The 265489-nt window shown below is 39.1% G+C and overlaps 3 protein-coding genes and 1 pseudogene across 9 annotated transcripts; 3 read left to right on the top strand and 1 right to left on the bottom strand.

Annotated features, from left to right (window-relative positions):
• Positions 1–30668: 30668 nt before the first annotated feature.
• Positions 30669–207826, bottom strand: CPEB3 (cytoplasmic polyadenylation element binding protein 3). Of its 7 annotated transcripts, none has more exons than XM_067710007.1 (11): positions 207723–207826; positions 177697–178712; positions 138139–138298; positions 129883–129939; positions 113103–113126; positions 98802–98969; positions 96747–96836; positions 76878–76996; positions 64091–64205; positions 53629–53810; positions 30669–35872 (listed from the first exon to the last, which is right to left on the bottom strand). In XM_067710007.1, exons 2-11 carry the CDS (start codon positions 178699–178701, stop codon positions 35645–35647), a joined length of 2148 nt encoding a protein of 715 aa, XP_067566108.1. In that variant the 5' UTR covers positions 178702–178712; positions 207723–207826; the 3' UTR covers positions 30669–35644. The 7 variants fall into 7 exon arrangements, with proteins under 7 accessions (XP_067566108.1, XP_067566106.1, XP_067566105.1 ...); XM_067710005.1 differs by lacking the exon at positions 207723–207826 and adding an exon at positions 207481–207635; XM_067710004.1 differs by lacking the exon at positions 207723–207826 and adding an exon at positions 181580–181739.
• On the top strand, positions 118422–119243 carry LOC137208993 (large ribosomal subunit protein uL30-like). The gene has a single exon (XM_067710002.1). It carries the CDS (start codon positions 118557–118559, stop codon positions 119181–119183), a length of 627 nt encoding a protein of 208 aa, XP_067566103.1. The 5' UTR covers positions 118422–118556; the 3' UTR covers positions 119184–119243.
• Positions 207720–262315, top strand: MARCHF5 (membrane associated ring-CH-type finger 5). The gene is made up of 6 exons (XM_067710011.1): positions 207720–208081; positions 225808–226010; positions 251019–251149; positions 258147–258330; positions 258455–258621; positions 259402–262315. Exons 1-6 carry the CDS (start codon positions 208047–208049, stop codon positions 259516–259518), a joined length of 837 nt encoding a protein of 278 aa, XP_067566112.1. The 5' UTR covers positions 207720–208046; the 3' UTR covers positions 259519–262315.
• LOC137209474 (small ribosomal subunit protein eS6-like) lies at positions 210872–215443 on the top strand (annotated as a pseudogene).
• Positions 262316–265489: the final 3174 nt, after the last annotated feature.

Genomic DNA, 265489 nt, shown 5'->3' with positions numbered 1-265489 from the left:
TGGATAAATCTCAAAAACGATGTTGAATGAAAGAAAATAATAAAATATGTATAGTTTCAGTCTATATAAAGACTGAAAACAGGTAAAAATGAAACACTGTTTAGGGATATACAAACAAATCACATATATGGTTATTTCACATTTGAAACATAAAAAACTGAGTGACAGTCACATGCACAACACTTGTTGATCACTTCCTACTCTGTACCAAACACAATGGGAGAAGCTTAAAGACCAGTGAGAAGGATACCTTAGCCAACAACTGATATGGTTACATTAATTTCAGAAGTAGTAGACCTCAAGGCAAAAAAATATTACTTACAGTAAAGAGGGGTACCTCATAATGATAAAGTGATTTCAGTTAACCAGGAAGTTATAACAACTCCAAACTGATATACACCTCAAAATCCATAAAGGAAAAATAGACAACTACATAAAATGAAATGGACAGGTCCAAGGTCATAGTTAGAGATTTTAACACACCTCTTTCAGTAGAACAAGCAGGCAAAAAAAAAAAAAAAGCAACAGGATATAGACAATTTGAATAATATGGTTGACAAATGTGAGTTAATTGACATACCTAGACATACCCAGATACCCAACAACTCCAGAATACATTCTTTAGAAGCTTATGTGGCACATTCACCACAACTGACCATATGCTGAGCCATAATGCAAGTCCTGGCAAATTTTAAGAAATTAAAATCACAAATACAGTGTCCACTTTCTCCACTCCTATTCAGGAAAGTGTAGTATTGGCATAAAGATGGATCAAAGATATACTTAAGGTCCTTCCTTGTGCAATATGACAATAAAAGGAAAACACACACATCAGAAAATAAGAGACAAAACTTCTGACTTACAATGTCTATGTAGAAAATTCCGAAGAATCTACAAAAAAGCTACTAGAATTGAGTTTAGGAAGTTCTCGGGATACAAAGTCAATATACAAAAAGTCAAATGTATTTTCATACTTGGCAATAAAAAATTGGAAACTGAAATTTTTAAACATACTTTATATAACAGCACCAAAATCCATAAAATAAATCTTAGAAAACATGTAAAAGGTTTGTGTGCTGAAAACTACAAAAATGCTGATGAAGGAAATCAAAAAGATAATAAAAAATAGAGATACATATTATGTATCAAAACTCAAAATGGTTAAGATTTCAGTTCTCTCCATACAGATCTATAGACACAAAGCAATTCCAATCAAAGTTTCCAGGAGGACATTTTGTACATATCAAACTGATGCTAAAATTTATATGGGAAGGCAAAGGAACCATAGTAATCAAAGAAAACTATGAAAAAGGAAACAGTTGTAAGACTTACACTGCCAGATTTTAAAGCTTACTATAAATGTATAGTAGTCAAGAGAGTGTAGTACTGGCATAAAGACAGATTAATGGAACAGAACAGACTGCCTACAAATATACTGACACTTAAATAGTCAATTGATTTTCTACAAAGGTGCTAAGGCAACTCAATGGACAAGATAATCTTTTCAAAAAGTGTGTGTCCATACGCTAAAAAAAAATAATAATAACCCACAACTCCAAACATACCTTATATCTTATGCAAAATTTAATTCAAAGTTAAACATGGACATACATGATAAACCTAAAGCCATTTAACTTCTATAGAAACAGAAAACATCAGAGAAAATTTTTGTGATGTTAGGTTGGGCAAAGATTTCTTAGAAATTATAAACATGATCCATAGGAGAAAAAATGTAAGTTGTACTTTGGAAAAAAGTAAGAACTTCCACTATTTGAAAGACACTAGAAAGAATGAAGAGCCACAACATGAGAGAAAATATTTCCAAATCACATATCTGATAAAAGGCTTATATCTTGAACATATCAAGAATGCATAAAGAACTAAAACTCAGTAAGCAACCCAATTTAAAAACAAGCAAAAGATTCGAACAGATACATCACCAAATAGGATATACGAAAGACAAATAAGCACATGAAAAGAGGTTCAAAATGTTCAACATCTTTTCCAATCGTGTGTAGTGGTATATCCACTACAATTACACACCTATGAAAATAATTCAAAATTTTAAAAACTGACAATATGAACTGCTGAAGAAGATGCAGAGCAAAGTGGTATGGCCACTTTGGAAAACAGTTTGGCTGCTTCTTAAAAAGTTAAGCATACACTTACCAGATGACCCACCAATCCCATTCCGAGTTATTTACCTGAGTGTAATGAAATATGTTCACACAAAAACTTGTACACAAATGTTTATAGCAGCTTTATTCATAACAGACAAAGGATGCAAACCACCCAAATGTCCATTAACTGACAAATGGATACATTTGACAAATGGCTATTTGGCCATAAAAATGAATAAAGTACTGATGTATGCTACAGTATGGATGAACCTTGAAAACATTTTGCTAAGTGTAAGCACTTTGTCACAGAAGACCACGTAGTGTATGATTACAATCATATGAAACATCCAGAATGGAGAACCATATAGAGACAGAAAGAAAACTAGTGATTACTTAAGGCTGGGAGTGTGGTATAGGTGGGTGATAGGGAAAGGGTTCAGATTTCTTTGTGAAGTGATGAAAATGTTCTAAAATTAATTGTGGTGATGGTTCCATGTATCTGTGAATATATCAAAAACCACTGAATTGTACATTGAAAATGGGTAAACTGTATATGAATTATATCTCAAGAATTTTTTTAAAAAAAGAGTTTCTAGGGATAAGCCAAAGGAAAGAGGGGAGACAAAAACAAGGACACTAGGGGAAACTGAAGCCCCCAACACCTACAATTATGGCAAACGTTAAACAGAGCCTAACTCACAGCAAAATAGACATAAAATCTCACACTAAAGGCCTATTTACCTATTTCCCAATATGTCATGCCCAGCTTTCAACAAAAAATTACAAACAAGCTAGGGCAAGAAAAGACACAATCTGAAGAGACAAAGCATGATTACCAGACTTTGGAATTATCATATTAGAAATTTAATGGCCATATTACCCAAAGCAATCTACATATTTAATGAGATTCCTATCAAATTATCCGTGACATTTTCCACAGAACTAAAATAATCCTAAAATTTATATGGAACATAAAAGACCCAGGATTGCCAAAGTAATCCTGAGGAAAACCAACAAAGCAGGAGGCATAACCCTCCCAGACTTCAGACGATACTACAAAGCCACAGTAATCAAAACAGTGTGGTATTGACACAAAAACAGACATATGGATCAATGGAACAGAATAGAGAGCCCAGAAATAAAGCCACACACCTATGATCAATTAATCTTCAACAAAGGAGGCAAGAATATACAATGAAGACAAGACAGTCTCTTCAGCAAGTTGTATTGGGAAAGTTGGACAGCCACATGAAAATCAATGAAATTAGATCACACCATCACACCATACACAAAAATAAACTCAAAATGGCTTAAATGGGAGGGAGACGCAAGAGGGAAGCGATATGGGAACATATGTATAACTGATTCACTTTGTTATAAAGCAGAAGCTAACACACCATTGTAAAGCAATTATACCCCAATAAAGATGTTAAAAAAAATGGCTTAAAGACTTAAACATAAGACATGACACCATAAAACTCTTACAAGAGAACATACGCAAAACATTATCTGACATAAATTATACCAATGTTTTCTTAGGTCAGTCTCCCAAAGCAATAGAAATAAAAGCAAAAATAAGCACATGGAACCTAATAAAACTTACAAGTCTTTATACAGCAAAGACAACCATAAGCAAAATGAAAAGACAAACTATGGACTGGGAGAAAATATTTGTAAATGATGCGACCAACAAGGGCTTATTTCCAAAATATACAAACAGTACATACAACTCAACAACAAAAACAACCCAATCGAAAAATGGGCAGAAGACCTAAATAGACATTTCTCTAAAGAAGACATACAGGGGCTTCCCTAGTGGCGCAGTGGTTGAGAGTCCGCCTGCCGATGCAGGGGACACGGGTTCGTGTCCCGGTCCGGGAAGATCCCACATGCCGTGGAGTGGCTGGGCCCGTGAGCCATGGCTGCTGAGCCTGCGCATCCGGAGCCTGTGTTCCGCAACAGGAGAAGCCACTACAGTGAGAGGCCCGCGTACCGCAAAAAAAAAAAAAAAAAGACATACAGATGGCCAAAAGGCACATGAAAAGATGATCAACATTGCTAACTATTAAAGAAATGTAAATCAAAACTACAATAAGATACCACCTCACACCTGTCAGAAGGGCCATCATTAAAAAGTCTACAAATAATAAATGCTGGAGAGCATGTGGAGAAAAGGAAACCCCCTTACACGTTGGTGGGAATGTAAATTGGTGCAGTCACTACGGAAAACAGTGTGGAGGTTCCTCAAAAAACAAAAAATAGAGTTGCCATATGATCCAGCAATCCCATTCCTGGGCATATACCCAGAGAAAACTATAATTCAAAAAGATACATGCATCCCTATGTTCACAGCAGCACTATTTACAATAGCCAAGACATGGAAACAACCTAAATGTTCACTGACACATGAATGGATAAAGAAAATGTGGTACATATAGACAGTGGAATACTACTCATCCATAAAAAGGAAAGAAATAATGCCATTTGCAGCAACATGGATGGACCTAGACATTATCATACTAAATGAAGTCAGAAGAAAAAGCCAAATACCATATGATATCAATTATATGTGTAATCTAAACTATGACACGAACTTATTTACAAAACAGAAACAGACACACAGACATAGAGAACAGAACTGTGGTTGCAAAGGGTGGGGTAGGGGAGGGATGGAGTGGGAGTTTGGGATTACTAGATGCAAACTATTACATATAGAATGGATAAACAACAAGGTCCTACTGTACAGCACAGGGAACTATATTCAATATCCTGTGATAAACCATAATGGGAAAGAATATGAGAGACTTCCCTGGTGGTCCAGTGGTTAAGAATCCACCTTCCAATGCAGGGATGCAGGTTTGATCCCTGGTCAGGGAACTAAGATCCCACAATCCATGAGGCAACTAAGCTCACGCACCACAACTACTGAGCCCGTGCACCACAACTAGAAAGCCCATGTGCTCTGGAGCCTGCCTGCCACAACTAGAGAGCCCACGTGCTGCAACTACTGAGCCCGTGTGCTCTGGAGCCTGCACACTGCAACTACTGAACACATGCACTCTGCAGCTCATGCACCACGACTAGAGAGAAGCCCATGTGCCTCAACGGAGAGTCTGTGTGCTGCAACGAAAGATCCCATGTGCTGCAACTAAGAACTGACGCAGCCAAAAATAAATATTTTTTAAAAAGAGAATATGAAAAAGAATGTGTATATATATATATATATATACGTATGTATAACTTAGTCACTTTGCTGTACAGCAGAAATTAACACAACATTGTAAATCAACAATACTTCAATACAATTTTTTGAAAAAAGGAAATGCTAAAAGTCAAAAACACTGTAACAGAAATGAAAAATACTTTTGATGGGCTCACAGTAGACTTGACACTGAGTCAGTGGATTTGAAGATATGTCAATAAAAACTTCCCAAACTGAAATGAAAATAAAAACAATGAAAAAGACAACACTATTCAAGAATTGAGAGAAAATTACAGTGTAACATATGCATAATGGAATAGCAGAAGTAGAGAGAGAGAGGGAGCAAAAGAAATATTTTAAGTAATAATGACTGAGAATTTTCCAAAATTAATGTCACAGAGCAAACCACAGATCCAGGAAGCTCCAAAACACCAAGCAGAATAAATACCCATCCCACCAAATTTGCACCTAGGCATACCATATTTAAACTGTAGAAAATCAAAGACAAAAATTTTTGAAAGAAGCCAGAGGAAAACAACACCTTACCTATGGAGGAACAATGATAAAACTTAAATCAGACTTGTCTTCACAAATCATGCAAGCAAAAAAGGACTGGATTAAAATATTTAAAGTAGTGAAAGAAAAAAATCCACCTACCTACAATTCTGTATCAAGCAAAACTATCCTTCAAAAAAGGAGCAATAAAGACTTTCTAAGACAAATAAAAACTGAGGGAATTTGTCACCAGTCAACCTGCCTTGCACAGAGTATTAAAAGAAATTCTTCAGAGAGAGGGAAAATGATATAGGTCAGAAATTCAGATCAACATAAAGAAAGGAAGAACATGAAAAGGAAAGAAAATAAAATAAAACCTTTTACTTTCAAAATTCTTAATCTAATAGTAACTATTCAAAATAACAGCAAGAATATATTTGCTGATTATAGCTTATATGTAAGTGAAATGAATGACAGCCATGCTATAAGGGACAAGAAGGAGGAACTGGAAATACTCTATTATAAGGTATCTGCACTACCCATGAAGCATGGAATAGTGTTATTGGAAAGTGGACAGGGCTTCCCTGGTGGCGCAGTGGTTGAGAGTCCGCCTGCCGATGCAGGGGATACGGGTTCGCGCCCCGGTCCGGGACGATCCCACATGCCGTGGAGCGGCTGGGCCCGTGAGCCATGGCCACTGAGCCTGCGTGTCTGGAGCCTGTGCTCCGCAACGGGAGAGGTCACAACAGTGAGAGGCCTGCGGACCACAAAAAAAAAAGAAAGAAAGAAACTGGACATAGATTAGTGTAAATGCAAACTGCAAACCCTAGGGCCTCTAGTAAAAAATAATTTGTTAAAGAAGTATAATTGAAGTTCTAAGAAATGAGAGAAAAGGAACTTCCCTGGTGGCACAGTGGTTAAGAGGCCACACTCCCAATGCAGCAGGCCCAGGTTCGATCCCCGGTCAGGGAACTAGATCTCACATATGTGCTGCAATAAGAGTTCACATGCCACAACTAAGAAGCCTGCATGCCGCAACTAAGGAGCCGGCAAGCAGCAACTAAGGAGCCCTCCTGCCGCAACTAAAGGAGTCCACATACTGCAACTAAGGAGCCGGCGCGCTGCAAATAAGGAGCCCGCCTGCTGCAACTAAGACCTGGCGCGACCAAATCAATTAATTAATTTTTAAAAAAGGAATGAGAGAAAATAGAATCTTAACAATTTGCTCAGATAAATCCAGAGAAGGCAGAAAAAGAGGGAAAATTTAAAAAGACAACAAAATGAGAGCAATGTATAATAAACAGCTATAAACAGCAATGTATAATAAATACTCACTAAATATAAATTACCTAAACACACCAATTAAAAGGCAGAGACTGAGAGAGGATATTTAAAAAATGAGACCCAATTATATGTTATCTACAGGAGACCCACTTTAAATACAAAGATATAGATTAGAAGTAAAGGAATGGAATTACCTCATACCATTAGGGTAGCTATTACTAAAACAAAACAAAAAATAGAAAATAACAAGTGTTAGCAATAATGTGAAAAAATTGGAAACTTTGTGCACCCTTGTGGTGGGAGTGTAAGATGGTACAGTCACTATGGAAAAGAGCATGGTGATCCGTCAAAAAATTAAAAATATAATTACCACTTGATCCAGCAATTTATACTTCTGAGTGTCCAACAGAACTGAAAACAGGATCGTAAAGAGATATTTGCACACCCATTTTCTTTTTTTTAATTTGTGGATTTAATTTTTTTACACAGTACATTCTTATTAGTCATCAATTTTATACACATCAGTGTATACATGTCAATCCCAATTGCCCAATTCAGCACACCACCATCCCCACCCCCCAGCAGCTTTCCCCACCTTGGTGTCCATATTTGTTCTCCACATCTGTGTCTCAACTTCTGCCCTGCAAACTGGTTCATCAGTATCAATTTTCTAGGTTCCACATACATGCATTAATATACGATATTTGTTTTTCTCTTTCTGACTTACTTCACTCTGTATGACAGTCTCTAGATCCATCCATGTCTCAACAAATGACTCGATTTCGTTCCTTTTTATGGCTGAGTAATATTCCATTGTATATATGTACCACAACTTCTTTATCCATTCGTCTCTCAATGGGCATTTAGGTTGCTTCCACGACCTGGCTATTGTAAATAGTGCTGCAATGAACATTGGGGTGCATGTGTATTGCTGAATTATGGTTTTCTCTGGGTATATGCCCAGTAGTGGGATTTCTGGGTCATATGGTAGTTCTATTTTTAGTTTTTTAAGGAACCTCCATACTGTTCTCCATAGTGGCTGTATCAATTTACATTCCCACCAACAGTGCAAGAGGGTTCCCTTTTCTCCACACCCTCTCCAGCATTTGTTGTTTGTAGATTTTCTGATGATGCCCATTCTAACTGGTGTGAGGTGATACCTCATTGTAGTTTTGATTTGCATTTCTCTAATAATTAGTGATGTTGAGCAGCTTTTCATGTGCTTCTTGGCCATCTGTATGTCTTCTTTGGAGAAATGTCTATTTAGGTCTTCTGGCCATTTTTGGATTGGGTTGTTTCTTTAATATTGAGCTGCATGAGCTGTTTATATATTTTGGAGATTAATCCTTTGTCGATTCGTTTGCAAATATTTTCTCCCATTCTGAGGGTTGTCTTTTCGTCTTGTTTATGGTTTCCTTTGCTGTGCAAAAACTTTGAAGTTTCATTAGGTCCCATTTGTTTATTTTTGTTTTTATTTCCATTACTCTAGGAGGTGGATCAAAAAAGATCTTGCTGTGTTTTATATCAAAGAGTGCTCTTCCTATGTTTTCCTCTAAGAGTTTTATACTGTCCAGTCTTACATTTAGGTCTCAAATCCATTGTGAGTTTATTTTTGTGTATGGTGTTAGGGAGTGTTCTAATTTCATTCTTTTACATGTAGCTGTCCAGTTTGCCCAGCACCACTTATTGAAGAGACTGTCTTTTCTCCATCGTATATCCTTGCCTCCTTTGTCATACATTAGTTGACCATAGGTGCGTGGGTTTATCTCTGGGCTTTCTATCTTGTTCCACTGATCTATGTTTCTGTTTTTGTGCCAGTACCATATTGCCTTGATTACTGTAGCTTTGTAGTACAGTCTGAAGTCTGGGAGTCAGATTCCTCCAGCTCCGTTTTTTTCCCTCAAGACTGCTTTGGCTATTTGGGGTCTTTTGTGTCTCCATACAAATTTTAAGATTTTTTGTTCTAGTTCCGTAAAAAATGCCATTGGTAATTTGATAGGGATTGCATTGAATCTGTAGGTTGCTTTGGGTAGTAGAGTCATTTTCACAATATTGATTCTTCCAATCCAAGAACATGATATATCTCTCCATCTGTTGGTATCATCTTTAATTTCTTTCATCAGTGTCTTACAGTTTTCTGCATACAGGTCTTTTGTCTCCCTAGGTAGGTTTATTCCTAGGTATTTTATTCTTTTTGTTGCAGTGGTAAATGGGAGTGTTTCCTTCATTTCTGTTTCAGAGTTTTCATCATTAGTGTATAGGAATGCCAGAGATTTCTGTGCATTAATTTTGTATCCTGCAACTTTACCAAATTCATTGATTAGCTCTAGTAGTCGTCTGGTGGCATCTTTAGGAATCTCTATGTATAGTATCATGTCATCTGCAAACAGTGACAGTTTTACTTCTTCTTTTCCAATTTGTATTCCTTTTATTTCTTTTTCTTCTCTGATTGCCGTGGCTAGGACTTCCAAAACTATGTTGAATAATAGTGGTGAGAGTGGACATCCTTGTCTTGTTCCTGATCTTAGAGGAGATGCTTTCAGTTTTTCACCATTGAGAATGATGTTTGCTGTGGGTTTGTCGTATATGGCCTTTATTATGTTGAGGTAGATTCCCTCTATGCCCACTTTCTGGAGAGTTTTTATCATACATGGGTGTTGACTTTTGTCAAAAGCTCTTTCTGTATCTATTGAGATGATCATATGGTTTTTATTCTTCAATTTGTTAATATGGTATGTCACATTGACTGATTTGTGTATATTGAAGAATCCTTGCATCCCTGGCACAAATCCCACTTGATCATGGTGTATGATCCTTTTAATGTGTTGTTGGATTGTGTTTGCTAGTATTTTGTTGAGGATTTTTGCATCTATATTCATCAGCAATATTGGTCTGTAATTTTTTTTTTGTAGTATCTTTGTCTGGTTTTGGTATCAGGGTGATGGTGACCTCATAGAATGAGTTTGGGAGCTCATGCCAAGGAGTACTTCCCAGAACTTCTGCTGCCAGTGTCCTTGTCCCCATGGTGAGCCACACTGGCCTCTGCAGGAGACCCTCCAACACTAGCAGGTAGGTCTGGTTCAGTCTCCCCAGGGGTCACTGCTCCTTCCCCTGGGTCCCGATGTGCACACTACTTTGTGTGTGCCCTCCAAGAGTGGAGTCTCTGTTTCCCCCAGTCCTGTTGAAGTCCTGCAATCAGTTCCCACTAGCCTTCAAAGTCTGATTCTCTAGGAATTCCTCCTCCTGTTGCCGGACCCCCAGGTTGGGAAGCCTGATGTGGGGCTCAGAACCTTCACTCCAGTGGGTGGACTTCTGTGGTATAAGTGTTCTCCAATCTGTAAGTCACCCACCCAGCAGTTATGGGATTTGATTTTACTGTGATTGTGCCCCTCCTACCATCTCATTGTGGCTTCTCCTTTGTCTTTGGGGTATCTTTTTTAGTGAGTTCCAGTGTCTTCCTGTCGATGACTATCCAGTAGCTAGCCGTGATTCTGGTGTTCTTGCAAGAGGGAGTGAGAGCACGTCCTTCTACTCTGCCACCTTGGTTCCTCTGCACACGCATTTTCCTAACAACCTTATTCCCAATAGCCAAGAGGTAGAAGCAACCCAAGTATTCATCAATGGATGGATGAATGGATAAACAAACTGTGGTATCGACGAACACTGGAATATTACTCAACTTTAAAAAAAGAAGGAAGCCCTGCAAAGCCCCCTCCAGGCCACATGGGTCCTGGGGGCATAGGAGGGAGGCTGGGGAAATGAGGCAGGCAGGAGGGGCCCTCCGGGTGGGGTCCCCCACCCTCTGAGGCCAGAGGCGGGAGGCAGCCTGGGCCCCTTCTGTTCTGTTGAGCCTAAGCCCTACACCCCACACCTCTCACACCTTTCCAGCCCTGTGGGTCCTAAGCATAGGCCCTGCCCACCGCCCAAACCTCACCCCTGCTTATGCCCCTCCCCCCACAGCCCAGGATTTTCCACCTTTTTTTTTTCCTCCTCCTCTTTTTGACTATTGTGGTCCTTCTGGTTGCTGTTTCATCTATATTTTTATTTTTATATTTTTTCTAACATATCTGTTAGTTTTCTAGTCTAATCTTATTTTTTACTTTGTTATTGTTCTTTTTTTTTTCCACCCCACATGGCTTGCAGGATCTTCATTAACGAGCCAGGGGTCCAGCCAAAGCTCCTGTGGTGGGAGTTCCAAGTCCGAACCACTGGACTAATAGAGAACCTCAGACCCCAGGGAATATTCATCGGAGTGAGGTCTCCCGGTGGTCCTCATCTCAGCACCAAGACCCACCTCTACTCAACAGCTTACAAACTCCAGTGTTGGAAGCCTCAGGCCAAACAACCAGTAAGACAGGACTACAATCCCACTCATTAAAAAAAGGAAAAAAAGAAAAAATGAGATGGCAAAAAAATACGTCACAGGTGAAGGAGCAAGGTAAAAACCTACAAGACCAAATAAATGAAGAGGTAATAGGCAATCTACCTGAAAAAGAATTCAGAGTAATGATAGTAAAGATGATCCAGGATCTCAGAAACAGACTGGAGACATGGACTGAGAAAATACAAGAAATGTTTAAGAAAGACCTAAAGAACAAACAGAGATGAATAAAACAATAACTGAAATGAAAAATACACTAGAAGGAATCAATAACAGAGTAACTGAGGCAGAAGAATGAATAAGTGAGCTGGAAGACAAAATGGTGGAAATAACTGCTGAGGAGCAGAATAAAGAATGAAAAGAATTGAAGACAATCTCAGAGACCTCTGGGGCAACACTAAACCCACCAACATGCAAATTATAGCGGTCCCAGGAGAAAAAGAAAGGGTCTGAGAAAATATTTGAAGAGATTATAGTGGAAAACTTCCCTAATGTGGGAAAGGAAATAGACAACCCAAGTCCAGGAAGCACAGAGAGTCCCATTCAGGATAAACCCTAGGAGAAACACAGCAAGACACATATTAATCAAACTAACAAAAATTAAATTCAAAGAAAAAATATTAAAAGCAGCAAGGGAAAAACAAAAAATAACATACAAAGGAATCCCCATAAGGTTATCAGCTGATTTTTCAACAGAAACTCTGCAGGCCAGAAGGAAGCGGCAGGATATACTTAAAGTGATGAAAGAGAAAAACCTACAACCAAGATTACTCTACCCAGCAAGAATCTCATTCAGATTCAATGGAGAAATTAAAAGCTTTTCAGACAAGGAAAAGCTAAGAGAATTCAGCACCACCAAACCAGCTTTACAACAAATGCGAAAGAAACTTCTCTAGGCGGGAAACACAAAAGAAGAAAACACAAAAACAAACCTAAAACAACTAGGAATATGGTAACAGAAACATACATATCGATAATAACCTTGAATGTAAATGGATTAAATGCCCCAACCAAAAGACACAGACTGGCTGAATGGATATAAAAACAAGACCAATACATATGCTGTCTACAAGAGACCCACCTCAGACTTAGGGACTCGTACAGACTGAAAGTGAAGGGATGGAGAAAGATATTCCATGCAAATGGAAATCAAAAGAAAGCTGGAGTAGCAATACCCATATCAGATAAAATAGACTTTAAAATAAAGACTTACAAGAGATAAGGAAGGACACTATATAATGATCAAGGGATCAATCCAAGAACAAGATATAACAATTATAAATGTTTATGCCCCCAACATGGGAGCACCTTAATGCATAAGGCAAATGCTAACAATCAGGAAAGGGGAAATCGACAGTAACACAATAATAGTAGGGGACCTTAACACCCCACTTACACCAATGGACAGATCATCCAGACAGAAAATAAATAAGGAAACCCAAACTTTAAATGACACAACAGACCAGATAGATTTAATTGACATTTATAGAACATTCCACCCAGAAGTGGCAGAATACACTTTCTTTTCAAGTGCACATGGAACATTCTCTGGGATAGATCACACCTTGGGCCACAAATCAAACCTCGGAAAATTTAAGAAAAAAATTGAAATCGTATCAAGTATCTTTTCTGACCACAACGCTATGAGATTGGAAATCAATTACAGGAAAAAAATTGTAAAAACCACAAATACATGGAGACTAAACAGTGCACTACTAAATAACCAAGATATTACTGAAGAAATCAAAGAAGAAATTAAAAAATACATAGAAGCAAATGACAACAAAAACACAACGACCCAAAACCTATGGGACATGGCAAAAGCAGTTCTAAAAGGGAAGTTTATAGCAATTCAGTCTCACCTCAAGAAACAAGAAAAATCTCAAATAAACGATCTAACCCTACCAAAAGCAACTAGAGAAACAAGAACAAAGAAAACCCAAAGTCAGTAGAAGGAAAGAAATAATAAAGATCAAAGCAGAAATAAATGAAATAGAAACAAAAAAAATAGCAAAGACTAATAAAACTAAAAGCTGGTTCTTTGAGAAGATAAACAAAATTGATAAACCCTTAGCTAGACTCATCAAGAAAAAAAGGGAGAGGGCACAAATCAATAAAATTAGAAATGAAAAGGAGAAGTTACAATGGACACCGCAGAAATATAAAGGATTATAAGAGACTACTACAAACCACTATATGCCAATAAAATGGACAACCACAAAGAAATGGACAAATTCTTGGAAAGGTACAATTTTCCAAGACTGAACCAGGAAGAACTAGAAAATATAAAATGACCTATCACAAGTAATGAAATTGAAACTGTAATTAAAAATCTTCCAACAGGGGCTTCCCTGGTGGCGCAGTGGTTGAGAGTCCGCCTGCCAATGCAGGGGACACGGGTTCGTGCCCCGCTCCGGGAGGATCCCACATGCCGCGGAGTGGCTGGGCCCGTGAACCATGGCTGCTGGGCCTGCAAGTCCGGAGCCTGTGCTCTGCAATGGGAGAGGCCACAACAGTGAGAGGCCTGTGTACCACAAAAAAAAACAAACAAACAAACAAAAAAACTTCCAACAAACAAAAGTCCAGGGCCAGATGGCTTCACAGGCAAATTCTATCAAACATTTAGAGAAGAGCTAACACCCATCCTTCTCAACCTCTTCCAAAAAATTGCAGAGGAAGGAACACTCCCAAATTCATTCTACGAAGCCACCATCATGCTGATACCGAAACCAGAAAAAGATATCACAAAAAAAGAAAATTACAGACCAATAACACTGATGAACATAGATGCAAAAATCCTCAACAAAATACTAGCAAACGGAATCCAACAGCATATTAAAATGATCATACACCATGATCAAGTGGGATTTATCCCAGGGATAAAAGGATTTTTCAATATATGCAAATCAATCAATGTGATACACTACATTAACAAATTAAGGAATAAACACCATATGATCATCTCAATATATGCAAAAAAAGCTTCTGACAAAATTCAACAACCATTTATGATAAAAAAAAGAACTCTCCAGAAAGTGGGCATAGAGGGAACCTACCTCAACATAATAAAGGCCATATATGACAAACCCACAGCCAACATCATTCTCAATGGTGAATAACTGAAAGCATTTCCTCTAAGATCAGGAACAAGACAAGGATATCCACTCTCACCACTCTTATTCAACATAATTTTGGAAGGCCTAGCCATTGCAATTAGAGAAGAAAAAGAAATAAAAGGAATACAAATTGGAAAAGAAGAAATAAAACTGTCACTGTTTGCAGAGGACACGATACTATACATAGAAAATCCTAAAGATGCCGCCAGAAAACTACTAGAACTAATCAATGAATTTAGTAAGGTTGCAGGATACAAAATTCATGCACAGAAATCTCTGGCATTCCTATACATTAACAATGAAAAATCAGAAAGAGGAATTAAGGAAACAATCCCATTTACCATCGCAATAAAAAGAATAAAATACCTAGGAATAAACCTACCTAAGGAGGTGAAAGACCTGTACTCAGAAAACTATAAAACACTGATGAAAGAAATCAAAGATGACATAAAGAGATGGAGAAATAAGCCATGTTCTTGGATTGGAAGAATCAACATTGTGAAAATGACTATATTACCCAAAACAATCTACAGATTCAATGCAATCCCTATCAAACTACCAATGGCATTCTTCACAGAATGAGAACAAAAAATTTTACAATCATATGGAAACACAAAAGACCCCGAATAGCCAAAGCAATCTTGAGAAAGAAAAACAGAGCTGGAGGAATCAGGCTTCCTGACTTCAGACTGTACTACAAAGCTACAGTAATCAAGACAGTATGGTACTGGCACCAAAACAGAAATATAGATCAGTTAGTACAGGATAGAAAGCCCAGAGATACACTCATGCACATATGGTCACCTAATTTATGATAAAGGAGGCAAGAACATACAATGGAGAAAAGACAGACTCTTCAACAAGTGGTGCTGGGCAAACTGGACAGCTACATGTAAAAGAATGAAATTAGAACACTACCTAACACCATACACAAAAATAAACTCCAAGTGGATTAAAAACCTAAATGTAAGGCCAGACACTATAAAACTCTTAGAGGAAAACATAGGAAAAACACTCTTTGACATAAACCACAGCAAGATCTTTTTTGACCCACCTCCTATTGTAACAGAAATAAAAAAAATAAACAAATGGGACCTAATTAAACTTAAAAGCTTTTGCACAGCAAAGGAAACCATAAACAAGATGAAAAGACAACCCTCAGAATGGGAGAAAATATTTGCAACTGAAACAATGGACAAAGAATTAATCTCCAAAATATACGAACAACTCATGGAGCTCAATATCAAAAAACCACACAATTCAATTAAAAAATGGGTGGAAGACCTAAATAGACATTTCACCAAAGAAGACAAACAGATGGCCAACAGGCACATGAAAAGATGCTCAACATCACAGAGAAACGCAAATCAAAACTACAATGATGTATCACCTCACACCAGTCAGAATGGCCATTATCAAACAATCTAGAAACAATAAATGCTGGGAAGGGTGTGGTGAAAAAGGAACCGCCCTGCACTGTTGGTGGGAATGTAAATTGATACAACCACTATAGAGAACAGTAGGGAGGTTCCTTAAAAAATCTAAAAAGAAAACTACCATATGACCCAGCAATCCCACTACCGGGCATATACCCTGAGAAAACCATAATTCAAAAAGAGACATGTACCACAATGTTCACTGCAGCACTATTTACAATAGCCAGGACATGGAAGCAACCTAAGTGTCCACTGACAGATGAATGGATAAAGAAGATGTGGCACATATATACAATGGAATATTACTCAGCCATAAAAAGAAACAAAACTGAGTTATTTGTAGTGAGGTGGATGGACATAGGGTCTATCATACAGAGTGAAGTAAGTCAGAAAGAGGAAAATAAATACCATATGCTAACACATATATATGGAATCTAAAAAAAAAAAAAAAAGGTACTGATGAACCTAGTGCCAGGACAGGAATAAAGATGTAGACATAGAAAATGGACTTGAGGACACGGGGGTGGAAGGGGTAGCTGGGGCAAAGTGAGAGTAGCATCAACATATATACACTACCAAATGTAAAACAGTTAGCAAGTGGGAAGCAGCGGCACAGCACAGGGAGATCAGCTCGGTGCTTTGCGATGACCTAGAGGGGTGGGACAGGGAGGGTGGGAGGGATGCTCAAGAGGGAGGGGATATGGGGATATATGTATGCATATGGCTGACTCACTTTGTTGTACAACAGAAACTAACACAGTATTGTGAAACAATTATACTGTAATAAAGATCTATTAAAAATATAAAGAAAGAAAGAAGGAAATTTTGACATATGCTACCATATGGATAAACCTTGAGGATATCATGGCAAGTGAAGCAAGCCAGTCATAAAAAGACAAATACTGTATGAGTCCACTTAAATGAAGCATCTAGAGTAGTTAACTTCATAGAAACAAAGTAGAATGGTGGTTGCCAGGGGCTGGGGAGGAAGAAGGTGGGGAGCTGTTGCTTAATAGGTATAGAGTTTCAGTTCTGCAGGAAGAAAAACTTCTGGATATCCACTGTACAACAATGAATATACTTAATACTACTGAACTGTACACTTAGAAATGGTTTAGATGGTAACTGTTGTGTTATGTGGGGTTTTTTTAACCACAACTAAAAATAAAAATTTTTTTAAAGTAGAGATGAAGAAAGATATATCATGCTAACACAAATCAAAAGAAAGCGGTAGTAGTTATATTAATTTTAAACAAGGCAGACTTCAAAACGAGGATGATTATCTAGGATAGAAAGGGGCATTATATAATGATAAAAGGATCAATTCTCCAAGAAAAACATAACAATCCTTAAGATATATGCACCTAACAAGAGAACATGCAAATACCTGAGGCAAAAACTGATAGAACTGGGGGCTTCCCTGGTGGCTCAGTGGTTGAAAGTCTGCCCGCCGATGCAGGGGACGCAGGTTCGTGCCCCAGTCCGGGAGGATCCCACATGCCGTGGAGCGGCTGGGCCCATGAGCCATGGCCGCTGAGCCTGCGCGTCCGGAGCCTGTGCTCCGCAATGGGAGAGGCCACAGCAGTGAGAGGCCCGCGTGCCGCAAAAAAACAAAACAAAACAAAAAAAAAAAACTGATAGAACTGAAAGGAGAAATAGATAAATCCACTATTATACTTGGAAGTGTCAACACATCTCTATCAGTAATTGACAGATCCAGCAGGCAAAAAATCAGTAAGGATATAGTAGAACTGAACAATACCCAACAGCAGAATATATATATTTCTCAAGCTGACATGGAACACTGACCAAGATAGACTACATTCTGGGCCATAACATACACCTCAACAAACTTAAAAGAACAGAAATCATACAAAGCATGCTCTAAGACCACAATGGAATTAAACTGGAAGTCAACAGAAGAAAGATAGCTGAAAAATTCTAAAAATATTTGGAGATTAAATGACACATTTATAAATAACACATGGACCAAAGAAAAAATCTCAAGAGAAATTAAAATAATATTTTGAACTAAATGAAAATACAACTTATCGTTTTATAATAATATTGTAATATTTTATATTATAAATGACAAAAGATACAAAATCCAAACCTAAGCTTCCACTTTAGTAGAGAAAGAAAAGTAAATAAACCAAATACAAGCAGAAGAAAAAAATAAAAATGAGAAGCCGCCATCATCTTGATACCAAAACCAGACAAAGACCACCAAAAAATAAAATTACAGGCCAATATCTTTGATGAATTTAGATGCAAAAATTCTCAACAAAATATAAGCAGACCAAATCCAACAACACATAAAAATGGTCATATACCATGACCAAGTTGGATTCATCCCAGGGTCACAAGGATGGTTCAACATATGCAAATCAATCAATGTGATACACCCCATCAACAAAAGAAAGGACAAAACCACATTATCATCTCAGTAGATGCAGAAAAAGCATATGATAAAATTCAACACCAATTCATGACAAAAACCCTTACAAAAATGGGTACAGAGGGAACATATCTCAACATAATAAAAGCTATTTATGACAAACCCACAGCCAATATAATACTCAATGGTGAAAAGCTGAAAGCCTTCCTGTTAAAATCTGGAACAAGACAAGGATGTCCACTCTTACCACTTCTCTTCAACATAGTATTGGAAGTCATAGCCACAGCAATCAGAGAAAAGAAATAAAAGGTATTCAGATTGGTAGGGAAGAGGTAAAATTTTCATTATAGGCAGATGACATGATACTATATATAGAAAAACCCTAAAGACTCCACACAAAAAGTACTAGAACTGATAAATGAATTCAGCAAGGTAGCAGGATACAAGATTAACATACAGAAATTGGTTGCATTTTTTTACGCTAACACTAAAATATCAGAAGGGGAATGTAAACAAACAATCCCTTTTAAAATTGCATCCAAAAAAATAAAATACTTAGGAATAAACCTCACCAAGGAGGTGAAAGACTTTCATACTGAAAACTATAAAACATTAATTAAGGAAACGAAACATGATTCAAAGAAATGGAGAGACATCCCATGCTCTTGGATTGGAAGAATATTGTTAAAATACTACCCAAAGCAATCTACAGACTTAATGCAATCCCTATCAAATTACCCATGATGTTTTTCACAGAACTAGAACAAATAATCCTAAAATTTATATGGAACCATAAAAGACCCAGGATTGCCAAAGCAATCCTGAGGAAAAAACAACAAAGGAGGAGGCATAACCCTCCCAGACTTCAGACAATACTACAAAGCTACAGTAATCAAAACAGTGTGGTACTGGCACAAAAACAGACATATGGATCAATGGAACAGAATAAAGAGCCCAGAAATAAACACACACACCTATGATCAATTTATCTTCGACAAAGGAGGCAAGAATATACAATGGAGAAAAGACAGTCTCTTTAGCAAGTGGTATTGGGAAAGTTGGACAGCCGCATGAAAATCAATGAAGTTAGAACATACCCTCTCACCATACGCAACAATAAACTCAAAATGGCTTAAAGACTTAAACATAAGACATGACACCATAAAACTCCTAGAAGAGAACATAGGCAAAACATTTTCTGACAAAAATTGTACCAATGTTTTCTTAGGTCAGTCTCCCAAAGCAACAGAAATAAAAGCAAAAATTTAAAAATGGGACCTAATCAAACTTACAAGCTTTTGCACAGCAAAGGAAACCAGAAACAACGCAAAAAGAAAACCTACTGTATGGGAGAAAATATTTGCAAACAATGTGACCAACAAGGGCTTAATTTCCAGAATATACAAACAGCTCATACAACTCAACAACAACAAAGACAACCCAATCGAAAAATGGGCAGAAGACCTAAATAGACATTTCTCTAAAGAAGACATACAGATGGCCAACAAACACATGAAAAGATGCTCAACATCACTAATTATTAGAGAAATGGACATCAAAACTACAATGAGATAGCACCTCACACCAGTCAGAAGGGCCATCATTAAAAGGTCTACAAATAATAAGTGCGGGAGAGGGTGTGGAGAAAAGGAAACCCCCTTACACTGCCAGTGGAAATGTAAATTGGTGCAGCCACAATGGAAAACGGCATGGAGGTTCCTCCAAAAACTAAAAATAGAGTTGCCATATTGATCCAGCAATCCCATTCCTGGGCATACCCATACCCAGACAAAACTATAATTCGAAAAGATACATGCACCCCTATGTTCACAGCAGCACTATTTACAATAGCCAAGACATGGAAACAACCTAAACGTCCACTGACAGATGAATGGATAAAGACGACGTGGTATATATACACAATGGAATATTAGTCATAAAAAAGAATGAAATAATGCTATTTGCAGCAACATGGATGGACCTAGAGATTATCATACTAAGTGAAGTAAGTCAGAAAGAGAAAGACAAATACCATATGACATCACTTATATGTGAAATCTAACATATGACACCAATGAACTTATCTACAAAACAGAAACAGACTCACAGACGTAGAGAACAGACGTGTGGTTGTCAAGGTGCACGCGGGTGGTTAGGGGAGGGAAGGACTGGGAGTTTGGGATTAGCAGAGGCAAACTATTATATATAGGATGGAGAAACAACAAGGTCCTACTGTATAGCACAGGGAACTATATTCAATATCCTGTAACAAACCATAATGGAAAAGAATATGAAAAATATATATATATATGTATAACTGGGTCATTTTGCTGTACAGAAGAAATTAACAGAACATTGTAAGTCAACTACACTTCAATAAAACTTTTAAAAAAGAAATAAAAATTACAGCAAAAAAATCAATGACATTGAAAACAGGAAAATGATAGAGAAAATGAAACCAAAAATGTTGGTTCTTTGAAAAGATCAATAAAATTGATAACCTCTAGTTAGGCTAACCAAAAGAAAAGAAGAGAAGGCACTGGTTATTAATATCACAAGTGAAGAAGAGACCACCACTACTGAGTCTACGGACATTGAAAGGTTAATAAAAGATTGTGAACAAATCTATCTCTATGCCCACAGTTTGATAATTTACATGAAACAGACCAATTCCTTGAAAGGTACAATCTACCAAAACTCACACAAGGAAAAACAGATACTCTGAATAGACCCACATCTATTAAAGAAACTGAATCAATCACTAATAACTTTCCAAAACAAAAAGCACCAGACCCAGATGGTTTCACTAATGAATTCTACCAAACACTGAATGAACAAATGATATCAATTCTCTACAAAATCTTTCAGGAAATAGAAGCAGAAGGAACACATCCCAGTTCACTCTATGAGGAGAGCATTACTCGAATACCAAACCAAATAAAGGCATTACAAGAAAGCAAAACTATAGACCAATATCTCTCATGAACACAGATGCAAAAAGTTTCAACAAAATATTAGCAAATCAAATCCATGGAGCGGCTAGGCCCGTGAGCCATGGCCGCTGAGCCTGCGCGTCCGGAGCCTCTGTTCCGCAACGGGAGAGGCCACAACAGTGAGGTCTGCGTACCGCAAAAAAAAAAAAAAAAAAACAACTAATACTAAACTTTCTTTGGGTTATTTGTATGGAAATATGTTAATATAAATGTTTCAGACATTACATGAAATTTCTGAAAATCTTATATGTTCTGGTATAATGTTATAAGTCATAATTCTAGTTATTACTTTAAAATGTATATCTCAGAAATAACTAAATTTCCTTGTCAATTGCATTATTATGTACTTTCATCAAATCTTTAACCGTGGTCATTTTTAAGTCTTTTGTCATTTACAGACAGTTCTGGGTATACTCTGATGCTTTTGCAAGTATGTTCCTATAAAAGGGTTTCATCTTCAAGGAATTCATGGAAAAGACTGACAAGTACAGGTTTCTGGTAACTGACTATACTGCTGAACTGAATGAACAAGCATTTTCAGAACTCTAATGGAAAACTGATTAATTCATAAAAGTGCTAACAAAAGATCAAGATGAAAAAAAAATTACATGGGACTGAGTGAACTGATGAGGATGATTATAACTTTTGTGACTTTCTGTTTGAATAAAAAAAAAATCCCACAAGGACTCAGAGGCAAAAAATATACAAATCAATTTTCACTGCACAGTAAAGGAGCTGTTACAGTGGAGGATTCCTGGACTGAATGTCAATATTATGACATAGTATGAGTATGTTTCGTGTTTGGTAATTGCAATCATTGTTGCTTTTGTTGTGGTCATCCATTTACAATACTTGGTGTCAGTTTATCTATCTCTTGCAAAAATGAAATACAGTGTGTGTGTGTGTGTGAAAAAAAATCAATTAGTATAATCTATTACATCAACAGGCTAAAGAAGAAAAATCATGTCATTATCTCAATAGATGCAGGAAATGCACTTGACAAAACTCAACACCTATTCATTATAAAAACCAGCAACAGAGGGGAACTTCCTCACCTCCATAATGAACAACTATGAAAAACCTACAGCTAACATCACACTTAAGGCTAATAATCTAGATGCTTTCCACGTAAGATTGGAAACAAGGCAAAGATGTCTCTTCTCACCACTCCTGTTCACTATTATACTGGAAGTCGTAGCTAACACAGTAAGAAAAGGAAATAAAAGGTATACAGATTGGGAAGGAAGACATCAAACTGTCTTTGTTTGCAGATGACATAGGGTTTTATGTGTAGAAAATCTCAAAGAATTGACAAAACAAACAAAAAACCCTGGAATTTATAACAGATTATGTAGCAAGGTTGCAAGATATAAGGCTAAAAAATAAAAAGTTCATTGCTTTCCTATATATCAACATTAGCACCCCAAAATGAAATGCTTAGGTATAAACCTAAAATATATGTGCAAGATTTATATGAGGAAAACTACAAATTCTAATAAAAGAAAAAATAATAAATGGAGAGATATTTCATATTCATGGATAAGAAGACTTAATACTGTTAAGATGTCAGTTCTTCCCTAGCTGATCTGCAGATTTAATGCAATCCCAATCCCAATCCCAGCAAGTTACTTTGTGGACACTGACAAACTGATTCTAAAGTTTGTATATAAAAGGAAAAAACCTGCAATAGGCAACACAATACTGAAAAAGAACAAAGTTGTGAGACTGATACTACCTGACTTTAAGACAATATAAACCTACAGTAATCAAGATAGTGTTGTACTGGCAAAAGAATAGACAAATAGATCAGTGGAACAGAATATAGAGCCCCAAAACAGACCCTCACAAATGTAGTCAAACCAATCTTCGACAAAGGAGCAAAGGTAATACAATGGAGAAAAGATGATCTTTTCAAAAAATGGTGCTGGAACAACTGGACATCCACATGCAAAAAAAGTGAATCTAGACACAGACCTTACACCTTTCACAAAAATTAACTCAAAGTAGATCACAGACCTAAATGTTAAATGCAAAAGTATAAAACTTCTAGAAAATAACACAGATGACCCTGGGTTTGGCAATGAATTTTAGGTACAACATGAAAAGCACGGTTCATGAAAGACAAAATTAATAAGTTGAACTTTATCTCTAAAACATATAAAGGACTTGTACCCAATGTATACAAAAAATTCTTAAAACTCAACAATAAGAAAGCAGTCAATCCAATGTAAAAAATAGGCTAAAGAACTCAACTGACTTCTCACCAACAATAATACAGACGGCAAATAAGCACACGAAAAGCAAAATTGTACAGTTGCTTTGGAAGACAGCTTGGCAGTCTCTTACAAAGCTAAACATATGTTTACCATATGATCCAGCAATCGTGCTCACAGATGTTTACCCAAATGAGTTGAATACTTATGTCCACACAAAAACCTGCACATGGACGTTTATAGCAGCCTTATTCATAATTGCCAGAAACAGGAAGCAACCAAGACGTTCTTTAGTAGGTGAATGAATAAGTAAACTATGGTACTTCCAGACAATGGAATATTATTCAGCACTAAAGAGAAATGAGCTGTGAAGCCATGAGAAGACTTCAAGGAACTTAAATGCATATTACTAAGTGAAAGAAGCCAGTCTGAAAAGTCTACATAATGTATGATTCCAACTATGACATTTTGCAAAAGGCTCAAACTATAAAGAGAGTAAAAAGAAGAGTGATTTCAAGGGGGAAGGGGGAGCACATGGGATTTTTAGGGCAGTGAAACTACTCTGTATGATACTATAATGGTGGATACATGACATTATGCATTTGTCAAAACCCATGGAAATGTACAACATAAAGAGTAAACTCTATATATATGGAATGGATAAACAACAAGGTCCTACTGCATAGCACAGAGAACTATATTCAATATCCTGTGATAAACCATAATGGAAAAGAATATGAAAAAGAATGTGTGTGTGTGTGTGTGTATATATATATATATATATGTATAACTGAGTCTCTTTGCTGTACAGCAGTAATTAACACAACACTGTAGTTCAACTATACTTCAGTAAAAAATAAATTAAAAAAAGAGTAAACCCTAATTTAAACTGTGGACTTTAGTTAATAATTTATCAATATTGGCTATCAAGTGTAACAAATGTACCACCCTAATGCAAGGCATTAATAGGGGGAACTTGAGGGGAGAGGGCTGACGGGGGTGCATGGGAACTCTGTACTATTTGATCAAATAAAGTGAATAAAAAAGAGCCACACGATAAAAAAAAAACCCAAAACCCAAACCAATTAGAAAATGGGCAACAATAGAGACATTTCACTGAAGAGGGTATAGAGATGACAAACATGAACATGATAAAATGTTCGACATTATTAGCCATTAGAGAAATGCAAATTAAAACCACAATGGGATATGACTGCACACATATCAGAGTGGGTAAGCTGAAAAGCAGTGACAAAACCAAATGCCCGAGAGGACACAGAGAAACTGGATCATGCATACATTTTGGTTAATATGTAAAAAGGTATACCAGACTCTAGAAAACATTTCGGCAGTTTCTTCAAAAACTAAACGTGAAACTATCATACGACTCTGCAATTGCACTCCTGAGCATTTATCCCAGAGAAAACGAAGACATGTTCACACAAAAACCTGTACACAAATGTTTATAGCAGCTTTATTTCTAATAGTGCCAAGCTAGAAACAATCCAGATGTCCTACAAACAAGTGGCTAAACAAACCATGGTGCATCCATGCCATGGAATAATACTTGGTAATCAAAAGGAACAAACTATTGGGCTTCCCTGGTGGCGCAGTGGTTGAGAGTCTGCCTGCCTATGCAGGGGACATGGGTTCGTGCCCCGGTCCGGGAAGATCCCATGTGCCACGGAGCGGCTGGGCCCGTGAGCCATGGCCGCTGAGCCTGCGTGTCCGGAGCCTGTGCTCCGCAACGGGAGAGGCCACAACAGTGAGAGGCCCGCGTACCGAAAAAAAAAGAAAAAAAAAAAAAACACAAACTATTGATAAACAACCAAGATGAATCTCTAGAGAATTATAATGATTGAAAAAAGCCAATCCTAGACTTCCCTGGTGGGACAGTGGTTAAGAATCCGCCTGCCAATGCAGGGGACATGGGTACGATCCCTGGTCTGGGAAGATCCCACATGCTGCAGAGCAACTAAGCCCGTGCGCCACAACTACAGAGCCTGCGCTCTAGAGCCCGCTCGCCACAACTACTGAAGCCCGTGCAACTAGAGCCCGTGCTCTGCAACAAGAGAAGCCACCACAATGAGAAGCCCACGCACTGCAACGACGAGTAGCCCCCGCTCACCACAACTAGAGAAAGCCCACGCACAGCAATGGAGACCCAACACAGCCAAAAATAAACAAATAAACAAGTTTATAAAATAAAAAGAAAAAAGCCAATCCCAAAAGGTTACACACTATATGTTTCCATTCTTCTTTTTTTCGGTTGCGGAGCATGCGGGATATGTGATCTTAGTTCCCTGACCAGGGACTGAACCCATTCCCCCTGCAGTGGAAGCGTGGAATCTTAACCACTGGACCGCCAGGGCAGTCCCTATATTCCATTCTTGAAATGAGAAAGTTATAGAACTGGAGAACAAATTAGTCATCGTTGCCATGGCTCTAGGGAGGTGGCAAAGGGAGGGTAGCGGGTGTTCTTATGGTGACGGAAATACTTTTCATTTTGTCTGTATCAATGTCAGTATTCTGGGTGTAATATTTAACACAATTTTGCAAGATATTAGGGGGAAACTGGGTAAACAATACATGGAATCTGTCTTATTTCTTACAACAGTATCTGCATCTACACGTTATCTAAAAATAAAAAAGGTATAATGTTAAAAAGTCAATCAGGCTATAAATGTGGAAGCGGGGGCCAACAGATCTTGTTAAATGTTAAACAAGACATCACATAAGCCAGTCAGCACATGCACATGTGAGATTAACTGGCTTTCAATGTTTGATGCTTTACCATCAACTGCAGAGACTAGTGGATGAAGGGTTTTCAAACTGTTTCTCAATTCCACCCCTCCTCCTAAATTGACTAAAACAAAACAAATCCTCCTGGATGTTGGTAAGCTTAAGGAAGAGTGGAACGGAGCCTAGACACGGGAGCAGGGAAGACGGGGAGCAGGGAGACTGAGGTTTGGGTGATTGGGAAAGCAGGCCAGTTTGGATGGGCGCCTGCTAGCAGTGACAGCCAGAAAAAGAGGTCTGGTTCAGGAATGAGAGTGAATTGCATGGCGGCTGCCTGGAAAGAACTGCATTTGTGGCAAGCATCAGCTTTTTACCTTTCACAGAGCCCCCTTTTTTTGTTGTTTTAATGCTCCATTAAAACATAGAAAAGTGCACAGACCTCAGTGTATGGCTCAGTGAATTTACACAAACCGCACACACCTTGTATGCAACACCCAGATCAAGAGTTACCCGCAGCCCAGCAGCCGCCTCCATGCCCCCTTTCAGTTACTCCTTCCCTGTTTATACAAATGGAATCATACATTATGTACTCTGGCGATTTTGATCAACACTAAGTTTGTGATGGCCTTCCGTAATGTGGCATATACTTGTAGATCTTCATTCTTATTGCTATACAGTGTCCCATTTGTGGATACACTACAATGTATCCATTCTAATGGTGGAGGGCATTTGGATAGCTTCCAGATTGGGGCTATATGCTGCTGTGATCCTTCTTGTAGTATCTTTTGGGAACATGCTACGCATCTGTTGGGCTTCTGCCTGTGAGTGGAAAGGCGGAATCGTAGGATATACACATTCAGCCCTTGTAAACAGTTTTCTAGTATGGTTGCACCACCTGACATCTCTATCAGCACTTATCTAGATTCTTCCTGATACTCAGTATTTCCCACCTTCTAAATTTTAGTCCTTCTTATGGGTATGTATTAGAACTGCGTTTTTTTGTTTGTTTTTAATAATGAGTAATGAAATCGAGCAGAAGGACCCTTTTGAAAGGAGAGACCAGGCACGCAAGACAACTCCCCACCTTAGGGGCTAGAACTTGCCCGGGGAGTCTTTCTTCCATTTACAAAAAAAAGAGTCTCACTTGGCTCAGGCCTGCACTGAAGGTGACAAGTTGGAATGTTTCCCTTATACTTAACAGTTCAGCTCAAACCATCTTAACCAAAGATTTGACCAGTAACAGCAAAGAAGAAAACTCCATAACTTGGGCTGACCCTTACAGGGCCAGAATTAAATATTGAGGTGAATGTACATGGAGTTACAGACAAGTCCTTTAACTAAACACAAACAATGACCAAAGAATTTGTTCCCTCCATAATACTCCGTAACGGGACAGAATACAGATAACTTTCAGTTTTCTGTTCCAGTGATAGAGTCATTCCAGCCATTTATCTGTGGGGACCCCTCGGACCTCCAAAGTTGACATTAAGATGATTTTAAACTGAAGACATTGGAAATTCAATAGATGCAAAAGAAGCTTTTTCAAAGCTTCCCTTATCTGACTAAAGGCAGAAGCTTCTGAGAGCGAGGCTGTAATCAATCAATGAACGCCCTCTCCTGGGGAGTTTCACTGGCCAAAAAAACACAGAAAATGCTCACACCTGCATAAACAAACATTATCAGAAACTTTCTTATCTCCCATTTGTTCCCCTAAAAACCCACCGTCTTTCCTAAATCTATAAAAATACTGAATCACTATGTTGTACACCTGAAATGAATAATGTAAATCAACTATACTTTAATTTTTAAAAATTTGCTAATTAAAAAAATTGCATTGGAAAATTGGTCTAAAAAAAAAAGAAACCATTTGATCTTCCCATAGAAGCTCCTTTCTCCCCCCTTCCTTTCCCCTATTAAATTAGGTTATAGACACCTACCTCTAATTATGGAGGGGCCACTTCTTTTGCTGGATTCATGTGCATATGAATAAGCTCCTGTTAATCTGTCTTTTGCCAGTTAACTCACAGGCTTCTAAATCACTGAGCCTAAATTAGAGCAAAGTTTTTCTTCCCAACAGGCCTTTGAATAGCAATAGGACTCCTCAATTTTGGACTCCTCTCATCTCATTAGCAATCATTAACCTATCTAGTACAACCGTTCTAGTTAAAATACATGACTTTAAGTCTTCCAATTTAAGTAAGTGTCCAAGTGACCCATGTGCCATGGGTCTTGTGAAAAACCACCCAACTACAATTTTTAAGCTGTGTTCATCAGTGTTTGTGGGTAATGAGTTTTCTTTCTGTAAAGCGGGTACCTTAGACCTAACCCCAGCCTTCTCAGCCGTCAGGGTCTGTCCTGCACATCCCCTCACAGCGAGGGCTTAGCGTCCAGCAAGGGGGCTGCTTCAGAACCGCCGCTTCCAACCTCACGCCCCAGGAACGCCAGGCCTCCCGGCTTTTACTCCCTAGAAATAACAAGCTGCTCGTCACCGCGGCACCACTCATTTACCTACGCCCCCTCCGAGTTAGGATCCCAGAACGCTTTTGCCAGGAGACAAACGTGGGGCCCAAGTCAGACCAGCATTCTGAAAACAGGGTTCCATTTGGTGCTTGGTGCATGATGCAGTTTTAGAAAATCAAACGTAAAAGGGACCTGAAACATAGTATTCCTCTCCCCATTTTGCACGAGGCATAGACACAGAGCTCCAAATGGTCGATGCCGTCCGGTGACACGGCTGCGCTGAACCCCGGGCCTCCCGCGCGAGCTTCAGGCCTCCGGACCCCGATGGCATCTCGGGAGGCTGGTGCTGCAGCGGCCGCGCCCGAAGCCCGGGAGGCGGCGGGGTGGGCGCGCGCGCACCGGTCGCGGGATAGCTTACCTGTGGGCCGCGGCCACGCGCCGGGGCCACCTGGGGCAGGGCAGACTGGGGCCGGATTTGGGGACCAGCGGCGGGAAGGGGCGCCAGGCAGGAGGGGGGCCGCGAAAGCCCGGCAGGGAGCCCAGCCGCCCCGCGCAGCCCCGCCAGCTCCCCTGCAAAGCCGAGCGGCCGGAGGGCGGAGTCGGGACCCCGAGGGGCGGAGCGCTACTCGGCGCCGGCCCCGCCCCCTCGGGCGCCAGCGGACTCTCGGGCGACGCTGGAGCCCCCGAGTGGAAAACACCTGCGCCAGACCCCGCTCCCACACCACGGAATTACCGCTCGGGGTTGGGACGCTGACACCTGCATGTTATGAAAGCTGCCAGGGGATTCTTGGGTGCGGCCGCTTGTGGTCCGTTTTCTACAAGGATTGAAGTTAGTGCCTACAAGAGAGCTTCTAGCACTCCAAAATCGCTACGGGATTGTAAAAGGACCCATTTTCCGAGAGGATCCCAGAGAGCCTAGCGTAAAAAATAAAACGAAAGGGGCGTACTTAACGTTTTCGTTGACTTTCTCGGTTTTAATTTTGAAAATTGGTTTCATGTGGCAAGTGCTGGCATGCCCACGTGCACCTTAAAATCTTGCATACACACATTGTGTCAACAAACACCTTCCTGTTTTAAATACCCTCGTGTTCTTTTTTTTAAACGAGTGTCATTCGTGTCAGAAAAAAGGTGAATGTTGCTGTATTTAACCTGCTTAAAGGAGTTTGTCCCCCCTCCGCCCAAAAGCTGATCAAGCAAGTTGGAGTGTACAAATATTCCCAGACGCAATCCATGTACTCCAAGATACTCCTTGGCAAGTGCAAAGGATGACAAGTGTCAGTACTTCATACAACTAGATTTAATAAGTTGTTATTACAGAAAAAAAAAAGAAGTCCAAACTACAAAGTTTAAGCAGTTGTAAGCAATAGCTGCATTGAGCTCCATGGTTAGTCACAGTACTGCAGTTCCACACAAGCAATATCAGTCCAAGCCCCAAAGGCGGAAGCTGAGTAAGGGTTACTAGCAAAAACAATCTAAGAGAACAGGTAATAAAAGATACAATACATTTAAAATTAGTTGTTAGTTGAAAAACAAATACAGAGATCTTAGCTGTGAACACTCTAAAAGTTATGTCCATTATTTTGACAGCAAAAATACAAATACCTAATACTTTATACCCCAACGGAACTATATCCAGAAAAGAAAAAGAGCAGAAGTTGTCCTGTATTAGCACCCAGGTTTTCTACTTGTTGTGATTAACTTCATTGTCATACAAATTTAAACATCCCCAAATCACATATCCATTTCTTGACCCATTTTGGGGTATAAAGTCAACAGCATTAATTATAAAATACTCTGGTAAAATGGAACACTATTGCAGCTGAGATAGAGAAGTTTGGTTATTATAAAAAAAAAAACCAACAGAAAATGTTAGCTGACATACCACACAAACTGGTGAAAAAGCAACAATCCATACAAATAAGCCAGTTTTAACAAAAAGATAACTTTTTTTCACTAATCTGTGACTAATCTTTCACTCAAACCTTGCAAGTAGAGATGTCACAATACTCAAATATTTAGGTAGGAGCTTTACCCAGTTAAATGCCATTTTGTTGCTAATATAATAGATAAAATGAAAACTAGCAGTTATTTGCTAATTGCATAAATGCAGTACATTCTGCATTAGCCCATGCCTCACTAACAAGCTATAAAACACAAGATATAGGCAGAAATCTAAGCATAATCTTTATACCACTAAGCAAAAATTTTCCAATTTCTTTTCTTCTGTTCCTAATCACTTATTTGTAGTTAATGTAAAATTCCAACCAGTAATATCCAATTTGAGTTAAAATTTTACATCACAACTTGATCTAATCTATATATTATTTACAAAACTGAATACATAGAGCATACCCAAGAGCCAACTCTGGACACGTGTTTCTCTGAGTCATTGATAACCTTGCCTCCGTGGCAGGAGGCCTGGAAAAGGCCATCAAGGAGTGGGAGAAACACACCATCTGTCTAGAGCGAGTCATTGGATGTTCTGTTTACGCAACACCAGTTTTGCAGTTGTATGATTTTTGTTTAATTTTAGGTGCCATGACAATGACACGCTGCCTTAACAGCACAGCTTCAAGGTGAGTTTGGGTGTTGGAAAAGAAGCAGGAGGGCAGACAGATCATGCTCGGAGTGGCCAGATGTGTTGCCACAATAAGGGACAAACAAGGGGCACCATACCAGGGAGCAGGCTGGGGGTGGAGTAAGACGAAGTCTGAGACTGTCCATTTACAGTGGTGACCTCGGAGCGTGCCGCCTTGCCAGGCCACCCATGTGCTCGGGGAGGTCACTCGGGCGAGACACTGAGGTCCAAGTCTAACCTCCCAGAGGGCTGGTCCTCTCAGAGACCTCCTTTCACTCTCAGACGTCACCACTGTAAATGCAGGGCAAAGATTCGGCCTGGCGAAAGGTACCCACTCACATGTGGACAGCAGTCGGTGGCAGATTCACACACACACACACACACACACACACACACACACACACACACACACACACACACACACGACAGAATGAAGAGTTAGAGGGGAAAAGCAATAAAACACTCTGTCAACCCGGCCACGTTCTCAACTTGGTGGTATCTCAGTAAGGGGTGACTTCATCATCAGGGCCACAGAGTTGGCTGCACCTGGTGTTGTATAAATCCACTGTGACATCCCTAGAGAACTGTACTGTGACATCCCTAGTCTTACACTAAACCACTGTAATAAAGGAAAAGGCTTGTCAAAATCTCACATGTTCTGCTCATTCTGTCATTTTATTACCCAATTATCCATTACATTTTCCAATCACTTTACATAACCAACCATTTTCATCGTTGTCACACTATTGTAAACCACATCAGCAAGTTAATACATAAAGCTTTGCATTTCAAAAAACTAGACACTTTAGTAACAATATTACAAAGGTTTTAGCTTCAAAAATAACTGAAAATGAAAAAAATAAACTTTTAAAGAATTAGCATCATAAAATTAATTTATTCCAAGTAAAAATACAAAATAATATTATGACATTGACCAGATATGAAAGTCCCTCCCAGAAACAACTCTATTAATGATTGAGAAAGCACTCCTTAAAGAAAATACGAAATAAAATGAAAAATATGTAAATATGTTTAATTTTTTTCTTAGCAAAAAATCTTTCTAAAAATAACAATGAAAATTTGTCTCAGTACAAAGGCTACATTACTATTGAAAAAATACCAGCATGAAGAAAAGGTACATATTTGACAGTAGAAAAATGATTTCAGTGAATCACAATGTCTAAAGTTTGCAATGAAAATAAATCTGCAATAAAGATTTATGCCTTTTTTCTTTTCTTTTTTTTTTCTATTTTTTATACAAACAGTACAAACAGTATTGCACATAACAACAAATAGTCGAGGTTAGGTTATAGCCTTCAAAAAATCGACTAGTTCAAGTGTCACATCAAGGAAAGGCCACAACAGGACCTGTGATACCCGGGGGCTTCCCATCAAGTTGCAGGTCAGAACACCTCTGTGTTTTAAAAAATAATTTTTTTTGAAGGACCCTCTCTTTTAATATAACATTAACAACTTGGGGGCACATTTATTTACAAAACAAAAGGGAACATGTTATAATTTAATAAACTAAAAAAGTTCTCTTTAAAAAAATACAAACAGAAGAACTCTTTCACAATCCTGGTCAGTCGTGCACAATCAACGCTTGATTATAAATATACAAATTAAGGGAAAGTAGTTTCCACCACCTATTCACAACTTTCAGCACCAAATGGAGTTTATTTTTTGAAACCTATTCTTTATGACAATGCTTTTTCACCTTCACTTCAGCTTTATGCTGTACAATATTCCACCTTTTTTTTTTAAATCTCAGTATTATTTTAGTACATGAAAGAGGGGTGCTTCTTCAAAAAGTTTTGCTTCTTTCACATAATTAGGTAGATTTCTGTAGGTTAGATATGATCTTTAATATTATAGTTATAAAGCTCTAACTTCTTCATTTTCAAAAAACACAAATAAGCATGAAAAAAATAAAGTTACCCATCTGTTAAATCATTTTTCTTGCAGAATTAAATTAATATATATTTTTCTGAATAAACTTACTTAGAAAATATCATTTTCTTTCCTATATTTCAAAATTGAGGTATTGCAAAAGATCATGTCAGTCAGAAAGCATGCCTTTTTCCTTAAAAACAAACAAACAAAAAAATCTTCAGCCAACTTTTGAAAACTGTCTAGAATACAAAAAGTAGTAGTGCATAACAAAATCTCTTGTACAGATGAAAAAAACCACAAACATAGAAAAAAACAAACAGAAAACCACAGCTGGGCTGGAAAAAAGCAGTTATTACCAAAAAGCCCAGAGGTAACCTCAAAGGGGGAGAATTCTAATAAGCATTTTTAACCCAGTAAAAAACTATTTTGTTTTTTCCTTTTTGAAAACAAACTATAGTTTGAGAGCTGTTAATTGCAACTAAACACTGGAGAAACAAAACAAAACAAAACCAAGCGATATTAACTTAAGACAGTACAAGGACATCACAGCACATAAAACACAGCGACTTAAATCTATTCTGCAGTGTCATATCCAGTCAGATTGTCCCCATAATTCCAAAACATAGGAAGAAGATTTAAAAAAAGATTTACATAGTCTCATAATCATTGTGTGTGTTTATATATTACTATCTGCAGCCCAAGAGTGAATGCTAAAAAAATGTCCATGGTAGTACTAGCAGGTCTGAATTCTATTCAAGCTTTACAGGATAAATCCAGGGAATTAAGTAGTTAATTTCTCACCCAGACAACCAACCCTGCCCAGGCCATCTTATTTTGTATAGACATTTCTTTAGCATCACGATCACGCAACTTTCTTAAAATGTGCCTAGTTTGTCAATTGACAACTTATCTCTATATACTGTATATATTCCTAGTGTTTGTAAGCTAAGATGAGCTCTTTGGTTTTCTGGACAAGGTCTGAAGCTATGTAAAATGGTGCAAGCACTAGGAGATTGTAACTAAGAGCTCATGTGTTAGTTAATAATATACCAGTTATGAACTGTCAAGTTCGTTAATGTCTGACACAGAGGCTTTAAACAGTTAAGTTTGATCACAGTTAGACATAATCACTTTACTATATAAAATAAATTGCACAATATATAACAGAGCACCGCAAAGTACTTCATCTACCATCCACAAATTTGCTTTAAGAATATCCTACACCTAGGTTTTATATTGGTTGTAATATAGGTCATTCTGTTATGGGCTGTTCCTAATTTCAGAAGCATTCCATTTATTGAGGCATGCCTTCCTCCAGTCAATTACCATTTCTTTGAATGAAAAAAATCTTTTTTTAAAAAAGTCAGTATTTTATAGCTTATATAGATTCTTAATTTGTGCATTGTGGGAAGGTTTTATACTAGACATCAGATATAAAATTTATTGCATGCAGCAACCTGATTAAGTAAACATGCAGTCAGAAATAGTGACCTTCCGTTGAAGCTTTCTCAAGTCTATTCTGATCTCCTTTCGGCAGCTGATTCTATCCCTAAATCACAAAAGTATGTTGTTGGGTTTTTTGTAATTGATACCTTAGCCTGAATAGAGTATTATGGTATTAATAATACCACTTTAATAGCAGCAAAAGCTATTGCAGCATAAATTTACATAACACTAAAAGATCTAACCAAAATCCTCAGCAAAACAAAAATTAAACATGAAGGAAAAATAAAGATTCAGCTTATGAGGTATCCTTACATGTCAAAATAGAGAGCAACTAAAGGCTTATTTTCATTAAGGGTTTTCCTTACTCTAAATGACCCCAGCTAATGATTGCTGAATTGTTGTGAAGTTTTTGCTACATCTGCCACCTACTCACGAGTATTACCTTTGGTAAGTCTTCTCCTAGGGGCGATTCTCTAAGTTTCTGAAAATAAGTGCATGCTCCAGTTCAAAAACGATCAAAACAATAACAATACAACAACAACAAACAAAAAAATCACAGACATCAACCTGATGGCCGCTGATGAGAATGGCAGTCTACGAGTGACAAATCAGGTGTAAGAAATTAAGGTACCAAGCAGACAAAGGTGTGAATCAAAGTGCAAATCAGTACCGTTATACACTCTGCAATTCTGCATTATACTGGACACTGAGTTCAGTAATATGACTGTAAATAATAATAATAATAATAATAATAATAAAAGACCCATTTCTTCTTTAAAAATCGAGAACAAATGCACAGATTTCCAGAACACTGTAAGCCCTGAGGCAGTGCCCTCTCTTTTCCCTCCTTGTTATCTACTCCAGTACTTGTGGCTGGGTATACCCTGGGCTCAGCTCCAGCGGAACGGGACATGGCGAGGGCGGTCACCTCCCTCCTTCACCAGCGGTTTGTGGAACTCCCGCCCGGCGCGGGAATGTATGCTCGCCCAGCAGTATTCGCAGTAATACTGCAGACAGGTGACGTTGGCACAGAAGAATGGGGCAAACTTCCCACCACAGCGTGTGCCCTGGCACTCATCACACATCTGATCATCCAGCACATATGGCTTCACTTCCACCTGGACCCAAAGAGGAAAGACAGGAAAAAAGATTTTAGCAAAGTTTCCTCACATTTCTTCCTCTTAAGAGTTTATAATGGAGCTTAATATGTCCCAGTCAGACTCGGTGTTGAACTCAGCTGGTATCAGACAGTGGCTGAGAGTATGGGATCTGCTCCTTGACTTACTACTTACTAGTTGTGTGATGGCAGTAACCTCTCTCTGTGCTTCTGTTTGCTCTATATGTGGATCTGTAAAGTGGGTGTAACGGTGATACACGGACACACACACGTATCTGGATATCTATATGATGGGCATAGCAGGGTCTACCTCAAAGGATGCTGGTGAGGATTAAGAGAGGCAGCACAGGTTAAAGCACATGAGCTGAATTCTGAAGGCTGGAAGCACCCGGCTATGCACGAACAGCATTTCAGGGAGAGGAACCAGCGAGGACAAAGCCCAAAAGTAGGCAAAGGCAGAGCACGTACTTGGGGAAGTTTGGCAGGAGCTGGGCCAAAGGGCAAGTCCCACTGAGGCTGGCAAGCCTAGCTGAAGGGTGACCGTGAGGCTCTGGGCTTCAATGTTTTAAGCACAAGGCTTTCAAAAGACTAACCTCCCAGTACTGTTCACAATGGATGGCAGGGAAAGGAGGACTAGGGGGATGTTAAGCTACTCTAACAATTGAGGCTTTTTTATTTTTTAGATTTTATTGCCTTAATCTCCCTCCAAGACTGGAAGCTTCAATAGAGAACTTTTCATCACAGCCCTGCAGGCTATGTTAGAGGAAAACCAGAAGCAAGGAAGAACAAAAGTTAACACAGTTTTCCCCCATGTCCGCTTCCAAGAACCTCAGAAACGGACTATCATTAATGTTTTCATCCCAAATGTTAGAAATTAGCAGGAAGGTGGCAAGTCTCTGTGATCAGGCTCCTTCCCACGCTGACCTCTAGAGCTGTTCTGGGGAAGAGCAAGCACTGTGGCCGCTGGGGCTATGGAGATGGGGACCCACGTTTTTTTTGACATGAGCCAACTGCCTGACCAGTTTGGGCTGCCTCTGGACGCAGCCCGGAGGTTCCAGCAGGGCACGGGGCAGGGTACCGAGGGGCTGATGGGGGACAGCGTGGGGTGAGCAGGGACACAGGGAATGCCTGGGATTGGGCTCTGGCATTCCTGGACCTTCCCTTCTGAAGGCCCCTTCGCCGGCCTCCTCTGGAGTTCTGTCTCTGCTTGGAAGACCCACTGGAGATGACCTGTCCCAGCCCTTGCTTACCCAAGGGGGAAAATGTCTTTGCTCTGTGGCTCTAGTTCTTCCTCCTATTTTTCCCTCCTCGATCTAACAGGTTAGAGAGTGGGCTTCAAAAAAAAAAAAATCCCACATTCATCTCTGCATCATAATTAAAACTGTAGTGGCTCTCGGGTCATCTGCCTAGGTTCAAATCCCAGCCACATTACTAGCTGTACAACCTTAGGCAAATTTCTCAGGTACTCTGAGCCTCTGTTTCCTCATCTGTACACTGGGGGAAAAGAACAGTTCGTACTTTATAGGGTTCCTATGAGGAGCAAATGAGTTAAATCACATAAAGCACACAGAACAGTGCCTGGCACATCAGATGCCCTCATTAAGTGTAGTTATCACTCCCCCTGCTTCCTCTCTAGTCCAGGCCACCACAACATGCATCCACACCTGGCCAATACTGATGGCCTCTGCACTGGCCACCAAGCTCCAGGCCTTCCCTGGGTCAATTCTCCTATGTCCAGGTAGATGTTTCAATCATCTGCCTTCTCAATGTTTCTTGCCTGGTCAAAAGCCCTTCAGGCTCTCCCCTACCTTCAGGAGTAAGCCCAGCTGCCTCAGTATAACGGGGTACTTACTCCCTGTCCCCTGCGACTCAAATGTAAGCCAGAGCCTTCAGGATTTGCCCCAATCTCCCTCCCATCTAGTCCCCAACTCAAACGCGACCTGGTCTCTAACTTACCTGCACTTTCTTCCCACCCTACATACTCAGCCCACCCAACAATTTCCTGTACCCGGTAAGGCCCCGTCTTTCTTTTCTCTTTCCTTCTTAGCATAAAATTAACAATCTTAAAGTGAACAATTCAGTGGCGTTGAATATATTCACAATGTTGTACAACCACTACCTCTATTTAGTTCCAAAACATTTTCTTCACCCCAAAAGGAAACCCTGTAGCCACTAAGCAGTTTTCCCTACCTTCTCTCCCTCCCCAGCCCTGGCAACAACCTATCTGCTTTCTGTCTCTATGGATCTACCTATTCTGGATATTTTACATAAATGTAGTCACCTAATTGTGACCTTTTGTGTCTGGCTTCTTTCACTTATCATAATGTTTTGGGGTTCATCCATGTCGCATATGGCAATATTTGATTCCTTTGTATGACTGAATAGTATTCCATTGTTTGTGTATGTATATGCATATATATATATGGTATTTTGTTTATGTATTCATTCATTAATGGACATTTGGGTTGTTTCGACCTTTTGGCCATTGTGAATGGTGCAGCTATGAACATGTATGTACATATGTTTGTTTGAATATTTGTTTTCAATTCTTCTCACTACATACCTAGGAGTAGACTTGCTGGGATGACAATTCTATAATTAACTTTCTGAGGAACTGCCAAATTGTTTTCACAGCGGCTGTACCATTTTGCATTCCCACCAGCAATGTAAAAAGGTTTCAATTTTTCCATATACTCACCAACACTTGTTCTCCATTTCTGTGATTATAGTCATCCCAATAGGTATGAAGAGATGTCTCATTGTGGTTCTGATTTGCAATTCCCTACTGACAACATTGAGCATCTTTTCATATACTTGTTGGCATTTGTATACTTTCTTTGGAGAAAGGTCTATTCAAGCCCTTTGCCCATTTTAAAAATTGGATTGTTTTCTGTTGTTGAGTTGTAGACTTCTTTATGTATGCTAGATACTAGACTTTTATCAGATATATGATTTGCAAATATTTTCTCTTATTTTGTAGGTTGTGTTTCACTTTCTTGAAAATGTTCTTTGATGCACAAAAGTTTTTAATTTTGAGCAAGTCCAATTTATCTATTTTTTTCTTTTGCCGTTCTTCCTTTTGATGTTATAGCTAAGAATCCACTGCCAAATTCAAGGTCAAGAAGATTCACTCCCTGGACTTCCCTGGTGGTGCAGTGGTTAAGAATCCGCCTGCTAATGCAGGGGACACGGGTTCAAGCCCTGGTCCGGGAAGATCCCACATGCCGCGGAACAACTAAGCCCATGCGCCACAACTACTGAGCCTACGCGCCACAACTACTGAGCCCGCATGCCACAACTACTGAAGCCCACGTGCTCTAGGACTTATGCTCCACAACAAGAGAAGCCACCGCAATGAGAAGCACACACAAACCACAACGAAGAGTAGCCCCCGCTAGCCACAACTAGAGAAAGCCCACGTGCAGCAATGAAGACCCAACACAGCCAAAAATAAATAAATAAAATAAATAAATTTATTTAAAAAAAAAAAAGAAAAAGACTTGCCCCTATGTTTTCTTCTAAGAATTTTATGGTTTTAACTCCTATAGTTAGGTTAACTGATTTCAAGTTAATTTTGTATATAGTGTGAAACAGGGGTCCAACTTCATTCTTTAGCATGTGGATATCCAGTTGCCCCAGGACCATTTGTTGAAGAGACTATTCTTTACCCATTGAATGGTCTCACCAACCTTGTCGAAAATTAACTATAGGCCCAGCCTTTCAGTCCCACGGGGAACTATTCCTTTCTCCTTTGAACTTAATACTCCACTTTGCTCCTCTGGCATTTCCTATCTATAGTTCTGCCTTGGTCAGCATCTCTCCTTATCTTCAAGCAACTTGAGGACAGAATAGATCTGGGGAAGAATGTGATCTGCAGAGATTGTGGGCTCCTGGGAGGAGGGAGCTGTAGGCTCATGAAAGTGTATATAACCTGGCCTGAACTCCCTGTACTTGAAGGCCAAGAAGGAGCGAAGTCGTGGACTAAGTCTCCTCTGCCCTGAGGTGGGAGGACTACTGGTAGAGGCAGGGTTTGTGGGGAACTAGGAGCAGCCAGCTTTTCCACCTTCGGTCCATGAGCTGAGGACTGCTTTGCTTCTACCACCAGGTAGATGCCTATACTCAGGGTGCTCCAGCAACCAGATCTGAGTCCCAAAAAGCTCAGAAAAGGGGATCCAGCAGTGAGAGAGAGGACTGGTCTTTTACATACAGCAAAAGAAAGCTGCCAGAGGAGAAAGACAATAGCCCTTTGTAATATATACACATGTGAAAAGAGTACTTAAGGATATTCAAGCCTAGCACAAAGGGCACTTTCCAGTAATATATATATATATATTTTTTAATGTCACTTTTGTTTAGGTGTAAAAGTGGCATTGTGTTTATGTGGGGGATTTTGTCCCTCAGTTTTTTTTTGAGAACTTAAATTAATTTTTTAAATTGAGGTTAAAGTCATAAAGAATTAACCATTTTAAAGTGAACAGGGACTTCCCTGGTGGCGCAGTGGTTAAGAATCTGCCTGCCAATGCAGGGGACGTGGGTTCGATCCCTTGTCTGGGAACATCTCACATGCCGTGGAGCAACTAAGCCCACGAGCCACAACTACTGAGCCCACGTGCCACAACTACTGAAGCCCACATACCTAGAGCCGGTGCTCCGCAACAAGAGAAGCCACCACAATGAGAAGCCCGCGGCCAGCAACAAAGACCCAATGCAGACAAAAATAAATAAATGTATTAAAAATAAATAAATACATTTTTAAAAGGGGAGGGGATTGAAAAGGAGCAGGATGGTGTGGGGCCCTCCTGGATACAACCCCCACCTTGGGTCCCCCATTTCTTGTTTGTAGAAAAAGACTTTAGTTTCCTGGGCTTTTCCTAAGTTCCAAAGAGCAGACTCAAGCAGTTACTAATTAGGGGAGTGAAGAAATGCAGAAACAAAGGAAAAATAGTCAAGAAACAACAGTTCAGTGATAAAACACAGTCCTAGTTCCTCCTCAAGGGAAATACATAACAATCTGACACATATCTTTGAGTTGTTCTGCAGGAACTAAGACCCTCACCCAGGTGGAGGATGGTGACTACATGCTGACCATAAGCATACAGACCCCTGACTGGTTGGAATCAGAAGGTTGATGGTTAAGATTCCTGAAACACCACCCTGTTACCTCACCACCAACCAAACAGAAGAAAGTCATGCCCCCTGCAACCCTCACCTCAAATGTCGCCTTTCAAAGCCCTTCTGTGAAGCTATCAGGGAGTTTGGGTCTTTTGAGCATTAGACTGTGAAGGACACTGGTAGTTAGGTGGTCCTTATGCTAAAGAAGGGTGATTATTTTGGCTCAAATGGATTCATTCATTTGATGGATATTTATGGAGTGCCTATTCCTTGTATGCCACTGTATTAAAAACTGAAATACAATGGAGAACAAGACATAGTTCTTCCCTAAAATAATTTATGGTCTATTTGAGAGTTTCTTAAAGGCATTCCCCACCATTTGTAGTTTTTGCCATATCCTAATGCCATCTGTACTATTACTTGATGTTTTACCTAACTATCCAGATTAATTCTATTTTTCCCAATACACATATACATAATTATTAAAATAAAAACAGAAAAAGAATAGATATATGTGTATGTATAACTGAATCACTTTGCTGTACACCTGAAACTAACACTGTAAATCAACTATACCCCCAAATAAAATAAAAATAAAATTAAAATAAAATAACATAAAATAAAAAGAGGCTTCTCTGTTAACCACCTAAAACACCTGGAGTATCATTAAGCTACAGGACTTTGGAGACACCAACCTACTGGGATCACATTAGTGATCTACATGACCATTAAAGTTCAAATGCTAGAGCCCTTCACAGAGCCAATCAAATCACCAAGCTGACCTTCTGGTTCAAAGAGATTTACAGGACCAGGAGATGAGAACTTCCTACAGAGAGAAACGCTTGAATTCATACTACACACCTAATGGTGACCACAGGTGAATGTATGGAGGTGATCATACCCAAGGATGCTGAGAACATGTGTAACTTATTGATGAGGGATAACTATTAAAGATAAGGAAGACTGATGGGGAATGCTGGATAAGTGGCTATAAAAAGAGGGAAAAGGGAATAATATAGGTAGAATGATATAGGCGAAGAAAAAACAATACTTTAATAAACTAATCTCAATGTTGACATTGTTGTGTTTCTAACAAGCTAGGGAAAATATTTTGCTTGGCAGTCATTTTGATATTGGTCAACATAATGACCTCCTAAAGTAAATAAAGCAATGACTAACAGCTCTTGGTGGCACAGAGGTGATACCTAGGGAGACCATAAACTATTCACAGGTCCAGAGTTCTCTCTCCTTGGACCCGAAAGGTTGTAGAAATGAGAAAGGAGGCATTAGCCAAGGTCAGGCTCAGCTTGAATTATGTGCTAAAGGTCATTATTAAGAACAGCTGGCCCCTGCTGCAGTCTGCCCTTTGGTGACAGGAAAAAAAACAAATTAAGTCTGTCAGATACCCAGCCGTCCCAAGGCATGTTTACTGGTGGCTGGAAGATGAGTAGCAGCAATGATTTCAGATAATGGAGCCAGAGTGGACAAACTGGAGAAAGAGGCCAAGTGAAGAGGTATAATTTAACAAGGATAACTGTCTGGAAAGGCCTGCCCAGAAGTCAGGTAGGCCATTTCTTATCATCTGGAGCAACATGCTTCCTGGAAAGACCAATCTGTTTGGTGTACTCAAAGCTTTAAACATAACGTATTCCTAATCTTCTTGGCATGTGTCACAGAGTACATCTATCCAGGCCTAAAATCCACAGTAACCTCATTACCATTCCCACTAAACACGGTGTCTTTACAGTTGCTAAAGCAAGTCCTCCACCGGCAGGCAATACTAAGAATGTTTAAACATAAATTTTTAGTTTTTCAACTATGAGCTGGAATCCTGCTGTTTAGAAAGCAGATGACAGATGCCTAGGAAATTAAAGCAGCAACGTGAAAGTAGCTTTTCCTTAGCAACAAAGTTATCCACAACCTTCCAGTTATAGCAAATTCGCAGTTATTAATTTTAGAAGAAATCTGGGGTAGATTAAGATAAACACAGCGAAAATGGTTGAATTTTATTTTCTTTTTACCTTTCAAAGGATGGGATTGACCATTTTTCATATTTTCAAGTGCTAGGGGAAGAAAGGTTTTAAAATCACCCTTATGCCTTTCCCACAAGGAAACGTACTTATGTGTGCTAATGTTGACACCTTTGCTATATGTCTATAGAACAGAGAGAGATCTGTGAGTGCTCTGTTTGGTCTTAAGATTACTTTTTCATGAAACGAAGAAGGTCCAGCTGACAGAATCCTGCATACTCCATACATTCACTCTCTAATCTCGTTTCCTTCCATGCTGCTTGGGAGTGGGGCTGGAGGTGAGGGTATAAATCAGCCCCAAATCAATTTCTAGTAGTAGAAGAGTATATCATATAGAGAACAATGGGTAAGAAAGTCATTTAAAACCTATAAAATGCATGACTGCCATGGCATCATCACTCCCCAACCCCCCAGGATGCAGACGTGCAGAGCCCTCTGGCTCTATCCATTTAACTGGCTACATCATAACCTTGCAGGCCACAGCTTCCTCTACTATATTAGAGGTTTGGACCAGCTCTTCCAAGTAAAAATAAGCACTCACCAAGAAATTGCTAACTGACTGATACCCCTGCCTTCTGGGGTCAAAGAACTTGAATATCCTACTGAGATAACTACTTTAAAAAACTGTGGTTGTCTTTTTCCCATTAATAATCTCATAACCAGCATCTAAACTCAAATATGAGAAGGAAAGAAGAACACTTAATCACTCTAAAGAGTTTTCATATTAAAAATTATCACAATTCCACAGGAGAAGACATAAAAAGAGAGCAAAGGACGGAAGAGATGAGGGGTCAAGACCAGGAAGGAGAGACAAGACAAAAAGGTCCCATGCCATTCAGAGAAGAGAAATATTTTTCTCTCTTTCTTAAGATGACCCAAACTCTATTTTAAAAGCTATTTCTAGTCAAAGACTCTGAGACTCCCAGGGCTTCAAAATAAGCCCATGTGGTATTCAGAAAATATCTGAACTCACTTCTGGGTGTTGCTTCCTCTCGAAGGGTCAAACCAAACATAGCTATAGCTACAGCTGGGAAACTTTCAAGCCAGCTCAAGGCCAGGGCCAGTAACAGCAGCAAGTTAAAGGCTGGGTTGTCGGAGTCCCAGACTAAGGCTAGGAGCAGAAATAGTCTGGGAACAGGTCATCAGAACCCTCACTTCTTTTGCTATTGAGTCATCTCATATATTCTAGCTGTGGCCAGGGACAAAGAGTAGTATTATCAGCACTTCTGTTAGTATGGTTACTAGTTCATATTAATCTTCATGTAGGCTAAAAATATAAAGCCTTTGATAATCTTCAGCTAAAATTCGGGCCCAGCATGTTTTAGTGAAGAGAGAAAAAAAGATTAAATGTGTGAAGTACTTGAAGTGCTTGCAAAGAAAGGTGCAGTGGATAACATCTCACTAAATAAAAAATGGGTTATTCTAAAAAGTGCTATTCAAAGCAAATACGATGTGCTATGGCTTAACTATCACAATGTTCCTTAAATAAAAGTATCAGAAAGCTCCAAATTAGCTAACAAAGTCAGACTCTCAGGTCTTCTACACTAAGCTAGAGTCAAGAGAACATTATTTCCCAATGGTATATTGATTTCAAAACTATTTTCCCTTCTTATATAGAGACTGATGTTAGAAAGATACAATAGATAATCTCAAGAAATCAAGACATGAAGGACTACAAATACTAAAGAGAATAGCAACCACACTTTCAGTGCCCTTCCCAGCATTCTGAATATGCAGCTACCCCACCCCAACCCTTTGTAGACAGAAGACTCATGTCCAATAATTCCATTTCTGGGTAGTCAAAAGAACTGAAAGCAGGATCTTGAAGAGATATTTGCACTGTTATGCTCACTGCAGCACTATTCACAATAACCAAGGTGTGGGAGCAACTTAAATGCCCACTGACAGATGAATGGACAAAGAAAATGTAGTATATACATAAAACAGTATATTATCCGGAAGTAATAAGGACGGAAATCCTGTCACATGTGACAACATGGATGAACTTTAAGGACATTATGCTAAATGAAATAAGCCATTCACAAGAGGACAATCACCACATGATTCCATATGAGGAATCTAAAGTAGTCAAACTCATAGAAAGCAGAAAGTAGAATGGTGATTGCCAGGGGTTGGGGGCAGGCGGAAGTGGGCAGTTGCTGTTCAAAGGGTATAAAGTTTTGATTACGCAAGATGAAAAAGTTCTAGCGACCTGCAGTATAACATTGGACTTACGGTTAACAATACTGTACTGTACACTTAATTTGTTAAGAGGGTAGATCTCATGTGTTTTTTTCAACACAATAAGAAAACAACAAAAAAAAGAGAGAGACTATATGGTGGGCGGGACAAACTTGGAAAAAGGACCGAGGAAGGGAAAAACAATCAACTGCTTACTAAACTTTTGATTTTGAGCATTAAAGAAGAAAAGAAGCTGAAAACACTAATTACTCAACTGGGTTCCCTGGAACACTATTCCCAAGAGATGGTACATTTTAAAAGAGTTCCATGACCAAAAAATTTGTGAAAAATTGCATATTGTTTCCTTCTTGGATGTTCACAATGAGATTAGTATATAAAAGCTTCTAAGAAGTCCTAGAATAAACTAGCCTATTTAACTTTCTTCAAGAAAGCATTTCTAAACTCATTTGACTCAGAAAAAGATTTTCTTTTATAAAATAAATATTAAAATCCCAAGGGATTCATGTTTCATGGAGAACCATGTAGGAAATGATGATTTGGGGAACTAATTTTAGGGACAGATTCCTGGGCAGGGCAGACCTGCCTACTGAGAGTTCCTCCTCCTGTTTCACAAACCCAAATAACCAACCAACATTATCCCTATCTTGCCTGAAATATTTAACTCCTTTTATAATGTGAAATTCCAATTAGACTGTCTAATAAACATCTTCCAGAAGAGCTCAAATATTAGTCATTTATGATTTCATGTAAATTAATGTGTTGTCAGTGCCACTGTGTATTGACAGAGTATTTTATAGTTTTCAAAACCACTTTAACACACATACACACGTCCTTCCTTCAAGCTACACAATTAGTAGGTATAGTTAAGACTAAACCCAAGATTGGCTGATTCTAGTCTAATATCCTTTCTACTAGAACAATATCTGTGCTAAACAATAGCTGTGGGAGGGATCCCTGAGACTTTTATAAAGAAATAGTTCACATAAATCAAATCATATGGCTTTTTTTAGATTAAGGGAGACTCAACTGATTCTACCCTTACAAATTTTCTCAGGACCATGGAGAGTAGACAAAAGAGCAGAAAAATGGCCATGTTTTAAAAAGATTACCCATTTTCTAATGATCTCATTTTTCACACTACAAAAATCTTTCATATGTAAGTGACCTAGACGAGTTATAAAGAAAACTGGATTTAGCAGAGCTTTCATACCTTAAGTGTTCACTTGGCATCACTTCTAAAAATACCATTAAAACAGACAGAATGAGTACAGGTGCCCTCTTTTGCCCTTATTGTACTTAAATACTTTAAACTGTTCCAGTTTTTCACAGAAACACTGTTCAAAAGAATATAAGTAAAATTTAATCCTAACCTTTTACTCAATTTCAGGTTCAAAATCGTTTCATTATCAGAGAAGGTAATGGTAAAAACACCTCTTTCTAGACTAAAGAGAGAAACACCTTCAATCCTTTAAATAGAAATGCATCCAGGTGTTTACACCTTTAAAGGACACTTGAGTCTCTACATACATGTCTTGACTAACATCCAACTTGCATGTTGACAGATGGGCACTTATGTCAAATTTTCTTTTTTCTTTTTATTTTTTTTAGTGTCAACTTCAACTATTTCATTATCCTTATATTAAAGATTCTGAGTGAAACTGAGTAGGCACTTTAAAAGACAAAAAAAAAAAAGAGAGCGAATCAACTATTAGTCTTGGACATATGGTTAGGAACCAACAGCACAGTTTAAATAGGCCAAGTTCAGCAATGATACAAATCAACATCTGTACAGCCTAATAACTTTCCAGAGCACTTCTTCACCTTCATTGTTTATCTGTGTAATAAACCTTAAGATTGTTAGGCTAGTGTTCTTATTACTCTGGGACAATAAAATCAAGCCTCAAAAGGTTAAGTAACTTGCCCAAGGTCACATCATGGCTGGGAGAAGAGCTAGGAGTATAAACTCAGATCTCTCAGTTCCTAAGCCAGGACACTTTTTTTTTTTTTTTTTTACTACAGCCATGGTTCTGTGGGTGATGATGGCAGGAGTGGGTGTGGGACCCTTAGATACATAAACACCCCCCCCCGCATTAGTGTTCTAGGGAGCCTCTGTTACCCATGAGAGTGTATGCCAAGGCAGAAGAAATGCTGAGAACCCTGTGCTGGGTATCATACAACTTCGATATTGTCATCATAGGGATGAATAACCAGTTGACCAGTAACTGTTGAACATTAGCCATAAAATATGCATAAATGTAAGCCTTAAAGGATTTATTTCAAGATGTTAATAACTTTTCTTTTGAAGTAAAAACTGAGGCATGAATTGTATTTGTCTCATTTATAATAATGTTCAATAACAAGGGTCCTTATGACAGCAAAAATGCCAGTTTCACTGAACGTTATAATCCAGTGGACTTGCATTGGCTCACACTGACTTAAAAAGGGGTTTACATGAAGACATAAAAATTAAAATCAAATGCGAAACAACTGCAAAACAAAATTTCAAATTCATTTTGTTAATATTCAAAATGACCTATAGACATACTGACAAATTCTGATATCAAACTCCAGATGTGCCCTGCTCTGTGCAGTATATGTTCACCTGAAAAGTTACATGAAATATGGAAACATGTATAAAACTAACTAAAGGACCTATAATACAACTCAGGGGTTCCTACCCAGGTCCGTGGAAAAATGACTTCATAGAAAAAGTGGGTTTAAAGAAACATTAGACCCTGGATGAGCAGCAGTGTTCGGGAAGGGAGTTCCATAAGCAGAGGCAGCTCTCATGTCAATTACAGGTGTCTTGAGAGTCTCCAAGCCTCTCCTAGATTCTTCTCTGTTGCAAATAAAGGGGGTTGGATGAGGTCATACCCAAGTTAAAGTCTAGCTTTAATGTACTATAAGTGTCAAAGAATACTTTTTGATATGCTAAACAGCAAAACCTAAACTTCTTTGTTACTCAAGTGCGTGCTTAACTAAAAAAAGAAAGCTGTGCAGAGTGCCCTCTGGTGGACAGTTGGACATGCCAAAAGGCTTCCCATCTGGAAGCTCTCAATCAGCATTCATTCAACAACTCATTCATTCATTCAAATATAATTAAATAATGTGTGTCCACTGTGTGTCAATTAGTGAGTATACAGTAGCTAACACGAGAGACACACAGTCATTGACTGCCCTCATCGACTGCAGTCTAGAAGCATAGGTGGACATTAAAGCATTGCTTCATTACAGAGGTATTTAATGCCACAAAGGAATAATAGATGGTATTATGACAATGATCTATGGGGAAGATGTAAGATCCACTGAAGAAAGGATTCCTAAAATTTTCACAATTAAGATGAGACCTGAAGGAAAAGTGAGCTTTAGGCAGGCAGAGGAAACAGTATCCATAATCACCCTGTAAAACAGAGAAAAAGGCCAGTTGTGATTGGCTCAAGATGAGGAAATGGGAGCTGAGGCAGAGGTAGTATGTAGTACACGAAGGGTCATGTAGGCAGTGTTAATTAAGGACTTTGACCTTTAACCAAAGAGCAGTAGAACATAATCAAAAGGTTTAAAGGAGGGAAAGATGTGATTCAAATCATGATTTTAAAAGATCGCTTTAGTTTTTTAATGTAAAGAATGAATTGGAGTTGGGCAAAAGTTGAAATTGGAGTTGCTTCTAGTCCTTGCTCTCCCATACACCGTCCTAGTTTATTCTACACACTTACTGAGTGTCAGCCAAGTGCCAAGCACTCCCATTCAGACCTCTGGGCACAGGTGGCAGAGTCAAGATCATGGCAGCTGCATAAGGAACTACCATTAGAAGCCTCTTCCACCTCTGCTAGTCCTCCCATTGCTACGCATATTATGGCGAAAAGCGTGTTGATGCGTAGATTTATCAGCCCACTCCAACAAGTCACATATTCTCGGGGAAGCCTAATTACTGCCATAGCAGGGGGCAGAAATTTGCCCCAACAGCCTGGGCTGCCTTGTTCCTGTGACTTCAAAGAGCACAAGTTAATAAGTAGGATCCCCTCCCTCTAATGAGCTGAGTAAAATCATACAGGATAAATGCACTATCCCCCAACTCCCTGTGTCCTCACTGGGGTCATTATTCAACTGATCCTTTGATTGCAGACTTGAAGGATGCACATTCAAATACTTTTCCCTGTGTTCTAAAATTGACTGTGGTGATGATTGTACAACTATGTAAATATATTAAAAACTGAATTGAATACTTTAAATTGTTGATTTGTAGGGTATATGAATTATATCTCAATAAAGTTGTTACCAAAACAAAAATTTTTTAAATCACCTCTTCTTTAAAGATGATGACACGGATGAGTGAGATGACAGCAGAGATAAAAGTGCCAAAGCCATACGTGCAGCTGTTTCTGTAACTGTTGCATATTGGCATATTTTATATTCACAGCAAGCCAGAAGTCTCTACGATGATGAGAAGAAATCAAATCTATAAAGGCTGTATTTTCCCCATAAATCACTCCAACTAAAAGCTTAGCCAAAGAGCAGCAACAACAACAACGACGACGATACATAAACATATAAACTCTCAAAAGAGATGTCTTTTTTCAAAAACGGTGGTTGGATATAAAAGAGGTTAATGAAATATACCAATCAGATCCTTCTTCATTTACCTCCCACAGTTTACCTAGGAAAGGTGCAGCCTGAGAACATACACCTTAAACAGTGCTAGAACTTCCATGATTCCAGACATTGCTGCTCTGCAGGAGGCCCTCTCCCACTCTCCGTATGGGGCAAACAGTGAAAGAGGAAAGGGCTGCAAACACGAAGCAAGTGGCCTGTAAAATGCCATCTATACTTGTTTTTGTTTTTTAAATCTGCTGATTCCACTGAATCTGCATTTATAATGATACAGAAAGCAAAAGAGATTCCTTTGACCAGGAGGATAATAAAGGCTGAAGCTATTCAAAATAGTCAAGGCCTCGGTTTAAAAGCAACTTTAGGCTAACATTAGAATGAAGGAGAAAAAGACTATAGCATCTTGGAATTTGCAATAGCAAGGAAAAGGGATTGTGGGCACAGGTAGACACCTGCCACTGACTTTCAAAGCTTCAAAACCTTAGCTATGAGATTATTGCTAAAAACCTGGAAGGGTTATTCAGGAAAGAAGGGTGTGCCCGACGACAGAAATTCTCCATGGTCAATCAAGAACAGAGCCCCTGAGAAAGAAAAAGGGCATTACCTAAGGAAATACTAATATGCTTACATATAATGGGAGCTCTCTGGAAAGCTCAAACTTAAGCTTTAGAAGAAAGACACATAAATATAAAAGTAGAATCAACCTAAAAAGGCATCTACAGCAAACGGTGCAGTTAACAGAGGCTCAGAATGCCAGAGACAACAAAATAAGGTACTGCTGGCCATGTTCAAAGCAAGAAGAAAACAAGAGGATAGAGTAACAGTTTGGGAGAGAGGAGTGTAATATTCACAGAAGACTGGTGAAAAAGGAGCCCCACTCAAGATGGAAGCTGACTTCCTTCTCTTATAATAAAGAAAATGGTCTGCACCTTGGTCAGGGCAAACAAAGAGCATGAAGATGGAGCTGGGAGACAGGGAGAGAAAGGAATCCATCACTTTCAATGATTTCCAGTTCTCCCACTTACATGACTCTCATCCTAGGGCACTGAAGGAACTGATAGGTCCCTTTTGACACCATGTGGATGGAGATGGCATTCTTTTGCCCACAACAGTCCCACTCTACATGTGTCCAGTGAGTCACACTGTATATATTACTTTCTTGCTCAGTATCTCTTCTGGGCTTCTCAACAATCTAGTCGGGTACACAAAGCTATCACTACTGCCCTCATTATACACTGAAACTCAGAATGTAAAAGTGACCTCAAAATCACACAGCCCACCAGGAACAGGACCAGATCTAAACCTGGTCATCTGACTCTAGCCAGTGCCCTTTTCACTAACCAGTGTATCTTTTCACTGCATCTTCAGCAGAGCAACTGATAAAGTTCAAGCTACGTAATATTAACAACAGTGTAAGTATACTTCCAGCAAGATGAATACTGTTAACCAGCAAGTGCCAGTTAAGCATCTATTAACTGCCATATGACTCTGGCTGTTCAATCTTCAAATCTCATTTAATCTTCACACGACCCCCAGGAGGGAGTTGCAGATGAGGACCCAAGGCTCCCGGCACTGAGTAACTTGCTTGAGTCACCAGTGACTGGTGCAGTAAAGGTTTAACTGTAGTGGAATCTGTTCTAGCTTCAAACTCCATACTCCTTCCATTACAACTGACTGTTACCCTAAATGTTTATCAAGAACTACTCTAAGATATGGAGGGTATGGTTAACCCAAATACAATGAGCAGAAAACAGTCAATGGCTTTCCTGAGTCTTGAGAAGTTTGATGTGCCAAATACATTTCTATAGCATGGCCTATGATTACGCTAACAAAAGAAAACCCACTTCTTTCTTTTTTACCTACGTCAAAGTCGTATGGGAATCAATGCTGAGGGCATGAGCATAGCAGGGGTGAGAGTAGAGGTAGGCAATAAAACAAATAGTGCCTGAATTTTCTATGATGCTTAAAGGGGTTCAAAGATTACTGTAATCCCTGGGATAAGTGTGTTTCCTTCTAACTAAGGAATAGGCCAGGAGGTTGTTAGGGTGAGAGCAAAGGAAAGATATAAGCAGGAGCAAGTGGAACCTTCTTTTATCATCTCTAGGACCTACCTCCTGAGAAGTCTCATTAGTTCTGGCTTCAGAGGGGAACAAAGAAAGCTACTTTGATAGAGATGAGAACATAAGCGCTCTTCAGGTTAAGTTTATTTCCTGGGATCACCAGTGATGGGGGCAAGAGCGGTCTAAATGTAATGGAATCTGGGGCTTCAGACTCACAAATGTATAGGCACTAGCAAGTCCACCAGCAGCAGTAGTTAAGAGAACACTCCACATAACACCATTTGTCAATTCAACAAAGGTTTATCAAGCATCTACTGTGTCTGTACATCAAGCAATGGGTAAGCTCTGTGGAGCTTACAGTCTGTAGGGGAATTACTGATACAGAAGGGGTGCTGTGGGCACTTGAAAACTAGGAATGGAGCTGAATGTTTATCACCCCTGAGTTTCCACTGATTCAGAGTGTTTCAAAATTCTGTAAAACTTCATTCATTTTAATTAAAAAACAAACCACCACTACTTACTTTTAAGGATCCCAGTAGATGCAGCAAATAGACTATTTATTTTAAGCACTGGCTTTTGTAATTTGATCTATGTCTTAAAGAAAATGTAATCTTGTTGACTATAAAAAAAATTCATCACCAATTGAAACTTTCACCTCCTAAGAAACTTAGGTCTACTACGCAAAATTAGTCAGTCGACCATAGAGAGTATAGGTGAAACTTTGTAATACAACATATTTACTACTTTACTTATTCTAGTCCAGTGTATGCCCCAAGAACAGCCTTTGCTGGAAGCATTAACAACCACTGTACAATTGCATAGGGAGGTGTTTAGACTTGATGTTCTCCCACTTGATCTTTTAATCTATCAATACAGGTCCCAGATTAGCTACTAACACCTTCTATTCCCCCCAAGCTTCCAAACAGCAGCAGAGCTGGAATTTAAGGGATTTAAACCTGTGTCTGTCTCCAAACCCAACTGAACACACCAATGCCCTAGAGCTCTACTGCCCCCTGTTTAGATGAGAGTTAGCAAATCTGAGTGCCTCTACTGGTCAGGTAGGTAACACCAATGAGCAAAGAGGCAGGTAATGGATATGCATATTTGGTATGAGCAGGAGAACTATGGGAGTTGGAGAGGGGACTGGAGGGGACAGCAGCTATTTGGCTCCAATGACTGCTACCACGTATGCTCTTGCACTTTTTTTTTGCCATGCTGCGTGGCATGTAGGATCTTAGTTCCCCAACCAGGAATTGAACCCGTGCCCCCTGCAGTGGAAGCACGGAGTCTTAACCACTGGAATGCCAGGGAAGTCCCTATGTTCTTGCAATTTTAAAAGAAACCAGAACTTCAAAATTTTATGTATACTCCTGAATATTAACATTAAATGTTAGTTCAAGTTTGTTTGTTTTAAGAGTACCACATGGGTCAAGCAGATTACCAGCTCTCAATCTTCGTTAACGTGCTGTTGGCATCATATTTTGAACAGCACTGGTTTGCTTTGCTAAATTCTGCAGTGTTATTTTCGTAAGTGTAACATCACCCTGGGGATGCGTGAGGCAGAAAGTTCATTAACGCCTTAAATACAAAGGGCACTCTCTTTTTCAGGCAGCCTAGATGGACTCATGGACTAATGTCATGTAAGGCAGAGCTGCTCACTTTGATCACAAGGTGCTTTTCTCCCCAGGGGCCCACAGAATAAATTTCATTTCTTTCCCATAGCAATTATACCCTGAGCAGTTGCTTACCCGTTTGTCAATGTCATTGTGTTGGAGCTGCACAAAGCGAGCGCTGATGGCTGCAATGTAACTCTGCTGATTGGAGAATGCCACGCGGCCAGCACCTTTGGGGTACTTCAGCTCTGGGTCCGTATCAATGCCAGCATAGCAGACACCGCCATACAAACGGTCCATGATCATTGCCAGTTCAACTGCAAGAAAATAAACACTGTTCGTTATAAATGTTTAGAAGGTACTCTTGCCCAGGAGAAGGAAGGACTATGTAAGGATCATGCAGTGTAATTAAGAAATGGAAAAGCCATGTTAAGTCTCATGAAGAGTGTCTACACCAGTCTTACAACTCAAGCAGGGGAGCTCCTCATAGGATATTTGAAAACAAAATGAAAAAAAAATTTTAAGAGTTTACATAATCAGAATTTCAGCAACAGTATAAAAGAAGTGATCTATCAGCAATCCTCCTGTTCTAATTTCTAACTGCTTAGTCCACTGGAGTGGGCCCTGGGTAGGCAAAGCATTTCAGGTACCCTAACAAGTTAATAAGAAACAGCTCTACTTACTGACCTCTAGGACTGAAAGCAATTACTAAAGTCACACTACTATATTAAGCTCAAGCTATGGAAGAATTTAATTAAAAAAAGAATTTAATTCATTTTAACTAGAGGCAATATGTTTACAGGCTTAAAGTAAATCTCTACAATTAAAAAAAATAAAGATTTTAAGAGTATATACTATCCCAATTGAGAACTCTCCATACTAACTTCTCACACTGAATTCTTAAATAATAGTACTAAAAATGATCACAGCAGCAATGGTTTATTGAGCACTTACAATGTGCCAGGAAACACTAAGCTGCTACAAAGGCAGTAAAAACATACCCATCCTACACCCTGCTATAAATCCAGAGGTCTGGTCTGCACACCTCACCATATTTCTTCTAAGTATACCTTTATATTGGTATATTTGCAAAACACCTGTACAGAAGGCACTTGGAAATTGGACCATTCCAAAGGTCTGATATTCTAAAATTGTCCTCATCAAAAGGTACCATGGAGAGACACATAGCAGTTACTTACCTGGATCCAAATTGCCTGAAGGTAATTGTTTACTTGATACTGGATGGCACCTCCTCCAGGTATGACCATTCCTTTCAGGCCACTCACACGGTTTAAGTCCAAAAGACTTAGTCCTACCCCTGGCGAACGACCCAAGAATCCACTTCCCTCAAACACCTACACATGGCATTTGGAAAGGAGCAGACAGGGAAGACAGATGATGACCTCGGACACAGCCAGTGTGCAAAGACCATCAGACAGTAGAGCTCCACAGGAATCAGTATCTGGGGAGAAGGAAAGCAGCACAACCTGGAGGGGTAGGGGAAGAACTCTGCAGCGGGTACAAGGGCTGAAGGGCTGAACGGTGTAAGATTTCTACAAACAGAAGGAAAGCCAAGTACTACTGGTTCCTGTAATAGGAAGCTGCTGAGGCAGTAAGAAAGCTGTATCGCCAGACAGAAAGGCTGTCTTTCTATTCAACTTCTTCAAAATTTATCCCCAAACCAGACTGCCTAATACTGGTAATTGTTTTCTAAGTGCCTGTTTCTAACTGGAAGAATGACTTCCAACCAACAGGTAATTTTCAGAAGGTGAGAAAATAAACTAGCAATAATTAAGCCAGAGAATAAGTGATTTTAAAGACAGAACAGCAGAAAGCTATCCCAATGATCCCATTATGATCAGAATTACTGAGTCACATCAGCCAAGGGAACACTGCTGGTTAGAGCCCAAGTGAACCCTGACTGCAGTCTTGGGGAAGGATCCAGGAATCACACTCATTCAAACAATGCAATAAGAATCATGTGTGTACCCTAAATATCAGAGTTCAGTGGGTCCTCATACTTCACCCCAACAACTTCTGATGGCTTGGGGACTTCCTCACATAGCTAACATTATTCCAGTTACAGAGAACAAGAAACTGAACGTGGGATTAATTCACTGCAGTCATTAATGAGTTTCCTTTATTAGTCAAGTGGGCTTAGTAAAATATGTAACCTCAGGGCCTGGAAATTAAACACTAATTTTCCAAAGACCTGGCTTCCTCTGGAATGGAATAAGACAGTGAAAACTCCCTCAGCCTGGTGAATGGCCAGGAAAAGAATGTTGTCAAGGGACTGAATACACTTGTCTTCCACCCTTAGGAAGGATTCAAGAAAATATCTAATTCACGAAGAAGGTATACATACCAGCTGCGAGCCTGAAGCTCCAGCTGAAGACAAGAGTTACCGTAACCACAGGTTCTTCTACTGCATCTTGGTCTCCAAAGGAACCTTAGGGATCCTCAGATGCCAGAGATGGCACCTTCCACAAGCACTTTGTGGATCTGGCTGCTGGAAAATCATCTTCACGTGCCAAAGATTAGGTCATGGCTGCTGCTGCTGGCAGTTACGTACTTTTGATAGGAAAAAGAAACCCTCATTCACTTCTGTTTTTATGAAAACTATATAAATAAATAATTTCCACTTAAAAGCTTATATACAGTCATTTTCTTGGCCACCCAAAACTCTGCAGGCATTTGAGCCAATGAAGTCTCACTCAAGTGAAGGGCAATTTGTTGAGAAGCTACAAGAAAGAAACCAAGGTGACTAAAGAAAGTTTTCTGGGGGGGGAAGAACATGAAGATTACCCATCTCTCTACCTTAATCTGTATTTTAACTACAAAAGTTCTAATACTGTGATGACCCTTGAAGGAAAGTACATAATGACCAAACAACTGCTGTTTGTATTTGGTCCTTTACTCAATCAGCAAGTCTTCACTTTAGTGAATACTTCTTGCAGGCTAAACTCATGCTGGGCTCAAACACAATAGGCATGTCACCTAAGTACTAAACAGAGTTTTTAATTATTGAGAAAAGTAACCAGTTGGTTAAAACAGCATTAAAAAAAAATACTAACAATTCATCCACTGTACAGGTAACTAACAAACACAGAGCAAGCTCTCCTCAAATCCTACAAATTCCCAATCCGAAAATATTTTTAATATGGAAGATACAAATTCACCTACAGATGTCATAATGTACCACTACTTTTAGAGGCTAGGTTTTAAAGGGTTCTTTAGAGTGAGTATTATCAGTTAATGTAGGAAAGTCCCATATAAATTCCCTTCCTCTGATTAGGGGGGAGCTGAGCCAAGAAGAGGGCTACCATTTTGACTACTTGGGAGGAAGAGAGAAAAAAAGGATCAGGTAGAAATCAGAAATCAGAAATCAGGTAGAAATCAACTAAAACCTTCGTGGGTCTATCTATACCTTATGATCTCAATCCTGCTCAAGAAACGTGAGTCCTTGGGCTTCCCTGGTGGCGGAGTGGTTGAGAGTCTGCCTGCCGATGCAGGGGACACGGGTTCGTGCCCCGGTCTGGGAAGATCCCACATGCCGCGGAGCGGCTGGTTCTGTGAGCCATGGCCGCTGAGCCTGCGCGTCCAGAGCCTGTGCTCCGCAACGGGAGAAGCCACAACAGTGAGAGGCCCGCGTACCGCAAAAATAAATAAATAAATAAAATTAAATTAAAAAAAGAAATGTGAGTCCTTGATCAAGGAAGTGTCTTATCTGGAAAATGTAGTCAAACCACCTACTAAACCTGTGACAGTGAATCCTCATTCTAAACCATCCTCTGCAGAGGACAACGACAGCGTAGCTCCCCAGAGCACGTTCTTAACATTTAACCTGAGGAAGATGAGGCTACCGGAGCAGGACATACAGGTAGAGGCTGAAATTCAGACAGATGGAGGTGACAGCAGGCATAGAGTCCATGAGGAAGTCAGGAAGCTCCAAACCACTTCTATTTTTTCCTTCCCATCCAGACAGTGTTCACGGCGTCTGTCTGGTCACCACAGGGGTGGGAAATTAGGAGTTCTGATAGCTATATCCAAGGGTATTCTGTACTTTGGATAAGATGTTCTGTGCTCTTAAGACAACTCAAGTCATCTCATAAACAACTGTTCCATGGTAACAGTACACTTCTATGAGTATAACCCACACACTGGCTCTTGTGATGAGCTTCACCATGTCCCAGACTGGAGAAGGAAACAAGAATGTTGCAGTTGTAGGTAGTGTATAGCGTTTCCATGAATTCCTCTGGGTTGTGGTGACTATGCCCTGAAGGTGAATCTGAACCCCAACTGTGGTTCCTTGTTTTGCTCCTAATTCTTCACAGAGATCTGAAAGGGACTTCAGTTCATCAGAAAGAAAATCATGATGACTCCCCATCCTGCCCCACCCCAGGATCCTGTTCCTGTCATTTAATTAGATTTCAAAGCTAGCCTAAGGCAATGTATAAGTCTGAGACACTATGAGAGCCAAACTGGGTAGAGCAGGAATGAGGATTCCTGAGGGAAATACTACATACAATTCTAAATTGTGAATCTAGAAGCTACATTTCTCCTCTTTGGAAATAACAAAGCAGACAGGAAAGAGGCATAAGGCACCTCAGGATTACAAGGGGTCTGGACTTCTGAAAGAAAGGAAAATTCAACTTGAAGGTGGACTTTTTGGGTTTACGATTGCTGAGTTGGTTCATGAGAGCAGTTCACACATCTTTAGTGGAGGAAATGTGCTCATTAGCTTCCACCCTGCATGAGACGTTGGGAAGTTAAGAATATTTTCAAATAAATGATATGAACAACCAACTAAGTAAGAAGGATAAGAGTTTTAACTTGATTAAATCGAGCTGGTACCAGATTGACTGTTATTGCTGTTACTGAGACAACAGATCTCAGATCTCAGCTTGATAAAGCAGCTTCCTTCTGTGCAAAGAGCCCCAAACTTGAAGTCTGGAGATCTGAGTTTGAACCTTGATTTTTTCACTTGTTGTGGTCTCGACTACACCCCCTTTGAACTCTGCTCCCTTATCTCTACAATGAAAAGTCTACCACTTATAACCTCACAGGGTTATCATGAGGATTAAACATACATGAGAGCTCTGAGCACACTGCTGGGCAAAGAGCAGTGCTCAAATGTTTAGTTTTGTCCAGCAGTTGTTTTTCCCTCTACTCATAAATCTTTGCTTAACATTTACTTGGCCTGGTTTCTGCTCCATAAGCACCAGTTCATCCCAGTCTTACTTTGGCTTTATGCTAATGTTGCTCAAACTGCCACTGATATGGCAAACTTTGACATCGGCTGTGGGTGAGAGTTTGCTCTTTTGGAGGAGGAGCAAACAAACACAGACATTATAAAATCCTTAAGCCTAAGGGCAATGCAGTTAATCAAGTCAGCATGCCAATTCTGGAGTTTATCTGAGACAACTCATTCTGAACTTGGGACTTGGTGAAAGAAAAAGATTCTACAAAAAAAAAAAAGGTGTCCACAATGTTCATTGCAGCACTATTAACAATAGCCAGGACATGGAAGCAACCTAAGTGTTCACTGACAGATGAATGGCTAAAGAAGATGTGGCACATATATACAATGGAATATTACTCAGCCACAAAAAGAAATGAAATTGAGTTATTTGTAATGAGGTGGATGGACCTAGGGTCTGTCATACAGAGTGAAATAAGTCAGAAAGAGAAAAACAAATACCGTATGCTAACACATCTAATGGAATCTTAAAAAAAAAAAAAAGGTTCTCATGAACCTAGGGGCAGGACAGGAATAAAGATGCAGACGTAGAGAATGCACTTGAGGACAAGGGAAGGGGGAAGGGTAAGCTGGGACGAAGTGAGAGAGTAGCATTGACATATATACACTACCAAATGTAAAACAGATAGCTAGTGGGAAGCAGCTGCATAGCACAGGGAGATCAGCTCTGTGCTTTGTGAGACCTAGAGGGGTGGGATAGGGAGGGTGGGAGGAAGACGCAAGAGGGAGTGGATATGGGGATAGATGTATACATATAGCTGGTTCACTTTGTTATACGGCAGAAACTAACACAACATTCTAAAGCAACTATACTCCAATAAAGATGTTAAAAAAAAAAAAAAAGGTGTTGGCAGGGGGACTTCCCTGGAGGTCCAGCAGTTAAGACTCTGTGCTTCCACCGCAGGGGGTGCGAGTTCCATCCCTGGTCTGGGAACTAAGATACTACATGCTGCATGGTGCAGTCAAAAAAAAAAAGAGAGACAGAAAGAAAAAAAAAGAAAAAGCTTCTAGTGCCGACAAACTTGACATACAGATGATTTCTGCCTGCTACCACTTCACTGAACAAAAAGGCTATGGTTATAATACTCCTATTTCCTTAATCATAAATCAGGATGTGATTCCTAATACATGTGGACTACCAGGATGTTTGCAGAATGTCTGAAATAAATGCTCTTAGAAAAATTCATCATGTATGTTCTCTAGATGTATGTCATACCTTACTGAATATTTACCTCAAAAATTTTTTTCCCTAGAATTTCCATAGAAAGCCATCCTCACAACAGTGAGGTGGGGGGAGTTGGGAGGGGGGAAGGTGGAGAAGGAAATTTCAGGATCCATCACAGAATATTAGCAGGGGAGAAAAAGACAGGAAGAATCATCAGAGCAATAGTTAGGAAGATGGGAGACCCAAAGATGATGGGCAAATGGTAGGCTCTAGGAACTCAAGACTGATCTGTTCTGCAGGACCTGGTCAGATAAACTGTCAGAAGGAAGTCATAAAGTGGAGGAACAGCTCACAGATGCCTCTAATTAGAGAGGAAGACTGAGGGTTTTTCAAGCCTGATCAAAATTGGAAGTGGATGGGTCCCAAAGCTTGATCACTGAGGCAGCCCCCGAATGAGATGTCTAAGCCAAGAAGCTAGAGTCAGAGAACACTCACGTTTACAAACCAGGGAAGAACACAGGGACCAGATCCTTCATTTTCCACTTTTTCCTGGTGGTCTCCTCATAACCCCCAAGCCCTTAGCTGGCACTTAGTTGCTCTCAGAGCAAAGAGATGTGGTCTGGAGAGGTTCCAATGTCATAGGGATACGCAACAGCGATATCTCCATACTGAGATTTAGGAAGACATGCTGCTTACAACACTTGAATGAAGAGTGGCAACATGCTGTTGCACGTCCAGGTAGTAGCGGGAGGAGAGACAGACCAGACAGACAGACCACCCCTTTCCCTGTACTGACTTCTCCGAAGAATATGTACTCTTTAGCCACACGGTGGCATGGCGAGTCCACCCACGGCCTTTCCTAGCGTCGGGGTGGGGAGAAGTGGGGAGTGGAAGGAAAGCAAGATGGAGAAACACCAGGAGACTTCAGGCAAACCATCCTCGGCTTGCCACTGTCACTGACAGGAGTGATGGAAGGGAGAGACAAGAGACGTAGAAATGTGTATTATTTGACTTAGAGAAGGCAACAATCAGGCAGTCCAACTTCGGGGAAACTCATCTAGATTTTCCACTGATATTTTCCCATTTTCAGGCTAATTTTTCTAGGCCCCTGATTTTTTCCAACCTGAAGTTTTAAAAGTCACGCTTGTCAAAAGGTCAGAAGGAGCAACCTAAACTCCTCAGTCAAGACAATACCACTTAAAACAAGTTGCCTTGTTTCTTTAGAAGTGTTTCTGCACTTCTATTCGGTGGGATAACTATATTTAGAATAACTTATTAGTGATAATGGTCCCTGTCTTACAATGGGAAAATGTCAAAGATAAAAAGCCTCACAAGATCCAAAGGAAAAATTCTTGAGTGATAACATTTTAGTCACTGTAAAGTGCTGAAGGACCATTTTTGGCCCAGGATAAGGTGAAAATCAATCTGGACACATAAAATGTCACCTGTTGAGTCTCATCACTGATATCTAGTCTAGGATCACCTTGTATATAGTGCCTGAAATAGTTTTAAGACTTTTCAGAATTCATAACCACGACACCCCTGGAAATAATAAAAAATGCCCTGAAGTATTTAAAAACCAAAATTTGAGAATCATTATGTTAAGGAGTATAATTTAGCATCCAATTAACTTAGTATTCTATTCATACATTTCTCATTTTCTTCTGTTCTGAAATCTTTGATTCTGTAGATGACGACTTGTTCAACATGAGAGTGGGATGTCCATTCAGTGTGGCGTGATGTGCACTTTCTCAGTGCCAGTAACCCAGTGCGTGCTCAATACGTTTATTATTCAAGTGAACTGCACTGTATTCAATTTAAGATTGTCTAGCAAAGTCAAAATGAATTCTTTTAAAAACAGTCTTCTATTCCAAGACACACACCAATCCACAAAGCTCAGTGTGTTCCAAAGAAAACTAATTCTATGCACAGGGATAAAAGCTGCAGATGTTAACTCTTTTCATCTAGATTACGTGGCCTCCAATCTGGAAGTCTTGGATGGATAGAGTAAAATTCTAAGATGCTAATGTAGATTGTTTAGCCTTCTAGAAACTAGCTACACTTATAGGAGGTGCTGGCATGGGGGAACACTGCCATTAGACCAAGTGACTGTAGATTACTAGCCAATAATGGCAAAAACAAAATTTTAAAACAAAAAAATTTAGCTTACGTTAGAGAAAAAAGAACTTTGAAATTTACAAATTATGTACTATCTAGGCAGGGAACACAAAATCCCATTTCTGACTAGATAACTAAACATAATTCTTGTTTAACCGTAGAACTTGCAGCATCTTATACACACAGAATGTTAAAGAAAGAATATAATTTAGCATCTTGGGTTTCCTGTCTTGCAGTGTCAGTGCGATCATAAGAACAGTGTGAAAAACATATCATCACAAGATTTATAGAGAGAAAAAGATATAGAGGCCCACACCTATCCTTTCAAATGATTTAAACAGAAAGAATGAAGAGTGGCTAATAAAAAAGGGAATTTAGTTTATAAACTATTGTGTCTGTGACTTAAAAACAGACATAAGAGGTTAAAGCCAGTTCTGTTATCTTTACAACTGTGGGAACTTTTCTTTCAGAAATTTTTTTTTTCAGATTCCCAGATAAGAAAAAAGGAGAGGGGCTGAGATATTAAAACTAATTTGTGCTTGTATTTAGTTGCAGAAAAGAACAGCTAGAATACTAGCAATGAATGTCCATTTTTGTAGAATCCATTTGCAGCTAAAACACTATCAAAGGGGACTTTTCTCCCTCTCCACTCCTAAACACACCACCAGTTAGAAAAAGCCAGGAATATTACACAGTGCCCCCACCCACATTTTTTTTTTTTTAAAGCACAAGCTGTTTAGAAACAAAGGGCTGCATTGGCCCTCATCTCATAATGCTGTTCACGTGCGAGTTAGCCCTGCTTAGACTTTATTTTCTGACAGCAGATGAAGGGGGAAGCATCTCTGCTGTTTTGCTTTCCTTCTCTGGGCAGGTTTTCCATGAGAATGAGAAAAAGACCCAGTGATGCTTGACTTTCTGAAGTACCATAAGATTACAAACTCCACAGTCATGATTAATATGTTTTAAAGTCCTTCAAAATGGAATTACGAATACATCTTTATACAGACCTAAAACTTATCTTTCAGGAGTAGACTGGAGTTGAGATTTGAATAAATATGTTAGAAATGTTGAGGAACATTCAGAATTAAGAAGTCCCCAAAGTCATAGAGCCAAAGAGCTGTAGGTACATTTTACAATTCTGTTTCACAACTTGATTTTAATGACCTCTGCTTTTTCTTTTACTTTTTAAGTAGAACTAAGTCTACTTGCTTGCACTAACGTAGAGATAACACTGTCCTTTTTGCTACTACAGCGGCAACAGCTACCTTATTTTTTCATCTTATTTAAAAAAAAATAAACTCAACTATTTTAAGCATTTTGAAAACTCTGTTCTTACAAATAATTTTATTATATTCCACAGGCAATCACACTAATCCACAACCAATTAGATTTGTCTTTGGATTTAAATATTGAAGTCATCAGCACAGCATCACTTCAAATGCCCCAGTCAATAATGATTCTGCCCAACCCAGCAGGCACAATTATTTCATCGTTGGAAAGGTACTTAAAAAACAAAAAACAGGGGAGCTTTCAAGAAGTCAAAATAAAGATGCTCAAATACATACCTCACTTTTCAAAGTACATGAGAAAAAATAGGAACCTGTTTCACTTGGGAAAAGTTCAGTTTGATTCCCAGTGACACAATTTCTAGCAGTGGTTTGGTTCCTCACTGACTAAGTGGGCACACACCTGCACTGGACAGATTTCTGATGGGATGACTTCTTTTTCTGTCATACGTAACAATGCTAACTGGCATAAGAATGCACACTGCCAAATGTATTGTTATTATTTTAAAAATAATTGGTTGAACAGGGAGGCACTAATTAGAATTCATCCCTCTGAAATAACAATTTCATGAAATTCACTCTTGTACCATAAGAAAATACAACGTCTTGGGAGAAAACATTTAAGGGTCAGCTCAGTGAAACTGACCTGACAGCCTTCTTTTTGGAGATTGTGCATAGCTGACCAGAAACCTAGAAAATATTGAAGACTAAACACATTGGGGATTCTGTTGTTGGTTTTGTTGTTGTGGTGTTACTATTTCCACTCACCAGCTCGAAGGGGTCGTGGAACTCCCCCAACAAAGATAGTTTTTCTGGGGTCCAAAGGCTGAGAACCATCCATTACAAAGTCACTGTCACTTAGGTTCCATGGTCGAATTTGCACCTGAAAAAAAGTCGTTTACTTGGTCCTTACTTCATTTCCATCAACCCCAAATGAGAATAAGGTGACTAAAGACAAACCCACTGATCTGTGCATTTTACAACATATACAACCCAAACAAAATCCAGTTATTAGTTAATGTAATCTGCATTAAGTGCCTTCCAATAGAACTCTTGGGGAATCTACTTACAGGTGTTAGACTCAACACTCTAGACATATACCATGAAACCTTCAGAAACCACCTGTGGTTTAAAAAAGGGCAGTCTTTTATAGATAGAGTCTGGGTTTTGAATTTTAACACATGTTAGACTGTTTATAACCTGTCACATTACAGCACTTAGTTTTTTAAGAGCTCACCTAAAGAGGGACAGGAACATTGGGAATATTTTCTAAAAATTATCCATATGTCTGGATTTTAAATGATCACCCCCTAAAATTAAAACATTTCTCTTTCAGCAATATGATTTAACACAGTTTAACACTTATCAAGTTAGCACACAATTACCAGCAATATCAAATCCTGAAGGTCACAGATTTATCGACTTTTGGTTGATCTGATTTTCCTAAACAAGTCTGGTTAAATAAAGGTAAGCCCAGGAAATGAAGCAAATTTTCAAAGAATAGAAAAAGAAATCTCTATGACATATTTCTAACTGGTAATGTCTCTTCACTGGGACTCTGACTTCCTGCCCATAGTTTACACTGTTTTACCATTATCATATAAAATAAGGTATTCCATCAGAATCGCAACCTTAAAGCATATTCCTTTCAATGCATAACCAAACAAAACAAAACAAAAAAAGCACAAAAAACCCTCTCATACCGAAAGGCCAGTTTCAGCACTGCCTGAAAACCAACCAGTCGCTCAGCTGGCCATGCGCACTGGGAAGTAGGCCAGGTATAGAAGCAGAGAAAATAGTGTCGGTCTTTAAGGAACACCCCTCTCCTTTCCCCTCATTGATTAGGATAGGAAACAAAACAGCTGAATTTTCATAGTATCAACAAAATTCTTCTTTTGCCCCATTACTCAATCAACAACACAATGCAAGGAAACACATACGATAATTTCTTATGTGGCCTGGCTATATCCAGGAGTACTCCTATTTGAAAGGTAGTAGATCTGTCAATTACACTTTCAAAACATCTTGGGTCATCTCTAACACTGGCATCGCGCAGTTAGAAGCAGGCTACACGTTCCTTATGATTGTTACAAAATGTACCCCCCCGCCCCGCAGCTTTTTGGGCTTTTATGACACAGTTGCCTTCACCAGTTAGCCAGAAGCCATAAAATCTCCACTTCTTCCCAAGACCCTAAAACCTTGGACCTGTTTGTAATTCTGTTAACACTCAGGCATCTGCTCTACCTTTATCACTTAAAAAAAAAATCCAGTTCTTTCCTTGTAAAATTTGGTCTGTTTGACTAAATTATTGTTCCCTTGACATTTACCACAAAGGCAGATTCACCAATACCATAAAACACCACTTTCAAATGCCTTCATGAGGGCCCATTATTAATTTTTAATTAAAAACACAATGTCCTGACACTAAGAAAAAGGATTCTAACGTCACCAAAAAAAAAAAAAAAAAAGAAGTAGGGCAAATCTTTTTCTACACAGAGCCCTCTCTTCTTCTAGTCTCATCCTTTATTAAGTAGTTAAGGCAGCTTCAGGACCAGGTAATTCCATTAACTTTATGATAACTGAGTTTGCTCATATGGCTCACAAATGAAAACAATTCCTGTGTAGTATCCATAGTGTTCTGGTTTCATTTAATCAAAAGTACAGAAAATGCAGCCTTGTACGATAGCTGGAGGTTACTGCTGCTCAAAAGAACTCTGCAGACGATCTCAAACCTGCCTGTTGAGGGTCTCCATTGCTGCCTCTTCTTCCCTCTGACACCCTCCCCACCCCCCTTCATTACATCACACACAACCCATTCCCTTACCCTATTCTTGGTAAAAATACAGGAAGAGGACTAGGGAGACAGTAATGATTAATCCTATTCACAAAACCCACATTTCCCAGCTGCCACCACAGAACAGCTCCTCAGAGCTCACACCACTGCAGATTCAGAGAAATGTCAACACAGGCCAACATCAGTACACTCTAAAAGCTAAGCAAAAAGTAATACTGTGGTACTGTTTGCACTGAGAAGTTCCATTCACACTCTGGTTTCTCTCTGAAATATAAGACCATTCTCATACAGGCATGTTCTCCATCTTCTAAGGTTTATTCTCAGGGTCTAATATCCATGTTCTATCTTTCTGACTTACTCTTCGAAAAAAATATATATACGTGTTTCTCTACTCTTTTAATCCCATACTTTATAAGCTGACTCAGATATTTTGTAGAAGGGGTAGAATATAAGTAAAAGAACTGTTTTTTTTTATTATGTTTATTTGTTTAATAATTTTTGAGAAAGGATGAAATTAGATCTCTGTCCTAACTCAACATAAACTTCCCCTGGCAAAACAGCTTTTACATACATAGGGATTACTCTGTGTGTGTGTGTGTGTGTGTGTGTGTGTGTAACAATTCTTGCAGGATGTTGTCAAATAGGCTATACTGGGCAGTAAAAGCCACAACATCCTAAGGACAAGGATAAGGTGAAGAATGGTGAAGATTACCTTAAATGAGCCTGACATGGTTTCAACACTGCCTCCTGAAGAAACCTTACCACATTTGATTACAAAGGTGACCCTAGGAAGAGGCTATCTGGGAGGGGGCACCCACTAGCCCTTTGGCCATGCCATGACCGGATACCCAAAAACAAATGTCTGTAGGGCCAGACAGGCAGCATAAACATGTCAAGCTACCAGGACAACTGGTTAGTAGGCAGGCAGTGACACAATGGAGTAAACCACTCCTTTTATTTATTTTTTTAAATTTTTATTTTCTATTGGAGCATAGTTGATTAACAATGTTGTGTTAGTTTCAGGTGTACAGCAAAGTGATTTAGTTACACGTATACATGTATCTATTCTTTTTCAAATTCTTTTCCCATTTAGGTTATTACAGAATACTGAGCAGAGCTCCCTGTGCTATACAGCAGGTTCTTGTTGGTTACCTATTTTAAATACAGCAGTGTTAAACCACTCTTTTTAAAGGAAGCAGACACCTCTCAGCTCCAGCTAGAAGTTATCATTTGTGAATGTGTTGTCAGACTTTTCCATTTCTCAAAAGTAGCTAGAAATTCAGATTTTTACATGAAACTTCAAGATTTTTGAATGCTGGGAACTAATTCAAATGTATAAAGTCACTTGTACACGCTAGACAAAACTATCTGCAGGCCAGATCTATCCTGTGGGCCCCAGTCTGTGATTTCTGGTTAGAAAGGTTTAGTTACCATACAGCTCCTCACAATGGAATGTTTTATTGCATAAACACTTACGAGACAAAATTAAAAAATGGTTTTTCTTTAGTTTCTTTTTTAAGCATGTATTCCTGTGGAAGTTCTGGTCAGGACCATAAACCTACTTTTAGCTGAATTATTTGTCTTCTAAATTTTTATCTCCTTAATTAATAATTGGCTTTGTATAACTGCTTATCTCCAAAGGCAAAATCTCTTTAAGGATAAAGGCAAAAACCAAACATAAAGCTTGGTAGTATAAATATACCAATTTATACCATAAAGTGACTTCAACAGCCATCAAGAAATCTAAAAGAACAGCCGTCAAGAAATCTAAAAGAACATAACATTAATATGTAATAGCAACAGTTAGTACTAAAAGCACTAATTTTCCTTTTCAAGGTTTCCCAAAGCGTGTTCTGTGAAGTGTAGATCCCTAGGGTTGTGTTTCCTAAAAGCAGTGTTTAGGAAAAAGTTATAAACTTCCTTCTTGGAGCTTCACAGCAGACACTGGTGTATATTAATTAAAGGCTCTAAGAAGTTCTACAGGAAATGAATCTATTCGAATGTTGTTTAAGCCAGCATTTCCAAAATTACTTCCATGGAACCTATTTTTTTGCGTAACACCTATTAATACCCACACTTTGGGTAATACTGCCCTATTATATCTTACTCTTAGTATGTATCAAAATATGGCAATAATAAGGTTGAACTAATTGAACAAAACATCATAGAAACTTCACTCCAATCAAGGCCTTTTCCTCACTTATTTCCTGCTATTGCTCTCAAAGAGTTAACTAAAATTTCATCCTGGTTAAAACTGAAAGTCATTGATAGGGATAGGATTAGGCTAATTTCTAGGAAAAAAATTTAAGAAATGCAATAGAGGTCACTTATTTTGACAGGATGCTACAAGATAACATCATTTCCTAAAAAGACAATTTCACTGAAAATTTGCAAAAGCCTCTAAGTTAAAATTAAATATAAAATGCATTTTTATTGTATCTTTAATAACAGCATAAGAGAAAACATACAGTTTTAGTAAGAACAGTTTTAAACACAAGCCTTAGGACTTCAAGTTTCTGAACATGACCAAATCTCCCTATAGCTCTAGCATTCTCTCAGTTTAGACCACTATTTAGAATTTAGACATTATCTACCAGTAAATAATGTTATCTTGAGCTCATTTTAAACATCTCACCCTATATGCGGTCTGGTGCTCTCCTTAGGTTACAAACATCTACCACGTGAAGGGTCTACTGCACAGTGCCTTCCTTTTCATTTGTTGGGCTCAAAGCAGCTCCAAAAAGCAACCAAACTGTTCAGAGTCAACAGTGCAATCTGGTGGCTAGCTCAGGAAATCACCTGACCAAATCCCCCTTCCCTGCCATCTGATCTCTTTCCCACAAAGTATCCATAAAGCTCATAGCTCAGCATCGTCCCAACCCCACCCCATTTCCTTTTTCCTCTTTTCAACACTCTTCAAACTCCTACTCAAGCTCTTCAGGAAAAAGTCTCCATTTTTCTCTCCCTAATCCTACAATCCTTTCAATGTACATGAATCAGAAAAACAATAGTGCAGAACCATCAGGACTGCTCTCCCCAGTAAGCAGCAGCATCCCGGCTCTTCTGACAACCAGGATGAGTCAGCTAAACCTAGGTCCGCTGATACAGCTGCAACAGCTCAGCTGCAGTGGTAATGAACTCAGACCCACCCCAGCTGTCAGCAATTCTATTTTAAGAATCACAGACCTCACAGAATGACTGGAGTGCCCCACAGTATCACAAATAAACTAGTTTGTGGTTTGTGAGGCATCTTTATCTCTTCCACGTGTAAGGGGTTGTTTTATTATTATAACCACCAAAACTAACAGCCGTAACAGCAATAACTGTGGTTTGGACTCTTCAAAGTATATTCACATTTGGTATCTCATGTCAACCTAATTTTCAACACATAGCTCCCGAACAAACGGCTCAGCCACCTTTGTGGAGTTTAGATGCTACCTGTGATTCTCAAATGCTGCCCTCCACCCAATAGAGAGGATAAGAAGATGCCCTCCCTGTACCTTCTGCGGTAAGTGGCCAGAAAGAAACTTAACAGCTGCTCAGAGGCACTGGGCTTGATGAGATTCTGTACCCTGGGCAGCTCTGGGGCCTCCAGGCAGAGCTCCACTGGGACTCAAAGCAAAAAGCTCTCACTGTCACACTAAGACTATTCCTCAGATACCAGTAGATCACAGGCCCCAAAGAACCTCAGCAAAATAGCCTGGATTCTTCTTAGACAGGAAGCCGAAAGTAACCCTGGGAAATTCTCTTACACTCTCCCAGGATGCTCCACACCCACCACCAGCATCAAGAAACAGTGCAGGTACAAAAAGGAAATTGCTGCCATCCGCACCAGGCTACACAGCCTGATGTATGGAAACCACAGGCTTACAGCCCCACTGGGAACTTCAGTTACTGTTGAACAATTCAAACAACACTCTGTATACTGTTTCATAAGGGCACCCAGTACAAAAACAGAGCATGCATAAACTGTACCCCGAAAATGGTGATGTACATCCTTGCTCTATGCTTGATATAATAAAGCCATTATCAATTAGATGCTATGATTAATACCCGTACTTACAACCATAAGATTCAAAGAAACATCTTCCCTCCAAAGGCTTTCCAGACTCCCTCAGGAACACCTGACCACTTTGCTTTTGAGCCACCCCACATCAACTACCGTCTATAATGCTTCCATCATAGCACCTGTGACTCCTTACTCCACTTACTATTCACTTGGCTATTTCCCTCCATTGGACTCTGGGGGCCTCTAAGGCTGAGACCATATCTCTGTGTGGGTCCCAACTGCCCAGCACAGCACTCAACCCTTAGTGAGTGCTCTGTGCTCCTCAGCATGCTGGTGAATTAACGAAGGTTTTCCCGAGGGGCAGACAGTGTTGCTGTAAGAACTTGTCCAGCAGCTGCCCCTCTATAGCTCCCCAATCACTCTCCTCACTCCACTGAAAGCTACCTTCTAGAGGCATGGAAATACACTGTCTGGTCACCAGTGGGTACGCCAGGGCTTGGGCCTAATCAGTGCAAATTTCTGATGCCACTAGGTGACGCACGCGGTGATCAGAATCATCTAGTGCTCGTCATCACTTCTGATATTCCCGCGTCACTTAGAAAGTATAAGCGAGATAGATGATTCCCTTTTGAAAGAAAGAAGAAACTAGCAGTTTTGAGCACCTACACTGCACCACTGTGCTAGGCATTTTACATACACTGTCACATTTAAACTCACCATAACTGTTATGCTGTAAAAATTATCTCTACTTTAAAAACAAGGAAACTCAGACTCAGAAGTGTGACAGCAACTCAGGACTGAAACCCAGGTTTATCTGACCCCAAGTCTATAGACACTCTTTCCACTGCAATGATGCTGTGTGCCTGCAAGGCTCCCTGTCCTCCAGGCTACTGGCCACCAGCTCTGCTTCTCAAGAGTCTCCTGGAAAAGTCAAAATGCATTTTTATTTGTGAATGATTAACCTCTCTCTTCTTTCCAATCTCATTTGGCCCATTTTCAACACATTAAGAAATGACCCATAGACTCTTCTCAAAGCTACTAAACAAAACTAGCAGTTAGAAAAGCTCAAATATGATTTGGCAATGAAACTGGCTATTTTAACTTCTAGGTTCATAGCCTCAGGCACTCTTGCGTTGCAGCCAGACAATTTTGTCCAATGTCTACATAAATGTGTATTTTCAGTTCCATGGCGCTAGGGCAAGGATGTTGTCACTGGCATGCCGATCACTCAAACTCTTGAGAGGAATGTACACATAAAAGTTCACGTTACCTAAGTTTTTCCTGGGAAGAAGCCTATTCTTTGAGTGAGCTTCATGAAATACTAATTCTACCAGAATCTTCACAAGTATAATCCCCAAAGAGGTATATAATATGCTGGATTAAACAATATTACACACATTTATTTATTGCAAAACTCCTCAGAACTTTAATATATCAATGTTTCCCAAATGTTCTTGGCTATGGAATCTTTAATTAAAGGAGAAAGTGGATATAAAATGTACAAAGTAAGTGCTCAATAAGGGACACCTATTATTATTAAGAGCAAACGTTCTGTCAATGATCCTCTCAAGAGACCAGTGTTTGATGAGACAAGCGTTCTTCAGAACACACTTTGGAAAACACGGACTATGATCCATTAGGGGATGGTATTGGCTATTTTGCCCCCTGGTTACCATTTTGTACACTGAAACTGCAGCATCTTTTAGACCTCCCTAGAAAGGAATAACAGCTTCCAAAGACTCAAGCACTAAGAAACTCTGGACCCATTTGCAAAATCAGAGATGCATGGAGAAAAAAAAATAAGACTTATTATGAATAGGAGGTACTTTTCTCATTTTAAAGGAGGAATTCTTTCTTTGGAGAAATTCTTATGATGGGAGGTGTCCAAAGCATGAATTTAGACCAAGGAACAAATAAATAAATCAAGAAGATTAGAAGTGCTAAAGATTTCCAAGGTGGGATATGACACAAAACCAGATTTGACTGAGCCAAGATAAAATTATAGTTATTGTCTTAGGAGGTAGTAGGTGGGGAATGAAAGAGTTTGAGTAAATATAAAACAAACCCAAGGACTGAGGCCATCAATCAAGACTGCCCTACAAGCCCCTACCTGTTTTTCCCAATTTAATTTCCCTCTACTCCCTTTCATATATTTGTGTTCCATCCTAAGTGTTCTGCATTCATACCACACAATTTCTCATTTCTGTGTTCACACTGTTGCCTTTCTCCAAAATGTCTATTCCCCCACACCTCGATACTTCTCCTGGCCAATCTGAAAACTCTCTTCATCCTTCAAGACCTCGTTTAAATGACACTTCATCCAAGAAGCTTTCTTTCATCACTCCTGATATGTATAAACTGTCCAAAGTGCTTGATCTACATCTTACCTCGCTGTATTCATTATTTTTCTTAATTTGACAAATATCTGAGAACCTCTTATGCACCAGGCTCTACAGATTTGTCTATTTATACACTTGTTTTATCTACTCATTATATTATTAAGTTTTTGAACACAGGATTTTATGTCTGATTCAAAATAAGTTCTGATTCATAGTAACCAATACTAAAGCCTTGCCCATAGTAGGCACTCAAATGTGGTTTGAAGGAAGAAAGGAAGGCACAGCATTTTTAAAAGCTGTATGTGGGCTGGAGACAGCTTAAATCCTAGGCAAAACGATCGGCCTATTTTTGTAACTAAAAAAAGTGATGAAAAATGCTAGAGATTCCTCTGATTTATAAATGGGGGTAGGAGACACTGGAATGACAGACAGATTAGACAGATTTAAAAATTAAATAATTAAACCAGCCTCTATTTCCAGCTTCCTTTTTTTTCCACCATTTTTTTTTTTTAATTTTTATCTTTCTAGTTTTAAGTGGATGACCTGAGCAATAACCTAAAGAATTCACCTTACATAAGACACTTCAGTTTGGTAAGACAGTTTAAATATATATATAGCAAAGTCAATCTGTCATGTTTTAGAATATTTATAAATTGTGATTGTGCTATAAATTGTAAGGAGGAAGAATTAGGAAACTTTTCTGATACTCCTTTCAAGGTGTTTGCTATCCCACATCTCTGGCCAAAGTGTTCTAGAAGTTAAGAACCATAACATCTCCTTCCTCACCTCCTTTTCAAGGTTACTCTTTTCAGCCCCTCAATCTGTTAGACCCTCTTAGGTTTCCTCATCTATCAGTCTGCTGTCTTGAACCTTCAGGTTCAGCCTATTTCTACATTCTAAAAGTAGAGTTCCCTTAACAAGAGGGACCACTGTCACAATGGCTGCCTGCTTTACTGGAAGCATGGACAAGAACACAGCTATCCTCTGGGATGCCTGGGACATCTGAGCTATGGAACTCCTCTTGCTGGAGGAAGGGGGAAAAAAAATCACCGATCTAGAGGCTTTGCAATTACTCCTACTCTTGCCAATTTGTCTTTCATTCTTTAAGACTGAGGCGTCCTCTACTCAATACCCTGTAATGGCTTATATGGGAAAAGAATCTAAAAATGAGTGGATATATGTATATGTATAACTGATTCATTTTGTTGTACATCTGAAACCAATACAACATTGTAAATCAACTATACATCAATAAAAATTAAATTAAAAAAAAGACTCAGGGGTCAATTAATCAGGCCATAAATACAGTTTCTTTTGCCATCTTTCAGGATCAGACCTATATATAGAATAGTGGAGTCATCTAATGAAAGGTAATCACTGACCAAAAATATAACTACCTGAAATCCACTAAGTATGGATTCATTTGAGTTAAAAAACAAACATAATCTTAGAAAGGATAAGTGAGAGGGAACCTTTCTACAGGCGCTGTATTAGGAAACCCATGTGATTAACCTAATCCACACAAAGGGAGTGGGGGGTTGATTTAGGGGAAAGGGAGAGGGCAAAGGACAGAAAATCTGTGAGGTCACTTTAGAACATGGTGTATATTTCCAAGGAGGAATTCTGGGAGGACTGGAGAGAACTAAACGACAGAACGAGGGCACTAAGATCCTGAAAGGTAGCCAAGCTAAGAAGTAGAAAAAGCCAGAAAGAGCCACAGCTCAGAAGGTTTGGTGAATGAGCTCTAGAGGCTGACTTTACCTTGACCTATTGCCCAGGTCCTCATTTACTCCCAAATGTTCAACCCAGCTCTCACTGTCTGTGGGAGCATCCAAAATGAGGTGGAATGTACCGAAACCTGGTAGGTAAGTGTGACCAAATGAGGCTGGGAGTGGAAGATGTGGAGCTGAAGCCAAGAAAGAGGTTTCAAAAATGGAGCCAAAAGAGCCAGAACCCAAAATGGGATCCAGTTCATTAGAATTACAGGTATTTGGGGACTTCTATGTTTCCCATCCTAAGTTTTATTTCAATTGTTTATGCTGGAAATTCTGAGTATGCCTGGGTCAAAGAAATACGTGATCAGCAGCCACCATTCAGAATTCACCAAGCTCCAATAAAACTGCTTCACTTGAGCTCAGAAAATGGAAACTGGAATAAGGCAGAAATTTGTAGAAACACAAACAATGAAAGTTAGTTTCCCTATAAACATTTCCAAAACAGATAATTACACTAATTAATTTCAAAAGTCCTTCAAGCCAAGGGTAATACACATGTTTGGAGTGAAAACACTCAACAGTAATGGTGTTGCCTCCATACCACCTCTGCCTGCAACCACCACTGCTCATCCCCTCTCACAAGACATCCAGCCCTGGTGTGAGCTTGCCCTGACGGAACATATGACCCACCTCCTCCCACATAGCCAGTGACATGGCCCTTCCAAGGTACACAAGCCCCATGTGCTCACCTCCAGACTCCTCCCCTCAATTCAACAGCTTCTTAATCTACTCTGGGTGTAACTGTCTCAGTATGTACCTCTACCCCTCTGTCGTTTTACAGATACGAACATATTTCAAATCCTCTCCTGCAGTGCATGACCAACCCCCCCTTAACCCTTCTGAGCTCACTCCCACTCCCACTGATGTGTCAGTGGCAGAGACTCTCTGGAGGTTGACCATTTTCCTCTGACATCTGACCCTGCCAAACTGGGCTCAGTCTGTCTAATTTCATATTACTCCAAAGAGATTTAGAAGTTATTGCAGCTTTCTTATTATTTTTTCAGAGGAAACACTGTACACTCCCATTCTAGTCAGTCCCCATGTCTCCCTCTTAACACACAGCCTCTCTACATTGTTTAAATTAAGACGAAGGTTAACAAAGGCTCCTTACTCTTTTTCCCAGCTGGCTATTTTCTACTGTTTTCCTATACAGCTACCTGTATAGCTACCCTATCCAATGCTGTTAACTGTTGTTATAAAAATTGGGCAATAGCCCCAGATATTGAAAAATTATAGTGATACTTTCAAACTTGCTAAAATCCTTGCCTCTTCCTCTGCATCAATTATTGTACCACAACTCAGGATCCCCATTCTTTAGTAACTCCCTCTTCTGCTTTACATACTGTAATCTCCCACTTATGGGTGGCCAAGTCCCAGCATCATTTTTTTGCAACCAATTGTAAACCCTGTTCTAGATGTCACCATTCTTTTCAAAATATGTTACTAGGTAGATAAGCTCTAACCCTGCTCTCCTGAATCCTCTAGCACTATGTAGAGCTAACAGCACCGCTTGTGCAAGTACCCGACCTCACCAAATGCTTTCACATTCATTTTGTTCTTATCTGAGCCTCTCAACATCCCAGAGAGGAACCAGTTTTCTTCTCATTTTATAGGTGAGGAAGCCAAGTTGCAGCAAGGATTATGTGATTTATTCAGAGTCAAGAAGATATTTAAATGCTAGAGTCAAGACTCAAACTGGGAACTTTACATCTGACCACGACTCTTTCCGCATACACATTTCTGAGAATAAACCTGGCTGTCAAGCAAGCCCAGCACCTCTGGTGTAAGGGGATGCTTTCGGCCCCATGACAGATACCTGCCTTGGTCCCTTATTCCACACCACTATTTTTTACTCTATTTCCCACCCCTAGCACCAAGTCTTGACACACAGACTCACCCCCCTCCCAACCTCCTAAGGATCTTTACTTCTGCCATGTTAACCAAGTTTTTTCTTCTGCTCTAAACAGTCTTGCCCCTTCTCCACTGATAGCCCCTCTGCCAGGAGAAAGGAAGCGGTCTTCCTTCTGTTACCTAGTGACTTATACTCTTTGGCTCAGAAACTACAAACTTAACCACAAATTCTGTAGAAGTGTACATTATCTATGATTTTGGGTCCATGTTCTCTGTCCTTCCCCTCCGCTGCCCTATTTGAAGCTATCCCATTTTAGATTATAAGCTCCTGGCCCAGAAGGCGCTATTTAGCCAGCTATGGGTACCACCCAGCACAATGCCTTGCATTCAAAGGCATATAAACGTTGATGATTATGATCTTTTTTTTAAAAAAATAAATAAATTACTCCTGCCCTTGATCTGAAATAATGACAGAAACCAGCTGCCAAAACCACTAAGAGCATTATTTACCTCAATTCAGAGTTTCTGAATAGGAATTAGCATAAAAGAGCCGTAAAGTGAAAGACAAGGGCACATTTGTTTACATGTGGTCCCAAAGGTATAAAGCAAAATACTGAGTAATTTGTTATGAGCTTCCCATCAACAGCAGTCCAGCTCTATTGCATAGCAAGGTCACCCCGGGTAAGAGGATCCTAGTTTCAGCATTCCCATGACAAGGAAAAGGCGATCAGCTATTCCAATTGCGTACGTGCTCTGGAAAAGCAACAGCTAGCTGCATATTACTCACCGGTTTATCCTTGATGGTGGGGCTTGACACGCACAGGTACAGTTTCCCATCTTCTTCTAGGCAGGCATCTATCAAAGCTTGCACTGAGCTCTCCTCCTGGAACAGCAGAAAGGCATAGCCTTGGGGAGAACAAAAACAAAAGGGTGGGGGGAGGAATCAGTAAATTAAACTCAAAGTACCAATTAAAAATTTACCTATTGTTTCACTTTGGCAAATTCTTACTAAAATCTAAGAACTTGAAGTGGGACACAGGGAAGTAAGAGTCATTGAGACCCTCATGTGTTAGGTACTCATAGACTTTACCTTGTATTGGGTATTACAGGCACTGTATTAGGTACTCATAGACTTTACTTTGATTAATTTCCATAATTACTCAGGGGGGCAAGTTCAGAACACATCTATGGAATTTCCATTAAATAGGTTTGGTCATCTTTAATGAGAGCAGGCAGACTCACCAATGGCCTGAGCCACAGCGGCTCAGGAAACAAGCATCACCTGCCCTCCAACTTCCACCAAGCTCTAGGCTTGACACATGCTGCAACATGGATGTACCCTGAAAACATTATGCTAACTGAAAGGAGCCAGGCACAAAATACCGCATATTATATGGAATGTCCAGAATAGGCAAATCTAGAGAGACAAAAAATAGATTAGTGGTTGCCTAGGGCTGGGGGAGTGGAGGGAATAGGTACAGTGTTTCTTTTGGGGATGATGAAAATCTTCTAAAATTGATTGTGGTGGTGATTGCACAACTGTGAACATACTGGAAACCACTGAACCGTACATTTTAAATGGGTGAACTGTGAATTATATCTCAACAAAAGTTGTCAAAAAAAAAGCTCAACAATAGGCTAATGTGTCTTTATATGTTATATCTGATGGTGATGCTCTGTTTCTTCAAGGATATTCTCCTGTCTCACGGCTGAATACATGATCTGTGAATGTGGACACGAGCTGCAGGATGTCCATGGACACAGCCAGCTTTGTTCAGTTCAATTCAGTAAGATTTACCGAGCAACTGTTACAAACGAGACACAATCTATGGATTATGAGGAAAACTGAGATGAACGAGACTAGGTTCCAGCTGTCCAGAGACTTATATGATAGAAGAAACAGGCTTTTAGACAATTAACTTCTTGCTACAAAGCTGAGGGAGATAAACGGAAATAAGAAGTACTATGGGAACCCAGACAAGCAAGGAATCTGACTTGAGGGAATCAGCAAAGACGTCAAAGAGGACAATAGATGTTCAAGGGGCCAACTGTGGCACTTGCTGCTACACTGGCATTCATGAATGGCAGCTGAGCAAAGGCCCATGATGAGCTAGTCTAAACCTGAGTATTCAGCTGTTCAACCTCTCTACAATCCCTTCAGCTTTGCTAAGTCTCTCAGCTGTCACCTCCACTCCCAGTCCTGCTACTGACCTCAAAGGAAATCATCACCAATAAGACTCTCCTCTGGCGCACTGTGTGCCAGAAAGATGTGACTGGTGAAGAAGGGTAAGAACCCCCGTGTTCAGAAGCTTCTCACACATCAAACAAAGATGCTAATCAACTGGCCTAGAAGCAAAGCTCTCTGAAGTCCTGGGCAGCACGTGATGACAGTGGCAGTGGACAGTGAATAATGGGTACTCTTTATCCTTTTCCCCAACTCCTCATCTACTATACAGAGCATCCAAGCAAACAGAGTAGGAAAAAGATCAATCATTATGCAGCACACCAGGAGTGGCCAATGCAACAGGCAGAAGCCAATACGAAGGGGAAAGCACCGAGCTCACAGGAATGGGTATGGAGCTACAAGATGGAGGCTGCCTACATGGCAGGACCCAGAGCTGTTTTCTGGGCTTTGCTCCCAGGCTAGATGGGTCAAAGGATTCAGCAGGTGGCCAGGCAAGAACAATAAAACTTAACTGCAAAACTAGAAAGGATAATACATCATTTCTTCATACCCCCTCTCTTTTCGAAATAGTATCAAACGATTACCAAGCCCCAGAGAATCTATTAAAAGTTCAATGTTTTCATTTAATGTGAGAACATTAATTACACTTGCCAAAGAGAATATTAGAGGTCAGTGAGTTAAAAAATGCAAAGATCACAAAGAGGAGGTCTCAGCATGTCCTCTCAAACCTCCTGCCTCACCAAGTTAAATCTTGGTGCAAATCTTCCACAAAGGTCCTCAGAGGCGTGCTGAATATCTTGCTCTTGGAGAGGACCCTGTCTGTGTACAGTATGCGCAGGCACATCAAAAAGGCCTGGGGACGGGGCAGCTCAGTGAGCTGGGGTTCTCTCTAGCTCCTTGCCTCTGCAAGGCCACCGAGCTGGCTGCACCTTTCCTGCACATTGCTGCCCACCTCTTACAATCTTCCACACCAAATCCCACACTGTGTTCAACTTGGGCATCAGAGGAAAGGGAGGGTGTCTCCCCATAGCAGCGAGTAGCTACCACAAAATCACACAGCCTGTCTCACAGCCATAAATGACAACACTGGCAATAGACAGAGTAAAAACAACTGGGAGTCACAAGCAAAAGCCTGCTACAAATATTATTACCAAGGAAAATACCTACAACTTCTTTTCCTTTCCCAGGGAATGGGCCAATTTCTTCAGAATGGCTCTTTTACAACAAATCATCTCTCCTCCCTGATCAGCAAGCTGCTACTCTCAGTAACAACAACATTCTCTTAGCACCACAGATAAGGGGTGTAACTCACGTCCAACCATTTCCTTCAACCCTGCCTCCTACCTCAGGCCTTTCAGCCAAAACAAAATTCACCAGAGACCCCAACACACCCATGAAAACAACTTCATGATACGTTCACCTACTAAAACACCTTCTGATATCTCAAGGTCAACCAAACCCAGATAACAACAGAAATCAGAGGATTAAAAAAAAAAATCAGGAAGGAAGAAAACTTCAAACACATTTCCCTTTTGATCTTCAGAAATTCGAGGTCAAAGTAAACAAAGTAGAAAAAGGTCCCTTCAAGAATAACAAGGTCTGGGCTTCCCTGGTGGCGCAGTGGTTGAGAGTCCGCCTGCTGATGCAGGGGACGCAGGTTCGTGCCCCGGTCCGGGAAGATCCCACATGCCGCGGAGCAGCTAGGCCCGTGAGCCATGGCCACTGAGCCTGCGCGTCCGGAGCCTGTGCTCCGCAATGGGAGAGGCCACAACAGTAAGAGGCCCGCGTACCGCAAAAAAAAAAAAAAAAGAATAACAAGGTCAATGTGAGATGGACATTAAATCAATGATTTACTAAAAGGCAAATTCCACATGGTCCTACAGAAAGAGTTCTGGACTAGGAGTCAAAATGCCTGGATTTGGGTCCTAGTCCTAACACTTATTGACTGTGTAGTAATAACAGCTAACAGGTAACATTTATTGAGCATCTACTATGCACCAGGCACTGTTTCTAAGTGCCTTATGTGTATTAACTTGTTTCATCTTCACACACACTCTGAGATAGTCACTATTTTAAATTCTGTTTTACAGTTAAAGAAACTTCAAGAGTGATTAAGCGACTTGTTTGATGGTGATTGTTCTATCACCCAGTAAGTGGTGGAATCATGGACTTGAATGTTAAAGTTTCTGAGTCTCAATGGCCTACATGGGAAAAGAATGTAAAAAGGAGTGGATATATGTATATGTATAACTGATTCACTTTTCTGTACAGCAGAAACTAACACAACATTGTAAGTCAACTCTACTCCAATAAAAATTAAAAAAAAAAAAGTTTCTGAGTCTTGGGTCTTTTACCTGTAAAATGAAGATTATCCTATGGAGATGAAGGCTGTGAGATAATATACGTAAAGTGCTTTGAAAACTAGGATATCATGCAAGTGTCAATTTTTCTTTTACTGCATTTTCAGTTATTTTTGTGATAATATAAAATTAAATTATTTTGCATATGGTCTCATTATAAAAATTAGAGTTCAGATTAATGAGATACTTTCTTCTTTGCATGTGCGAGCATTTGGTGAATAAAGGGAAGTAATCTAGATACTAAAGGAAAACAGTTTTTGAATGACAGGCTAAATAAATATTACTGTAAACAATCAATAAAGTGACAATATTTGCTTTCATATATCATTAGCAAGTTCTATTAGGAGAGAGAATCATCCAATGTGGTACTATTTGCTGATTTTCATACACTCTTTAAATAAAAGCCTATTATACCTATGAATCAAGCTCCTCAAACTGTCACTATGATGGCAGGTTCTTCTGTTAGTTTGAAAGGTATAAAAAAAACTTGGCCCAAAAGTTAGAACCTCCCTCTGTTTTCCCTTGCCCTCTGAGCCAGCCAAGAGATAACAGGATTATAAAAACTCAAGTTTCAGAAATGGTGACCTTCTTACCCAAGTACCTAAGAAGTGTGGTGAGCTATGGGAGGCCCTCAACTCAGAGCCAGTCTGTAGGTGGAAACAGGGGCTCTGGGGAAGCAGTAGGAACTCTTGGCATGGTCACCATCACCACCCTGGATTATGGGCAGAGCAGGAAGCTGCTTGCTTTCCCACTGGTGCCAAATTGATTGGGAAGGAAGGGTAGAACAGTGAGGGATTTTTGGACAAGCCTGAACTGACCAATGTACTTCTCTGGGGTAAAGAGGTATGGAGTGAGAGAGCGGACTTAACTGGGATAATTCCATTTTATCTGACCAAGTTTTTGAAGGATAAATTTAATTAAAGATTTTTTTCCTCTTAATACCCAAAACACATTGAGTATAACAACCTCCAAAATGTTCTTGGCTACCTTTCAAAAACAAAGCTTCCTGAGCTCTTAAATACATAAGTTTTCATGTTATAATTTTTTTATACTTGATCCCTAGTACAAAACACAGTCACCACCAACTTCACCACCACAAACACCAGTTACTAAGTGCTTACAATGTGTGACGCACTTTGCCAATAATAAACACTTTACCTCACAGTAATTCTATGAGGTAAATACAGTTGTTATTATTACCATTTTACAGATAAGGAAACTGAAGCTCTGACAGGTTAAGGGATACCTCAGATTAAAACCTAGAGATTAAATTTGGGATTGAAATTTAGGTCAGCTTCCAGAGCCCTCATTCTTTATCCACTTATACTGTCTTACCTAAAAATGATGAGATAAAGTTTTCAATATCACTAGCAAATAAATACTTGCCTATTTATTATTTATTGTCACTTTTGTGACAGTGATCATTTGACAGTGGTTTAGTGGCATGAAGTGGTCACCTGTGCTTTAGTCCTACAATTTAAGGTCTATGCAGATATATTTGCTCTAAAGCCCACCAAAACTATATTAAGAAGAGCTATAAAATCAAATAATCTCAGCTCAAAAAAAAAACAACTATATTAAGAAGAGCTGAAATGATGAATTTCAAAATAATCAGAAGTTTAGTTTTAGTTTATTTAGGTCAATAGAATTATCATATTTAGTAAAGATGCTTATTGTTTTCAATGTATTTTTAACTTGTATATTTAGAATGAAGGCTCTTGAGGGAGTTAAAGAGCAGATCTCACTAAATTAGACTTTAATAAAATGAACATCACCATCACAGTAATCATCAGCTTAAGCAAGTATCTTCAATGGATGCTAAAACCATTGGGTAAATCTGGGAGGGGATACAAGATACTCATGCTATCTTAAGGTATCACTTTGAAGATGAATAAGTATTTGCAAAGGGAGAAAAACGTACTTTCACAGTGGAGAAATCTGGCAGACAGCACCATAACCAAATGATCGCTCCGAACATCACCAACAACAGGGCAAACTGACATCATGTGCCTCTCGTATTATGTCCTTCTCGGTGCAGCACGTCATCTGCTAAGAGTGTTTCCCCTGAATCTCATTATGAAGAAACAAACCTATCATTCCAAATTAAGTGACAGTCTATAAAACATCCAGCAGGAACTCTTCAAATGATACAAAAGACAAAAAGCCTAGGAAGGTATCTAAAGTAAAGGAGACTAAAGAGACATGACAACTAAATGTATGGCGAGACTGTGACTGGATCTTGGATTTAAAAACAAAAAAAGCTCTAAAGGACATTACTAGAATAATCTGGATACTTCTTGTTCTCAGAAGACATATGGTGAATCATTTAGGAGTGAGGGGTCTTAATGTCTACAATTTACTCTCAAACGATTCATCAAAAAATATGTATGTATATATACACATACTGACAAAAAAAAAACCAGAAAGCAAATGTGGCAAAATGCTAACAACTGGTGAACCTAGAGGAAGGCAGTATAGGCATTCACTGTACTATTCTTACAACTTTTCTGTACATCTTGAAATTTTTCAAAAGAAAAATTTGTGGAAAAAAATCGAAACCACAGGTCTCTCTGGAGAAGAGGGTAATATACTCTCTTATTCTTGAAAGAGGTGTGTGGTCTTCTGAAAGACCTAATAGTTCTTAAAATCAACTAATGCTCTTAGTGATTTATATGTTTTAAGTAGCAACTACAATGGAAAAACAATTCCAACTTGTAGAGCTGTGCCCTGAGCTATGGCTACATTCATAAAATGGTGACTGACAAGGGAGGACTGGTTTCTGATGACAGGAGGTCAGCCCCAGAAGGAAGGATCCAAGGTCTGGACAGAGAGAGAGAGATCGCTCCTTGCACAGAATCCAGGCTCCCTGATTTCCTGTGACCTTCCTAGAGAGACCTGAAGGGCACCTCTCCAGCCAGAGCTGAATAAGTTCAGACATTTTTGGCACAGGAAGTCTGTTCCAAACATTCTCCCTGACCTTGGCTTTCAGGTCAGAGGACCTACCTGGTTTGCCTCAGGAGTCTTTGCCTTTGGATTCAATTCAATAGAACCAAATATGTTTAGGAGGTACAAGGCAGGACACTAGGCACTGAAGCTACAAAGATGAATAAGTCAAGAAAGAACCCTGCCCTGGAAAAACTCAGCCTGTAAATAAGTGACTGAGAAACAACAAGAAAAGTGCTAGTTGGGATTATAGCCTATAAAACACTGGTGAGAGACAAATGGAGCAGAGGTGCCCAAACATCAGGGAAAGTCATACAGTAAAGGCCACATCTGGGCTGGAGGACAACTGCTTTTCTAGGAAGCAAGGGCAATCCAAGTTCATGAAACAGCACAGGCCAAGGCTTCAAAGGGCCAAAGATTGGCTTATTTGGAAAACAGTGAGTAGTGTGCATTAGTTAAGAGTATAGGATTGGGGGTACCAGGTGGGAAGAGATGAAGCAGCTCATCAACCCCGTCTGCTGCCTGGAGAACACAGTAAGTCTCTGAACTGGATTCCTTATTCATTCTCCTCTTGGATGAGAACCTCTGATCTCCAAGACTGACTGAACACTTACTATGCACCCTAGGCAATGCAGGGGAATTCTGACATGAGCAAGTCCTTGTTCTCAAGAAATTTATAAACCAGTACATGAAGGTCATGAAGAATAAGTATAAAGAGAACTCTAATTTAGGAACAATGCATTCAGGACCCTTAGAAGTATTTTCTAAGCGTATTTTTAAAAGTTGGATTTCATAGAAGGAAGACAGATCTTTCAGTGAAGAAGACATGGATAGAGAAATCAGGGAAGACTTTCTGTTGGTAGTGGCACAGGAGCCAGATCTTAGGTGAAAAATTGGATAAGGACATTTCAAGGGAAGAATTTAGCCTAATTAAGATGTAGAGATGGCTCAGCAGGTACTGTCCATGGATGCCTAAACATTCCCCTTGGATTCAGAACCAAACATATTTCTTTGATTGTATTTACTACAAAGAGCTGAGGCTCAAACATTTTGGCTCAAGCCTGTTTCATGTTTTCTATTACACTAGTGACTGTTTCTTGGTGGGCTTGTTGCTTGGCAGGCAGGGGTGGGAGAAGGTGAGAATGGACGAGAAAACAAGTCTGATGGGTAGAACCACCCCAGAGTTGAAAACTGGCAGTCTACTTCCTGTGTTTTTAGTAAAGTCCTGCAGTCCAGGGCAGTGACCTGGGGCATTTGGGCTTAAAGTCTGCTCTGTTTACGTAACCACACATTCCCTATATGAAGAGGTCCTTGTGAAGTCTGCCAAATCTGTCAGTTCTAGTCACAGTCAGTTCTAACAAGCACCTGACCAAGAAAACTGAGATCAGACTGGGGGTGTGGGAAGGAACTGGTCAAACTAGTTGGGCAGTTTTATTTTTACTGAACAACGTATTTTCATCAGGGGGAAGGACACTAATATTATTTAACCTCTATGAAGCCTAAGTGCTGCTGCATATGTACACTGTCTCACATAACCCTTTTAATAACAATGAGCAGTATTAACTCAGATGAGTAAACTGAGGTTCAGGGATTAAATAACTTGCTTAAGGTCATCGAGCTGGTAACTGCTGGCACCCATGTCTGAGTCCACAAATATCTAGTTCTTGCCCCACTGCTTGTTGCTCTGCCTCACGCAGCATCAAACAATTGGCAAATTCTACATTTTAACCCAGTAGACGCTTCCCTGAAGATGAAGCTTTAGTCCAGCCCTGCTTGTAGATTGCCTGAACTCTGACAATCTAATTTCTCCTCCTTGCACTTCAACGCTCCTCTGATGAGTTCTTAACGCTGCTGCCAATGGGTTTTCTTGGCGTCACCATTTCTCCTCAAGATTAAGGCTATCCCGTTCTATTTTGAAAGACAACCCAAGTCTTTGCTCTCAGCTTTCAAAATGTTTCACCAGATCCTCTCAGTCAGCTTCCCATTCTGAACTCTTTCAAATGATACATCCTCTCTTGGTCTCTCTTGCTCATAGCCTTAGCCCTATCCAATTCCTGTCAGCAAGTCCTGCCCCAAGCTACGCCCTCTTCTAAAACATTCTCTCTGCCTCAGCCTACCAAATTTGCAGCTGGCATTTCAGTTCCTGAATTTTACTCTCTTCAAAAGAAAGTTCTCATCGGGGGTGGTTTTGGCTTCTCTGAACTGAACAAGCATCCCTCCCTTTCCAGTACCTCTGCCTGGGGATAGCACAACAAGTACTGCTGTGACACAGTACAAGATGTCTATGTTATTTAAGTGCTGCTCAGCTTTGTCCTGTGGCCTGTACATTCCTTCTGCCCATTCCGTTTTATACAGTCCCTCAAACTATTAATGCTTTGAAATCAAACACTAACTCTAACAGTTCCCCTTTAATATAACGCAAAAGAGAGAAATGTTTAACAGAACAGTTTAAACTGAGGGTGTGCTAAGCTTTTAAAAGCAACAATAGAATGCTGCTCCATCTGTTCAAAACAGGACAAAACAGAACAAAAAGTCCACTCTTGCTGCTCTGCAATACACTTTCCATGTTTTTATGAGAAAATCCATCCGGAGAGCAAAAACTTCAATCAGTCAAATATTAAAATACAGGATTCATAATTCACCAAAGAGTATGAGTACTATAAGCCAGGACCTGCATTAAAAAAAAAAAAAAAGGCCGAGTATTACTCAAAAGCTTACAAACTGAAAAACGTTAAGTACACGCTAAAACTCCATTAGGTTCCCAACTCGATCAGTTTATATAACTCAGAAGGTGGAAAAACTTGGAATCTGGGCCTAAAACAACACTGACTTATTTTCATCCAAGTTACGCTACAAGGGAAAAAAATGTGAAGTTTGAAAACTTTCCTTTCCAAAGCCAGATTTAGACAAACTGAAGGAAAAAGGAAAGAGATGCTGTGAATCCAGCCCACTGTAGCTTCACAATGACCTATTTTGCCCATTTCAAGTAGAGTCCTCTTTCCTGTTCTTCAAACAGCATCTCCTTAGCTGGTCAGATCAAAGTCAGTCTGAATCCCATGTGGCCCGGCTTATGACAGGTTCACAAACCATGCTGGTATTGTATAAACTTCCATGCCTGCAATGACCTTGGTCACAAGGACTGGCAGTCAAGTCAGCCTGACCAGTGTACAGGAAATACGTGATCACCAGTAGAAACAGCCACTTAAAAGTACACACTTTACTCAAGGTGGGAGGGAATCATCAGAGCGCAAGGCATGGGTCACTCTCGCATAAATATGCATGACTGTTACTGTTCGATCCACCTGGCTATGCACCTGAATTGCTAGGGCTGAAGCTGGCTTCCATATGGGCTGAGGATGCCAGCACCATCGACTTAACACAGCTTCAGAGCCATGTGGCCAATCGCCTGTCCAACATCTGCAGCTGGCTGCTGTCCCTGCCTTTGCCCCAGAGGTCTCTGCCAACAGTGGTATAGTGTAGCTGCGCTCACTGCCCAGGAGATGCCAGCTCCTCTCCCTGGCCCCAGCCCCACCACAAGAGGTAAGACTGTTTGTTGGCAGTATCAGGAGCAGCTGCTTGGTTCAGAACCAGGCAGGGGTAGAAGGCTCAGGGTAGGTAGACATTTTTTTTTGTAGCTCCAGTAACAGCAACTTTGGACATGGGCTATTCTCCCAGGAGGCAATGAAGGAGGTGATGCTAAGCACATCTACCATCATAAAAGTTTGCCCTGCCCAACTTACCTTCCTAGCTGCCACATTCCCAGTCCCATGCTCGAGGAAGCAGAGCTAAACCATTTGCTTCTTTTATTTTTTATTAAGCAGTCAGAGATTCTAAGGCCACTACCATTAGGATGGCCTATGTCACAGCAAGGGGTTAAAAGATGAACGGAACCAATCAGATTTCCTCTCTCTGGACTCCAACTAGAAATATGAAAACAATTCGCCCACTGGAAGCACAAACAGAGAGGAGCACACATGCAGAGAAGAGCTGAGTCATGATAATGTGGAACATTACAATGAAGAATTAATAGCTCCCGCTGTTCAAATCCTCGCAGCCTGCCACCCCCTAGCACAGTCTCCATGACACCTGGTTGTGTCACAGCTCCTATTTTTGGGCTTTCCTTGTCACTCATAACTACTTCCCCAATTTGAAGGAGCACAAGAGAACCCTCTGATCCTCATGTCCAGAAATGGTGTGGTATCACCCCAGAGGCAAAATCCCATGGTTAAGCTATAGCTAAAGGGCAGCTCAGACCTATAGCCTCAGCCTAAACCAGCTCTTTGGAAATACCCCAGCTATGTCAGTGTGGCCAACAGAACAGAAGAATTCAGGAAAAAGCCAAGGATCACTTTCATTTTTAAATAGCTATGAAAGTGTGCCATGGGTCATATAGCTTAAGTTGCTAATTTTTGAATAAAATCCAGCCCTGTAAATAACAGCATAATCTATCAGATTATATAGTTTAAACCTATCTTCCTTTCCCACAAATTATACACCCTAGCAAAACAAAAATTATTTTCTTGGTAATTCACCAGGTAAAATAGTATAAACTATTAGTCTTCCCAGTTCAAGTCTGTCTAATAAGAGCTGTGCGCTCCTAGGAAAAGACACATCACCTCTTTTGAGTCTTAGGTTAAAATAAAGGTTGGGGCTTCCCTGGTGGCGCAGTAGTTGAGAGTCCGCCTGCTGATGCAGGAGACATGGGTTCGTGCCCCGGTCCGGGAAGATCCCACATGCCGCAAAGCGGCTGGGCCCGTGAGCCATGGCCGCTGGGCCTGCGCGTCCGGAGCACACGCAACGGGAGAGGCCACAACAGTGAGAGGCCCGCGTACCGCAAAAAAAAAAAAAAAAAAAGGTTGAATTAGAATGAGACGATCTTTAGGGCAACTCTAAAATTTGATGGACTCTACAAGTAATGAGCTCATCATTTGCAAAGATAAAATTCATCCATTAACAAACATCTGAGGGCTAGCTGTTGATGCAGGTACTGAGTATAGAGCAGTGAACAAAACATAAAAATCCCTGTTCTCATAAAACTTACATTCCAATCTGGAAAGCAGAAAAACACATATAATTTTTTTCAGGTTGTGATAAAATAGGTACTTTGAGGAAAAATAAAATGAGGGTAAGAGGTACAGAGAGTAAGAGGGTAGAGGGGCTGCTATGTGAGATGAGGAAGTCAAGAAAGGTCTCCCTGTGAAGGTGTCATTTGAGCAGAGGTCTGTCTAAGGGAAGAGAGGAGTGGTCCATTCAGAAATTTGGGGGAAGATGGTTTTAGATAAAAGGAAGTACTAAGCCCCTGAGAAGCCTTAGTTTACCTCAAGGAATAGCAAAGGAGTCAGTGTGGCCAGAGAAGAAGGTAAGGCAGAGAAGGACAGAAGATGATGTCCAAGAACACCCAGGACTTGACCGATGAGACCTAAGAGGAAAAGGTTTAAATGTTTCATGTACAAGATTCATATCGATGTGGTTCCTGGCTTCTGCAGGGGTCCATTATATTCCAAACACGTAGGCAAAAAGGTAAGTCCACAACTGTAATGTACCATTTATCTGACTCGGAAAATGTGCTGCAGATGTCCAAATTAGCATAAACTTCATAAAGAAAATTGCTTTGGGAAGCCATGTGATATCAAATCCGGAGTCATTAGGATTTTCATTTCTTTTAACTCTGGTTAAGCTTCTGCTGCAAATTTATCCTAAAGAAAATACTATGAAAGGAAAACCACACACAAAAGGATATATTAACAGAAGCCTTATTTATAATAGCCTACATAACCAACAAGCAAGTAAATTATGGTGCAGCAGTAGGTTAGGCAGCCACTTAAAAACTATGAAAATTAAGCAGAAACTTGGGAGGAAGGAGAATGGAAAACTGTATCTCTGCTATTATTACACTCCCACAAAAAAAGATATATATGAATAAAGACTGGAGGGAAACAAAACTGATGATGGTTGGCTCCACTAGGGAGGCAGGATTATTCTCACTGCTTATAATATAACACTTGTTCACTGTGGCCAGATTGCTTTGTTCTGCTTCTACTACTTCATTAAAGTATTAAGGCCTAGAATTAGGATAACAATAGAAATTACTATGATCATGTACTTGACAAGAGGGCCACATGCAACTTTATTCCATGAAGGACTTCTCAATAACGCTGTGATATCTGATGGTGCTGACTATTCTTTCTTGAAGCTTCTTTCCTTGCACCTCCATAGCCACAGACATACCCCCAGTCCTTCACTCACCTGCATCTCCACTGCAATGTCCTCTTTTTCTTTCTGGTTCCTGACAAAACTTACTTATTAATGGCTTTTCATTTTCTTTTCCCTCCACGCTATAAAGATGATTCGCAAGAGATGTGTACCTCCAGCTCCAGACTCTTTTCCGAAACTCCCTAGCCACAATTCCAACTGCCCATTAGGAATTTCCTCTCAGATAAGATGTGAGGACATACCAAACTCTACAGATCTTCGAACATTTCAACACTACACCAAACTGGTTTTCCCTCTGCTGACTCCCTCACATTCAATAGTGTCACGATTCTCCCATTCAGTGGAAGGAATTTTAGCACAACCCTGCCATCAAATCTATCACCATCATGATTTAATCTATCAGTAAGACCACTGGTCCCTTTCTCCCTTCATTCTAGTAATACCTCAATGCTACTATCTTAGGAGTTCATGGTCCTTATTACTTCTTATGAGCTTGATTACAGAAAACAGCTAAACGGTTTTGCTGACCCTGGCTAAAAAACCAAAACCAAATACTAAACCTAACCTCTCCCTTGCTTAAAAAAAAAAAGAAAAAAAAAGTCTTGAATGATATCTGAGCTCTAAGAAAGTATCCTATGTGCACTGTCTCATTTAATCCTCATAAACCCAGAAGTGGTATTATTGTTTCCACTTTGTAGGTTAAAAAAAAAGAGAGAGGGCTTCCCTGGTGGCGCAGTGGTTGAGAGTCCACCTGCTGATGCAGGGGACACGGGTTCATGCCCCGGTCCGGGAAGATCCCACATGCCGCTGAGCGGCTGGGCCTGTGAGTCATGGCCGCTGAGACTGCACGTCTGGAGCCTGCGCTCCGCAATGGGAGAGGCCACAGCAGTGAGAGGCCCGCGTACCGCAAAAAAAAAAAAAAAAAGAGAGAGACAGGACTTCCCTGGTGGCACAGTGGTTAGGAATCCGCCTGCCAGTGCAGGGGACACAGGTTCGAGCCCTGGTCCAGGAAGATCTCACATGCCGCGGAGCAACTAAGCCCGTGCACCACAACTACTGAGCCTGCGCTCTAGAGCCCACGAGCCACAACTACTGAGCCCGAGTGCCACAACTACTGAAGCCCATGCGCCTAGAGGCCATGCTCTGCAACAAGAAGCCACCCAATGAGAAGCCCGCGAACCACAATAAGTGTAGCCCCTGCTCGCCGCAACTAGAGAAAGCCTGCATACAGCAACAAAGACCCAAGGCAGCCAAAAATAAAAATAAATTAATTAAAAAAATTTTTTTAAAAAAGAGACAGAGAGAGGGAGAGAGATTTAGGAAGATTAATAATCACCCCAAAGATACAGCAATGGCAAGTAGTGGAACAGGAATTCAACCCAGGCAGCTGACTCCAGAGCCTGTACTCTTTACTACCTACTATAAACATAGTGATGTTGATTAGTATTTTGTACAAATGCAGGATTTGGTTCATGCGCTAACATTTGGGAGAACCTCCCTCTCCAGGACTCACAACTCCAACTCTACTATTCCAGAAGTAAAAAGCATGAGAATGCAATCTCAGGAAACTTCCTCAATATTTTGATTAGAGTTGAATTTCTTTTCATCATCAAGAACCAAAGGCAGAAAACACAAAGGAAGACTTGCTTCAGCTTTATCAATAGCTGTTTGAAAGTTTGTTTGTTTTTTTGCGGTACGCGGGCCTCACACTATTGTGGCCTCTCCAGTTGCAGAGCACAGACTCCGGACGCACAGGCTCAGCGGCCATGGTTCACGGGCCTAGCTGCTCCACGGCATGTGGGATCTTCCCGGACCGGGGCACGAACCCATGTCCCTTGCATCGGCAGGCGGACTCTCAACCACTGCGCCACCAGGTAAGCCCCAATTTGAAAGTATTTTAAACTGATATTTCTATTTGACCCAACTCTATTCTGTCTCTACCCCAAAGACAAACACCACACAAATGCCTTTGTATCTACTCTCTCTCGGGGACTAGAGCAATTCAGGGAAGGGAAAATAATCGTACTTTTTTTCCAAGACTTTCTTTTCACGTCACGTTCTCCACCCTCACAACATTCCAACCATACTTCCTTCATTTCTTCAAAGGTAATAAAGCCCTTTTCATACTCACTATTTCCCATATGGTACTCCTCTGCTTGGAACTTGCTTCCTTACGCTTTCTAGTTAACTCCTCAATTTTCAGGTCTACTTAATCGCTATTTTCTCAAAGAAGCTCTCTCCATATACCCAATGCAAATCGATTTCCCCCTTTTAGAGTCACCGCACTCTCCATTTTTTCCTTTAGAGAACTATTATAGTTTATAATTGTGGTATATTGTGACTATTTGACTTCTTTTAATTTTCCCCACAGGACTCTAAGTTCAGGAGGTCTGAGAATATATCATGACACGATCTGATTTCCATGCCTTCTTTTGCCTCCAGGTTCTCAGAGGTGCTCTGGAGAACACCAAGCAATTACCTGTTTGTGGCCCACAGACAAATGATCCAGAGGGCTCTGCATATCCTCAAAGAGTTGATCAAATGCCTTAGTGGCTTTGTGCTGGAGAGAACCCCAGTCTCCATCACCTCCCACTCTGCTGGCCCAACAACACTTAAGGGGACAGCTGACGTGCTTGGTCACTGTTTCTCTACATGGATATTAAGTTCTCCACAGTCCACTGAAATGGCCATGGTTTTACAAACCGTACTCCACATCTGTACACGTATACCTGCTGGATACATGAATGGTTCTGTTTATTTCATTAGGCATACACTTTCTGAGAAATAGACAGGAGGACTCAGTAGTGAATGGTTCATATTTTCCTCTTATTTACACATAAGCCTAAAGCATACAGCCAAAGGAATGGTGCCTTATGGCCAAGCTGAGGTGACCTAAGAAAACTATAATCGGCAAGAGGGGGATTACCAAAAAAGCACTGACCTGAATTAAAACCTAAGGAATTTAAGGAAAAATAGAAACAGCATGAGGAGGTATTATTAAGAAGGCACAGAACAGTTTGGGGTGAACTACTTAGATGTTCCCAATGTTCAAAGCAATGGGCATGGATTCTCAAAGTTACTTCAATCTTGGAATAACACCAAATTTCTTTAGGTCCTTCCAAACTAGGTCAACCTTCAGACTTTAGCTGAGAGCAAAACACAACAGGAGCCAACAGTATAATTATTTCTCCTACTTGACCCCAAAATCACCAGAAAGGCAATCTGCTCTCGGAGGATGCAAGCCTGAGGACCAGAATCAGGAGATCCAGATTCTCTTCTTGGCCTGGCTCTCCCTAGTCCATCTCAACACTTAACCTCAGCTATAAAATAAGGGCACTTTCTCTAACGTTCTACAATTCTCTATTATTGTGCTGTTACATAGGAGTGGTACCAAAACCACGGAGTTCATAGAGCTGCTAAACTCTATACTGCTCATACCAACCCAAATGTTCTCTCTTCAACTCTCAGAAACAAATTTAAGTAGGATATTGTAGAGAAGACATATGCACAGAAAAGGCAAACAAGAATAATGGTGGTCCAGAATCCATTAGGCATAAGGTATGACTAGAGATGGGAAAATATGTAGCTTGGAAAAGAGAAGACTTAAAGAGAAACTGACAGTTCTTTAAGTACCGAGAAATATATGTCACAATAATGACTCAGTTTTACTTTATCGAACACAATTGACCATTGGGTAAAGACTGCATGACCATATATGTTTATCTTCATTTTTACTTTTTACAATGACCACCTTCAATAGAAGAACAAAATTTAATAATTAGTTAGGTCTGCAAATACATAGACTTCCTCTGAAATAAACTGCCTCCTTTGTCACTGGATGTCTCAGAAGCTAAATGAACAATTCTCTGGGCTGTTTTAGAACAGGAGTCAATAAACTTTTTGCAGAGGGATTTGAGGGCCACGTATAGTCTCTGTTACCTATTCTTGTGTGTGTGTGTGTGTGTGTGTGTGTGTGTGTGTGTTTCCACAACCCTTAAAAATATAAAAACCATGCTTAGCTCACAGGCCAAAGATAGTTTGCTGACTCGTGTTCTGCAGGTGTGCTGTCCAATAAATATGAGTCACATATGTAATTTAAAATTTTCCAATATCTACATTTAAAAAGTTAAAAAGAAACAGGAGAAGTTAATTTTAATATACTTTCTTTAATCCAAAATATCCAAAAAACTATCATTCTAACATGTAAACAAAATTACTAATAAAATTCTTTACCTTTTTTTAAAACTAAGTCTTTGAAATTCAGTGTAGGGAAACAGAAGAGATGATCTTCCAACCAATACTTAATTCTAATGACTCAAATCAATGAGGAAAAAATGGAACTGTCAATAAATGACTGCTGGGACAACTGGCATGATACCGGGAAAAATAAAGTTGGATCCTTTTTTGTGACTTACTCCATTATAAATTCCAGAGGGAAATGAGATGTCGATGTAAGAAAGTAAAATAATAAATTCAAATGGCCAGTAAGAGAAAAAAATGCCAAAAAAGACGTTATTTTAACCATCAGATTGGCAAAGATCAAAAAAGAGCCATATCGCTAGACCCTCAACAAAACAAAGTTTTACGAATCAGGTACTATTACTGGGAACATAAATGTGTATGACCTTTGTTAAGGGCAGCTTGGCAGTACGTATAAATATGTGCCTCACTTCTGGAAATTCACCCTAAGAGGTAATTAGAAAAAAGCAAAAAAAAATGAAGGCACAAGGATATTCACTGAAGCATCATCCATGAGAAAAAACAACTGAAAGCAACTTAAATGACCATCACTAGGACTGATTAAATAAAACAAGGTCATTAAGGATAATATAGGTTTCTTACAGAAAGATGTTGACATTGCTGGGGGGGAAATGCAGGTTATTAAACAGCATATATAGTGTGATCCCATTTATGTAAAATTTTAAATTTCATATATATGTATATATTCATAAAGAGATATAAGAAGGATATTTAATAAAATGTATACAGTGATTATCTCTGACAGAGGTAGATTTGGGATAATTTTCTTTGGACATGACCATAGGTGTGCTTATCTTCATTTTTATTTTTTACAATGATCACCTGACACCTTTTATCCCAGAATCATTTTTATAACCTTCTCAGAATGATGATTTTTTTTTCAACTAGTACTCTTAGAAATATCTTTTATACATGTCATTTTACATAGTGTGTTACATGCACCACAGTGTGGTGAATACATCCTTTCACTGAAATAACACTGCCTTCATTCATACATGCAGCTAGTACTCTCAGGAACATCTTGTTATACATGTGACTTTACAGAGTGTATTACATGCAGCACAGTGTGGTGAACTCATTCATTCACTGAAATACTACTATTCTGATTCAACAAACCATTAGCATTCTTAAAACATGTTTTAAACATGTTTCTTTAGTGTTATACATGCACCACAAAGTGAATACATTCCTTCACTGAAATAATCAGCATGATGATCTTTATCTTTTTTGACTAACATAAAACTTAATTTTAAAAATTATTGGAGAAGATTAACAGAAGAATGTTAAAAGCAAACAAACAGCCTTATATTATTTTTCATAGGCTATAAAGAGAGTGGGGAGAAGTACAGGTGACAAATCTAATAAACCAGACATAAAAGGAAGCTCCTGCCTTTCCTAGGTTAAGCTATAATTTGATTCCTATACAAGGCCCAGGAAGGACAAGTATTTTGACTCCATCTTCTTGTGGTGAGTACTGTTATACAATAATACACATCAAAACCCAATTCCTTAGAGATGAAGGACATCCTTGAAACATACAGAACACAAGAAGAAAACTTTCTCTTTAACTCAAAACACTCTTCAATATAAATCTAGGAACATATGTAGAATTAATATCACCAGAAAAGTTCCCTAGATTCCACAAAAATGACAAACTATAAACAAAGTGATATATTTTCATGCCCTCATAAACTAAGAAAAAAGCCTATCAAAAATAAGGGAAAGGGCTTCCCTGGTGGCGCAGTGGTTGAGAGTCCTACTGCCGATGCAGGGTACACAAGTTCGTGCCCCGGTCCGGGAAGATCCCACATACCGTGGAGCGGCTGGGCCCGTGAGCCATGGCCGCTGAGCCTGCGTGTCCGGAGCCTGTGCTCCGCAACGGGAGAGGCCACAACAGTGAGAGGCCTGCGTACTGCAAAAAAACCCAAACAAACAAACAAAAAAATAATAAGGGAAGTTCGGGGCTCCCCTGGTGGCGCAGTGGTTGAGAGTCCGCCTGCTGATGCAGGGGACACAGGTTCGTGCCCAGGTCTGGGAAGATCCCACATGCCACGGAGCAGCTGGGCCCATGAGCCATGGCCGCTGCGCCTGCGCGTCCGGAGCCTGTGCTCCACACGAGAGGCCACAACAGTGAGAGGCCCGCGTACCGCAAAAAAAAATAATAATAATAAGGGAAGCAAGGTCATGTAAAGAGTCCTTTGTTAGTGTGCCCTCTACCTGTTAAAAGGCTAAGTCACTTAAGATACAGACATGGATAAAAGTAATTTTATATAATGTCATTCTTCAGTCACTAGCTTTCCCAAGTCTGGGGTTTATAAGATCTATAAAACCATAGGGCTATGGGCTACTAATAAAATTTGACTCAAAACGATCTTTTCTTTTCCATTGCTGACATTCCTCAAAACCCTAGATCTCTTCTCTCAGTTAATGAAAAGTTAGCCAAGGCTCGTTCACAATAAACTCACAGGATCTCACTGTCAATAAAAGTAGATGCCACGAAACAGTCAGTGTGCTCCTGGGAGAATAGTCTCCAAGTGGAAACAGTAAAATATGAAAAGATGATCAACATTAAAATGTTTTCTTAATTGGGGGGAAAAAGTCAACAGCTGTTTTCAGAGTTAAAAGGCTGCCTTTTATTGAATTATCATGTTAGCTCTCCAACAGGCAGGCAGTGCAGACATTTTAAGCGCATTACCTTTAGGAGGAAAATACGACTTGCTTTCAGCTTTGTGAGGCCAGTCTACGACGAGAGGTCCAAACCTGCGAAAGCTGGCAGTGATCTCATCTACAAAACAAAGAAGGACTCTTAGCAGAAGAGAAAATAATACTGCAAACAGAATAGCATAAAATATGTCTTTTTATTTTAAAATGTTTTTTCTTATATATTTATTTATTTATTTTATTTTTTGGCTGCGTTGGGTCTTTGTTGCTACACGCGGGCTTTCTCTATTTGCAGTGAGCGAGGGTTACTCTTCGTTGCGGTGTGCAGGCTTCCCATTGCGGTGGCTCCTCTTGTTGTGGAGCACGGGCTCTAGGGCGTGCCGGCTTCAGTAGTTGTAGCATGCGGGCTCAGTAATTGTGGCTCACAAGCTTAGTTGCTCCGTGGCATGTGGGATCTTCCCAGACCAGGGCTCGAACCCGTGTCCCCTGCATTGGCAGGCAGATTCTTAACCACTGCGCCACCAGGGAAGTCCTATTTTAAAATGTTTTGAGAGCTATATTCTAAAGCATTTTTACAGAAGTCAAACTTACTAAGTGAAACACCATTGTATTTCAACAATGCAGAATGTGTTTCTAACTATAATTCACTTCCCTTCTTCACTTCCAATAAACCTGATATAAAGAATTTGGAAGGAAAAAAATCTGACATTAGCTAAGGTGACCTCTCTGTCAAGTAAAAAGGAGATTCTAAAAATAGGAATGTTCTCTGTTTTTAGAAAAAGAGGCAAAAATACACAAAATATTTAAAATACACTTCCACTTGTGTGGTGAAATAATCTCTAAGATTATTAATCTTAGATTATTATTAAGATTGTTTTAGAAATATTATACCTTTGGTGAGGAGTAGGGACAATAAGTAGGTAATTCTATTTAGGGATAAGAAAAAGCTAAAGTCAATGGTCTCTTTCTCTCATACATACCTACTACACAGCCTATAAAGAAAATGTTTCAAAAGTTATAGCTTAACAAATTTATCTTTTCCTTCTGACTTTTGACTCAAAGCAGAAGGTTATAACTGAGCTCCTAATCAGGTTTAAATTGCCACTCTCTCAGCCATGATCAAAAACTTGGTCTTAAAGAAAAATCCAATCCATGGATGAGATTAACACTAGTAGAAGAATAGTTTAGAGGAAAATGTACAACCTTAAAGCAGTAAGCCTAAAGTAAAACTATTTTTAGAGACTATTCTTCTCTCATTATGAAAAAAAGAAAATCATGATAAATCAGAGAAATAGCATAGCTTAAATAATACTGGCAAAACAATTCTGCTTTAACAATGTTTTTTATAGCAGATCCAAAGCCTACTAGAATTAGAGCCACTGTTATTTCCCTTGAGGTAACTTTGTCACAATTCTATTTCATTTGTCCATTCAACAAATAGTTATTGACAACCTACTATATGTTGGCTGGCTTTAGGCATAAGTGAAACTCACTTTTGGATTGGCAGTATCTCAAAAATGTTATTAGGAAATATTCCAATAAGTCTTCATTCTTTTAAAGGCAAGAGGGGGTGTTTCATTAATAGGTATCTACATTAAAATATGAGATGGTATGGTGTGATGGATAGGAGCAAAAGCTCTGGAATCAGACTGACTTTGATTCCAGCTGCACCATTAGCTGCATAACCCTGGATAAGCTGTTTCTCTCTGATCCTTAGTTTCCTCACCCACAAAACAGAGCTGGGAGGAGACGCCTTACAGGGTAGCTATGGAGATTAAACAAGCTAATGTAAAGCACCTGGCACAACAATGGGCTTGTGGTACGAGTTTCATACATATTAGCTCTCATTATTATTTAAAATGTATCCCCAAACAAAAACTAGGAAATGGGAAGTTGTTCGAAGACTGCTATGTATGAAAAGCAGACCTAAAGTGCACAATCTCTCACTTCCCCATCTATCAAATATCCTCAACTCCTGACACCAAGATATGAACGTCCTGAAGCTGCCTTCAAGAAGAGAGGTAGGGTCAAATCACACAAATAACAAACCTGGCCTTTATAAAGTCATTATAAAGTGAGTGCATTGTACCTTCATCGATATCAGGGGGAAGGCCTCCAACAAACACCTTTCTAGAGTAGCGTTCTACTCGCTCCCCATTTTGACAGCGAGTGGGAGAACTTAAGCCGGATGACAAGGACTGATCGCCGTGACTGTCGTCCAGGAAGGCATCTTCAAAGGGAAAGAGAGAAGATCGACCTGAAACAAATGTGGGAGTTTCTATGGTTAAAATTATTTTCCTGGACAACACATGCTTTATTAGGAGTTGAAGCACAGAGTGAAGCATTCCAAAAAATATATCCTGAGCTGTGACTTTTTCAATAGAATAAGCAACTGCAGGTTACCAGGTCTAGACAAGTTTATAGTATCATTTTTGTGTAAAGGTATGTACAGCACAGAAACAACTGGATCGATATTAAGGAAGAAGCGTCAAAAATTGCAGCTGTTTTCGCTGCTAAAAAAATTACTACGTTTTACTCATACAGTCCTTATCACTGCTGCTAAAAGTATTCAGCAGTTGTTTTTCCTTTCCCCAGGGTTTTCTTAAAATAAATGGAAAAGTAATCTTTATTGACAGATTTTGATTGTTCTTTATGGTGATTTCAGAGGTTCATGTCTAAAGACTGGGTCTGATAGCTGATGGAATATTAAACTGATGACAGAGGCTGATAACTTCTCTGATAGCAGTACTAAAAATGATCAAGTTTTCCCTGCCATTCCAAGCTACTCCAATTTAGAAATAAACATCCACAATAAAAAAGGGTGGGGCAAGTAAATGAAGACATGTAAATTAAGATATGGGAGCATAGATGCAGATGTGGTTATGACATCTTTATTAATCTAAGCTGTATTTTATATCACTCAAAAAAACGATGTCTATTGTTAACTCTATAGCCAAATAAAGTCTGTAGAGTAAAGGCCCTACCCACTCCACATGACATAAGAAAGATGCCAGCAGTTAAAGTCTGTCAATAAATGTAACATAATAATGCCATCTGGCATCACAAAATAAAATCTAAGTTTAAAAAATATATATAGGTCTTCCCTGGTGGTAGAAGAGGTTAAGAATCCGCCTGCCATTGCAGGGGATATGGGTTCGGGCCCTGGTCTGGAAAGATCCCACATGCCGCGGAGCAACTAAGCCCGTGCGCCACAACTACTGAAGCCCGCACATCTAGAGCCTGAGCTCCGCAACAAGAGAAGCCACCGCAGTGAGAAGCCCACGCACCACAATGAGGAGTAGTCCCGGCTCGCCGCCAACTAGAGAAAGCCTGCATGTAGCAACGAAGACCCAACACAGCCAAAAATAAATAAAAATAAATTTATTAAAAATAAAAAAAAATATATATATATATTTGTTTGAGTCAGTGAGTTCCTAGTAAAGGTTTCCACTAGGATCCACTCTAAAACTGAACTATCTTGAGCTCTCTAACTTCTGAAAAAAAGAAAAATTCCCCTCTAAAATAAATCATACACTCTTCAAAAACAGGACACTGTCTTCCCTATTTAGTCTCTCCTCTCTATATTTCCCTGAGACCTAGGTTCTGCATCACTACAGCCAACTCTCTAAAACAGAATATAAATAGCCCTAGAAAAATACTGAACATTAATTCTTCTGTAAAGAAGTTACTAATATAACTCTGTTTATTTTATGAACAACCCAGGTGGTATAAGAAAGGCACTGTTTTTTTTTTTTTTAGAAAAGGCACTGTTTTGATGTTGAGAGTTAATAAGTAAAAGGACCAAAGAATTTTTTGTTCAGCTCTTCCCAGCTTAGCTACAAAGAAACAGAACAAAATTTGTCACCTCGTGTTACCTAGCATTTTTAGCCTGGCAAGGACAAACAATAGACAGTAAATTCTCATCCCCTGATGTCTGTTTTGTTCATTGGGGGTAAAAGAACTAGATCTGCAGCAACTATAGGCAAAACGAGCTTCCCCAAAACATCCAGAGATGTTCTCCCACGGCTGTCGGATTTGCTTTTCACATAGTCCACGCTCAGTGAATTATGTGCCTAGGCCTACTCACACACCCAAATCAGCATTTCCCACATTATGTTCCTATCCCTGCCTCTTACCCTCAACACTAGTAACATGAAATGCTCAGAAAACAAAAGCTGGTGGGGGTGGGGAGGGATTGGGAGAACTAAATAATATTGGAAAATACTGCACACCTTATGCCCTTCCCAGAGATTCACAAGCCATATTAGAATACAAAGACTGGAAAAAAAGAAAAAAAAAGAATACAAAGACTGGGAAAAGTTCTGCAGTAAAATCACTTAATCTAACATTACTTGGATTTAAGATAAAGGAAACTTTAACATACATGTATAACTCAGTGGAAAACACTTGAAGAAATGTTTATCCACATTCCAGGAACAGGATAGATAGTTATTTGGATGTCGCTGGCAAAGAAATCAAGTCTGGTGAGAGATAGGCAAGCACATAATTATAAAATAGAGAAATACTAAGAGAAGACTTTACCAAGTGACACAATGGCACAATTTACTGCTCTACAGAAAAAGAGCGAGGGGTGGGGAGGGCTTTATAGTGATTTCACAGGAGGACAATTTTGAGCAGAATCTTGTGGGAGTGGGAGTTTCTAAGGTGAAGAATAAGAATCCACAGAGAAAGAACTTTCAAAACAGCTCTTATCTTTCCCTCCAAACCTGCGCCTCTAGCAACCCCTGCAATCTCAATAAAAATGACTATTATCCACACTCAATTCAATCTCGAAATCTAGGAGTCATCCCTGACATCCCTTTCCTTCATATTCCACATCTAATCCATCTCTCACTAAGTCCTACCAACTCAAGCTACAAAATAATTCTTCAATCCATTTAGTTCTCTCCACCTTCAGTCCTAACACCCTGGTCCAGATTGCCATCATCTCTCCCCTGAACAGCCTAATGAGTCTATACAACAACCTATACAGTCTACTGATTTCTACCTTGTACCTCACAATGCTTTCTCTATAAAACAGCCAAAGTCACCAATTTCAAATATTAATCTGAACATGTAACTACACTCTTCACCCCATTCTTAAAACCCCTCACCCCTTATTTGGATAAAGTACAAAAACACTGTAAACTGTAAGGCCTCTGCCTACCTCTCCTTCATCATAGTTGCTGCCTCTCCCTCTGGTTCACTAATCTCCAATCACCCAGACCTCTTTAGAAACTTCTGATTATTCCTCCCTGCTTCAGGCCCTAAGGACAAGGTGTTCCCCCTACCCAAAACAAACACCCTCCTCTCAACTCCCCAGTTTTCTAGTTAATTCCTATTAATTCTTCAGATCTAAGCTGAAAAGTCATTGAAACTCAGGTAGAACTTTCCTGACCTTCTAGATTAGATTAGATGCCCATTTCTATCCACTCACAGCACTTTTCCTAACATTTTTCCCTCCATTACCATTATGCTATCATACGGGTTTTCATTTGGTATCTCGTTTCCCAACCCCGTGAAACTGTAAGCTCTATTAGGACAAGGACCAATTTAATCTTGTTCACCACTGTATCTTCACGTTCTAATAAGGGCACATAAAATAGGTATTCAGTAAGTGTTAAAAGCGAGGCAGTAGACAAGAAAGTAAAACAGTATGTGCAAATAAATGCTGGCACACAACATACAGGTGTGAGGACGGCAAGAGATGGGATCCTGTTCCTAGAAAATTGAGACCTTTTCTCCTCCTTCTGTTTGTTCAAGCATTCGTTTTACAGTATATATTACAAAAGCAACAGGAAATTTCCACATTTTCCAAATTTGCTATTTCATTCTAATACTAGCTTTTTTTGAAAAACCACACTCACTCCCTGAAGACTCTGATACTCCCATCTAATCCATCTTCCATCCTGTCAGAATGACTTCTCTAAGATGCCCCGGACCATGTTATTCCCTCTACCCCAAATCCTACAATAGCTACATCACCTCCACTAGCAATCTGCACCCAGGGAGAGGGAGGATGGGGTGAAATTCTGAACAAATTTGTGACTGTCCAGTTGAGAGATGAGGAAGTCTTGAACCAGATCAGTGAGGAGAAGCAGCGGATGTTCAAGACATTCTGGAACAAAGAGAACTTTCTTTCTGCATGGCCAACATAACCACAGCTTCCCCGGAGTATTTTGGCAAAGAAAATAAAAGCAAATGTTAATTGCAAAAATTTGGGCTGTTTTAAAAATTGGTTATGGGTACTTAAGAAACTTGCCAAGGTTTTAAAACCAAACTTCTGTCTTATTATTAGTATATAGAGTACCGCAGACTTTAGTAATAAATTTGCCCCTGGAAATTAAACTGCTAAGAATTCACACATACGTGATGTTTCTCTAACTGTAGGTTAAAGAACTAAGAATACAGGTCTCAGAACTCAATCCTCAGATCTACTTAAATTGAATCATGGAGGTCAAACTTGAAAATCTGCACTTTTAACAAATCTCCTCAGTGATTCCTATGCTCAAACTTAAGAACCACTGAAATGCAGATTATCTGTCTGTAGCAGACAGCCACTAAAAGAGACATTGTGTGAAGTGTATGGAGCCTTGGGAAACATCCAAGTTCAATCAAGTTAAGAAAAGTATACGATGGGACTTCCCTGGCAGTCCAGTGGTTAAGACTTCGCCTTCCAATGCAGGGGGTGAGGGTTCGATCCCTGGTCGGGGAGCTAAGATCCCACATGCCTTGGGGTCAAAAAACCAAAACATAAAACAGAAGCAATATTGTAACAAATTCAATAAAGACTTAAGAAAAAAAAAAGTATATGCTCAGGAATGGAATACAAAATCTAGAATCTAGTCAACCTTACTGTAACATGACTGCCTCAAGTACTGATGGAACAAAAAGTTAGTATGCAGGAAGCATTTAAAAGACAGAAGGGTAGACTAAGAACTTGCAGCATTTACCCAGCTCATATCAACAGGAGATAGGAGGACTTTGACAATACTGTCGGGATTACTCCTATGTGGGACAGAACGGCTCATTTGATCTTTCCAAAGCCTGAAAACCATCTATTTCCCTATGCTCTAATTATAAGCTCCTGAAGGGCTGTTCTATGAATTTAGTGCCTTATTATGAAGAGGTGACTCTTGAACTAGCAGAAAAATAATCAGCCACTGAAATTATATTTCTGTTACATCCATCTCCATGATAAGATGAAACACTGGTATTCCGATCTGTCCAGTAGACTAAAGAGGTTGGTATTCGTGCATTCATTTGGTTGGCATAAATTATCCTCCCATGACAAACAGTCCCTGGGAAGACTGGTATAATTTTAGTTCCTGGACATGCATTACTAGAAACTGAAACTGAAGAGGATGTACCCAAACTGTATCCCATGAGAGGCCCTGCTTTACTAAAGTAGTATCTCTCTGACATCTTTTCTTTAATAAAAGCATTCCCCAAGAAGCAGCCGCATAGCACAGGGAGATCCGCTCGGTATGTAGCTGATTCACTTTGTTATAAAGCAGAAACTAACACACCATTATACTCCAATAAAGATGTTAAAAAAAAAAAGGCATTCCTCAAGACCAAAATGTTTTAAGTAAGTCACGTTACTTACCAAAAATTATATTCTATGTACCTAGCATATAAATCTGCTTTAGAATCTCATGAAACTTTCACAGAAAATATTCATATTCAATATTTCAAAAGAAACAGGAGAAATACTTCTCAACTGCTGCACTTTGGCCATTTGGCTTTCTCTTCCACCAATGGTCTGGTTTTCTGATATCTATTTTCAATTAATAAGCAGAATGTAGTTTTTGGTCCAGTAAATGGACAAAAAATCTCTGGATGTAGAGATGACTTAAGGCTAAAGGACCCTTGGACTTCCCTGGTGGCGCAGTGGTTAAGAATCCACCTGCCAATGCAGGGGACACGGGTTCAACCCCTGGTCCAGGAAGATCCCATATGCCGCGGAGCAACTAAGCCCGTGCGCCACAACTACTGAGCCTGTGCTCTAGAGCCCATGAGCCACAACTACTGAAGCCCGTGCTCCTCAACAAGAGAAGCCACTGCAATGAGAAGCCCACACACCACAACAAAGAGTAGCCCCCGCTCGCCAAAACTAGAGAAAGCCTGCGCACAGCAACAAAGACCCAACACAGCCAAAAATTAAAAATATAAATAAATAAATAAATTTATTAAAAAAAAAAAAAGCTAAAGGAGACTTGGAAGACAAGGGCCAAATAAGAAACCTGCAAAGCCTAGTTAAGCATGGAAGGTTTGTCCAAGATAACTCTTCCCCAGGAGGTTCTGTTTCCTGCAGCTTATGCGGGGAAAACAAAAGCCCACTAGCCATGCTGTGCTGCTAAAACTGCTTGGACCTCACCTCTGAGCTGCCACGTCTCTGCTGTCAATCCAGCAGCTCCAGGGCACTCCTGGCCCAATACTTCCACTCCAAGCCTGACCCTTTCCATCTTAGTTTTATAAGGAGCTCAGAAATAAGTCACTCTGGGGATTTTTTTTAAAAAATGGATTATGAAGCATGTCTCCCTTAAGAAAAAAAAACTGGCTATAAATCAAGATAGTCAGATTCCAGCCTAGGTTGTTTTACTCTGTGACCTTGGACATTTCACTTATCTGAGTCTCATTTACATGAGAGATTTGAACTAGATGAAAGGTTTCAAATCTCTGGGGGCAACAGCATTCCTTTTTTTAAAAAAAAAAAATTATTTATTTAGGCTGCGCCAGGTCTTAGTTGCAGCAGGATCTTCGTCGTGGCTTGTGGGATCTTTAGTTGCGGGATCTCGGCATGCGGGATCGTTTTTAGTTGTGACACACGGACATCTTAGTTGCAGCATGAGGGCTTCTTAGTTGCGGCATGCATGTGGCATCTAGTTCCCCGACCAGGGATCAAACCCGGGCCCCGTGCATTGGGAGCGTGGAGTCTTACCCACTGGACCACCAAGGAAGTCCCAGCATTCCTTTTATTACACAAAACTCTTACATAAAACCCCATTTGTTCACTTCTTTCCAATTCCACTGCCATCATCCTATCCTAAAGCACCATCATCTCTTGCCTAGACTACTACCATCATTCCAATGTAGACAACCCACTTCTCTCACTCTACTCCAAACAACAGCCAGAGTACTCTTAAAAACATAAAACTGATCACTTGACCATGCTTTAAAACATTCATAGATTTCCTCTTGTACTTGGACCAAGTTCAAAATTCTTACCAGGAGCTAAAGCCCAGCAAGATCAGATTTCCTTCCTTCCTCCAACCTCATCTTAATACACCCTCCCTTCTCTCCTACCAAGCTCAGCCATTCGGGGCTCTATATACTTCCTCAAACAAAGCCCTTTCTTGCCTCAGGTGCCTCTCCCCTCCCCCACCACTCCTTTTTAATACAGCTTTATTAAGAAATAATTTACTTATTATACAATTCATCCTTCTAACCCATTAGCAGTCACTCCCCATTTTCCCTGAACCCACTCAGCCCTAGGCAACCACTAGTCTACTTTCTGTCTCAATAGATTTGCCTATTCTGGACATTTCATAAAAGTGAAATCATCCAACATGTGATCTTTTCTAATTGCCTTCTTTCACTTAGCATAATGTTTTCAAGGTTTATCAATGTTGTAGCATTTATCAGTACTATGCTTCAAGCCTCTTAAAATAGCTGTATTATGATGTCTGGAATTTCCTTTAAAATATTCTAAGGGAAAAAAGGAGGGGGAACATATGAAACACGATTGGCAAAAATGTTGATAATCATTGAAGCTAAGTGACGGGTACACAGTTCATTAAACAATTCTATTTTCGTGCATGTTTGGAAATTTCCAAAATAAAACATATATTTAAAGATAAATAAATCTTTCCATCCTTTCCATCCTTTGGGTTTGAGCTTAAATAACATCTCTTCAGAGAAAACCATCCTACCTTAAAGGGACCCTCCCATTTTTCCTGCCTAGTACTTATCACAACTTTTGAGTATAAAAATGTTTGTTAATACTGATGTATTACCTCTCTCTCCCCCACTAGAGTGAACACTCAGTAGAGAGACAGCTAGGGTCTAGCACCTCATCCAACCCATAATGGGCAAACAAACATTTAATGAATGAAATTAGGGTGGACAGCCCAGAACCCCTCCTTCATTATTAGTTTAGGCTCCTTCCAGAGCAACTTCTTGCAAAAGTGAAAAATTTTCCTATTACTATAAGCAGCAATACTTCAGACACTATAGCTATGAACACTCAGATATTTCCTCAGCTGTTCATGTTTCACTCTGGGACCATCCATTCCTTTAGACAAGAAAGCTCACATAACCCCAGTTTGAATTAGCAGGATGGCATGTTTGTACCATGGTCTCACTGATATAGCTGATCTCTCCTGCCTTGGGCAGGCTTTTGGCAGAAAGACCTAACTCCAACTTGATACACAAGTTTGTTTTATTGGATTCTTAGAACCTTTTTTATTGACTAAATCATCCATTAATTTCAATAGTTTTTATGGATTAAATATACACAGAAGTACATTTTACAATAGTAACACCAATCCACAGTAAATCCAACAGTAAAGTGACTCCAATCATTCTTTCCATTTGCTCATTCACATTACTTAAAAAGATCTTTCATATTTTCCTGGCTGCTCTTTAACTAAGAAATTCTGTTAAACATCTAAAGCACTGGCATAGCCAACATCTCTGTTTATGGACAAAAGTCTCCCAGAGACCATAAAAACTCATGTGAAATGAAAACACAACATTTATTTTTATCAAGTGTGCTGTTTAATGTGTAGAAAAAGATCATGTATGACACTACTTATCAGGCTAGTTTCTAACAGGGGCTGCAGCTGCATAGGAAAACAAAGCAATCTACAGATTCAGTGCAATCCCTATCAAACTACCAATGGCATTCTTCACAGAACTAGAACAAAAAATTTCACAATTTGTATGGAAACACAAAAGACCCCAAATAGTCAAAGCAGTCTTGAGAAAGAAAAATGGAGCTGGAGGAATCAGGCTCCCGGACTTCAGACTATACTACAAAGCTACAGTAATCAAGACAGTATGGTACTGGCACAAAAACAGAAATATAGATCAATGGAACAGGATAGAAAGCCCAGAGATAAACCCACGCAAATATGGTCACCTTATCTTTGATAAAGGAGGCAAGAATATACAATGGAGAAAAGACAACCTCTTCAGTAAGTGGTTCTGGGAAAACTGGACAGCTATATGTAAAAGAATGAAATTAGAACACTCCCTAACACCATACACAAAAATAAACTCAAAATGGATTAAAGACCTAAATGTAAGGCCAGACACTATAAAACTCTTAGAGGAAAGTATAGGCAGAACACTCTATGACATAAATCACAGCAAGATCCTTTTTGACCCACCTCCTAGAGAAATGGAAATAAAAACAAAAATAAACAAATGGGACCTAATGAAACTTCAAAGCTTTTGCACAGCAAAGGAAACCATAAACAAGATGAAAAGACAACCCTCAGTATGGGAGAAAATATTTGCAAACGAAGCAACTGACAAAGGATTATTCTCCAAAATATACAAGCAGCTCATGCAGCTCAATATCAAAAAAACAACCAACTCAATCCAAAAATGCGCAGAAGACCTAAATAGACATTTCTCCAAAGAAGTTATACAGATCACCAACAAACACATGAAAGTATGCTCAACATCACTAATCATTAGAGAAATGCAAATCAAAACTACAATGAGGTATCACCTCACACCAGTCAGAATGGCCATCATCAAAAAATCTATAGGGCTTCCCTGGTGGCGCAGTGGTTGAGAGTCCGCCTGCCGATGCAGGGGACGCGGGTTCGTGCCCCGGTCCAGGAAGATCCCACATGCCGCGGAGCAGCTAGGCCCGTGAGCCATGGCCGCTGAGCCTGTGCGTCCGGAGCCTGTGCTCCGCAACGGGAGAGGCCACAACAGTGAGAGGCCCACGTACCGCAAAAAAAAAAAAAAAAAAAAAAATCTATAAACAATAAATGCTGGAGAGGGTGTGGAGAAAAGGGAACCCTCTTGCACTGTTGGTGGGAATGTAAATTGATACAGTCACTATGGAGAACAGTATGGAGGTTCCTTAAAAAACTAAAAATAGAACTACCATATGACCCAGCAATCCCACTACTGGACATATATATACCTGGAGAAAACCATAATTCAAAAAGAGTCATGTACCACAATGTTCACTGCAGCACTACTTACAGTACCCAGAACATGGAAGCAACCTAAGTGTCCAATGATAGAGGAATGGATAAAGAAGATGTGGCACATATATACAATGGACTATTACTCAGCCATAAAAAGAAATGAAATTGAGTTATTTATAGTGAGGTAGATGGACTTAGAGTCTGTTATACAGAGTGAAGTAAGTCAGAAAGAGAAAAACAAATACTGTATGCTAACACATATATATGGAATCTAAAAAAAAGAAAAAATGGTTCTGAAGAACCTAGGGGCAGGACAGGAAGAAAGATGCAAATGTAGAGAATGGACTTGAGGACACAGGGAGGGGGAAGGGTAAGCTGTGACAAAGTGAGACAGTGGCATGGACATATATACACTACCAAATGTAAAATAGATAGCTAGTGGGAAGCAGCCACATAGCACAGGGAGATCAGCTCTGTGCTTTGTGACCACCTAGAGGGGTGGGATAGGGAGTGTGGGAGGCGGACGCAAGAGGGAGGGGATATGGGGATATATGTATACGTATAGCTGATTGACTCTGTTATATAGCAGAAACTAACACAACATTGTAAAGCAATTATACTCCAATAAAGATGTTAAAAAAAAAACTTGTGAAAGAACACCCTGCAAAGAAGAGGTTAAGATTCTTTGCTGTCATTTTGATTCCACAAGGAAAATCAACTTTTGTCTACTGAAACCCGTCTCTAAAATAAAAGTGGGTATCAATGGGAAATATAATTGAATATTTTAAAACTTTATGTATAATCAAGATTCATTTTCAAATCCTGTTCTTTCACATCTAATTCTCCTTCTTCCCAACTGCTACTGCTTCAACTGTACTACTGGAAGCGCTTGATTTGCCAAAGAGTCTACCCTCCAACACTTGATTCCCCATCCAAGCTGTCAACTGATGCCCAAGTTCTCTCCTGTTTTCATTACTTGTATCATGAAACTCTCTTTCTAAATCCTGACATTATCCGTGTCAAAAACCATTCATCAGGGCAGCACAGACCATCTCACTGCCAACTTCTCCTCTCCAGCTGGCCCCCACTGCATCCACTCACAGACATATTCTCCAAGCATCTGGTCATGCCAATCTCACCTCAAAGCTTTCTTTCTTTTTTTTTTTTTTTTGCTGTACGCGGGCCTCCCACTGTTGTGGCCTCTCCCGTTGTGGAGCACAGGTTCGGACGCGCAGGCTCAGCGGCCATGGCTCACGGGCCCAGCCGCTCCGCGGCATGTGGGATCCTCCCGGACCGGGGCACAAACCTGTGTCCCCTGCATCGGCAGGCGGACTCTCAACCATTGCGCCACCAGGGAAGCCCCAAAGCTTTCTTTTAAGTTGAATCAGATACCTGGCGTGCTTTGCTTCCTGCTCCTCTTCCATCATCCAAATAGTTCCTAAAATTCTACCTATTCCAGGAAGCTTTTCCAGGAGAGGTGAAAGATCTCACTGCCTAATTTTTGCTGACAGATCTCAAAACTGTCACAGATAGTTCTTTGCCCTCTTTGCCCTCCCTTCCTAAAATGTTTACCAACATGTATGTAAAGCACAGAATATGAGTTACAGTTAACACACATCAGCAGGTTCACTTTTTATGCTTTTGGAGAAAAGTCTAAATTTTGTTTGGAGGAGAGAAATCAAGCATTAATATAATCCCTGATCACACAAATAAATGGCATGAGGAAATCTGCCAGATCATCAAATTTATACTATGTAATGCTGGCCCAGATGAGTATATTTCAAGCAATGAGAGTGGATATGAGGTACACCTGCTCCATCCCATATGACTTTGTCACTACATTTTAGAAAGATGACTCTTCTTTTTCAACTTTACACACACACACACACACACACACACTCTCTCTCTCTCTCTCTCTCTCTTTTGCCGTTATCTTCTTCATCTACAACTATCAAATTGCAGACTTATGAAGAGCAGTGACCAGGTCAGTCTAAGCAGTGTTTAGCACTTGATGCAAAGATGATCATGGCTTCTGAAAACGATTAAGTCAAACCTTACAAATAAAGATGGGGAAGGCAACACAGAAAGAGGAAGAGTAAATATTTTTTCAGGAGTTTAGAAACTACAGGTGATCTTATATTCTTGATGTCTAGTATTTAGTATACTATGATTTTTAAATATAAAATAATTTTGAAAAAATATAATGCCAAACTCTGGTCTGCATAGATATGGGGTTTTACTTCCAAACAATCCTCCTCAAAAAGCATTTAATAAGTGCTAACTATATGTAGGTCACAGTGTTAGGCACAAGAGACAACTGTCCTCAAAGAACCTATCTCCAGTTGAAGAATCAGGGCATACAGAAAAGACAGAAAGAACATAAGGCAACAGAAGCAGAGGAAAACACTGCCTGTAAGGCCACTGGGCAAGGCTTCCTGGAAGGGGTTAGGCTCGAGTTAGGCTTGAATGCATGAACTAAAGATAGGTTTTAGTTAAGTAAATGAGAGGAAGGGTGGACAGTATTTGCAATAGCTAGAGAGTTGGAAAGCACAGGGATTGGTCAGAGGAAGGTGAGGGGGGAAAAATGGAGATGATGAGGCTGGTGAAACAGGGAGAAGCCAGATGATAGGGATCCTGAATGGAGAACAAGGGTGAGAAGGACAAAGTGGTGTTTCAGAGACATGAAACAATAGAATGGGAAGGGAGGGTTAAGCCCTGAGAAACTAGAAGGAAAATACTGACAAGATCTGGTGATTGACCAGTGCCTAAGAAGAGTATAGTCCCTGTTGTCTACCCCCCAGATATGTCCTTCTCTATTCCTTCCCGAGAGCCATCAATTTCCTAGCAATAATAAAAAAATACATGTTACAAAATGATTTCTAGTAATATTATTTTCTACACTTGAAATTGTAAACTTATAAGATTAACAAATGTTAAATGGTCTTTATTTCCATGGTTAAAAAGTAATCAACTATACAAATGTTTTTCTTCACCACCACATGAGAACAAAACCGACGATATGATTCCATCATGATAGAAGGTTTCATTGGTAACTCAAACACATACTAGGTTCTGCCAATATTCACCTATTCAACAAACATTTACTGTGGAATAAATACTATGAATTTAATATTATTATCTTCAGGACTCAATTACAGAGTCAGAGACAGCCTGATGAATGATAAACATCCCCAATAAGTAGCCAAAAGACAAAGGTTCTGGACTTGGCTCTGACTTTGAGATCTCACAGTTGGGGAAATTACTTCATCTCTCCCAACTTCTGCAAATGAGCACCAAAGCAACTGACATTTATGGAATGCTTTCAGTTTTCATGGATAAGTTTTCCTCTCCCATATTTTATACCATAACTTCACTGACTAACATTCTTGAAGTTGGAAAAGACTGGTTTTATTACTTCATAATTTACAGATGAGGATACCAGATGTTAGTGATAAAGCAGTGATTCCAACCTAAGTCTTTGACCCTAAACCCCATACTCTTTCCACTACATTAGACTTACCCTACCTACTTCATAAAATTATTTGAACAAATTACAGATATGGAAATGCTTTAGAAAGGTTACAGCAATACACAAATGAAAGCAATATTATTTTGTTTGGCTGTGGCCAGGAGAGAATGCAAGTTTTATGGGGCTTAGAGCCTATACAAGTTGAGGCTCTCTCTTTAAGAAAAAGAATACAATGATATGGTAAAAATCTCAGAGGGGACCCATGAAAGTGAGGATACCTGAAACTTAACTTTCATTTAGCTTCAAGGTAGATCTGCCTCTGGATGTAACACAAAAAAAATTCACCAGCCAACCTACTAAGATAAAGAATTGCCCTCTAAAACCTAACTTCTGTCTTCTAAGTAGTGTGAAAAGAACAGAACAGAACAGTGGGCACAGAACAACAACAAAATACGTATGCTTGGCCTTTATTCCCTCAAGATCATTCACAATAAACCATATATCAAAAACTTCCAGTTACAAATAGTCTTTGCTATGTCTTTATTAGGATTAAAAGAACAAATTACCTACTAACGAAAAATAATTATAATGAAAGTGACAAAAGAATTATTTTGCTAAAATAATTAAGCTAGAACATCATACCACACAATAATTATTGTTTTACACACACACGGGTATAAACACGCACACACTCATATTTACTCACAATTTGGCAAGCAAAAGATCTCATTAAAAAAAAATTTACCTCGTCTTCGCCCATAGCTCCTGGCTGCATGTAAACACAGAAGAAAACCATGGGTATTTGTATCAAAATGGTGAATTTAGAAATAAAAAAATATTCACACAAACCTTTTCTAAGTATTCTCAGAATCAATCTGGAGATACTGTTCAACTTGACTACAGACATATTATATTAAAAAAAACCTTTATGAAGCACAAGTTAAATCACAATCTTAAAGAGAAATTCAACTGGATGTGGCAGCCACTGGAAAAGATACAATGGGTGCTTAAGTTTCACAAGTCTTATAAGGATTTACACTGTGGCCCATTATCTATATCAGATATAGATAGAGTTCTTTAAAATTTTTTTCTGATCTATAAATCTTCATTTGAACTATATGTTACCACCAGACATCACTTTAAAGATAAAACCATTCATTCTAAATAAAATCTGCAGCGTGTGGTGGTCATTCTAAATTTCTTCACACACACACACACACACACACACACACACACACTTCAGAGTCCCCTGAAAACTGTATAGAAATTTTATACACAATTAGCTGTTGCTTTACAAAATGTATTTCTGTAAAATTTTCAGTGACATTTCTCTTAGCCTCCTCAGTTACTTTCCATACAGTATTACAAATGCAGGGAAAACAATATATTTTTCATCTAGAAAGTGAACTGAAAAAGTAGAAAGGGATTAGGCAATGGGTACATCCCAGGCTATGCTGAAGAAGAGAGCACTTTAAAGATTTTCTTCCCCCTCAAAACGCAAGGCCCACAGAATGCATTGTTACAATGTTTAATAAAGCTAGAGATCCTGTCATCTAAAATGACTTTCAAAGCCAAAGTTTTTCAAATTTGAAACCCCGAGTTCTGTAAAAAATAAATGAGAACTCTAATCCATTTTTTAAAGGCATGGAATGTTATAACATTAAATTTAAACTAAAAAACAAGGATAATTTGGGGTTACATTCCCAGTATAAGGTAGAACTAAATAAAACTACTTCTCTCCTAGGAAAAGAATTCAGACTTTTCAGGTAGAAAGTTGAAATACTAGTTGGCCAACCTCATCTTCTTGTAGTTTCCATTTTTCTTCAGACATCGTACTCACCCCACTGATACACCTTTGGCCTCTTCACTTTCCCATGACACAAATATTATAAAGTATTCCAGCTTAAAAAGGATTATTCAAACCCTACTTACTCCCTAACTCTGTCCCTCGGTATAACTCTCAACGAAAAACACCTTTTCTGAATTTACATAGCAATTACTGTTTGCATCACTTACAAAGGGAATGCATTCTAAAATAAAATTTTAAGGAACTTTTACACTTTTCATTATTTGGAACCTGAAATTCATCTTCCCAGAATAATAAATGGTAGTTTCCTAGCTGGGTCCCCCACAAAAGCCTACTTCACTTATAATAACATGGGTGAATTAACACTAATAGACAACACTTAAAAAAAGAGATGAAAACCAGTTTTGATGTCCCACCATTTATTTTTGTCCTTCTCCCATCCCCAATGATGTCATGCTGTCCAACACCCCCCAAGGCAAAACCTCTATTTAGAGAGAAAATCAAACATTCTGTATTTCAAAATTACTCATTTCTCTCCCAAACAACACATTCCTATTCTTTCATTATACCTGATTTCTGGCCAGATACTCAATAGAAAAGAATCTGATTACGATACTAAGGTACAAATGACTCATCAGACCTTAACATCCCTAAAGGATAAATGAAAATGCTGTTCACTCAAGTCTTCAACTGCTAACCATTCAGGTAATAGAGAACACAAAGTGCATAGACCCAGACAGGCATGGGGGCGGGGAGCAGCACCCCGAACTGGGGATGGGGTAGAGCTGCAAAAGGCATACTTGGGAGTTGTTTTTTGGGTTTTTGTTTGTTTGTTTGCCTTGGAGGAGGTTTTATTTATCTCTCACATTGAAACTGCAAAAATACATCAGTATTTCACAGTTACTTGGGAGTTATAATCAAAGCTTCCTTAAAACAGTTCATGATTTTTATAGATTCTTCTCTTTTTCCCATTTCTAATCGAAGACAGAAAATTGGTTCATGTCAGTCTGCAGGCTCTGATAATATGGAGGCAAAGATGGAATATGGAATAGGCAGCCAATTTAAAGTAGTGATCTTGGGCTTCCCTGGTGGCACAGTGGTTAAGAATCTGCCTGCCAATGCAGGGGACACGGGTTTGAGCCCTGGTCCAGGAAGATCCCACATGCCACGGAGCAACTAAGCCCGTGCACCACAACTACTGAGCCTGCGCTCTAGGGCCCGCGAGCCACAACTACTGAGCCTGCGTGCTGCAACTACTGAAGCCCGTGTGCCTAGAGCCTGTGCTCTGCAACAAGAGAAGCCACTGCAATGAGAAGCCCGCACACAAGGAAGAGTAACCCTCACTCTCCACAGCTAGAGAAAGCCTGTGCACAGCAACGAAGACCCAACGCAGCCAAAAATAAAATAAATAAATAAATTTATATTAAAAAAATTTGCTCATGAGGGCCATTTGCAAATAGACTAATTAGAATCAAACTCTTCCCTAAGGGAGAGATAATGAAGAGAACACCAAGGAGAGAAATTTGGGAGCACAAAAGTAGTGCTTTCCCCTGAGAACAAATATGACTTTTAAACAAGAAAGGCTATTGAATATATAAACTTAGCATGAGCCAGCACAAAACAATCCCACATAGAAAAAAAGGAAATAATGTGACTAATTCTGGGTATATAATATATTCTATGCTAGTACAGATTTATACCAGATATGCCAAGATACGATATACTTTCAAAGTCCAAGAACTACTTCCTCCAAGAACTTTAATTCTTTATTATCAATCATCATCATTACAGATAAAATTCTTTTTACTGTTTCATTATGTATTAAACAACTTTAGACCTCATAAAAAATTACACTCAATTTCTAGAAGTCAAGGTAGTAGTTACCCTTGGCTAGGGGTATTAACCAAAAGGGAACCTGAGGGGAGGTTCCGGGGTATTGGTAATGTTTTGATCTTGATCTAGGTACTGGTTACTTTGTGTTCAATTCCGTGATAATATATCAAGCTACAGTATATATTTATGATCTGCACACTATTTGGTATATAATTATACTTTAATAAAAAACAAAATATTACAAACATTTTAGACCGATTCACTGGGATAAAAGGTTATAAGATTAACGTAGAAGGTCCAAAATGCTAACATTTTTGTAGTCTTTAAATCATAAACCTGAATAATCCAAAACTGAAAAAAATTAGACTTATTTTCAACTCATCAGAATAAATATAAAATGGTACATGTACTTTGCAGTAGGATATGCCAGTTACTCTAAAAATAAGTTTACATGATCAATGACTAGTACCTTGTGAATGACACCTCATGTTAATTGTATGGTGTTTGGTTAGGCACAGGAGGCAGCACTGTAAAATGGATCATCTGTTACTCCTTAAGACTTGGCCTGCTCTCAGTTTTACATGGCTGCACTCACACATGTGATTCCCTAAGGGCAACTTACAATCTGATTTTAACATCTAAAGTAAATCTTCAGCTACATGGATTCATCTAAAGTTGCTGATGTTTCTGTAAGCCAAGTAACATCATACACAGATTCTACTACAGAGGTTCAAAAACGCTCGTGCATGGCACAACAGAGAGAGAGAGAGAGAGAGAGCTCCATTCTCTTGTGGATCAAAGTAGCACGCACCCATTTCAGGAACTTAAGCACCCTGGGATGCCATACTTATGAAATCAAATGAACAAGATACAGAGATCTTAGTACATTTTACTAACTGGCTTGGAAATATCTGTCAAGGCTGTTAAAAGTTAAATGTAGTAACAAATTGTTAATCACCTTCCTTGCAATAAAATCAGTTTCTTAAAAACACCTTGTAAACTTATTTTTTGAATACCATTTCAGTATACAAAATTAAATTCTATTCGAACATCTAATGGTCCCTTTCAACTTCCATCTAAGGATTAGTCATGCAAAAAATTCTACCTAAGATGGGTTAAGATCTTAAAGTTAGTACAAAAATATCCCCTTTTCCCTAGTTAGACTGTAAATTCCCAAAGCACAGGAGTGATGGAGTTTGTCCCATATATGCCCCTCCTCTATCTTTGTCTTTACAATGGCAGGTGAGATAGTTTTAGCCCAGTAATTTTCAAATCTGGCAAATTATAATTGAAAAGGTCAATTTATTCATAACATAAACTTAGCAGGTAGAAATGATGCTTGAACGGATGGAATACATTTTCATCTACTACATTCCCATAAAGTATTTGGATGTTTTCAAATCCCTTCTTCCCACCCTCTTCTCTTTGACTCTTATCCATTTTTCTCAGAAAAATCTTTCCATTCCATTTGCAAGCTTAAAAAGTAACATTAACAAGTGGCAAGTATAATACTAGTGTTGCTTACATACTTCATAAAGGAAAAGAAATACCATAAAGTAAAATATAATAACCTGATAATTTACCATGCTCCAGGCATTATATGCTGAATGTTTAATGTTGTCTGTTCTAATTCCCAAAGCAACTACCATAATATATATTTCCAGATGGGCAAACTAAGGTCCAAAGAGAATGACTGGTCCAGGTTATTCAGCTACCTAAACAGCAGAGCTGGGATGGAATCCAGGTCCACACCGGCTCTAAAGCATTTATTCTTTTTCTCGTTTAAGTTAAGGTAGTATGTACATTCAATAAAACTCATCCATTGTAAGTTTACAGTTTGATCCATTTTGGTAATCATACACAGCCATGCAACCGGTACCATCATAAACTAGAACAGTTCATCTCCCTAAAACATTTCCTTGTGCCCTTTTGCTGTTGATCTTATCCCCCAAACCATGGCTCCCGGCAATCATTAGTCTGCTTTCTTAGTTTTGTCCACCCTTTATACAACTTCATATAAATGGAATCAATGTGTTTGACTTCCTTTACTTGGCATAATGTTTTTGAGATTTATCCATGTTATTACATGTGTTAATATTTTGTTTCTCTTTATTGCTGAGTAGTATTCCATAGTATGAAAAAAACCACAATTGATCCACTCACCAGTTATTAGGGACTGAAATGTGTTCCCCCTAAAATTCATACGTTGAAGCCCTAACCCACAATGTGACTATATTTGAAGACAGGGTCTTCTACGAGGGAATTAAGGCTGAATGAGGCCATAAGGGTAAAGCCCTAATCCAACAGGACTGGTGTCCTCATAAGAACAGGAGATACTAGGAGTGCCCATGCACAGAGAAAAGGCCATGTGAGGTAACAACAAGAAGGCAGCCATCTGCCAGCCAAGAAGAAAGGCCTCACTCTTTCCCGGCTGGAACCATGGAAGGTGCTGAGGAGAAGAAAAAGAAGGTTCCTGCTGTGCCAGAAACCCTTAAGAAAAAGTGAAAGAATTTCGCAGAGCTTAAGATCAAGCGCCTGAGAAAGAAATTTGCCCAGAAGATGCTTCGAAAGGCAAGGAGGAAGCTCATCTATGAAAAAGCTAAGCACTATCACAAGGAGTACTGGCAGATGTACAGAACTGAGATTCGAATGGCTAGGATGGCAAGAAAAGCTGGCAACTTCTACGTACCCGCGGAACCCAAATTGGCATTTGTCATCAGGATCAGAGGTATCAATGGTGTGAGCCCAAAGGTTCGAAAGGTGTTGCAGCTTCTTCGCCTCCGTCAGATTTTCAATGGCACCTTTGTGAAGCTCAACAAGGCTTCAATTAACATGCTGAGAATTGTGGAACCATACATTGCATGGGGGTACCCAAACCTGAAGTCAGTAAATGAATTGATCTACAAGCATGGTTATGGCAAAATCAACAAGAAGCGAATTGCCCTGACGGACAACGTGTTGATTGCTCGATCTCTTGGCAAATACGGTATTATCTGCATGGAGGATCTGATTCATGAGATCTATACTGTTGGAAAACGTTTCAAAGAAGCAAACAACTTCCTGTGGCCCTTCAAATTGTCTTCTCCACGAGGTGGAATGAAGAAAAAGACTACCCATTTTGTAGAAGGTGGAGATGCTGGCAACAGGGAAGACCAGATCAACAGACTTATAAGAAGGATGAACTAAGGTATCTACCATGATTATTTTTGTAATCCGGTCAGTTAATAAACAGTGACTGCTCTCAAATTGAAAAAAAAAAAAAAAAAAAAGAAGAAAGGCCTCAGGAGAAACCAACCCTGCCAACACCTTGATCTTGGACTTCCAGTCTCCAGAACTATGAGAAAACAAATTTCTTTTGTTTAAGTTATCCAGTCTATGATATTTTGTTATGGCATCCCTAGTAAAGTAATACACCAGTCAATGGACATTTGAAGAAAAAAGCCTTTATTCCTAACCACCAAGATAGAAAAGCCAGTATTTCAAACCTGTATAGTCCTTGAAAGTACCCAGAAATTCCCTTTAGGATTCCAAAAACTTATCATCCTCTAAGAGTTTGCTTTTTTTTTTTTTTTTCAAGAGTTTGCTTTTAGTATCATAATCCAAGATTAATAAAAAGAAACTTCTCACCCAAATTTTCTTTGTTTTATTTCATTATTACTACCATAGCACTATTGTTTTCTATTAATCACTATACTTAAAGCTGTTATTTTATGAATTAAGATCAGAATTTAATAGGTGTTTTTGTGGATTGGTCAGAAAATCTAATTGTCATTAATAACATATGAAACTGCCCTACATTCTAAACAACTGAACTTTTGCAACATTCTGTTTCATTGCTTACAAAATCTTATAGGAAACCTATAGATCTTTAATCAATGTCCCAAACAAAACAGGAATTACTTCTATAACCAACACAAAGATGTTCTCCCTGGTTCTGCTAGAATACGTTAATCAAGAGTTAAGGTAAAAGAATAAGGAAGCTCACTTCAGTCTTTTCCAGTCTTTTCAAACTTTTTTCTAAGTAGCAGAACCCTCTCTCCTCCAACAAATGAACCCCAGCAAATATGAGATATTTATTCCCTGAACGAGGCTGCTCAGGTTGAAGCAGCACAGGGATTCGGAGCTCCACCTGTCAGGTATCCCTCCCCATAGTGGTCCTTAAAGTACCTCCTTGGATGCTGAGGTTCCATAGAACATGACTGGAAAACTGAAGACTCATGCTACATGGTAGGACAATTCTTTCTAGTTAGAAAGTTCTTTCTTATACTTGCCTCACTATTATCCTTCGCCACAGACACCAGCCTTTTATTCGAGGGTCATTACTTTATCTCCTTTCAGTTTTCTTTTCTACAATGAAGTTATATTTAGCTATTCCTCATAAGAAATAGTTTTCCATACCCCACATCATCCTGAATATCCTCTTTCAGATAAACCTAATTTTCCTAATTTTCCTAATTTTACTTGCCTGTCCAAGCTTCTCATAAGAACAATCAAGGCCCTTTACCATCTGATTTCTAACCACCTTTCAGATCCTCATTCCCACTATTCCATACATCAGATCCATATATTCCAGTCACACCAATTCAACCCACTCCTCTGATAGTATCATTAAAATATAATCACCTATCCAGTTAACATAAGGATCTAGATACCCACATGTGTTTTTTTGTGTTTTTTTTTTTTTTTTTTTTTTTTTCGGTATGCGGGCCTCTCACTGTTGTGGCCTCTCCCGTTGCAGAGCACAGGCTCCGGGCACGCAGGCTCAGCAGCCATGGCTCATGGGCCCAGCCGCTCCGCGGCATGTGGGATCTTCCCGGACCGGGGCACAAACCCGTGTCCCCTGCATCGGCAGGCGGACTCTCAACCACTGCACCACCAGGGAAGCCCCCACATGTTTTAACATCTGTTCTTCTCTGCTTCCTAGGAAACTCCTAATTCCCTTTTCCATTTCCATCCACTATTATTTTTCCAGTCTTGTCCAAAATGGTAAATCCAAGGCTTCACTATAGCATCTTGTAGTGTCCATGCACACCTAGTATTAATTTCTGAACTACATTTACCATGTAGGTTACTAATTAAATCTCTCAATGTGTGACATGTTATCAAAGTAATCACTTCAGAACTTCCAGGTTCATGACTTAAATTTCTCATTAAAACAGAGAAAGATCATTTAAAATTTGTATGTCTGACAAGATTTCTCTGGAAATAAACCTAGGTAAAGAATCTCTGCATGGGGACTTCCCTGGTGACGCAGTGGTTAAGAGTCCGCCTGCCAATGCAGGGGATGCGGGTCCAATCCCTGCTCCGGGAAGATCCCACATGCCAGGAAGCAACTATGCCCCTGTGCCACAACTACTGAGCCTGCACTCTAGAGACAGTGAGCCACAACTTCTAAGCCCACATGCCTAGAGCCCATCCACCGCAACGAAGACACAATGCAGCCAAAAGTAAATAAATAAATTAATTTAAAAAAAAAAAGAATTTGCCTTCTAATGCAGGGGTCGTGGGTTCGATCCCTGGTCGGGGAACTAAACTTCCACATGCCGCGGGGCAACTAAGCTTGCGCACTCTAGAGCCCATGTGCCACAACTAGAGAGAAGCCTGCCCGCCGTAACCAAAGAGCCCGTGCACCGCAACAAAAGATCCCACGTACTGCAGCGAAGGCCCTGCATGCCGCAACTAAGACCCGATGCAGCCAAATAAATAAATAAATATTTTTTTTAAAAAAAAGAATGTCTGCATATACTGCTATCACTGGTTGGAGAGAGTGGGCATGCATGTGCATTTGTTTCAGCTGGTGCCTATGCAACCTCACACCTGTGCCCTAATAGTATTCCACTGAGAGTAATTAATTACCACCTTACCTTTATCTCAGTAGCACGTTGCTAAATGACACACTAACTGCCCTCCTGAAAAGCAAGAAAATCAAGCAAAGTTCTACGGATCCTAATCACATACCAGAATATTTTATATTTTACACAGACCAGTCTGTCCAAACCAGGTCTGAAAATGCCTACTCCATGCACCCAGATATCTGGCATATGTTCACTATACCAAAGTCTTCACTATGCCAAGGTGTCTTGTGGTCTCTTCAAACTTTAAACACTCAATTTTTAGATTTTTTAGGACAGCCAATACTTGCTAACCCTACATGTCTGAGCCCCCAGATAATGTAGGAAATTATACAGAGGAGAGAGAGCGGGAACAAAACGGGTGCCGTTGTGCCCAGGCCCCTTAGTCAGCCTCCTCGTCTCCTCCCTACCAACAAGGCTCCTCTCATGTGGGAAGGAGGGCTCCTTCATGGAGCAAAGTTGTGGAAAGGAATGGACCTGAGAATTTGGGATGAACTCTGGCAACACAGAGGACTGCTCATTCCCCTCACCCATCCTGACCCCTCAAAGACAACTTCCTCTAGTAACCTGGACTTGGAAAAACCTCAGGGAACAATAAAAACAGACCAAGCCTTGAGCAGAAAGAAACAATAGGAGGGAACACACAGCACAATCCTTATACTGTTTGATTCCTTCATGCTCAGATAAAGATAGACACTAGAAAGGGGTAGGGGGGCAGCACTGAATTTCTCAAGAGGTAACTACCTCTAATTGTGGTCTTTTCCACCCACTCCCCTCAACCAGGTTCACTCCCAGACCTATTAAATTACAGTCTCTGGTATGGGGTCACAAGTATTTTCTATTTTGGTTCCTTTTTTTTCTTAATTTAATTTTTTATTTTATATTGGAGTATAGTTGATTTAGAATGTTCTGTTAGTTTCAGGTGTACAGCAAAGTGCATCAGTTACACATATACATATATCCATTCTTTTTCAGATTCTTTTCCCATATAGGTTATTTATTTTGGTTCCCATTTTGATTGTAGAGCCAGGATTAAGAATTACTGCTAACTCAAAAGGAAAAAAAGGGGTCAAATGGGTAGAAGAGGGAAGCATCAGAGACTAGCATTTGTTAGGTATGTATTTCTTGCCAGGTTTGGTAGTGGAGCATTGCACATTTAACCTTATTGTTGGTCAAGAAGGAATTAATGTGTCCATTTAAAATAAAAAATATGGGTAGCTTTCCCAAGGAAACAAACAAATGATGGGTCCAGGATTTAAGCTCAGATATGTTTGGTCCCTCCAAACTACATTATTTCCACTATATTAGGCTGGGAAAACAACAGCAACAACTTTAGTCAGATAACAAAGGTATGTGTGTGTGGAAGCTAACAAAGAAAAGAAGGCAAAAGTTTCAGGTACTTAACTTTCCCTCCAGATCACCGGCATACCAAGTCTTCGTCCAAGTCTCAGATTTCCAGTCTGCATATACTAGAGGCCTGAGAGGCAGTGTGTTAAAATTCCTGCCACTAATAAGGGAGACTACGTTGTAAAATTAAAACTGATCATTTTCATAAATGCACTAATTCTCTACAATCAATAAAGTATTATTTAGTTAACTGCTACTAAAGGAAACCTGAGTGATCTTTTTGGGAAAACCCAAAAGAGCAGAAATCACTGCTCTTTCGGATTAAAGGACTGGTTAGCAGACTAATCTGTGTGTCCAAGTCATAGATGATTATTTGCTGGCTGTATGACATCAGCAAGCTCCTTTACCTTTTTCAGAAAATGAGGACACTGCCATGTTTTAAACAAGGATGCAATAAAGATGAAAGGAATGACCATGATTCTCTGTTTTCTGTCAAAGTGCCCCAATAGCAGAAGGAAACAAATCACGAAGCATTCTTAAAACTTGCTGAAATCTAGAAAATCTTTTGAAGTCTCCAGCTTTATCTGAAAAACTGCATTCAGTTTCATATACTGCTCTATCACACAGCCATATTTTGTTTGGATAAGAGAATAATTCTGGGGAGAAATTGGTGCTTAAGGAAAATTTTGACCATGCACTGGCAAACCATTTTAAGCATTACAATGGCAGAGACAGGTGTGTGAAAGCACTTTGTAAACTGTTAATTGCTAGATCCATATATGTTAGTACCATCCTCCAAAAGAAAACGTTAAAACAAATCTTTAGGAAGGAACTAAGGTGGACTAGATATTCTCTAAGGCTGTTATACTGTGCTTTTCACAGTCTCTCTGAGATATCTTTTCCTTTCTTCCAGTCTTCCAGACTGAGTACCTACTCTATGGGCTGGGCATTGCACTGGAAACCAACGAACAGCTATGAAAAGAAGTTCATTCTCTGCCCTCTTGAAGCATACAAGTTAAAGTGAAACACTAACATTAAAATAGTTAATTACAAGTGTGATGAGTACTATAAAAGAGAAATCCACGTTCTACTGCTGACACAAGTGGACAAAGCAAACAGGGAGGTCCACAGGAAAAAGGTAACCTTTCAGTTTCCTGCATCTTTATTATTAAGTCGAAGCACCCAAATCCTGACACTTTAGACATATTCACACACACAAAGAACTTCTTCCAAAATCCAGTAAAGTAAATCAAGAATTTCAGAGTTCACTTCTTTACAATATTCAATGCCAGGCCATGTAGACCAGGAATATCACTCTATTTTTCAGGAAAAGAGGATTCATTAAGCATTCAGAGCATAAACAAGGTGACAAGTAATATTAGAAAAATGATTTTCCCAGAGACACTGGATTTGTGTGTGTTAAACTAGTATAAAAATAATATAACCACTCTTAACAATTAAGTATTTAAAGCAAAGGTTATCACCCTCAACCTGGAGGCAGAAGGTTCTGATCCAGAAGGTTCTGGCTCCATCATGTCACCCTAGCCAGTTCACATAGTCTCTTGAACCTCAGCTTCCCCATCTGTAAAATGAGAAGGTCAAGACAAAACAACAATACCCTTAGGTCCCCTACCATGTTCATGTGCAGCATCTACCCAAAATAATTTGAAATTTGAGTATAGATCATTACATGTCCTTCTGATTACTATTCTGCATTTTTAAGTTAGCCATCATTTACAATATATTCATTCCACAATTATATACTAATTTTACTTCTAAATCTGTTCGGAGAGAAACAGGGATCTTGTCTTCCAAAAGTTCAAAATACTCAAAGACAAAGTCTTTAATCTGAGAATCTCAAAATAATTCCTTCCCTATCTTATTACTCTGCTAAAAAAAAAAAAACAAAAAACTATTTACTTATATCCACTCATGGTGAGCAGAAATACAATGTACTCTTCAAATTTTGGAAAATTCCATTTGAAATTCTAGCAAAACTGGCTCTATTCCCATTTTGGCATAAAAGCATCATGTGTTCAGCTCCCTCTCTGCCACTTCCTCTCAGCTGAGCCGCTCCCCAAGGAGATCACTCTCAGCAGAGAATGAAAGGGAGCGGGGAGGGGGAAGAGGAGGCTCAGCAGCCACACCAGAGTCTGCCAAACGCAAAGTTCATACCCAAACCCTTTCACATTGCCTCTGGCAGCCCTCAGTTCAAACAGAAATAGAAGTGAAGTCTTCTAACATATTTTCAACGCATTAATAAGAGGAAAAAAGTGGAAGGCAGCGTGATCTAAAGCTCCACGTTTCTTGGTGCATCAGCTGTGTACAAGGTGTTAACAACCAATGACCTTAGAGTTTCTCAAGCAGATGAATGTCTTTTGGGTTTTTTTTTAAGATATTAAAAATTTAAGTCTTCAAACATCCAAGGTTTTATTCTAGGACTCCTCAATGTATCAGTGTTTTTAAAAGTTTGATAAGGAAGAGTGACGGCAAACAGTCATCCCTCCCTGTCAGAGCAAAAGTGGAACTTCAAATTTCTTTTTTTTTTTTGACTTGTGGAAACACATTTTTTATTTCATAATTATCATATGGGATAGTAAGTTTAGCTGTATTAAGTTCAAATTACTGGGTTAGAGGTTGCAATTAATAAGAAGCTGTAGAAGATACCTACTGATGTATAAGGCTCTACTGGCTTTATTATAGTTCAGCTGACAAATAAGGCAAGACCTGATCACAAGACCAGGCATTCTGGATTTGACCATTAACTTGAGCATAAATTTGGTCACTTGACTAATGATGGAGCACCAATATCCTTTTCTGAGGATCATCATAATAGAGGAAAAAGCACCAAGTCAGGCATCAATCCCATACAAGCCCACAACTGCTAAACTCAACTCTATACCTAGAGTGCAGGTATACACACACGCGCACACATACACAAAACCCACATACAATCGAAGAAACAAAAAACACAAACTACCCTTAAGTGTTAGAAAAAATCTCGCTGATGAAACTACTACAGATATAGCTGGAAGCACTCTCATAGCCTCCTTCCTTCTCCAGCAGGAAAAATAAAAATACATTATGCAAACTTCTAGTGTCTTTGGTATAAGGGTGATGAGGATGAAAGGAGGGCATTATTAGAAAGTTAAGAAAAAATACATTAACAGTTTAAATGGAAGGGGCATATTGTTTCAGAACTAACTATATTTTGGAAATAGCAAACAAGTGGCAGATCTTACTGATGGATCAGAATTTCTTCCCATCTATATTCTTCTGTATTCTCCACTTCTGTATTCTACAATACTTGAGGACTAAAATTTTCAGTAACAGCCAAAATTTAGACGTGTCTCTTAGTTTCCTCCCCAAAGGCTGGCCTGCTAATTCTTAACTAAATTCATGGTCTTGAGTAGCAAAAATCAGGAGAGTCTTTGACTTTACACAAATTTTGCTAGTCTTTCCACACCCTAAATATCTACAGGTTTACTGTTTTCTACAGTTGGTTTCCTACCGTCTTCTCCCAAGCTCCATTTTCTGGCTTCTAGATGTCATCAGCAGTGGTGATTCTGAGAGGAAGGTATAGGTGGAAGACATGCACTAGGAACACCGAAAAATGGGAAACTGGCCCATTCAAAGTTGAGCAGTAGTGGGGCTTCCCTGGTGGCGCAGTGGTTGAGAATCTGCCTGCCAATGCAGGGGACACGGGTTCGAGTGCTGGTCTGGGAAGATCCCACATGCCGCGGAGCAACTAGGCCCATGAGCCACAACTACTGAGCGTCTGGAGCCTGTCCTCCGGAACAAAAGAGGCCGCGACAGTGAGAGGTCCGCGCACCGCGATGAAGAAACGAAGAAACGAAGACCCAACGCAGCCAAAAACAAATTAATTAATTAAAAACAAATTAATTAATTAATTAAAGTTGGGCAGTAGTAATGAGAAGTGAGAATGCTCACCCTGACACCTCTGTCTGTCTCATCAAGTCAGGAGAGCTGACAACATGGTATTTTCAGGAGAGATTTGGGTTTGGGTGAGATCAAGGAAGTGAAAGAATGGGAGATTTTTTGAAGCCATGGTGAATGGCAGCATTATGAACAGAGTTAGGAAGCATCAATTTTGCATACCAAAAACGGTTAATAAGAAAGGAACTACAACTGTCTCACATTTCCTTTTTAAAAAAATTTAACCCTTGACTCAATTCTTTTAAATTTTCTTAGCCAGTATCTTCTTGTCTGAAAATATAGTTCAACTTCAACCCAGCCCCTTTCAATAATTGCAAATTCTGAATTAATAAAGATTTAGTGATTTGTGACCTCATCTATATGAAGGTTGAGGGAAAATAAGAAGGACAGACCAGTCACAGGACAGTAACTGTTGAGCTGACAAATGGTAGGCATAAAAGGGAAGACAAAAAATACATAGGTGTGTTTGTGCATGGGTTACATATATATGTCACCAGATGGGCTGGGCCCAACTACACAAAAGGGGAAAAAAAGCTTTATCACAGCAAATCTATCAAAACCTGTAGACCTCACAAGTATCTACCAAGGAGGATATTTTGTTTATTCTGATCATTTCAAGTAGAAGTCAACTTTGAAAGAGAACTGACGTATGCAAATGTCAAACCCCAGTGGTTTTTACGGTTTGCTTTGAGGAGCCTATAGGGCAGGACCCACAGAGTCATTTGAAGATAGGTGTGCTCTGGTATCTGCCATTATGTTGAAATATGCATAACTCATCAACATGATATAGATATTGGCAAAATGACCCTTTTGGTACTTTAAAAAATATTACAACATCACAGAATCTTCATTCTGAAAGCAATCATTAAGATGACCTAATTCAGTCTCCTCATCTCTTACTAAGGATGAAGAAATTTCAAGGCTGAAAGGGGGATTTAAACAACATGTACAAAGTGGAAAGAACATAAATGAAATCTCTTATTTAAAAGCAGAGATTAAAGTGAATCAAATCAAAGAGAATCAAAACCTTTTAAAAACAAAAGTGTCCTCTAGCTTCATTTTTTACACAGAAAATCATAAATTATATCTTCTCCCTCTTGCAGAAGAGGACTTACACCATGTCAAATTAGGTCTTTTCTAAAATACACACTTATTCCTGCAGGCAGACACACTATCATACTGTTCTTTTCTTTTACATTCATTTCTAAATCCCATCATCTAACTGAAGTGTTTTCACAAAGTTTCACAAAATTGCTGTGGCTCGGCAAGCTAGGCATGTTTATTAATCCTCACCTCAAAAATACCTACTTTTAGAAAAAAAGTTAGAGGTAACAGAATCTAACTGTAAAGTGATCTTTCTTCTAGAAATCAGAAAATAGAGGTGGATAGTCTGGAACTCCCATTGTTTCCAAGACCCTCAAAAAGAGGAGATACTAGCTATTTAGAACAAAATATGCATGGAGTGGATTAGGACCTGCATTATCAAACAATGCCAGCAGTGCTGGTTCTTACCAGTGCTCCTTGGAAGGTAGGCTACATGTCAGAACCAAAAGAAATATGGAATATATATTTTAGAGATAACCTAAAATATGCCCTAAGGAACACTAATGGCATTTCAACATCCTTACTCAAGCAAGAAGAAAAGGGGTAATATTGTAGACAACCGCAGATTTACCCAGCAGGTCTTCCATGTGTATTGAGAGTCAGCTTGTATGTCAGGGAGGATGAGAGGGGACAACCTGATATCACTCATTTGATAGAAGAGAAAACTTATATCCTGAGGGATTCAATGGCTTGTATGGTCCTTTAGACAAGGGACAATTTCCATTTAGAGACTGTTCTTCTGCAAAGCTATTTGGTCCACAGACACTAGGAAGGAGAGTTGATGCCAGCCAGATATTTCTTGCAGTATTATTTAATACAATGACTTTCTGGCTAATAAGGTTTTGATGCTCCAGAACCCAATCCAACAAGTATACTGACAAAACCATTTCTAAGCAGCAAAGCTATCACCACTATTCCTATGCAAACTCCACTAATGGGAAACCCCTTATGTCCAGTTTGAAGCACCTGTTGGCTATCTACCACAATGAGAAAATTCTGAGTTACAATAAGTTGATTTATTTATTCACACTCTCTAGCCCAGTCCCTCTCTATCATCTCCCTCCTTCTTCCTCCCCTCCTTCCTCCCCCCTAACACAGTGGTATACAGCAAGGGTCAGCAAAGTTCTCTGTAAAGGGCCAAACAATAAACAGTTTAGGTTTTTTTTGTCTCTGCCACTGTAGAACAAAAGTAGCCAAAGACAATCCATAAATGAATGGGTTTGGCTGTGTTTCAATAAAACTATTTACAAAAACAGGCGGTGGGCCACATATGGCTCACAGGGCTGTAGTTTGTCAACCCCTGGTTTACAGTAGCAGTTCTCAAACTTTAGCCTGCATCAGAATCACCTACAGAACTTGGTCATACACAGATTTCTGGGCCCCATGATTAAAGTTTCTGATTCAGCAGATCTGTAATGGGGCCTGAGATTTTGCATTTTTAATAAGTTCCCAAATGATGCTGATGCTGCTGGTTCAGCGTCCACACTTTGAAAACCACTGGTATAGAATAATGGTCTACACTGCACTCAGTGAAGGCTGAAATGTAATGAACAGCTGAGAAAGTGGAAATGACATGCTGTAGACTTGACTGCTAATTTTACAGAATATTTCATATGAAGACTTACTGTTAAGTGCCATAATATTATCTGTTCCTGGATGATGAAAATTTATTCCCATGCGTCCTAAAAAATAAAATAATTTTACTTTAAGCACAGAGAACGCTTAATATAATCATAAATACATTGTACAATATGAACATTACAAAAAACTAAAACAGATTAATCTATAACAATGCTATCAAAGGCCATAGCAGTTAAAACAGTTTTAAATCAAGTCATAAAACATACACATGAAAAATCTTAAAACAAAGCTAAAGTCTCAATAACAACAAAGAAATAAAACAAAACAAAAAAGAAGCTTCCCTTATAATAGGAAAAATTAACACATCTCCCACATTCCAATTTAAACATGCCACTCCCTGGATTAAGCATTTTATTTAAACAATTCATACTGCCCTTCAAATTCAAGCAGCAAAATAATGAATTCAAAGAAGTATACAAACTTGAAGCTTAGAGGGAATTAAAAGATAAAGATTTCACGGTGGCTCAAAAATGCAACATAATGATCAGAATGGCGACCAGAAGAAAGATGTAAAATTTATATAACAGATATAGTGGGGGACAATGACTGGCCTAAAAATTTAGGGTTCTTGTGCTGCCCCTACCACTCACTAGTTATACGACCTTGGGCATAATGCCTGTGTCCAGACCTTTGTCCTTATAGTAACAGGGGGCTGGCCGCTTGTTTTGTCTGCCTCCAAACAAACAATCATTTCTACATTTTTAAAAAGTTGTAAAAACAAACACAGAAATTAAAAAACAAAGAAGAATGTGCAGGGCTTCCCTGGTGGCGCAGTGGTTGAGAGTCCGCCTGCCGATGCAGGGGACGCAGGTTCGTGCCCCAGTCCAGGAAGATCCCACATGCCGTGGAGTGGCTAGGTCCATGAGCCATGGCCGCTGGGCCTGTGCGTCCGGAGCCTGTGCTCCGCAACGGGAGAGGCCACAACAGTGAGAGGCCCGCGTACCGCAAAAAAAAAAAAAAAAAAAAAAAAAAAAGAATAATGTGCAACAGAAACTATACGGCCCACAGGCCTAAAATATTTACTCTCTGGCCCTTTACAGATGGTGTTAGCCAGCCTCTGTTCTATAAGATGACAAGTCTGAATAAGATATTTCAACTAATAGCCTCCAGGTTTAAGAGCAGAAGATGTATTAATTACTTGGGGAAAAGGACGATGTACTAATTATTTGTGATTTACTTATCATATTCTGAGGTATTCAAACTAAACAATAAACAACCAGTCACTGGAAAGTCTGCCTAAAAAACCCAATCACTGCTGAGCAGAATTTAAGGAAATGGCACATTGAGAGGGTCTTTCAATCTCTGACCTAGGAATATTCAGATATGGGTGTTGTTCCTATAAACTAGGGATGTTCCCTAAACGTTCTCAGAATAATAACGGGTTATCAAGAAATCCAAGCAAGCCCAAATTTAGCTCATTCAACTTCTTTCATTTCCTGTGCTACAATCATTTATGGTAAAGAATTATGTAGTTTACAACCACTATATCAAATAATAGTTTTTATATGTTTCTGGAACTACTTATGTTCTCTAATGTTAAGGGATGCCCCTCTCTGCAGTCCTCTAGAAGCTGGATCCTTTTTGTACTCTTTCCATCAGGTCTTGGGACTTTTCAACCTAGCAAGATGAAACTGAAAGGAAGCTCAGTAGTTTTCTAATTATCATCCTCTATCCTACACCAATAACTTCCAATTCAGTCTTTCTAAAGATGAGGCAAAACAAGAGCCTTAGGCAATGTTTTGTAGTTGAAGGCATCACTACTTGCTGAAAAGCAGAAAATTCTTTTGCCTTTCCTGGTATCCTTCCTAATTCTGTTGGCCTCTGACTTTAATGATCTCTAGATCAAGATCATCAACCAAAGATTTTATACGAAACTCTAGTTCAATGTCAGAACCATCAGAACCAATTACTTAAATGTAATCTAATTTTTTCCCAAATTCCTTTTAGTAAACCACTTAAGGCTTCTTTAAGCTACTTTCTCTACCTCTTCAAAAATTAATGTTTAGATTATAAAATACAATATATTTTCATTGGAGAAAAATTAGACAATACAGAAAAATGAAGAAAACAAGATCACCAAAGACAAGCTCTGCTAACATTCTGATTTATAGACTGCAAGTTTAGGAAGTATATATGTATAAAGGTTTCTTTTCTAAAATTAGGTTTATTTTATAATATTTTAAAAATTTATTATATAGTATGCCTTAAGTTTTACAGTTATTATGGGATTTTGAAGGAGAGAGAAAATACCAACAGCAAAAGAAAAACTGACTCCAAATTCAGATGAGGCCATTTCTTTTTTCTTCCTTTTGTCCAACAAATACTGCTGTTTAATCAGCTGTGAAAATAGAAATCAAGTGTGTGACATCTGGTGATTTTTGTTAATGCAGTCTGGTGCTGCCAGCGTGACATTTTGTCACCTGTCCACGGTCTGCTATTTTTAAATTGTTCTTGTCAGCTAGCTATCTTTTAAGTATAGTGTAAAATATAAGGTTTCGAAAACTGGAAGGCATACTTAGTTTTACTGAGTTAAACGATGCTGTGGAAATCTGAGACCATGTCCCACTTTCCCCACTGCACAAGGCCTGATAAATGGGGGTGGGAGAGGATGGAGGGGGAGGTTGGAGAATAGGGTTACATATGGCTATTCAGACTGTAAAAATCACAGTCTCATAAGCTCAATTCATATTTATATTTAAGATGTTTGTTATAAAAAACTGCCTCTACTGCTATTCAAAGTTTCAGAGTCAAACTAAACCCATACTTTCATATGTCCAAAATAAAAGCTGGAATTTTTATTAATTTGTAACTAATTATGAAAGTCACCTCTTCACTTCTGCAATTCCTTATGAGATAGGGAGCAACTATCTTTCTCTAATCATCCCCACATGTTCTAAAAAGTCAAGTCCTTTGGAGACCTTTACATAACAGAATGTGAGTGCTGTGTTCTAGAAAACGTTATGAGACAATGCACATTCTACTAGATTCTATTTCCTACTAATTTTCTCTATAAAGTTGAAGAGACAGTCCCTCAGAAAAAGTATCTACAAGGTACAATAATGTGATATGTAAGAATACAATAAAATGGTGCTTCAAATTCCTTTTAAGGAAAAATTATGGAAGTATGGTACTATAATATTCGAAATGTGTTCCAAAGAACCACGAAGCAAAAAAGGTGAGCTTTGACCTGAGGTCAAATCCTTGTTTCTTTGCATACCAGTTGTGAATAATTTTTGGTATGTTATCAATTCCTTTGTGCCTACATTGCCTCATTTTAGGCTGTACTCTAGAACAATTAAATCAGAATTTCCAGAGGTAGTACCCAGGATTAAAGAATCCTTAACCTTTTTCTTACTCTCAGGTGCTTATGGTGCTATACTGAAAGGGTCATTGGGCAAATTAATGGGAATTACCTATAAAAACAAAATCACTCAACTTCTATCTGTTGTCTTCCCTTTTGTATAGAAGAGGAACAATGACTTCTTGCTAACTTCGAACCTGTGCCCTAACAGTTTCTGGGACCTGCAAACTTTTATACAAGCAGACTGATATGGGCCAAAGGGAGGTAGTACAAAATTACAACTGGAGTAATAATTCAAGTACGTAAAGAGACTGTATATTTTTCTGAATAAACTAAATGTAACGAAGGTGCACTTTTTCTAAAACAAGGTGACCTCAACATTCCACAAAAGGGACCAATTTTCTGAAAGGCTCTGTAATACTAAATTTAAATTATGATGAATAAAGAAAAATGCCTCTATAATACCAAAGGGATGGCATTATTTCTTCCAAGTTTCTGTCAATTTAAATGTTTTAAAGCACTATTATCAGAGGATAGCTGCTATTTTTTCCCAGATTCAGTATACATTTGAAAAACAAACCCTTCGATATCAGTTCTCAGCTGACACCTGCTCTTTTCATTTTTCAAATTTCAGTTCCATGAATGGTGAAGGAAGAGAAAATTCAAATATACAAAAATGTTTCATCAGGCACTACCCCCAAGTGCCCAGCCAAGCCTACTCTTCTGTTATGACAGGGAGACTACACGGGATGAGAAAGAGGTGATTCCTCCCTGTTTTTTGCCAAGGACTCTGCTATATTGTACTACCCCAGCCAGGCAATGGGACCTTGCTTCATAATGTCACCTACCCTGCCCAATGCACTGTGTTGGTTTTTCCCTATTATTCTTCTCTCTCATCACTTTGTCCTCTTTGAATAATAATCCCAAGAGAGGGTATGAATAATCAAACCTTACGTCCCTGGGTTTTCAGAGGGGTTCCCCAGTGGCTAGGTGAACCCTCATCATCGGTAGCAAGCCGGGGGACAGTTGTAAGGAGGGTGCAGGGAGGAACATTTTCCCCTTTCCTAATCCTAACTCTCCCGATGCCAGAAATCCCCCTAATCCTCATAATCATGAGGAGAGTTGGCTCTCCCTGCATCCACTAGAAAAGAGGGCAGAGGACAATTCTTCCCACCCAGGCCTCACTCATACCTCTACTGACCCAAGGATTTCTGTACTTAGAAAAGAAATAAGGGATAGTTTTTATTAGTTCATCTCCCTTCTCAAAACCCTCCTTCTCATTTCCTGGAGACATTTTCTCAAATGAAAGACAGGAGAAGTCATACCTAAGTTAATGGTAAGAGACAACAGGTAATTATTAAAATGTTATTCTGCTACAATCAAGAACTGTAGTTTGAGATCTAAGAAGCCCCCCCAAAATTAGTTTTTATTTTATTTAAATTAATTTTTGTTTAAATAAGCGTTCTGTGATCTGAGCAACACTGCAGAAGACATTCCTCAGGGTTCTGTGAAAAAAGCTCAGTTTGACTTTTTCTCTACATTACTTGACATTTTTAACATGGGGAGGAGGTTTTTTATAATTTAAAAAATTTTTAAATTTCCTACAAACATCTTTAAGGCTGATCTAGTATAGGTAGAAATATGATTGGAAAACTGTTAAAGCTCTTTACTAAAACAAGCTTTATTACTTCCTAAACTTCCTATTCGGTCATTTCTCCCACTAACCCTTTTTCTGCCTGAATCAAGAGAACAGTTGAATAAAGGGATTTCTTATTGAATACATTTATACAATGAAATATCACCGTGAACTTATTTTCACCATGTTCACTTTAAGTACATCATGAAGTACTTTTATTTTTCATGAATGTGATATTCTACTTTATTATACTTCCTTTACACTATTCAGGTATAAAATTTTGTAAAGCCAACAAAACTTAGGAGGATTATTTTTCTTTCTCCTTTAGGTGGTTTTTGATAATGACAGAATGTTTATCCTTCAAGAATCACTACTTATATCTATGGCAAATACACAATTTTGACAACTTGCATTCGAAAGCTTTCAACATTTAGCTGCAGTCTAGCTGGAAGGAAGTAAATATTGTAGGGATATAAAGGTTTACTTTATTACCCAGGCCAGGCAGTAGGCACACCACTACCACTGCTGGTAAAAAAAATCACAGATAACTTTTGAGCAGTTTCTAGTGTCAGGGACTTTATCTCACCTTCACACCCACTCTATGAAGTAGGTGCTTTATTTTAATGATGAAGACACTAAGGCTTTAAAGAGGCTAATTTATCTAGATCAATAGCTAACTAAAGGCAGAACCAGAATTCAAACCCAGGTTTGAATGACTACAAAATCAGAAAGGCTGAGTTGAAATTTCATTTCCTATACAGAGAATATAAAATGTCTGGAAGAATATTAATAAAAATAATAATTTTTGTTATCTCTAGGTAGTAAGTCTCAGGTGGTTTTTTCACTTTCCTTTTCGTCTTTTTATGTACTACTTGAATTTCTTACAATGAGCAAGAATGTATTTTTTCCTAAAGAAAACCTAAATCCATAGAAAAACACCAAAACAAATAAGCACACAAAAAAACAATGACTCTCTAACTTGAATTTTAAGACCCTCAAAATAATGTTCAAGTAAAACAAGAGGATATTAAAGCTAGGAGGAAGAACAGGATGGATAGGGGGAAGTGTTTCTGGACAGACTCATACAGAAGCCATGTGGTAGTTCCCCTATCCTACCACCTTTCTCTTAAAGCTCAATTCACCTAGACATTTACATCTTTTGAGCCAGAGACCCTCTCTATGAATTTACCTTAAGAAAAAGCTACATGCAAGAACTCATCCATGGCAGCATTACCTATAATGGAGAAAAAGCTGGAAACAACCTAAGAGTCCAAAGTTAAGGTCTATCAATAAATTATAAAGACAAGGTAAAAACATAATGTTTATTATATGGAAAATATTTTAAAAGATACATCATGACAATGTTTCTTTTATTTTTAAGTTATCTTTTAGTTATTATACTTTGCTCCATTTTTTAAAATCAAATATTACTGAAAATCTTTCCCTTAAAACACTAGCATCATAATTATGTTTTTAGAAGTAATAAGGATCAAACACATGGTGCCATAAACCAAAGGTAAAAGTCTCCCAGCTGGAAAAGGGAAGCCTGAAGTTCAAACACCCTAACCAGAGGACAATAACATGGTGATGTAATTGACCACGGGAAGTAGTCCATTCATAAGAAATCAATGTGGGTGGTTGTAACCATATTGAGGCTGTAAAAAAGTACATGTTAAGTGCCTTCCAACTTATTAGGACATATTATATGTATAAGTACAATTCAGAAGGCTTTTATAGATGAAACCTCACATTTGCAAGTGTAGTGGAGAAATTTATGCAGAGGTAGCTGGACATAAAATTAAAAAGGAGCCATCACAAGTAGAATAAGGTATTTACATTATCCCATAGTGAGGTACCCTCCTTACACTTTGACAGTGCCACTCTCAACAGGGCAGAACAGCTCCTGCTTAATCAATATTCAAAAAATTCTAGAAAATTATTTTACAGACTATAATCTAAGATCCTTTCATAATCTTTTATTGCTAGAAGAATACAGACCAAGATAAAACAGGTATGCATAAAGAACAAGGACTGAATATTTTAGAATAATTAGGATGGGCTTACAGCTGTTCGCGGTAGAGAAGGAAGACAAATGTAGCCTTAGAAGATACTAAAAACACAAAACAGTCTGTGAATATTGTTTTTTGAGTTTTTTTTTAAACACCATTCTCACTTCTAAGTGAAATTACCATGTACCTAATCTTTACTGAAGAAAGATGTGGTAACAGTGACTAAATATAACAATGACTAAATGAGAGGCCTTTTTTCCTACTTCTGAAGGACTTAAAATATAGCTTTTCTCAAAATCTTTTATTTTCTTCATAGCCTGTTAACTACTTTCTTTTCACTGGAAATTGAGGAAAGCAGCAGAAAATCATGAGTGTGACAAGAAAATGATGAAATAGATTTTTGGTGTGGCATGAGGAAATGACTATCAGGTTCACAGTCAGTCATACCCTATATAAAAGCCTGCAGAGAACCAGAGGGGATCAAATTCCTCACAACTCTAGAGGACATAAGGGTTCATATAAGACAGGCATCCTTGTGGCTAACGCTTCCAGTTTTCAGATAGTTAGGCTCTAAACCCAAGTACAGTGGCTATTTCCACAGAAAATTTCCATTTCAGTATTTTAAAATATCACAGGGCCCCTGAAAAGTCCTATACCGCATAATAAGAACTATCTGTAATCATGAATGTAACATCAGCCTCTATCCTGAATTTACACGGGCTCTAAATATAGGAAGTCCTAATATTGCTGACCTTGGGACTTTCTGCCTTATATTTAACCCAAAACACTTTCCTTGTGTTTAGCCTTAGAGAATGCAAAGGGTCATTGTCTGCTCTTAAGTCTGTGTAGCGTTATTTCCTACACTAGGAAAGTGATTGTATTTTAATAAAATGAAACGCTTTTCTACAAAGTTTTCTGAAGTAGTCTTTGGAGATTAAATCTCATACTTCCTTGCAGTATACTTGGACTTAAATGAATTATCCAGGTTCAGCTAAACATTTCAAATGCACAAAGCCCCAAAAATTTGGCTTCTGGTCTCATGCTATAAACCACGACCTCAGCTACCCAACACATGCTTCTGCCAGACATTATGATTAAAGCAAACAACCTTGATTATGGTAGGTAGCTGAACCCAGGTTTAAAAAAAATCAACTTTAAATACATTCCACAATGCTTTACAGAAGCAAACAAAAACAAACAAACAAAAAAGAAACAAAAACAAAACCACAATTATTAAAAAGCTGATTTTTGTTTAAAACACCAAGCAAGGAATGGACATATGAATATTCCTAACCTGCAAAATGATTCCTCCACATTATATCAGCGAAACTCATTGGTGGGCCACTGGGAGGGTAGTGTTTACCTTTCAGAGGCTCATGATCAGTCCTTATCATATCCATTAAGGAGTTCTCCAACGAGTGCAAGTTAAAAGTGTCATAGGGCCTACTCCGGTCCTAAAAATAAAAACAGAACAAGACAATACATAAAATTACTTCATAAAATTAATAACCATATCATTTGCTTCTTGCCATGGATTGATGACATGAGTCAAAATTCCAGGTAGTTTTAATAATACATTCTTTTCATTAAGAATAATGACTTGGCAACATTAAGTTTAATACAAGTTTCCATAATTAATTAAATTGTATCCTTTACCCTAATAATTATTTAATATATATGTCCCAGTACTTCAGACTAATTTTCTCTCAAATGAACTAAAAAAGTAAATTCAAAAGGAAGAGTCAAGTGAATTGGCTTTGCCCTCCACGCTTCACCCCCCTCCCTCTACTATCAACTGAATACTCTATTCAAATGAATAGATTTTTTTTTCCCTAGAGGAAGACCATAACTAAGAACTCTCAGTCTACAAACAGAATTACTTCCCTGAAAAATCAAAAGGTGACTGTAGTTTCAATGTAATTTTATTGGGTATCTTCAATAATTATTACTGATAAGTTCCATACATTACATATACTTTATAAAAATTAAAATATGTCCAAAGTACTAAAACTACCTTTTGAAAAGCACTCACAGGAAAAAAACTTTAACCCAAGGTAGTATGTTTTCATGATGTTAGATTCAAAAACATTTTGAAAACAGAGAGCTAACACAAACTAAGTGAAGAAATAAATTGTTCTACTGCATTTCACTCAAGCCCATGGGAGAGCAACACCTACAAATTATTTTTAGTAGTCTGAGCCTAAAAGGAAATGCAGTTCATGGCCTAACTTAATACTATAGAACAGATTTAGTTTGCTTTTGCTAAAGAAAAGCAATACAGTCATAAACATCAAAAACCACACCGAATCAAACCACAACAACGAGAGATTATTTTCAGGCTCTTGAAAATTTTATCCAGTTTTGCAAATGATCACTTCTCCTCCCCTATGAGCAATAGAATAACAGAATGACTGCCTTGATGAGCAAAAAGGGATACAACAGGTAAAAATCTCAGCTACAGTGATCATTTTCTAGTTTAAGCCTTAAAATCTTGGGAAGCTGTTTTCTTCTGGTTTCTGGAAAGCATGGCTGTATATCCATCCAGGGAGGCAGAAAGGAAGGTGGCACTTCCTCAGCTCTGAGCACAGAGGAGGAACCCAGAGGGTTACTGAATGAATGAATGCAGTAAGTTTGGATGCAGGTCCGAAGAAGAGCCCTGAATAGAGAACCAGAACGCAAGAGTGCTAGAACTACAATCAATTAGGAGCTTTTGGGTACATCATGATCTCTAGTCTGTGCCTGAAATTCCTCCCTTTATACAAATGAAAGGATTGAGCTAGATTATTTATAACATCCCTTCCAATAGTATATATATATTTTTTTGACTCACACATGAAGAGTAGGGGTGGAGGGCACAGATGTTATCAAATGCCACAGAGAGATATTTCATTTTTACAAGGCTTTAATGCACAAGTGTAGGGCTGGGCCCTGGTGATTCAGAGATGAATGTTATAACCTAGTCCCTGTTTTTAAGTAACTGGTAGAGGGAGACATAACCAATTAAAATTAGAGCATGACAGGTGTTTCAACAAAGGAATGTATACAATAAAAACTAAGTCACATCTATTTCTTAAAGAACATATATTTGTGTGTGTATAATACATTTTTTTTTAAATCACATTCTGTAAAATCCTAGGTGTCTTGAATCTGGACCTGACATTTAACCAGGCATGAGGCTTGTCTTAGTTATTCTCAATGTCTTCAGTATTCTCATTGGTAAACTGGGATCTTACCTGTGAGGATTAGGGTGAAATTACTTAAGTATTCATTTTACTCACATCATGTTTGACAAAAAGCAAGTGCTCAACGTTTCTTTCTTTACTGCTGCCCTCCAACTCCTTTCTACCTCCACCCCATTTTTTTTCCTTTTTAACTAACACTCAGCAGTTACCTATCTCTACTGATGGATAAGGAAGAGACATGGAATATTTTCTTTGGTTCTCCGTTTTGGTCTCTATATAATTGAAGAAGGTCTTTTCTTTTGCCTTTAGGGTCTTGCTGCTCATCATTTGTTTTGCTTTAGGTTCAAGTTATCAGTGGAAACTCCAATTACTTATGGAGTAAAGCTGAATTTCCAGAAATGCAAGTTTGTACCCCTAAGAATGAGTATCACATTCTCTGTCCAAAGAAAAAGCCAGAGGTAAAAAAGTGTGCTGATGAGTAGTCAAAATGACAGCCTATTTCTGGCACTGACAATCCCAGAATGTGTCTAAGCGCCTTCTATCATACATATCCACACTTCTAACTAGAACCCTGCAGATGTGGGACTATTTCCAAAAAGGCTGATGAGGTGAAGGAACTATAAAAAAAAGGCTGTTTGGAACTATAAAAAAAACTATAGTTTTTTATAGAACTAAAAAAAAAATCTGGCTGATTTTAGTACCTTTCCAGCCAGAACAGTTTATTTTTTTCATTTAACTCTTGATATTATCCTTCAAGGTGGATAATAACATACTCCTTTTACACAAGGAAGGTAAGGTTCAGAGAAGATTCAAATGTGGATCTGACCTCCAAGCCAGTATCTAAGGAGTATAAAAATCTGTCCAAAGAAGTTAATCCAATCCATATGGAACAGTAAATGAAAGCCCTATAGAAGCATAGCATTGCATCTAATTACCAATGAAATAACCTTCCTGGCAAGGTGGTAGTGAGTTCCTGTCAGAAGACTATCAGATATTAGATGACTACCTGTCAGGAAAATTGCTGGGGGTATTTGGAGGGGATTCATGTAATTGAAGTGGTTCCCAAACCTGTCAGACTGTTAAAATCACATGTAGAATGGTTAAAATGCAGGTTCCTGGGCTCTGGCTAAAACCAACTTAACTGTAATTTTAAAAGAAATTAATGTCCTGGTGATTCCTATGACTGGCTAGATTCGAGAGCCACTGGACTGGATGATTCTTCAAGTTAAGCCTTTACATTTATGAATCTGATCACAAAAATGGGACAGTAAAGTGATGGGAGAGACTAGATAGCAGCAAGAAATAAACAAGCCCGGCCACTTTGCCAAGGGTCAGCTTTGCAGTCTTCCAACTGATTGTGGGTGAGAGAAGCAGGTGGTGGCCTAGTTTTTAAAAGGACAAACTTTGAAATCAGACAACTAATTTTCAAATTCTGGCTCTGCCACTTGCTGGCATGTCACTCTGAACAAGTTTCTAAGCCTTGATTATCTACATTTATAAAATGGGGGTGATAATTCTCTTTTTATGGTTGTTTTCAGTGCTATATGACAAACGTACAACAAGGCATCTGTACTGTGGTGGCTACTGGAATATTAGGGAAAACACCAAGAGACTTCTGTGATGCTACCTCAGGGTACTGGAACATAGATTTTAGAACCTAGAGGTTCATGGATGCTAACCTAACAGGGTTCACTAGTGCTCAACAGATGAAACACGTGAAATGCACAATAGAATTTGCGTAGGCTTCTTAACTGAACAAACTTCAATAAGTACTGAGAAACTTATTTTCTCACTAAAATTAATTCTATGTTTCATCAATTTATATTTGTATACGATTCATCCTTCTTAGTTTTGTAAGTAGTAAATGTTGCTGAAATAACTGATTAACTGGAAAGAAAAAACAAAAAAGACAGAAAAACTAAAACATCTGCAGTGAAATTGAACAGAAACTATGCATAGAGAAAACAAGCCCGCAATTTATCATTTAACAGCAAAGGTTACAAGTGGCAAATAATCATTTAAAGTCTTTCTTTTTCATAAGTTTTGTTTCCAGGTATAGGGAATAACAAATAAGGAAAACATCTTTTTAAGTGTGTTTTGAACAAGCAAACACATCAGGAAGTATTAGAACATGTATAAATAATGATTCCTTGGGCTTCCCTGGTGGTGCAGTGGTTGAGAGTCCACCAGCCGATGCAGGGGACACGGGTTCGTGCCCCGGTCCGGGAGGATCCCACATGCTGTGGAGCGGCTGGGCCCGTGAGCCATGGCCACTGAGCCTGCGCGTCCAGAGCCTGTGCTCCGCAGCGGGAGAGGCTACAACAGTGAGAGGCCCACGTACCGGAAAAAAAAAAATAATGATTCCTATTATTGACTCTTTTATCTGGAGGTAACGAAGGACAGATGTCATCAGTTAGATGTACATAGAGGCAGCCACCCCCACTATACAGTTCATTAGGCCTGCTTTCCTTCTTCCCCTAGCTTGACTTAATATTTATAAATTTATCAAGTACTTAATACGTGCCTGGCACTGTTCTAAGAATGCTAAATGTATTCCCTCACAACCCTATGAGGTAGGTAACTTTTATCCCCATTTTATAAATTAAGCAATTAAATCTTGAAGAGATAAGTAACTGGCTCAAGGTTACAAGGCTAGTAAGAGGCAGAGCCAGGACTCAGCTAAATCCAGACTGTGCTCTTAAGGACTCCCAGTGTACTGCTTCCTTGACTTCCTCCTACTCTCTTCACCTTAAATGCTTTTCACAAACACCCACTTCAGCCTAATACTGACACAATCAGAGACAGGACTCTTTTATCCCACCCTTCCACACAGGCAACCTAACCCTCACTTGCCCTTGGTCAATGACCCTTGTTCTACTGACAACCAGTTAAATTCAAGTAGTAGCTTGATCTACCCTCCAGGACAGCCCCAGGCCTGCCTCTACCAGCCCTACCCCATTCACCTGCCTTTTTCTTGGGAGAGAAATCCAGGACTCTTTTCTACCCTTTCTGGCTTATCCCCAGACATTTCCTCTCCTAGAGATATAAGGTCAAAGCTGCAAGGGGCCAAGAACATCTGAAGAAAAAAGCAGCTCTGGAACCAAATGATAAAATTAATCATGGTTATATAACTGCTCAAAGTCACAAAGCTGGTCAGAAGTCAGGATGTGAACCCAGGTCTGTGACTTTCAAGTCCACACCAGTAATGCTCCAATGCTCTACACTGATCAGTTGCCGTGTGTCCCATAAACAATGGGAGCCTGGCTGGGAACAAAGGGGCACAGACAAGATAAAAAGTCAAAAGGAGGATAGATGTTTGAAAGTGTTATTAGCAAAGGATAAATGCGGTTGTGAAATGATACAGAAAAAAAAGAGGAGGAATTCCTGAAGGAAGGTTTTTCTATTTATCATATGGCTTCAATATATGTACATATAGATAAAACATTTCAAAGTTAAGTGTATTCAACCCATAAAAGAGAATTAACCCACAAAACTAGCCATTCCTGAATTTCTACCCTACTGCTTTTATTTTCTAATTAGTTTACATTATTTGAAACTATCTCAGTTCCCCACCTACACTATAAACATTGTTTAAGGGTAATGAATATTCTTTATTTTTAAATGGATATTTAATTACATAATTAAAATATGAACGTATTCTTCTCAAACACACACACAATGATTATTATAGAAAAAGCAAAAGTCTCCAATCCTCCTGCCTTCTTGCACTCTCTTCAGACCATTATATACATTTGGCACATATTCTTTCAGATGTTAAAATATATACACACACACACACACACACACATATACATATATATATATGGACGCAGACACACATATACGTAGAAAATATATATTGTTTTATGTTTTTCCTAAATGTAAAAATACGCATACTGTTCTGCAACTTGCTTTCTTTGACCAATATTGTGCTTCTGAGGTAGGTCCCTTTTAATATATGTTCTTGCCTCTCCCCCACCCAACTATACACACATGCCTCCTACAGGGTAAATGCATAGTGAGTATGTTAAAAGAACCAAGTAATCATCTCAGTGTATATTCTATAAAATAATTTCTGATTTTGAGATTTCTTTCCTATCCCTCAATTTCCTCAAAATTTCTGTTCTGCTCCTTTAATTGCATCTCATCCATGCATGGTCTATTTTGGCACAGTCGTTTCCTGATCCCTGATTTCTATGAAGGACACCACTACTAATGAAACATAAGGATCTATAGAACCTGCCAGCCCTGAGTAAAACTCAGAGGCAATATATCCAAAAGATCAACATGTAGTGAGTTCAAGCTCAGAATATGCTTAAGAGTACCAGAAAGAACAGACAAAACATTTAATAACAAACACTAGATAGGGGCAGGAAACAGTTAGATGACTAGTAATATAAAATTTCTATGTATCACAAAGTAGAAGTCTAGGAATTTATAGTTCTAAACCAATTACTGCTGTTATTTGTCAGAACCTATCAAAAGCATGAGGTTCCTGTATCAAACTGAACTTTACTATAGTACCGAGCAGCTTGACAAACATTTGCCCGAAGATTAAAACCTTTCCCAAATAAAAGAAAATCAATGTCGCTAACCTATGGGGAAGAGAAAAAAAAAAACTTTTCAAATGCAGATTTTCATCCCATCTTCAGTAGGTAGCAAGTCCTTCAGTCAATGGTAAATTTTAACCATCCCAAATGAGACTATCATATTTGCAGCTCTCTGGAAAACGTTGATTGTAGACTCTCCTTCAGTCCCTCAATAGCAAGCAAATGCTCCTTATAGCCAACCTAAAGTCCTTACAAAGTTGAACTCTCTCTTGCTTTTCGGTCTTCAGAAAAAAAAAAAAAATTGATCAGCACCTGCTATGAATTTTGATATTTTTTAACATTATTGTTAAACTCAGTCTTCCATGAAAGAAATTCTCAAGAATTTAGAGGATATAGCCGTACACAAAGAAATCCTGACTCTCATCTTTTCCTTCAGGAGAATGACTTCCAATCACTTTAAACTTTTTATCAGATCATATTTTTCCTTGCTGTATAACAGCAAACGAAGCTAAGGTTCTTGAGAAGTTTTTAAGAAAGCAAAAAATGGGGCTTCCCCCGTGGCGCAGTGGTTGAGAGTCTGCCTGCCGATGCAAGGGACACAGGTCCATGGCCCAGTCCAGGAAGATCACACATGCCGTGGAGCGGCTGGGCCCATGAGCCATGGCCGCTGAGCCTGCGCGTCCAGAGCCTGTGCTCCGCAACGGGAGAGGCCACAACAGTGAGAGGCCCGCGTACCACAAAAAAAAAAAGAAAGCAAAAAATAGTTTGACCTGCTCTGAGAGATGCTCAAAAATTAGATGAGCATGACAACTTGAGGCGCGACCCAGCAATTTCATAGTCTCTTCCCGCTCCATGCCACCTCCAACCTTCCTTCACAGCTCTTCTCAACTGTTTGCCACACAGGTCCGATAAGAGGCCCAGTTTATCAAACATAGGGAAACATGGCTCTTGGAATCTTATTCACCTGAAATGACCTTCATACTGAGGCCAGATCTAGCTGGGTGAATGCTGAAGGGGTCAACTGGACAAAAAGTACAAATGCCTATTGCTACCACTTCTGACTGTGGTAAACAGTTCAGAGCTAAGTACACATGCACTTTTTTTTTTTTTAACATTTATTATTTATTTATTTATTGTGGCATGCAGGCTCCAGGGCATGTGGGCTCTATAGTTGTGGCGCGCGGGTTCCAGAGCACCTGAGCTCTGTAGTTGCGGCCTCTACTTGAAGCACATGGGCTTAGTTGCCCCACAGCATGTGGATCTTAGTTACCTGACCAGGCATCGAACCTGCATCCCCTGCACTGGAAAGCAGATTCCTTACCACTTGACCACCAGGGAAGTCCCCATATGCACTTTTATTTATTTATTTATATAAATTTATTTATTTTATTTATTTATTTTTGGCTGCGGTGGGTCTTTGTTGCTGTGTGTGGGCCTTCTCTAGTTGTAGCGAGCAGGGGCTACTCTTCGTTGCAGTGTGCCGGCTTCTCATTGCGGTGGCTTCTTTTGTTGCAGAGCACGGGCTCTAGGCACATGGGCTTCAGTAGTTGTGGCACGTGGGCTCAGTAGTGGCTCACAGGCTCTAGAGTGTAGGCTCAGTAGTTGTGGTGCACGGGCTTAGTTGCTCCATGGCATGTGGGATCTTCCCAGTCCAGGGCTTGAACCCGTGTCCCCTGAATTGGCAGACGGATTCTTAACCACTGCATCACCAGGGAAGCCCCCACCATATGCACTCTTAAAAGGAGTGATTATACAGTTTAGCAGTGTGTGAGGTAAAAGGCAGAAAGCCAGACCTAGGACGGACACAGAAAGGGAAAACAGTAACTACAGGGGTCAAAAGAGCAGGTTCCAATGTCTACAAAAAATTAAAGTTCCCCTTTCCCTGGTTATTGTGCATATGTGACCAGCTGGTGTTGCCCCCAAACTGTTAAGCATCAGAATATTATCCCAAGCAGCTTATTAGGTCCTGATTATTGGACATGATAACGTAGGAAGAGCTTGACCTTCACGACCAAAACCTATCTTAGAACATTATGCAAAGGTACATAAGGTTCCTCATATTGTTTTCTTTTTACTGATCATAAATGTCAAAATCCTTCCACAAAACTGCCCACTTCTAGGTATAGTTGAACTCTACTGGTGATCCCCTCCCCAATATCTTAACCCCAGATAGTTAGCAATAATGCCTGACATCCTCAATAAACTGTAACTTCCATGGGAGCAGAGATATATCTTATTTCTCCGTATTTCCATCACTCAGTAGAGGGCCTGGCATATAACAGGCATTCAGTAAATGCTTGCTTTGCATTTAAAATCATCCTCCTGATGGTTCCATACTGTAAGATTTTCATTTAAAACTAACAACTGTGGGCTTCCCTGGTGGCGCAGTGGTTGAGAGTCCGCCTGCCGATGCAGGGGACACGGGTTCGTGCCCCAGTCCGGGAAGATCCCACATGCCGCGGAGCGGCTGGGCCCGTGAGGCATGGCCACTGAGCCTGCGTGTCCGGAGCCTGTGCTCCGCAACAGGAGAGGCCACAACAGTGAGAGGCTCGCGTACCGGAAAAAACAAACAAACAAACAAAACTAACAACTGTGCACCTATTAGAATGGCTAAAATCTCAAACAAAGCAAAACAAAAAAACCCGACAATTCCAAATGCTGACTAGGATGTGGAACAACCAGAAGTCTCAAAAATTGCTGGTGGGAATGCAAAATGGTACTGCCACTTTGGAAAAACAATTTGGGAGTTAATTATAAAGTTAAACATACACTTAACAATACAACCTAGCAACCTCACTCCTAAGAACTTACCTAAGGTAAATAAAAACATACGTCCATACAAAAATCTTTGTACAAATGTTTATAAAAACTTCATAAAACAACTTTATTTATATTTTCCAAAAACTGGAAACTACGCAAATGCCCATCAACTGGTGACCAGATAAAACAAATTGTGGTATATCCATATGATTGAATATTATTCAGCAATAAAAAAAATGAACTACTGATATGCTATAACATGGATGAACCTTAAAAATACTATGATAAGTGAAAGAAGCCAGTCACAAAGAATCACATGTTGTATAATTCCAATTATATGAGATGTCCAAAACAGGCAAATTATCCAGAGACAGAAAGTAGATTGGTCATAGCCTAGGGCTAGGAAAGTCAGGAGGGAAATGGGGAGTGAAACCTAATGGGTACAGGTTTCTTTTGGGGATGAGGAAAATGTTCTAAAATTAGATAGTAATGACTGACACACACTTTGTAAATATATTAAAAGCCACTGCATTGTATACTTTAAAAGGGTGAATGAATTTCATGGTATATGCATTATATCTCAATAAAGCTATTATTTAAAGAAAGAATAAAGCTTTCCTAAGGTTTTAATAGGAACTATGATTCTACCTACAAATCATTTACTTTAGTTACAGGACAGGAGACCTAATAACTTTCTTGAGCTATAATTGAAAGAAGGCGAAGTCTTGACTCCAGCTGTTCCATTCAGGAGCCACTGAAGGATCCAGGTAATTAAACCTAAACCACATAGTAGTAAAGTTCAAAAGGCAACCGTACGGCCAGTAAATAACTGGCAAATAACTAATGCCATCTATCGTCACAATATGTATCATTTATATTTCTAAGGATGTCTGTAATATTCCCCCAGAGACCTACAAGCAGTTATTAGCTATATTAACCACAAACAGCATCTTTTCATGTCTATTGTTTCTGATGAGTTTTTTTTAATCCCAGAGGTTCCTGTCTTATAGTGATGTACTCTGTCCTTCAGAGACTCAGATCATCCCATTTATAACCTTTTAAGAATGATATGCTGGGCTTCCCTGGCGGCGCAGTGTTTGAGAGTCCGCCTGCCGATGCAGGGGACATGGGTTTGTGCCCCGATCCAGGAAGATCCCACATGCCGCGGAGCGGCTGGGCCCGTGAGCCATGGCCGCTGAGCCTGCACGTCCGGAGCCTGTGCTCCACAACAGGAGAGGCCACAACAGTGAGAGGCCCGCGTCCCGCAAAAAAAAAAAAAAAAAAAAAAAAGAATGATATGCTCCAGGGACTTCCCTGGTGGTCCAGTGGTTAAGAATCCACCTTCCAGTGCAGAGGAGGCAAGTTTGATCCCTGGTCAGGAAACTAAGATCCCACATGCTGCGGGGCAACTAAGCCCCGTGCACCACAACTACTGACCCCGCATGCCGCAAACTACAGAGCCCACACACTCTGGAGCCCACGCACCACAAGAGAGAAACCCATGCGCCAAAATGAAAGATTCCACGTGCTACAACGAAGATCCCACAACTAAGACCCGACGCAGCCAAAAATAAAATTAAAACTTAAAAAGCTAAAAAAAAAAAAAGAATGATATGCTCCAGCATCTACCTAAAGGCACTATTAGACTATAAAAGACAGCTATATCCATAAACACCAAAGTATGCCCTGCTTCTATTCATTTCAACTGCTGTTTGGCTTCAATGGTTAGGTGAGGCAACACAGCAGAATTCGCAGATTCACCAGAATCTGACAGGGGCTGCAATGTGAACGCTTCTGCTGTAGCCCCGTTATCCTTTGATCCCTGTATTTAAAAACTGATCAGCAAAACACAGCTGCTTTTATGCAAATAGTCCTATGGCAATGAAAGCAATAAAGTAACAACTCTGCCAGTTTGGGCTAGCACCTGTTTAGGGTTCTTCCCACTTCAGAAACCAACAGATGACGCTGTGCCCAGCAGATGATGCCGTGCCCAGCATACACACAGATTAAGAGCTATGGAATATAGCTTTTCACTGTCACTCCCTGGCCACCACTGGAGAGGTCACCAATGTGCTGTGTGTTTATTTTCTAAGCAAGGAACATGATGAGTACCAAAAAAATTCACTCCACGTTGATGGACTGGAACCAGAAGAAGAGAAGTATTATTTTTTTCTCAGTTTCCAAACCCCTCTCTTCTAATGGCAGAAGGGAAAACAAACAAAAAACAAACCACAAAAAAACCTCCTTTGTATATTTTACCACAATAAAAAAAATCATCGGGCTTCCCTGGTGGTGCAGTGGTTGGGAGTCCGCCTGCCGATGCGGGGGAGGCGGGTTCGTGCCCCGGTCCGGGAGGATCCCACGTGCCGCGGAGCAGCTGGGCCCGTGAGCCAAGGCGGCTGAGCCTGCGCATCTGGAGCCTGTGCTCCACAACAGGAGAGGCCATGGCAGTGAGAGGCCCGCGTACCGCAAAAAAAAAAAAAAAAAAAAAAATCATCAACAAATAAAATATTTACACAGAACCAGAACATTTAAAGCTACCATGCATAAGGCAACAATAAATTATATTATTAAGCTATATATTAATCTTTTCTATTATCTTCACTATATTAAAAAACAAAATAATTGTTGAATTCCCTAAATTATATAAAGCAATCTCAAAAAAGTTATTGCTAAGACCATATCTATGTCATGTTATCTTGTTATGTTTTGCTGTTTTTCTCTATTTCAGTATGCATTTAAAGAATTCTAATACAAAATACTGGAGGGAAAAAAAAACAAACCCTGCTTCTCAAGTTTATTGTACAATCTCATCCGATTCCAGATGAGACCAATAATAAAAACAGACTGAGTAACCAAACAAATATAATAGGATAATATGGTCAAAAGCCCTGTCTTAACCATTTTCAAAGCTTTATTCTTTCTGAATTTGAACAGGCTTACTCCCCCTTTATGCCCGACTGTCTCTGACATAAGATAGTGCTGGTTTATAAAAATAGCTACCAATCTGCCTCTGTAGAAAGGGAAACGGAGGTATACTGTTTTTCATAATAAGCCTTGTAGAATGTATTCGGTCATAGCTACCATATAACAGATAATATATGCTGGACTCTGTGCTGAGTACTTTAGTGCATTATTTTATTTAATCTTTACAAGTGTCCTATGTGATAGATATTATAATCTCTATTTTACAGATGAGGAAACTAAATCTTAAATTCAGTTCTTAATACAAATCAGGTAATCCTTGAAGAAGGCTAACCACACACAAATCATTTGTTATGTAAGAATTCCAGGAAGAAAAGAACATCTATAAACCCTTAGCCTAATCTTCCATTTAAATGTTACCACATTTAAGGTGAACACATTAAAGTACCTAAAATGCAAAGCATCTACATTTATTAAAATATTTGGTATTTGGAAAGTTAAAAAAATTTAGTTCAAAATGAAGCCTGTATCATTCTAGTCACGCTAGTTTAAGGTACTTTAGAGATTATACAGTAAAATGCAATAATTTAGATTAAGGGAAGTTCAATCAGAATTTCTAAAATATCTACATCACAGAATATTTCTTAGAAGAACAGCTTTCTTTATCACTTTCAAATGTTAGTGCTAACAAGATTTTGCCAAGTGTGCTGAGGGCTGTTTTACTCTTTCTTCATTTATTCCACATATATTTATTGAAAACTTTAATATGCCAAGCATTAAAGATTAAAAGGTTAAGTGAGGCATACATAGTCTGTCCATAAGCCAGCTGTCTAGTTTACAGATACTTACTATATAATGAGGTAAATGCAGTGACAGAGCTATGCGCTTGGAATTATGGGAGCACAAATGACAGAGAGATCAAATATGCTTCCAGAAAAGGAAGGCCAGAGGCACAGAGACTTGCACAAAAACCTGGGTCCAACTTCCTCAAGAAATTTGGAAGGACCCTAGAAGAGATTCTTCAAAGGAAATATATGCTATAGGCTATAAATAGATAAGACTTGTTTGTAAATACTATTAACATTAACGATGTAGCTTAGGAAACCATTTCTCCAGGACCATCAGGTTAATTTGTGGGTGAATGTGCCCAATTTCAGAATAATATTCTACCACAAAAGAGTCCAAGTTTATTTTAAAGACTTTTTTTTTGTGGCCTTAAATCTTTTCCCTGGTAGTCAAATTTGGGGATCTAGAGGGGAATTTTACCATTATCTGTTAAGTTAGATCTGCAAATATTCATTCTCTAGCATACTAAGGCAACAAATAATCTGATTTCCTCTTATTACCTTTTATTTATAGAGCACTTTACATCTCTGAAAGCATTTTCATACACCTTTGCTCATCTGAACCTCATTAGGGTCTTTTGGTTTTTTTGCGGGGGGGCGCTGCTTTGGGTCTTCGTTGCTGCACACGGGCTTCCTTTAGTTGCGTCGAGCGGGGGCTACTCTTCGTTGCGGTGCGTGGGCTTCTCATTGTGGTGGCTTCTCTTGTTGCAGAGCACGGGCTCTAGGCACGTGGGCTTCAGTAGTTGTGGCACACAGGCTCTAGAGAGCAGGCTCAGTAGTTGTGGCACACGGGCTTAGCTGCTCCGCGGCATGTGGGATCGCCCCAGACCAGGGCTGGAATCCGTGTCCCCTGCATTGGCAGGCAGATTCTTAACCACTGCACCACCAGGGAAGCCCTAGGGTGTTCTTTTGAGTCTTACTTAGCATGCCCGATTCCACTTCAACATATCCCAGAAACTTTCTCTTCTTATTAAACCAGCAACAGGGCTAACAAAAACTCCTGTAATTAAATAATAGCAGAACTGATTGATACTGGCTATGTGCCCAGTACAGTTTTAAACACTTTACATGTTTCAATTCATTTCTTCCTCATAAGAGTCTGTGGTGGTAAATACTATTATTATCTCATTTTAGGAAAAAACTGAGGCAAAAAGATAACAAACAGAAAGTATCTGAGACAGGAGTCAAACCCAGGCAATTCTGGACCTTAAAACCATTGTGCTCTTCTGCATCAAGGTGGATAATCATTCCTAGTTAATAATTCTCATTTCTGTTATTATCTAACCATTATTTTTCTACCATTCCTGGTGTGGGGTGTGTGTGTGTGTGAAAAAGAGTTGTATGGTAACTTCTTATTGATATATTACTGTTTCTTATTCATTACGCTGAACCCCATAGGAACAAGGGGAAAGCAAAATCATGAATAATTCTAAAGTGGATTTTTTTTCTGTCTGTAATTTTAAATCTCTCTCCCACATCTAATAGAGGGCTGAAAAAACCCTAACATTTTACTTCAATTTGTGTTTCAAACACTGTTTTGAGGAAACTGTTTACTTAAGTGAAAAATTTTCACTTAATCTGCTTTTGAAAAGTAATTAAAGTAGGACCTCCTTTTAAGGTATAGCTATTTGGAGGTTCTTAAACTGGCTCAATTTACAAAAATTAATTTTATTCCCAAATTCTTGTGGGAATTTTACTTCATAAAAAGTGAGGTATCAATGTAAAAAAACTTACATATGGACATAAATATATAACCATAAATACATGTTTATGTATGAAAACATATATATTATTCTTTCCATAAACCTTTACTGTCACTAAAATATGTCATGGCTTCTAGAGACAGAAAAAAGAGCAAGCAAGTGGACTGGCTATGATCTGATTATCCTCATTCAATGAGACTATGGGGCATAAACAATATTCCAAAAGCAAAGACTCAAAAGAGGGATTTCAAGGCACAATTTGAGAAAGGAAAAAGGAGAGAAAAGCCAAGAAGAAATAAAAAGGAAAAAGCAGATAGAACTCACTATTCTTACAATGGTATACACAAGATAATCAGTCTTGGGAATTCCCTGGCAATCCAGTGGTTAGGACTCAGTGCTTTCACTGCCAAGGCCCAGGTTCAATCCCTGGTCAGGGAATTAAGATCCCACAAGCCATGCAGTGCAGCCAAAAAAAAAAAACTCTTTTCACTGGGATGACCAGTGGCAGCCAGAATAACACTGCTGCTCTGAAGTTGGACAGAAGTAAAAATTCGTAAATCACAGCACATTGATAAGCACTCACATTTCAATAGAAATGGACAAGCTACTTAACCTCCCTGTGAATCGGTTTCCTCATATGAAAAATGGTGATAACACTAATACCCACCTTACATGGATGCTATGAAGATATTTGCAAAGCACTTAGTAGGCTATGCAGCATAATGTAGCACCAAGTAAGTGTGAAATAAATAAAATAAACAAATGAATACCATTCGTCCCTGTCATCATGCAGGGAAGTGAAAGTGGTGATATACCACAGTATGGAAGTTCTGAATGAACCTCAATTTCTTTTTCATGAACTAATGATGAAGTAAAAGTAAGGCATGATTTACAAGTTGCAAACTACAGAATTATGAAAGAGGCAAGTGGCAAATAAATTGCATTCAAGTGGAACTGAATGCACATGAAAAATCTACAGCAATTATCTTGAAATAATAGAAGACAGGAAAGTTGTTGGAGAAAAAAAGAAAGGAGGGAAAATATTATATATATGTACCCACACACACCCCTCCCCTCACATATAGACTTTAAGGAGCAATACCTAAACTACTGAACAATCTGTAGTCACTTGGAAAAACTGTAGGTATGAACAAAACTTCAATAGATATACAGTGCTTTTAAAAATACTTTTCATTTCAATAATTTTATGATTTTGTTGACAACTCATCTACCCTTTATAAAAACAATTTCATTGAAAATGTAAACATAAGAGAGGGGGGACTTCCCTGGTGGCGCTGTGGTTAAGAATCCGCCTGCCAATGCAGGGGACACAGGTTCAAGCCCTGGTCCAAGAAGATCCCACACGCCATGGAGCAACTAAGCCCGTGCGCCACAACTACTGAGCTTGCACTCTAGAGCCCGCAAGCCACAACTACTAAGCCTGCGTGCCACAACTACTGAAGGCCGCACACCTAGAGCCCATGCTCCGCAGCAAGAGAAGTCACTGCAATGAGAAGCCCACACGTCACAAAAAAGAGTAGCGCCTGCTCGCCACAATTAGATAAAGCCTGCATGCAGCAATGAAGACCCAACACAGCCAAAAATAAATAAATTAATGAATTAAAAAAAAAAATAAGAGAGGGAAGACAGCAAAAGCAAGAAGAACTACAATTCTGCAGCCTGTGGAAGGAAAACCACATTCACAGACAGACAAAATGAAAAGGCAGAGGACTTTGTACCAGATGAAGGAACAAGATAAAACCCCAGAAAAACAAAGAAAAGAAGTGGAGATAGGCAACCTTCCAAAAAAAGAATTCAGCATAATGATAGTAAAGATGAGCCAGGACCTCAGAAAAAGACTGGAGGCAAAGATCGAGAAGATGCAAGAAATGTTTAACAAAGATCTAAAAGAATTAAAGAACAAACACATAGAAGAATTAAAGAACAAACAAACGAGATGAACAATACAATAACTGAAATGAAAAATACACTAGAAGGAATCCATAGCAGAATAACTGAGGAAGAAGAACACGTAAGTGACCTGGAAGACAGAATGGTGGAATTCACTGCTGCGGAACAGAATAAAGAAAAAAGAATGAAAAGAAGTGAAGACACCCTAAGAGAGCTCTGGGACAACATTAAACACAACAACATTTGCATTACAGGGGTCCCAGAAGGAGAAGAGAGAGAGAAAGGACTCGAGAAAATATTTGAAGAGATTATAGTCAAAAACTTCCCTAACATGGGAAAGGAAATAGCCACCCAAGTCCAGGAAGCACAGAGAGTCCCAGGCAGGATAAATCCAAGGAGAAACATGCCAAGACACACAGTAATCAAATTGGCAAAAATTAAAGACAAAGAAAAATTATTGAAAGCAACAAGGGAAAAATGACAAATAACATACAAGGGAACTCCCATAACGTTAACAGCTGATTTCTCAGCAGAAACTCTACAAGCCAGAAGGGACTGGCACGATATAGTTAAACTGATGAAAGGGAAGAACCTACAACCAAGATTACTCTACCCAGCAAAGATCTCATTCAGATTCAACGGAGAAATCAACAGCTTCACAGACAAGCAAAAGCTAAGAGAATTCAGCACCACCAAACCAGCTCCACAACAAATGCTAAAGGAAATTCTCTAAGTGGGGAACACAAGAGAAGAAAAGGACCTACAAAAACAAACCCATAACAATTAATAAAATGGTAATAGGAACATACATACCAATAATTACCTTAAATGTGAATGGATTAAATGCTCCAACCAAAAGACACAGGCTCCCTGAATGGATACAAAAACAAAACCCATATATATGCTGTCTACAAGAGACCCACTTCAGACCTGGGGACACATACAGACTGAAAGTGAGGGGATGGAAAAAGATATTCCATGCAAATGGAAATCAAAAGAAAGCTGGAGTAGCAATACTCGTATCAGATAAAATAGACTTTAAAATAAAGAATGTTACAAGAGACAAGGAACGATACTACATAATGATCAAAGGATTAATCCAAGAAGATATAACAATTATAAATATATATGCACCCAACACAAGAGCACCTCAATACAAGGCAACTGGTAACAGCTATAAAAGAGGAAACTGACAGTAACACAGTAATAGTGGGGGACTTTAACACCTCACTTACACCAATGGACATATCATCCAGAAAAAATTAATAAGGAAACACAAGCTTTACATAACACAATACACCAGATGGATTTAATTGATATTTATAGGACATTCCATCCAAAAACAGCAGATTACACTTTCTTCTCAAGTGCACACGGATCACTCTCCAGTATAGATCACATTTTGGGTCACAAACCAAGCCTCAGTAAATTTAAGAAAACTGAAATCATATCAAGCGTCTTTTCCGACCATAACGCTATGAGACTAGAAATCAATTACAGGGGAAAAAATGTAAAAAACACAAACAAATGGAGGCTAAACAATATGTTACTAAATAATCAAGAGATCACTGGAGAAATCAAAGAGGAAATCAAAAAATATCTAGAGACAAATGACAATGAAAACACGACGATCCAAAACCTATGGGATACAGTAAAAGCAGTTCTAAGAGGGAAGTTTATAGCAATACAAGCCTACTCAAGAAACAAGAAAAATCTCAAATAAGCAACCTAACCTTACACCTAAAGGAACTAGAGAAAGAAGAACAAACAAAACCCAAAATTAGTAGAAGGAAAAAAACTCATAAAGAGCAGAGCAGAAATAAATGAGAGAGAAACAAAGAAAACAATAGCAAAGATCAATAAAACTAAAAGCTGGTTCTTTGAGAAGGTAAACAAAATTGATAAACCTTTAGCCAGACTCATCAAGAAAAAGAGGGAGAGGACTCAAATCAATAAAATTAGAAATGAAAAAGGAGAAGTTACAATGGACACCGCAGAAATACAAAGCATCCTAAGAGACTACTACAAGCAACTCTCTGCCAATAAAATGGACAACCTGGAAGAAATGGACAAATTCTTAGAAAGGTATAACCTTCCAAGACTGAACCAGGAAGAAACAGAAAATACGAACAGAGCAATCACAAGTAATGAAATTGGAACTGTGATTTAAAATCTTCCAACAAACAAACGTCCAGGACCAGATGGCTTCATAGGTGAATTCTATCAAACATTTAGAGAAGAGCTAACACCCATCCCTCTCAAACTCTTCCAAAAAATTGCAGAGGAAGGAACACTCCCAAACTCATTCTATGAGGCCACCATCAACCTGATACCAAAACCAAATACTACAAAAAAAGAAAATTACAGACCAATACCACTGATGAATATAGATGCAAAAATCCTCAACAAAGTACTAGCAAACAGAAACCAGCAACACATTAAAAGGATCATACACCATGATCAAGTGGGATTTATCCCAGGGATGCAAGAATTCTTCAATATACGCAAATCAATCAATGTGATACACCATATTAACAAACTGAAGAAGAAACACCATATGATCATCTTGATAGATGCAGAAAAAGCTTTTGACAAAATTCAACACCCAATTATGATAAAAACTCTCCAGAAAGTGGGCATAGAGGGAACCTACCTCAACATAATAAAGGCCATATATGACAAACCCACAGCAAACATCATTCTCAATGGTGAAAAACTGAAAGCATTTCCTCTAAGATCAGGAACAAGACAAGGATGTCCACTCTCGCCACTTATTATTCAACATAGTTTTGGAATTCCTAGTCATGGCAATGAGGGAAGAAAAAGAAATAAAAGGAATACAAATTGTAAAAGAAGAAGTAAAACTGTCACTGTTTACAGATGTCATGATACTATACATAGAGAATCCTAAAGATGCCACCGGAAAACTATTAGAGCTGATCAATGAATTTGGTAAAGTTGCGTATACAAAATTAATGCACAGAAATCTCTTGCATTCCTATACACTAACAACTGAAGATCAGAAAGAAATTAAGGAAACAATCCCATTCACCATTGCAACAAAAAGAATAAAATACCTAAGAATAAACCTACCTAAGGAGGTAAAAAAACCTGTACTCAGAAAACTATAAGACACTGATGAAAGAAATCAAAGGCGACAGAAACAGATGGAGAGATATACCATGTTCTTGGATTGGAAGAATCAATATTGTGAAAATGACTATACTACCCAAAGCAATCTACAGATTCAATGCAATCCCTATCAAATTACCAGTGGCAGTTTTTACAGAACTAGAACAAAAAAATATTAAAATTTGTATGGAGACACAAAAGACCCTGAATAGCCAAAGCAGTCTTGAGGGAAAAAAACAGAGCTGGAGGAATCAGACTCCCTGACTTCAGACTATACTACAAAGCTACAGTAATCAAGACAACATGGTACTGGCACAAAAACAAAAATATAGGTCAATGAAACAGGACAGAGAGCCCAGAGAGAAACCCACACACCTATGGTCAACTAATCTATGACAAAGGAGGGAAGGATATAAAATGGAGAAAAGACAGTCTCTTCAATAAGTGGTGCTGGGAAAACTGGACAGCTACATGTAAAAGAATGAAATTAGAACACTCCCTAACACTATACACAAAAATAAACTCAAAATGGATTAGAGACCTAAATGTAAGACCGGACACTATAAAACTCTTAGAGGAAAACATAGGAAGAACACTCTGACATAAATCACAGCAAGATTTTTTTTGACTCACGTCCTAGAGTAATGGAAATAAAAACAGAAATAAACAAATGGGACCTAATGAAACTTAAAAGATTTTGCAAAGCAAAGGAAACTACAAACAAGACGAAAAGACAACCCTCAGAATGGGAGAAAGTATTTGCAAACGAATCAACGGACATAGGATTAATCTCCAAAATATATAAACAGCTCATACAGCTCAATATTAAAAAAACAAACAACCCAATCCAAAAATGGGCAGAAGAGCTAAATAGACATTTCTCCAAAGAAGACATACAGGTGGCCATGAAGCACATGAAAAGCTCCTCAGCATCACTAATTATTAGAGAAATGCAAATCAAAAATACAATGAGGTATCACCTCACACCAGTTAGAATGGGCATTATCAGAAAATCTACAAATAACAAATGCTGGAGAGGGTGTGGAGAAAAAGGAACCCTCTTGCACTGTTGGTGGGAATGTAAATTGATAGAATCACTATTGAGAACTGTATGGAGGTTCCTTAAAAAACTAAATATAGTATCACCATATGACCCAGCAATCCCACTACTGGGCATATACCCAGAGAAAACCATAATTCAAAAAGACACATGCACCTCAATGTTCACTGCAGCACTATTTACAATAGCCAGGTCATGGAAACAACCTAAATGCCCACTGACAGACAAATGGATTAGAAAGATGTGGTACATATATACAATGGAATATTACTTAGCCATAAAAAGGAACGAAATTGGGTCATTTGTAGAGATGTGGATGGACCTAGAGACTGTCATACAGAGTGAAGTAAGTCAGAAAGAGAAAAGCAAATATCGTATATTAACACATATATGTGGAACCTAGAAAAATGGTACAGATGAACCAGTTTGCAGGGCAGAAATAGAGACACAGATGTAGAGAACAAATGTACGGACACGAAGGTGGGAAAGTGGCGGAAGGGTAGGTGGTGGTGGGATGAATTGGGAGATTTTGATTGACATATATACACTAATATGTATAAAATAGATGACTAATAAGAACCTGCTGTATAAAAAATAAATAAAATAAAATTCAAAATGTAAACATAAAAGCTCAAAGATAATATCTAGGAATATCTTTAGTGATAACAAATGAGAATGAATGTAAAATGCTTTTGTCAACTGTAAAGAAAGCACCCCATAAAATTAATAGAAACAGTGTCCGTACAATATATGCAAGATTTAGCCATTTCTGGGCAATATTTGTTGTTGTTCAAAACACTCACTAGCTTTAGAAAATTTGATGAAACATTCTACCTACTGGAAGCAAAGGCTTAGCCTAGTAGACGGTCTGTCAAGCATACAAGAAAAACCTTACATTCTCTGTGTAAATTATATATTGTATCTCTCTCTATATATATATGTTGCTTTAATGATGGCATGCTAATGGAAAACCATAGATTTATGCATAAAAATGAGAAATGAAATAGAAACCACAAGTTATAAAACTATACTATGACTTGCAGTACAGATATACTGTGCCAAATCATGACATAAAGCACAAACTATTTAAGACAAAATTGTTTTAAACATCAGTACATTCAGATCCATTTGTTCTAAGACAATATATCTGCACTGTCCAATATGGTAGCCTCTACCCACATGTGGCTATAGAGCAATTGAAACGTTGCTAGAACAAATTGAGATGTGTTGTAGGTAATACATCCTGGATTTTGAAGACATAGTATGAAAAGAACAATGTAAAATACCTCATTATTAAGTTTTATATTGATCACAGGTTGAAATATTTTGGATATAGCAGATTAAAAACAATATATTATTAAAATTAATTTTACCTGTTTCTTTTCACTTTTTAAATATGCCGCTAGAAAATTTTACATTATCCTTGCAGGATAACAGAAATAGACTGTGCTTTGCAGTCTATTTCTATTGGTCAGCGCAGCTACAGACAAATAGATTTAATGGTAACTCAGCTTGAATTCCTGTGTTCCAAAGTTAAGATCACTGACTATTCCAGCAACTAGACTAGTTTACAAACTTAACCAATCCCTGCCCAAACTGTGCTAATTTCTGACCTAAAACCACCCTACGACTAACCTCAGCCTCCAAAATTTATTTATGTACTCTAACTTCCCCACTTTTAAGGCACTCCTGAGACTGTCAAGGTGGTGCTGGCTCAGCAAGTTCAGGAAACCCAGCTTTTTATGATCAGCAGGTTTCCCTGGTGGTCTTTGTACAGGGCTTTGACAAAGTCAATGAATAAGAATTGTAAAATGCAATAAGTTGTATTGAGGAGGCATAACAAGAACGGTTAGAAAAAAGTAATTATATATAGGTTGTTCTGTCTAGTTATTTAAATTACCTAAATTAAAATCCACACTTGCAGCAATCTACCTTATTTTGGAAAAGTGAAAGAGCAAATCATATGGGCACTACGGTTCCTGCTATGACAGAGTAGGAGTACGTAACACTAAATTAGACAACAGAAATAATATATCAGTTTCACTGAGGTTTCTGAGTGTTACAGACAGGCTGAAAACATGATCTAAATTTTTAGACTTTTTAGAATCCTTATTGTTTTTGTGATTTGTACCCAACTCCTGACTGAGTCTTTAGAGTAGAAATGGGTGGGGTTTTAAGGGAGACACAAAACAAATGTAGCCATCTTTACTACTTTCCTTTCAGTCTCAGGACTCAGTAGAATACCATTTTAAAGCCCAGGAGCCAGGGTAAACCCCCTAGTCTAGAGTTGATTATAATGTGGCAAGTTAGCTGAAGTCCACCAAGTTTTTCCAGTACAGAGTGAATTACACCCTGCCATTTTGATTCCCTTCAATGGCGACATTTAAACTCCAGAATTACAGCCACCTAAATAGGCCGTATTTATGAAAAGCTAAATACATCCTCAAATCGCTAAACAGAAAACCATACATAAGACTCAATTTTCAACTTTTCACCATCGTACACATATTAATCTCAAGTAATACACACTTTCGCTTACCCCAAAATAGTCACCCATCCCACCTAAGTTTATTTTAACCATTTTCTTTCAACTTTGTTAGTGTTCTCCACATCAGTAAGTTAAAAAACTTTCTTAATAGACAGACATCAGATACACCATGACAACCTAACTATAGAACATCAGAATAAAAACCTTAACTTGAGAATCATTCATTTATGACAAAAACACATTTACTTGATTTATCAATATGATGAACCACAATCAATTTTGCAACTCTGACAGCTTTACTTTGATTTTCAGCAAGTTTCTCAAGTATTTCTCCACTCTTGATGAATACTCAATCAAGTCCATATTAACAAAATTAAGAATGATTAAGAATGATCACTGACAAAACAGTATTCCAAAATCAAAGAGACATTTTGACTTTTATATCATTAATACCACTTCACAATTAAATGGTCTATTCAAGATGTCTCTACAGGGTGTATGTATATATGTGTGCATACATACGTAAAAGGGAGAGATGTGTTTTAATACAAAGAATTACAAGCAGAGACCCTGTTCTCCAGCCTGCCTTCAAATATACTACCCATAGTGAGCCAATATAAATCGCTGAACAGCTAAGACGACCCTTTTGTGAATTCTGTGGAGGAAGAGCAACAGAAGGTCTTACAGGGAACATTATAGCATAAAAAGACACTCTTGTTCACTGCCAGGGCCTGACCTTACATCGATTCTACATCTTCACTTTTAATTGCGTGCCTGCTGCTCATCTTTACTTGAATAGCCCTCCGGCAGCATAACACTCAACCTATTGTGGGCACAGGGATTCAAGAAGTCAAAATATCCCTATCAGTAGTTTAAGATGAAAATAGGCAACAGCAGTTTTGACTTCTTGAGCTTCAAATGATAAAATTCAGAGAGAAGGCAGAAAAATTCTGTAAGTGCCGAAGTGAGAAAGGGGAAAGACCATCCTCTTCTGCTCTCCCTCAATCCTTTTAATGGATGGGGACCTCCATGTAGAATGTTGTGGGAAACACAGTGTCACCACATTTTAGCTGGGGCAAAGCCATGTAGGGAAAGAGAAAGATTGAAAAATAAAATTAAATTAAATTTAAAAAGAAAATATATATATATATATATGTAGCCTTAAGTTGATACTGTTTTAAGCATAACAGCTCAGAACAATCTTGTACTCCTTCACATCCTCTACTCCCTCCATCCGCACTCGCGACATATTCTCCTTTGTAAGGTTTCTCACAGGTACACCTCCCTAGATTTGTGCTAAACCCAAGATTACTATCATGCCTTCTCACCAGTCTCCTTGCCCCCAGGCTGCACTGTGGCAGGCACACACACTTCTCCAATCCACCTGCCTTGTCTTTCTAAACATATATTTTTATTGTATCACTGCTCTGATCTTAGTTCTTCAGGGAAGAACTTAGTTCTCCATTGTCTGGAGAACCCACATTCCTAAGCCAGACATTCAAGACTGTCACTATCATGATAAGTCTCATCAGTATTAGTCTAATTCTCAGCTCCATTTTGCATCCTTGTTACCTTTATCTCACCTACTTCTAATCTAAGTTCTCTTATAGTGTAGAATATACAAAGACATGTTAAATGCTTTTTAAAACCAAGTGGAATCTAGTAAATAAAATATTTGTTTGTTTGTTTGTTTATTTTTAATCCTAAGGAACAACCAATCCATCCTCAATCTCCCAGTAAGATGAAAAATCCCCAGCTCTAGTCAGGAAAGTCTGCTCGATAACCCCACTTATGGCTCATTTTTCTTTCCTTATTTTGGATTCCCATTCTATCCAATCAAATACTATCTATCCTTCAAAATGTAACTACGGGACACTATCACTTTTTAAATTTTTTAATTTTATTTTTTTCTTTTTTGGCCGCATCGCACAGCTTGCAGGATTTTAGTTACCAGATCAGGGTTTGAACCCGCACCCTCAGCAGTGAAAGTGCAGAGTCTCAGCCGCTGGACCATGGGGAACTGCCTATCACTTTTTTCAAAAAAGCATTCTAGGACAAATTATTCTTGACCCTACTTGGCCATTCATGGCAAATAACACATCACACAATCTAGTTCTTGCTTTCTTATTATGCTCCGTTGCACGTATGTTAGTTTCTAAAGATAGGATTCAGATATTTCACAATACCTAACACCAGTCCAAGAACATAGTATGTACTTGGTAAATACTGAATTCAAACTCCAGTTAACAGCACTGCCACATATACATGAATTTCTAGATTTATAATAAAGAGAAAATACATAAAAGAGTATATAAGAATTTTTCACAGTATAGATGGTTTCTACTGCTTTTTCTATAGAACACAGATCTACAGAACACATCTTTTCTACATAGGTTGTCTTTTTACAATTCTGACTATTGTGCGAAGTCATTAGACTAAATCAATAATACACACAATGCAAATTATGCTAAATACACAGTCTATCTTTCTTTGATGGTTTAGAACAAACGAAGTATCCTAGAGGCATCATGAATATTATGATCATGCTACAGGAGATTAAAAGATTGGGTTTTGAACTTGCTTCTGACATTCCCTAGAAGAAACTTTTTAATATAAATCCCTGATGTCAGCTTACTTGCCTATGGCTTGCTTGCATAAAACTGGAATATAAAATGGGCAATTGCTTAACTTCCTGGATAGGATAAAGTGGCTGCCTTTTTGAATATTTAATTATTGTAACAAAAGCTGAAGCATCCTTTTACCTTGCTTTGTCCTCTTCGTTGAAATCTTCTTCACTGTCTTTCAATGTCCTTTGATGTCTCAGTATTCAATACATTCTCTATTATTTATGTCCCTCTAACAGAATGTGTCACTTCAACTCCCTTGTCTGCTTCAGCCCTCATCCCTCAAGTGTGAAGGAATATATTCACTATCAAGAGATCTTTCTCCCTTTCCTCCTCACTCCAGGTCTTATATTTTTGACATTAAACTATAATTTCCTTTAAGTCTCCTTCTATGTTCCACATTTAACAGAATCTAGCCCTAAATTAGAATTAGAATATCAAATATCCCACTGTATTTTAAAATGAAAATCTTCTGTTATACCTGGATGATTCACCAACTTTAAAACAGCTGTTCAGGAATAACATTTCATATGCTAGATCACACCAAAGTTGATAGGTCAAATGGAGTCATCTACCCTGGCAAAAATGTAGGAAGTAGGCAGTAAGCTCTAAAACGTTAACCGAATAAGTTTGTTACCTTCAGATGAGCTCATGTCTTTGGAATATTGAGGAACTCAAGGTCAAAATGAAAAAAATCAATCTCCCCACCCAGTCCCAAATCTTCTAAGATACTAAACTTATAATGCCTTTGAAAGTAGAGTTTAAAATTTTCCATTCACCAAGTTTTGCTTTGCAGCATCCTGAAACATTAGCACAATTAGTCTGCCTTTATTCTGCTTAAAATCAACTCAAAAGTTTAATTTGACAAACATTGCAAAATAATGTTTCATCAGCATTGTAAAATGATTCAAAGTATTTATTGATAGATTGTGTTTTTGCAGCTTAAGAGCCAACTATTTTAAAGCTTTTTCCCCACCCCCAGATACCTTCTGACCTTCGAATGAGCATGATGGCAATAAGGTGCCTGGTGAAGCTTCAACTTAAACTGTCATCTTAAAAAAAAACCAGCCAACTCCCTTCCCAAATGAGCAAACTAACAAAAGTCTTTCTGTTTTAATTGAGGCATATACAGAATATGATGCTGCAAAAGAGTTCAGAACTGGCAAAAGTTTGGTCAATTTTTCTTACCAGGCCTTGATGTCATAACTTCTTAAAGACACTGTATTCCAAAATGCTCTATTGTTAAAATGGCTCTTTACCAATAGAAACTAAGTAATAGACGATAGTTAGGTTTCCACACTAGCCTAGAAGTAGTTAATTGGTTACAAAGCTAAACAAAAAAAAACCCTAAATCATATAGCAACATTGTTTCTATTTGAAAAACTTAAGATCTGTTTCACTTCTCTTGGTGTGTTGCAGGTCCATCATTGAGATCTAGAACAACTGTTCCTCTACCCCCCAAACCCCCAATTTCTACCCTCTCCCCCAGTTCTACTCTCTACTCTCTCCATTAGGTTACAATAGTAGGAAAAGCAACAACAAAGACATGAATGGGAGAGTGGACATGTTCCTCTTGAGGAAAGGAGGTCACATATATCTACAATTTCTGAAAGTCAGTATTTCTAATTGTACCTCCTATACCAGAAATGGAATAACACCCCTCTCTTTAATCAAAACTTTCTAGTCCATTTATTCATTAAAATACATAAGCATCTACTATAGTTGAAGCTTTACTTAATTTACTTTCCACATTAACACACGAGTTCCATATTCCCAATAAAAAAATGCCCATAGTACATTCAACACCTGTGACCGATAAGCCTATAAATTTCTGTCCTACCAGATTAGTTACAAGTCAACCTAGAAATGATGGGTTTTTCCCTAATCTTTGTAATGCTAGTGTTATTATAAGTATATGATTTAATATATGCAAGCCAGTGAAATGAATGCCAAAAAATTATGATGAAAAGCTAATTTGAGGACTTCCCTGGTGGCCAAGAATCCTCCTGCCAATGCAGGGGACGCAGGTTCGAGCCCTGGTCCGGGAAGATCCCACATGCCGCACAGCAACTAAGCCCATGTGCTACAACTACTAAGCCTGTCCTCTAGAGACCACAAGCCACAACTACTGAGCCCACGTGCCAAAACTACTGAAGCCCATGAGCCTAGAGCCCGTGCTCCACAACAAGAGAAGCCACCGCAATGAGAAGCCCGCGCACTGCAACGAAGAGTAGCCCCCGCTCGCCACAACTAGAGAAGGCCCACTAGCAGCAACGAAACCCAACGCAGCAAAAAAAAAAAAAAAAAAAAGGTAATTTGAATGCTCTAGAAAAAGCTAGATGAAAGAGGAGTTGGGTCCCTTCTATTTGTTTTTATTTTATTTATTTATGTATTTATTTATGTTTTGGCCGCGCCACATGGCATGCGAGATCTTAGTTCCCCCACCAGGGATTGAACCTGTGCCTTGTACATTGGGAGCACAGAGTCTTAACCACTGGACTGCCAGGGAAGTCCTGGGTCCCTTCTCTTTAGAAAGCTCTCAAATTAAAGTTAGGCAAAATTCCTGTGAGTTATGAAGAGGGAGAAAGACAAATTTTATGAGATGCCTAAGTTTTAAAAATCTTTTCAAGATTTACTGGGTGCCATGTAGCAGCATCTGTAATTCTTAACCATTTTCAAGTTATGGATTCCTCAGGAAATTTAATGAAGGTTACAGCCCACTTCTCTCCCTAGAAATACAAATGAATAAACACACAGTTCTGGTGGATATTATACCCTGACCCCATTTCTCCTTCATGCTCCATGAAAGCTCATCTCCCTGTGGCTCTACGGATCTTAAGCTTCAAAACATTTCATCCTGTTTACACCCATTAAAAAACTAAGCATTTTATTAGTACAGCAGAACTAAATTCCATAAGGTCTAATCTCAACTTTGCTAAGACGTTATTAGCGATATTTCAGACCTTCTAATAACATACACTGACCTCTCAAGTGAGTTTATTCAACTTAAATAATAAAGGATGCCAGGTCTCATTTCTCTTAATTCCTGTGATCCTCCCATATGACTGATTGGTTAGCAATTCCTTACAGTTCTCTGCAATGCCTAGCTGTAACCCATAAACAAGATGACTAACAAGCGAACACATATTCTAATTCTCAGGGTACAATAAAAAAATTTTTTAATAAATAAATAAGGCTAGAATCAGAAAAATCTCTTGATTTAGAATGGTAGTTATTTCTTCTCTCAGATTTAGTGTTTTAATAAGTAGTCCACAAAGTAATCTATCTTAATAAGGTTTTCCTTCCCACACATTAAGAGTCATATAAAAGCATGGGTGGATAAGAGATGTCAAATCACTTGCTCGAGTATTCCCAACACATAGCTTTCTCTTCTGAAGTTCCTCCAGTCTAAACCCACCTGGGCTTATGAGTCATGAAAATTCTAATCTGCCACTATTAAGCCTGTTCACCTCTAAATCATTTTTCCCAGCTGCCTAAACCAAAACTTGAACAGTCATTCTAAACTCCTCCTTCTCCTTTATTACCCACATCCAAGCAATCACTAGTCCTCCAGTTGGTCCCTTAATTCATTTCTCAAGTCTGTCCCTTCCTCTCAATCAATTTAGGTCCTTATGTGTTAACTGGTTTCCCTGTCTGTGTTTGGTTCCTGACAATCCATATCCCAGAATAATCTTTCCAGAACAAAGATGTGATCACTTCATTCACCAAATTAAAGCCTTACAATGGCTCTCAGCTTAAAAATCCTTCAATGTGGGCTTCCCTGGTGGTGCAGTGGTTAAGAATCTGCCTGCCAATGCAGGGGACATGGGTTTGAGCCCTGGTCCGGGAAGATTCCACATGCCACGGAGCAACTAAGCCCGTGCACTACAACTACTGAGCCTGTGCTCTACAGCCTGCGAGCCACAACTACTGAGCCTGCGTGCCACAACCACTGAACCTGCATGCCACAACTACCGAGCCCACATACCACAACTACTGAAGCCCGCACGCCTAGAGCCCATGCTCCGCAACAAGAGAAGCCGCTGCAGTGAGAGGCCCGTGCACCGCAACGAAGAGTAGCTCCCACTCACCGCAATGAGAAAGCCCGCATGCAGCAACGAAGACCCAACGCAGCCAGAAATAAATTAATAAATTAATTTTTTAAAAAATCCTTCAGTGTCCCTACTGGACAAAGTTGAAGGCACAGAAATGCTGGAATGTCCTTTGTGATGTGGCCCCTACCTACATCTCTAGTCTCATCTCTCACTTGCCTCACCCCTATGCTGAATCTTCTGCTCCCTCAACACACCATGCTGTTTTTTACCTGTGTCCCTGTTTTTCCCTCTGCTTAAAATAAATATTTGCTGCAACCTCTACCCCCATGCCCTAGTCTGTCTATGGAACCCTACCCATTCACTTCTGAATAAAGATTTAAAATGCCCAAAGATGTTCATGACAGCATTATGTTTAACAGTTAAAAACTGAAAAGATAAATCCTCCAAATACAGAAATAATTTGTTAAATTACAGTGGATTCCTGTGATGGACTATTATGCAATAAAAAAATGTTTAAAAATTAATGATATGAAAAGCTAAAAAATATGGCGATAAAATTGTTTACACAGAATCATCTCAACCATATAAAGTACACTATACATATACATAACAAAAAAGAGAGAACTGGCAGAAAATGCACCAACACATTAAGAGTACTTATCTCTGGGTAACAGAATTACAGGCAATTTTTTTTCCCTCAAGTTTTAGAGAGTGAGTATGCATTACTTTCAAAATCAGAAAAACTTCGAAAGTATTTTAAATTACAAAAGACTTTCCTGGAGACTTCCCAACCCTCCCTCCCCCCACACACAAATTTAATTATTCCTTCCTCTGCAAGTACACATTCTCTTTGTTGTGCATATCACACACAAGTATAAAACTTATCATCCTGTATTTTAATTCATGTTTCTCAGGGAGCTGTCTGAGGACCAGATATGGTTCAGCTTTAATCCCTAGTGCCTGACCTCTGGTAGCAGCCAGGTAAATGTTTATAAAATGAAATTGCTCTTACGTTGCTAGCTACATCTAAATGACCAATATGTGTCTTATCAATCATTTGTAAATGTAAATCATTAACACATTCAACAAACATTTCCCATGTGCCTAAAATATCCCAGGTACTGTCACAACCCCTGAAAACACTACAGTGAAAAAGGTCCTTGCCCTTGTGGAACTTACATTCTAGTGTGGAGAAACAAACAAACAAACCCAGCTCACTTCAGACAGTAAGGAGTGCTATAAAGACAATGGGGGATGAGGGGAATCAGGGAAGATCTGGGGAAAGAGTGCAACATCAAAGACACACTGAAAGATGATAAGTGATAAGAGGCAAGCGGGTATAATAAAATGAGAGAACTGGACATCGCGTCTAAAGACCTACATTTCCACTCCTCCTGTCACCTTACTAGTCAGGTGATATTCTCTGAGTCTCAAGTAGGATGATAATTCCTAATTCACAAGAACGTGTAAGGATTAAATAAGATAATTTATGTGCAAAGGGTGAGGCCAGTGCTTGACATGCAGAGTCCCATGTATTTGTTAGCTGAATCTATTTGGAGAAGACATCAAAAATAATACAATACCCAAAAGCTGGAGTACATGGATTATGACTGCGAATGACGATGCCAAAAGATACTTAATGTAAATCCTATCCCTTTGATCAGGGAATCCTGTAATAGATATGTGCTTAACAAAAATACCGCTTACGCTATCCTTCTTAACTGTGTATCTGAACTCAGGATTCTACTATTGATTACAACCACTTTAAACAACAATGTGGCAAAAAGTTGACTAGTTTTCCCATAAAATCAAATGCAAACACATTAAAAAAAAAAGATTCATGCTCCAAAAACTGTCTCTCAGCCTTTCCCCACAAACTTTATTCATAAACCTCACTGGTCTTCACTATTTTTAATCCCCTGCATATCTAGTTTATATTTCTCTAGTCCAAAAGAGGAAAGGAAATTTTCCACGGCAGATTGCAAAAGAGAGGTGCTTCTGGGCACACTCACTTCTTGTCCTTTTTCATTGCTGCCTATCTGAAACCTAAGAACTGGGTCTCCTGGACTTTGAGTAGGGGGTTAGAGTGTCAGATCACTAAAATGTTTCCTCTGAATTATTTAAATCCCTAGCTAGTCCCAAAACTCTACCATATATTTAAGATAGAAAGTCTTTTGCCCTTTACATCTCTGCTTTCCAATCTCACAATCTTCAAACGAATGACTAGCTGAATGGGCCTACTATAACCTACTCTTTGTCAACCTCTTAGACCAAAGAATTGTCACCTTAATATTTCTAAGTATTATTGTAAGAATTATTCTGACCCTCATTCTGATCACTTCCAGTATTAATAACTTGATTTGGGAAGACAGGAATAAAATAGACCACCATGACAGGGTAAGTTAACTCCACAAGAATGAGATGATTAACAGTGAAGAGGTAAAGAAAAATTTAACTCATAGGATACAAGTTAATATTCCCATCTATTGGTTGCCAAAATCTCTAATGTCAAAGCAAGAACCCTGCTTACTTCTTAGCATACCAAAGTACAAACAGATTCACAGCCTAGAAACTATGGGATGTCCATAAAGTCTGAAAAGCCAGATATTTTCTATTTTTACAAATTGAAGATGTCCTTTATAACATTCTGTACATTCACCTATGTTTCCATATTCTGTGAACATCTTGTAAAGAAATGCTATAGTGGAGAATCTGTCTTGAAAATGTTAAATATACTGTATTGTAGAAAGGACAAAACTACAGCAACTTGTATTTAAATGTTTAGTCATTCATGTAATGAGCACCTACTAAGTGCCAAGTGCTCATGAACTCCTAGACACTGGTTCAGTTGGTAGCACTGGCCATTTAATTCGTTGCACTGAATTACTAAAGATAGGGAGTTACATTTTTTTCTCTTGAATTTGATCTTGCCTTTGAAATAAGTTTGAACACTTGAAGAATGAAGATATTTGGCTGTTCAACAGTCTTAACCACACAACAATATCAGTACACAAAGTTTCCTTCCCTCTGTGTACATTTATTCTATGATCACTTCAAATGATACAAAGGCTGTTTGGTACCCATTTCTGTTCCTCTCCTCTGAAGACTGCCAACAAGGATTCATATCATATAGTCATTATTTTTGAGAATTATATAATAGTGCTTCTGGGGAAAGAAAAGTGGTGTTGATTCTAAGATGCTAATTTATTGAATTATTTTAATTCACTAGTACATTTCCACATCAAGTTAAGTCAAAATATTACAATGGTTTCACATAAGTTTACATGCCTAGCACCTGTAATGAACACTGAAGGATATGAAAACTAAATGTAAAAGAACTGAAGCATAACAGAACCCCCAGAGAACAAGCCACGTACAAGGTATAAGGACCAGTTGCGGAAAATTCCTTGTTAAGGCTGGCTACTACTGCAAGCACAGCAATCTCCCCAGGAAAGCGACTTTGAAGCTGTGGCTATATTATATTCCTCAACTCTCAAGATCCAAACTTGGGCCTCTATACTGAATTCTATCTCTGACAACTATGCTGGCCTCTACAGAGAGTCAGGCATGGTCTTCAGGGAAATGGTGAAAAGGAACTTCAAATCAGAGCCTTTGGAGCTCCAGAATTATCAAAATCTCACATTTGCATTGGTGAGTCAGCCATGGCAGAAGCAGGTAGTTACAAATATACACCATCCTTGTGACTAACTCTATACTCCCTAACTTTCAGAGCACTATGACTGGCTTTCTAGGACAGGCAGTCACCATAACATACAAAGAGCCCTTCATTGCTCTTCCAACCCTGCTGGACACATCTTTCTAGGCCTTCTCCATTTCCAGATGTCATCAACTAGCATTTAATCCTGGACTACTAGCTATCAATAAATATTTCCTCTATTAAACTCGAACTGTGTCTAATTACTGGTGGTTAGGCAGGCATTTAAGAGTCATAACAGTATCTAATTTTTTGAACATTTTGTATACATTCTCAAAGCAAACCCAGAAGACAGGCTCTCTCTCCCTCCATTTTTGCAGACTTCTTGGAAAAAGAAACATGGAATAAATGACTAGACTCCAATCACCAGTGACAGAGCTGAGGCTTCAACCAGTGTCTTCCTCGTTCCAAGCTTCATGGGCTGTCCACTACTCTATACTCCCCTCCATTCCTTTCCTCAGTGAAATCCACATGGCTGCATCAGATTTTTCATATTGTAGTAACGAAGCCATAATCTTTTGACACTTGCAGATCAAAACACTCCAAAAACCACCTGAGCAATGACACCTTCCAAATGGATGAGCATTACACCTTGTGCAGCCCTTGAAAGAGAGAGCAAAATAGGCCAACCAGTGGAGAAAGCTATTTAAGCAGAAATTTGTGTCTTAGAGGATATCTAAACACATTACATTTCTGAGAGCATATTTTTATATCAACTTGCTGCAAGGTCATGAAGAGTTTAAAGCTAAGTACTTTTCAACATGCAATTTTAAAGTAAACAGTTTATATTAGATAAATGTTTTCAGTAGCATAGAAAACTTTCTAATATTTCCTAACCAATATCTCTTTTAAATAGAATATAGATAATGTGGCTTTGCGGGCATACATATTAACCACGCTACAATAAGTTCTGAAACAGTTTGTAGAGTTGGGTGGACTTTAAGTGATTTTGCATTGGAGCAGTAGTTAAGAAACCAACTACAGAAGAGTCTCTAGTTTTAAATCTAGGTCATAGTATCCTTATTCAAAAGCAAGCATAAACTAGACAATTTATATTACTTTCTGAAAAGATGGTTCCAAAAGAAGTAGCCTAGGCTGGTTGAAAACACTGATGTTTCTTCAAAATTTATTATGAATAGGCATATTTATTTTTCAAAATAATTTATACTCCCATGAATTCATGTAAGGAATTTCTTTCTCTGTTATAGATAACCCACCAGCACAATCAACACTAAATTACATTTAAGCAGACTTATGCCAGAAAATATAAAATCTATACAGTGGCTTTCAATTTGGGGTAGGAAAAGAGGGGCGGGATAAAGGCAGAAATGCAGAGAGAAAGCAGAACATAATTTGAATTTTTTTCCAAAAATACAAATTCAAAAATACATAGATAAGTAAATAAATAGGGGAATATATTGACTACTGTTGAATTTAGTATACGTATGGGCACTATATTTTTCTTCCTCTGTTCCTCTCAATAAAATATATTTTAACAACACAATCTCCAGGGTATATCATAAGGTCAAGTACAGATGCTGCCCAGTCTCCTCCTGTTAACTGATGTCCACTGGCTCTGGAGGCAGATCTCCTGGGTTCAAATCCCAACTCTGCCAGTTACTGGCTGTGTGATGATGAGGAAATAATGTAAATGCACTAACCCTCAATTTCTTTGTCAGGATAATGAGGGTAATAATAGTCCTGTACCTTAAAGGAGTTCCAATAAGAAACTACATGTAAAGTGCTTAGCAAAGGGCCCAGGTCATAGGTAAATGGTGGATTATCACGTTGTTATAGTAACCAGGGGGTACCTTCAGACAGAAAAAAAAAGACTAAATAACATTACATAGAAGTTTGGGGTCTTTCAGATTGCATGGGATGAAAAAGCAGTAATCCATACTAAGATAAGATCACGCAGAGCCTCTGGCCACCATTAAAATAACAATAATCATAACTCAACATTTATATGGTACTTTACTATGGGCCAAGTACTGTGCTAAGCACTTTACATGCAGTTTCTTATCTGAACTCCCATGAAGCAAGTAATTATTATTATTCCCATTTTACAGATGACAAAATTGAGGGTCAACATATATACATAATTTGCACAAGATTACAAACCCAGGAACTGGCAGCGTTGAGATGTGAACCTAGGCAATCTGCCTCCAAAGTCTGCTTCTGATAGAAACTACCCACCTGAACTTGAGCAAGTCATTTCACATATTTGGACTTTGATTTCCTCTTCTGGAAAATGAGCAGAGTAGTGGAATAGGTGATCTCAAAAGTCCCTTCTAAACTTCTCTGGACAACAACACTATTTAAACCGAAATTCACGACATATAGAAAACACCTCTGTTCTAGTCCTTTTACAAACCTAACTAAGCTTCTCTGTCTCATATAAATAGAGAATGAAGCATATGTATGATACCCCAGGTGGGGTACCTCACTGATTTAAAAAAAAAATTTTTTTTAATATAAATTTATTTATTTATTTATTTTTGGCTGTCTTGGGTCTTCGTTGCTGTGCAGGCTTTCTCTAGTTGCAGCGAGCGGGGGCTACTCTTCGTTGCGGTGCGCAGGCTTCTCATTGCGGTGGCTTCTCTTGGCGGAGCACGACCTCTAGGCGTGCAGGCTTCAGTAGTTGTGGGGCACGGGCTCAGTAGTTGTAGCTCACGGGCTCTAGAGCGCAGGCTCAGTAGTTGTGGCGCATGGGCTTAGCTGCTCCGCAGCATGTGGGATCTTCCCGGACCAGGGCTCGAATCTGTGTCCCCTGCACTGGCAGGCAGATTCTTAACCACTGTGCCACCAGGGAAGCCCCCTCACTGCTTTTGAGTTGGTGGATGGTACATCACTAAGAGCCAGATACAGAATCTCATGAGATAATTCCATAAGTAAGCCCCTTTGAATGGAGCCCAAAGAGAACCTGACATAAATGAAGTCTACCTGACAGCACTAGAGCTACAAGGAAGTTAAGGACACACATCAACAAAACTAGCCAAAGCGCTATTACCCAAGTTATGCCATTTTCTCTCAGGACCTCAGTTTCCTTATTTATAGAAATGAGGTGGCTTTTAGATACAAGTAATCCCTAAGGAAGCAGCCACCCCAACCCAGAGAAACCAATCAACTTTGTTAGAATTAAGGGAAGGGCATAAGAAAGCACGTGCAGTTTGAAAAATCACATTCAAATACAGTTATTGCTTTCACAATATAAAACCACAGAAGTAAAGCTCCAAATATTCTATTATGTGGGTTGGCAAAAGAGAGTGAAGCAGCACTGCTGGGGGTGGGTAATGGATTTTTTTTTAATATTATGATACATTAGAGTAGATCACTACTACTGTTGAGAGCCCCTTTTAGCTCAAAGAGTCTGAAATAAAAAAATTAAGTCGGTATTCTATGAAATACAGTCCTAGATTTAAAGAAAAAATCTTATTTGTCAAAATAATTTTTTAAAAAGTCATTAGGAGCTACTTAAGTTATTTTCTCTTTTGTAGAAAAATGATTTAAATAAATATAAAAACATGTAAAATTCTGCACACAAGACTCAAGGTGTTTTTGTTTTTTCAAACTTAATATGCTTATCAACACAAACCAAGTCTGATAATTTTCCAAGCCAAAACACAGCCAGGTTACTCCTACTCTGGTTCTAATATTGCTTCAAAACCCTGAAGCTCCATTTTAAGTAAGAAAAAGAAATGAGACATAAAAGTCCACGTAATTTTTCCTGAGGCCAAATTTATAAAGCTCAATTTTCAATTAAATCTCTCCTTCTACAAATCTTTTGGCCATCTTTCCCTACTCAATAGCACTACCAGGGATGAAAAAACAAGAATCCAAACTCAATCCAGTCCATCTGGCTCTCATTAGCATGGCTGGTAAATGGTTTGCTGAGAAACAACTGGCAATCCCCACATAACTTGTCAATATCAGTTTGGGGGAAATTTTATGGATTTAATCTCTCTCCAGTTCCCATTTCTGGAGATAATCAAAAGCTAGTTGTATTCAGATTCTACTCTTAGAAAAAGATAATTGATGTCTACACTATCAGCTTCCAGGCCCAAAACCTCCCTGTTAGCTTTTAGGTTATCCTCTAAGAATGGATTTGGGTAGAGATCATCAGAATAATAAGAGGGACTATTAGAAAAAGAGGGGCTCTCCTACCAAATGCAACCTCCCTGTCCAGCCCCCCGCCACACACACACACACACACACACACACACACACACAAAGAAATTCGAGAAAGCAGAGTCCTCCTTTTCTCTAGGGATCTAATCCCAGCGTGCAGTCTCTTCATTTTATTAAAACAAACTTTAGAATAATGGGGAGAAATATACCTTAATATTAAACTCTTCCATTCCTGAAAGGCCCCTGTAAAAATGTGTTAAGACTGTCTCATTAAAAACTCTCATACACATAATTTACGAGTTTCAGGGACCCCCCCCCCCCCTTGAACTGTTGAGGTTAAAAATCCTTGCTTTAGTTTAGAGAATCATATGCTTCTTAATAACCCTATCTCCTCCTTCATGGATGGGAGCCATGCCAAACATCACATCTGAAATGTAAAGAGCAATAAAATGAAGCCTCCAATTGCACCTGATGCTTTAAACTAACTCTGTCAAATGTCGGTTCTGCCATTTTTCAGCAATGCTCAAAGGATTTCTGTTTCATTTCCTTGGATCCAAAGATCCAAACTGGGTCTTATCCAAAGCCCTCCTCTCTCCTTCCTTCTTTTCTTTTTTAACTGAGCCTCGCAGCGTATGGCCAAATCAATTCGTAAGTGAAGGGTGAATGTTTACCTGAGAACAAAGCCCTCCAGTGAACACTCCCCCTTACCACCCCTTTCCAACTCAAGATGTCCAGGACACTGCCAACCGATGTGGCCATACACTGGATCAGAAAGCGGGAACAGAATAAGGACACTCCATTCAACCTTTTTGTCTGGGGCACTTCCTGGGTTTTTCATTGGCATTTAACACCAAGACACAAGGCTCATTTTTCATTAAAGTTGCAAGACTTTCACTTTGCCCAGTTTCAGATGGTGTAATTGATCTGCATTGTCTTCTTAAATAACCCAATTGAAGGACACTGCAGCTTTAAATATTTCAGCGCTAGCTAGCAAATAGTCTCCATTGCAATATGGCTCTGAAGGTCGCGTCCTATTGTCTCTTTCCTCTGGAAAAAACAATTTCTAAGTCCTCCTTCTAGGTAACATAGGAAGGGTTACCCCTAGAATTCCCACTCTTCCATCCTGGTCCCTGATAGAGTTCCAGTGTTTATTGGAATCTCACACTCATAATTTTCCCGGCAGGGGCAATATGCTGATCGCTATTAATGATGCCAGCACCTTCGCGAGACATAAACACATGTGTTCACATTAGTTTAATTGAGCATATGCAACTGTCTGAAATAGCAACACTCAAGGGCTGTTAACCCCTTTAAGAGTGGGGCCAGAGTTGTTTGGGAGTGGACGGCTTTCAGGAGGCACCCTGAGCCCGGGATTGCATAATGTGAAATGTGTAGCCACTTAAAACGACAGAAATCTCAGCCTACTCATCCTGGGACTATGCCGGCACCCTGCCATACACTTGCAGCTTTTCTTGTCGAAGGTGAAAAGAAGAGGCACAAGCACGATGAAGGAAAAAATAAGCTAAAAGAAAAAGGCTCTTTTCTATGTTGTCAGGGTGCATATATACGACTCCTCCAGCAGTCACAGTGTTCCCCCACCCTTGTCCCCGGTCGTGGAACAGCCCCAGTGAACTGAAGGGTTTGGAAAAGGGCAGGGCAGTTGAACATCGCTGCCTCTTTTAAAGAACAAAAATCAACGGCCTATTAAATGGCAGGGAAGACAAGGCAAAGGGAGCAGAGAAGGAAGGCGTGTGCAGGTGCACTGGAGCATTACCTGAAATGGCAACAGATTGTTACCATTGTCCGTCCGGAAAGCGTTATCCTCCATCCAGGACTTGGAGGTGAGCGGGGCCGCGCGGGGGAACTTGGGCGGCGCGATCACGTTGCTGGAGAAGGGCTTTTTGAGCGGCGAGATAGGGTTGAGCGGTGAAGGTACCCCGACGCCCACGCCCACGCCCACGCCGACCGCCCGGCGAGGGTCCCGGCCCGCCTGCAGGCCGCCCCACGGGTTGGACGGCGCGCTCCAGGCCGCGTTCACGCTCTGGTGCGTGTTCCAGCTGGACGACGCGGACGAGGCGGCGGCCGCGGCGGCCGCGGCGGCCGCGGCAGCCGAGGACGAGGACGGCTTGCTAGTCATGATGGGCTGGTGACCGTACGCCGCGGCAGCGCCCCTCTGCGCATAGGGCGCCTGGCTGGGGCTGGCGGGCGACCGGCGCTGCTGCGAGGGCTGCGCCTGCTGGGGCTGCGCGGGCTGCGCGGGCTGCGGTGCGGGCGGCGGCGGCGGCTGCTGGTGGTGCTGGGTCTGCGCCAGGCTGATCTGCGGGGAGAAGGTGCCTCCGAAGACTGGGTTGACGTGGTGAGGGAAGTTCTGGAAGAGCATGGTCCCGTTGACTGGCGTGATCCCCTGGAAGAAGCTGTCCTCTACCGCGTTCGTGGTGCCCGTGGACCAGGTGCTGCCGAAGGACGGCGACAGCGACGCGCCCGGCGCCGCGGGCTCCTGCGGCGGCGGCGGCTGCTGAGGGGGCTGGTGGAAACCCAAGCCCGGCAGGAGCGGCGATTCCATCTGCATCTTGTCGGGGCCGTTGGGGGCCGGCGGGGCAGCGGCGGGGCTGAGGGCCGGCACTGCGCTGCTGTCCTCCGGCTTGGGGGTCTCTGAGGACAGGGGCGTGGACGGGGTTTCGGCTGTGCCGGGCTCGGGCTGGGGCTGCTGCTGCTGCTGCCGCTGCTGCTGGGTCTGGGGCTGGGTTTTGCTTTTGTCCATCAGTAAATCATCCTGCATGGTTTGCGCAGCTGAAACGGGAAAAAAGAGAGACGCGTTATTGTCAATGTGTTCGTTAATGCCCCTTGCTGAAGCGGGCGGGTGTTTTACTTGCGAAAATCCAGTGCCACCGCTATTAGCCAATTGCAATGCAAATCCATAATCTCCCATTTAGAAGAACAGGTCGGGCTGGGGGAGCGAGGGGGGGTGTGGGGGGGGGGGAGCTCATGCAAGGTCTCTAAAAATACTCTGAGAGCGTCTTCACCCTTTCTGATGTCTAGGTTCCTTTTCTGTATTAGTGAGAGATGTGCTTATAAGACAGAAAGACGGCAATTTCGCCACGTCTCTTTTCCCTTCACCGGAACTCAGAGCGTTCACCCTGCAATGAGAAACCGATTCTGGTTCCTGTTTTTTCCCAAGCACCACCCTCCCCTAGCTATTTGCATACGTCAATAAATACTGCTGCGTCCTTCAGCAAGGTTAAAAAGACACCGCACACGACCCTTTCTAACCCCCGCTCTGGCACTTTAAAGAAACAGAAGTCTTATCCCCCTTGATTAGCAAACTGCCTTCTTGCCTCGCTAATTGTTTCATTTAGCAGCAGCGAACCACGAGGGAGGAAATCCTTGGCATTTGTTAGGAGGAGGACTCAGCTGCACAATCATTCTCTGGCCTCCCAGGAGCTGCAGCTACTCCATTTTGTTAGGAGACATTAAAACAAACAACAAAAAAAACACATTGTTTTTAAAGAGGTAAAAATCTACTGAAACATTTTCAAGTGCTTGCTTCTTGTTACTCTAAGGATTAGGGTTTTTCTGCTTATTCTCCAATTTTCTCGTCTCCAATTCTGCCTCACAAGAGATTTTTTGGCATCTCAGTGGTTCAGGTCTCAACAGGAGCCTGAGAATTTCTCCGCAGAGTGAAGAAATGTTCTGGTTGGATTTAAGGTCAGAGAGAGAGAGAGAGAGAGAGAGAGGGGGAGAGAGAGAGAGAGAGAGGGAGAGAGAAAGAGACGCGGAGGGAGGGAGGAGGGAGGGGGCGGGGGACTGTGACTATGCGATGGGGTGGGGGCGGGGCTTTTAAAAAAATCCCTCTGAGATTTAAGTAGAAAGTCAAGATAATTCTGGGGTTGCCAGATTTTTCATTTTTGAATCCTCCTGCTACTGCCTTGGTCACAAGACTTTGGCAAATTTAGAATCCATTCTCTTATCACTAGTATTAGCAGTGAAAGATTATGGTTTGAAGACCCTGAATTACCAAATGCTAGCTAACGTGTTAAAAATAGCATAGTACAAAGTCCCCAATTCTCATACATTGTAATTACAGTGCATTGCCATCACTGCTTCATTTAGCCATATAAGGAGAGTATGGTATTTTCCATTTCGCACAGAAGGGCTATATTCACCTCTGCCATACAGCATGTTTTATCATTCAAGGATGAAAATAGTCATCGCTCAAAACCAGGAGATTTCCATATACGTAGTTATCACTGAGTTAGCTTGTCCCTTAGAGCACATTAATTGTTTTAAATATATGAATATTACAGTGCTAAGACCCTGAAAACAAGTATTTTGAAGTGTTCAAGGAGCATATGACCAAATATACAATTATTTTTAGATGATGATTCAGTATAATTGCAACAAAGTTATTAATATGTTTAATGTAGTTAATTAACTCAGATACTTGGAAAAGCATCTTTCTCAGGACACTTGTAAAGGGCATTCAGATACACACAGAAGTTCTGTCTTTGGACATTCTCACGATAATAAATGTTGTAAGATAAATGTGTTAGAAAATGTCTGTGCTTCCCCTCTCAACTATTAAGCAAAATATGTCAGACTAAGAAATGGGATTAAAAGTAGTTCTACTGTTTTATTAAAGAGTATCTTTAAAATGGTTAATCTTTCATTTCAAAGTTTAATACATAGACAAAATAGTGGGCTCGAGGAAAAGCTTCACAGCCACCTTATTCTCCTTTCTACTCCTCCCTCCCTGACCCCCACCCCCAAAAAACCCAACCCAATATAATACACATCACAAATTGCCAGCTACTGCCAATAAAACCTACTTAAGATTGACTTTGTGTTCCTCAGTTCCCTTCATCTAAAATAATGGCTTTGATCAGTATTGTAAAATATGACAAAGAAGCAAGCAGAGCTTGGATTCACAACAGCACAAAGTTCTATTGCTGCCAAAGGAAATGGACACAGAAAGAGACATTTTCATCCTTGGTTTAAGCAGTGCTGCAGTAAACCATTATAATCTGGGATTTGAGTCTCTTCCAGTGTGCTAGAATTGTCTTTACAACAGCCATATCATCATGGCTGAAATATGCGTTTGATTAGAATTTTAATATCACTCAGCTTTTCCAATGCTTGTATCAATGCTTTCTGTTAATGCCTTCAGTTTAAACTATATATCTGTGGTGGAAAAATTAATGCTGTACTATAGCAAAAAAGCCAAAAAGTAAGCTAGACTCAGAATATTTTAAGGCTATAAGTAATATTAATATATTTATTAAATTAAATTTTTTTTAATCATACCAGGAACACCCATTTCTCTTTTCAACATTTCTTAAAGACATGAATTTCACTGCCTGCATAAATTCACTCTGTCAAGGTCAAGACCCATCTTTAATAAATAAGACCCTTTTAAACAAAAGATAAGCAATAGATGAAAATAACATTTACAAAGTTAATATGCAATGTCAGTAACTGCTTGTACAGTCTGTTCCTTTGGGTGGGTTTTTTGTTTGTTGGGTTTTTTTTTTCTTTTTTCTTATTTACAGCAGAGTCCGAGAAATAGATACCTCCTTCCCCTCCCCCCACCCCACACACAATAGATCTTCCTCTACATGCAATCACCCAATCTCAAGTAACAAATTCTTAGCAGCAGTTACCTTTGAGGGTCCAGTTTTTAAGGATCGATAAAATTAAAAAGTGTACAGTATTTATTTTCTTCTTTCAGGTTGATTATGTGACCGCTCTGGCAAGAGCACTTTGACAACTGTAAGAAGAGAGGGCATGCGCACACAGGGAACTGTGGGGGCTGAAGTCCTTAGCTAGGTCCGCTGCCCGACTGGAGAATGTTCCGCTAGGAAAGGAGGAAGTCTCCAAAATACTGATTCCACGGGAAAGAGGTTGTGCCGATTACATTGTATCTTCCTAACCAATCTAAATCACGAGTTGTTAAGATGAACACGGGGGAAAATAAACCGATTTGTCAACTGATTTAGGAGGCCAGGTTAAAAGAGAAACTGGATTCTAGGACTCAAAATAAAGAAACCCAGCAGAGCTACCTTAAATGGTATTAGAATGGTAATGACTGGGTAGCCAGCAATAGGAACCCTACCACAGCAAAAGAGATGGGGTGGGGAGGAATAAGGAAGGGAGGAGGCAGACTACTAGGGAAAGATACTTAAAATCTGACCATACTTAAAAGACACATGCTTAATATTATAAAATGAAAAGTACCTTAATATTAAATATGATATAAACCTTGGAGGTCAGGTTAAAAATAGGTTTCAGTCACAAATTTTTGACATCTTATCTATCCACCAAGATTTCTTTGTATTTGAAATGAAGGCACAAATCACTTACTTCAAGATTCTACTTCATGTGCTCGAAATCAACTCACCTCCTTATTTTACTTGTCAAAATTAAAGTTTACCTTGCATTATTCATACAATGATCAAATAAAATTCAACTCTTTTAAGCTAAAATAGTGTTTGGTTAAACATTAAAAAAATATTTGACATGTTTAGAGTTTCACTGTATAGGGCAGTGATTTCTTTATTCAAGACAGAAAGTAGATACAGTTTCTATCTAAAATTTTTTTTTCCGGTGTACATTTTTCCTATCTTAACCTCGTAACTCCAAGGCTGGAATCTCATAACATCTTATCAACTGGTATTATCTATAGCTTCTGAGAGCAATAGTTCAATTACCAGTATGCTCACATAGGCAGAAGATATTATTTCTTGTGGGATTTGGTTCAGTGCCATTCACCCAAGAGGTTCAGAGTAAATGTCAGTTGATGATTATGCTGATTGGACTTAGAACTAAAAATGTTAAGCACCATTTAAAACTGTCTTATTTCTCTATTTCCCCTCTTCACCAATTACAACTAAAGTAGTATGACCAGAGACTACCAATTTGCAGCAGTTAGTAGTCTTTGTTTCTAGTTATTTCTAAGGAAAAAACCAAAACTAACAATTTAAGAGGAAAAAATCATTTTGAATGAATCTGCCAAAAGCTCTTTTTAAAAGAACTAAATAAATTATCTTCTTATTCCTACCGTGAACTCAGCGTATATTCCCCTTTTTTCTTTTCTTCTTCTACCTTCCTAAAGAAAGCTTTACCTCTGCCAACGTGCTATACTAACCATATTCCTTACAGAGTCTGTAAAGATCAACTCATGGCTAATCTTATTCCTGAATACTTCCCTAACCTACCAAACTTCTACATTTTCAAGTACTTCAATTAAGTTTAAAAAAAAAAGTTCCCTCATAAAACTCTTATAAAGACTTGTTTTAAGAAATAGATTTTTTTTAATTATTTGAAATTAACATGTCAAGACTACTGGTAAAGTAGAAATTCTTAAGTTATGCAGGTGTGCTTGAAAATGGTTTACCTGGGCATTTATCAATCCACTTGACCCCAAGTACAGGTCTACTAATAATTCTCACAATGAAGAAAAATAAACTTTGGCCTCTCACCCTTTGATAAATGACAATAAATAATTAGCACAGCCCATACTTAACATAATTTTATTGTATTTGAAAATGAACTATCTCTGTTCTTCCATTCCTAAAATGAGCACTCAAATTTAAAAGAAAATGACTCATACATATATACCAAGGTGTAAGTAAATACCAAGCAAACAATAAATTATAGGAGCACCCCTAACAAAGACAAAGAACTTCTCTACTGAAATCTTGTTTTTTATTTAACCAAAAAGGAAGCATTTTCTGAAATTTTATCTTTAGGTCACAAAGCTTAACAATAGGCCCCTTTTGAATAGTCATGGAAGGCTGTAAAAATAGATATTGCACTTGCAAAGTTAATTCATTGAGATATACATGGGTCAAATACATTTTTCTAGGCTTCCTTCTTTCCTTTCTTTCCCTACTTACATCTCCAGCACAATGCTTATGAGTCCCAGGTAGTTGGTGGTTGCTTCCTGTACCCTTGCTGATAAGTGAATAAATGGATAAATGAATGGATGGATGAAGCATAGTTTTTGACTATCTAAAACAGCCAAGGTTTGGGACTTCCCTGGCAGTCCAATGGTTGGGACTCAGTGCTTCCACTGCAGGGGCGAGGGTTCGATCCCTGGTCAGGGAACTAAGATCCCACATGCTGCGCAGAGCGGCCAAAATCAATCAATAAATAAAATTCATGTAAAAAATAAAAATAAATAAAACAGCCAAGGTTTGAGTATTAAATTATCCTCCATTTACAAGAGCAATTACTTTTTCATCAGCTGCCAGAATCAGAAGTGTTATAAAATAGAGCACAATTTTGGCCCTTTGTGATGCTCAGCAGTATGCAGATCACGGGATTATTATCATGAAATAACATTCATTAAGCACTAAGTGAACAAGGAACTTTGTTCCCATCTAAGAGTTTACAATCTAATAAAGACACACACCCTACCCCTCCACAAAAACTGCTTCATTAAGTTCACAATAGCCATTCAGAGCTAAGTCTAAAGGATGTTTTGTTAGTCTTATCTTGATTGACCTTGCAGCAACATTGACATAACTGACCACACTTTCTAGATATACCTTCTTCCCTCGGCTTCCTTCATGTTGTCCTTTCTTGGTTTTGTTACATTTGGGGTTTTACTCGCTTGCCCACATGTGCACACACACGCTCTCTCTCTGTCTTCTTTGCTAACTGACTTTAAATATTGAGTTCCTCAGCACTCTGTCCTAGGCCCTCTTCTCATCTCACTTCATTTGAATGGCTTTCCCAACTAAAAGGAAAGGACCAGGCCTATCTTTATTGACAGCTATATTCCCAACATCTATCACTGTACCTAGCACATAATAAATAGGTATTCAGGAAATATTTGTTGAATTAAATTTACATTTGTATGCAACAGGCAAGGATGCCAACACACTCTAGGTGGCAAAAAATAAATAAACCTAGAGGGACTTACACCACCAGATATCAAGACCTATTATAAAGCTATAATAATTAGATTGTGTGGTTATTGGCACAGGATAAGCAAATAGACAAATGGACCAAAAAGTCCAGACACAGATCCACGTATGTATAGTTGTTAAGGAACTGTGGACCAAAACCACCCACCTTGGCCAGGCACGATGATAACCGCTTGCCTGAGTTGTCTCACAACAAGAGATCCCGATAAGAAACATGGTGCTGCCTCTGAAAACTAACGGGGAGAATTCGGGAGGGGCCAAAAGAGGGAGGAGACGACCCACCTCCCAGACTCCTTCACGCTGCAATCCATCTTGGCTGAGATGCACGCGCCACCAGGAAGGGCCCTGGGTCAAACTGTGGGCCAGAGATGATTGGCCAGAGACAACCCAGAAACTAACCCCATTACCATAAAACCTAAGACTGCGAGCCACGTGGCAGAGCAGTTCTCCTAGGCTGCCTTACCCTGCTGCTCTCCGCCTTGGTCCCCCTTTCCAATAAAGTGTCTTGCTTTGTCAGCGCATGTGTTTCCTTGGACAATTCATTTCTGAGCGTTAGACAAGAGCCCACTTTTAGGCCCTGGAAGGGGTCCCCCTTCCTGTAACATGGTGACCAGATTTATAAAAACAGTAACAGGGCTTCCCTGGTGGCGCAGTGGTTGGGGGTCCGCCTGCCGATGCAGGGGACGCGGGATCGTGCCCCGGTCTGGGAGAATCCCACATGCCGCGGAGGGGCTGGCCCCGTGAGCCATGGCCGCGGAGCCGGCGCATCCAGAGCCTGTGCTGCGCAACGGGAGAGGGCATGACAGTGAGAGGCCCGCGTACCGCAAAAAAAAACCCAGTAACATTGCAGTAAAGAAAGGATGGTCTTTTCAATGAAGGATATTGGAGTAAACTGAATAACCATATGGCAAAAAAGAGACCTTCATCCTTATCCCACCATACACAAAAATCAATTCCAGATGAATTGTGAGTCTAAATGTAAAAGGTAAACAATAAAGCCTTTAAAAGAATATTTTCATGACATTGGAGCAGGCAACAATTTCTTCAACAGGTCACAAAAGCAATAACTATAAAGGAAAAATTTAATAAACTAAACTAATTAAATTAAGAACATCTGTTTAACAAAAATCAGAGTGAAAAATCACAGAATGGGAGAAATATATGCTATATATTTTTTTTTCAACAAAAGACTTGTAATTCAAATATATAAAGGACGGTTACAAATTAATAACAGTGAACATCCCAAAGAAAAATGGGCAAGAGACTCTAACAAAAGATATTCAAATGGCCAAAAAGCACACGAAAAGGTGCTCTACATCACTAATAATCAAAGAAATAAAAAATACAACCAGAATGGCTAAAATTGGAAAAGGCAGACAATACCACACATTCACAAGGATGTGGGGCAACTCATTCTCAAACACTGCTAATGGAAGTATAACTATACAACCACATTGCAAAACTATTTAGCAGGATCTATTAAAGCAAACATTCACACACCTTATGACCCAGCAATACTGCATCTAGATATATACCCAATAAAGACGCAAACATATGTTCACCAAAAGACATGTTCAAAACAACATTATTGATAATAGCCCAAACTTGGAAACAACCCAAATATCCATCTACAATAGACTGAATAAGTAAATCTGTGATAGAGTCATATAATGGAATATCATAAGGCAAAGACAATGAATAGATGCCAACTCTATAAAACAACCTAGATGAACTGCATGAATACAACACTGAGTGAAAGAAGCCTGACACCTAAGAGTATATACTATATGTTTCAATTTATATAAAGTTCTAATAAAACTAATTTATGGGGCTAGAAGGCAGCATGCTGGTAACTTCTGCAGAGCAATAATGACTGACGGGGGATATAAAAGGGGGCTGCAGGGGACAGGAATAAAGATGCAGATGTAGAGAATGGGCTTGAGGACACGGGGAAGGGGAAGAGGAAGCTGGGACAAAGTAAGAGAGTGGCATGGACATATATACACTACCAAATGTAAAACAGATAGCCAGTGGGAAGCAGCCGCACAGCACAGGGAGATCAGCTTGGTGCTTTGTGTCCACCTAGAGGGGTGGGATAGGGAGGGTGGGAGGGAGACACAAGAAAGAGGAGATATGGGGATGTATGTATATGTATAGCTGATTCCCTTTGTTATAAAGCAGAAACTACACACTATTGTAAAGCAATGATACTCCAATAAAGATGTTAAAAAAAGGGGGGGGGCTGCAGGGATGCTGGTGATACTTTTTTTTTTTTCTTTATTTTAATTTGGCTGCACCGGGTCTTAAATTGTGGCATGAAGGTTCTTAGTTGTGGCACACGGGTTCTAGTTCCCGGATCAAGGATCGAACCCGGGCCGCCTGCATTGGGAGCGCAGAGTCTTAACCACTGGACCACCAGGGAAGTCCCTACTCTGTTTCTTGAACTGGACACTGTTACACAAGTGTATTTACTTTAAAAATTCAGAAAACGGACCACATGATTTTTGTACTTTTCTACATTTTTGTTATACTTTCTTTAAATTTATAAAACATATACATGTATTTGTAAAGGTTAACTATCTTCTCTAAAGTAAAGAGGAAAAAATAGCACAATCTGGCCAAATAGGGAGGGGAGCCTTAAGTCTGGGTCATCTAAGCTAGAGAAATAAACTGAGGCGTTCCTATGTGCCAGACTTGTATTAGAGGCACTAAGTGCAAAGATGAAAAAAAGCCTAAATCCCTTGACTTCAAAGACCTCACAGCCTAAGGAAGGAAAAGTCATTATGGTCAACCATGGTAAATTAGATATCCCCTAAGTAATCTAGAAAGCTTTTAAGATCTTAAAGCCTAACGCAATTTACTAGCAGGAAGTCCACCTCCTCTGAGTAAGGACCTGTTAAGCAATTCTAGATCAGACTGTTTGAGAACGGAGCAAAAGAAAGGGAGCAAAAGGGGAGCCAGGTGAGTCAGGTATGGTTTGGTGGGCACTCTGAAGAGCACCTGGGGTTCTTTATGTTTCTTTACTCTCTGTCCATTAGTTTTGATTTCATTCAGGAATTTTATGAAAAACCTCCTAGCCACAAAGTAGCAATTCCAAAACTTCACCTGCTTTTTTACTGACCTTGTCTCTAAGAGAAAACAGGATATTAGGCAGTAATTTCCTCAATTTCTCAGCTGCCCACCCTCTCTTTACAAACTTATCTGCACCCCCACCCATACTTGCTTTCCTCCTACCTCAGAGGAAGCTGAGTTCCCCTACAAGTCCACACTAATCCCTCCATCTAGAGTCTAGAGTTCATTCCATCTAGTTTCCTTGAGACCTAGTTCATTAGTTAATTATGTCCAACTTTCTCCTTCCCATTCCAGCCTGGCCATTTGAAAGAAACCACTAAATCCAAGCTTTACTTCTTTCTCACTTCCAGTTGACTCCACAAACTTACTGCACCTGGCTTCTGCCCCTACAATCCTGCCAAAATTGCTCTTGCTACTGATCTTACTCAAATCACCAATGACCAACTGACACCTTTTCAATTCTTATTTTATTTGCCATTTATCCTTCATAAAACACTTGCATTAGGCAGAATTCTAAGACGGCCCTCCAAGATTCCAAGCTAGAAGGAAAACAGGAACCTTAGTCCTGTAAAGGCAATTCTGCCAACAATAAGAATGAACCTGAAAGTGCATTGGACACCCTGAACAGAGAACCCACAGTCATGCTGACTACAGAACTGTAAGTTAGTAAATGAGTGGGTTTGGTTTTTTTTTAAGCCATTAAGCTTGTGGTAATTTGTTACAGATCAGGAGAAAACTAACACAACAGTACTCCATTGTCTTTGAAGACACTGCTCTCCTGGTTCTTCACTTCTGAAGTTTCTTCTCAGTCTCTTGGTCACTAGATACAGCTTCCCCCTGGGAAGCAAAGACTTCAGAGAAGCAAACCTTACCTAGTTAATGTTTTAAGTTGTTCTTCAAATCTCCTGACACTTTCACCATTTCACTTTAAATGCTGTTCACAGGTTGCCCTCATTAAATTGGAATCAACAGGCACCTCTCAAGGAGCTGCCTTAGAAGTATCACCAGCTTCCACAATTTCAACTTCCATCCCCAAAGTTTTAGCTACAGCTTTGAGCATTTTCCCAAGAGCATTCCAACTGCCTGCTGGACAGTTCCATATTCAAGTTTTACCGTGTCACTCATCGTTCTCTATGGGACAAGAGCAAACATTTACCCTAGTATTTAGGGTTCTCTCCTTCTAATCCCAACCTATATTCTCAGATAGCATTGGCCCCACTTCTCCAGGCAAATTGGTCTACTTGTGGTCCTGAACCTCGCTAATGTTACCGATCCCATATGGCATACCCTCCTCATCCTCTCTACTTATCCTAATCTCACCTTTCCTCGGGGCCTAGTTCAAACACCAGTTCCTAAAAACAGCGTCTATCTGTACCACACATTTATAGCTTTGCATTTCTATTTACCTTTTCTGGTATAATTATGTTAATTCCCCAGCTAGAACTCTAAGCTTCTTGAGGGAAGGCACTGGAATTTATGCTTTTGTTCTTCCTCAAAGTCAGGTAGAGTATCCTGCAGGGAGCCTAGTAATTAGAGCTAACATGTATTGCGCATATACTGTGTGCCAAGTGCTTTCTACTTATTAGTTCATTTGATCCATGTAATAAACCTATGAGGTAAGTACTGTTATTGTCCCTAATTCGAGATAACAAAATGGAAACTTAGAAAGGTGATTTACCTGTCCATACAAGCAGGTCCTCTTGTCCTACTTGATCTAAACAGCCCAGCAGATAGCTTGGGCTTCAGAGGTGTGAAAAGAGGGCAAATTATGGTTCAGCAAATTTTCTTTCTCCCCTTGATGCAAAGCTTTTATACAATGACCTTTGCCTGAAAACCAAAGATAAATTCTAACCAAAGGATTCCAAATTCCACCTATGGGGAAGACCCAGTCCCACTCCAGGGTGCTCTAAAAACAACATGATTGTTTCCAAGAGGATGAATCATCAAAAGAACTGATTTTAGTCTTATATCTAGAGAGGAAGGCTGGTCCAGGCCTGAAAATGGTGGAGAAAATCTTTCCTGGCCACAATCTCTACAGACGTACACAATAGGTGTTGTACAAGTTAACGAGTCACCCGGATCATCAGAACCAAAGGGAAGGGCAATGGTCAGAATGTCTACCCAAGTCACCCTTGGATCCTGGTATTTGAAATCAGGTAGTGTTTGTGTGATATCAGTGCTTTACATTCACAGAGGGAATTAGACTTTACCAAACTCCTTCAACTTATTATCTCACTTGATATTAACAGCCCTGTGCAGTGGAAAGACGGCACAGACAGGGCCCTCGCGTTTGCTTCTGTAGTGCACCAGAAGGCTGGCCAAGGAGACTAGTAGAGACTGAAATCTACATGCTCTGGTCACCAAGCTCATGAACCTTAGTGGCAAAGCTGCTTCTGCCTGGAGGAAAAGGCATCCTTTCCTAATTTCCACAAACGGACTGTATGAATAGGTGACAGCAACAAGGATGACTATTGGGATCCCTACGGTAAATATGTGGGTATCAATTATACCTCAATAAAGCTAGAAAAATAAAGAATAAATAAAGATGTTGAAACCCAGGCTCAGAGATGTTACAAGATATAGTTAATAACTGGTGGATCCAAGATTAGAATTCAAGTCTTCCAACTTACTAGTTATAGTTTGCATGCTTTTTCAACTACACTACAAGTCTCCCATTGGTTCAGTTTAATGTAGGCTATCTCTGTCTTCTCATGTGGCAGACTGGTATCCTCAGCACTTTGCTCCAACCAGTGGAAACAAAGTCCAGAGCTTTTTGTTGTAGTTCTGTCCTGAAGCCACAGCTGTCCTCTTACTGAGGAAGCTGAGAAACAGATATGTGTGCCAACTGTACCAAAAGGGATACTTTAGACGGATCTCCTACCACTTTTGGAAAAACAAATTAGACCACCTGTCCTAATGTTATGGATCATACATCATCACAGTGGCAGAGAGTCAACATTATTAATATTATGGGAGGTGGTGTGTGGAAAGGCCATAAGGTATGAAATCCAATTATCTAAATTTAGATACTAGCATTACCACTTACTAGCTGCGTGGCCCTGGGAGATGACAATAACAAATATTCATTGAACACATACTATTTGCCATACCATGTACTTTGTTTACATGAATAATTTCACACAATCCTAAGAGGTATGTATCTTCATTACTCCCATTTCACAGATGAAGATATTGAGGCTCTGGAAAGTTCAAGTAACTTACCCTAGGTTACACTGTTGGGAAGTGGAGAAGCCAGGTTTCAAACCCTAGCAATATGACTCTAAAACCCATGTTCTCAATTTCTTAGTCTTCGTTTCCTCTAGAATAAAACAGAGATAATAATAACAGCTACCCTACCCAAATAATCAGAATTATATTAGCATGTACAAGGGCATTTTCAATAAACTGTAAAGCAGCAGAGGTCAATGTATGAAATCCAAAGCTAACACTGACATGCAGATGGGTTTATCTAGAAGGTCTACACAAGTACAGATTTCCTTGTCTCCTTTCCACTTAACATTAGGAGTCAAATGAGTTGTGTTAAGACCATGCTTCTTCGAACAACAATTATCTTGCTCCCACACATTTCTTACCTCACCTCTTTCCATATCCTGTGTTCCTACTTATGGAAGCAAAATACAGTGGGACATACCCTTAAACTGCTAGAGGGTACGGATTTTATTGTTCATTAGTTTCAACATCTGTAGCTTTAGAAAATTTCTTCACCACCTGGCAATGATGATGATGATATTTATACTAACTGATCACTTATTTATGTAGGCATCTAAATAAGTATTTTACATGCCTTATCACTTAATCCTCAAAATAATCCTAAAATATAGAAGCTATCATTCTTCTCATTTTTCAGATAAGGAAACCAAGGTTTAGAAAGGCTAAATAATTTGCCCAAGGTGACATAACCAGTGGATGAATAAGCTCAGGTCTATTTTGACTCCAAAACTCAAGCTCTATAGCTTAACTCTTATCCCTCACATCTTGCCACACCCAGAGGACAGTGCCCACATTTTCTTTACAGTCACTGCCTCCCACTGCTTTATTTTTATTTTTTTAATTAATTTATTTATTTGGTTGCACCGGTCTTAGCTGCAGCAGGCAATGCCTCCCATTGCTTTAGTAACCATATTTTTCCTACCAAAAGTCAAAACATGTAGCCTGACCATGTGAAATAATTAAACTCTAGAAAAATCCAGGACCTGTGCTTATTGGGCTTTTACCTTCCTCCCTCATACCTGACCACCTAGAACAAGCCCTATTCACATTGTTCCTGGCTTCTCTTTTGAGCTCAGGCCTGGTTCCTCTTAGTGTTAAATCCATCTCCCAAGCAGAGGCCTCCACCTAAACTCTTCACCCAAAAGCCTCAGAGCCTTGTAGAAAATGTGACCTCGACCAATCTTACCACCCTAAAAAATTCCTCTCGCGAAAGAAAAAGATGAAAAGAAACTTTTTTCCTCTTTTCTTTTTTTTTTTTTTTTTTTATATAAGTTGTCCTTGAGACATCCCTTTGAAACATCCCACCCTTCTATCAATGGGCTCTCCCAGAGAAAGCAAGGAAAGGGAAAAGAGAAGTTTATCTGTTCTCTTAAGGGAGAGGCATTGTTTGGTGTCTCCATTCTCAGGTAGCTCTTTATTGCAGTTTGCACTGTAGGTCCTCTCAGAGAGGACAAAAAGAAAGCAGAAGACCTAAACTTCATATGCAGAAATAATCTGGAAATTCACTCATTCAGCACATTTATTGAGCACCAACTACGCAGTAGGCTCCAAACATTTACTATTGCTCTCTTCCATCTAAATGCAAGATCAAGAATACTCAAAAGTAGTATACAAGAAAGAAAAGATCTTTCTACGTGGGGGAGAGGGGGAATGGTTATTGAAAAAATAAAAATAAGTAAATATCAGATAAATGCTGTAAAGAACAAAAAAGTTGATGTGATTGAGAGAATCTGGTAAGATAGTTACATTAGGTAGTCATTGAAGGCCTCAACGATGAAGTGACACCTGAATCAAGTTCACACCTGAATTAAAAGGACCCATCCATGTGAAGACTGGTAGTGGAGGACGCAAAGGGAACAGCTAATGTGAAGATCCTAATGCAGGAGGGATAAGCCTTTAAAGCAGAAGTTGGCAAACTTTTTCTGTAAAAGAGCCACATAGTAAATGTTTTAGGCTTTGCAAGTCACACAAGGTCTCTTGTTCCATATTCTTTTTGTTCCTGTTGTTGTAGTTGTTTCACAATCCTTTAAAAATGGCAGTATAAAAATAGGCCTCTAGCACAATTTGGCCCCTCTTAGTTTTCTGACCCCTGCTTTAGAGGAACATCTAATCTATTGTAGCTAGAGTAAACAAGGAGAAAGTGGTACAAGATGAGGTCTGAGAGGCAGTCAGGAGCCATATGGTATAGTGCCTTTTAGGTTAAATTAAGATTTTGGGGGTTTTTTCTAAGTGTGATGGGAATCCCCTGGAGAGTTTTAAGCAGGGCAGTGACATGATCTGATTTATGCTTTAAAAAGGCCATCGTGGTTCTGTGTGAAGAACAGACTGTGGTGGGGATAAAAGTGGAAAGAGAGAGATAGTTGATTAGAAGGCCAGCTATTGTATCATCCAGGCAGGAGAGAACAAGGAGGGTGATGTTAGAGACAGAAAGAATTGAACAGAGGGGAACTAAACACTCTCGATGAAAGCTCTATCACTGAGAAACAAAAACACAGAAGAATTCTTGAAATTTTACTTTAAAATCAAAAGAGTACTATAAAGAGCTTGACTAACAGAAAAATCTTGGTTACTCAAAATTTTAGCAATATTTTGACATGTTTGATTTATAGATATTTGACCTTCAGGAAGATCATCTTTTCCTCTCTCTGAATCATTTCCTCTAGTGAAATGGTTCAGTTTCTCCTCTAGTCCCTGACACTCATTGTTTTCCCCATTTCATTTACATGTATTATGAAGTATACTGAGATTGTTCCTCTCATTTCAGAGCTCACTGCAGTCAACTAAAAGAGCAAAACTGTTTGCTCTTTTAAAATCAGAGAAACTTCCAACTTCCCTTGGCAACCCGCCCTTCCCTCAAAGTTTTCACCATGAGGAAGTTGTAAATGTAGGTGGTTCTCACTCTACCCAAACTCATTTTCTTATTCTTTCTTTGATAAAAATGAAGCTGAGTTTTTGAAAATTCATCAAGGTGTACATTTAATTTGGGCACTTTTGGGGTATATTTGGGGGAGGAAACAAAAACAAAACCCAGACACACACACACAGAGGTTCCAATGATGGCAACCTTTAGAGAGTAGGCAGATTAGATGGTGTCATAGGTTAGGTTCCTTGGAGACAGATTCTGAGACCAATTTCAAGCAAGAGATGTACTGAGGCAGGACGCAACTGGCAAATACATCTGCAAGGCAATGAGGAAGACCAGGAGAGTCAGAGGGAGCCACTGACCCCAGAGTGGTTGCAACTTGGCCAACACCTGTAGTAGCTGAGACAGGTCCCTCAGACCTGTCTTCAAATAAGGCAAGGAAGCTGGGTCTTTGCATCTTAAATCAGCCAGTCACTGGCTGTGGGCCAGTGAGGCATAACCTGGGAGGATAACCTAAAGTGAGGCAGTTCCCTGCAACCTAAGGCAACACCCAGCAAAAACAAAGCTTTTCACCATCAGGAACTAAAATTTCCAGCAGCTGAGGGAGGAGTACATTACCCATGATGAGAGGATGTGGATTGGAGCACCACAGTACCCACTACAGAGGGATATTCAGGTGTTCTCACATAGTCATTTTTATTGTTTAATATGAATCAAGGCAGTATTTTACCATGGGTTTATAGTATTTTTATTAAAATACTCTAGTACTTTTTAGTATGCCAAACATACCAATCAGCATGACAATTGGTATTTACCACATAATACAGTATTTTACCACTTAAAGCATTTTTATTAAAAATAAAGAGACCATTTTCAAATGTTTAGGAACATACTCTCAAAAAATACTGCTGGAAAAGTGACTCAAGCGCCATTTCAACTGTGTACCTTTTTGCAGCTGATGATTAAACCTGAGTCATTTTTGACTCTTCCTCCTCCCTTATCAAGTCCTATGGCTCCTTCCATGATAAGACTCCTCCATCTATCCTTTTCTGTCACTGCCACCAATTCTGGTCCCTGCCTTTATCTCCTCAAACTTAAAACGTCTCCTGTGTCCAGTTTCATCCAAGTTGTGTTGGGTTTTTTTTGGCAGGGGGGATGCTCCATTGCATGACTTGCATTAATTACTCAAATAGTCATTGAAAATCTGTGCAAGGTTCCAGGGAAATAATATTGAGCAAAAAAAGACAATCCCTCCATCTTTTATGAACATTCATTTCTAGTGAATGAGAGGGACTTTAAACAGTAAACTCCATGATAATTTCATGGCAGTTGTGATACAAATGCTATGAAAAAGTACCAGATGTTATGAAACCATACAATGTTGGGACCTGCATTAGGGGGTCAGGGAGGGGTTTTCTAGAGTAAGTAAAATGAGCCTTAAAGAACAAAAGGATAAATTTCAAAGGAAGTATGCTCCATGCAAAGAGAATACCATGCTGCTTCTTACCGTCAGGATCTGAAGAGGAGGAAGCATGGTGTATTCAAGGAACTAAAGAAGAAAGCCACTAGCTAGCATGCTAGAGTTCAGGGTTCATTTGGGAAGCTGGAAGGAGGTGGGGAGTAAAGTAAAACAAGATAAAGTAAGTGAGGGCAATACAAAACCATTAAAAATGGAGTTTTACGTCTGCACACCAAGGGGGGAAAGTGGCAGGCAGGGTGGTGGTGGTGGTGGGATGAATTGGGAGAGTGGAACTGACATACATACACTAATATGTATAAAACGGATAACTAATAACCTGCTGTATAAAAAAGTAAATAAAATAAAATTCAAAAAAAAGGGGTTTTATTTTACTTTTAATGTTTCACTTTGAAATAATTTCAGAATTACAAAAATGTTACAAAGGGCTTCCCTGGTGGCGCAGTGGTTGAGAGTCCGCCTGCCGATGCAGGGCACACAGGTTCGTGCCCCGGTCCAGGAAGATCTCACATGCTGCGGAGCGGCTGGGCCCGTGAGCCATGGCCGCTGAGCCTGCGCATCCAGAGCCTGTGCTCCGCAACGGGAGAGGCCACAACAGTGAGGGGCCCGCGTACCGCAAAAAAAAAAAGTTACAAAAAAGAATTTCCCTCCACATTTCACCCACATTCTCCAAATGTTCACATCTTAAATGACCGCAGTGCAATTATCGAAATCAGAAAATTAACATTGATTCAGTACTATTATCTAATTTACAGACCTTATTTTACCAACTGGCCAACTAATGCCCCTTCTAAGAATCCAACCAGGAATCACACATTGCATTTAGTTGTCATGTCTCCTTAGTCTCCTTTAATATGGGACAATTCCTCAGTATTTGTCTTTCATGACCCTGACACTTTATTTATTTTTTTTGGCCACGCAGCATAGCATGCAGGATCTTAATTCCCCGACCAGGGATCGAACCCACACCCCTGAATTGGAAGCGTGGAGTGTTAACCACTGGACCAGCAGGGAAGTCCCCTGACCTTGAAACTTTTGAAGAACACAGCGCAGCTATCTGGTAGAATGTCCCTCAATTTTGGTGTCTCTGATGTTTCCTCATGATCAAATTCAGGTCATGCATTTTTGGCAATAATACCACAGAAGTCATGTTGTGTCCTTCTTAGTGCATCATTCCAAAAGGAACATGATGTGGATATGCCCCATTGTGGTAATGATAACTTTGATCACTTGGTTAAGGTAGTGTCTGCCAGATTTCTCCACTGTAAAGCTACTATTTTCCCCTTTCTACTTAAATATCTTTGGGAAGATACTTTCTGACTATGTGAACATCCTGTTTATCAACATACTTTCACCCACTAATTTTAGCATCCATCATTGATTCTTGCCTATATCAATTATTCCTGTGGTGTTTGCAAGTGGTGATTTGCTGTTTTCATCAATGCTTCTAATTAATTGGAATGCCACTATAAGGAAGAGTTTTTCCTTATCCCCTGATTTATTCATTTATTTTTAATAGCATAGACTCACAGATTCATATTTTATTTTATAGGTTATAATTCATTATTATTATGTTACTCAAAATGTCCCTGATTTGGCCATTGGGGTCCCTTCAAGTTGACTCCTAGGCCCTTTTGACATGGCCCCATCAGTTTTTTATCACATCCCTACTTTCTGGCACTGCAGATGTTCCAGGTTCATGTACTTGTCCTTTCCTACTAGTCTAGGATTAGCAGTTTCTCCAAAGAGCCCTTGTTCCCTCTATTGGAGATAGCACTAGGTATACTCATTGGTTCTGGGGTATAACTGCCTTAGCTCCTCTCAGCAGATAGAGCCAAAAGCATATATATGCACACATCTGTGTGTGTTTATCTATGTATGTATATCTATAAAATCATTAGTTTGTATCGATACTTCCAATTCCAAACATCTCAGGGTTCATTCTCGCCTTAGAAGTGTCTCTCCCTTTTAAAAATTTGCTAAATATTTACTGAACACCTGCCAAGGGCCAGGCTCTGTGCAAGGCACAGGGGATACAATAGTGAACAAAACAGGTATGGTCCTGGCCTGCCCTCATGAAGCTTAGAAGGCATAATTCATGGATTATTCCCCTTTTCCCAAAATTGCTAAATTTATGCTTTCTGCTGGCTCCTTCTCACCAGGATTTAAACAGGCCACAGAAGGACTTCAAGCAGGCACCATGAGCAGTTCTACATTTCTTAACAAGTCATTCTACTCGTGAATCGAAGGAAGAAAGAGTAAACTGGAGAGGCCAATTGTCAAACCAGTTGAAGAGGGATGAAAGCAAAGGTGGGGAGACCAATTATGAGACTAGTAAGTAGTCCCAGGTAAGAGATGACAGGCAACTGGACTAGGGTAAAGGGAGGGGGCAATGGAAAAAAAATAAATGGATTTGAGAGATATTTAGGAGATAAATGGACCACACTTGGTGACTGACTGAAGGGTAGGGGGATGAGGGAGAAGGGTGACTCAAGGAGGACTACTAGGTTTCAGGGAGTGTGTGCAGATATATTGGCTCAGATTTCCATATATTGTAAATATATGACAATATGTCTTTTCCATTAAATGGTAAACAACCTGATGACAAGAACAGACTAACAATGTATTATTCATATATTTGTATCCCCAGTATTCCCACAGTGTCTGGTACATAGTTGGAGCTCAAGAACTTGTGTTGAATAAACAAATAGGTGATATTTCTCAGACTTACCGAGTTGAGATTTCAGCTGTAGGGTATCATATTAGTTATAATACCTTCATAAAAGCCTAAAACTCTTTTAGTAGAGGAAAACGACTTATACTGAATATCTCTTCTCCCAAAAGACTATATCCTGGTCTTTTAGTTTATTACATACACTTTCTCTTCTATCATTAATTCATCTTACCCAAGAGGTAAAACCCAGAAGCAATAAAATAGAGGTAAACGTTTGACTATGACAATGAAATTTCACTTCACGCCTATCAGATTGCCAAAAATTAAGGCCTATTAAGAGCCTATTCCTGGCAGGGGGTGGGTGTAAGCGGAGGCCTCTGTTTCCTCACCTCCCAAATGAGGCTACGTGGATTAGGTGAAGTGTTTTTAGACTCAAGCAGGCATTTAGTAAAGATTGACACTGCCTTTCTCTTTACATATCCATATACTCCTCCTTCGAGACCCAATTCAAACCACTCCTCCACTGGGAAGCCTGCCCAGACCCACCTTCAAACCACTCCTCCACTAGGAAGCCTGCCCAGACCACTCCAATATGCAGCAACTTCTCTTCCCTTCTCTGAGCTCCTGGGGTACCTATCTGTAAAATTCTTCAGAAATTAATCATGGGTAGTTTTGTGATTGCTCTTGCAATAAATCACTTTCTTCTTTACTTGTTATTTAACTATCAGATACACCTGGATTCAAAGGTCAGCTATGCCACTTATTTGCTATGACTTCATCTCTCCAGTGTTCAAGTTCTTATCTGTGATATGAGAGACACAGCCATCCATCTGATAAGGTCATTGTTAGGGTTTGAGATGATGTGTGTATAGGGCCCAGCCCATGCCACATATTAGGTGTTCAATAACTAGATGCCAACAGGCAGTCGTTAAGGGCAGCTGTCAGATCTTTTTCAAATGTCAATCCCCTCCCAGCTACAGCACCTCACAGAGCGCCTCACACATGGCTGCTGCTTGATATTTTATTTACTTATATTCCACCTTGTCCAAAAAGGACCTAAGGCAGGTAGGTGTTCAACAAATATGTTAAATGATTACAGGCCACACTTTCCAGTCAGGTTTTCTTCTTCTTTCTTTCTTTCCATTTTTCCATAATAAGCAGAACCACCATAATGTTGTGACTTTTTTTTTTGGCCACACTGTTTGTGGGATCTCAGTTCCCGACCAGGGATTGAACCCAGGCCACGGAATTGAAAGCCCAGAATCCTAACCACTAGACCACCAGGGAACTCCCAATATTGTGACTTTTTAAAAGCCTTTAATCATCCTTCACTTGCACCAATGATTTTTTTTAATTTAATTTAAAAATTTTAACTGTGAAATACATGCTCACGGTGAAAATGAAAACATCATAAGGGAATAAAGTGAAAAGTAGGCTTCTCTCCCCATATTCAGTTTCACCATCCACATGTAATATTAAAAAAAACAACAACAAAAAACATTTCCTATGTTTCTTTCTAGAAATCTCCTTACATACACATGCTAAGTTAAAAAAAATAATAATTTGGATAACACTATAGATACTATCTACTCCCTGCTTTTTTCACTTAACATATGGGTAGTATTTATTGGTTTTAGAGTTTGGCAGCTATTCTTCTTTAAGTTATTAAAGATCTGCCCTGATTTAGCAGCATAAGAATATAAGCTCCGGGAGCTTCCCTGGTGGCGCAGTGGTTGAGACTCCGCCTGCCGATGCAGGGGACACGGGTTCGTGCCCCAGTCCGGGAAGATCTCACATGCCACGGAGTGGCTAGGCCCGCGCGCCATGGCCGCTGAGCCTGCGCGTCCGAAGCCTGTGCTCCGCAGCGCGAGAGGCCACGGCAGTGAGAGGCCCGCGTACCGCAAAAAAAAAAAGAATATAAACTCCACAAGAGCATTTTTGTCTCTTTTGCTCTCCTCTATCCTCAGCACCTAGATAGTAAATGAATCATAACTATATAGTCAAAAGTGCTTGCTAATGAATGTACTTCCTTTTGAGGAACTGCCTTCATTCAAGGTACATTGCCTTCCTTTAGCCAAGTGGCAAGGAAGATTGATTAGATGCTCTCTCCTTAGATTTTGAACGGTGAGCAGAATACAAACAGTTGGAGGGAGTTTATCCATTCCAGTGCTGAACCCATATGAGAGCATGGAATGTTGCTGCAAGACGATTCTCTGTGGTAGCCTATCTGGCTGCTTCCAGCCTGGTTCTCCTGCCTTACTTTCAATCCTGCGAGCTCACCCAATTCCTTCCAATAAATTTCCTTTTGTTTAAGTTAGCTCAGTGTTTCTCAACCTCAGCGCTATTGACATCTTGAGCTACAACATCTTTGTTGTGAGGGGCTTTTCTGTGCATTATAGTATGTTTAGCAGCATCCCTGGTCTCAACCCACCAGATGCTAGTGTAACTATCAAAAAAGTTTCCAGACATTAACAAATGTCCCCTAGTGGGACTGAATTAGCTAGAGTTGATTTCTGTGGAACAAAAAAAAACCTAACTGATGACCACTACATCTTTAGCAACTTTTCATTATGGCCTATATAGAAATATCTCATTTGTTTCAATAGCTATTTGATATGTCATAAGTTAATACATCAGTCAATTAACAATGGATTTTAAGGCTTTATCTGGTGTTATTTTAAACAACAGCTTTATGGAGATACAAGTCAAACACCAAATAATTCACCCATTTAAAGTGTACACTTCAGTGATTTTTAGTATATTCACAGAGTTGTGCAGTCATCACTACAATCAATTTTAGAATGTTTTCATTACCTCAAAAAGAGGTGCACATCCCTGCACACCTTAGTTGTCACTCCTCAAAACTCCATCTCCCTCAACCCTAGGCAACCACTAATCTACTTTCTGTCTCTGTAGACCTACATATTCTGAACACTTCATATAAATGGAATCATAGAATATGTTCTCTTTCGTACTGGCTTACTTCACTTAGCACAAGGTTTTCAAGGTTTGGCCATGCTATAGCATTTAACAGTACTTCATCCCTTATGGTTGAATAATATTCCATTGTATGGACACATTTTATGTACCCATATATCAGTTGATAAGCATTTGGGTTGCTCCACTTTGTGGCTATTATGAATAATGCTGCTATGAACATTCATGTACAAGTTTTTGTGTAGACAGGTTTTCATTTCTCTTGGGTATATATCTGGAGGTAGAACTGCTGGGTCATACGGAAACTTTATGTTTAACATTTTGAGGAAGTGCCAGACTGTTTTCCAAAATGGCCCCACCATTTTACCTTCCCATCAGCAGTGTACTAGAGCTCTAGCTTCCTCACATTCTCACCAACACTTATTATCACTTATCATTTATTATTCATCTTTTTTATTATAGCCACCCTAGGGAGAGTGAAGTGGTATTTCATCCCGGTTTCGATTTGCATTTCCCTGATGGCTAACGTTGGTGAGCATCTCTTCAGGTGCTTACTGGCCATTTGTATATCTTTGGAGAAATGTCTATTCAGATCCTTTGTCCATTTTTTAATTGGGTTCTTTGCCTTTCTATTATTGAGTTGCAACAAATCTTTATATATTCTAGACACAGGTCATTTTTCAGATATATTATTTCCAAAAATTTTCTCCCATTCTGAAATGAGTGAAAGTCTTTTCACTTTCTTAACAGCACAAAAGTTTAAAATGTTTGTCAGTCTTTCAGGTAAAATAGTGTCAGATGAGTAGCTAGTTCAGCTTGTAGCTCAATCATGTAAAGTGTTTTGCTCTGAGACAACTATCATACTTTGGATGCAGCAGAAGTGTGCATATTTCCCATCTCATCACACAGAATATTTAAAATATGCATATCCAATGGTCAAAATTTAATAAATGAATATTTTTTACTGCTTAATCAAGGACATTCTTAAGTGAACTTTTGTTTTTATTCTATGTGTGTGGTAGTGAAGACTATATAAGCATTAGTACAGTTTGGTGTCAGTGCCTTTAATGGTGCTAAGATACAAGCAGTTACATCCACCATTGCTTGTGCTATCAGTGTAAATGCCAATGCAGTGAAAGAGGCAAATAATGTTTTAGTATTATTATAAAAATAGCTTTGACCTCACATACCTCCTGGAAAGGTTCTCAGGTAGCCCTAGGAGTCTGTTAGACGACTTTTTGAGAACTGCTGCTCTGACATCCACGCTTGTTTAAAAAAGAAAATAATTCTTTATGTATACATTTTCACATAAAATTGATACTCCTGAAACAAGATACAAGAAGGAAGATGTGGCATCTTATCCTGTGATTTTTACCTACTCTTGACACACCACTGCCTTATCCCAGGGACACCTAACCCAGAGAGAGGAATTTAACCAAGGACAATGAAAAGTAATGAGTCTTCCACAATATTTATGAGGAAAAGAAGACTAATTAGTAGATGATGATTTTTTTTTGTAAAATTATTTACCCTTTGTAAATATCTTTTCCGTTAGAGTTGACATTAGCCGTTAAAATTCTATTCTCTGCATAGCAAATGAAGATAAAGAGACAGGTTTTAGACTGTCTTCTATAAGTGGCCAGTGAAGCCTCTGTCCAGAATTAAGAAAAGGTCAATTCAAAGTAATCTTAAAGGGCTTACCTGGTGGTGCAGTGGTTAAGAATCCGCCTGCCAATGCAGGGGACAGGGGTTCAAGACCTGGTCCAGGAAGATCCCACATGCCGAGAAGCAACTAAGCCCGTGCGCCACAACTACTGAGCCTGCGCTCTAGAGCCTGCGAGCCGCAACTACTGAGCCCATGTGCCACAACTACTGAAGCCCGTGCGCCTAGAGCCCGTGCTCTGCATCAAGAGAAGCCACCACAATGAGAAGCCCTCGCACGGCAATGAAGAGTAGCCCTCGCTCACTGCAACTAGAGAAAGGAACGAAGACCAATGCAGCCAAAAATAAATAAAATAAATAAACTTATATAAAAAAAAAAGTAACATTATAGATGCTAAGCCAGTAAAATGTATTCTGGGGACCAAGGTCTCCCTACAAAAGTCCTTTAAGAGACCCAGGAACATTATCTGTTTGAAAACTACTTAGCCAATCTAAGGCTCTTGAAGGACTTATAGCTGTGTTAAAGCAAACTTCTGAAATAGTTACAGACCATGGCTAAGTTACTGAGACCTAGGCCAGTCCTAACTTGTCTTTGTGCCCAACCCACCCTGCATACCACTGAGAAATTAATTCCCCTAAATCACTCTCACCTTGACTCAAGAACTTTTAGTAATAATTAAGAGCTAACACCAATGGAGCTCTTAACCATGTACCCAGCATTGTCCTGAACAATTTAAATGAATTTTCTCATTTAATCCTCCCAGTAACCCAGTGAGGTAGGTTCTGTAATTCTCCTCCTGAAGGTGAGGAAACTTTGGCTTAAAAAGATTCAATAACCCACCCCAAATTGCTGAGCCCCTGAGTGGCAATGCTAAGACTCAAATGTAGGTTTGAGTTGAAGCTCTCAACCACTGCGGTATTTCTGCAGAGATACCATTGGTCTAATAATCACTTAGGAAATTTATTTTTTAAAAAAACAGCTAATTGGGCACAACTACAGGCACATGGATCAGAATTTCCAGGGTAATTCTCTGACTCACAGCAGGTTTGGGAACCACTACAAGTTAACACTCCATTTCCTACATAATGGAGTCCATTTCTTATGTCCTCCTCCCAGCAGGATTCTAGGATAAAGGCAAAATTCCTCAAATTGGCTTACAAAGCTCTTCAGAGTCTGTCAACTGAGTGACCTTTGTGGTCCCATTTTACCCCAAGTCCTCTCTTTGTTTCAATTTCTTCTCTTCACCAAGGGGCTTTCCTTCTCAGGGTATTTGCACATGCTGTCCTTTGGCCTGGGATGCTCTTCCCTCCTCCCTTTGTCCAATTAACTGTTGCTCTTCCTCAGTTCTCAGCATAATGGACACTTGCTGAGAAACTCTTCTGACCTCCCTGTCTAGGTAAAAACCCTAGTTATTATCTCTCATAACACCACGTACTACATTTGCAACCTAAAAAATGTATTCATGTGATTCTCTCCCACTATAAACGGTAAACTCCACAAAAGTAGGGACCATGCTTGTTTTTCTCATTATTGTGTCTCCAGTACCTAGCTTAGTGCCTGTCACATAAATATTGCTTGTTCAATAAATACTTATCAAAAGAATTAATAGCTTCAAGGCCTTTTAACTATTCCCTACTTAACTAACCAATCGTATTTTTCACTCTTACTCAACAGAGACACAGTTCCAGTTATAGAGGTTAACTCCTCTCTCTACATCTTTTCATCCTTATCCAGACCCAAGATCCTTCTCCACCTCTTTACCTACATAATTCTTATTGCTACAAGGTAGAGCCTAAATTCCCCTTGTTTCACAAAGTTCTCTAACACACCAGCCCATAACAGTCTCTAAACTTCTACCTCACTTTGTATTTCTAGGCCAGTTCATTTGGCACCATATCATATGCTTCCATGTATCATTATGTAGTATTTCATATGGAAATGCCTTGTTTTAATTTTTTTTAATGTAAGTGTTGGTAGGTAGTTTGTATGTTCTTAAAGGGTAGTTATTGTTTAATTTGTGACTAGAGTACCCAGGCACATCATAAATCCTCTGGAAATGTCTGCTGAATAAATTAATGAAGAATATTCTGTGGCCTGCAATGTGGACTCAGCCTGCAGTTTATCACCAAATTTGGCAATTGACAATTCTCCTTAGAAGGCACCTGGATACTTTATATATCTCTTTGGAATATCTCCAGGGCCCCTTTTGGCAGACAGTTCAAAACAAGTGTCATGGGAGAACATAAAAGTAATATACTACTTTAAATTTCCTAACATATTTAGAACAGTTCCATACTCAGGTATTTCTAAATCCATCATAAAATTATTAATGCATAAGTGCATTTCAACTTTTTATTTGGGGGGGGTCAGCCTAAGATCTAAGTAAGTAGGAAGTTTTTTCCTTCAAAATCATAAAGTAAATTATAATTCCAATTATTCCAAGTCTTATCTGAAAACACAAGAGCCAAGGAAAACAAAGTTGACAAACAATACTGAAATTCAAGCTATGTGTGTCACCCATTTCAAATTTATCTGAAGGAATTTATTTCATGAGTTCTATCAATCATGATTTTTGTCCATACTAATTAAAAAATATAAAAAATTAAAGTTAAAGAATTATCAGTTATCTGTTGGTCTGTTTCTCTTTAGATGTCCTTATGAACATTTTCTATGGAGCTAATTTTTTAACAGCTTTACTGAGATGTAATTTACATAGTAGAAAATTAACTCATATTAAGCATACAATTCAGTTTTTTAAGTATATTTACAGAGCTGTGCCACCATCACCAGAATCTAATTTTGTTATATCTTATTTTTTTAATTGCAATATAATTCACAAAGTTGTGTAACCATCACCACTCTAATTCTGGAAATTTTCATCAACCCCAAAAGAAACCTCATACTCGTTAGCAATCTCTCCCCATTACTCCCCAACTCTTCCAGCTCTAGGCAACCACTAATGTACTTTGTCTCTATGAATTTATTCTTAACATTTAATATAAATGGAATCATACAATATGTTGTTTTTGTAACTGGCTCCTTTCACTTAGCATAATGTTTTCAAGGTTCATCCATATTGTCACATGTATCAGAAATTCATTCCTTGTTATAACCTAATCACATTCTGTTGTATGACTATACCACACTTGGTTTATCCATTCATCAGTTGATGGGTAGTTGGGTTGTTTCCACTTTTTGGCTATTAGGAATAATGCTGCTGTGAATGTTGGCATACAAGTCTTTGTGTAGACATATGTTTTTATTTCTCCTAGGCAGATACCAAGGAGTGGAATTACTAGGTCAGGTGCTTATCGCTTTTTTTTTTTTCTTTTGCTAATCACTCTTAAGATGAATAACAGAAATTCTTTTTCCTATTTCAAAGGATTTTTGACACAGCCAGGAAACAGAATTTTCATGAAAATGCTAATATAAATTCTTTTATTTTCAATATGCTAAGATCAAATTCTATTTTTTGAGCGGCATGTATGTATCAATCTCCTTGTGGCTGACAATTGCTTAAGAGATAAATACGCAGTAAGGGAAGACTTACCCAGTAGGAGTAGCAATAAATAGGAATTTAAAATATCAAACACCCGGATTAAATTACTTATTTCCCTCCCCTGTCAGGGGCCTGCTTCTCATTTCATGAGAAAAAGGTGAAGCATTAATTATAATTAGTCATGTAAATTCCCAAAGCTTTTCATAAAAGCATCTTTCAGAAATCGGAGGCCAAATAAACTTCTGGTCACATGTTATTTTTGTTTTTCTTCCTGGTGATGTACACTCTAGTTCAAATATATTCAGGAAGCAGACTTTGAGCAGAGAATTAGGAGCGGATTATAAAATTCTACGTAAAAAAAAAATAAAGAGCTTAAGCAACACATTTTAATTTAAAGAAAAATCAAACCTCTTGCCGCAGAAATTAGGCATAATCAGGGGAAAACTACCAGACATCCTACCAATCGCTGCACTAGAGAACGTCACAGGTCATCCAAAAGACGCATTCCTGTTAGCCAACAGCTCTTTTCCTCCCGCCAAAGCTGTCCCTAGAGCGTCAGAGAATAAACCAACGAGCGATTCATGATTTTCCCCTTTTGATCCCCTCCCCTCCCCACACACACACACATCCACCTGCTTGGAGGTGTCAAGGCGACTAGAAATGGTTAACAGCGACCAGCAGCAGAGAGAGAAACAAACACCCCTGACGACCCACAGCTGAGTAAGCAAGAGCTGTTTATTCATGAACACGTTCCGTTTGGAGACTAGTGACGAGCCCTTGAAAGCCCAGGCACATTTTAGAAGGTTCCTAGAGAGGGAGGGAATAAACTCCCCCCATTACCCCGCCCCTCTCCCCCACCCCACCCCTCGTCGGGCAAACATACACCGAGAGGTTCTGGTGGGAACCACCTCGTCTAGGCAGCCACTTCCCTGCCGACCCCTCAGGAATAACCTCACGTACTAGAGCATCCGACCCCTCACGGGGGTTGCGTAACTCCCCAAAATGGGTTCAGACGCGGCAGACGCTGGCCCCAGCGCCGAGGGCTTCAGAAGGCACTTCTGCCACCCCCAAGCCCGCCACGGCCCGCCCCGACGCCGCGGCCGCGACTGGGGACCCTGCCGAGAAATGGCCCTTTAGCCCGCCCCCCCCCTCACCTGGCTCGGTCCCACCTGAGCACGAGAGCTGAGAGAAAAGAAACAGGCAGGGAGGGCTGACCTTGATGCTACTGACGGTGGAGCGGCACATCCCGCTGCTTCCTGGAAAGCGGCCCGCAGGACATTTTTCCCCCTGGAGGAAGGAAACGGGAGGGCGCCGGCCGGGCGGCGGCGGGCGCGACGGCGGTGGTCGGGGCGGGCTGTGCAGCCTCTTGCGGGGACGGTCCAAGGACTACATCTCCCAGGCTGCTCTGGGCCGCCTTGCGTCGTGACCCCGGCGCGCACTGAAGTGGTGACTCTTACCTCACAGAGGTAGCTCCTCCGCCGGCAGCAACTCGGCGCCCGCGGTCCATGGACCGGAACCCTGGGCCGACGGGCAGGAACCCGGGCCGCGATCGCCGCCTCCCCGCCCCAGGCTCCTCCTCCTCGCTCCCCACCGCCTCCTCCCGACGCCCGCGGGCCGCGCACAGCCACCGCCGGGCTCGCGGAGCCGCCCCGGGAGGCTGGGTGGGGGGTTCGCGGCTGCCGCCGGACTGAGGCCTACTCCGCCGCCTCTCAGTGCTATTGTCCCTGGGCCCGGCCCTGACCGGGCCCACTGGGGAGGCGAGTGCGTCGCCTCCGACGAAGATGCCGGACCAAGCCCTACAGCAGATGCTAGACAGGTACGGGCAGCCTTGGGGGAGGACGCGGGCCGGGCCTCGGGGCTCTTCGGATGGGAGCCTAGCCTGCCGGGAGGAGTTCCACGGCCTGGGGGCCGAGTGAGGGGCAGAAAGTTTGGAGTCCGTACTTGGGGGAGGACGGAGCGGGCCGCCTGGGTGCGTAGACTTAAAGCGAAACTTAGTTACGGATTGGCGTCTGGTTTTGTCCGAACGCCGTTGCGAAGTGAAAGGGGTTCGTGTGAACCCAGAGAATTAGTTTCTTTTTCTTACTGTCCTCCTCCCCTCCCCCCAAACTGTGTTGTAACGTGTTTGTCAGCGCTGTCACTGGCAAGAAGGACCAGACTAATTCTCTGGGGAGTGATCCCCCTCCAATTTGTACACTCCTTCCAAAAACCAAGGATAAGCATTCTTTTGGAAAGCCTGATAGACTGACTTCATTCCTCCTTCCTCCCCCATCCCATCCCCACCCCAAACTATAAGGTCACGAGTACCCGCAAGGGACTTTAACGGTCAGACCAGAGTAGAGGTTATGAAAACAGCCGTAAGTCCAACTCTGAACACTTAGCGTATTTTACCATTCGTTGAGTTCACTGATAAAGTTTCATCTTATCATGGGGCAAGTTCCTGGGGGGGGGCTTGTCAGTAAAACTCTTTCTGTGAAATCGGCTGCACCGCCCTCTGCTGTTGAAATTCTAGGCCATGGGTTCTACCATGAGTTTTTGGAGACCCTTACTCCACATTTTCCCCTAAGCCACGACATAGCTTCCTGGCCTAGCCAGTGCTACAGGCTAATGCATGTTTGGTTGCCTACAACTCTCAGTAGACCATTTGCCACCCAGTTCAGCGTGTGGTACAGGTTTTCCTACTGAGGAAAAGTCCAACTTTAAGGTTGGCAATGAAAGGCCAACCTTAAATGAGATTATACCCAGTTAAATGCTGTTTGGATCACACCCAGAACAGAAGTCACTCAAGAGTACATCGTCTTCCACAGTGACAGACATTTCCTTTGGAGCTTAGAATGTTGAGACATCTAAGTTGATAGAAATCATGTACTGACTTTTTCCAGTTGGGGTGTCCCAGTGATTAATCCAGCCCTTGTTTGAGGGGAGCATTCAGGTCAAGTTGTATTGACTAACCCCTTTTTATGTAAGTAGTTTACAAGCTCCTGGAAGGCAGAAACTTACACATCATTATTTATTTTGAAACCTGCAGCAGAGCCTGGCACTAAGCAGGTCATCAGTAAATATTTCTTTAATGAATAAATGCATGAACTTTTTTGTCATTTTCCCCAGTGGTCTAGGGGTTTGATAATTTACCAGGTTTTACGAGGTAAATTATAATTTACCATACTGACAAATTATATAGGACTACTGAAATATGCCCACAGGAGACCACTTTCTGCCACTGCCAATTCCAATCAAATGAGACCCTATTCTGGTGCTGGGTATTTTGTAATTAATTTTTTTTCCCCCCTCTGAGGGCCTGCTGCTTTCACTTTTATGTAGGTGACTTTTAGAAAAGTTTTTGTGTCCAAAAGCTGATCTGGCTTTCATACACTCTTTGGAGATTTCCATAAAAGTAAAAAAGCCAAGGAGTGCTAGCCAGGCATTTAAAACATCTAATAGAAACATGGAAATTCTGGCTGCATGTACTGAAACAGGTGACTATAATACTGGCTTCCCTCATCTTCGGCACCTTTTTGACATACCTCAAGGTAGATTCTTAAGATGACGTTCAAAGATCTTTATTATCTAAGTCAGTGTTTTGCACCATGGCCCCACGTTGGAATCAACCGGGGGAACATTTTAAAATATGGATGGATGCCTGGCTCTGCCCACAACCAATTAATTCACAGATTTCTGGAGAATGGGGCCTGAGCATGTATATTTTCAAAAGTTTTCCAGATGTTTATTGTAGTTGAAAATCACTTTTTTTTTTTGGTCACGCGGCACAGCTTGCTGGGGGATCTTAGTTCCCCAGCCAGGACCAGGGATTGAATACGGGCCCCCTGCAGTGGAAGTGTGGAGTCCTAACCACTGGACCTCCAGGGAATTCCCACTACCCTAAATCCCAAGGGATTATTTCATGATAAGAGATAGTACATTTTAGTGATGTAAGCTTGGCCAGAAATCTTAAAATTCTCATTTTGCCACATACTAGCTATGTGACTTTGGACTTATATTCTGAGGTTCTACATCCTCATTTATAAAATGGCAATATCCTACCTCACAGGATTGTATAAATGAGAACACGTGTAAGCACTTTATAAAACAATAAAATGCTATTCATATGTTAGGCACACAGAAGGTATTTAAGATTCTAGTGTAACCAACTAATGTAGCAATTCTCTCCCCACCACACACACACCCATCTCCATATTTACAGTATCATCTTAATCTGGGCTGGCCCTACATGCAAATTGAACACAAAGATACTTGATGGGTTGAATGCTGACAGGCCCAACAGACTAAAATATGTCAACCTGTTAGGACCTAGAATTCTTGCTTTGAATTTGGCTTCCCCCCAGCTTGGTCTTTGGGTGGCAATTTTTGAGGGATAGAATTTAGCTCAGAAACTTGCCCTTATTTTTATTTCTTCAGTGCAAGTTCTGTCCTTGAGAAGATTAGGAAATGTGTATAACATATATTGTTCTTCGGCTTCTAGGTTAAAATTAGGTATATTTTAGTGCTTATTAAACATTTGTATTTAATGAATTGACTTAATAAATATCGATGCATTTGCCTGGTACCATTCTAGGTCCTCGATATATGGTGGTAGTGAACATAAGCCAAAATGCTCATATGGAGCTTTAATTCTAGTGAGGTTTGTGTTCCATAAACTGTCAAATAAAATGAAGATTATATTTACATAACATGGATGGTATGTTCAGTTTATACACTTAGTCTTTCAAGGTTTTTTAATTAATAGCAACTTATTAATAGCTGAAGTTCAATTGCCTTGTCCTTTGTGAATAATTAAATTTAGTTTAGCAATTGTTTATCTTGATAAATTTTATTATTGCAGTATTTGTAGATAGAAAGAGTATATATAGATATATATTTTGATTGCCTTTCATTTTTATAAACAGTAAGCAACTATTTTATATAAATTTATCATTTGAACCTTTTAAATTGTTTGAGAAATGGGGTGGGAAAGTGGGTGGTTTTCTAGTGTCATGAATGATTTGGGATCACAAATCATTGCCCTGAAATTATAACCATTCATAAACTCAAACCTTTTACGTCAGGCTCTCTGAATCTCAGTCAGTTTCTCTTCCTTCCCTTCATTGCCATACTTTTTTAAGGAGAGGTCTGTTATATATTATTCTATCACCATTAAACTTTCTCGTTTTCTCTTTTATTTCTCAAAATTAGGATTAAATGTATAGAGAATACAAAGAATACTGTAACAAACTGCAGGAATGAACCTCAGGTTTAAAGCCTGGTGAGAGATGCTTCTGGAAACTTGACTTTTGTGTACCCCTTTCGCATTAAACAGTCAGGAATTTGTTGAGGTTGTTTGCATCACTTACTTGCACCTGGTGAGTAGGCAAGGCATGTAGCCAGTGTCCCCAGAACAGTCAAATGGGAAGAAAAGCAGGGAGAATCATCTGTTCCCCACGAGCCTCCTGCAGTGGCAAAGTGAATTAGAATCCCCACTCTCAGGGTGTTGTCAGCCACACATGTACATCCTTTTAGAGGCTGTAGAGTGTTCTGATAGGAACGTACTATATTATCTTCTTATTTATATAACCATCTCTAGTTTCCATTAAAGCGACTTCTCATTCTCTGAAGCATATTTACTCCAATCATATCACTATCCCATTTTGACATTTACAGAACAATACCTAGAATTAAAAAAATTAGCAATTAGTTGTATTTGCTTCCATCTCTATGTAAAAAGTGGAAACATTACAGATAAAGTCCCCTTTGGCCACTATCCCCAGTCCCATATCTTCTCCCCATCCCCACTCCACTATCATAAATGGGTTTATGTTCTTCCAGTCTTTGTTTAATGCTTTTATATATACCATATGTAATTCATAGTTTTGTTCTTGTTTCTAAAATTTAAATATATCAATCTACAATTGACTTTTTAAAATACTGAGTTCTGTGATATACAGCAATTAAAGAGAATATATATATAATCCATTGTATTCACTTATCACTCTTTTTCTTTCTAAATCCGTTTCCCTGTTTGTGACATTTATATTCTTATTTTCTCCTTATCATCTCTTGTTGTAATTTGATTTTCATCCCCCTTTCTTGTCCGTAGCTCTACTAAAAGTATACTGAAGGTTACCAATAATTTCTTAATTGGTAAACCTAATGACTTCTTTTCTTGGTCCTCATGTCCTTGACATATATGTAGTGGAGATGAAACTGGTGACCACCACCCCCTAACTTCTTGAAACTGTGTTCTAGTCTACCACACTATTTGTCTTTTACTTTTTTCGCCTCTTATATATCACCTTACCCTTACTCTCTTCAGTCAGTATGGTTCAATCCTCAGCACTTATCATTCTTCTCTGAAAAGTATCCCTGCTTACTATCTCACTATCACCTTTATTTGAGTGACTCCCAGATTTATGTCTTTATTCCTGACCTCTTTCCCACATTTTAGTGTCTGCATTCTAGCTGCCCAGTAGACATTTCCATTTGTGTATACAGAGCATTACGAGCGCCTTAACGTATCTAAAACTAAACTACTGCTATTTCCCTGGTGTTTACTTATCTTGACTTCCCAATTTTGGCCCTTGATAGGACCATTCTTCTAGTCTACCAGCCATAAGACCTACATCTTTTTTTTCTTTTTTGCTTTTTTCCTCCAAATCCACTTGCTTATCAGATACTATAGATTCTTCTTTCTCTGACTCTAGTTTTTCTCTACCAGTTTGACTTGCAGAGTGGTACCAGAATTTCCCAGTTTGACTTAATAGAGTGGTACCAGAATTGGCCAAGGCACAATTATCATGGCGTTTCCATACTTTAAAAGCTGTCAGTCTCTACATCACCTATAGGATAAATTCTAAACTTTCAAGGCCCTGGTGAAGAGGTTTAGCTCTATTAATTATCCAATCCAGCCCCAACCTTCCCTAACCATACTCTTCTGCACTGCACTTCATTGTCCTCTGGATATACCCTGCTGTACATCTTCTTATTTTTGCTTTAGATGACTTCCTCCCTTTTGACACCTGGCTAACTCTGACCCATCTTAGAATTCAGCTCAAGTATCACCTTGAAGCATTACACAGCTCCTTCAGGCAGAGTGAGTTACTTCTTCCTGTTTTTCCATAGAACCTTTATGCATTCATTTTAGTACATCACACCGTATGGTAATTTTTTTTTTTTGTGGTTTGTGAGCCTCTCACCATTTTGGCCTCTCCTGTTGCGGAGCACAGGCTCCGGACGCGCAGACCCAGTGGCCATGGCTCACGGACCCAGCCGCTCCACGGCATGTGGGATCTTCCTGGACCGGGGCACGAACCCGTGTCCCCTGCATCGGCAGGTAGACTCTCAACCACTGCGCCACCAGGGAAGCCCTGGTAATTTTTTTTTTTTAATGCACCTATCCCAGGTCTCAGAGCCTTCCACACATACCCTTTACCACCACCACCATGCACATTCAAGTGGAAGTTCACTGAGATCAGAAACTGTTCCCTATCCCATTTCCCCAGAAGGGGAAAGTACATTGGAGACACTGTTGAATCATGGTGTCTGTCTTTTCACTATTTATGACATATCAGTGCCTAGAATAATCTTACTGAAGCACCAAATATTTATTTGCTCAAAACCTTCTGTATTTTCTTAATTGCTTATTAAGCTTAAGTTCAAATTCTTTAACCTGGCCTTCAAGACCCTCCATAATCATATTTATTGTGCTCTCTATTATGTTTAAGACAGTGAGTATATGGCTGGCACCAGCTACCTTTTTAAAGCTTTGCTTCTGTTTAAGAATGAGTTCAGGGCTTCCCTGGTGGCGCAGTGGTTGAGAGTTCGCCTGCCGATGCAGGGGACACGGGTTCGTGTCCCGGTCCGGGAAGATCCCACATGCCACGGAGCGGCTGGGCCCATGAGCCATGGCCGCTGAGCCTGCGCATCCAGAGCCTGTGCTCCACAACGAGAGAGGCCACAACAGTGAGAGGCCCGCATACCGCAAAAAAAAAAAAAAAAAAATAGAATGAGTTCATAAAGTATATATGTTTTGCCCAGGCCAAACTGATTCACTCACTGTCCTGTGTTCTTTTCACTATCTTGTCTTTCAAAATTCTACCCACTCTTCAAGACCCAGTTTAGTTTCTGCCTCATTTATAAAGCTTTTCTGACCATTTCGCCAGAAATATTTCCCCCCTTCTCCAGATTCATGTAGCAGTTCTTTACAGGCCACGTGTACATACATGCCTCCCAACTCTTTACATGCGATAGTTCATAAGATGAGAGATGGTAACATTTATATGACACCTTGGAATACACTGGCAGGGGTTTAGATCTCTAGTGAAAGCTCCTTATGGCTGCTTAAAAGTACCCCAGCAAAAACGAAACACATAGCTCTTTTTTGTGGCTCCCCGGAGACGGTCAGCCGCTTCAGAATAAAGCTGAACATTTCTTTCCCGGCCACTGGCTGCCAGAAACTCATTGAAGTGGACGATGAACGAAAACTTCGTACCTTTTATGAGAAGCTTATGGCCACAGAAGTTGCTGCTGACACTCTGGGTGAAGAATGGAAGGGTTATGTGGTCCAAATCAGTGGTGGGAACGACAAACAGGGTTTCCCCATGAGCAGGGTGTCTTGACCCATGGCCGAGTCTACCTGCTACTGAGTAAGGGGCATTCCTGTGACAGACCAAGGAGGACTGGAGAAAGAAAGCTCAAATCTGTACGGGGTTGCATTGTGGATGCCAATCTGAGCGTTCTCAATTTGGTCATTGTAAAAGGGAGAAGGATATTCGTGGACTCACTGATACTACTGTGCCTCATCGCCTGGGGCCCAAAAGAGCTAGCAGAATCCACAAACTTTTCAATCTCTCTAAAGAAGATGATGTCCATCAGTATGTTGTGAGAAAGCCCCTAAACAAAGAAGGTAAGAAACCTAGGACCAAAGCACCCAAGATTCAGCGTCTTGTTACTCCACGTGTTCTGCAACACAAACGTCGGCGAATTGCTCTGAAGAAACAGTGTACTAAGAAAAATAAGGAAGAGGCTGCAGAATATGCTAAACTTTTGGCCAAGAGAATGAAGGAGGCCAAAGAAAAACGCCATGAACAGATTGCCAAGAGACGGAGGCTGTCCTCTCTGAGAGCTTCTACTTCTAAGTCTGAGTCCAGTCAAAAATGAGATGTTCTAAGAGTAACAAATAAATAAGATCAGACATTAAAAAAAAAAATGAAACACATAATAACTTGTACTGGCTATAATTTCCTTAGAAATGAGAAATGGAAAATTTTCTCAGAATACACTATCCATATGGCAGCATGGTATAGTGATAAAAGCTGATGTTTTTGGTGTTTTTTTTAAATTTTTTAACTTAATTTTTTTTTTATTGGGATATAATTTACAAAAAAGCTCATATTTTAGAGTTGAGGCGTAGGTTGCATCCATGCCTTTCTACTTAACCATGAGGCCTTGGGCAGACTGTTTAACCATTCTGGGCTTTTGTTTCCTTATTTATTTAAGACAGAAATAATTATGTTTGCAGAGTTTGTGAAGATCAGAGACAAAGCGCATGGCATGAATATATGCTTAGTAAATGATCGCTTTCGTTGTGGGGTATTTCCCTTTCCCTTTTTTGTAATGTGTCATAATTGTGGTAGCTCTTTGATAAATCCAAATACTTTAACTTCTATTCCACTTGGCTGGACAGACATATAAAGGATATTTAGTCTTTTTTTTTAATTTTTAAAATTTATTTATTATTTTTATTTTTGGCTGCCTTGGGTCTTTGTTGCTGCGCGCAGGCTTTTCTCTAGTTGCGGCGAGTGGGGACTACTCTTCATTACAGTTCCCGGGCTGCTCATTGGATGGCTTCTCTTGTTGCAGAGCATGGGCTCTAGGCACGTGGGCTTCAGTAGTTGTGGCACTTGGGCTCAGTATTTGTGGCTCGTGGGCTCTAGAGCGCAGGCTCAGTAGTTGTGGCACACGGGCTTCGTTGCTCCGTGGCATGTGGGATCTTCCCGAACCAGGGCTGGAACCCGTGTCCCCTGCACTGGCAGGCAGATTCTTAACCACTGCGCCACCAGGGAAATCCCGGATTTTTAGTCTTCTTGATGGTATAGTTCCTGTTTAAGAATACATGGGATGTGACACTTTTAATCCTGAGACAAAGCAAGCAGTTTGCAGTTTTTTCCATTGTTAAATTTAGGCGTTCCTTGGATTAACCAGAGCATGGTTCTCTAAGCATCTTCTTTTTTTTTTTATTTTATTTTTGGCTGTGTTGGGTCTTCGTTTCTGTGCGAGGGCTTTCTCTAGTTGTGGCGAGCGGGGGCCACTCTTCATCACAGTGCGCAGGCCTCTCCTGTTGCGGAGCGCAAGCTCCAGACGCGCAGGCTCAGTAGTTGTGGCTCACGGGCTTAGTTGCTCCGCGGCATGCGGGATCTTCCCAGACCAGGGCCCGAACCCGTGTCCCTGCATTGGCAGGCAGATTCTCAACCACTGCGCCACCAGGGAAGCCCCCTCTAAGCATCTTCTGAATTAAGGACATGTTCTCTTTCCTTAAAACAGTCATGGAAATACATTGGTAAGGCACTATATATAACAACAACAGCAATATAAAGCTTGTTTCATTGCTCTCACTCCTGTATTCTGGAACTCTTCTATTCTGTTTCCCTCCAGTTTTCACCAAAGTGATCATAGGCAGGAGCCTATGATTTTCCAGATCTTTCTAATAATCCACTATAAACACCTACAGTCTGAGTCTACAAAGGTGGACTTTACTGCCAACTGTTTTATTAGATAACCATACCTATCTTGCTTCGTTAATTTATGTGCCAGTGAGAAACTATTCTATTGATGTTTCCTCCCCTTTTTTCCCCATGTACTTTTAAAATAATTAACTTAATCATATAAACTAGTTTAGTCACAAATGAACCCTGTGAAGTGAGGTTACCTTTGTCATCCATCCTTTGCCAACTGGTTTGTAATACCTAGCTTTATTTTAAAACCTTTCTGCTCCAACCACATTGGTTTTATCATTGTCCATGATCATATGCTCATGTCTATGTCTAAGGTTGTTTATGCTGTTATTCTTACTTCAGATACTCTTATTCTTTTCATTCCCCAATTGTCATCTCATTTGTAGTTCTTCCTTTTCATGAAACTTTCTCAGCTATTTCATCCTGTGTTTCTTACGGTCATCATCACATTTCTATATTACCTTTGGTCACCAGCATCATTTCTTAGCACTCAGTGTTTTGTGTGGTTTTTTTTTATGTGATCCTTCTATGCATATATTTGTTCCTTAACTAGATTGTAAGTTCCTTAAATGTATTTCTTCTGGCATCAAATAGTGAGCATACTAAGTACGTTCAAGTTAATTTAGGGGGAGATCTTGAATACTCTTTGATTTAAGGTGAATTAGATGTATATTCCTATAACTTTATAAATTTTACTGTTGAGAAGGATTTATATCAATAATTGGAAAAAAGTTATAATTTTAATTTAAAATTACATAGAAGTAAATGATTTTTTTTTATAAAGAGTGACATGTCATACATACAGATTAGTGACATTACCAGTACCAGTAAGGCCATACATTTATTTTAAGGAATAAGTAATATTCTTTAGAATTGTCTAGTTCTTTTTTCATGTCTTCATATTATAATAGTGATTTGTTCTTTGATCTCTGAACCAATCATGATAATTCCCAGATCTCCCTTTACTCTGTAACCTAATGAGCACTAACTTGGCTGGTGGAAAGGTGTGGAAGTAAATTGTGAGTGTGTATTATCAGCAAGCAGGCGGCATTTAGACAACCTAGTGGAAGGAAAAGAGGGGTGGGAGAAAATGAATTGAGGATTTGAATAAATATCTTAAGCAGTGGTGTTGGCCTATTCAACAATTGGGGATGATCAAGAATCCAGGACCTTTTCCACTGAATACCAGGGTGCCAGGCAGAACTGCTGTATGTGCTAATTTAGGTAAGAAAATGCATCCATAAAAATCTAGGCATAGATGTAAAGTTGACACCATCTTTCTCATCTCTATTGGTGTCATTATTGCTACTGTTCATTGGGTGGTTATGTATGTGCCAGACAGTTCTTAAGCAGTTTCAATGATCACTTGTTTAATCCTTTACAATAGAGAATCTTTTTTTTTAAATTTATTTTACTGAAGTATAGTTGATTTACAGTGTTGTGTTAATTTCTGCTGTACAGCAAAGTGACTCAGCCACACACCTACATACATTCTCCTTCGTATTCTTCTTCTCTGTGGCTTATCACAGGACACTGAACATAGTTCCCTGTGGTATACAGTAGGACCTTGTTGTTTATCCATTCTATATATATTTGTTTGCATCTGCTCATCCCAAACTCCCAATCCATCCCTCCCTCTTGGCAACCACAAGTCTGTTCTCTTTGTCTGTGAGTCTGTTTCTGTTTCATAGATAAGTTCATTTGTGTCCTATTTGATTGATTGATTGGTTGATTGATTGATTTGCGGTACGTGGGCCTCTCACTGTTGTGGCCTCTCCCGTTGCGGAGCACAGGCTCCGGACGCGCAGGCTCAGCGGCCATGGCTCACGGGCCCAGCTGCTCCGCGGCATGTGGGATCTTCCCGGACCGGGGCACGAACCTGCGTCCCCTGCATCGGCAGGCGGACTCTCAACCACTGTCCATTTGTCAGAAATGGACAAATTATGTTGAAATACAGCTACCAAAATATTAAAAATCTGACATGGTAATATGAGCTTTAAAACAAATACAAGGTCTATTACTGGTGGGTCTGATAATTAATTTCAAATTAGCAGTGGGTTAAATGTTATTTTGAGATCTGCACAGCTGTAATAGGAAAATTTCTGGTCACTGTACTAATTTCTAATTGCTGTATGCTAATATTACTATGAGTTGTTTATTCATCATTGAAGGAAAACTGAATTTTATTTAGAGTTTAGTGAAAATAAAGGTATAATTACTTTTTTTCCCATCCAAATTTACCAATCCCGTAAATTTTTCATGAACCTCAGGTTAAGAACCGCTGCATTACAAAAACTCTGAAAGAGATTGTCATTAAACCTAAAATAAGTGGTAAGCAGGAATTTGAACTCAGGCATCCCAAGTTCTTTAACCAGTTAGAATATCCTGAACTCACAAAATCTTTTCCCCAAATTTAGCTAGCTTTTTTCCTTAGAAAAAAGGATCTCAAGCATTTTGCTTACTATTTAAATTAAAAACCAAATAGCTTAAAAATGTTTACATTGAATGTAAAATAAAATTTCATTTTTGTATTATGGTGAGTTGAGGAAACTTACAAAGGGAAAAAGGAAAGAAGAATGGCCAGAGCAGAGGTTCTCAAACTTCGGTATCACGATCACCTGAAGGGTTTGTTGAAATACCATGTTGGTGATTCCTCAAAAAAGTTAAAAACAGAATTACCATGTGACCCAGCAATTTCACTTCTGGGTATATATCCAAAAAGAATTGAAAACAGGATCTCAAAGAGATATTTGTACACCCATGTTCATAACAGTATTATTCACAATAGCTAAAACTTGGAAGCAACCTTAGTATCTAAGACCAATGAATGGATAAGCAAAATGTGGTATATATACATACAATGGAATACTATTCAGCCTCGTAAAAAGGAAGGATATTCTGCAATATGCTACAATGTGGATGAACCTTGAAGACATAGAAAGACAAATACTGGATGATTCCACTTATATGAGGTACTTAGAGTAGTCAAAATTACAAAGACAGAAGGTATAAGGGTGGCTGTCAGGGGCTTGGGAGAGAGGACATTGGAGAGTTGTTTAATAAGTATAGAGTTTGTTTTATAAGATGAAGAGTTATGGGGATGGGTGGTGGTGATGGTAGCACAACAGTGTAAATATTTAATACCACTGAACTATACACTTAAAAATGGTTAAGATGGCAAATTTTATGTTATATATTTTACTGCAATAAAAAAAGAAGAATTTTTAAAGAAATTTAAAATAAATATATTTTTTAAATGTACTGTTGGGTCCCATCCTCAGAGTTTCTGATTCTGCCGGTCTGGGGTGGGACCTGAAACTGCATTTCTAGCAAGTTCTCAGATGATGCTTCTGCATCACACTGAACACTGCTTAGAGATTGGAGGATTGAAGAGAAGAAGGGGAGGAAATGACTCAAAGAGAAACTCTTAATTAGAATTTTGTCAGAAATTACAACCTCTTCTTAGGTGTGGACTTGAAAGGTTTTTGGCTTTGTCCTTTGAAATGGCAAATAGCCAGTTCTCACCTTTTAAGGGTATTAAAATTGCCATCCTATAAACTGTAACATTAAAATATGTAATAAAGTAGAATTATAGTTAAATTGATCCTGCAATGCAAATATTATAGCATTGTCAATAAGAATTTTTAATTTCAAAATGTTTGGTTTTATCTTTGTTGGCTGTTTTTATCTAAGAAATGACCTGATCCAGTAGCCAGAATCAGGAGCATATTTTTGCCCTGTGTGAGAAATTGAAAAACTTGCAAGACTCAAAGTACTTGCAGTGGAAATTAGATTTATTTAAGCCTTTTCAGTTCAAGTTGCGGTCAGTAGGAAACAAAGCCATTGACAAAAAATAGTGTCCTTTTAAAAGCTGTTTAAGAGTCTACATTATATGATTGTTCAGGGCTATCCCTTATATCCAGTTTCTCACAATCTATAACAAGATTGTTTGGGTTGTGTCTGATAGGAATCTGCCCCAAACTGGTTAAACCAAAAAAAAAAAAAAATCTGTGGGTTTATGTAAGTGAACAGTGCAAGGGTATATTTAGCTTTAAGCACAGCTTGATCCATGTCTCAAACGAAGTCATCAGTATCTTTCAGCTTCCTCTGGGTTCTTTAGGCTCCACATTGTGGCTCTCCTGGCAGCAGAGCCTCACACCCTCATTTAGGTTCACACTTTTCCTGCCTTCAGGCTCAGTGGAAAAGAAAGTCTTTGTACCAACTTTCCCAGCAAAAATTCTGAAGTTCACTCTAGTGAAACTAGCTTTATGGGCCCAGCCTCCCAATAACTGTAATCTAGGACATGGGATACTCCCTTAAACCAATCTAGGGATTACTCTTCCTGGAGCTGGGGATGTGGGACTAACTGCCTAAATAAACCACATACATGGCTGATGTTGGAGAGAAGAGTGGTTTTCCTTTAAAAGTATGGTATACTTTTTGTCCCTAAAAAAGAGAAATTGTGCTGTACATTAAACCACAAGCTTCTGCTCTCTCCTCTATTCTAAGATCTTGAGAAACTCTAAACCCATCATTTTCAAACAACCTCTTTTCTCCTTAAATGGAAGGAGGTGGGGAATTGGGGAATAAATAGCTGAAATAGATTGCATCAAGGAGGGAGTAGGGTATGGGGAAGCAAAGGGGGAAGGCATAATTTTAAGACCTTCTTAGGTGATATTCCTGGTCAGCCTATTAGAAGTTTTTTTTTTAAATGAGGGAAGAGAAGATTCCTATACAAACTTTGTTCCCTCCCCTCATTTCCAGCCCTGAAGACTAATAACTGTCTTACAGGCTGTCTGCCTAAAAACATTTATGTGAACATTTTTATATGCTTTAATTTCCCATGTACCTGGCCCTTATTTCACAGACTAATATTCTTTCCATATTATGTAGATTAAACTCATATACCTAGTAAGGTAGTAAATCAGTTAATAAATTCTTTAGAACCTAACATTTTCTGTACTGTTATTTATATTAAAAATATTTAGTCATCAGAAGCAATTATTTCTACCTTAAGTAAATCCAGTAATTATCCCTTTCACACAGTCTGCTTTCTCCAATATGTTTGCTTTTTTTTACCTGCCATTTTTCTACACCAGCAGTTCCCAAACTTTATTGAATATTGGGATCACCTTGAGAGCTTGTTAAATCACAGATTTGTAGGCCCTCTTCCTCTAGAGTTTCTTATTTACTAGATCTGGAGTAGAGCCAGAGAATTTGCAAGTTCCCTAGTGATCCTGAACTACTGATCCTGAGACCTTTGTTTTGACAATCCCTGCAATAAAATCACTTGCCCCTGCTAATTTCTGCTATCACTCCTCCCTGAAACCTTTCCTGATCTATCCAAATTGATCCTTCCTTCTTAAAATGGATGTACCTATGGTAATTTCACTGGAACCTTAAATCTCTTGTATCTACTGGATGTAGCCCCAATTAAATTATAGGATTTTCTAGATAGGTACAATCTTCCATTTATTTTGTTTGTGCAACCACATGGAATCAGTGAATGCTCAGTAAATGTTGCTGGCAATTTCTATAATTTTCAGTTGCTTGTTTGTTTTGTACTATTAAGTTAGAAGTTTTCATTTTATATAACATTTACTTGTATCTAAATTATAATTTTTAGGTGAAGTAATTTGGTGGTGTTATCAGAAGCTTACGTATTGTGGGCAATACTATTTGATCTCAGATGACCATTATCAGATGTACTGTTTAGCGATTAGAATAAATAGAAAATGGATGTGGTACGTTGGTAGATGTTGAATATCAGACTTTCTGAGAGTATTATTATCAATAAGTTTTTTTTTAAATATCTATAGGATAATTTCAGTTAATCTCTAATGAGCATTAGCTTCAAAATCCAAATTTGTAAGCTGTATACTCACTGTCACTATGAATCAAACAATAAAAACAAGGTTATGGGTATTAACACTTCCAATTAGGTTTAACACCTAATAAGTTTTCACTGTAAATCATCGTTCAGCTATCTTATCTACCATAGTTGTGAAATTAGAAAAAAAATCCGGAAAGTGCCTCTTTTAAATGTTAGTTGAGTACCTTCTAAAAAGTAAAACTGTGGAAGTGTTTATTTAAGGGCGAAGTACACTAATGTCTGAAACTTTGAAATGCATCAAAAAATAAGATTGATGAAAGAATATGTAGTAAAGTACATATGTAGCAAAATGATAAGAATTGTAGAATCTAGGTGTTAAGAATATGGATGTTCACCAGTTTTTCAACTTTTTTCGAAAGTTTGAAATTTTTCCTATTAAATGTTGGGGAAAAATAAACTTATCCGGAATTTATGGGGATTATAGCTATACAAATATTCCCATTATATTGGTATATGAAGCTGCCATTTATGTAAATTAAAAACAGATAAATATAGGCAATTTCATTTGGTTCAACTTAGTATTAAGGTTCTTTACATTTTATTTTGTTTTTTCCTGATGACTGGAAATTGGCTTAATTTAAGATTCAGTTCACCTTAATACTGATTAATTATGCTGGTCTAGATGTACTTAGCTACATATATGTTCCATTGTTGATATGAAAAACTTACAAGAACCTAGAAATCTAGTTTCTAGATATTCTGCCTATATTTTGTTACCAGAATATGGTTTTCATTTCCCAGAGGTATACAATTATATTTACAAAATTACCTTGGTTAAATGGGGAAAACATATACTAACACCTCAAATAACTGGTTTATTTGCTGTATACTTGTCAATTGAAATTTTATGAAAAAAACTAGGTTGAAACCCACTCAAATCATGGATATTGATGATGGTTGCCAGTGTGAATGACTTAGTGCTACTGAATTGCAATCTTAAAAATGGTTAAAGTAGTAAATTTTATGTTATGTATATTTTACCACAATAAAATTTTAAAGAATAAAGAGGTGGAGGAGGAGGCATTTCTGGATAACCGTAAGATAGCACGAGGGCCCAGACAGCTTGGCTGAGGTGGGTCAGAGAGTCAGGCGTGCTCAAACAAATGCTCCCTACCTCGTTTTTACCTAGGTAGGTCAAATGGAATCTGACTGAATTTGAAAGCTGAGTAAAAGCACAATTTTGGATATTGTTGCCACGTATTCACTTCAGTTTTTTTTTCCCTATTCTAATTGCGAAGTTTTTAATTGGAGCACACAATTAAAATTCATATTGTTCTACAGACTGGAGACCTCACCGGTATATAGTACCTGACTATATAGTCTTTCCCACTGAGCATAGTTAAGTTCTGACAGAGCCACTTATCTAATTAAGTGAAATGTGCACAGTAAGTGACAAGCTTTAATTAGCAGTTTCCTATTGTGCAGTCAAACTTTAAGGTAGTAAAGGCGAGTGAATGGTGTCATTGAGTTAAATTGTATTGCCCTAATGGAAATCGGTGTCAAAACTTGTGTTAATTGACAGGAAAAAAATAAGGAATTGCAACCTAATTCCACAAGAACAAATTAGAGTTCATGAAGTATCCTCAAAAGCAAAATGGGGAAGTGTTTAAAAATTAACCATCTCAATAGAATTTTTTAAAATATAAGCATCCCAGACTTGACTTTTAGATTTTGAATATAATAAATATAATTTAATTCCCACAAAAAAGGAAAACCAATCATACCTATAATGGAAACATGTAGGCCCAAATTTTTTTTTTTTTTTTTTTTTGCAGTACGCGGGCCTCTCACTGCTGTGGCCCCTCCCACCGTGGAGCATAGGCTCCGGCCGCGCAGGCTCAGCGGCCATGGCTCACGGGCCCAGCAGCATGTGGGATCATCCCGGACCGGGGCACGAGCCCGTGTCCCCTGCATCAGCAGGCAGACTCTCAACCACTGCGCCACCAGGGAAGCCCTTTGGCCCAAATTTATCATATCACTATCCTAAAACAATTTATCCTGATATCTTCATCTCTTCTTTCCTTTGTGCTTTTTAATTTAATCATCTTTCTCTCTTAGAGTCATACTTTACCAGAAAGAGAAATGAGTGGGGTTTTTTCCTGTCTCAGTTGAAAACTGAATGAGACCATATGTGAAATCATTTATGTAATGCTTTAGTTTTACAAGTTCAAGAGGTTAAGAGGTTAATGTTGTTGAAATGGCAGATACACTGAATTTCACATATTCCTATATTTATCACTCCTCGAAGAATTATTAGGTCTTATAAAAGCAGCTTGAGGATTGTCTCTTTGCGTTCTGGTTCATTAGAGAAGATGAAGAATTACAAGAAAGATGGACTTCCTTGGTGGCGCAGTGGTTAAGAATCTGCCTGCCAATTCAGGGGACATGGGTTCAAGCCCTGGTCCAGGAAGATCCCACATGCCATGGAGCAACTAAAGCCTATGCGCTACAACTACTGAGCCTGTGCTCTAGAGCCCACGAGCCACAACTACTGAAGCCCGCACACCTAGAGCCCATGCTTTGCAACAAGAGAAGCCACTGCAGTGAGAAGCCCATGCACCGCAATGAAGAGTAGCCCCGCTCACCGCAACTAGAGAAAGCCCACATGCAGAAACAAAGACCAGTGCAGCCAAAAATAAATAAATTAATTTTTTAAAAAAACCTTAATTTACTAGAAAGATGGAGGAAGTTACATAAAAACAAAATTCAGAAAACACAAGATTCTGCAGAAGAATACAAGGAAAAACAGAAAAAGAAGAAACTACCCTACTGGAAATGTGTTGGTTGTTTTTCTCCTCAGTCTTTTAGTATAGAATTAAAAGTTCCTATAATATAACATAGTAGGCTAATCCCATTAAGTGAGAGCTGCAGTGAAGAGGAGGCTGGGGTGTTAATGATAATGTCATTATTTTCTCTTTTAATTTACAGAAGTTGCTGGGTGTGTTTTGCCACTGATGAAGATGATAGAACAGCTGAATGGGTGAGACCATGCAGATGCAGAGGATCTACAAAATGGGTTCACCAGGCTTGTCTGCAGCGCTGGGTGGATGAAAAACAAAGAGGAAACAGTACAGCCAGAGTGGCATGTCCCCAGTGCAATGCTGAATACTTAATAGTTTTTCCAAAGTTGGGTAAGAAGACCCTTAAAACCAACACAGATATATATATATATAATGTTATAATATATGACTCTATGATCCTAGGTTTATTTTTAAGTGACTCATGTCTTTGCTTTTTTGTGAATTTCTCTATTCCATTTCTGTTGTTTTCTCTCTAAATGTCAGATATTTGTTTTGCTAACAGTTTACATTATCCTTAATATATCCCCAGATCTATCCATTTGTCTGTGTATTCAATGTTTTCATTTGGTTGAGTGGATAAAGAACTTGGATATCTAATTGTGTGGGTAAAATCAAGTTAACAAAACTATAATAAAAGGCTGACTAGAGAGCCTCATTCTCTGGAAACCATTGGTGTGGGGGAAAGAAAACAATAGTGTGTTCTTTCTAATACTTATTTTTATTAATTCTTCTATTAAGGAATTAAAGGGAAATTAAATATTTAATAAAAGACAGTGTTTGGAATCCAATTTATATGTCTGTTTTTCATGAAAACTACTTTCCTTTTTCTGTGAATTGGCAGGCAAGGAATAACCAATGGTCTTTGAGAATGAGGCTAGTGTTGAAACAAGTGTAGCAGATTGCTTAAAGGAAGCTATAACTAAGGCTGATATTTAGTTAGCATGTTCCATTACATCCATGTGATTATGAACTGGTGTCATTCTCTTTGTTTGGTGTTTATGCCATGCCAGTTGTTCAACATTTTTAATATGACACTTGTCTATAATCAAGAGGTATATGAAAGCAGTTTGGGTTTTGGGAAGGTCGAGGAAAAAATGACTTTGTGGAGGAATAGAGTTCAAGGAGAAACTGGAAATAATTATTAGATTATTTTTTTCTAGGTGCTATACATATTGAAATCAGACCTTTCTTTAAAAAAATAAGGCAACATAAGTGCAGATGATGAAGTGCTTTTCTAATGTGAGAAGATTAATAATAAAGGCAAACAGAATTTCCATACCTGTCTATATTTCTCTAACATAATGCATAGGAAGAAGTGATAGCTTTCTATGAAAGAAAAATAGTGTAGTAGAGAAAGTAGCATTTCTCAGACATTTAGAATTTGTGGACCACACTGACAGATCTTTTTTGTTTTTGTTGTTGTTTTTAATTTATTTATTTATTTTTGCCTGTGTTGGGTCTTTGTTGATGCGCGCGGGCTTTCTCTAGTTGCGGCGAGCAGGCTTCTCATTGTGGTGGCTTCTCTTGTTGTGGAGCACGGGCTCTAGGCGTGAGGGCTTCAGTAGCTGCGGCACACGCACTCAGTAGTGTTTAACTGTTTCTTTTCCTACTTCTTAGTTCTGCTAAATCAGATAATCCCACTTTTCAACTATAGGTTGTTGGGAATAGCAGCAAGTATAGGATGATTCTTTTAGATGTTTTAGATATTCAAATGGATGGGTACAAAAATTATTGCAAGAATTCTCACTGAAAACTACCTACAATATCTGATGAAGCACTGAGTGGACAAATGTGTGGCACTCAGCAATGAAGTTGAATATTGCAGTTTGGAAGATAGCAGTGGATAAATCTGTCCTTCTGGTTGTATTTCAGTTCTAGGAAACATGTTTTTAGGTCTAGTGTGGTAATTGAATACATTTTTTAAGTATACTAATAATAAGACACTGATTTCATTCTACAACAAGGAAAGAAAATGGCTACATGTTGGAAAAGTCAAACTCTTCGCTTAAGCTATGTGTATCATGATTTGGTCTTCATATTTTATCATTAAGAATTGTTATTTCACCCTCATGTGATAGGTTCACGCTATTCACAATACTGAATATCACAGAGATCTGCCACTTGAGTAAGCCACAGATAATCATAGACATTTTTTACTGACCTTACTGGTGTCATGGGGAAAAAAATGTACATACTTCATTTAAATAGTTTTTGTTAGCATCTTTCTTCCTGACAAGATAGGAAAGCAGAGTGTTGTATTTGCTTCTTTTTTCCTGACATAACATTCTGAAGATACCTGCTCAGGGACTGCAGTTTGAATATTATATTCACAATTTTCCATGCAATCTTTAACAGACTCAGTAGAAGACTTACTGTCCAATGTCAGGTGTTGTCTGTAAATGAAGCCATGTGTGAATTGACTTTCAGGTGCTATACTCTTTCTTGCTACACACATGACTAGTGCTTTTGGCCATATTGATCCTAGTGTACATTTTCAAGTCAAAGTTCAAAGATAATTGTTGGTTAAAGGAAAATCCCTTCTCTAAAGCATATTTTCATTGATAATCAGAACTGTTTGTATTTCATAATTTACATATTATGTACATACCAAGAGTTGATTCATATTCTGAATACTAGTGGTTTCTTGTAGCCATGAAACAAAATATTTAAGAGCAACATCTGTGAAAGTAACTGTTTTTACTCACTGAATACCACACCTAACATTATGTAATTAATGTCCAGTAGTGTCATCTGATACAGAAACATACCAGTAAATTGTTTTCTTTCTGAGCATATTTATCATTAATTTTGCAGCTGACCATAGTTATACCTGTTTTTGTTAAAATAACTTAAAGTTCCTTCACAGTTTTTAATCTTGGCTTTCAGTGACAAAATTCATAATGCAGGTATTGATTGGTTTACTAGAGTGGTTGAAAATTATATGAATGCTTCAGTGGCTTCTTATCCCTGTTATATAATGTTTCAGTCCCTGTTTAAAAATGTATTATACTTTGGGCTTCCCTGGTGGCGCAGTGGTTGAGAGTCCACCTGTCGATGCAGGGGACACGGGTACGTGCCCCGGTCCGGGAAGATCCCACATGCCGCGGAGCGGCTGGGCCCGTGAGCCATGGCCGCTGAGCCTACGTGTCCGGAGCCTGTGCTCCACAACAGGAGAGGCCACAACAGTGAGAGGCCCGCGTACCGCAAAAAAAAAAAGTTTTCATATGGATTTAGACTCAGTCTGTCTGGCTAGCTGGCCAAAGTCTGCATCTTTTCTGGTACTTAGTGGCAGCCAGAATGGAAGGATGGTGGCAAGTGTGTGTTCTTAATTGTCAATAGGGAATATATTGTGAATATATCCTCCTAGTCATCCCATCCTCCTCCCTAAACCCTGGCAACCAATGATCTTTTTACTGTCTTCATAGTCTTGCCTTTTTCAGAATGTCATATAGCTGGAATCATACAGTATGTAGCCTTTTCAGATTGGTTTCCTTCACTTAGTAAATATATTTAAAGTTTCTCCGTGTCTTTCATGGCTTGATAGTTCATTTCTTGTTAATACTGAATCATATCCCATTGTCTGGACATACCACAGCTTATTTATCCATTCGCCTACTGAAGGACATCTTGTTGCTTCCAGGTTTTGGCAATTACAAATAAAGCTGCAGTACACATCTGTGTGCAAGTTTTTGTGCGGACATATATTTTCAACTTATTTAGGTAAATAACAAGGAGCGTAATTGCTGGATCATATGGTAAGAGTATGTTTAGTTTTGTAAGAAACTACCAAATTGTCTTTCAGAGTGGCTGTACATTTTGCATTCTTACCAACAATAAGTTCCTGTTGCTCTGTATCCTTGCAGCACTTGCTTTTGTCAGTGTTTTGGATTTAGCCATTTATATCTCATTGGTTTTTTTTTTTAATAAATTTATTTATTAATTTTTGGCTGCATTGGGTCTTTGTTGCTGCACGTGTGTTTTCTCTAGTTGCGGCAAGCGGGGGCTACTCTTCATTGCAGTGCGAGGGCTTCAGTAGTTGTGGCATGCGGTCTCAGTAGTTGTGGCTCACAGGCTTTACAGCTCAGGCTCAGTAGTTGTGGCAGACGTGCTTAGTTGCTCTGTGGCATGTGGGATCTTCCCAGACCAGGGCTCGAACCCGTGTCCCCTGCCTTGGCAGGTGGATTCTTAACCACTGCGCCACCAGTTTTAATTTGCTATTCCCTAATGACATAGATGTTGAGTGTCTTTTCATGTGCTTATTGAGTCTTATGTCCTTCTCACACCTGTCAGAATGGCCATCATCAAAAAATCTACGAACACCCAGGAATGCAAGGATTCTTCAATATACGCAAATCAATCAATGTGATACACCATATTAACAAACTGAAGGAGAAAAACCATATGATCATCTCAATAGATGCAGAGAAAGCTTTCAACAAAATTCAATACCCATTTATGATAAAAAACCCTGCAGAAAATAGGCATAGAGGGAACTTTCCTCAACGTAATAAAGGCCATATATGACAAACCCACAGCCAACATCATTCTCAATGGTGAAAAACTGAAACCATTTCCACTAAGATCAGGAACAAGACAAGGCTGCCCACTTTCACCACTCTTATCATAGTTTTGGAACTTTTAGCCACAGCAATCAGAGAAGAAAAAGAAATAAAAGGAATCCAAATCGGAAAAGAAGAAGTAAAGCTGTCACTGTTTGCAGATGACATGATACTATACATAGAGAATCCTAAAGATGCTACCAGAAAACTACTAGAGCTAATCAATGAATTTGGTAAAGTAGCAGGATACAGAATTAATGCACAGAAATCTCTGGCATTCCTATACACTAATGATAAAAAATCTGCAAATGAAATTAAGAAAACACTCCCATTTACCACTGCAACAAAAAGAATAAAATATCTAGGAATAAACCTGCCTAAGGAGACAAAAGACCTGTATGGAGAAAATACCAAGACACTGATGAAAGAAATTAAAAATGATACAAATAGATGGAGAGATATACCATGTTCTTGGATTGGAAGAATCAACATTGTGAAAATGACTCTACTACCCAAAGCAATCTACAGATTCAATGCAATCCCTATCAAACTACCACTGGCATTTTTCACAGAACTGGAACAAAAAATTTCACAATTTGTATGGAAACAAAAAAGACCCCGAATAGCCAAAGCAATCTTAAGAAAGAAAAACAGAGCTGGAGGAGTCAGGCTCCCTGACTTCAGACTATACTACAAAGCTGCAGTAATCAAGACAGTATGGTACTGGCACAAAAACAGAAAGATAGATCAATGGAACAGGATAGAAAGCCCAGAGATGAACCCACGCACATATGGTCACCTTATCTTTGATAAAGGAGGCAAGAATATACAGTGGAGAAAAGACAGCCTCTTCCATAAGTGGTGCTGGGAAAACTGGACAGGTACATGTAATAGTATGAGATTAGAACACTCCCTAACACCATACACAAAAATAAACTCAAAATGGATTAAAGACCGAAATGTAAGGCCAGAAACTATCAAACTCTTAGAGGAAAACATAGGCAGAACACTCTGTGACATAAATCACAGCAAGATCCTTTTTGACCCACCTCCTAGAGAAATGGAAATAAATACAAAAATAAATGGGACCTAATGAAACTTCAAAGCTTTTGCACAGCAAAGGAAACCATAAACAAGACCAAAAGACAACCCTCAGAATGGGAGAAAACATTTGCAAATGAAGCAACTGACAAAGGATTAATCTCCAAAATTTACAAGCAGCACATGCAGCTCAGTAACAAAAAAACAAACAACCCAATCCAAAAACGGCAGAAGACCTAAATAGACATTTCTCCAAAGATATACAGAATGCCAACAGACACATGAAAGAATGCTCAACATAATTAATCGTTAGAGAAATGCAAATCAAAACTACAATGAGGTATCACCTCACACCGGTCAGAATGGCCATCATCAAAAAGTCTACAAACAATAAATGCTGGAGAGGGTGTGGAGAAAAGGGAACCCTCTGGCACTGTTGGTGGGAATGTAAATTGATACAGCCACTATGGAGAACAGTATGGAGGTTCCTTAAATAACTAAAAATAGAACTACCATATGACCCAGCAATCCCACTACTGGGCATATATATACCCAGAGAAAACCCTAATTCAAAAAGAGTCATGTACCACAATGTTCATTGAAGCTCTATTTACAACAGCCAAGACATGGAAGCAACCTAAGTGTCCATCAACAGATGAATGGATAAAGAAGATGTGGCACATATATACAATGGAATATTACTCAGCCATAAAAAGAAACGAAATTGAGTTATTTGTAGTGAGGTGGATGGACCTAGAGTCTGTCATACAGAGTGAAGTAAGTCAGAAAGAGAAAAACAAATACCGTATGCTAACACATATATATGGAATCTAAGGGGAAAAAAAGGTCATGAAGAACCTAGAGGCAAGACAGAAATAAAGACACAGACCTACTAGAGAATGGACTTGAGGATATGGGGAGGGGGAAGGGTAAGCTGTGACAAAGTGAGAGAGTAGCATGGACATATATACACTACGAAATGTAAAATAGGTAGCTAGTGGGAAGCAGCCACATAGCACAGGAAGATCAGCTCAGAGCTTTGTGATCACCTAGAGGGGTGGGATAGGGAGGGTGGGAGGGAGGGAGACGCAAGAGTGAAGAGATATGGGAACATACATATATGTATAACTGATTCACTTTGTTATAAAGCAGAAACTAACACACCATTATAAAGCAATTATACTCCGATAAAGATGTTAAAAATAAAAAATCTACAAACGGGGTTTCCCTGGTGGCGCAGTGGTTAAGAATCCGTCTGCCAATGCAGGGGACATGGGTTCGAGCCCTGGTCTGGGAAGATCCCACATGACGCAGAGCAACTAAGCCTGTGTGCCACAACTACTGAGACCACATGCCTAGAGCCCACGCTCCACAACAAGAGAAGCCACCGCAATGAGAAGCTTGTGCACCACAATGAAGACTAGCCCCTGCTCGCTGCAACTAGAAGCCTGCACGCAGCAATGAGGACCCAACACAGCCAAAATTAAATTAATTAATTTTTTAAAAAAATCTACGAACAGGAAATGCTGGAGAGGGTGTGGAGAAAAGGGAACACTCTTGCACTGTTGGTGGGAATGTAAATTGATACAGCCACTATGGAGAACAGTATGGAGGTTCCTTAAATAACTACAAATAGAACTACCATATGACCCAGCAATCCCACCACTGGGCATATACCCTGAGAAAACCAAAATTCAAAGAGTCATGTACCACAGTGTTCATTGCAGCTCTATTTACAATAGCCAGGACATGGAAGCAACCTAAGTGTCCATCAACAGATGAATGGATAAAGAAGATGTGGCACATATATACAATGGAATATTACTCAGCCATAAAAAGAAACGAAATTGAGTTATTTGTAGTGAGGTGGATGGACCTAGAGTCTGTCATACAGAGTGAAGTAAGTCAGAAAGAGAAAAACAAATATTGTATGCTAACACATATATGGAATCTAAAAAATGGAATGGAATCTAAAAAACAACCAAAAAATGGAATCTAAAAAACAACCAAAAAAATGGTCATGAAGAACCTAGGGGCAAGACGGGAATAAAGACGCAGACCTACTAGAGAATGGACTTGAGGATACGGGGAGGGGGAAGGGTGAGATGGGACAACGTGAGAGAGTGGCATGGATATATATACACTACCAAATGTAAAATAAATAGCTCGTGGGAAGCAGCCGCAAAGCACAGGGAAATCAGCTCGGTGCTTTGTGACCACCTAGATGGGTGGGATAGGGAGGGTGGGAGGGAGGGAGACTCAAGAGGGAAGAGATATGCAGATATATGTATATGTATAACTGATTCACTTTGTTATAAAGCAGAAACTAACACACTGTTGTAAAGCAGTTATACTCCAATAAAGATGTTAAAAAAAAAAAGGAAGAAAAAAGAGTCTTATGTCTTCTTTGATGAGGTGTCTGTTAAGTCTTTTGATTGTTTTTTTTTTTTTGCTGTATGCGGGCCTGTCACTGTTTTGGCCTCTCCCATTGCGGAGCACAGGCTCCAGACACGCAGGCTCAGCGGCCATGGCTTACAGGCCCAGCCGCTCTGCAGCATGTGGGAATTTCCCGGACCGGGGCACGAACCCGTGTCCCCTGCATCGGTAGGCGGACTCTCAACCACTGCGCCACCAGGGAAGCCCTTGACTGTTTTTAACATCAGTTTTCTTATTGTTGAGTTTTAAATGTTCTTTGTGTATTTTGGATAACAGTTCTTTATCAGGTATATCGTTTGCAAATATTTTTTCCCAGTCTGTGGCTTGTCTTCTCATTCTCTTGATCTTTCTTCTTTTTTAATGTAGTAGTTTACAGCTATAAATTTCTAAGCTCTGCTTGGATTTCTACTTTGACCTGTTGATTATTCAGGAGTGTGTTGTTTAATTTTCACATATTTGTAAATTTCCCAAATGCCCTTCTCTTATTGATTTCTAATTTCATTCCATTGTGATCAAAGAACATACTTTGCTATCCGTTCTTTTAAATGATTAAAGCTTGTTTTATAGCCTAGCAAGCTTTATACTTGCAAATTTTCCATGTGTACTTGGGAAGATGTGTGTTCTGTTGGTAGTGGTGGTGGTGGTAGAATGTGATATAAATATCTAGCTGACTCATAGAATTTTGAAGTCTTCTATTTCCTTGTCGTTCTTTCACCTATTCTTCATTGAAAGTGGGCTATTGAAGTCTACAGCTATTGTTGAATTGTCTGTTTCTCCAGTACTGCCCATTTTTGCTTCGTTTATTTTGGACTGTTGTTAGGTGCATAAATGTTCCTAATTGTTATGTCTTTCTGATGGATTGTCCCTTTTACCATCATAAAATGTTCTTCTTTGTTTCTAGTAACACTTTTTGTCTTAAAGCTGATTTTAACTGATATCAATGTTGCCACTTCCACTCTTTATGTAAATTCTTAGATTATTTTCAAGTTAAATTTTATTACAGCTTTGTTTTTTCTTTTTTTGTTCTCAACTAAGCATTAATTCAAACTTCTGTGTAGAGACAAGATAACTAACAATTACCCTCAAAAACTGGTTGTCAAATGTTACGTGCAGTGTAAAGCTTAGAAGGAAAAGATATTCACTAGGGATGATGAGGAATGATTCCTGGGAGAAACCTTTCCTATAAAATCTAGCAAATAAAATTAATAGTTGTTACTATTTTATTTTATAATATTTTCTTTTAATATTAACAGTGATATCAGTAGCTATCACTTCCTAACAGGCACTGACTCTTTGCCAGGCACTATGTCAGTCAGTTTGCCTATATTATTTTAAGCTTCTCAAAAGCTTTACACAATAGGTAGCGTCCTTATTCTACAGGTAAGGAAACAGACTTGGCAAATTTATTTAATGGAATTCCATGGGTTTCTAGCAAGTAAGGAGCCAGGATTTTAAATTGCCAAAGCACATCAGAAGCTAGAGGGGAAGGTTACCTAGAGGGTGCAGTTTTGTTTGGTCAGCCTTCCAGTGCACAAAGCAGGGTGGAGAAAGAGGAGTAAATTTGGAGAGGCAAACAGAATATTGAGCACAATTAGTTTATATGTTAATATATTCTAGACTAGTATACATCATGTTCTATGCTTGCTTTTTTTTCCTTAGCAATATATGGTAGATACCATTTTATATTAGTGTATAAAGAGCTTTCTTTTTCTTTGTAGTTGTATAGTATTCTGTTACATAAATGTGTGGTTATATAACCAGTCTCCTAATGATGGACATACAGGCTGTTTGTAATCTTTTACTGCTACAAAGAGTGCTGTCATAAACAACTGTGTAAAATAATTTTACACATGTGCAAAATGACTAGAGTGGAATTGCTATAAGTGAAAGGGTATGTGCAGTTATAACATTAGTAGACATCACCAAATTGGCTTTTGTAGAGATTATGTCTGTTTAATCTTCCCAACAGTGTATTGGAGTGCCTGCTTTTCCATTGCCTTTACCAACATGCTGCTATCAATATACAGAACTAATTATATCTGCTGCCTTAGCATTGATCAAAGCTCAGCAGAATGTTCACTAAGGTTTTTTTCTTTTATTATGAAATTTCATTTGTTGAGAAAGAATATATAACTACATATGAGGAATAATGACTAATAAACCGTCATCCATTTACTTATCCCTCAGGTTTAGAAATAAAATATCCTGGTGATTTCAACTTTTTATCATTAAGTAATGACTATTTTACCTATAAGAATTTTTTTTGTGTGTCTTAAACTTCTATATAATATAGACATAGACATGATAATATAGAATACAGTTGCCCCTCAGTATCTGCAGGAGGTTGGTTCCAGGACCTCTGCAGATACCAAAATCCATGGATGCTCAACTCCCTTATATAAAATGGCATAGTATTTTCATATAATTTATGCACATACTACTATATACTTTATTTTATTTTATTTATTTATTTTTGGCCGCATTGGGTCTTCATTGCTGCACGCAGGCTTTCTCTAGTTGTGGCGAGCGGGGGCTACTCTTCGTTGTGGTGCGCAGCCTTCTTGCGGTGGCTTCTCTTGTTGCAGAACATGGGCTCTAGGGGGGCAGGCTTCAGTAGTTGTGGCACATGGGCTTAGTTGCTCCGCAGCATGTGGGATCTTCCTGGACCAGGGATCGAAACTGTGTCCCCTGCGTTGGCAGGTGGATTCTTAACCACTGCGCCACCAGGGAAGTCCCCCTACTATACACTTTAAATCATCTCTAGATTACTCATAATATTCTAATACAGTGTAAATGGTAAGTTGTTGCTGGTGTGCAGCAACTTTGAGTTTTGCTTTGGGGAACTTTCTGGAATTTTTTTCCCCTAGATATTTTCATTCTGCAGTTGGTTGAATATGCAGATGCAGAACCCAAAGATTTGGAGGGCCAACTGTAGAATGAAAATATAGCTATACCAGCTTTTTTAAAATAGATTTGTTATTTTAGGACAATTTTTAATTTACAGAAAAATTTCAAAGATAGTACAGAGAGTTCCCAAATATCCCATATCCAGTTTCCTCTGTTATTAATACCTTATGTAGTATGGTACATTTGTTATAGTTGTTGTACCAGTACTGATATTATTATTAACTGAAGTCCATACTCTACTCAGGTTTTCTTAATTTTTCCCTAATGTCCTTATTCTGTTCCAGGATCCTGTTCAGGATATTATATTACATTTAGTCATGTCTCCTTAATGCTCCTCTTGGCTGTAACAGCTTCTCACTTTCCTTGTTTTTGTTGACCTTGACGGTTTTGAGGAATACTGGTTAGATGTTTTACAGAATGTCTCACAATTCGGATCTATCTGATGTTTTTCCCATTATCTCCTGGGGTTATGAGTTTTGGGGTACAAGACCACAGAGATGAAGTGCCATTTTCATCACAAAACATCACAGGCACATACTATGAATATTACTTACCACTCATGATACTGACCTTGATCATCTCAGTAAGGTTATGTTTGTCAGGTTTTTTCACTGTAAAGTTACTCTTTTCCCCCCTTTCGTACCAGCTTTTTTTTGATGTTGTTACATTTGCTTATCTTTTCTCACCCTTTTATTTTCAGTTCTTCTGAATTCTTTTGTAAATAAGTGTAAACTTATTGTGATACTCATATAGTTGGGTTTTTACTGTCAAATTCTATTCATTCTATTTGTCCTTTTTTCTCTTTTTTTTCCCCTTTAGTTGATCATCTTCTGGATTGAAATGCTTTTTCCTCTGATACTATATTTTCCCCTGTACTTTTTTTTTTTTTTTTTTTTTTTTTTGGCTGCATTGAGTCTTCGTTGCTGCGTGCGGGATTTCTCTATTCACGGCAAGCAGGGGCTACTCTTTGTTTCAGTGCACAGGCTTCTTATTGCCGTGGCTTCTCTTGTTGCGGAGCACGGGCTCTAGGCACACGGGCTTCAGTAGCTGTGGCACATGGGCTCAGTAGTTGTGGCTTGCGGGCTCTAGAGCACAGGCTCAGTAGTTGTGGCACACAGGTTTAGTTGCTCTGCAACATGTGGGATCTTCCCGGACCAGGGCTCGAACACGTGTCGAACCCGTGTCCCCTGCATTGGCAGGTGGATTCTTAACCACTGCGCCACCGGGGAAGTCCCAGAAATACAAAGGATCTTAAGAAAGTACTGTGAGCAGTTGTATGCCAACAAATTGCATAACCTAGAAGTAAAGGATAAATTCCTAGAAACATAAAACCTACAAAGACTGAATCATGAAGAAATAAAAATGTGAACAGACCAATAACAACGAAGGACATCATAAAGCTCCCAACAAAGAAAAACCCAGGACCAGATGGTTTCACTGGTGAATTCTGCCAAACACTTAAGGAAGAATTAATGCCAGTCCTTCTCAGACTCTTTAAAGTTAAAGAAGAGGGAACATTCCCAAACACATTTTATGAGGGCAGCATTACCCCGATACCAAAGCCAGATATGGACACTATAAGAAAACTACAAGCCAATATCCCTGATGAATATAGATGAAAAAATTCTCAACAAAATATTAGCAAAACAAATCCAACAGCATATTAAAGCATTGTACACCATGATCGAGTGGGATTTATCCCTGGGATGCAAGGATGGTTCAATATCTACATATCAATCAGTGTGATATATACCACATTAATAGAATGAAAGATAAAAATCTTATCTCTGCATCTCATTATCTGCAGGATGCAGAAAAGCATTTGACAGAATTCAACATCCTTTCATGATAAAAACTCTCAACAAATTGGGTATAGAAGGATGTACCTCAACGTAATAAAGGCTGTATATGACAGACTCACAGCTAACATCATACGCAGTGTACCCACTAAGATCAAGAACAAGACAGAGGTGTCTGTTCTCACCACTCCCATCCTACCCAGAGCAATTAGTCAAGAAAAAGAAATAAAAGACATCTGAATCCAAAAGAAAGAAGTAAAATTGTCTTTGCTTGGAGATGATATGATCTTATATAGAGAAAATCCTAAAGACTCCACCAAAAGCCTGTTAGAACTAATAAATAAATTCAGTAAAGCTGCAGGATACAAAATCAACATAAAAATCAGTTGTGTTTCTATATATACACTAAGCTATCTGAAAAAGAAATAAAATAATCCCATTTATAATACCAAAAACAATAAAATACTTAGGAGTAAAACAAAATTTCAACACATTGATGCAAGAAATTAAAGAAGACACAAATAAATGAAAAGTATCTCATATTCATGGATTGGCAGAATTAATACTGTTAAAATGTCCATACTACCCAAAGCCATCTATATATTCAATGTAATCCCTGGAAGTCCAATGGCATTTTTTACAGAATTAGGAAAAATAATCCTAAAATTGTATGGAACTATAAAAGACCCCAAATAGCCAAAGCAATCCTGAGAAAGAAGAACAAAGCAGGTGGCATCACATTTACTGATTTAAACTTTATTACAAAGCTATAATAATCAAAGCAATATGGTACTAGTGTAAAAGGACACGTAGGCCAATGGAACAGAGTTGAGAGCCCAGAATTGAACCCACACATATATGTTCAACTAATATTTGACAAGGGAGCCAAGAATACTCAGGGAAGTCTCTTCAATAAGTGATGTTGGGAAAATTGAATTGTTACATGCAAAAGACTGAAATTGGCCCCTGTCTTTCTTATTCCACTCACAAAAATTAACTCAAAATGGATTAGAGATTTAAATTTAGGACCAGAAACTATAAACATTCTAGAGTAAAACATAGGAAAGTCTCCTTGACATTGATCTTGGCAATGATTTTTTGGATATGACACCAAAAGCACAAGCAACAAAAGCAGAAATAAGTTGGACTATATCAAACTAAAGAGCTTTTGCACAGCAAAAGAAACCATTAGCAAAATGAAAAGGTAACCTATGGAATGAGAAAATACTTGTAAATCATCTGTCTGATAGGGGATTAATATCCAAAATATAAGGAATTTATACAACTCAATATCCAAGAACAAAAACCATACACAATCTGATTTAAAAATGGGTTAAGCTCTTGAATAGAAAATTTTCTGTAGAAGGCATACAGATTGTCAACTGATGCATGAAAAGATGCTCAACATCACTAATCATTGGGGAAATGGAAATCAAAACCACAATGAGATGTTACCTCACATCTGTTAGAATAGCTATTAACAAAAAGACAATAGACAGCAAGAGTGTTAACAAGGCTGTGGAGAAAAGGGTACTGTGTGTACTGTTTGTGGGGATGTTAATTGGTACAGCCACTATGAAAAACTGTATGGAGATTACTCAAAAAAAGTTTTTTAACTATCATGTGATCCAGCGATCCCACTTCTGAGTAGATATCCAAAGGAATGAAATCACTGTCTGGAAGAGATACCTACACCCCCATGTTCACTGCAGCATTAATCACAATAGCCAAGACATAGAAACAACCTAAGTGTCCATCGACGGATGAATGGATAAAGAAAATGTGTGTATATATACAGAATATTCAGCCTTTTTTAAAAAAAATAAAAGGAAACCCTGCCTTTTGCAAGAACATGGGTAGATCTTAAGGGCATTGTGCTAAGCGAAATAAGTCAGAGAAAGACAAATACTGTATGTTCTCGAAAGACAAATACTGTATGTTCTCACTTATATGTGGACTCTAAAATATCTAAACTCAAATAGTAGAATGTTTGGGGCTGAGGGTTGGAGAATATTGGGAAATGTTGGTCAAGGGCTACAAACTTCCATTTAAAAGATGAATCAGTTCTAGAGATCAATGTACAATATGGTGACCATAATTAGCATTGTATTATATAAATGAAGGTTAAGAGAGTAGATCTTAAGTGTTAGCACCACAAAGATGGTAATTATGTAAGAGGATTGAAGTGTTAACTAACCTTATTGTGATCATTTCTCAATATATATTGTCAAATTATCACATTCTACACCTTAAACATATGTTATATGTCAGTAATAATAAAGCTGGAAAAATGTATAGTTATCGTTTTTTATGATAAGACTGATCAGTGGATACAGGTGTTATCAACCTGATACATCCAATAGAATTCCCTGTCAGTTTCCACCTACTGGTTTTAGCAGAGATTGATAATTTTTTTATTCATTGCCTCTAGATCTATTATTTCATTAGATGGTACAGAAGAATGACATTGTAATTCTTTCTCTTTTTTTTTTGAGTTTGTTAGCTTAGAATACTTATTAAATATGAACCAAGAAGGGATTGCTAAATTGGGGTGAATAGCACATATAATTTTGCTGGATTAGGTACTATACCATTTTATATGCACCTGCAATGGATGAGTTTGCCTGTTTACTTACAGCTTTGCCAGTAGATTGGCTAACATTTTAGTTTGTCAGTATAATCTGTTAGGTAAGAAAAGGTACCTCAGAGTCTTAATTTCCATTTGTTTATGAGTGAGGTGGCTAACCATTGGAAAGCAAGAAAGAATGCTGTTGTGGTTTTTTTTTTTAACATTTTTATTGGAGTGTAATTGCTTTACAATGATGCGTTAGTTTCTGCTGTATCACAAAGTGAATCAGCTATACATATACATATATCCCCATATCCCCTCCCTCTTGCATCTCCGTCACACCCTCCCTATCCCACCCCTCTAGGTGGTCACAAAGCACCGCGCTGATCTCCCTGTGCTATGCGGTGCTTCCCACTAGCTATCTATTTTACATTTGGTACTGTATATACGTCCATGCTACTCTGTCACTTCGTCCCAGCTTACCCTTCCCCATCCCTGTGTCCTCAAGTCCATTCTCTACGTCTGCATCTTTATTCCTGTCCTGCCCCTAGGTTCTTCAGAACCTTTTTTTTTTAAGATTCCATATATGTGTTAGCATACATTATTCGTTTTTCTCTTACTTACTTCACTCTGTATGACAGACTCTAGGTCCAACCACCTCATTACAAATAACTCAATTTCATTTCTCTTTATGCTGAGTAATATTCCATTGAATATATGTGCCACATCTTCTTTATCCATTCATCTGTTGATGGACATTTAGGTTGCTTCCATGTCTTGTCTGTTGTAAATAGAGCTTCAATGAACATTGTGGTACATGACTCTTTTTGAATTAGGGTTTTCTCTGGGTATATATATGCCCAGTGGTGGGATTGCTGGGTCATATGGTAGTTCTATTTTTAGTTATTTAAGGAACCTCCATACTGTTCTCCATAGTGGCTGTATCAATTTACATTCCCACCAACAGTGCCAGAGGGTTCCCTTTTCTCCACACCCTCTCCAGCATTTATTGTTTGTAGACTTTTTGATGATGGCCATTCTGACTGGTGTGAGGTGATACCTCATTGTAGTTTTGATTTGCATTTCTCTAATGATTAGTGATGTTGAGCATCCTTTTGTTTGAAAAAGGGTACTAAATATATATTAAATATATTTTCCCCAAATTTAAAAAAGTTTTTCATGGCTTCAATTTAATGAGAATTTTACATTTTTAATGTTTTCTAAGCTATCAGTTACTTTCTAAGAATAGTCTGCATTGTTTCCTCTAAGCACATGGCCCTCTGTTACTCATCGTAAATCCAAGCGGTTACTTGCCTGACTGCTGTCATAAAATATATTGTTGGCTTATTTCATTACTTGAAAACCAGTACAGACTTAAGAATTCAGGTACTTTCTTCATATAATTAAGAGTTTCTAGTAATATTTACACTTGGCCATCAGAGAAGTGTTTATTTTTGCTTTGCATTATATCTAAACGTCTATGGATGATCAAAAGAAAGGAATTGAAAAACCAAAATCTCCATAATGATTCAATCTTTGAGTACCCTCTGATGTTTTTTTTTGTTTTAATTTTTATTTATTTATTTATTTAAGCTGTGTTGGGTCTTCGTTTCTGTGCGAGGGCTTTCTCTAGTTGCGGCGAACGGCGGCTACTCTTCATCGCGGTGCGCAGGCCTCTCACTGTCGTGGCCTCTCGTCGCGGAGCACAGGCTCCAGACGCGCAGGCTCAGTAGTTGTGGCTCACGGGCCCAGTTGCTCCGTGGCATGTGGGATCCTCCCAGACCAGGGCTCGAACCCGTGTCCCCTGCATTGGCAGGCGGATTCTCAACCACTGTGCCACCAGGGAAGCCCTACCCTCTGATGTTAAAGTTTGTAGGTAGGCATCTCATTAGATCTTCTTTGGCCCTCCTTTATATACCCTCTTATGAGGCAGATGACTAGAATACCTTCAAAGTAAGGATTTCTTGTGTTTATTGCTGGATCACATCTAGCCTTGTTCCCTAAGATTTAAATATAAATTTGTTTTAATAAGTATCTTCAATGTATCTTCAATAGAGTGAGGCTTTCTGGGTGCACACTATATATAAATACTGGTAGCTGAATTATAGGTCCAAAACACAATTCAGAATCTTACATTTTTTAAAAAGTAATTACTAATTATAGTCTGGTGTCTTCTCCCTCTTCATTCCCAGATTCCCTGGCACCATGAATTTTCCTCTTCCTCCTTGTCCCAGACCTTTAGGCAAAAAAGATCTGTCCTTTATTTCTTACCTCAGATTTTCCTGAAACAGTCTTATTTTTATGCCAGAGCCTTATACCATAAATTTTTCCTCAAACATCTGTCTTGGATTATACCTCCTATTCCAGAGTTCTATTCTACTTAACTTAGTATATGCCATTTTTGAAAGAACTAATATCTGACGTTGGTACAGTGTAACACTTGGTACAGTGTAACACTAAGTACTGTATTAAGAGCTTCATATACATTACTTTTCACAAAAACTCTGAGATAGATATTATCTTCATTATCATTATAGATGTAGAAATTGAGGTCTGGAGATAGCATTTTGTCCAAATTCACACGGTAGACCCTACCTAATCCTTACTCCCCTTGTTATTTTGCCTCCTAAGGAGCCTACTGTGGGTTTCTTATATAAAGGGGAAAAGAAAATGAAACAGTAATGTCAGGTTGACTTTCCTTAGGGTATGGTTACCTGAATTTTATGATAACTCTTTGTTATTCTCTAAAAAGTAGTTTTTCTTATTAATAAAAGTAACTATATTCTCATCATGGAAAATTTGAAAAATATAGGTATGTTTAAAGAAGAAAAAAGAATATGTAATAACAATTCCTTGGCATATATGTAGTAAGTGCATAATTAATATTGCCATCTATTTTTATGTATTAATGATAATTGATGGTGGTGTTTCTTTTATCACAGCTTAACTTTTTCAACTTTTAATTTGGAAATTCAAAGAATTTCCTACCTTAGGCATGGTTTCTCCTAAAAGCAGACAAAACATTTTTTCTCTAATAAGGTTTAATATTTCTTTATCCTTTCTAACAACTCTCTTTTATATTAAACTACTCTCGACTGATGCTGCTTTCTCTTTTTTTTACTCACTTTAGATACAAAATCTTGTGGATTCTATTCTAGTTTATTCTGACTTTAAATATTCTTAGTTTTCCTAAAATATCATATTCATTTTAGGAAGTTTGTAGGTAGGCAAACTGTCACCAGGAACTTCCGTCCTGCCTATTGTGTCATATTCTTCAGAGATCTGGCTAACGATTTTTATCAATTAACCCCCACCTTACTGGCATACTAGCTTTTTAAAAATATATAAACCCTTTGAATAAAGTCTTTTGCCTCTAGTTAGAAGGTCTTCTAGCATGCCCCCCTTTTCAGATCATAGATTTCAAGGTCAAGATTCACTTCTGTTAATTAGTAAATACATACAGACAGACAGTAATATTAAAACTCTTGGGCTTCCCTGGTGGCGCAGTGGTTGAGAGTCCGCCTGCCGATGCAGGGGACACAGGTTCGTCCCCTGGTCCGGGAAGATCCCACATGCCGCGGAGCGGCTAGGCCCATGAGCCATGGTCGCTGAGCCTGCGCATCCGGAGCCTGTGCTCTGCAACAGGAGAGACCGCAACAGTGAGAGGCCCACGTACAGCAAAAAAAAAAAAAAAAGAAAACTCTTTGCATCCTTACCCCCTCTATAATCTTTACTTAAAATTTGTTGACATGTATCTGTGTAGTTTGTATGATACTATCATATATTTGTCAGTTTTGCCATAAAGTTTTCCAGTTGTTTAATGTGTATTTATTGTTTGTCCCTAACTAGATTGTAGGCTCCTTGGAGGCAGAGGCTAGTGTGTTAAATTTTATTTACGTTTATTTTAATGCATAGTAAAATGCTATGTGTACAATAGGTGCTTAATAAGTACTTAGTAGTTGATGTTATAGCCCTCAAATATTCTATGGGCTAATCTATTCTAATGAGGAAAAATTTAAACTTTCCCTTGGCACAAGCTATGTACTCATAAAGAACTACTTTGATGATCTTTAGTTACTTTTCTTGGTAATACACTATATATATACACCAAGACATAATATTCATCTGCTTTGACTCTGAATCTTTTATTTATCATTAGTTTTGTTTTGAGAGGTTTTTGGTCAGTTATTATTAGTTTGGTTAAATAAAAAATTGTCCAAGAACATATCCTTTCTTCTGTTGACAATCTAATGACTAACTTTCATCATTAAGCAAAGTAAATTAAAGCCTGAGTTTGCAGGATGTTTGTTTTTACATAAAAAATGGTAAAATCTCAACCTACAAGCAGAGCAATTAAAGATGAACTTACATGAGCTTGTCTGGGGCTCTTAGACCTAGCCTCTGGCATCTTAGTATTTAAAACAGTGATGAATGCTAGAGAAAGAGTTAAAAGTTAAAATTCTTTACTATCCCATCAAAATTCCCACGTGTTTTTAAAATTGAATTGGTGGTTGTGATATTCATGTTTTCAGTAAAATCCACATTTGTTGTTGGACCATATAATTAATACTTTTTTTAAGTTGTTTTTTAAACAATGAATTGAGTCAAATACTTGCCACAGAGTGCTGCAGCTAGGTCCTGTGCCATTATATTCTAATGCCCTGTGGAACAGGCCAAAGTGCCCTGATATAATGCCAAGTACCATGTGCTGAAGATAGCTGTCTCTTAGTCCCTGAGAGTGATAGATACCAATCATCATTAAAAAGCATTTTTTAAGCACCTATCTGTACATGGTTCTATCCTAGGCACTGTACAAAACGAGTTAAACAGACATGGCCCCTGCCCCCTGGCAGTTTTCAATCTCAGATGATGCTGACATGGACAGACTTAAAGGATATTGAGACAACTGAACAAACATTGAACAAGAACATAAAGTACTAACATTATGCACAAGCAAAGGGGTAAGTGCATTTTGTGGGATAGTATGTAAAGGAAGCCTCGTGGAACAGGCTTACAGGGTGGGGTAGAACAATTAGTCAGCCTCAATCAGGTTAGGTTAGTTTTCATTGGGAATTTGGGTGTTCATACAGATTTAATCAAAGTAGGGACAGGACATTCCAGAAATAGTGTGCAACAAAAAGAAGACTTGGAGCAAGGAAAGAAGTTTAGAACTGTATTGTGAGACTCTTGGTGACCTCGAAAATCTGCAATTCTCAGCAGTCCTGAACCTGAAAGTGGGGTTGATGTTTTGGATTAGCAAGTTGGCATTTGAGTTGGGTCTGGCAATCTCTTTTATAAATTTGGCCACTTAACAGAAACCTTGGAGTTCATGGGAGCTGTTATCATCACAGGGACTTATACAAGGTTATCTTGTGAAGCATTAAATTATGTTTTGTGTTAGAAACTTTAGCACTGTGGCAGTGTTTAGAAATTATTTTTCAAGAATTGGTCAGAGGTGTGTTTTTTTTTTTTTTTTTTTTTTTTGCGGTACGCGGGCCTCTCACCGCTGCGGCCTCTCCCGCCGCGGAGCACAGGCCTTCGGACGCGCTGGCTCAGCGGCCATGGCTCACGGGCCCAGCCGCTCCGCGGCATGTGGGATCCTCCCGGACCGGGGCACGAACCCGTGTCCCCTGCATCGGCAGGCGGACTCCCAACCACTGCGCCACCAGGGAAGCCTCAGAGGTGTTTTTGAGGATACCTTTCTGTCCCCAAGGAAGGTCCTGGGAATTCTGGGTATGATTGTATGCAGTGCCAGGAGATTTTGAACACTAAGTATTACCTGCCCTTCAGTCATTAATTCTTAATTGCCAAAATATACCTTTAACACCATGCATACAGAGACTTGAATTTAAATCACAACATAACAATCACAACAAATCTACCTTTGCAGTGTCTGCCAGATAAAACTGATTACTTCTTTTCAGTAGACATGGACTTAGAGTTTCCCTAATAGTTCTCAGCTCACTGTTTGATGTCATTCAAATCTGAAATGCGAAGATTTGAATTTACCCAAAACATTACGTGTAGTTATTTTCTTTACAAAAGCTTTATTGTGCAAAAGAATTCACAATAGATTTCCTTTTAATTGCAAGTTTCCCTAGTGCTCTTTAAATTATTGAATTTTCAAAACTTGTATTTGTACAAAGCTTCTCCAATCACCATTCATTGTGTAAATACAGTACTGTTGGAAGTATAAGTGATGAAGCCCACTGAGGCATTAAAAATTCAATAATACCTTTTTAAAATACTAAATAAAACCTTTTTATGCCCTTGCATATTTAACTTGTGAAGTACGTTTATTCATACTTCTTCCTCCCCATTAGAATTGAGATTTTCAAGGGCTAGAGTCTTGCCTTTCCTCATTTCCCGTAACTGTTTGTACTTTAATCTGACAATAAGAAGAGGCTAGTGACTGTTGCTGTTTTCCTTTTATGACCTCAAGTCATAGGATAGTACATGATAAGCTTCCTAATAAGAAAAATATGATTGAGGGACTGCATCCAGATGATTTGAGTGATTGTTCTTATTCATCAAATAGCTTGCCTAGGTAATCTTTAGCTCTCAGAAATACCTCCCTTGGGTGGCAGTTTATAATTCTAATGGTATGTTTACCACTAGGCATTTATCCTTCCTTTTAAATATTAAACTAATCTTGGACTAGTCTATCTGGAAAAGACTTGAGAGGTTTAGGCAAAATAAACTTAAGACAAAAGCCTAGACAGAATTTTGCCAGAAAAACTGGAAATAGGGATTATAAAATGCAGCCAGTGACTTCATTTAATCCAGCACATCTGTTGCATATGACCCAAGGGATAAGTAAAAAATTTCCAGAAGGAAGTATGAGGACTTATTTGTTTTTGTTTGTACAGAAGGAATTCATACCCAGTGATTCAGAAGAAAATTGAAAATTGAGCTTATTCTGTTGGAACCTTCTGAGATCTTTAAAGGAAAGACAATTCAAACATATATCTATTGTCCATGTTCATAATAGATAAAATCGGTAGTGACTGATTACTTTTTAGGAACTATGTTTTCATCTAAATGATCTGTTACTTTTTTTAGGAATTACATTGCTTTGCTCCATCAGTAGATCTTTCCAAGCACCCTTTTGAAGAGGTGGGGGATGGGGGGGGCGAAGGTCAGCTGGAAGCAGGTAAAATACCTTCTCTCCTAATACATTCTGATTCTGACTGGGTAGAAAATAGTCTCATAACTTGGGCTTCATACAGAATAATGAAAAAGGAAGACCTAGAGATTTTCATATCATAGTTTTTCATGAGTACCTCAGTAGAGAATTAAGCAAATTTTTGAGAATCAAAGGAATTGGGATTCGTCAATAAGCAAAATAAAAAGGGTACTTTCGCTTTGGAGCTCATATTCTAGTTCAGGAGCCAACAAACTTTTTCTGTAAAAAAAAATATATATATATTATATATATATATATAGTAAATACAGTTGACCCTTGAACAGTGCAGGCTTGGAGGGGGGAAGGGGTGCCAACCCTCTGTGCAGTCAAAAACCCACATATAACTTATAGTTGGCCCTCCGTATCCACAGCTCCTCTGTTTCCCTCCATATCCATGGATTCAACCAACAGAGGATTGTGTAGAACTGTGGTATTTACTATTGAAAAAAATCCTAGTGTAAGTGGATCCATGTAGTTCAAACCCGTGTTGTTCAAGGGTCAGCTAACTTTGCATGTGGCCATGTTTCTCGAAAACTTTATTTACAGTAACAGTGAGGTGTTACTATGGGCCATAGTTTTTCAACCCCTATTCTAGTAGGTGGAAACAGTAAGTAAATTAGAGTATGTTAGGTGGTAAGTGCTTTAGGAAAAAGAAAAATAGAGCAGAGTAATCAAATAGGGAGTATGATGAAGTAGAAGTTGACAGGGTGGGCCTCACTGAGGTCAAGAAAAAGAGGAGGAACCAGCAAAGGAGACTGAAAAGTTAGTGACTGGAAAGAAAACCAAGAGATGGTGATGTCCTGGAGATGCAATGATTATTGGGAAGAAGAAGGGAACATCTATCAGATGTTGGTGGTAGGCCAAATAAGTGGAAGGCTGAGATTAGACCATTGGATTTAGCTATGTGTGGGTTGTTAGTGACCTTGATGAGCAGTTTTGGTGGAGTGGATTTAAGAGAGAATTGGAGAGAGAGAGTGAAAACAGAAAAATCTTCTGAGTGATTTTGTTGTAAAGGGAGCAAAGAAATGGAGCAGTGGGAAAAGAAGGATCAAGAGAAGGGGTTTCTTTTTTTTTTTTAAGATAGAATAAATAATGACATGTTTGATGAAAATAATCCAATAAAGGGTAGGGGGAAGTGATGTAGGAGGGTAGAAGTGAATTGCTAGACCTGTGTCTTTGAGTTGGTGACGGAATGGGATCTGGTGTATTAAGTGGGGATTGACTTCAGATAGGTGTGATGTTGGTAGGTGGAAACGTGCTGTAAAGAGTCTGTAGTTGTTGTTTTGTGGCTTCAATTTTCTGATTAAAGAACTATTGATAGAGAATATGAAAGCTTAAGTTTTGAGGTTTTATATATACCTATTGGCTTTAACTTTTAGTACCAGCATTTCAGGGATCTTTGGTGACTTAGTAAAATGCTTCTTACTATGCCTTCTGAGAGGGTTATAAACTTAAACCTGCAAATTTGTGTATTTTAAGGATTAAACCCTACATTATGAGATTAAATAATGATACATGTAATGTGTGGCACAGCACCTGCTATCATGTAGAATGTAGAGTCAGTATACATTGAACTAGGCTTACTTTAGCGATATCTTTGGTCCCAAAAGATGCCTTGTCATAGTTTTAAATGTTATGTAAGCTAGATTTTGACAATAATAAGTTTATATGCTAAATTTAAATCATAGGTCCCTTTGACACCTCTCCTAATGTTCTTCCTTCTTCACAGTATGGTCTGTCTTTATACAGCGACTAGTAACATTACTGGCTCCAGCAATCAGGGGGAACTATTGATCAGGGCTCCACAGATGGATGCTTGTTCTTTTAATGATTTTATCAACATATTGCTATTTGAATTTCTTCGTACAATGAAAATAAGTTGGTTTTGTATACAGCATCCTCCTATAGGTTGTAAGCCCCCAGAGGTAGGTAATACCTCTTAAACATTTCTAAGAAAATGTCCTAAGTAATAGTTTGTACGTAGAGGGCATTCAGCAAATATGATGATTACTAACCAAGTCAAGGTTGCATGTTCCTTTATTTCAACTTAGATATTCAATTCTTTATTTAGGCCTTGCTCTAATTCAGGTCTAAGACTTTTCCACTATTCTGGAAAATTCTGGAGCTAAATTATATCGGGCTTAATTGCAATTATTATAATTCCTCCTAGTATAGTTATTCCAAATAACTACCAGAGGAGGTAATAACCAAATTTTACTTTGTAAGCACATAATAATAGAAGCATAATTGGCATATACAGCTGTTGGAATGCCATAAAAACTGGCATGATCATTAAAAGTAGCTTGTTAGAGAATAGTACTCAACTAAATATAGTATATTGGATATCAAAGTAAGATAGGTTGACTTTGTGTAACTACAAAAAAATAGCCTAGGTTACCTTCACACACTATCAAGGAAGTAATAAGTGAAGTCAAAGAAGTGATAGTCTTACCAAGTACTATAGAAACTAATTGTGGCCAGGAACTGTTTGTGAAGAGCAAGTTGAAATGGCCATGGCATTCTGCAGTAGCCAGTGTCATTAAGAGAAGTAAGGGAACTATTTTCCTTTATAAGAAGCAGCTGTGTTAAGGCTTTACTCTTAGGTTTACTGATAAAGATAAAAATTTGAAGAGGCTATTTCCTAGGATTTAGGAAGTAAAACTCAGCTATTCATGCAAATGACGGAGAAATTCTAAATCTGTTCAAATCTAGGTTCCCATTACATTTATAAGTTATTTCTAAAGCATCAGGGCATCCAACTTCATAAAAATATTTTAGATCTGGTCTTTTTTTTTTTTTTAATCTGTCTTGTGTTGAAACTTTGTTTTCTTTATATTATAGGTCCAGTTGTTTACGTCTTGGATCTTGCAGATAGACTGATCTCAAAAGCCTGTCCATTTGCTGCAGCAGGAATAATGGTTGGCTCTATCTATTGGACAGCTGTGACTTATGGAGCAGTGACAGTGATGCAGGTTCACTATTTTATTCTATTTGATGATGTTACTTTTGATATGAAGATCAAACAGATTAAACAGATTTTTGTTAGGAGTTTTTAAAATTATTATTTGAACAAGTGATAACATTCTCATGGCTTAAAAATAAGAAAATATGTAAAAGCTCTCTAGGGGGAAGTCTTCTTACTCCTGTCCTTCATTTGCCCAGGTTCCCCTCTGCTCAGGTAGCCAGATATATTCTTCCAGACTTTGTTTGTGCATATGCAAGATAAAATAAATATGTTCTCCCACACACATTATAGTTATCCCCCCAAAAGGAAACGTATTAGAGCTGAACCCCCCTTTTTCCAAAAACAATGAATCTTAGAGATCTTTTCACAGAGTATGGAGAAATCTGCATAGCATTCTTTGTATAGAATTTCAACAGTTTACTAACCAGTCTCTTATTGATTAGACAGTTAGTTACTTCTAGTTTTTTGCTATTACAAAACAATGCTACATTTAGTAACTGTTGATGAAAATTAGAATGACTTAAATTTCAAGATTTAGTCCCAGGCCCTTGACTCTTCTCTCTGTATACCTCTTCTTTGAAGATTTCCAGCCATCTTAACTGTGCGTTTTGATGTCTTTCACCCTAATCTTTTCCCAAAATCAGTCCTATAAGAACAGCATGGCCCTTCTCCTTAAATGACCTCTTATGACTTCACACTCAATATTATTGAAATCAAACTTGTCTTTTCCTCAGTTTGAAACCTAAATTTATTCTGTTATCATTTCTTTATATCTTTGATTCCTACAATTATTTTCCCATCTACTCGATATATAGCCTACATTCTGAGGATTACCTTTAACTCTTTCTACTTCGTAGCGCTATATCCAGTCCGCTAAGTCCAATCAATTTCCATCTAGATATGTCTTAACATCTGTGGCTTCCTTTCCACAGTCTTTAATACTTGACTTATTGTCTTTCTCCCATCATACCTGGATGGCTAAAGGAGCCTCTTGATTGTTTTCTTTAACTTCATTCTTTTCTGTTGATCCATCCTTCCAAATGAATCTTCCTAAAATAATACCTTTCAACATTTTACTTCAAAGCTTAACGTCTCCTCTAACTTAAGTGATCATTTTCAAAAGCAGCACCTAGATTGGTTAAATGTTTCTTTTTTTTTTTAATAAATTTATTTATATTTTTGGCTATGTTGGGTCTTTGTTGCTGCACGCAGGCTTTCTCTAGTTGCGATGAGCGGGGGGCTACTCTTCGTTGTGGTGCGCGGGCTTCTCATAGCAGTGGCTTCTCTTGTTGCCGAGCACGGGCTCTAGGCTCACGGGCTTCAGTAGTTGTGGCATGTGGGCTCAGTGGTTGTGGCTCGTGGGCTCTGTAGTTGTGGCTCGCGGGCTCTAGAGCGCAGGCTTGGTAGTTGTGGCGCACGGGCTTAGTTGCTCCACGGCATGTGGGATCCTCCCAGACCAGGGCTCAAACCTGTGTCTCCTGCGTTGGCAGGCGGATTCTTAACCACTGCACCACCAGGGAAGCCCGGTTAAATGTTTCATAACTAACTCAGTAATAGTTAACACACTTTGGTTTGTAGATGATATAACTTGCTTTTCTTTAATATAAATTAAAGAGTACATGAAAGAAAAAGGGATCGAAGGGATTATATGTAATATTCTAGAAGTTGCACATAACCTGTCTAATCATGGTGAGACAGAATATTGCAATGCTTCTTTATAAAATGTTGATGACACCCCAGAAATCTGGATGTAGTCACTGGAATGAATCACAAATCATTTGTCATAGGATAGTGGATAAAGGTTGAGAATCGCTGACTTGAAAAAGATTCCATTTCCTTAACCTGGTTTGTTATGCAGTGTTCTCCACAATCTTAACTTCATTCTACTTTGAGGCCTATGGGGCTGTCTCCTCCAACCCATCCTTATGTTGTTTAGTTTTTTTACCTCTGTCCTTTGGCTTATGTCACCCTCCCTGCCTAATACCTGTCCTTTCAGGCCTTTCTCTCCGAATTTAAACCCTCCTTCCAGGCTTAGTTCAGCCACTTTCCCTCCATGAAAGTTATCAGGCAACTCCTGCCCAGTGTGATTTCTTCTTCCTCTGCATTCATGACATTTTTATTCCTCAAATGGCAGCCAATCCTGTGTTGACCAAGTGCTATTTCTTATATAGATTACCTAAGTTATTTAACTTTTGCTGTATTCAGGCCTTACTCCTCCTATTGGCAGGTAATTTCCTTGAGAAAGTAGAGACTATCTTATACGTAGGTGTCCCCTGTATAGCATATACACAGATGTTAACTTTAAAAGGCTTTCATAAATAGTGATTTTTTTAATATGACCAATTCTATCAGGTAGTAACAGGTTTGTTTAACTGACTATATGTTCTGTAATAATTTGTTAAGCCCCAGTAATGAGTATTAGTATATCATTAGATCCAGGAAGTTCAGGACCATTCACTAGGACTGACAAAGACCTGAAAACTTAGAGATTATACATTGTTTAATGTACAACTATATTATACAAAAGTATGTTTTTGCAGATGGGGAAACTAAGGCCCTTTGAGATTAAGTGATTTCTCTTTAAGACCTAACTGACCATAAGAAATAGGATGCCTCTTTTTGAAAAGATATTAGGCTAGCACAGTCTTAAAAGAATTCTCGTAATTAATGAGACACTTCAACAACAGGAGCCAATTAAGGAAAGACTACATTAACAGTATTTTAATTCAGTAAAAGTGAAAGATCATTTGAAGTTATGAAAAAAATAAGTCTTGAGCTGACCCTTGAAGAGAATGATTTGGATTGGCAGAGAGGAGGAAATGATATGAGCAAGGAGACAAAAATAAACATGTTAATGGTGACAGTAAAGAAGGTTAATGGTGACAGAAAAGAACTAAAATGATGATAATGCATATATACATTATGTGTTACCATTTAGATATAACCTTCACATGTACTGTCTCACTTGAAAAGATTTTTTTTTTTTAGCCCAGAAATGGGAGCGATTAGCTGTGACAGTAGATAGCTCCTGTTGTGTGATTTAAGAGTATTCGGCAGACTATTATCTTTCTGAATATTTGATAGCAGTCGTGCCCCCTACTCCATCAGCAGAATTTAGGATTTTCTTTTTCACACTTAACTTTTTTTTCCTTTTGTTCTCTGACTACTCTGAAGTTCAGGTAAATCAGATTAAGGAATCAGATCACTGTTTTTTCCCATTTATTTCTTCATGAACCAGTCTTAGGTTCAATCCCTTTTCGTTGTAAAGAACTTGAATGGTCCCTTTGATTTAAATTTCTGTTGAAAAGACAACGTGATAGTTAACTTTTTCTTCCCCTAGCACCTGGCTGAACACCTTTCAAGCACTGATGCGTATAATTCTTGCAACAATCTTGTGACATAGATACTATCAATTATTCCTAGTTTACAGGTTCAGAGAGCTTACATGTCCAATACCAGTACCACCTTCCAGCAAGGAAGAAGCATTAGGACTCCTGTCCCTAATCTAGGGCTCCTGAAATAATAGCTGGTCCCAGAGGCAGCTGGAGCATTGTATCCAGGAACAGTGGAACACTGACACCCGGCCCAGCTCTGCTTCTGCCTCTGCTGTAAAGCAGCCCCCACACGCATTGTCCCTTCTTAATTGTGTTGCATCTAATTACCCTGAATTCTAAGGAAACCTTTTAGTTCATTGCTGTTCCATCCTCCCATTTAAAAGTAGGGTTCTATAGGCAGTGCTTTAAAAGATCAAAACTTAATTAAAACTAACTCTTAGCATTTTAGCATTGATGAACCGCAGGCCTAGCTGACTATGGAGATTTAGCTTTTAGCTCTTAAGCAGAAAAACAAACAAACCTTTCTCTAAACCTGCAATTCCATAGGCCTTGATTTTGTACATGGATAAAAAATTCTTAGAGAAGGGCTTCCCTGGTGGCACAGTGGTTGAGAGTCCACCTGCCAATGCAGGGGACACGGGTTCGCGCCCCGGTCCGGGAAGATCCCACATGCCGCGGAGCAGCTGGGCCCGTGAGCCATGGCTGCAGAGCCTGCGCATCCGGAGCCTGTGCTCCGCAACAGGAGAGGCCATAACAGTGAGAGGCCTGCATACCGCAAAAAAAAAAAAAATCTTAGAGAAGACATTCTATAGTTCCTGAATCTAACCTCAAAATTTAAGTCTTGAAAGTTATCTCTTTTTCAGTCTTAGGGCATAACATCAGAATGTACATGATCTTACACAAGATTTGCTGGTTTTATATTGACCAAAGTTAAATCAGACCCATTGATTAATTCAGCTTTCATTTATTACCCTTGAGTCTGACTGTAGCGGTATGTAGTATGACACTACAGGTGTTACACTGTCCTAGTTCCTTAACATTATATTTGCACACTTGTTTGATTTGATTGCCTCTTACCTCCAAAAGACGTCTATTTAGCTCACCTTTTAATTCCCAGCACCTAGGCCTGTGTCTGGCACGTAATCATTATTCAGTTGAATGAATGCATGCAGGTATGCATGTAATGGTCAGCCTCAGCTTAAGCACAAAGCATGACTCTTGATCACAGGTGGGGAAAATGGGCTTTTGCTCACTGTTTGCCCTATTTTCTTTTTTATTTCCTCATTCTTAGACACCTGGTTGGAAAGTTTTTACTGCTACCCATGAGGAATAAATTTTCCCTTACTATAGTCCATACCTGAATATTCACTTTGCTTTATATATATATTTTTTTTTTTTTTTTTTTCTGTACACGGGCCTCTCACTGTTGTGGCCTCTCCCATTGCGGAGCACAGGCTCCGGACGCGCAGGCTCAGTGGCCATGGCTCACGGGCCCAGCCCCTCCACAGCACGTGGGATCTTCCCGGACCAGGGCACGAACCCATGTCCCCGGCATTGGCAGGCGGACTCTCAACCACTGCGCCACCAGGGAAGCCCTGCTTTATATTTTTAAACCCTAAATTCTAAAAAGAAAACATAACCCAACAAAGGAATTTTTCAAATTTCTGAATTTATTTGCTAACACTTTGGGAGTATTTAAATCACATTTAGTTATAACTTTAAAGTGATCATAATATTGAAAATAATAAAATGATACAAAAAAATAGAGTGTCATGTGACAAGCATTATAGGTAAAGACAGTTTCTGGGCTAATCCACTTTTGCCACCAGGGTGGGATATGTGTTTATGAAATATGGTGAACCAGACTATTTCACTTTAGGGCAGCTCAAAACAACCACCCTTTACATGCAAGATATGAGGTTGTTAATTTCTACCTGGAAACACAGAAGAATATCAGATACTGATACCATGGGTTTTGACCATTTGGAAGAGGCTAGTCCTCTGTTCTTTAATGTTACGTCTTGGTTAGATAAATTAATCATGCACAAAAGTCTGGGCTATATCCTTAGCTGAAATTTTAAAAGCACCCATTTTGGTCCTCTCCACATGCTTTTTCTTTTTTTTTTTTTTGTGGTTGGCCACGCCACACAGCATGGCATGTGGGCTCTTAGTTCCCCGACCAGGGATTGAACCCGTGCCCCCTGTGTTGGAAGTGCAGAGTTTAACCACTGGACTGCCAGGGAAGTCCCTCCACATAATTTTATAAACTATTTCTACCTGGATCAAGTCTGTTGTCTAGAATTTGAATTTGCCGTGACCATTGTCAGCTTCCTTATTTCACATCTCCTTGAAGTCCACCTAAAAAAATCTGCTATAATAGCTGACGTAAAGGGCATCTCATTTTTGAAAAAAAATCCTGTTTACTTTTTCATGAGTTTGCTTTCCTGAGTAGATATTGTCCCTGGAGCTTTTAGTCTTCCCTACCTTCTTTTCTCCCTTCCCTTCCTTTCTTTTCCCTCGTCCCTCTCAGAGATATAGACAAAGGCAAAGACATAAATTGTCTATATCAACAATCCTTTCTTCATAGTTTAATCCTCAAGTGTGTACAGAAAAACTATATAGAAACCTTTATAGTAGTCTCCTCATATCAAGCTGTGATACCTGGATGGGCTAAAACCCCAAGATTCTGAAATAGTCTCCACTGTCATAACTGCCAAGAATAATCCCTCAGAGAAATATATTTAATTTGCCAGCATTTGAGACTTTTGGCTGAAGGGAGGTCATTTGAGACCTGTGAAAGAATTTTTAGGGAAATTTTCTAGTTAAAAGTAAGATGCTCACCAACAAAGTGGCCATGTTGAGAGACATGTAAGACCAAGATTGATCAGCAAGTGAAAGAATTTTGCCAGGAGGGGAAGTATGGAGATTCACAAATGCAAATTAATCATGTCCTTCTTGCCCTCTCAGATCTAAACCAATTGAGAAATAACCCCAATACCCAGATGAGAGGGGAAGGATTGTTTTAGCTTTATTACCCCATAGATAGGCACCCTTGGGTTCCTGGATTAGAAAAAGTGACTGGAACCTGTAACCAGAACTGGACTTCCTATTGCATTCCCTCAAATATAGACCTTGGAATTGCATTTTAGGAGAGTTAAGTCTGTAGAGCAGGCATTTAGCCAGCCAGAGAAATCACACGCAATCCCAGACACCACTGAGCAGGGAGAAAGCCAAAGAGAAATGAGATTTCAGACCATCTCCTGAAGGCCGGTCCTGCCTCTTGGCTGGCTGTGCTTACCTCCTAGTAGGAAGAGCAGGAAAACAGTTGCTCTTCTCGAAGACACATGAGACCTAAAATTATAGCCCAATCTAACCAAATTAAATAGAGGAATGAAAGCAAGAACCAGAAGTCCTCTCCCCTCTATTGAAATGTAATCAATTAAAGCTTTTATTCCAATGTAATATGAAACAGCTTGGGAGCTTTTCTTTTTCCCCTTGAATGAGAGGCATTCCTTATAAATAAATCAGGATTGATAGCTTTCCAGCTTATTTTTAAAACTTTCTGTATTCTTTTGAAATTTAGCATTTCCTCTAAAATGAATTGCACTCAAGCATGGAACCCTTCATTAGATAAGGAAATGATTGGAGCAAATGCTATCTGTTTCACAGGTTGTAGGCCATAAAGAAGGTCTGGATGTTATGGAGAGAGCTGATCCTTTATTCCTTTTAATTGGACTTCCTACTATTCCTGTCATGCTGATATTAGGCAAGATGATTCGCTGGGAGGACTATGTGCTTAGACTATGGCGCAAATACTCAAATAAACTACAAATTTTGAACAGTATATTTCCAGGTAAGGCCCTGAATTGTGGTGGTAATGAACATACCAAATTAATCTTGTGGACGAATCCTAGCATGCAAAGATATTTTAGATATTCTGATTTATTAGCACTAATACCCTACATTTTTTTCTTTAGGGATTGGTTGTCCTGTTCCTCGAATTCCAGCCGAGGCTAATCCTTTAGCAGATCATGTCTCTGCAACCCGAATTTTGTGTGGAGCCCTTGTTTTTCCTACTATTGCAACAATAGTTGGTAAACTAATGTTCAGTAGTGTTAACTCTAATTTACAAAGGACAATCTTGGTAAGGTGGCTTTAATATTACTTTTTTCAAGTGACTATGCAAAAGAGAAAGAACTGTATATTTGTTTTAAAAAAAAAAGAATGGGACTATATAAATATTTATACTATGGCTCCTGTGCCTTAAGTCTCTATTTGATCCCCGCTGTCATCCAATAGCAATAAAAAGACGAGGATCCACTGCAGTAGTTCTGGTCTTCTGGAACTATGCTTTGGGAGTTCTCTCCTGGGATATGCGTGAATCATTACTCCCAAAAGATAGTGTTGAAAAGTTTCTGCTCTAGGGTCAGACTGCCCAGGTCAAATCCTATCACAGACATTGCCTTTCTGAGAAACCTAAATAAAATTTCTTGATTTCTCTATGCTTGTAGAATGGAGATAGTAATGGTAGCTACCTCAGGATTATTGTGAGGGTTAAATCAGATAATTCATTTGAAGTGCTAGCACATAGTAAGCCCTTATGTTGTTTGATGTCATTATTATTGTTCCCACTTCTCCCCTCTGGTAGCAGCCTGCATATAATGCCTGGGCATTCTCTCTACTATATGAGAATGGATTTAGAGCTAAGTGGAAGGAAGATTACTCAGAGAGGATAAAGGCTTTCTGACCTCTAATAGTCTATTCCTATCTTACCCCCTAGTAAAAAAAAAAAAGAGAGAACTATTTCATTTGCGGTCATCTGAATTAGCAACAATGCTTGTGTCTTTTGTGATTTAAGTAAAATGATTTTTATTATGTTCCTCTAAATCTGCATTATAAAAAGCTAATTTTTCTCTTTTTTTAGGGTGGAATTGCTTTTGTTGCCATTAAAGGAGCATTCAAGGTTTACTTCAAACAGCAGCAATATTTACGTCAGGCACACCGCAAAATTCTAAATTATCCAGAGCAAGAAGAAGCATAAAACTGTGACTTCTCATTGTTCTGCAGTCCTCTCATTCTTATGAGTCTGTTGTGTTGTTTTGATTCCATCATTAATGCACAGTAGTGGAGACTTGCGATAAGCTGCTGCTCTCATATTTTTAAGAAGTAAAATAAAGCACTTAGGGAAGGGGAAACCCTCTCAGTAATCACGGAACCTAAGGATGTGATTTGTTTTCATTGTTTTGTATGTACTTCTTTTATGGCAGTCATCTGAACCATTATCTTAGCATGGTGAACCTGAGTTTTGTTCATATTTTCTTCAGACAGAAATGTAAAGATCAAACTGTGCAAATATTTAAAAATGCACAGGCTGTTTTATTCAAAGGCCTCTTTTGTACATGTTCATGTTCAGTGTTTTCTTAGAATCAGCAATTCAATGAAGGTACTATGAGGATTTTTCTCACTGGCATAATTTGATTACAAGCTAAACAGGAGTATATGTTAATATGAGGAAATGTAAATTAGTTATACATAATTAACAAACCAAAAATGTATGTAAACATTCAAATGATTATCTGAACAAATGCAATTTTGCTGTGTTTTTCTTAACCCATGTGATATCCTCCAAAACGTGTAGGGTAAAAATTCACAGGGCTTCCAGATCACTTTTTCACTATTAAATTTTATTTATATAATGTTGACATCTCATAGTTCATATTGTAATTTTGACTTATGCAGTCTTAATTACTGTGTGTGTGTGTGTGTGTGTGTGTGTGTGTGTGTGTGAGTGAGAGAGAGAGAAAGAGAAAGGCAGAGACAGAGACAGCGACATCAGGTCCTTCCATCACCAGAGTAAGGTTTTTAAATTCGTGTTTCTGGAAATTAGAACTGCCAGTTTATAGTAGTTTGAGCACAGAGAACGATTTGCAAAAAATAAAGTTATTTTCCTCTCCTTTCTCATCGATTCAGTTATTCAGGTGTTTGTTGATCACCTCCTACTTCCCCAGGCACTATGCAAAGTGTTGTGGGGATACAGTGGTGAACAAGACAGACTTGGTTCCTGCTTTTATGTAGTTTACAGTCTAGTTTCAACAGGTAGAAAACCAGCAGTGAGTAAACCAAGGTGAGGCCTTGAGCTCTTTGTTTTTATACCAGTCAGTGAGGAAATAATTATGAAAACAAGTCTTGAGTAAATATTAAGGTCATTGTTTTTGTCAAATTATAAGAAAAAAAACCAATACTAATATTTTTAAATTTAAATTGCTTGTCATACTGAGGAGGCTAGCACCTTAATAGTCACTGTTTAACTAGTTTTATATTCATTTTTCAAAAGCAATTATTTATTTTAAGCTCTTCAGTAGTGACCCTTTTAATGTTCAGCGATCTGGTCTTGGAGTGATTTTCATCAATTAGTATTAAGTTTTTTAAAGATAGTTCCAAAAACCCTATTTATTTTCTTGTTCACAGCATCTAATGCATGGCAATATGAATGTTCCCCCTTACTGATAAGTGGCCACTTCTCTTTAGGATTGTAGCAAGTATAGATTGAGCTATGTTAGATTACAGTAGTATATGTTAACTTCAGTAATTTAAGACTGGTACCTTTCTATAGTATGAATGTCTTAATTTTGAGTTATAACATGAAATTTATGTGAATGGCTATTGAACATTCAAAGTTGTAATTACTTGGGGAGGAAGGGAATATTTGACTGACAGTGAGCCTTATATTAAGATCACTGCTACAGTTCTGAAGGGGAGATATAAAACTATGATTATATATAAAAATAACAGATTATATAGCTGTGCTTATAAAATATATTGGCTTTCTTAAATTTTCAATATGAAAAGACATACTGGATATTTCCTGCATAATTTTGTTATGTAGAACAGCTTTTAGCAGCCTTTACTAAAGTTACACAAGCACACAGTTCCCCATTTATTACTTTATGCCCAAAATGGGGGAATGACTGCTTGGATTTGTTTGGCATCAGGGCTTGTGAGGGCCAGAGAAACAACTCTAATCCTTTAGGGGCAGGGAGAAGGAGTTTTGAGGGCTGTGGGGAGGGAACTGCAAGTGCCTGGGGACCAGAGTAGCCTCAGCCCTGGAATTGAACACATTTAAATCTAAAGAGCCTTAGCTCAAGAAGTACCAGGTACCAGCCTCTTCAGAAAGTGTCCTGCACCACCCTGAATCAACAAAAGCATGGGCTGACTAAAGTTGGGTGGACCTAGGTTCAGATCCTAATTCTGCTTTTAATAACTATGTATGACTTTCATCAAGTGACACCTTGCTCTCAGCTACAGTTTTCTTCATCTCTGAAATACAAATAATACTTAGAAGACTGTTTCTAGGATTAACTGAGAAATGAAAGAAACAGAGAGAGGCACTTTAGCTAAGCTCAAAATAGCCTCTACAGAGCAGTAGTGTCTTAATTGCTGAACACTAGGAAAAGGGAACGAGGCAGTAAACGAGAAACATTAGGGGACAGATTAAGACTTTTGGGATGGGCAGGTATATTTGTGTTTTCCAGTTTATTTTCACGTTTCTTTACTGTGTTATTTCTATAATGTTTTAAACCTCTTTTATAAAATTCAATGACAACTAGTAGAATTCTCTTCTTTGCAGAATTTAACTTATCTCCAAAGTGGCAGAAAATATTGTTCATCATTAAATGATTATCAAATGACTGTGAAGAATATAAAATTAAACTGAGTGACTTAATTAGTCACTGCCTTGCTAACTGTGCTGTAATTTTTTTAAACGTCTTGTTTTTAACATAGCAGACTATCTCAACACTGGCTGGATTAGGTTAAATAAAGAATTTTTATGTCCTCTAGGTGTACTTTGTCTGTTGAACAACTTCCAAAACATAATTTGTTTATTCTGTACCTACTTAATTCTTTTTAAATCATAGTAATCGAGATACTAGTGAGATTTTCTCTTAGTACAAGTAATCTGAATTTTTTAAGAACTGTAAAGAAATTTGTCTTAATTTCATAAGCAGGCAAACCTAAATTCCAAGTATGTTCTAATTTTTAAAATGAATCCCCCCTCACCTACCCTCAGAGCCACTTGGACTATGATTAGACGAGATCTGTGGGTGGTCTTATGCCACAGGTATCAAAGTATACTCAGGTGGGTTGGGAACACAGAAAAAGTTGCTTCCTCCAAGATCCTAAGAACTTTAGTTTCTGAAGCAGATTAGAATCTTCCAGAATGAGTACATCAAATAAAGGCCTTTCCATCCATGGGGATAGTATTGTATCTAAATCATTTCACTGTCACCGTCTGAGACTAGCAGAGAAACAGCCATAGAGTCAGTCCTGGATGCATATTCTAGCTGATGTTTAATGGTTGTAGGGCAAGTTACTTTACCTTTCAGATAGACCCTCAACTTCCTTATCAATAAGATGAAGATTATAAAACCAATCCCCTGGGTTATTGTGCAGATTAAGTGAGATAACATGCTGGGACAGTTTGATATACAGAGAAACTAAATATATCTGTGCCAACTTGGAGGTTTGTTTGCCCATAACCTTTCTTTGGTCCCCTGGGATCTCAAGTTTGCTGCTTCTCTGCTACCTGCCACCCACGCACCCTCTAATGGGTATAGTGATGAAATGTTTAATTGCCTTCCTGGAACAAAGATCCTGAGCAAAGGGAAAAGAAGAAGGATTTGCAGCTCAGTGTAGAAGACTTGGACAAGTAACAGAGGCTCGGCTGTTCTGGTCAAGCCCATGTGGATTTATCGTACTGCTAACAGCTTGCCAAGGTTACTGTAGGCCAACAACGTATCCTACTTTACCAGATGTTTGTTGAGCACCTGTATGAGCCAAGCACTGTGCTAATAAATCCTTTGGTAGATGGGAAATAAACCTGCTTTGAGATGTTTAGAGTCTTCAAAGTACACAACAGATCTTAGTCTTATTATGATATTACCCCCCCAAGAATGTAAGATCCATAAGGGTGTGGGGGGGGCGGTGTTTTACTGTTGTTTACTACTCTACTCCACAAATTAGCAGCGTTCATGGGCTGCTGTTGAATACTTTGAAATCTTAGAAGATGTGCCCTCCTTAAATACAGACTGTCTCTAGTTTAAAATTAGCAAGAAACAATCTGTAACAGGAACTGAGAGGTAATACGTTCATGACCTTTTAATAATTCACATCGAACAACGTATTCTTAGGTATCAGTGTATTTACCAATTCAGATAATTGTACACCAAAATTAAGACACATAAAGTACACGATTGGGACTTACCTGGTGGTCTAGTGGTTAAGACTCCGCGCTCCCAATGCAGGGGTCCGGGTTCGGTCCCTGGTCAGGGAACTAGATCCCACGTGCCGCATCTAAAAAAAGATCCCACATGCCACAGGGAAGATCTTGCACGAGGCAACGAAGATCCCTTGTGCTGTAACTAAGACCCGGCGCAGCCAAATTAATTAAAAGTGCACAATCTTTAAGTATAAATCTTGGTACATTTTTGCCTTGCAGTGTCACTCCAGTGCCCTCTGTTGTTCCAAAGGAAAATGGTATACAGAATCCAGTTCCATATCACAAAGTTGGGCAAGGAAGAGTGAACTTAGAGCTGAGAGAAAATAATTTGGCACAGGTAAGTAATGCCCTTTTTTATGGCCTTTCCTAGTCGATCTCTGACCTCCTCCACTCCACCCACCCCACAAGGAAATATAATCTTGACCTCTTTTCAGTTAATAACTTAGAAAGTGTTTTGCATAGTCATTTAATTCTGATGTACTTGATTCACAGAAAGGGCCGTAAGTGATTAAATACCATATCATCCAGGATAATAAATGGGCCATTTTTTTATATTATGGTTTGGGGTGTAAACTGGTATGGAGGGTAATTAGTATCTTTCTAAATTACAAATACATGTACCCATTGACTCAGCAGTTCGAATTCTAGGAATTTTTCTTGAAATATATTTGCTCTATATATTCCTTGCAGCAATATATGTAATAACAAGAAATTTGAATCAACCTAAATGTCAGTAGGGAATTGGTTAAATAAATTATGGTATATCCATATTGAATACTATATAGCTCTAAAAAAAAAAACAATGAAAGAGCTGTTTACATAATGATATGAAAATATTTCTAATGAATATTTAAAAAAATAAAGGGACTTCCCTGGTGGTGCAGTGGTTAAGAATCCACCTGCCAATGCAGGGGACATGGGTTCGAGCCCTGGTCCAGGAAGATCCCACATGCCTTGGAGCAACTAAACCCGTGTGCCACAACTACTGAAGCCTGCGCACCTAGTGCCTGCGCTCTGCAACATGAGAAGCCACCGCAATAAGAAGCCCATGCACCGCAACAAAGAGTAGCCCCCGCTCTCCACAACTAGAGAAAGCCCGCGCACAACAATGAAGACCAACACAGCAAAAAAAAAAGTGTACAATCATTGATTTATACTGAAGTATAGTATAGTATAGTATTTTCAGAGTTGTGTAACCATTACCCCTATCTAGTTCCAGAACATTTCTATTCCCCCCAAAAGAAACCCTATACCAATCAGCAGTCTCAAAGTCCCCCTCCACCCGGCCCTGGAAACCCCAAATTTACTTCCTGTCCAGATTTGCCTATTCTGGACATTTCCTTTAAATGGGGTCATATATTATGTAGCCATTTGTGTCTGGTTTCTGTCACTTAGCATGTTTTCTTGGTTCATCCATGTTGTAGATGTTTCAGTACTTCATTCCCTTTTACAACTGAATGTAATCTATTGTTTGGATAAAACCACATTTGGTTTATCCATTCATCCACTGATAGACATTTGGGCCCTTTCTCTTTTAAACCTACTCCAATCATGCCTTTACCCCCTACATCCCACACTTCACCAAAACTACTCTAAACAAGGTCATGAGTTACCATATTGCTAAATCCAATGGTCAATCCGATCTAATGGTCACCTCATTTAACTTTATATAAAGTATTTGACAAAGTCATAGCTTCATTCTTGAAACAGTTTCATTTGGCTTTTGGAGTACCAC

This window comes from Pseudorca crassidens, chromosome 16 (assembly GCF_039906515.1).
Source record: "Pseudorca crassidens isolate mPseCra1 chromosome 16, mPseCra1.hap1, whole genome shotgun sequence".
Lineage (NCBI taxonomy): Eukaryota > Metazoa > Chordata > Mammalia > Artiodactyla > Delphinidae > Pseudorca > Pseudorca crassidens.
The sequence above is the reverse complement of the archived record's forward strand: the minus strand, read 5'-3'. Positions and strand labels throughout refer to the sequence as shown.

Excerpts from the sequence above, each read along its gene's own strand:
- LOC137208993 (XM_067710002.1), top strand. The coding sequence starts at position 118,557 with ATGCTTCGAAAGGCAAGGAGGAAGCTCATCTATGAAAAAGCTAAGCAC.
- CPEB3 (XM_067710007.1), bottom strand. The coding sequence starts at position 178,701 with ATGCAGGATGATTTACTGATGGACAAAAGCAAAACCCAGCCCCAGACC. Across the intron at positions 64,206-76,877 it reads CCACCATCAAGGATAAACCG|GTGCAAATTCGACCATGGAA; the intron begins GTGAGTAATATG and ends ACTTTTTTTCAG. Across the intron at positions 53,811-64,090 it reads TCCACGACCCCTTCGAGCTG|TTGAACTGGCAATGATCATG; the intron begins GTGAGTGGAAAT and ends ATTTTCTTGCAG.
- MARCHF5 (XM_067710011.1), top strand. The coding sequence starts at position 208,047 with ATGCCGGACCAAGCCCTACAGCAGATGCTAGACAG. Across the intron at positions 251,150-258,146 it reads GAGCAGTGACAGTGATGCAG|GTTGTAGGCCATAAAGAAGG; the intron begins GTTCACTATTTT and ends TCTGTTTCACAG. Across the intron at positions 258,331-258,454 it reads TTTGAACAGTATATTTCCAG|GGATTGGTTGTCCTGTTCCT; the intron begins GTAAGGCCCTGA and ends TTTTTTCTTTAG.